Source organism: Grampus griseus, assembly GCF_964374135.1.
Source record: "Grampus griseus genome assembly, chromosome: 10".
Lineage (NCBI taxonomy): Eukaryota > Metazoa > Chordata > Mammalia > Artiodactyla > Delphinidae > Grampus > Grampus griseus.
The window spans coordinates 2,133,254-2,417,585 of record NC_139004.1 but is presented as its reverse complement, the minus strand read 5'-3'; the positions used below and the strand labels follow the sequence as shown (position 1 = coordinate 2,417,585).

General features: G+C 53.0%; 2 protein-coding genes across 2 annotated transcripts; one reads left to right on the top strand and one right to left on the bottom strand.

The window, feature by feature from the left end:
- Positions 1–118,664: 118,664 nt before the first annotated feature.
- Positions 118,665–264,787, top strand: SLC22A23 (solute carrier family 22 member 23; the record flags this gene model as incomplete). Its single annotated transcript, XM_082662979.1, has 10 exons — positions 118,665–119,297; positions 153,507–153,610; positions 158,686–158,840; positions 224,202–224,370; positions 239,694–239,821; positions 244,266–244,368; positions 246,583–246,815; positions 248,415–248,447; positions 249,519–249,642; positions 261,430–264,787. 10 exons carry the CDS (start codon positions 118,665–118,667, stop codon positions 261,785–261,787), a joined length of 2,040 nt encoding a protein of 679 aa, XP_082519105.1. The 3' UTR covers positions 261,788–264,787.
- Positions 264,788–266,269: 1,482 nt separating this feature from the next.
- Positions 266,270–271,175, bottom strand: PSMG4 (proteasome assembly chaperone 4). Its single transcript, XM_082662981.1, has 3 exons — positions 270,943–271,175; positions 269,326–269,401; positions 266,270–266,457 (listed from the first exon to the last, which is right to left on the bottom strand). Exons 1-3 carry the CDS (start codon positions 271,114–271,116, stop codon positions 266,336–266,338), a joined length of 372 nt encoding a protein of 123 aa, XP_082519107.1. The 5' UTR covers positions 271,117–271,175; the 3' UTR covers positions 266,270–266,335.
- Between the last annotated feature and the right edge of the window lie 13,157 nt (positions 271,176–284,332).

Genomic DNA, 284,332 nt, shown 5'->3' with positions numbered 1-284,332 from the left:
AGTATATAAGGAACATGTTGATGTCTGTTGATGAAAATAGCAAACAGTGCAGGGGAGCCTGATGACGTCATGCTGTGGAGATGGGCTCCTGGTTTACTGCACCCTCTTTCCAGAGCAGAATTGAGGGCCTTTTCATATTCAGACAAAGGCCTCCAGCCTTCACGTGATCTGCTCAGCTAACGCCCGGTCTTCAGCTCCATCATACTTTTATTACCAACGAAAACAGAAGCTTTTAGTACAATAATCGAACATGAACATTCTTATGTGGTCAAAAATAAAAATATAGTATTCAAGTTTTTTAAGCCCATAAACTTAGAGGCACATTTTTTAAATTAATTTTTATTAGCATATAGTTGATTTACAATGTCGTGTTACTTTTCTGCTGTGCAGCAAAGTGACTCAGTTATACGTATACCTATATCCAGACTTTTTTAGATTCTTTTCCCGTATAGGTCATTACAGAGTGCTGGTTAGAGATCCCTGTGCTCTACAGTGGGTCCTTATTAGTCATCTATTTTGTATATAGTAGTGTGTATGTGTCAATCCTAGTCTCCCAGTTTATGCCTCCCAACCCCCAGCTTTCCCCCTTGGTAACCATAAGTTTGTTTTCTACGTCTGTGACTCTATTTCTGTTTTGCAAATAGGTTCATTTGTACCCTTTTTTCTAGATTCCACATAGAAGCGACATCATATGATACTTGTCTTTCTCTGTCTGACTTACTTCCGTCAGTCTGATCATCTCCAGGTCCATCCGTGTTGCCGCAAATGGCATGAGTTCATTGTTTTGTATGGCTAAGTAATAAGAGGCACACTGTAAAGAGAATAAACATAAAGCTGTAAAAAGAAAGTCCCACCACCCCAAAGAGGTCACGTGGGGGGTGGAAAGAGCAATAAAGGAGGAAGGAGAGGAAGAGAAGCACGTTCCTTCCGGGAAAGCCAGAGCAAGTGACTCAGAAGATCTCTCCAGGGCAGGCTGAGGCGGGAGAACAAAGGCCTTGAGAAAGTATGATTGGTCATTGCTAACATCTAGATGATCACGTAGGCTTTTCAAGGTAACTTTATATTTTAGTGTTCAAATCTTTTAAGATCTTGCTCTAAATTGAATGCTCTGTATTTCTTTCTGGAAGCCATTACTCTGCGTTTGGGCGGCTAGCAACATCTTAACCATACACAGAAGCGGCTGCCGGCCTTGCTAATGTATTATGCTAAGTCCGAACTGAACGTATCCCAACTTAGCTTCCCTCAGAGACTCCCACCAATGCCGCAGCATCCCGCCCGCCCCGCAGGAGCGGGTGGGGCAGCAATTGGGATGGAAAGAGGCAGCGGCCTTAACTGACGGCAGTTACAATAACGTCCTTGGAGAAGTTAAACATACAGATTTCTTTTCTTTCCTTTCTTTTTGTTTATTGATATGCTTGAAATACCTTAAGCAGTTTATTTTTACTGTAAGTTTTGTCTCAGGTTGAGTTTATAATTTTATCATCTTAATATCTAATAAAGGCGTTATAAGTTTGAAAAAAAATAAACAAAATAAAATACCGTACTTGGCAAATTTCACAGGAACATGTGAGTTTCTGAACGCCCTGCTGGAGCCCTTCCCAGGGCCTTGGAAGGGGCTAGCGTGAGTCGGGGGCTTGAGGCTTCAGCACCACAGTCAATCCATCAGGCCACAGGCAGGGTTCAGGCAGAGAGAAAACCCTTCTTGAAAATGCCTGTGGTCTGGGCCAAGTCTTTGGTTTCACATTCCTGGTGAGTGCGACCCAGAGGAAGGGTCATGTGCAGTCTTTCCAGTCTCCACCAAGAAACCTAAGTGGGGGAGGAAGGTGACCACACACCAAGAATGTCTCCTGTCCCCAGACAACCTCCTCCTCCTTGCTTCCTTGATACATTCCCTCAGTCACTCATGAAGTCATGCCCGCGTTACACAAATATTTGCTGAGCATTTGCTGCAGGCCTGGCATCTTGCCAGAAGGGCTCCAATTCGTGGCTCATTCTGTGGCTTAAGGCTGAAAGCTTTGTTTGTTGTTCTCTGTTCTGATGACACTGCCCGTATGGGATGGATCAACTCATGGACAGAAGGTGGGTGTCCTGGACACCACTCAACCCTCCAGTGCAGGCGGCCCAGGGCTGTGGTCTCGAGACATGGATACGGGTCCCAGCCCTGGACTAACGAGGTGCATCCCTTGGGCAATCAGCCTCCCTGAGCTTTGTTTCTTTATCTGTAAAGCCCAGCACTTAGTGCTGAAGGATTTATTAAAACTCAGATGGATGTAAGCTTGGGGAGAGAAAAAGCATTAGCAAACTGCAAGCAGCCGCTAGGAGGCGGAGGCTTTGGGGATGGAAGGTCCCTTTATTTTCTGCCGAAAAAGTCCAGGGAGTGAAGATGCTTGGGCTGTAAAGCATACCCGGGCCATCTGTGCTCTGGAAGGTCCTGATCCTGGAGGTGGCCCTGTGGTCCCATCTGTGTTCTGCGGTCCTGCCCCTGTGGCCATGGCCGACGAACCTGCAGTATCTCTGGCACAGGCTGCGCCCACCCTATGGTCTCTCCCAGGAATTTGAAACCAGTGAGTCAGCCAGGGAGGGTCACTGGAACAGGGCTGTGCTAGGAGCCATTTTCCTAATCTCCCACTATGGGGGTTTGGGCAGCTGGTTCTCTCTCTTCCCAAGGCTTGAGTTTCCAGTTCTTGGATTCCACGAGCTGCACCAATGTTCTTTCCAAACAACCTTCTTGTACATCAGTTTGTTGGAAAAGGTTTTTGTTGAAACCAAAAAAATTTACTGAATACAAATCATAACGCCAAGGGCTGCTCGATTAAACAAGATAATATACGTGAGAGCCCTTCACAAGCCAAAGTGAATATCGCACACCTGGTTATGAGGTGTGTCTTTGCTTCTGAATGACCTGGGACTTGCTGGAGTCAGAGCACCCATCCTCACTCGTTTGCTGGACCTTGGCTCAGACCTATGTTCATATGACCTTGGACAAGATAACTCCCCAGTCTTAGTTCCTCCATCTGCAAAATAGGGTAGAAAACCCAAGCTCATAGAGCTGTTATGAGACTAGAGTAAGATTCATATAAAGTGTATAGCCAGCCCCTAGCATATAAATATTAAATATTATAATTTGGCGAGCACTAATGAGCAAACCCTGCAGGCTTACCATAAAAAGCCACTCTGAATGCTGGAATCTGAATATTTCTCAGTTGTAGATTTTGGACCTCCCCTGCCAAACTGTGCGTTCACCCCATTCACCCACCTGGGGCCAATTTTCTGCATCATTTTTTGCTATGAAAATAAAAGGAATTTGTTCTTACTGTCCTTGAACCACGTTCCAAGGGAGAACTTAAGTCCTGGCCAAATGTCTCCTCCTTCGCAGGAGTTTCTTAATACTGCTTAAATAGCCTTGCCAGCAATAATTCAACATCCCAATAATATCTCAATCTTTGGGACTGACATATATACATTTCTATGTATAAAATAGATAACTAATGAGACCCTACTATATAGCGCAGGGAACTCTACTCAGTGCTCTGTGGTGACCTAAATGGGAAGGAAATCTAAAAAAGAGGGGATATATGTATATGCATAGCTGACTCACTTTGCTGTACAGCAGAAACTAACACAAGATTGTAAAGCAACTATACTCCAATAAAAATTAATTTTAAAAATCTCAATCTTTTTGTGCTTTTCAAGTGAGGAACTGTATCCATTTTGACGTGACAGCTAAAAAATTAATATTATGCCCCTCATTATATTGTTTCCCCTCATTATTATTTTCATCCTTATTGTATGATTACTCCACTTATTCTCTAATTAGAGAACAAACTCTGGGTGTGAAGGTCTTGGAGGCTGGGATCACAGGTAATTGAAGGCTCCTTGGAGGTACCAGCCACCTGAAATGTCTGTGTCTAGGAAAACATGCCTCACTTTCACAGATGGTAACATTCCAGGGTCGCTGCTAAAGGAAAGGGCTGTCCCATCATCTACAGAAGATATTAGTCATGGCTTGAGGCTCACGTCGAATCCCCAAAGTGCTACGCGGGTGCCGGGAGCCGTCGCTTTGTTTGTTTGGGTGATACCGCGAGACGGAACCTTCTCCCATCCTCACGTCCCTGGGCCTCATTGAATTCCATCAGGTCCTGGATCCTGTTTTTCAAAAGAAGATGCAAATCAGTTATACATACACAATAAAAATTAATTTTAAAAAAGGAAGATGCAAACCCACATAGCTTTAGGTGGACCTAAATCCTAGGATAAGATTCTGAGATGTTTCTGACATCTTTACCGCAGAATCTTTTATTTTCAAGCAAATCTGCCTCTTGAACCAACTGTCGATGGTTATGGACTGATTTAACAGGACTAGAGACAACGTGTAGAACTTTAATGGTGCGAGTCTTCAACACACACGTCTTAGTCGCTTGGTAAAGTGTCCACTATTCAGGCTTTGCTCTCTGATATTGGGACTGTGGCCACTTCTGGTCACCAAGTGACATTTACTCTCACTTAAAAAAATTGTCGTTAGCGTTCTGTGGTAACTCTTAAGTAGGCCTTTAAAAGTCACCACCAAGAAGCTTAGATTTTGTTGCACTAGAAATTCAATTCAGTTCGCTTCAAGACTATTTGTTTTTTTTTTGTTTTTTTGTTTTTTGTGGTACACGGGCCTCTCACCGTTGTGGCCTCTTACCGCCGTGGCCTCTCCCGTTGCGGAGCACAGGCTCCAGACGCGCAGGCTCAGCGGCCATGGCTCACGGGCCCAGCCGCTCCGCGGCATGTGAGATCTTCCCGGACCGGGGCACGAACCCGTGTCCCCTGCATCGGCAGGCGGACTCTCAACCACTGGGCCACCAGGGAAGCCCCAAGACTATTTGTATTTTTGAGATGAGTTCTAGCCAGTTCAGAATTCCAGCTGTCTTGATGTATAGAGATAGCATTAAATAGAGAAAAATACTTAAACAAATGTTCAACAGTTTGTACATTCGTAACATTAAGTAATTAAAAAGAAATGTCATATGAAGTGACCAGGGACTCCCTAACTAACGTTAAAGTTGTCGTCTAATAACTGCACTCTTTCTATTTTGCACTAACTAACTTGCTCTGTTTCTGCTGAAACCATCGTGCAGGTGGACCGTTCCATCCGGTCACGGACTTGTCACCTGTCCTGGCGGGACTCCCAGCCGTGTTCATCACCACTGTTTACCTTTTAACCTAGTTACAGGCTTATTAACTTTGTGAGCTAAAGCCTTTTCTTTCAGTGACAATCAGGCTGCAGCCCAGGGACGAGCTGTGTCTGAATAGCTGCCACTCCCTTGAGACGCCGCAGAACACACACCTGTCCCCTCTCCCCCTGCACACAAGGAGGCTGGGCTGCCAGTAGGCATCTCTGCATCCTTCCAAGTTTCTGCTCTGAGCAAATCATCTTAGGACAATTTATTAGAAGATTAGGACTCACTGAGGAGATGCCCATTCAAGACCAACTTTTAGCCACCAGGGAGGAATCGTTGGTGAACGATCGCTAAAAAGAAACTCTGATAAGCTGACCCTCGTGGCACCAATTCTGAGCTAACAAGGACCTCCTCAGTCATCATGGAGGTAGGCACCCCGGCCCTAACAGATTGACTTCTGGGTCTCATTCAATGGCATTTCAAGAAAAAACTCACCTGCCTGCAAATTAAACAAAATTAGTTATGAGGAGGACAGAGTGATCCCTCTGGTCCAAGTCAAATAATTGTGATGTGGAGGCAAAAATTGTTAAAGGGGGGCTTCCCTGGTGGCGCAGTGGTTGAGAGTCCGCCTGCCGATGCCGGGGACACGGGTTCGTGCCCCGGTCCGGGAAGATCCCACATGCCGCGGAGCGGCTGGGCCCGTGAGCCATGGCCGCCGAGCCTGAGCGTCCGGAGCCTGTGCTCCACAGCGGGAGAGGCCACGACAGTGACAGGCCTGCGTACCGCAAAAACAACAACAACAACAACAATTGTTAAAGGGTCTTTGATATCTGAGATTAAATGAAGTGCAACGTGGGGTCCTGGACTGGATCCTGGGACAGAAAAAGAACGTTAGTGGGAAAACTGGTGCAGTTTAGTAGTAATATACCAACGTTAATTTCTTCGTTTTGATAAGTGTGCCATGGTTATACAAGATGCTAGCATCAGGGGAGACCGGGTGGAGGGGTACGTTGAAATTCGATGCACTACGGTTGCAACTTTTCTGTAAATCTAAAATTATTCCGGGTTATTAGAGAAAATGAACAAAGCAGGTGGAGGAAGGGCATATTCCAGGGATGGATGTGAGAGAGAGCCACGATCCGTGAGATCCGTGGGGAGGGTCGGGAGGTGCGGTCCTGGAATGTGCTCCCCCCCCAGCAAGCTGAGAAGGAGGCATCTGCGTTATGTGTAGAACAAGAACGGAAATGGGAGCAGTGGATGGGGAGGAAGGATGCAGCTGCCACAGTTACAGACCGTGGGCTTGACGTGCCTCGAAGGGAGAGTGCTGACACAATCAGATCAGTGGTCTGTGAAAGCTCAGAGAGAGAACTGGAGGCCACGGCAGCCAACCGGGCTCACCTGAGAATAAGGAAGACCAGACAAACCTCCGAGCCACATGAATAACGTTAGGAAATTGACAGATGAGGGGAGTGGTGTGGGTATATACACGTTTGGATTTCTAGAAGACAGAGCTTCTCATTACGTCTCTGTGGACACTGGAGTTTGGAGAGATGGATGATAATATGGTTAGTGAACTTAGTACCCAAAGACTGCAAATGTACAGGTGATGCCCGTCTAAAGAGAGCTGGTCCCTAGTGCTCAGTTTACCGTTCTTTAAATCAATGACTTAGATGAAGGTAATATAGATTATGTTTGACTTCTTGTAATGGAAACCCGACAGGAGTGGCTTAGCCAAATAGGGATTTATTTCTGACAATTAACAAGAAGACCAAAGACAGCGGTCCAGGCTGGTCAGTGCTTCACGCTGTCCTAATTGTCCCAGGCTCTTTCTGTCTCTCTTCTGTGTCATCCTTTGCGTGTGTCTTTCACCCTTATGGTTCACCTCTAGCCTCACGTCAACTCCAGGCAGGAATTAGTAAATTAGTAAACTAAGTAAATGGCAAGGAATAAAGAGAAACTCTCATATCCGGAAAGCAAGAATATGCCAGAAATCCCCAGCAGGATTCCAGTTGGCCAGAATTCTGCATGCTGGCTGCAAGGGATGTTGAGACATGAAGGTACTTGGTTGAGCGTATATCCACACTGACCAGAATCAGTGCCCGCCTGAAGAGGTGAGAATGGATTTGGGGTTGGTAGTTAGCACTGCTTGCCAAAGATGGCTGACTTACCTGAATCGAGTGGAGTTTTGGATGGCTGACATTCCTCACCTCAACTTGGTCCTCTAAGACTGTTCATCTCAGTGATGCGTGTTCCCTCACGCCAATCTCTCATGTTAAAATCTTGGTGTCAATCTGGACAACAATCGCTTTCTCTTACACTTCACATCAAGTCCACACCACCTGGCTCAGAGATGTGTGCTGTGACCCCGTGCAGACGCCAGGTGTAGCTATCCCCACCTCCTGCCGGCAGTGAGAATAGGAGGAACTGGGAGCAGACACGCTAGGACCCAGCAGCCGGTCTGACTCTCCTGAGTTCTCCTCTCGCACCTGTCGCTCACATTCTACGTTCAGTTTCCAGCTGTTCACTGCATGGAAAGAGCAGCACAGTTGGTTGTATATTGATGTTCTATTCTGTGACCTTGATAATCTCACTTATTTGTCCTAATAGCTTTTGTGTAGATTCTTCAGGATTTTTCTAAGTAAACAGTTATATCATCTGCAAATTGAAACAGATTTATTTCTTCCTTTGGATGCCTTTTATCTCTTTTTCTTGCCTTATTTCACTGGCTAGCAAGTCCAGCACAATGCTGAATATGAGGGATGAGAGTGGACGTTCCTGCATTGCTCTTGTCCTTAGGGAGAAGCATCCAGTCTGATCACGAAGGATGACATTAGCTATAGTGCTTTTTGTAGATGCCCTTTATCAATGTGAGGAAATTACCTTTAATTCCTAGTTTGCTAAGAGATGTTACCGTGAATGATGGTTGAATTTTACCAGATGCTTTCTCTGCATTTATTGACATGGTCATGTCCTTAGGTCTATTGATACAGTGAATGGTGCAGTTTACTTTTTGAACGTTTAACCAACTCCACTTAAATGTTAAACCTCTTCTCCATCTGAAAGCAGGGGCAACAATTACTCATATCTAAGCTTTCTTTTTTTTTTTTTAAAGAACATTTAAGGGCTTCCCTGGTGGCACAGTGGTTAAGAATCCGCCTGCCAATGCAAAGGACACGTGTTTGATCCCTGGTCCGGGAAGATGCCACATGCCGCGGAGCAGCTAAGCCCATGCGCCGCAACTACTGAGCTCTAGAGCCCACGAGCCACAACTACTGAGCCTGCACGCCCTAGAGCCCACGCTCCGCAACAAGAGAAGACACCGCAATGAGAAGCCCGCACACCACAACGACGTGTAGCCCCTGCTCACCACAACTAGAGAAAGCCCGCACGCAACGCCAGACCCAATGCAGCCAAGAAAAAAAAGCATTTAAGATGATATAACGTATGTAAAGCACACAGCACAGCATCTGACATACAGTCAGCCCTTAATAAATTGTAGTAGATACCGTCATTTAATTACTAGCTCTGGTGGGTGCCCATACCCTACCTCCCTCCCCCGCCGGAGGGCTGGATGGTGAGGTTGTGCCTGTTGTGTGGCTCTGGGGCTTTCCTGAGTACTTCACCATAGCCTGGGTCTCCTGCCGCTGTGCCCGGTTCCGCAAGGCTGGCCTTTCCGGCACGCAGACTTGCCCGAATCACCCTTGACTGACTCTCCTGCACTGGGACGTGGAATGTCTGGCTGCCCTTTCAGAGCTGCCTCTGTGTCGGTACCCCGACGTCTGCATCCCAGCACCTGCTCTTGCTGCCTCTGCTGATCCCATGAATCGGTTAGGATGCCACCAGCTGCAAATAATAGAAAAACCAATGCAGAGTTAGTTCCTTAGCCCACAGGCCCAGAAACCTGCAGGCCAGGGCGGACGCGGCCGTCAGGGTTGGTGACGTCACCGAGAACGGCGCCCCTCTGCGTCTCTCAGTGGTGCTCAGCGTTAGCCCTGTGCTGAAAAGCCAGTGCTGATGGCAGCTGGCTCTCTCAGTGGGGAGCATCTCTCCTCCAACTGCGGAACAGGAGTCGTCCCTGCGGGGGCCACCTCCTCCCTTCTGACCAGTGTCTGTCGCAGTCGGAACGCCAGTTGCGAACTGGCTTAGGTCTGGTTTCCTGAACCCAGAACAGAGAAAGGAGATGAGTCAACCACAGTGAGCTGGTTTGTTCAAAGCCCCAGCCCTCCTTGAAGCTGGAGTCGATTCCCCAAACTGCACTGCTTCTGTCCTGTGAGGGCAAAAGAGGGTGGATGCGAAACAGTCACCACACAGCCCCCTCCCTCTCTCCCCGCGGGACCCCAGCGTATCCTGTGTTCTGGGTCCTGCGTTCACGTCCCAGGAGCCCCTAAGCTGCTTGTAGATTTAGCCGAAAAGCTGTGTGGATGGACATTTTTATATCACCCCCAGAAGAAGGACCAAACCCTTCCGAGCCAAGTCAAACTCACCCCCTTTCTCCGGAGGCTGGAGGATGCCCCAGGAGAGTGCTGGGGCTGGCAGGACGTATGAACCTGTTCTTCTCTTCTGCAGAGATGCTGCGACAAACAGTGGAAATGAAGCCCCAGGTCCAATATTAGATTTATGTCTGTTCTTAGATAACTTCTTGAGAAAGCAACTGTGGTAAGTATATTGGTTGCCTCCCAGCTGCCACTCGCCCCTCTAGTTTGCTGATAGAATCCCGATTTTCAGGGGGAGGGGTTGGCAACGTGCCCTCCCCCAGGGACCAATCCTGATTTTTCTACGTCAGTTGTGGTGCTTGCTCTGGGGTTGGGGGCACGAGTGGACGTGTGCTGGGCAGGGAAGGAGCTGTGGGCAGCAAGTCTGTCTCTGGGATGGAAAAGGAGGGGGGAGACCCCTTGCTTAGAGCTCCTACATGGATGCTGTGGTAAAGGCTGGAACAGCCCCTGCACCCTGAGGTTGTCCAGGCAGGAGGATTGACCCTGGGTCTTCAGTGTTGTCGTGGGGTCAGTGAACGAAACCTGGGGCCGGCCGCTTTGGGACTTGTTAATACGCAATAAATGTCCTCATGTTTTAGGCCACCGGTAGATGAGTTTGTCTTGGTGGCAACTGGATGCGTTCTAAGTGAGTCAGTGGCTAAAGCCCTTCTGGAGGCTGGGTCCAGGGAGGAGACTCTGAAAAAGAATTAAGCATATTTGTGATCTCAGGTCTGCCTCAAGGTACTGAGTCCAGAGAAGAGGGAAGTTTGCCCAAGACCCTTCGGAGGGACGCAGGTTTGGTGAACAAGGTGTGAGAGGTGAGGCGGGGTGTCACTGGGAGTCGGGGGGTCTTAAGAAGAGTGTGACTCGGTAGGGATGCTGACGCTCGCTATTGAAGAGGACTGAAAAGGGCTCAAGGTGGGACGGCTCTGGTGAACTTCCAGCGACTCCATGTTCAAAGCCCCCAAGGGCTTCCCTGGTGGCGCAGTGGTTGAGAGTCCGCCTGCCGATGCAGGGGACACGGGTTCGTGCCCCGGTCCGGGAAGATCCCATATGCCGCGGAGCGGCTGGGCCCGTGAGCTGTGGCCGCTGAGCCTGCACGTCCGGAGCCTGTGCTCCGCAACGGGAGAGGCCACAACAGTGAGAGGCCCGCGTACCGAAAAAAAAAAAAAAAAAAGCCCCCAGATCATTACCTGGGAAACTTACTAATCTGTGTGTCTCAGAGCAGCCCCCTCACCGGACGGGGCAGAGGGGGAGATGTCGGGGGCAGTGTGATCATTGCCGAGGAAACGGATGAAGAGCTGGAGACTCAGGGTAACAAATGAAAATAATTACTGGAAATCTAAGTTGGCAGCGAGAACTATCAAAAATTGTACAGCCTCCAAGTGAGGAATAATGTGTAAATGAGAATTTGTATCAAATGTTCATTTTGGGTGTGTGTGGGTGAGTGAAAGCTGGGAATACCAGCTGGGCTGTACTGGTGTGATTTGAACTTGGTTTGGGTATTTATTGATGGGAGGTCTTCATCTGGACCGGGAGAAGGGCCCGGGGGCTGGCAGAGACACCCCCAGACTAGAGGCCACAACTTACTCTTGCTGTATCTCCCCACTCGCCCCCAGCCTCGTATGTTTACGTGTCTGTCTCTGTGAAACGCCACCAGCCCTTCACAACCATGGGCTTTGAAAACTTCATCTTTAGCACAGTGTGCTTAGCCCCTAATGGACCCTTAGTAAATGCTGACAACGTATGAGACGCACAGTCAATGTCGTAACCATCGCAAGGACAGTTAGAAGTAGGGAGGGATGATGTCTAAATACGTAATGACCTCGGTCCCTTGGTTAAAATGTGAGAAAATACCTCTGCCCACATCTCACAAGTTGGCTTTTGCATTATTGGACTGTGGTCATGGGTCCAACCAAGGAGACGTGTTTTGACCTCTGTCTGGGATGCTTCTCCAGGAAGAGCTGCCTGGATCCATCTTCGACATTCAGGTTTCCAACAGAGGACATAACCATTCTGAATTCTGTCACTCAATCATCATAGCGGCTAAGGGTTAAATAGCATATTCTTAATATATAAATGTATTTAAAACCCCAAACATCCCATCTGTTTTAGACCTCTGCAAGATCTGCATATATTATTGGAGGTTCACGTATGTTTTTAGATCTCTAATAGCAGCGGGCGCCCTCTCAGTCTCCCGTCCTACAAACTAATCGGACGCACACATCCGCGCAGCCTGCACTGAGGCAGGGAGAGTGAGGCTCCAGGAGGATAGCAGGGCTCTTTCTTTATCTAAAGCAAAATTCTCCACTCCCTCCCTCCTTCCCTCCAAACTTGGACTCAATACCCAGAAAGGGAATGACCGCTATAGGCACACAGGGATGCCTCCGTGCATGTGTGTTGATGGAGAAAAATAAAGACCAGAAAAGACAGGGACTGAAACGCTCACCCACCTGATCTTATACACGACGAGGTTTCTCCTACAAGCACTGAATTGATTTTCTCTGCCAAGGGATAAGCTCAATATGCCTCACGCTTCGCAACTGTTTCTTGACAAGCCTTAAGGGACTGGCCGCAGCAGCAGACAATTTGGTTTATGCTGAGAGAGAAGAAACTTGAGGACGCGCTTCTGGGCAGCGTCCCCTGGGGTCCAGCCAGGTACCAGGCACGTGAGGATGCCTGGGGGTCCGTAGAGCGACCTGCCCTGTGTGCAGACCCCACAGCTGGTATGCGAGGGGCTAAAGCTATCCTCAATGTGCCCATGCTGAAAAATTAAAGAAATGTCACTTCTCACCTTCTGTCAGACCAATCATTTGTTGTGAATTAAGAAGAAGGAGTAATGGACCCCTGCCCGCCAAGCAGTCCCTCCCCATCCCCTGCCCCCAGCCCAGACATTTATTCCTAACAACCAACGTTAGTGAAGGGCTGTGAATTTCTAACGTGCTTTACAGACACATTCCTTCATTCTCACATGAGCTCTGTTGATTGGCTCTGCTTACCCCATATGACAGGTGAGGAAGTGGGTGGTCTCCCAGCCGGGAGCCACGTCCTGGAGGTCCTGAGCCAGCTAGCTGCCCAGTCTCCAGCTTTGCAGCCTCGGTAGTTTCTTGGCAAAGAGCTATTTTCTGTCGGGTGTAAATGGGAAGAGGCTCTAAGAGGACAGATTTACAAGTCACAGCAAGAAAAATGCTGGATCTCAGATCTGATTTCCCTTAAGAAACTGCTCCACATGTTAAATATAACTCCAGAAACAGAAGGAATAGATCTTACAATATTTAGGTTTTAGTACACTTATTGCTTTTGTACAATATTTAGGTTTTAGTCACCCTCATTCCTTTGGATCTATAAGCTTCCTTTGAGATGCAGTATTAAGCAGTCTTGTATTCAAGTGATTGTCTGACTTGAAAGCTCCATTTTTTTTTTTTTTCGGTACGCGGGCCTCTCACTGTTGTGGCCTCTCCCGTTGCGGAGCACAGGCTCCGGACGCGCAGGCTCAGCGGCCATGGCTCACAGGCCCAGCCGCTCCGCGGCATGTGGGATCTTCCCGGACCGGGGCACGAACCCGTATCCCCTGCATCGGCAGGCGGACTCTCATCCACTGTGCCACCAGGGAAGCCCCCAGTTCCATTTTTGGAGCATCCTCCAGGGCCAAGTTTCCTTCCACACGTCACCGACATGACCATTTATAAGTGGTTTTAAATTCCCATCTTCACCTAGGTTCACACTCCCAGGAGTGCGTGTTTTACTAATAGGACATCAATAAACGCCTAATGGAGAGCACAGCAGGCAGTGGGATTCTGAGATGTAGAATGTGTGCTTGGCCAACCCATTTAATTAACTGCTTAGTGGAAACAGAAAACTCCAGACACTGTGTTGGCCTGGGATATTAGGAAAGAGGAGATCAAATCCCTGCCTGTGGGAAGGATGCCCTTGGCAATCCTGCGAATCCTACCTGCAGATCCCCGAGTTCTGCGGGGCTGCGTGGGCCCAGCCACACCTCTGGGGGGATGCCCTGCGACCCTGGGTTTCGCATGGAGCGGGGAGCATCATAGGCCTTGCTCCATGAGTGACTGGCCGGGTGTCAGCCAAGCTAAGGGAGTGAGCCTCTGCTTCGTCACACTCTTAATATTATGTTTCAGAAGGATCTGTCAAAAGAAAAGATCGGGCCAGGTTAGGGTCACGAGGCACGTGGCTCACATCAGGCCTTGGTCATGGCTCCGTGCGGCCCTAACCTACAAGTGGCTAAAATAGCCTTCCCTAAGAAGGACGGAGGCCACAGGCCCTGATGGAGCAAATACGTAATGAAGGGGCACATGGGGACTCGGGACGGGCCTGGGGACATGCTCGAGTGAAACCTGCCAACACAAAGGTCCCCGTTGTCTCTACCCACACGAGGAGGCTTCTCCTCCTTCCCTCCGTGGCTCGTGGGGTAATGAGGCAAGTCTGGTCGCGGCCTTTAGCCTCAGGTTTGCAATGCTCCCCATTCCTGTCCCAAAAGAGGGCTGCTAACGCTGCCCGCTGGGACACAGGGGAAATAATTCTCAGGGGCAGGCTTGGGGCAAAAGTGAGAACCAGTGATGTTCATGATGACACACAATGAACAGCCATAATGTTGGTCACCTTATGTTTGCCAAAAAGTCTTCACAGCCAGTGTCTCATTTGATCCCCTCGGCTGGGCCGTGAGGTGGGGAGGTATCACCCCGATTTTGCTGGTGGGAAGACGAAGCTTAGGGAGGCTCTCGGACGTGAGTTTACAGGCTGTGTTGGGGGCTGAGCTGAGGGTGAGCCTGCGGTCTTCCAGCTGGAGCGTGGCCGCGGTCCCCCGCCCTCCCCTCCGTCATGCGACTCCTTGCTTCCAACCTCGGATCTGCTGACATCTCCTAAGACCCTAACCAATAATTAACACCTTACAAAAGCCACACTGGAAGCTGGAAAATTCCATGGGGTTGAAAAAGAGCCACTGTATCTCCTTTCCCCCAAGGGAAAGTGAATAATTGACCATCTGCCCGGCCCTGGGGCCCCGCTTTGTATCATGGAACGTGTGGCTGCCAAGGGTCCCTCTCCGCTGTCACAGGTTGTAACACAGTGGAAAAGGAGAGGCCTTCTTCTGGGACTGTCTCCAGCACCTAGCACGCTACCTGGCCGCGCGGGACAGAGTGACCATCTGAGTGACCGTGGTGCCGTGACCAGGCCCGCTGCCCTGGACTCACGTGACAAGAACGGGGAGGGTTCCTCACCCAGGGCAGCCTGTCTGGGGCCGTGGCCTTGTGAGAGCCCAGCAGAGACCATGCAGACCAAGCAGACCCTGGTTGTCTGGTCCCTGGACCTGAGCGATGGGGGCAGAGGGGTCGTGGCCTGAGTGCGAGAGCCCCTTATAGGAGGTGGTTGGTCTGTTTTGGCTGGTTTGCGTATGAAAGGCTCCCCAGCAGGTGAGCTGTTTACTATCTCTAGGCATTGGCTGACCCTGGGAGGGGCAGTCCATCCCAGAAATCAAAGATCAAATACAGAGTAAAGAGACATGATTAATAAGAGACAATTGTTGCTCTGTCTGCCCAGCACTTTCTTCTCTTGAGGAAGTTCTTCCCTTCTCTGTCATGAGGCATCTTCTCATGCAATCGTCTCCACGGTTTCAGCAACTGGTCAGGTGACCAAGCAACTGGCTTGGCCACCTGACCTTAGGTGGCCAAGGTTCATTTCCAGGATTTTCTAGTGGAGCTAGGGACCCACTCTGCATGTGGAGAGAACAGAGTCCAGATGTAGAGGGAAGCAGAGAGGAGCGGGGAGAGGGGAGGCTGGGGCATCTGAATCCTGAATCCAGCCGTCCCTGAAGCCAACTCCATCTCTGTTTTCCCTTACAAGAGCCAGTAACTTACTCTTTCTCCTAAACTAGTTTGAATCAGATTTTTTTCATTTGCATTTTATCTTTATGGAAGAGAAAAGATATATGTTTTAATTTATTCTCAGAAAGTCCCGTGCTTCCTTTCAAGGGGTGCTTGAACCCCTAAGCAGCTCCTCTTATATAAGGTGGCATTTCAATGATCTTATAATAGTGATGATCTAATAATAATAGATTACATTTCTTCTGAGGCGCCAGACAAAAACTGAGAGTGAACTTTCAAGGCAATTGAAAAAAAAGCAGGCAGATTCAGTTGGATTTAATCATCCCTATTTTAAGAGTTTGAGTTTGAACTTAGTGGTGGAGGCACGTCAAGCACTGATACACACCTGACAAGACGTTTGTGTGACGGGGCATGGTTTGCTGAGGTCCTTGGCCATCCAAGTAGGTTTCAAGAAAGTGACATTGCCAGCAATTAGACAAATCATTCTCCAGAAAATGCCACTCCCCACGGAGCCCTCGGAGAAAGGGCTAGTGATGGGAGACGGTCTGTACTCTCTGCTGATGAGGCTTGGACGTGAGGGCGGGACTGTAGATGGAATAGGAGGACGCCTGTTCCAGAGGGACAGGAAGACAGGCCGGCTCGGCGCAGATGTTTCCAGCTCCACGTCTAAGACCGAGGGCGGGCCCTCCCCAGAGATCCACGCTTCTCACCCGCTCAGGTGTATCTGGCTTCTAATCTCGTTCACTTAACTTTTGATGCCTGCATCCCATGCAACTTGGCATGTTCAAGATTGTTTTAAAAATAGACACATTGTAGGCACTCTCGGCCTATGCGCCTCTTTCACAAGGGAAATTAAGCTCCAAATGATAGGCAGAAGACCGCCCGGCCTCCAGGCCCCTTTGCAAAGAAGAGAACCTGCCACGTTTCCTTGTGATTCTAACCTGGAGGGCACCGTGGGCGGGCAGGTGGGGACGTGGGTACAGTCGCTCAGCGTAAACCGCGGTCACACACACTTGTGTGGTCTTACGTCTGGGTTCACTAATGACAATTGGCTTTACAAGCACAAAGTTGGAAATCCTTCTCCAAATATTTCTGGGTTGGGAAAATGGTGGTGTTGCCACACCGAGCCTTGCCCTTTCCTTCTTTTGAATGCCTGATCTCTTCCTGTAGCTCTTTTTCTAACACCTGCCCATACCTGTCCTCGGAATACAGCTGTGGCATTGTTTCTATTGCCCTTTTCAACTTGCTTCCCAGAACCCTTCTGGGGAAAGGACAAACATTTACATAATTGCCAAGCAAATAAGGATATCCTTTGATTTCCAAGTGCGTGTGTCCAATGTGTGAACAAAACTCTGCCACTCAGCGCCGGTAGCCCTTAACTTCATTCTTTCCCATTTTCAGCCACTTGTCCAATAAACATTTATCAAGTGCCAATTACCTATGAATAGGGCATTGTCTTTTCCCTCCTGACATTCCTGTCTGTGCCCTCCTGAAACTCATGTTCTAATTATGGAGATGGGCTGTGAACAAAGAGTGAGGTGTCAGTTTGGTGAGCTGGGTCATGTCACCCCTGCTTATTTGAGGCTATGAAAACGTCCTCCCCAGGAGGAGGAAACCTCAGGGAGGCCCCCTAGTTCTGGGCGGTTCACGGAGTCTCTCAACCACATTCTGGGATGATGGGCACTGGTGGGTCCCCGTTCCCTCGCGAGGAAACTGGGCTGATTTGGACTAAGTGACCCGTGCAAGTGCACGGGTGGGGGAATCAGACCCCCATGTCTATGCTCACCTCGTGACAGCATCTCCTCCTTCTGGGAAAAACAACAAAGAACAACAACAAAACCCTCCCTCGGTTTGACAACTGTGACCGCATCCTCCCCTGTGTTTTCCTCCCCGGTTCCTCCCCCGGCCTGGAGGCTGCTTGACACCCCGCGGGGACTTGCCCTTGGCATTCATCTCAGTCTCCATGTTCTACTGGGTGAATGACGGCACACACTCAAAGGGCACATGGCGGAAAGATGGGCTAACGCCTATTTAATTTTTCTAAATTTGCCCAATGTATAAACAAGGGCATGGCTGTGTTTTACAGAATTTCCCGGCAGAATAAAATCTAATCCACACCATAGGCTCGATGGGAAATGTCCGTGTTCCAAGGAAAAGGACATCAGCTTTTGCGACTAAAGGAATGAATGGATGTTATGTCGGGGGAGAAGGGTCCTTGGCCAGGTCAGGGCAGGCGACACAGCCAGCTGAGGACATGACCGTTACAGGCACAAGTCCAAGGTACCAGAGAGCTGCCTGCATCTGCTGCAAAGGTCTCCCTTCCTTAAGGGAAGGGACCATGTTCTGTTTGGTTTTGTAACATATTTCTATGAAGTCTGCAGCAGCCTGAATGGTGTTGCATATTTAAAATGATTTGTCTAATAACCCAGTCGCCTCTTTTGCAAAATACCCAGCAGTTCCTCATTTGCTGCCCCCACCCCCAGGCACTTGGCGGGGTTTCTCCAATAGCAGGGCACCCAGGAGCCTGCCGGGCAGCCCTGGGGGTGGGAGGTGGCCTGTCACACCGGATGCTAGGAAACACCATAGTTACCTGAGAAGCAACACCAGGCGGCCTGGATTGGGGGCGCCCAGGGTGCCTTCCGGCCCCTCTCCCTGACATCTCTCCTGAGAGTAAGACCCCTACTGGCCCTGGGGACCCCTCACCCCTCACCTTGCAGCCTCCACTGAAGGCAACATGATGATATGCTCGCCGAGAGAGGGAGATTCTCCCATGAGAAACCGCCCTTCTCCTCAGCTGGACTGGTGGCTGCCATTGCTGAAAGCCTTTTAGTCATTGCGGGAAAACCGCACTGAACTAAAGTGAAGGGGGTTCCGGAGAGCTTTGCTCAGGGCCTGTGGGCGTTTCTGCCCTCCTTCTGTCCAGGTGGGAGTAGGGCTGCCTGTAAAAGCTGGAGGGCTCTTGGGCTGCGGCAGGTCAGAGGCGGTCCCCGGATGGAAAGAACCAGGGCAGCAGGGGGCGGCGGGGTGCCAGTCCCAACCCAGCTGCCAGGTGCTGGTAGACTTTGTACCAGACCAGAGGGACAGAGGGCAAGAACCAACCTCCCAGGATGCCTGGGGCCACCATGTCCCCAGTGCCCCATTTCTGTCCATTGTTTTGGAAGAATGCAGGGTGGAGGTGGCAAGGCTGGGTGGGAGGGCTGGGACAGGAGAGAGAAAGAAGTGTTCGCTGCACGGGGAGATCAGCTTCTGCTGCAGGGCTGCAGGGGGAATCCAGGATGCCCAGTTCAACCCGAACTATAGATAAACAGCAGCAACCTTTTTAATATGAGTGTGTCCCCAGTACTGCCTGTATTCGTATTTGCTAGGCCTGGCTACCCTACCTGGTCACCCTGAGCTTCCCGCGCCTTTCATCAGGGCGACCACTCCCCTCGCACAGCTCCCAGCCGTGACGCCCACCCTGCCGCAGAGTTTGGGGGCCTGGGCGGCCGGTGTTCCTACTGCTCCTTAAACAAACTAGAGAGCAGCCCCGCCCCGGCTGGTTTCCCCGGGGGTGATTTCAGCGCTTCGCCAGCACGGAGTTGTGAAATTCCTGCCGGCTCCGCTGGGAGAGGCGTTGAAATCAGTGTCTCTTGGATTTTAATGGCGTGGGAGTCACCTGGGGACCTTGGTACAATGCAGATTCTGAGTCAGCAGGTCTCGGGTGGGGCCTGAGGAGCTGCGTCTCCGACAGGCTCCCAGGAGACATCCAGAGGCTGCTTCGAAGCAGAGACACGGTCAGACCTGAGTTTAGGGAATGGCCCGGGCTGTTTTACCTGGTGGTCCTGGGAGACCTAAGTCATGCTTTTCACACTGTGGACTGTGACCCGTCAGTGACTCATGAAATCGGGTTCATGGGTTGTGAGCAGCTTTAAATAAAAACTGGGAAGTGGGCAAAATAAAAGAGGAACTATCAGGACACATTGCACATTTGATTGTTGTGTGTACGTGTGTGTGGTGTGCATGTGTGTGCATGTGTGTGTGCAAATGTGAGTGTGTATACATGTGTGAGTGTGTGTGAATGTGAGTGTGTGCGTGTCTGTGTGTGGGTGTGGGTGAACGTGGGTGTGTGTGTGTACGTGTGTGAGTGTATGAATGCGTGTGTGAGTGAATGTGTGTGCATGACTGTGTATGTGGGGGGGTGAATGTGTGTGTACGTGTGTATGTGTACGAATGTGTGTATGTGTGTGAATGTGAGTGTGTGTATGTCTGTGCATGTGTGTGAGTGTGTGTGTGAATGTGAGTGTGTGCGTGTCTGGGTGTGGGTGAATGTGAGTACGTGTGTGTGAGTGTGTGTATGCATGTGTGTGTGTGAATGTGAGTGTGTGTGTGCATGTGTGTGGGGGGGTGAGTGTGTGTGAGTGTGTGTATGCATGTGTGTGAGTGTGTGGGGTGAATGTGAGCGTGTGTGCGTGTGTGTGCGTGTGCGTGTGTGCGTAGACAGCCCTCCAATGCACAATGTCTTCCTCAGGATGGCCGTGGCTCAGGAAATCTGGAAGCTGCTGGCCTGGCGGCTGAGACGCCCCGCCCTCCAAGGCTGGAGAGGGAGCTCTGTGGGCTCCGGGGCAGCATAGATGCACGAGAGTCGGGTGACCACATACCTCCGGGTCAGGGCGCCCCTCAGGGCCCGGGTGTGGAAGTGCCCTGCAGGACAGTCATGTTGCCAGCGAGTGTGGGATGTGCCCCAATGGGAGGGCACTTTGTCCCTCCGAGCCCCCCAGCAACAGATGATGATGAGCCCAGGAGACACCAGTGGCTTCAGTCGGGGCGGGGCTGGGAAGGGGCTTGGATCCCTCCCGGCCGCGGCAGGAAAGGCTCTTAAGGACCCTCAGGCCCCTTTTGGCCGCGGCCCCACGCTGGCCGCCGTGTGGACAGGTCGCTAGATGTTGGACTCCACGCCAGTTCCCAGAAGAAGCCTCATGGCCACGCGGTGGCAGAAATGACTGTTCACGCATCAGAGCAGGCAGAGCTCTGGGTACCTCCCCGAGGGGAGCTCACCCAGGGCCGTGGCTTAGAGACACAGGGGCTGCTGCACGCGGGTGGGGGAAGACCCCCCAGGGGTGGAGAAGGTCCTGACAAAGACCAGAGGGAGAGTCCACCCGGCGCTTGCCCACCCGCCATCCGCATGTGAGCCTGGCGGTCGGGACACGGTGGAGAGCAGGGCTCGGTCTCCTGGGCGCCAAGCCCATCTCCCCCGTCACGTACTGTCCCCGCCGCCACAAACCACACGGCTGGGCTCTGCGTGATGTAAGGGGAACTCTACACAGAGCCTACGCTTCAAGAGGTTGACAACCAAGATATCTCAAAACATTCAAGGTGACGTCCGCCCAGGCTGGGGACAAATGTAGGTGAGTTTTGCCTCTCGGCCCTGGAGAAACGCAGGTTTTCACAGCTAAGTCCCTCCTGGGGCAGGTCAGGCGGTGTGTCAGAAAGACAGGGGCGCTGGAGGTGTCAGGAGATGCCCTGAGCACTGAGCTGAGGGGACTCTGTCACCGGCCTTCACCACGGCAGCCAGGCCACCTGTAACTCAGACTCCAGGCTGAAACCAGGGCCTTGGCATTGACCAGGAGGGTGACCATCTCCCAGAGGTCACTGGCCACCCAGAGAGACTCAGGTTCATTCCAAGCAGACCAGCTCCCCTTCCCATCCCTGCATCAGGACCAGTGCCTGGACCGACGGGACCGCGTGGACAGTGAACCATGACAGTGATGGGACGGGTCATCTAAGGGAGCGGTGGTGGCTCCTCTGAGAAGCACGTGGCCGGCCTTCAGGGGGCCCGGCTGGCAGGCAAGGCGGGAGAGAGCCAGTATCCGCTCACCCAGCTGTGAGCCCGGCTTCAGAGCTGCGTTCCCCGGGGAGGTGGCCCTCACCTGAGCTCTGCTGCCCAGAGCGCCGAGCGCGGTGCTCAGGGCCGCAGAGGCGATGGGGTCTGGGGAGCACAGAGACCGCAGTTCGCACAGTGGCTCCATGGCCTCCTTTCCTGTTTTCCTGCTGAAAACAAAACCCTCACTGAGGAGGCCTGGCTTCCCTTGGCATGACGGAGCGGGCTGCTCCCTGGCTGGCTGGCCCTAGCCGGTGGCGCTGGCCCACGCTGTCGCTCTCAGGAAGGGTCTCCACGCCTTCCACCCACCGCCTACCGAGTCTGAACACAGGAGACTTGGCACAGATTTGGCCGTGGAATCTGAGCCCAAACCCAGAGAGGAGCGGGTGTGTCCAGATTGAAAATCCTGTCACGGCTCTGCCGGCTCTTAGAGGCCAACCCTGAAAGTGATGTGCTGTCTCCCCCGAAATCACTGCCAGCCTTGGCCCAGTGGCTTCTCGCATGGCAAACTTTAGTTCCTCAGTCGCAGAGACGGTGTCCCCAAGCTCCCCGTCTCATATTCTTGTGGAAATGGACTCCCCAGCGGGTAGGGAAGGACCCCCATCGTTTTTAAATTGGGGTATAGTTGATTTACAAGGTTGTGTTAATTTCTGCTGTGCAGCAAAGTGATTCATATATATACATTCTTTCTCATATTCTTTTCCATTACGGTTTATCCCAGGATATCGAATATAGTTCCCTGTGCTATATGGTAGGACCTTGTTGTTTATCCATGCTGTGTATACTAGTTTACGCCTGCCAATCCTAAACTTCCACTCCATCCCTCCCCCACTCCCCTCCCCCTTGGCAGCCACAAGTCTGTTCTCTGTAGGACCCTGATCTTTGCTTGAAGTCCCTCCCTTCCTCCCCTCTCAGGCCCCCTCCCAACCCCACTCTGCAAGTAGCAGAAAGAGAAAAGGCCCTCCTTTAGTTGAGGCATAAACTACTTTTTCCCAAATTTTGAGATGTCTCCACTGATCTCTGCCCGCAGGGCAGAACCAAGACAGACAGGCGCCCCAAGGATAATTTGGACCCTTCCTGGACAATGTTCTTTCTTCACTTTATTTTTTTTTTAATTTTATTTATTTTTGACTGTGTTGGGTCTTTGTTGCTGCGTGCGGGCTTTCTCCAGTTGAGGCGAACAGTGGCTTCTCTTCGTTGCGGTGTGTGGGCTTCTCATTGTGGTGGCTTCTCTTGTTGCAGAGCACAGGCTCTAGGCATGCAGGCTTCCGAAGCTGCAGTATGCGGGCTCAGCAGTTGCGGCACACAGACCCTATAGCACGCGGGCTTCAGTAGTTGAGGCGCATGGGCTCAGCAGTTGTGGCACACAGGCTTCAGAAGTTGTGGCTCGCGGGCTCTAGAGCTCAGGCTTGGTAGTTGTGGCGCACGGGCTTAGTTGCTCCGCGGCATGTGCGATCTTCCCAGACCAGGGATCAAACCTGTGTCCCCTGCAGTGGCAGGCAGATTCTTAACCACTGTGCCACCAGGGAAGTCCCCTGACAGTGTTCTTTAAATAACAATCCAACATTTATTTAGAAGTGGCGGCAATTTTTACAGATAAATATCATGTATCCTTTATGTTTTGTCCAAAGTAAGGGATCTATTACATGCATCCGTTAGATGTCATTCTCCAAACCACACGAGTTATTGGCAGCCACAAACAAGTTAAACGGCCTAAAATGTGGATAATGAAATAAATCACGCGCTTCCAATAAAAAGCACTACACTGTGCTGCCTCCATCGTTTTCATGATTCTCGCTGACTCTGACTGTTGGCTCGAGGCGACTCTCGGCTGCCTGATGTCAGGGCTGGGCTGGGTTTGTGCTGTCGTTCCACCCTAGTTACTCAGGGGAGAGAGACTCAGGTGGCCACACCTGCAGGGTGCGTGGGGGGCAGGAGGCGCCGGAGCATCGGCCTGGGAAATGTCCAGGTTACCTGCCAGGGTACCTGCCCGGGAAGCAGGTGCAGAGCCTGGGCCTCTAGAACAGTCGGGAGGGTCTGGAACCCCCGGGGAAGTGGCAAAGAGAGCTTCTGCATTTTCAGCTCAACTCTCTCCTGCACCATCGGTTCTGATGCAACACGGGTGCCTCCGTGGATGCCAAAGGCCCAGGGGCACCTGAACTCTGGCCCAGGGAGCTGCTTCTCCCATCCTGCGAGGCTGTCAGAGGGCGGGAAGGTGTGTACTCCCCCTGCGCCGAAGGAATGTCACCCTTTGCCTGGACTGTTGGCGAATCTCCATCAATCGTGGCTTCCTCGGCAGCAGAGGACCCAGTGTCCGTGCCCCAGATTGTGTCAGGAGTCCACGTGGAAAGTGGTAACTGACACACAATCCCAGTCTATCCCAGCGAGGCCTCAGTGTTCCTGGAGCCCCAGAAGCTCCCCGGATGGATGGCCCCTCGTTCTGTCTCTGAACCCATCACAGCAGAGGCGTTAGGGTCTCCCCAATGCAGTCACTTGAAGGCATCCCTCCCGGGCCCTTCCCATGTCAGGCTTGCTCCCTCCTCTTCCAGACGTGATGGTGGGGAGGGACACCTCAGTGTCCCCCAGTGTCAGAGGACACCCAGGCCGGCTTCTCTCTCTCCAACTTGCTCAAAGCTCTGACACAGTGACCCAAGGCTGAGATACTGACTCCACGCTGACAGGTTTGACTAGAGCAGCTCCCTGCGCATGACAAGGAGAGAGCTGTCGGGCTAAATGCCATTCTGACATTTGAAGGGCGACTCTCATCTAATTTTTGGTTGTTTAAAGGCAAGAAGCCTAGAACTCTGTCTTCTTGTTAAAATGGCAAGAAGCAACAAGCATTTTTTCCTCTTTCTTCTCCCTTAAGAAGTAGGGTCTAAGGGGAACTTGATGTAGGATGAACTTACCACCTGGGAGACCTGTCCCTGTGGGAGAGAAACCTGTGGTGCATTTCTGTTCATCATCACCATCACCGTTACCACACGCTCGCTCGGCACGCATGCAAGCAGGACTCTGCCAGGGGCTCTGTCAGGTGAACTGTCACCGTCCCTGACTTCTGGGGTTGCAAAACCCAAGGAAAAGAACGCTGACGGGCAAAGGGGCGAGTGTATGGGAACCTCTGGGTGTGCAGCAGTGCTGTGTACAGTATCACCCACTTTCTATCAATAGCTTCCCTGTAAACAGAATCTGAACATCTCTGTCATCTCAGCGTCCACGTCACGGCAGGGAGAGGGGCAACAGTGGGCAGATGTTGTCAAAGTGACAGCTACTGGATCAAAGCCCCCATCCAGCTACTACCCCCAGCTCGGCCCCTCCCCTCCCCAGGACTGGGGCCAGGACCTTCCTCCAGGCTCTCTGAGGCTGGAAGAGCTGGTCCCTCTCCTTTCAGGTCCTCGCAGCCCCACCTTTCGCTGGAGGACAGTTTCTCCTGCTGGTTTCGTTCCTCTGGGCGGTTTGGGGATTAGTTCCTGAAAACAGGCTGTGGCTTCACTCCCACCTACGCACCTTGGAATGAGCCTACAGTTTGGGAGGATTTATCTGGAAACCTTTTCCATTCCTCTGGCCAAGATTACTCAAAGGGTTGGGTCTATCCAGGAAGAGGAGGCGCTCTTGCGGAACCCACTTGCCCCCAAGGAGACAGAACCCTGTTTCAGGACGAGGTGTTTGTTTCCGACGAGGGTTTTTCAATCTAGGCACAACTGACATTTGCGGCTGGATCGTTCTTTGCTGTGGGTCCTTTCGGTGCCCTGTGGGGTGTTAGCAGCGTCCCTGGCCTCTGCCCACTAGATCCCCGTGGTACTTCTTCCCTAAGCTGCATCGATCAAAACTGTCTCCAGGCGTTGGCAAGTGCGCGGGGGTGTGGGTGAGAGTGGGAGGGTGCAGAATGCCCTCAGTTGAGGATCACCGCTTTAGATGTACTGTAGGTTAAAATCTTTACCCTAGCAATAATAATTACGCACGCACACAAAGACAACAATTACTGTTATTCACGTTATTAAATTAGCACAGAAAGCAGATGGGTCCTAAAGGAATTTCAGGATCCCAAACCCCAAACCTTTAGCACTTTGTTAAAGTTCAGGGTCGTTCGTGTTACATCTGCAGGGTATAACAAAAGTGACGCTAAGAGCAGCCCACAGGACTGAGCGGACCGCGGGCTGCAGACCTGGAGCCCTGAGACCTAGCTTAGCCCTGGGACCCAGCAGGAGGGGAACAGTGGGGTTTGGCCCTTAGTTCCTTCCTTCTTAGAAGGAAGCAATTGGGCTAAACCTGTGGTTTTCCTGTTTCTTTTGCTGGAATCCAGGTCGACGGTGGACACACCGCAGTTTAGCAGCATTGGTGATCCAATCGCCCGGGGGGAGCACACTCCCTAGTTTGTAGTGGACGTTACCCTTTCTCATACTTGATCAGGAGTCCCGGGGCATTCTGACACTCTGGATGAGAAACGCTGAAGTACATCGTTTTACTCTTTCTTCCACTCTAAAATTCTAGAGGCAAAGAGGCTTCTTATCCTGTCCAGCTTGCTGGTCGGCCAGTCCGGAGGACAGCATCCTCAGGCCCCGACCCCAGTCCCTGTCTCACCCTCCAAGCTGCCTCTTCGTGTAACCTGCCACACAACTCCTCACCCTGGCCCACTGGCCACAAATTCATTCCCTGCCATTAAGCTCTCCCATCAGTGAGTCACCTGTTCTTTCATAGGTTGTGAGACTAGAGCCTACCCTACGGGTGGGTAAATAGCCTTTGTCGAAAGATAGTTTCGAGCCCCACTGACTCGTGGGATCATCCTGACACCTTCCCCTCCCCCAGCTGCATTTCTAGAAAGTGTCCTCAAGTTTGGTGTCCGTCCCCTCCAGTCATCATTCCTGCGGGGTGTTTGTCTGAAGTAGTTACGGAAAGATAAGAGTTCCATCTTCACGAAGTGTCTGGACGGACTGGACTCCTGGCTGCAACCCACCCTTCTGTCTCCGTCCTTGGCGTGAGGTGTGCAATCTCCCTGGGTCCCACTTCCGATCCATCGAGGCCCTCGGACACGCGCGGAGGCTCTGCCGTGTGCCGGGCACGTGAAGAGGAGTCAGCCTCGGCCGCCCTCAGAGGAAGCCTCCGTCTAGTAAAGGCTGTGGGTCCAACCCCGTCGCTGTCACACGGGCCGGTAAGTGATGGAAATGAAGCAACCGCACGTTCCATCGCTGGCACAAAAGAGCATGAACGAGTTTTCCTGGAGAGACAGGAGGCCCCTTGGAGCAAGTCCCACTCGGGCTGCGTCCTGCAAGATGGGGAAAGACAGAGGGGGAACTGGGAGTGGGCAGGCCCAGGGGCAGGGGAGAATCCATCCGCGTGGCGAGCTCAGGGGATTATGGGCTTGAAACTTGTGTAGGGGTGTGTGCGTGTGTGAGTGTGGGAATGTGTAAGAGAGCGTGTGTGTGTGAGAGTGCGTATGTTTGTGAGCATGTGTAAGGGTGTGTGTGAGCGTGTATGTACGCGCGTGAGCATGTGCGTGTGTGCGTGTTCTCACTTGCAAGAGCGTGTCGTGGGGAAGCAGCTGAGGAATGACAGGGTGGCCGCAGAGACACATCCTGGAGGGACTTGTGCGATGTGACAAGGAGTCTGAATTCGCCCACGAGAGAAGGCAGGGCTTCTGAAGGGCTTCAGGCCGAGGGCGGCCGTCATCACATTGGCCTTGATGGAAGACACCCAAGGACCAGAGTGGAGGCTGGCGGAGGAGGTGGGAATTCCAGTTAGGATGTGGGTAACAGCCCAGGGAGGTGAGGACTGGAGACAAGCAGCCCTGGGAATGGAACCAATGCGGGGGGCGGGGGGTGGACAGCTGGACGCCGGTGATGCCAGCTTTGGTGGGCATTTGCCACGGGGAATGCAGAGGAAAGAAGCGCTTTGGGGACAAGTCAGTGACTTTTGCCAGTGGCATGCGTGTGAGGTGCACATGTGAAACAGCAGGGGCGAAGGTTTAGTTCCCCACCTGCCATAAGACGTGCCATCATGAAAATGTGATGGAAATTCAGGGAGCGCTTTGAAACCCTCAGACGAAAGGTGCGGGGAAGCTGAGAGCAGCGTTATTTCGGTGTTTCCTGCTCTCTCCTCGTGGCCTCGTCAGCCAGCCTTTCAGGAGGAAGAGAACTCTTTCCCAGGCTTGATTTGAATCACCTCCGGTCCCGTGCCAGCTTATTCTAGGAAAAACAACACAAGTGTCACAGATGTGACATGTGGGAGGGTTTGGCGCATGGTGTGGGCTTCAGGGAGGTTCTGAGGTCCGGGTACCGGCAGCCAGAACTGAGGGGCAAGACAAGGCCCTGTGATTAGTCCTGGGTCCTGGATTCCCCCCACCCCACCTTCCCTGCCTCACTTAGAAAATCCATGCCCTTTCCGGTTTTTTCAATCAGACTCGGAACTGTCCTGCAACATTCACAATTTCTTCTATCCTGGGACCCACTGCACAGCTGGGGTTAGGGGCTTGGTGTCCAGCAAGACTGACACAATCCCTGTCCTCCCACAAGGAACTGTATAGTAGTAAGAAGGTGTGTAAGTATCTCATGATCAAGAGAAAGGACCAAGACTGAATCAAACCTTCTCCAAACAACTCACTCAATTTCCGGGAACAAACGGACGCTCCATCTCACGGACAGCACGCGGAAGGGCAGCCCTGTCGCTTGCAGGGCCTCCTGAACGGAGGAGCAGGCAAGGTAGCTTCTCCTGTTGGGCAGAGAGTGAACCGCCACTTGTGTATCATCTTCTGGATCCTGGAGATTCGAAACCCGCGTCTCCGTCGGGCCCCGCTGAAGTGTCGTCACGGCATCATTGCTGGGATTACCTGGACTCGCCTTGCTGCTTCCCTCACCGGGGTGGGGGTGAGCTGGGGGCGTGTTTCAGGCTAAGGCAAGCAGGCTGAAGGGATGTCAGAGCCCGGACTCAGTGCCGGCTGGAGCTGGCCAGCTCCATCTCCCTGGGGCATCACGGGAGGAGGCTGTCACCTGGTCATTGCTCTGGAGGAAACGGGGGAGACGGGCCTGCAGGCAGGGAACAGGCATTCTGGTTCCACTGCCGTCCGTGCTCTGAAGGCAGGGCCTCGAGTTAGAGGCAGAACCCCGCTCTCCCCGAGGCCACTGGGCCAGGACGGTGCTTTCTCTCCCCACGTCCTAACTGCCCTTCCCATCCTTTGCCCTCTCTCTCTCTCTCTCTCTCTCTCTCTCTCTCTCTCTCTCGTCCTCATTATTGAGCTCCTGCCATTTCAGGTACCGAGTTGGGTGCCAGAGAAACACAGAGAAGACACAGCCCCGCCCTCAAAGGACCCCTGGGCTCCAGGAGCACACGGACCTCCGTCCCAGGTCGGGGGGTCTTGATGTGGCCCAGGTTACACCCCCCGCCCAGCGTGGCTCCGTGACCCTCCCTGTGGACGGGCTTGGAGCTGCTGCGGATGCGGCCTGTGCCTTGTCAGCAGGAACCCAGCAGCGTGGCAAGCCTTGAACAAGGAGAGACTCGCGGGTTGGTAGCCGGCAAATCAGCTGCTGATGGAGTAGCTCGCTCATTCCCAGAGAGGAGCTGGAGCCTAGGCGCCGGTGTATCAGGGTGCCCCTAAGGAAAGGCTCGGAGGAGGCCCAGGAACGACGCCCTTTCCGCCGCTGCCCCCACGGGCCCTCGGCCACACCGCTGCTGGGCTGGGGCCGGAGGCCTTTGGGAGCGGCCAGTGGTCCCATCACAGGAGGTGACCTCCAGGAGTGGCCTGGGGTCTGGGCCAGTCTAGGTGGACAGGCCAAGCTGTCGGTAGGGGTGAGGGGGCGTCAAGAACATTCAGGAAGTTTCCGTCTTTGACAACGTTCTCCACTCTCTTGTTTCCTTATAACATCTCTTCACCCTCATCTTAACCTTACAGCAAACTAATTGCCCCCCAAAAACTCCACTTTCAGAAAATGATTTATGCTTATTTTTTCCAAAAAAACTCGTGTGTGTGTGTAAATCTTCTTTCCTTTGCCTTGTGGAACTTCCAGCAAGTTCTTTCTTCTCCCCTCTGGTTCTTCCACAAGAGAACAAGACAGCATCGTTCCAAGGGCCTAAATCCTCTTTTCCTAAAGTCTTGAAACCTCCATTCCAAACCCTTCTCAGATGGGGAAGGGCGAGGGCACCCCAAGCAGCTAAGCTCCTCGTTGAATCTGTAGACCTTTGTTTCCTCTCCTGCCCCTGGGATCAGAGGGTCAGGAGCCAGGGAGGCCTAGGGCGGCAGCATCGCGGGACGGGGAGTGTCGGGCTGGGCCTGGGGGACCCGGGGCGTGGCTGCCAAGCTGGGTCTCGGAGGTTGAGCACAACTTGGGCAGCAACTCTGCCTTCCCCACCCCCGCTAGCCACCAACACTTTAAATGGGCTAAAATAAACACTGAAGGCAACGTCAAAGAAGAAAGCCAGAGAGTGAGGGAAGGGGGGGGGTGGCTGCTGGCAGAGGGGTGACGGTGCCAGGCTCCGGGGTGACTGTGGTCTCTTTAAGGTTCTTTCATCAAGTGGCCCCCTTCTCTTGGCCTATGCCTGCCGCTCTCCACATCCTGGTGTGAGGATCCCAACGTGAACACTAAGGACACTTTCCCCCAGTTTCCTGAGCTCCGGGGGTGACCCTAAGTGAGGGCCATAAAGCTTCCAGACTGAGAGATCGCAGTACTTTTAAAAAGTGTGTCATAACTTGAAGCCGGAGGACACGGGGAGGGGAGGGAGGGGACGGGAGGCGGAAGCAGGAAGGAGATGCAGGCAGATGCCAGCAGGAAGACGGCTGGCCTGGGCGCTCAAGCCTGACCAAGCGCATATGCTGATGGTCTGCGTCAGAGCATGACTTACGGGCAGGGTGCCCAGTAGAACGTATTTCTGGATGGAGATTGTTAAATTAGCGCCCCGATCCACCTGATCGCAGTGTCCGCGCTTTCCTTCTGTAATGATTTACTGACAGAGTTTCCTTCCTGAGTGCCAGCCCTTCCTGTCCTGGTGGTCAGGCCACAGGGTGATTGTCTGTGCAGATGCCACCGAGATGGGACCTACAGAGGGAGAGATGAGCCGGCCTCCCACCTCGGGGCCCAGCGGCTCCTGTGCAGGCCCCTGCCCTCTGCTGCAGCCATGGCCACTGCCGCTCCCACTGCTGCTGCCACCATTGCCACTGCTATTCTGGGCCTGTGTTCTGACCTGACCCCCTTCCAGCGCCCTGGATGGCCCTGCAGCGTGCACCTGGGCCCCCGGCCGATGCCTCGGCGTCCACACTGCTTCCCACGTTGGCAGGTCTGGGCCTGTCGTGTTTGCACAGCTGCCCAGTGTCTCTCCACGGTGCGCACACCATGAGCCCATCAGACGTCACTTACAAAGCACAAGCTCAAAGATAAGACTATAAAGAATTTCAGCACAGCCGGCAAAGGTCAAACCAAGCACCTAGCCCTTCCGAGACACCATGGGTCAGCCTTCCATCCAGGCCCAAGTACAAGGCCACAGCCTGCTGACTGCGCAGGACAAGGCGGGAGAGCCGAGAGAAATCCCTGTGGGCCCCCGTGTCCGGCAATGAACGTCCAAAGGCCAGGGCAAGGCAGCAGGTGGAGAGAAGAACAGGAAGACGGGAGTGGGACTGGAGGCCAGCAGGGATTCCCAGTGAGCCAAAGAGCTGGCACAGAGAAAACTCCCACACCCCACGTGGCCGGTGGCTGAGCCGTGCAGCAGGAAGAGACCCCAGAGTCTTGCCAGGACTCAGGCACTGGGTTGTGCTGGGGAGAAGTTGCAACCCCCTTCCTCAAAGGCATCTGTAATAGCTTTGCCTGTATTTATAGCAAGACCACCAGCTCCTGGAAGCTGCGTTACAGAGTACTTAAATGGGGTGTTCACAGTGAACTTGGATACACCCATTAGAAATTAAATAAACAAATATATATATAAATACAGCAGGTTACATATATATATTTATAATGTGTCTTTTTATTAACCATTTGTACAATAAATGTTACTTCCCATGCGGTTATTTTATGGTTCATTTGCAGTGACTTTTAAGGCAGTACTGTTTAGCACTTTGATATTAAAATTTTGCTTATGTTTTGCTAAATTCAAATAACGTTTGAAGATTTTTAGGTCTAAAAGTCTTTATATTATATACTCTGTATCAAGTCAAAATATCTGTGGCCATTTTGCTAAGAAACAAACTTTGAATGTCAAACTGATGTCACAGTAGTTTTTGTTAGCTTTAAATCATTTTTGCTTTAGTCTTTTTAAAGGAAAAAGAACAAAACTATGCTATTTATATTGTCATTAAATTATACAATCAAACAAAACAAAACAAAACAAAAACTAGAAACTAGTGGTGAACTGAATGTCACTAAAGTTTCAACAAAACTCAGACCCAGCTCAACTGCAGATGAGACTGATTCAGCACCCGTCATGCAGCCTGGAAGAAGAAGGGTCTGTCCTTTTCTGCGGCAAATGTTTACTACAGTCTCTACTCTGTTTTGCACACAATGCCTGGCACATGATAAAAATTGCAATACAGGCAACAAAGGAAGAAAATATGACCTTCAGTCAAGAGAGAAAACAGTAACTATAATTACATCTACACTAAATCCAAATGTTGGACTTCAAAATAAGAAGGACTTTAAAACGACTGTGATAGATATGTTAGAGGATGTAGTGGAAAAGGTGGGCAGCATGTGCGAACAGATGGCGAATTTCAGCATAGAGACAGAAAAGGGACAAATGGAAATGTTAGATATAAAAATAGCACAAATGAAGAATTCAATCTATAGGCTTTTCAATAGATTGGATGCAGCAGACAGACTGGCAAAAATTATCCAAACCGAGAAGAATAGGAGAAAAAAGAAGCAAAGTGCACAAGATCTGAGGGACAATATCAAATGAGCTAAGACCAGGACAGAGAAGTCCCAAGAGAGGGGAGATAGAATAATGCAGGATAAATCTTGGAAAAGATAATAGGTGAGAATTTTCCGAATGATGGAGGGTCAACCAATGGCCCAAACTTAGTGTATCATAAATCAAGATTTAAAAAAACACACATCTGGCAAATTCAGGGTGAAATTTCTAAACACGAAAGATAAAGAGAAAATCTTAAAATCAGCTGGAGGGGGAAGAAAGACACTTTGTGCCTGCAAAGTTCCCAGGAATCCCCCTGTCTCCACACCCCAACCTGGTTTATCTTGGTCAGGCTGTGAGTATGGCGTGTGTGTGTATGTGTGTAAGACAGAGTGTGTCTTTACGTGTGTGTAAGTGAGACTGTGCGTGTATGTGAGTGTACAAGTGTGTGTATGTGAGAGTGTGCGTGTGTGGTGTGTGTGTGAATGTGTGTGTATGTGAGGGTGTGTGTGTATGTGAGTGTGAACGTGTATGTCTGTGAGAGTGTGTGTGCGTGTGGTGTGTGTGTGAATATGTGTGTGAGTGTAAAAGTGCATGTGTGAGAGTGTGTGTGTGTCTTGTGCTGGAGGAGGAAAGGCCTTACAAAGGATTTCTACTTCCTAAATTTTCATTTAGGAAAGATCAGGTAGAAATGGCAAATTCCACACTTTCCAAAGAGTACATCACATGTGCCTCCCTGGCATGCAGACATGTACACTTATGTGTCTTATATATAAACATATAAATACATGCATTGTGTGTCTTCCAAGTGCGGGCAAACACCCAGGTACCTCTGATGGTTCTTTCACATGCTTGCAGGGGCACACATACATTACATGTGTCTTTCCCATGTATACAAACACACATGCAAGTCACTTGTGCCTTTCATAGACACACAAACACAGGTGTATAATGTGTGACTTTAATATGTATACAAACACATATGAACCTCACGTGTATTTTGTGCTCATAAGAACATACATGCCTATCATGTGTACCTTTATATGTGTGTATATCTATTATTTTTCAAAACTAGATGATGTATAACCTAATCTCGTGTAACCTGATATTTTCACTTTGTTTTGTTTTCTGCTTTTGGACTGTGCACGTCTTTCCACACCAATAGACCTCCTCTGCTGTGGCATCATTTAGAATCGCTTCTTATGTTACACTGAGTGGGTAATTAACAATTTATCTAATTGCTCCGATGCCAGACGTTCAGGTCACCTTCTGCATCGTTTCAGTGGAACGTCCTTGGGTTTGCTGTAGTCTCTGTCTGCAGATCAGGATTCATTTCTCACTTTACCAAATGCTCACAGCAAATTTCAGTGTCATTTCTGTGGCATGTTTTGCCCTTGACTTAGAGTCACTTACGAGCAGCTGTGTCTCCCCTCGCGTCTCCGCCTGGAGGGCCGGGCTCCTTGCCACACTGACTTCCCACGCCCGACCTGTAGCCCAGTCCCTTCTGTTTGAGGAAGGTTTACCGGGCTTTGTCCCACAGGTTTGCACATGGTCGATTCTCACATAATGTGTATTGAATAGCAAACTATTTCTACAGAAGGAGCCCCAAGGGAGAACCTGGTGGCTACCTGCCTGTCATCTGTGCTAGAGGCGGCGCCAGCCCGGGTCAAGACTCACAAGATCTACGACCTTGTAACTTAGCTCCTCAAGCCTCTGTCCCCTTACGATGGAGGTTAGTACACGCCAAATAAGGTACAAAGGAGGTTGATTACGGTGCCTTCCCCACGGGGTTGTGAAGACGATTCAACACAGCAGGAGTCAAATGGCCCAGCGGCCGGGGTGCCATTGACGTCAGCTCTCAGTGCTGTTATCGGTTATTGTTTTCTGAATAAAATAAATGAAAATTTTTAAGTAAGTGCTAAGCTCTTAGTGGGTACCAAGTTGAATTGAATTAAATAATTTCTCACTTAGTATAAGAGAGAGAAAAAGAGAAGAACAGAAATGTCTTACTGATACAGTTTACTGAGCCTTCGCAGGGCCCAACTGTCCAAGACCATTGGCCAGGTGTCCGGTGAGCGAGTCTGAGAGGTTTTCCCAGGGCCCAGGGGTGTGACGATGACACAGCTCTTGGTGACCGTACAGTGTGCTTTGTCTGAGGGGCTCGGGCTGGAACTGTGGTCCTTGTGTGTGTGACTCTGGTTTCCAGATGGAGAAATTGCACCGTGGGGAACCATTCTAAAGCGCTGACACCGTATTGCAGGCCACAGGAGGGAGCGCATCACCTGCGAGCCAGCCCCAGGTCACTCTAGAATATTGATAGGTGTCCCGCGGTGTCTGCCCAAAGCCACCACCCTTCTCCTCCGGCTGCTGCTGCATCTCCCTATCTGTGTCTGTGACACTTTGAGCAAGGATGCCCTCCGCAGTGGGGCTCCCACACTCCAGAAGGACGGGAGCACCTGGTGAGATGTTTAAAGGCATCTTCCCTGGCCCCCCAGGCACTGACTCAGCGGAAACAGAGACCGAGGATCAGAATTCTCAAGCTGCCTGGGAGGCTCTGGTTTATTTGATTCTCAGACCACACGTTGAGAGAACATTTCAGTGGGTGCTACAAAGGTTCTCCGAGTGAGCGAAGTGACATTGTGTTCCTTGATTCCGTTCTTTAATCGCTAAGCTGCACCCTCTCTTTAAACTCCACTAATGCCACGATGTGAGGATACCTCTGGGTTTGAAAAGCCCATGTTCCAATAAAACCGCCCGTCACAGCTCTGGAAAATTAACTACTGGCTTCCGTCACCCCCTTTGTTCATCCTAGAAATTTCAGAGCTCTGCAAGATACACGATTATTTTATTTAAGACTTCAGATAATTCTTGTTGCCAAAATGTTCTGAAAATCGCGAATTGCTATATGAGCTCTCAGTGGTGTTATTGTACTAGATTTCCCAACAATAAAAATAGGGCTTTTCATTTCATCACTTATAGTAAGTACAGCTAATACTAAGTATAATAAAAAGGGACTTTCTTTTCTCAGAAAGAAAAATGTTACTCAAGACCTGCTCAGGGAGGGTATTGAAAAATAAAAGAACGATGGTTTTCAACACGTGTATTTACTATTAATTGCATTTTCAGCCTTTGACACGTCGCTAATTGAAGGTTCGTTTTATTTTCCATGACTTAACTTCAGCAGTTTTTATCAATTATTTCTAATCAGAATGACAAAACTGATTATTCGTTTTGAATTATTCATTTTATTTGAATGAAATGGCATTATAATCACCTCGCTGCCTTGTGTCAAATGTGTTATAAGAACACCACGTGCTTCAGAGGTACGCCTCACTTGCACACAACTTTTAATACCTGTGTGGACGTGTATACACATACACAAACACGGAACAAGAGAGCGCTATGTAGTGGAATGAGTTTCACGCTGGATTTATTTCCTGTGCCTATGATCTTCTCATGAGTTCATCTTGGGCCAATCACTGAAGCAATCTGAACCTCGGCTTTCATCAGAAAGAAAATAAGGAGTGTGTATTTTCAAAGGTGAGAGGGCTCTAGGTAAAAACAGAGATTTTCCCAAGCGCTGCTTTGGGGTTCCTTTACCAGGGTACGTCTGGAGGAGAGAGTCAGCTCCCCAACCCCACCCAAGACCTCCCTGCGGTTTTGAGGGTGCAGGACACCGACAGTGAGGCTGGAGTAATGGCAGCTACCTGTGAGGATCTGCAAGGGCTCGTGAAGGATTAAGAGAACAGGCTCAGGGGGCCAGCAGCCAAACCCCAGCAAGAGGCCTTGCTGTTGCCCACACGCGCTGGCCAAGTCTGGGGCGCCCGGCGGAGCTGGGAGCTGCAGGAGCACACGTGAGACTCCACACCTGAGGGCAGGTGAGGAAGGGTCAGTGTGTCCGATCATGGGACCACAAACATTTTACACTTCCCTTGACTCTGCTCGGAGAAGAAGTAGGGTGTTCATATCTTTAAGTCTTAGATGACAAAACAGAATTGCAAGGCATTGAATGACTTACATAGAGGTATATGTACGTTGTAGTATAGATGATGATCGCAGAACTTGTGTTCTAAATTACATTTTAAACACAGCCCTATATGCAAGATAAAGCCAGCGCGTAGCTACTGCTACGCACCTATTAGAATGGCTGGAAGTGAAAAGATTGATGAGGCCAGAGGTGGAAGAGGATGTGAGGAAGTGGAACTCTCGTACACAGCTGGTGGAATGCAAAATGGTGCCAAAACATTGGAAACCAGCTTGTCAGTTACTTTACTAATGCCACCTTCCGACCAGCTGTCTACTCCCAGCACTTCCCCCAGAAGAATGAAGGACTTGTACACAAACAGTCATAGCAACTTTATTTGGAAGAGGCCCAAACTGTAAACAGCCCTGGTACCCATCAACGGCTGGACGGTAAATAAACCACGGCACGCATGCAATGTTACTCAGTGATAAAATGAGTGCTGCTGTCCACAGCGAAGTGGAGAAATCCACAATAATTATGCCGGCTGACAGAAGACAGACCAAAGAAGAAGACATGTTGCGTGGTTCTATTTACATAAAATTCTAGAAATGAGGAAACTTCGGGGTGTGACAGACATGTTCATTTTCTTGATTGCGGTGACAGTTTCCCAGGTACATTCATAGGTCAAAACATCCGACTGCACAGCTGAGATATGTGCAGTTTACTGTATGTGAACTCTACCTCATTACAGCTTCTAGGCGAGAATAAAAAGCCCTGGACAGCAATGAACTCTCCTGCAATTTTGTCAGTATGATTTCGGAATGTTTGGTCTCATGAAATACTTGTAAGATTTCCAGAGATTCCTGGGACCACTGTAACTCGTTCTTCCTGGGTTCACCATTGGATTAATTCTTGAGGCTTCTTACCTGACTCGTCACCTTGAAATATCAATGATGTGTGAGAGGGTCATGAGTGAAAATCCAGGCACATAGTTAAATGCCCAGAGGAGAAGGGCTGACCTACCTCTTTGAAGGGACCAGGACAAATTCAGGGCCAGAGGGCAGTGTGGAAAAAATTGGAGCTAATAGAATTTAATTCTCTGTCGAGCAAGCTATTGAGACAAGCTTGGGCTATGAAATCATCATTCACAGGAACCTGTCCTGCATCACCTGCAGGGCTGCGTGGACCATCAGGCACTCAGGAGAAAGGCGAGAGGAGGTGCTGGTCACAGGGATCCAGGAGGGTCTGTGCAAGTTCACGGCACACGGCCAGGTTCAAGAGGCTGGTACGGGGAGCCCAGAGAACCCAGCCAACTCCTCCAGGTACCCCGATCCCAGTCAAAGCAGTGGACACACAGCGTAAGTATTCAGTAAAATGTAAGGGCATTCATGAGCGATCCCAGATGATAAGGAGGTGAAACCACTTTTGCTGTAAACCTTAACCGCCAAGCACAGTCTCAGCAGGGGCCTGTGTTCTTATACAATATTCTTTTTATTCGGTGTCAGCATCAGAGACAACATTGAAACAGGTAGGACAGGACCTGACCTTGTAGCTCTTGTAGAACTTGTGTCTTCTGGAAAGATTGCCCAAGTGGGAGGCAGGAGACTGACATTAACTAGATGCACCGTCTTAAAATGAGTCATGTGTTCTTTCCAGGGCTTCGTGTCCTCGTCTTTTAAAAGGGGGTAACGAAACAAACAGTGTCTATCTCAGAAGATTTTATAGGTTAAAGGAGGATAAAAATATAATGAAAACTAGTCTGAAAAAGTTTAAGGACCACATAAATGTAAGATATAGGTAGTCAAAATCTTTACATCCGATAGTAAAGAACACTTCTTTACATAGAGCAATTTGCTGAGTTGAACTAATATCTCTATGCCAATTGGAAACATGAAATTAGTAGATGTCAGTGGTTTTATTTTGGCAGGTACCTTTCAAACTCTTTCATCCAATTAAGGAATAGTGATATAGCTTAACACATACTCACTAACTTGAAATTTCCCTACTATTGTTTTGGGAGTTTATTTCTAAGCAAAGTTCTGATTTCTTTTCAGTAAGGATATTTCTTTCACTTGCCTCATCAAGAGAGTGAAAAATGCCTGCAGAGCAAGTGCACCTTGTGAAAAAGGATTTGAGCAATGGGGACACTGAATCACGCTATTTCAATCTGCGCTGCCCATGACTCATCACACAAGCCCACCTCATGGCGTCAGAGCCCCTCTGGCTTTGGACTTACGGGCAAAGCAAGGGGCTTGGGCTCTAGTCCTGGTTCTGCCACCACCCACTTGTGTGATCCTACGAAAACGACTTCCATTCTCTGATGCCTCACTGATAGCAGGAGGTGTAAACAGGAGACCAGTCCTCATGTCTGTGAGCCTGTGATGTGACTGGGAAGAATCATGTTAGAGTTTCTCCCCTTTAGCACACGTGCTTTGAGTCTAAAGACATTATGCGGCTGCAGGACGTACCACCACCAGTGGATGGAAACTGCAGACTCAGATTTCTGTTGAACACAAATCATTGTGCTTGGAAAATTAGGTCTGTTTGAGCATAGACTGGGGTAGATGTCTGCTCCCGACGGCTTTGCAAGTGGCCTCTTTGAGGGGGTGCCCTAGCCCCTAGGCTCCAAACACACATCGGTGGTAGACAAAGCAAAATCAGAAAAGTTGCCTTGAGACAGCATTTCTCAACATCAAGAAAACATTTCCCTGGACCAGAAGCAGAACCCAAACAGAGCCAGTCGTACCAGCTCTGAGCCTCAGGCAGGTGACGCAGACAGAAATGCTTCATCCAGCGAGCGGGACCAAGCCGGCCCGTGTGCTACGGGAAGGGCAGCCTAGTCAGTGTTTCCCATGCTCACGGCCGACCAGCCACTGCACCCGTCCACGGCTATGGAGCTGCTGCCTGATGCCCGAACCTGGTCCAGGCCACTCGTTGGTTCCGTGACCGCATCCGCCTCACCTCCAGCGTCATGTGCACTGGGAGCTGGGGGGAGGGGACGCGGGGCGAAGGGGGAGGTTGCCTCACCCTCCCCAAGGATAAAGGCAACGATAATTGCCTCCACCTTTGTTCAACTCAGCCTGTTTTAAACAAACAGAGGGACGCTGGTAAAATGTGTGCATTTTTCTGTTAGAATTTTCCCTGGCTCCCATTTCTTTTGGCAGAAAACCACAGCTTCTCTCGTGGACCGCACGTGCCTCCGCGGCCTGGGCCTGCTCATCGCCGCTCCCGCCCGACCTCCTGCGTCCTTCTCTCCTCCCCCATTCCGAGTGAGGCCAGACTCTCACCCCTGCACCCCCGCCCCCACTGCGTGCTGCACTCACCTTCATACTCTGCATTAAAGGTGTGCTTCCAGGATGGGCACGTTAGCATCCCTGGGAGCTCGGAGGCCCCGCCCAGACCTACTGAACCTGAGTCTGCATTGGGCAAGGCCCCCGGGGACCTGCAGACACACTGAGGTTTGAGAAGCACGATTCCAGCAGGCAACGCAATTTACTTCTTTGCGATATTTGCGTTTACAGAGCTCACGCCCTGTACTGGAATGTTGGTTCCACAGGTTAGAGATTTGGGTCTGTTTTATTCGTGAAAACTCTCAGAGGCAAAAACAGGGCCTGGCACAAACGTGAGGTGAGTGAGGGTTTTCCTATAAATATTTGGAAACACGTTTCTTTCCACATTACCTGTGGGAGCCAGAGATCAGATAGTAGTTTTAGATTTAAGCCTGGTGGAGAACAGTGTAAAGTTAAGAATTTTTTTTTTACTTCTGGGCGTTCAAAACTATCAGCTCACTGAAGAATATGTTCAAAGAATAAAGCATGAGGAGGGGTCAGGAGGGAACAAATGTGAAACCGTCTAAGACCGTAGAAATGTATGGAAAAAAAAGAAACCGAGAAACACGGACAGCCTGTAGCGTCTGTCCTCGACGTGTCACCCGTGTCTGCAGCTGCTGTCCCCTTGGTGGGGCAGCGGGAGGAACCCCTCGCCCTCACCTGTCTGCGCAGTGAGCCCAGCGGAGCCAGAGTCTCTGGGGTCCCCTTGTTCCGTGTCCTGGGAATCCACCCTGCCGTCATCCTGTGAGACCCTCACGCTCATTTCTAGGAAAACAAGCGCCAGGCAGACACCACTTCTTACCCTTTCCTGGTCTGTCGTCCTGATTCCTTCCTCGATCGACCCTAAATTTCAACTGCACGTGCCAAAAACTCATCTGTGTTAAACCCTGGAAGTTTCCCCGAGGTGTTGCGCCTGTGTGTGTGTGCGTGTGTGTGCATGTATGTGTGTGTGTGTGTGTGTGTGTGTGTGTGCGCTGACCCCACAGCAGGCACTGAGTCCTGGCCTCCCAGTGCCGTGGCCGGGCACATCCCACGTGCACACACGCACACAGACACACACACGTGACGGCCTGTGGTGTCCCTTTCCTGTGAACACACTCCAACCTCAAGCTGGGCCAGGGGTGGTGGCCTGACACCCATGTGTCTCCTCTTGGCCCCAGCCACAGCCTTACTGTCCCTCCTTAGACTTTGGGTCCTCACTAGAAACTGTGTCAATGGGTGTATTTAGCAGACAGAAGCCCCAGAGGTCCAGCCCTCCACTTGGGGATGAGACCCAAACCAAGGAAGGCAGACGTACAGGGACCTACTAGGTGCTCACGCTGTGGGCTAGGCTGCCCAGAGTGCTCTGCTGCGCGACCCTAGTTTTGCGGGCTGTTCAGTGATGTTATTTGGAGGAAAGTTTTCAGAGCTAACGAACTTGGGAAGCACTGAGTTAAATCAAGTTGTATGTGTTTCTTTTACTCAGTGCCTCTCAGAGTCTTATGCAAATGTGCCTAGGAATTTCCAAAGAAGACGATATAATGTCAGGCAGCTCCCGTACTTATGTGGCCATGCACCCCCTTTTTATAAAGAATTATATTTTGTGCAGATCCAAACTACAATGAGAGATGCATGTCACACTAGTCAGAATGGCCATCATTGAAAAGCCTACATATAGGGCTTCCCTGGTGGCGCAGTGATTGAGAGTCCGCCTGCCGATGCAGGGGACACAGGTTCGTGCCCTGGTCCGGGAAGATCCCACATGCCGCGGAGTGGCTGGGCCCGTGAGCCATGGCCACTGAGCCTGCGCGTCCGGAGCCTGTGCTCCGCAACGGGAGAGGCCACAGCAGTGAGAGGCCCGTGTACCGCAAAAAAAAAAAAAAAAAAAAAAAAAGCCTACATATAATAAATGCTGGAGAGGGTGTGGAAAAAAGGGAACCCTCCTGCACTGTTGGTGGGAATGTAAATTGGTGCAGCCACTATGGAGAACAGTATGGAGGTTCCTTAAAAAATTAAAAATAGAGCACTACCATATGATCCTGCAATCCACTTACGGGCATATATCTAGAGAAGACTCTAATTCAAAAAACTACATGCACCCCTATGTTCATAGAGACTATCTCTCTGGGACTATCTCTATTGGCAATAGCTAAGACATGGAAGCAACCTAGGTGTCCCCCAACAGATGAGTGGATACAGAAGATGTGGTACATATACACAATGGAGTATTACTCAGCCATAAAAAAGAATGAAATATTGCCATTTGCAGCAACGTGGATGGACCTAGAGATGATCATACTGAGTGAAGTAAGTCAGACAGAGACAAATGCCATATGATATCATTTACACGTGGAATCTAAAATATGACACAAATGAACTTATTTACAAAACAGAAGCAGACTCGCAGACATAGAAAAGAAACCTATGTTTACCGAAGGAGAAAGAGGGAAGGGGTAAATCAGGAATGTAGGATGAGCAGATACAAGCTAGTAGATGTAAAGTGGATAAACAACAAGGACCTACCGTATAGCAAAGGGATCTATATTCAGTGTCCTGTAATAAACCGGAATGGAAAAGAATATGTTTATATGTATAATTGATTCACTTTGTTGTACACCAAAAACTAACACAACATTATAAATCAGCTATACTTCAATTAAAAAAAAAAAAAGAACTGTATTTTGGAAAATACCTCACAAGTGCAGGACGCAGAATCACTGGCCACGTGGCCCGGCCCATCATTTCACAGAAGCGGACCTGGGGCCTGAGAGAGGTGAAGCCACCTGCTCCAGGGTCCCGTAGCTGACGCTATCTCAGCTGAAGTAAACGGCAAATTATTTTTCAGGTATTTAGTTGACCGTTAATTCACCTTAACCAGTGATTTTCATTGAGAGACAGACTTGAGGGCAAAAACAAGAATGTGAGAAAAGGGGCTTTCAGGTAACGAGCTTTCTAACAGCCAAATATATGCTATGATTCTAATCCCAGTGAAGAAATACATTAGAGAAAAAATCTTCACATATATTGTGCTATCAAGTTTGAGGGTTATGCTTCTCATCAAGATAAATAAAATTGAGGAAACAGAAAAAATAATAAACACAATTATTAATTGTAAATTTTCTCTAAGAGTTATGATTCAGTCTAAAGCATAATTATAACCTTTACCAACCTCCTAAGAGTTGATAGAATTTAGAGTAAATTGTATAATAACTTGGTTTATTATCCTGATATTTCTTAAAGCAAGATATAATATTTTGACCGTCGTACATGTGCTGACAGGACAGTTTTTAATCCCACCACTTTTACACTTAATGGTAAAAAATTAAAATGTTGAATCATCTCCTGGCTACTGTATAGCACAGAGAGCTCTGCTCAGTAGTATGTAACATCCTAAATGGGAAAAGAATTTGCAAAAGAATAGATACAGGTATATGTAGAAGTGAATCACTTTGCTGTACATCCGAAACTAACACAATATAGTTAATCAACTGTACTCCAATATCAAATAAAAAGTTAAAAAAAAAATTTAAAAATCATCTCCTGGCCAAATTGTCAGAAATTCAGAAATAGTGGAAATTGTACTCTATGTACACCTACTGTGGGAAGACAGAGGCCACAATTTTTTTGTGTGGGGTCCCTACTATATGAACAATACGAGTCACTCAAAGCCAGCCTGCTGGCATCATTCGGCTGCCCGATTTCATGGGATGCCATGAAAGAAGCTGGGTACCAGCTGGTGAGAGATTACCAGGTAACCCTCCAGGATGACCCTGCTGTGCGAGACCCAGAGCTCTGGGCATCTGGTCAACCCTAGGCAGAGGATAGAGGGTAGTGGGCTGGAGAGACTGTCCCAAAGGTAGAAATGATGTCTGACATCCACACAGTCTCAGACCAGGCTCAGGGTACCCTGCCATCCACAGGCGGGAGCCAGCTTGCCTGGATCAAAGGGTGGTACTGACTTTATACATCAAGGATGTAAAGGAAATGAATATATAAAAATTCAATATACTCACAACTTTCCAGGACTATCCCTCTGGGCAGTAATTAAACTTGGAATTGAAAATCAAAAGAGACAGGACTTCCCTTCCTGTCAGACCTTCATTTTGAATCTCTTTGATGTGAACCACTTGCATTTCCTGTCTCATTCCTCACTGCGGTGCTTCCTAAGAGCTCTCTGTGCCGCATTGCTGAAGACATGTTTCTAACGGAAGGTAAGGCACCAACTGGTCTTTTTCCGTCTCCGCAGGAATTTTTTAAAGCATATCTTTCAAGTTAGGCACAGCAGCGAACCAAGCTCTGAGGATCCATCTTTCCACCCGTGGTGACATTAAGGACCGCGGTAATTGGAACCTGTTGGAACAGCATCTGGCGTCTATGTTTGAGGGTAGGCGGGTACCCAGGCCACAGGCCTGTACAGTCACCCTTGTCCTTCGCGCGACCACACTGGCATCTGTGGGCCCTGCAGCGAGTTCTGAATAATGCAGGACGTGGAAAGGGCTGTGCCCTCCGGCCACACAGCAAAGAGGAAGCAGGATGAAACTCGGTGCCTGGCCCTAAAATTCCACCCCGGTGTCCCCACAGTGCCGAGCAGCTCTCCCCAAGGCTGGTTTCCTGTGGGTGGAGCGCCGTCTGGCAGCCAGCCTGACCCGGCAGGCAGCGGGCTCAGAGCATCTGTGTGTATTTCGGTACCAAATGTACAGGGCAATCCCTCCCATAAAAACAAACATTGGCTGTTGGGTCACCGTCTCCAGAACAGGATCAGACCCCGGGACCCCAGGCTCCGCCACACTGAGGTTCCAGGGCAGTGGGGTGGCCGGAGCGTCTTCCGTCAGGTGTGTTTGCTGGTTTTCCCTAGTTCCTTGCGGTCCATCCTTTATGTCTGTCTCCCTGGATCCCAAGGGCGTTCCTGTTGGCCGCCCCTGCCCCGTCCTGGTCCCTGGCCTTGCCGACTGTGAGGGTTTGCTGGGAAGGCTGCTCTGGCGGTAAAACCAGCAAGCCCGGCAGCAGCCTCTCCCGCGTCCCTGTCTGCCTTTGTGGAGACCAGCGTCATCCAAGTCACCCCGAGACAGCGTATCCGCATCAGTCCCATGGAGGCCGCAGGTCGCCTTGGAACACTGTGTTTCTAAATCCCATTCAGTGTGAGCAGCTGACTCACGTCAGCAAAGCCTACCAAGAAAATAGGAGAACTTCTAGATGTTTCCCTGAGCAAGAAGCCTCATCCCCAGGCTGCTTCTAGAGAGCTATTCCCTGTGAGTAGGAAGGAAAACCCCTGGAGAGAAAATCTGCTTCCTTCCCCGCATTACAGACCATAACCTGGTACCTCTCTCAAGCCTGCGCTCACCTCTCTCCCCTAGTGAGGCATAGCCTGACCTCCCCTCCACTGCCCCCAGCACACGCACACTGGATGCCCCGCCCCAGCCCCTCCCCGCTCTGCTTCGTCCTTGTAGCACTTATCTCCTTAAAAATGTCCCTATTTACCAAGCCCATCGTTTACCGTTTGCTAAGGTGAGGGGGCAGGAGTCTGCTTTGTCCCCTGATGTATCACCACAACCCACAACCCCATCTGCCCCTAAGAAGACGCTCTCAGACGGAGAAAAAGTGAAATTAGATCGCGATGGGGTTTTTAACTGGTTAAGACGTTCTACGTCCAGATTTTTTAAAATAAAATACCCCACAGAAGCACGGGATCATATCCTAGTTTATCCTAGTTTAATGTACAATTTACTTATTCAGACTCCATATCGTGCAGACTCTATTCTGGATACAAGGAAATAGAGAGGAAATGGGGTGTGTGTGTGCGTGTGTGTGCGTGTGTGTGTGCGTGCGTGTGTGCATGTGTGTGTGTGCGTGTGTGCGTGCATGCGTGTGTGCGTGTGTGTGTGCGTGCGTGTGTGCGTGTGTGTGTGTGTGTGTGTGTGTGTGTGTAGGGGATGGAGATGAAACCAGAGGGCAGATCCAGAAGATGGGTCCCTTCGTACCAACCATGAGCCCGAGGCTGCTCTCCTGGAGCTCACCCTAACCCTTCAGAGCCAAGGTCTCGTCCCCCGCTACTGATGATGTGAAAACCTCCCCTGGGGTCTGGAATTGCCCCAGAGCGGGAATCACCACGTACCACGCATTATTTGGTCCATAAAAATGAATCTGTGTGGGCAGGACATTTCACAAAACTTATTGAAGGCAACCGCTGCCTTGGGCAAGGGTCCTGGGGCCACTTCCTCAGGCGTGGCGTGGCCTCTGGGGTTAAGGTTTTGTACATCAAAGCCCGTCATCAAGAGAGACACCCTCAGCTTTCCCTAAATGACAGTTAGTCTCCTGAAAGAGGACACCAACGCCAGCTGCCATTTGTTTAAAACAACCATAACGGAACCAGGAAGTTATTTAGGGCTCAAATGCTTTCACCCCTTTCCTCCTGGTTTAGCTGTTCCACATGCAGGGTGAGAAGGAACCTACGATACCGTGAGACGAGTCCAGATTTTAGAAGCAGCGGCCTGTCCTATGACTACCACCACACCAGCTGTTACCTGGAGCAGGTCCCTTAACGTCTCTGGTTCTCTCATCTCTGAAATGAGCTTGCCTGGAGCTAACCCCTGAGTTTTGCTTCTCCTACAGCGAGTCCCTCAACCTCAGTCTCCTCATCTGTAAAGTGGGAACAGTGCCTTCTTCACACAGCATGATGCTGGCCTGGAGCAGGCACACAGCTGTCTGTGTTTCCCTTTCCCACTCCCATCCCTGCTTTTCCCAGTGTGACGGTGCTCCTGACGCTGGCGTCTGTTCCCTCCCTCCCCTTCCTGCCTGTCGGAAGCCTCCTAATGGAAACTCTGCAGGGGGTGGAAAAATACTGAGGAAAACTATACGCAAGCCTCCCCCCACCCTGCATTCCCAGAGGCTGGGATTCAGGAGAAAAATCCCTGGGGACCTATTCATAGAGACATCCACCCCCCCAGTGAGCTCCTTCCGCAACCCCTGGCTGCGTCATCGAAGCCCCATGACAGCCTCACCCTCCAGACAGATGCTTGTCCCCTCTCCTGTGGGTTCAGGGAGGCTGCGCAAACCTTCAGTTACGGGGCCCGGATTCTGACCCAGGCGTGCTTGACTCCAAAGCCCACGTTCTTTCTTTGGCTCCCCAGCTACGCAGCAAAGGTGGCTCTGCCTTTAAGCCAGGCCCCCAAATAAAAGAGCCCCCTCCACCACTGGGCTGGCTGCTGGAAGATGCCCTCTGCCCCTGTGCGGGTCCCATAGGGGATGGGCAGCCTCCCCCCACCAGCTGCCTGGCTGTCTCCCAAACACCTGGCAGGGGCAGCAGCATCATTTGGGAACCGGTTGGAAATGCAGATTCTCAGCCCCATCCCAGACCTGCCAAATCAGAACCTCTGGGGTAGGCCCCAATCTGTCTTCACAACCACCCAGGGGGTTCTGAGGGGCTCAGGCCTGAGAACCACGGGTGCATGACACCAGGCCCTGTATAACTTAGCGCCAGGCTGTCGGAACAGGGACTTGAGCTCCAAAGCCTGACATTCTGAAACACCTTGGACCATCCACCTTGGTGGGGAGCCCTGACCATCAGCCTACAGCATGCATGGGGTTAGGGGGGCACAGGGGCCTGAGGACAAGGTTCTGTTCCCAGCAAGAAAAGACGTTGCCTCTCCCAAATCAGTGCCCAGCCAGACGGACCAGCCAAGCGAGGCCCAGTCCCTGGGGGAGGGTCACACATGGGGTGCTCGTGGGCAACCACCAAATGCAGAGGACCAGAGAGGCTCAAGGTGAGAGCCACGGGCCATGAGAGCAGAGTGGAGGTGTCTAGAGGGGCCAGGAGCACAGCTGGAGAGAGACCCCGGCCACCTGCGGCTTAGGAGGTGGACGCAGGGCACACGGGGTGTCCGGAGCCGAGGTGGACCCCAGCTAGGCAGGCAGGACACCCAAGCTGGCTCAAGGCAGGAATGAGCGGCCAGGTGTCTCCTTGATTATTCTCCTGTCCAGTCCTTCCCTGGTCCGAGGTCAGCACACAGGTGGGGATGGGCAGCGCTGGGCGGGGGGTGGAGGTGGAGGTGAGGGATGAGCCCCTTTGTCAGAATTCCTCAAACCGGGGCGATAATCAGAAAGGTCACTTTCAGTGGACATAGCTGCTGGGATAATGAAACGCATCATATTTGCCGTGAGGTGTAATGTTCAGATCAAACAATAAAACACGCATGAGCATTTTTATTTCTCAACATAACGCAGTGAAAGAAACCGTATTTTCAGCCGATGCTCATTATAAGCTGGAGGTCAGCTAACCCCTCTCTATGCTTTTCTGGAATCACGCGATTCAGTCCACGTCTCAGGCCAAGGCAGGGGAAGGAGCGGTGACAACCCTGGGGTTAGGAGAGGAGGACAGTGCCGAAACCAACTGGAAAGCTTCTATCTGGGACTACCAACTCTTTGTCATTTCCCCCTTACGAAATGTGTCACCATGCAACGTGAGATTAGAGCAAAATTGCAGATTACAATGAGAACGTGGTCCAGGCAAGGAGCTTCTCACTGGCAATACTCTTTTTCATTTTATGAAAAATGAAAAATTTTCATTTTATGAAAAAAAAGCCCTATATTAAGAAATTAAATTATTTTAATATTTGGTATCTCATGGGTATGTTAAATATCATTTATTAAAATGCTTTTAACTCAGGAAAGGTTCAAATGAAACGTGAGCCCCTGTGCAAATCAAATTTAGATCATTAATTCTGACGTTAGTGGAGAAGCATTGCCAGGGAGACGGCGCTGTGGAACGTTTTTATCACAATAAACGCAGCATCTGCGGGTGGAGGCAAGGAGGCCAGGAGAAGAGGCAGAAGACGGTCGGTAGAGGGGACACAAGGGGGCGGCCTCCGGGCACAGGGAAAGTGGGAGCGCTGACTGGAGTGAGGAAGCCGGTGGTGGAAGGTCTGAAGCCCCTTAGCGTCCCGAGTGACTCAAGGATGGTCCTGGGTGCCTAGAATGTTCCTGGAGAGGGGGGCGGGGGGCACTGCAGGGGACGAGGCTGGATGAGCAGAGAGCTGGCCTCCTCCCTCCTCTGAAGTGCTGCCCCCCAAACCACGGTCCACCCTCAGCCGGACCATCCTTCATCCCAACGTCCCTCCTCACGTCACGTCGAGGGTAACATCCTGCACGAGGCTGAACGGCCACTGACCTGGTCCAGACCTCTCTCCCGCCCTGTCTCCACCCACCTGCTCCTCGGCTGCAGCCTCCCCGACTCCTCGAAGGACCGCAGACCACTGCAGGCCTCCTGTCCCCGGAAGCGCCTGGCCTGCAGCCTCCCTTCTCCCCCGCCCTGTGCCTCGCTCCTCCCATTAGGGCGTGAAGTCCGTCTCTGCGGACCGAGTGCAGGAACCCGCCCTCGCGTGGCGCCTCTTCACCCCCCAGGGTCCCAGCAGGTGCTCAGTCTGCAGTGAAGGAAGGAGCAGGGAAACAGCGGAAGCCCGTTTGGTCCAGTCCCGGGCTCTCCATCCTGCCACCCCACAACCGGCCCACTACCACAGCCTGTCCTTCTGAGGCAGCTGTCGCCTCCATGACGAGCTTTGCTTCTGGGGTCAGAAGCCCGAGATTCAGACCTTCTGGTCGCACCTGCTACAGGTGGCCTTGGGCTGTGAGTTCCTTCCAAATTCATCTCATCATCTGTAAAATGGGATCGCAACCTCACTCACCCAGCTGTGGGGATTCCACGAAATGCACTCAGCCACGTGGACAAGAAATACTGACATTTATTGAGAATTCGCTGTTTGCCAGGAGCTATTGTGAATTTTCTGAACGTATCGTCCCATTTAATTCCCACAGCAACCTAACTTCCCCGGTGGGGAAACTGAGGCTCACAGTCACGGCAGCACGCAGGGGACAAGCACGAGCCCAGCGGCCGCTCTGCCCTCAGAGCCCCGAGCCCACGCGCTGCTTACAGAGTCAGGGAGCTTCTTAGAACAACCACAGAATACGAGAATCAGCCACCCCCAGAGGAGTTTCCCGCTTCGCTTCTCACGTCAAGGAGGTGTCCAGCTCCCTGGACGTCCGAATGACTGTGGACACAGCTTGCGGGGGCTCCGAGAACATGCTCTCCCCCTAAGAGCTGAGGGGACAGCAGTGACTTCCCTACGCTCTCATCAGCCTCGGGGAGCTGGTTTGCTCCTCAGAAAAGGCCAAGGAGGGACTCGGCCAGGCCACCAGGAATGCCTTCCAAGGGAGGCTGTCCTAGTGCTTTTCTAGGACCTGCCTCTTCCCAACAAGAGGGCCCAGACTTCAACCCGCCATGTCCCTGCTGAGTGACTGTGTGGGTGACTGGGAGTGAGAGGCTCTGGAGGGACAAAGTAGCTGGAGTATAGAAGTCTGTTCTTCAGCAGCACTTGCTGAAGGATGAAAGAATGAACAGTCAGTCAGTTGAGAGCTGATCAGGTGACCTTTTTTTTTTTTATTTGCGGTACGTGGGCCTCTCACTGCTGTGGCCTCTCCCGTTGCGGAGCACAGGCTCTGGACGCGCAGGCTCAGCGGCCATGGCTCACGGGCCCAGCCGCTCCGCGGCACGTGGGATCTTCCCAGACCGGGGCACGAACCCGTGTGCCCTGCATCGGCAGGCGGACTCTCAACCACTGCGCCACCAGGGAAGCCCAGGTGACCATTTTTAACGCAATGGAAACAATGAGATCGGATGCCTGTCCCGCTGCTGCATTTGGACGAGGCTCACAAGCGTGTGAGTCTTTTCCGTTTTCCTTTGTCTTTCTTTCTCCAAAGTTTCTTTTCAGTACATCTAGACTGACCCAAATGTCACTTGTAGGCCAAACTCTAGTGACAATTTTTCTTATTGGCTTTATAGTTTATTATGATATTTCAGCCCAACATCATCAAGTGTATCAGGAGGAGAGCAGGCGTTTATTAAATAAGCATCTGTGTTGCCTGTGGACACTTAGGCTACTTCCACGTCTTGACTATTGTAAATAGTGCTGCAATGAACATTGGGGCGCATGTATCTTTTCAAATTAGAGCTCCATCTTTTCCAGAATACGCCCAGGAGTGGGATTCCTGGGTCATATGGTAGCTCTATTTTCAGTTTTTAAAGGAACCTCCATACTGTTCTCCACAGTGGCTGCACCAATTTACATTGCCGCCAACAGGGTATCGACAGACGAGTGGATAAAGAAGATGTGGCACATATACACAGTGGAGTATTACTCAGCCATAAAAAAGAATGAAATAATGCCATTTGCAGCAACATGGATGGACCTAGAGATGATCGTACTAAGTAAGTCAAAGACCAGTATCATACGATGTCGCTTATATGTGGAATCTAAAAAAAATGATACAGATGAACTCATTTACAAAACAGAAATAGACTCACAGATGTAGAAAACAAACTTATGGTTACCGGGGGGAAGGGAGGGAGGGATAAATTGGGAGATTGGGACTGACTTATACACACTACTATATATAAAATAGGTAACTAAGAAGGACCTGCCGTATAGCACAGGGAACTCTACTCAATATTCTGTAATGACCTATATGGGAAAAGAATCTAAAAACGAGTGGATATAGGTGTACGTATAACTGATTCACTTTGCTGTACAGCAGAAACTAGCACAACATTGTAAATCAACTATACTCCAATATAAATTGTTTAAAATATGATACAAATGAACTTATTCACAAAACGGAAACAGACTCACAGACAGAGAAAAAAAATTTATGACTACCGAAGGGGAAAGGGGGGGATAAATTGGGAGTTTGGGATTAAAATATACACACTACTATATACAAAACAGGTAAACAACAGACCTCCTGTATAGCACAGGGACCTGTGCTCAGTATTTTGTACTAACCTGTAACAGAAGAGAATGTAAAAAGAATATTATATACATATGTATAACTGAATCACTTTGCTGTACATCTGAAACTAATGCAACATTGTAAATCAACTATATTTCCATAAAATTTTTTAAAAGGAATTTGTATTGCTCAGACTTGTCTTTTAAGCCTATTCTGGGAGGTAAAGCATGAATCAAGTAGAAGAAAGGCCAGTGTCTGTTCATCTTTTCTAAAACATTAAATACTGAGACCTCATTTACCAAAAGTTATCCTTGCATATATAACTCCCAGTCATTCTCATATAAAGTTTTATTAAACTCTGTAATTCAGTGCCATTTTCTCTTGAAGGAAGATTTATATTTTTGTAGGCTGTGACGGATAAGGTAGTAGTTAAGGGACCCTGACATCGCACGGTGCATTTATGACCTCGGGCAAATTACTTTCCTCCCTTAGTCTCGGGTCTCCATCACCATGAAATATGGAAGAAACAAAATGAGTCCACCTCACAGCACGGTGTGGGGCACGTTAGAAGCACACGATAGATGGTAGCTGTCGTTATTTTAACTTCAGCTTTACTTTTCTGTAAATTGGAAAACAGTGCGAAAAATGATGGGGAAGTTTTTATACCAAAATTTTTCTATACCTAAAAATACTTTTTTCTTCTGGTCTTGGGAATTAAGAACTCATGGAGAGCAAATAAGTTAGGAGAGGAGACAACTTCTTCTTTCACGTCTATAAATAAACAAATCCTTAGTTCATGGCTGTTGAATTTAGAATTTTCATTCTTCCCAGGGAGTCCAACTTCAGTTTTCTGAGAATACAAGGCAAGGACTCACTATAAATCCACGTGGGATGACATGAGATGTAAGTGTGACGATTATTCTCTGATGATGCCTTATCTTTCTGATGGTTCTTGAACAGAATCAGTGTCTATTACGGTCCTTAGGGAGGAAATAATCAGCTAGAACCCATCCAGATCTTCCCCCAGACATTTAATTGTATTCTATTTAGGCTCAAGCCTTACTTCATTAATATAAATGAAAACCATTGAAAAAACTCAAAAAAATATTCTGCAGGATTTATTATGCTCATTAGGAAATATTTCTGATTATGCCTCATCCTCAGGAGTAGTTTGATTCCAGCTTCTGTTGAGTGTCCAGCATCTGTCATCCACAGACCTCTCTGGGTACCTCCTACCTAGACAGACCTGTGCCACATACTGGGCTTGAAAAAACGAGTCTGAATCAGCCCCTCAGAGCAGGGTGATGGCGGTCAGGCTCTGGGGCGACCCTCCAGGAAGCCGCCTCCTGGCATTCGCGTCCTTGTGTGCTCTTTCCCTAACTCTTCAGGGTTGGTCTGTGTGACCAAAAGTTCAGAAGGGATGGTGAGTCCCGTGGAGTCCAGGGTATTAAAGTCATTGGCTCTGCCTTGCTCTCGTGGACCCCTCACTCATGGAAGGGGCTGCACGTTGCGCTGTGGAGACCCCCCACTCCATCAGGAACGGGGAGGATCTGAGGCCGTGGCATCTCCCGCCGCAGCCCAGGGACTGAGCTTGGAAGCAGCTCTTCCAGCCTCAGTCACGCCTTCAGATGAGACAGTCTTGCTGAGGCTTGACTGCAACCTCATGAGAGATCCTGGGCCAGACTCTCTTTGCAGAGAGAGAACTTTAAGTGCTGATAACTTTCCTTCCCCAGCGCAGGTTCCATGGGGTGTTTTTGCAAATACATTCTAAGGCATCCTTTTCTGGCCCTGCCTCCACGGCATACAGAATGAAACCATGATTAGAAACCCGAGAAACAAAAACTGTTTAAAGATGAGTGCTTGAAAACCAAACAACCTCTGTCCCTCTGCCTATGCCCCGTGGGGAAGGAGGGTGGATACAGGGTCACAATAGCACAGTTACGAAAATTTTGCTTTTTTACTGAAGGAACGTTTGACCATGGAAAACAAATTACAAATTTCATCCCAAATCATTAAAACTATTAACTGTGAGCAATTAAAAACATGTTTTAATTAAAAAGAGAACAACCTGCCCAAGGAGGACCACATTGAGTCACCTTCTCGAGAACTCCAATCCGAGGCCCCTCTAAACAGCAGAGAATAGCAGGTTCTCACGAGCCGCCCGCAGCTCGGGTTCAGAAGGATGCTGAGACCACTTGTGGTTCACGGTCTCTGCAGTGGCAGAACAGCTCCTCCACCGAGAGGCAGAGGCTGCCGTAAGGACACCTGCTTGGGCTGCTGTGGTAGCATCACCCCTGCCCCATGTGACCTACAACTTCTAACCTGCCGTGGGAAACGGAATGACCATGTTTGCAACTAAAATGAGGGCGGGCAGGCTCTGGGTGAGGCCCTCCCACGGGTGAAATTCTTCGGTGCTTCCACATCTGTACTCTCTGGGGCCCAGAAATCCAGACGGGATTCCCACTTGTGCCGGAGCAGCCTTGACAGTGACGTTCACACAGGCGGGGCTGTTTGTACACACAGCAGCGGTCCCTGAGACCTCAGACACTCTTCTCTGCACTGGTGACCAATCCTTCCCTCCCACCTGCCTGTCCACCTGCTGTTCGATACATGGGAAGGTGATGCCAGGACCTCAGCCACGGAAGTCTACGACATCCTGGCGTTAGCAGTGAGATCTGGTAAGATCTAGGCCTGCCTCAGCATCACACTGTACAAAGTTATTTAATAAAAAGGCAAAATGTCGCATTCATCCATTTGACAAATATCTGGTGACCACCTACTGTGTGCAAATGCTTGAAGAGTAGGGACAAAATGAGACTGGAGTCCTTCCCAGAAAAATGACAAGATCAGCGTGAACTTCAATATTAGAAATGAAAAAAATAAACAAGATAAAAGCAGATGAGACTCTATTCCTTACACAGCCACACTCCACCTGTCCTGGTCTTTGGTCGCTGACACAGACGTTGCGTCTGTGTGTCCTGGGGACCTTAGTCTCCTCTAAACCCACCTGCAGGAGCAAAGGGGAGAGGCACCAGCCCCTGCTGACAGGAGCAGGGAGTGTTCACTTGCTTCTTTTTAGACCTCAGGTTTTGTTTTATAAAACACACATGTACATACACATACTCACCACGTCTCTGAATAGCAGCTAAATCTATAAGCCTGCCCCATTTGGGAAAAAACAAAAAAAATGCCAGGTTCACTGGAGTTTGCAGATTACAGAGCAGGGCTAAAATAGCTGCTCCCACCACTAGAGCAAAACTCGATGGGCCACCTGTGCTGTTCCCACAATGGAAGCCCTTAGCTTTCCAACAGCATGTGAAGCCCGGCGCCTGCAAGCTTAAAGTGTGTTGCCGGCAGCTGCAAGCTACCTTCACGGCTGGGAAATATCTCCAAATACAGTTACCTGTGCTCTGCTGAGCAGGGAACGGTCACAGACAGAGGGACTGTGGAATTCAACATCAACACGTTTTTAATGATGAGGATAAAGCAGAGACCACGTTGCAGGGAACAGGAGAGCCTGCAAATTTCAGGACCGTGGAAATTAGATACGCAAAAATATAGGATTAATAGCTAGAGTATAACGAGAGGAGATGGGCTTTCTCAGAACATAGCAAGAGGAGATGGGCTTTGAAATTTGCGTGCGTCATCTTCCCTAGCCCAATTAATATTGATGGAGGAGTTTGTGAAGGAGAACCACGGGTCTAGATGGTACCAGTTGCGATGGAGATGCAGATGCTAGAGCTGTGTGGACAGGGTGGGAATCCTGACGCCACTACTTACTAAGTGGGCGACATTTAACAATGACATAATTTCTCCATGACTCACGTTCCCCTGTACAATGGGCATACTCGTCGTGTTAAACTACTAGCGTGCTGGGAGAGGTGAACAATGCAGCTCCCGGCGAGCACAATACTGCTTTGTCTCCTACGGCAGAATCAGAGTCCTCCCCATTCTCCCATGTCCTGCCCCTCACCTGGAAAGACCCTGCAGAAGATTGTGTTTCCAAAGACAGCTACACCATGTGTCCCCTTCCAAATGCTCTTTTGCACTGTGACTACATTACTAATTATTCCAGACAACCAAATCGCTTTTCTAAACATCGTTTTGCAAAGCTACTATCATTCCAACTTGGGATGCCAGGAATACACTCACCCTGGTGCAGCCTCGGCAATAAATCCAGGACTCCCACTGCCCGCCTGGGAACCCAGAGTGGGGGTGCAGGGGTAGAGGGGTGACCGGGTGTCCTAGGAGTTGCCAAGAGGGGAGGGGATTTGCACGGCTTTGGGCAGCTGTTGCCAGGTGGCAGGAATTTACTCTGAGTGCCTCTAGAGGATTTGGGGGAGTCGATATGAAGTAAGTATAGTAAACAAGTGTAGGGTAGCAAAACCATAGCAGGAAAAATTAAGATGCGTATACTTTTGAGATGGTGTCTGACAGTCCATCAGGACTGTTACCTAGTGATGGGGCTTGTTTCTAACAGTAGCCACAGCGTATCCCACCAAGCGATGGCTGCAGGTCCGTGTGGAGGAAGGTGAAATCATCTTACTCTGTTTAGTAATGCCATCCTTCCTGTGGGTGTTCCCTAGACAAGCCCGTGCCTCGACTGGATCCCCCTCCCTGCCCCGGCACGACTCCACCTTGAGTGTCCCAACCTCCACCTGAGACGCAGTGGAACGGCTGAGCTGGCCCTGCTTGGAATGATTGTTCCTGTTGCGTAATCAGAAATACATTTAGGTACAACTTAGCTTCTGAAGGCCGTGTGTTACCTGTGGGAATCTGCCCCACGATTGTCCGTGGCCATTTCTAACTCAAGAGCCACTGACTGGGAGAGCTTTGTGACGCAGCTGCCAGCGACCAGGTGAAGCTGGGAGGGGAGCTGGCAGCAGCATCCCGGACGTGGTCGGGGAGGGGACGGTGTTGTCACTCAGCTCATGAAGTAGTGATCGGGCTGCCATTACTTTCCAATGGCTCTGTGTGGACCGGCCAGCAACTTAATTTAAATGGCCGTTGTGCCTTTAAATTTAAATATCATACTTGGGATGAATTATTAAGCAGGAATTCTTTCCAGGTCCTGGTTTTCCTGGTCTTCCTCCTTCTCCTCCTTTTCCTCTTTTTCTTTTGTATTTTATTTTTATATTCGTGTGCATAGTTCCATATCTGGCTACGGATCCCTGCTGAATGAAGGAACGAGTAACCTTGCTGGGATGCAAGGTGTTTGAATAATCGACCTTCATTTAACAGATAAGGAAACTGAAACAGATTTCATGATTTCAGTCATTAAAAGGTATTTAAATACACAGGAAGGTACATTTACTCTGTTAAAAATTTGGGGGAGACTTCTGAGAATGATAATGATATTGCCTGTAATTTTTAAAAAAGAAAAGAAAAGAATCTCCCCAAAGGAATCTTGAGAGTTATAACTACACTGGACCTGAAAAAATCTTCTGTGTCATTTTCGCCAACTTGAAGAGCTATCAGCAGACTTGAAGACAGTTTGGGTTGAATTAAACGCCATCCTTATTCACTGAAAGACAACGATGTAATACGTTGAATGAATCTGCTGGGGGGTGGGCTGGGGAGGGGGCAGGGAGCCACTGGGAACCCTCAAAGTCTCTCAAGCAAAGCAGCTGGTTGCCCTCCTCGATTCCAGAACGTTCTCCGGTTAGCACCTTCCCTGGGTGGGAATTACACATGAACCCACCCTAGGCGCTGAGGATGCCCTACCAGCCCCGACTGACTTATAACTATGATCACACAAAGGCAAGTCGCTAGACTCTGGAGGAAGATAAGGAAGAGCACGAACGGCTCCCAGTTCAAAAGATGCAGGAGACAGAAGAGAATCTTTTATAGATTCTGATTCGCGTTCACAGTGACGTCCAAGAGGATAAAACCACCACCAAAGGCTCCCGTGGAAAAGAACCCCCTAGAGACAAGGAAAATAGTTGTAGAAAGAAAACAATAATTAAAGAAGTACAATATTTAATCCAGAAACCGAGCAGCAGAAAGAACACTGTTGAAAATACAATTCTGGAGTTGATAGAGGAGCTGAAGAAGGTGGCCCCCAGGATAAAAAGGCAAAGGGGTAGAAACCGTGAAGGGGAGACAGGATAAGAGCTCCGAGGATACGTCTCAGAGAGTCAGTATCAATCTCTTTGAAAGCAGCAGCAGAAACAAAAAATATACACAAAGAGCAAAGCAAGTATTCAGAAATACTGGACAATTGACAGTAAAAACTTTTATTTCCTTTGAGATGGCCCTACCCAACCCAAAACCTGATGTTCCAGGCTCACAGGCCAGTGAAGAGAATCTGAATTACACACAGGGCTTTCTCCCGAACACCTGGGCATTCCATCCTAAAGAAGCGTGTTGGGACAGCTCTGCTCCAAAACAGTTAGCTCTGTGTGCCAGGCCCAGTCACTCCTTCCACATGACACGGAGAGGAAATCAGCGGCGCCTGAAACCCAAGCTATAGACCAACCGCGCCCTGAGCAAGCAGCCTATAGGAAGAAGTCCGCATCCCCCGAGAACGAGCCGTGGTCCCACCACGGGTCAGCCTTTGTCCAGATTCACAAAAATTCACCATACTGAACAAGACCCTTGACATCAGTCCGAAGCAGCCGCACTTGGGTTACTTTCCCCTGATGAGTAGATGCTTTTCTTACGTGACAAAAGTGTTCACCAAAACGCACTTTCAAATAAAGAGCGGTACACCCTCCAAAATCCTTTTCTTCTCCTTCCTAAAACATTGAAACTACTGCAGCTGCCGGTCTCCACCTTTACGTGTAATGTTCACAATTAATGAGTTTTAAACTATTTTGGGATCTGTCTCTTTTTCAAATTTTTTTGGAAGTATAGTTGATTTACAGTGTTGTGAGTTTTAAAGTATTTTTAAAAAGCCAGGCGATAAGAGAGCGAAAGGGGAAGTAAATGCACGTTCACAGTCTTGACTATGTGAAGGCTGGTGGTTATGAATAATGGCTAATTCTTGGCTTTGAGAGAGGAAGGTAGGATGAAATATGTTTGTAATAATTGAAGGGTAACCACGATTGGGATAGCATTTAGATGTAATTTTTCACACCCACTAGAGGAGAGAAGAAGACATAAAATGATCAAACAAGGAAGAGGCAGGAAAGGTGGAAAAAAAGGAAGCAACAAGACATCACAATGAACATAAAACATAAGATGGCAGCCATAAAAAGAAACGAAATTGAGCTATTTGTAATGAGGTGGATGGACCTAGAGTCTGTCATACAGAGAGAAGTAAGTCAGAAAGAAAAAGACAAATACCGTATGCTAACACATATATATGGAATCTAAAAAAAAAAAAAAAAGGTTCTGAAGAACCTAGGGGCAGGACAGGGATAATGATGCAGATGTAGAGAATGGACTTGAAGACACAGGGAGGGGGAAGGGCAAGCTGGGATGAAGTGAGAGAGTGGCACAGACATATATACACTACCAAATGTAAAACAGATAGCTAGTGGGAAGCAGCCGCATAGCACAGGGAGATCAGCTCGGTGCTTTGTGACCACCTAGCGGGGTGGGTTAGGGAGGGTGGGAGGGAGACGCAAGAGGGAGGGGATATGGGGACATATGTATATGTATAGCTGGTTCACTTTGTTATAAAGCAGAAACTAGCACACCATTGTAAAGCAATTATACCAATAAAGATGTAAAAAATAAATAATAAATAAGATGGCAGGAGAAAGATTGAATGTATCATTAACACAGTAAATAACATGCATGGATAAAATTATTCTCTGCGCTCTGTCTTACATTTGAGAAGAAAAGAACAGATCAAGTGAAAGAGAAAAAAATCAGCTAGCTGTTATTTTTAAGGTGCATGCGGACAACAAATGATAAAGGAAAAAGGTAGAAATAAAGAAGTGAGTAAGGATATATCAGGAAAGTGCTAACAATGACAAATGGCAAAAATATTAACATGATACAAAGTACACTTTAAGGTCAAAACATCAAATAAGGCACAGAGGGATTTTAGTGATGAAAGATACTATCCCTAAAGAAATTGTAACATGTTTAGTGTGTAAACATTTACACACTAAACTACATTGCATGGAAACACTTGAAACAAAAACAATGTTAGGAATTCAAGGGTATTTTGACAGGATCACGAAGAGCTTTGAGATTGTATATCAAAATTTAACAAATCTAGTAGGAAAAGCCTTCACATGATGAGAGTACTTGAATTACATAAGCTTAATTTAATACAAATACTATTTTTGTATAAAACAGAAAATCTTTTTTAAATGCTCATGGACTGTTTACAAAAATTGTTTAGAGACTGTTCCATAAAGAAAATCTTGACAAATCCGTATTTTGCCCCCTTTCCAGAATTCATGTTGACGTCCTGACCCTCAGGACCTCGGAATGTGGCTGTGTTGGGATACAGGGCCCTTAGGAGTTAATTAAAGTTAAATGAGGTCGTTAGGGTGGGCTTTAATCCATTCTGACTGGTGTCCCTAGAAGAAGAGGAGATTTATACACGTGAAGAGTCTCCAGAGGGATGACCCTGTGAGGACACAGGCAGGAGGTGGCGTCCACAGCCCAGGAGAGAGGCCTCGGGAGGACCAGCCCCGTGACACCTTGATCTGGGATATCCAGCCCCAGGGGCTGGGTCTTTGGTGATGTGAGGCTCTCCCTGAGCCAGGGGGTCTGATGTAAGGATACGTGTAGTTCACATGACTCTGCCCCCCTAGAAAGCCATCCACTCCCCAGCACCCAAGCGGAAGCAAGAGATGGGATCCAGCGACGGAAGAAGGCGGTCTGTGGGGCTCAGGGAGCCCGGCGCTCTGTACAGCGCACGTCACGGCCCCCTGCAGGGCTTTGCTACAGCAAGTTTGTCTACGTGCAATTGGAGCCCAATGGGCCACTTTAGAGCTTAACCTTTACCTCAGCTGTCACTCGACAGGACAGAGAAATGCACAGAAAGGTCCCCAGAAACAGAAATAAACGTGCGTGTGTGTGTGTGTGCACGCGTGCGTGCATGTGTTCACTGTGTGGGCTGGGAGTTCCCAGCCCCACAACACAACGCTCCTACTTGGAGATTCCTCCCCCGACCCCCTAATTTACATCCAACAGCAAAAGAAGCAACAAAACATTGCCGTCAAAATATTACCGTCAATAACTGAGCAAGACGGGAGCTGGCCCTCCTGCCAGTGCTGAGCTGTCCATAGCGTCCACCTGCCGGGGTCCACACGGCTGGAGTCCACACGGCCGGGGTCCACACAGCCAGGGTCTACACGGCCGGGGTCCACACGGTCGGGGTCCACCTCAGCCAGGGTCCACACAGCCGGGGTCCACACGGCCGGGGTCTACACGGCCGGGGTCCACACGGCCGGGGTCTACACAGCCGGGGTCCACACGGCCGGGGTCTACACGGCTGGGGTCCACACGGCCAGGGTCCACCTCAGCGACACGCAGACCTGGCCCCTGACGGCCACCTGTGGACTTTTGCCCCTCCCCGAGGATGCTGACCGACAGGGAGGTGAGGAGATGAGAGTTGGGCCAGGAGCCCAGGAGGGAAGGGACAGGAGTGTCACCGACGTGGCAGCGAGCCAGGGGATTGGCTTGAAGGAGGACCTTCTGCTGTTTCTGCCCCCTCAGAGCTGACTTGCATTGTGCAGAAGAGGCGCTTTTGCTTTCCCCCTACAGGGCTGAGCCCTGGGTTTGCTGATGGGACTGGTGTGATGCGGGGTGTGGCTTCGGCCCAGAGAAGACGAGGTGCTTTGGGTAAAGGAGGGAACACAGAGCACGGTGGGCTCTTGCTTCTGCTGCCTATCTTGGTCTCCGAAAAGCACTGCCGGCCTAGCTGCCACGGCCCACCTCGGGGTGGCCACATCTACCTGCGGGACAGCTGGGCAGGGCAGAGATGGCCCTGGGTGGCCCCAGTGTCAGAGGGGCATGGACCCTGCCTGGATGGACACCCAGGGGCCAGCCGCAGGCCTGTCGTGGCCACTTGCAAAGATCCCACAGCAGAGCCCAGGGGAGCAGGTGAGGGGCCTGGATGCAGAGAGAGCTCTGGGGCCTGCAGCTGTGGCAGGTGAGGCTCCCTCTGCCAGGTGGACACCAGTGGGAGGCCGGAGTAGACCGACCCCAGCACAGCGTCCGCTGCAAATGCCAGAGGACAGCCCCAGTGGGGGCGTGGGACGTCCCCCAGCAGATGACGCGGCCCAGGAGGGCCAGGTGGATGGCCAGGGTCATTGACGGCCGCCATTTTCTACCTGTTGGACAAGGAGAGAGGCAGGAAGGGGGAGGGAAGTCAGTCTGAAAGTCTGGGCATACCAGCCCAGAGAAAGAGAGTTATCCCAAGAAATCGTTCACATTTTCAGATCAAAACTGGAATCACACTGGACGTTCATTTACATTTTTAATTTAAAGACATAGCTTAATTTTAAATGTTTCCCCTGCTAACCAGCGGGTAGAGCTCAGAAGGAAGACCAGATTAGATGTAGATAAAGACATGAACCTAATTTTCTCAGCACCACTGAGCTGCAGTGTGAGGTGAAGGTCTAGTACGATACCCAGACCTTTACCTGGGAAGCAGGCGGGGTCCCAGGGAATGAAGGCATGAGGGTGCGGGGGCTGAGGGATGTCTTCCCTCCTACTTTGTACACATTTTACTCTTAAAATAATTGTTCAGATCTGGGGAGGCATAAAAAGAAACACCTGACAAATGCTTGGAAAGGCAATTTCTCTCTTTCATATGTTTCCCCCATTCCACACTTCCTGGGGTCACAGGACCATTTCCTTTCACAGGCCCTGTAATTAATCACCAATGTTCAGTTTCTAGCTTTTCTCTCAATAATCAGTCGGACAAGAAACTGAAACTTCAGTTCTCTCTTCTTTCTTTCTTTTTAATCTTTAAAGTCTCCTTTTTATTTGAAAGTTTGTTTCTTTTAAAGTTCCGTTTGCACAAGGAACTCCAGTTTTCCCTTCTTTTCCACCGCATTTCCTAAGATCTACCCACCACTCTTCCCCGGCAGCAAGTGACCACAAAGAAAGGCAGGGGAGTATTTCTGTGTTCGCTCCACCCAGTATTTTGCTCCTGGCAATTGCTTACTACAGGAGAAACCTTATTTAAAAGATATTTGGGGGCTTCCCTGGTGGCGCAGTGGTTGAGAGTCCGCCTGCCGATGCAGGGGACACGGGTTCGTGCCCCGGTCCGGGAAGATCCCACATGCCGCGGAGCGGCTGGGCCCGTGAACCATGGCCGCCGAGCCTGCGCGTCCGGAGCCTGTGCTCCGCAACGGGAGAGGCCACAGCAGTGAGAGGCCCGCGTACCGCAAAAAAAAAAAAGAGATTTGGGGTAAAGGGGCTTCCCTGGTGGCGCAGTGGTTAAGATCCACCTGCCAATGCAGGGGACATGGGTTCAAGCCCTGGTCCGGGAAGATCCCACATGCCGCGGAGCAACTGAGCCCATGCGCCACAACTACTGAGCCTGCGCTCTAGAGCCCGCAAGCCACAACTACTGAGCCTATATGCCACAACTACTGAAGCCCGCGCGCCTAGAACCCCATGCTCCACAACAAGAGAAGCCACCGCAATGAGAGGCACGCACACCGTGACGAAGAGTGGCCCCCCCTCGCCGCAACTAGAGAAAGCCAGCGCGCAGCAGTGAAGACCCAACGCAGTCAAAGATAAAATAAATAAATAAATATTTGGGGTAAAGGGCAAAAATAAACAAGCAGGCCCCCCGGGCTCCCTGCCCGCCTCGCCCTCCTGTCTTGGGTTTGGGCTTTGAGCCTGTGCACTGCTCACCACTGCCCCCGGGGTTGGGGGGGGGGGGCGAGTCTGAGAATCCCTGGGAATCGCACAAGTCAGGGTGAGCATGCTTCACCCCCCACACCTTGGGCTCCTGAGGGGCTAGGGAACCCGTGTCCCTCTGAGGAGGGGGTGGGAAGGGAGCGGAGGGAAGGTGAGGGGAAGGAGGAGAAGGAAATCTTCATTTAGCGCCGTCTACCTTGTATGTGCGTGCCAGGTGTCACCCCAGGTAAGCGTTTTCACACAGTGTATCTCAATTAATTTTTTAAGGTGGATTTTATTTTTTTATTTATTCCTTAACAGCTCTACTGAGGTTTATCCCAAACTTTTACATCCCATCCCCAGATCAGATAAAGAAATGAGGTTCAAATTTTTTTAAAAAAGGAAATGAAGTTCAGAGAAGTTGAGCAACTTCCCCACTGTCACACAGCTTTTAAGCCAGGAGCAGGGATTTGATGCAGTTCCCTGACTCCACCACTTCCGCCACCAGAGAGGGAAGCCTGACAGCTGCCTGCTTGGAACTCTTGTCCATAATCTGTACACTTTACTTCCTGAAAACAGTGGCCTGAAATAGCAAAGATCAAAGGGCACTCCTTCCGGGCTGTGTGTCCCCTGCATGTGTGTTTCCCGTCTGACTGTACTGTCCCAGCAGCCCCCAGCCAGCATTCGTTTGGGGGCCTGCCCTGCTTTGGGGTCCCCTTCAGCAATCATGGCTTTGCAGCCACTTGCCTGGAGAACGTGAAACAAACACGCTTACCCTCTGCATCCACGTGGTCATGAATGCCCACGTCCTGCCAGTGCCAGCCTGCCTGCATCCTCAGCACTGCCCGTGGCCCTGGACCCTCGGCACACCCTCAGGTAGGGTCCTGGAGACCCTCTGGACCATGGGGTTTCCCACTCTTGTCTGGAAACTCATGGATACCTTTGGGGGACCGTGTCACCCACCAGTCGTTCAGATGGGGGCTTGGGGTGATTCCACCTCCGTCCGAACGCCTCACTGATTCATTTATTCACCCACCCAGCACTTTGAACCCTTTATTCATCCAGCACAGATTCATGGCGCCCCCATAACACACCTAGGAGCTCGTATCGATCTCTGCTCTCTGTAGATACTGCTCCAAGGCCAAGGGTTAGACGTCAAGGAGATGACAGATGTAGGAAAGTATCAAACAAAATATTTCCTGGAAGCGTCCAGAAAAGACTTTTCCGCCGTAACAATCTGTGCACACTCTGCAGTGAGCGTGAGGAGTGTTCTCGCTCCTGCCTTTGCAACGAGGGCCGAACAGGAGTGCAGACCAAGACTCGAGGTCAGAGCGAGTCATCCAGTCCAGCCCCTCCGTGCAGGCCGTACGAGCTCCCCCGCGGCCAATGGCAACGTCGGGGATCTGGAGTCCCCAGGGGCACCTAGAGTGGTGGTCTTCAGCATAGCCCCTGCTCTGAAGCCTCCGCTAACTATCACCCGCCACCCTCCACAGCGACAAGCAGAGCCCAGGAGCCCTTTTTACAGTAGTTGTGAAAACCACACATTGAAAATAAGAAAAGGTAATTACCATGACCCCTGAGCTCAAAGGCTGGGTCTCTTTCTACAACTATTGTCTGGATCAGGTGCTGATACTGTAACCAACTCCCCTGATACTGGGATGGGCCACCCCCGCCCGGGGGGAGTGGGAAATAGTAACAACAGCTAACTTTGTGGGCTCCCGACCGGTACCGGTCCCTGCGTCCTCGGCATCCGTTCCTTCGCTCACGACCTGCTGAGCTTAGAAGCCACTGCTGTTCCCGTGTTAGACGGGGGGGAGCCTGAGGCACGGAGAGGTGCGTTAACTTGCCTCCCGTCCCATAGCAGAGCCAGGATTCTAACCCAGGCTGTCGAGCACCGGAATCTATGTGCCTCTAAGAAAGAAAAAGAGAGCACTTAATTCCCAGCTTTAGGCCCCTGTAAGATGCTCGCGTGCCCCAGTGACCTGTGAGGTTAGGTTAATGATAGAATAAGGGGGTTATTCTGCAATTCAACCCATCTTCCTGACCTAAGAACTTGGAGAGTAGTCACTTTGCTTTAAATTTGTTTCCAAACTCAAACGGGGCCATCTTCTTTTGATATTAAACTTGGGTCTTTTATTCTGAATAATAAATGATAATCTCTTAGAATCATACAACCTGAGATATGGTTTCACCCTCCCACCCCCAAGAAATACCTTGTGGTTACTGATTATACAGACTCTGCTGCCTGCGTGCTCTCTTGGGGGGCCGGGCAGTTTCTGGAGACAGTGGTGGGCATACATTTTGGGATATTCCACACTAAAGTGAAGAAGAGAAACTCTTTGGAACGCTTCAGTAACTCCCTTCAAGGCTCCCCTGGGTGTCTACTTTTTAATTGATTGTATCTGAAAAGAAACACGATGGTGAAGGTAGTAAATATGCAGCCTAATCCTCCCAGATGGGAAACAGAGCTGAGCCCCGGCCTCCCTCAGTGGCCTGGCTTCCCCAAAGCTCTGGGCGGGGGGACCCATGCGTCGCCGCCGTGGGAACCCCGGTGGCCTCCGCTACGATGCGCCGCCTTAGGGAGGGGACAGGGCACAGGGGCGTCAGCACACCTCCACCGAGCTAACTGCCTCCCTAATCCTCGTTGCGACGCGGAGGTTCAGACAGACGGTATGACGCTTAGGTATTTCTAACTAAAACAAAATGAAGGCTGTAAAGTTTAGGCCGCTAAGTGTGGAGTCTGCTGCTAGAATTGGGACCTGACGTGAAACCCACCAAGTTCACAGCCACAGAGCAGGAGGGGGGCCGTGAGGCTTGTCTCTGGGCCTCTGCCAGCCTCCTGTCCCCGCAAATACTGACAATAACATGACTTAACTCTGCACGTTCCTAAGCCGCGGCTGCTTTGGGGCTGGGCTACTGTTCGGAAGTTGCCATTTGACAGGAAGAACCGATTCTCGGGCCTCAGATCCATAACCTTTCTCAACTGAATCCCCCCGAGGACAGAGGCACCCACTTTCCCTGGTGGCCCTGGGCTGAGTCCCCCTCCAGGAACTGCCCACCACTGGACTGAGGTCACACCACCGTCGTGGGGCGGCCACAGGCTACGGCTGGTCACACGTGCAACAGCTCCCGAGGGCCATCGGCTCCAGAGTCCCCGTGGCAGCTAAGCGTCCTGTGGTGACGGACACTCCTTGCCAAACTCTGCCAGACTCCTCCGAGCCCTCTTCCCAGCCCGGCCTCGGCCTTGGCCTGAAAAGACACGAACAAACAGTAACATCATTTATAACAGCTCAAGGCTGCGTCCGCAGGGGACACGAGGCCCCCTCCAAGTGCCTGCTCAGAAAGCTCAAGCCCCCCAAGAACTGACCCTCTGTCCCAGCCGCACCTGAGGACGCATCCCGCCTCCCGGCCTCCGCGGGAACCTAACTTCCATAAGCGCCAATGAGCGACGCCAGGTGGTGTCACGTGGACCCACCCTCCCCGTGTAGATCTTCACTCCCCAACTCCGCTGAGCCCCGTCACCCCTCCTCGTCTCCTACCTCTCCATGTGAAGCACCATCCCCTCTGTCCGCCTCTGTACAAAGTCGTGTTCATGCTCGACCCTTCTCCCTATGGCAATGCTTATTCCTGATTAAAGGCCGTCCTTCCCACTGGAACTCGAGCCCGACTTTGTGTATCTTTGACAGTCACTGTGGCATCTCAGTTTAGCCTCCCCTGAGCCGCCAGCCTCCCCGCTCTTGCCTGAGTATGTAATCATCAGCATCTTTCCATCACGGTCACCACCCCATCTCTCCCCCCGGAATTCTCCAGGGCCCCTTTGATCCTAAATCCGAGTTTAGCTCCAGGCCAACTCTTGTCGCCTCCCCGGCCTCAAACCCACATATTCCTCATCTAAGAAATAGCTGGTCATCCACGCAGACTCCCTAGCGTCCACTAGTTCAGCTTCTGAGCAACTCAGGGGCAGGTGCCTAGCCCCACCTGCTCTGCAACACTGCTCTGGTTGAGGCACCATCTTCTCCGCCTGCCCCGCATCCTCCCTGGTGCTTTCGCTGCAGCGCTAGTGGACAGATTCTTCTTTACATGAAAATCTGATGATGTCACTTCTCCCTGTAGCCCTGGGGACAAAGTTCAACCTCGGTTCCCTGGCTCCCGAGACCGTGTGTGGTTCAACCCCCCACCCTTCTCTCCCGCTCACCCCTCACCCCTGGCCCCAGAATCTGATGCTTCAGGAATCAATGCTTATTTTCTGTTGCTCAGATTCACACCGTTTCCTCTTCACTGGGATGGTCCCTTTCCTCCTCTCCAGCTCTCCTCCCTGGACAGCCTGGCCAATGTGTGCTCTTCCTTCCAGCCACAGCTCTGAGGCCACTTCCTCCAGGAAGTCTTCCCTGATCTCTCAAGTCTGGGTGGAGATTCCTCTGCTCTTGTCTTACCCCTTAGATAACCCCACTCAGGGCTTTTCATACAGGGTGTCCTGGCCTGTTCGTTTCCCGGTATCCTCCACTAGACATGCCTGTAAACTGCATGAAGAGAGGATTTGACTTTGATTCACTATGATACGTCCATGAAAACCTCAGTAATAGGTACTCAACGAAAATCTGCCAAATGAATCTGCCCATTGGGAGGACTCAATCAGGTAATTCAAAAAGAGGGTGTGTCTGGGGCTTCCCTGGTGGCGCAGTGGTTGAGAGTCCGCCTGCCGATGCAGGGGACGCGGGTTCGTGCCCCGGTCCGGGAAGATCCCACATGCCGCGGAGCGGCTGGGCCCGTGAGCCATGGCCACTGAGCCTGTGTGTCTGGAGCCTGTGCTCTGCAACGGGAGAGGCCACAACAGTGAGAGGCTTGCATACCGCCAAAAAAAAAAAAAAAAAAAGAGCGTGTGTCTGAAAGAACCTGCCCCCACTTAAGACCCTGCAGGCCAAATCCGGCCCATGGCTTGTGTTTGTAAATAAAGCTTTATTGGCACATGACCATACCCATCGGTTTACTATTGTCTGTGGCTGCTTTCCTGCTACAACGGCAGAGTTGAGCTGTTGTGACAGAGGCCATGTGGCCCACGAGGACTAAAATATTTACTATCTAGCCCTTCGTGGAAAAAACTTGCCTCTCCCTGGTCTAGGTCTCAGCATAAATAAGCCTGATTCCAAAATGAGAAAAAATGTTTATTAGCCAGGGCTCTGCGTGGGGATCGAAGCACCATCCAGTTAACTCACCACCCTAGCAAGGGCTTCCTTCATCTGTATTATCCAGATAATCTTATCAATCACCCCCTTCCTAAGATCCATGGCAATAAATCTCTCCCCTACGTAGTTAATTAACTCTTTCAGGCTCTGCAGTGGCATTGAGAAGCCCCTTGTCTGGGGTCTGATTGCTCTCTGGGGGCCATAAAAGGTTTAATTCACCCTTAAAAAGTAGAAAACTTTGACCTGATTCATCGTCAGCAGGTTCTGAATCACCAGGCCAGCTGTGTGGACTCAGATTCAAAGCTAGTTCCTTAACTAGTGGCCCCTGGAGGCCTCTGGAACCTGTGGTGAACTCACAGCTGAGGGTGGGTTAAGAGCAGTTAACCTCATACCTGGGGCCCCAGGACCAGGTGCCCCAGATGCGTCCTGTTTCTAGATTCACACCCACCCCTGACATAGAACCACAAGGAGGATGCGTGTTCCCAGCCAGAGCCCTGGGTAGATGTCCAAGTTTCCTGCCCCCCCCCCCCAGAAGTCCTTCCCTTTTCAGTTTTGCTTTGTCATGTGAGCAAAGCCCTCTTCAGCCGGGCAGTGACCTCTGAGTCCAGAAGGATTGATTAGCAAATAGCCTCTGCAATGAGGTCAGTAAATGTCACAGGCAAAGAGGAGCAAAGGACGGGACCCCGTCGAGGCTTTGTGGAGCAGGCGTCCTGTTGATGCAAAGATAAAGGAGACCCCACGTGACCCCTGTGAGAAAAAGGACACACACTGAGGTGCGGTTTCATTGTTACTGACACTCAGGAAGACAGGGTTTCCCAAGCCTGAGGGACGAGCATCACCCCCTACAGCAGAGCAGGTTACGTCGGGGTTCTGGGTGGGGAGGGAGCATTCATGTCCAAGCGCCAGCTCTTCCCTGTAAGGATGTTTTTTGTTTCTTTGTTTGTTTTACTATTTGTCTATTTCGTATTTCCCAAGGCTATTCTTATTTTTTTGCAGTTGGTGTTTTTTCCCATGGATGGGCTCAGGTAATCAAAATAGTGATTCAAGTACTATTTCTGGGAATAACAAAATGTTAGGTGGCAGGAAAGCATATGTGGTCCCTTTAGCAAGTAGACAGCATCCTCTCACTCCAATGGAAAGAAATGCTCAGTTAGGGCCCCTGCTGTGTCATAGGTGTCACCTCCTGGGGTCCTGTGAGCTGCCTGATGGCGACACACACACCCATAATACAGATGAGAAAACCAAGGCCCAGGTAAGTGAGGTGCACAAGGTAACTTCCTCAGGCTGGGCTCCCTCCCAAGCAGAGCCTGAGACAGACTTGGGTGCAAGTAGGTGACTTGGGCATCGGAGCCCAGGAGTTCGGGCAGGGGACTGGGTAGGGAAGGAGGAAGTGAATGGAAGCTCATGTTGTTAACTACTGAGATGCAGGCAGGATGCCTCCCAGAACCAAAAGGGGGAAGTGTGGCCTCTGCAGGGCAGAGAGCAAGGAGGCCTGCAGGACACGCCCAAGGCAAAGTTTACCAGATGGTCCTGAGCTGTGACCTTCGGGCTAAGGGTGGGATTTGAGACCACAGGTGCCTGTTCTCGTAGCAAACCAGGAAGATCCAAGTCTGGCGTCTCTGTCTGGAGAGCACCCTCCACACCATCTTCCCACGCTGCAGGCCCTGGTCAGCAGAGTGGCACTTGGGCTGCCAGGAGGACAGGGGCCTTGCCTGGCGTGGGCTGGCTGGCCGCCTACCTCCTTGGTACCTCACTTCCCTGGGTCGTGAGGAAAGAGGCACACGGCCCTGCTGGCCTGGTGAAGCCATCCCGCCTGGAAGAAGCCAGACACACAGCAGCCCGAAGCCACGTGGGGTCCTGCGGGCTGAGCCCTGCGAGGCCCCGGGGAGCACGATTCCCGTGCGGCCTGAGTGCCTGGTGCCCCCGCTGGTGTGCAGAGAGCGCTGGGTAATTGTGCACAGTGGCCTGCACCCAGCACTTCCAGTGTCACCTGCTGTCAGGCGCTCTGGGCTACCTGCTCTCCAATGGGCCCGTTAGCCAGCTGACCACACACTTGCACCTTTGAGATCCTCAGCGCGTCCTTGCATCTCGTTGGCCCCGGCTCCCCTTAGAGGCCGGTGCCCCCGTTCACCTCCCATGTGCTGAGGAGACCTGGTCACTTCCGAATGAAGGCCAAGTGACCACCTGACGTAGAGAGGGACCCTCCGCTGAGGACGGTGAGGGTTTCCAGGCCCGGCAGCGTTGAGTCAGCTCCTCATGGGGAGAGGCCGCCACCCCCTCGTCGCAGCCAGCATTGGAAATGGGCTCTGTTGTCGCAAAGCAGGGAGGGGGCGGGGAGTCAGGGGACAGAGCCCTGCTCTCCAGCGGCTGCACTTTCCTGCGACCCTGGTCTGAGACCACAGACCACATGCCCTCTTCTCTCAGAAACATGATCAAGATGGTCCAGGACCCAACCAGGATTTCATAGGAACTTGAAAATTGTGCCCCGAATGCCAAGTTTTGTACTTTGAGTAAAAGATGTTCCTCAGAGATTTTTCTGAAAGAGAAAATTAAAAGCTCCTGCTAAAAACACTTCTGTGCTTTTTGTTTTTTCCTGCAAAATTGCAGCTGAGCAACCTATGTGAGCTCGCTGGTAGGGAACAAACGTGCACTCAATGGAAGCCTAGAATTTGTGGGACTCGACTCCGCAGTCCATCCAAACCTGCTCCTGGACACTCATCCTCACAGATTAGCTAATCATCCTAAGAATATTCAGAGAAACGGTGGATATTCATTTTCACGTAAAAGGATATTCACTCACCATTCCTCGAAGGCCTGGCACTGCCCTGATGCAAAGGTGAAGAGACCCAAGCCGTACCTTTAGGGGCTCACACCTGAGGGGCAGGAGGACGGGGACAAACAGTATGGAATAGTTACACCACAGTGGGGCAAGTACTATAACTGAAGAGAGTTTTGCTTTAAGTGAAGCACAGAGGAAGGGCCGTGCTAATGCCACCTGGGAAAATCAGGAAAAGAATGAGTCACAGAGGGGACATTTCAGTTGGGTCTTGAAGGATGAGTATGAGTTTTCCAACAGGTGGGGTGGAAGGGGGCATGCCAAGCAGAGCAGGAAGTAGAGGCAAAAGTTTAGAGGTTTAAAGCATTGTGGCATATTCGGAGGGCTTAAATAGTTTTCTGTGACTGGAGTATGGGGTACAGGAGGCAAGGGGTGAGAAATCAGGCTGCTGCATGAGCTGAGGCTGGAAACGTCTGCTGGGACCCCACTACGATGATAGCTTTGGGATGCTTCTCCTGGGGACACTGCCGGCTGTGTTAATTATTATATGGAGACCAGGATTACACTAAATGAAGTGCTTAGATTCACCAAAAATGCTGTTTCTACCTGACCTCCCTAACAATAAAAAGAGGCAGAGATTTAAAAAGCAAGGGACTCTTCGCCCCAAATATCTTCTCTACCAACCTGACCCAAGACCTTCGGAAATGTCACCATCTGAGGCCCACCCTTGGGGTCAGAAGCTTTTTGGTCTTTGATATCCTTAATAAAAATGCAAATATCCTGGAGGAGAAAGTACCTGAATCTTTGAGGTTTATTCTGCGTTTTCCTGATCACTGATCTGGGAGTATCTTGTTTTGTTACTGGCCATTCATGGTTCCACTTCTGTGAAATGCCTCTTCAGTGCACTTCCTAATTTTCCTGTTGGGTTGTTTCTCATCGATCTGTAGTCCTTCTCTGTGTCCTCTGGTTACTAATCCTCTTCAGTTACACGAGTGGCCAACGTCTTCCCCCAGACCGGTGGCTCATCTTTCACGAGCACCTGTATCTCTCCATTAACACCTCACCTGGGATCATGGACTTTTGTGCCTGACCGATGCTCAAGAGCTAGCTTAGGGCTCAAGACACAGTCCGTGGCCTGGAGGGAAAGGCAGGCCTGGCAGAGAGAGGATAAAGCCCGGAGCCTGATGCAGCCCTGCTCGCCGCTTCGGGGCCTGGCATCTGCTCGCTCTGCCAGGCTCAGCTCCTCTGCCCGGAGGCTCCAGCCTCGGGAACCTTTTCTGATCTCTGAATGCACCATGCTCTCGCTGCCCCAGGGTTTCCCATGCTGCTCCCTGTGCCAGAGCCCCTTTCTGACTCCTCCCCCAGCCCACTCTGCCGGAAGGTCCTACCGTTTCATCAGTCCTCCCCCAAGTCTCACCCCAACCCGGTTAGAGTCCCTCCCGTGGGCTCCTGGAGGAAACTGACTCACCCCTGCAGAGACTCTCACTTTTATTCACTGCGCGTTGATCTCCCCACATGGATTCTTCACTTTTGTGGGCAACACTGCCTACCTCTTCTGCATCCCACACCATCTAGCACAGGACTCCACACATGATAACTAGTTAATAAATTTCTTTAAAGAACAGAATGGGGGCTTCCCTGGTGGCACAGTGGTTGGGAATCCGCCTGCCAATTCAGGGGACACGGGTTCGAGCCCTGGTCTGGGAGGACCCCACATGCCGCGGAGCAACTGGGCCCGTGAGCCACAACTACTGAGCCTGCACGTCTGGAGCCTGTGCTCCGCAACGGGAGAGGCCGCGACAGTGAGAGGCCCGCGCACAGCGATGAAGAGTGGCCCCTGCTCGCCGCAACTAGAGAAAGCCCTCGCACAGAAACGAAGACCCAACACGGCCAAAAAATAAATAAATTTATAAAAAAAAATAAAAATAAAAGAACAGAATGACTCGATAAAGGTAATTCGGAATGTAATGATACTTTTTCATTAGGCTTCTCTGATCACTGGTTTAAATCAACATTTGCATTGTAAGTCTAACAATTTTTATAAAGACCCAAGATAGTTTCAGTGGAAGTTAGAACTTTCACCATCCCTATTTGACCCTGGAGGTGGCCTTCCATCAGGGATGACCTGGGTGGTGCAGTGACAGAAACAGCCCAGACCGAGTCGCCGTTGGAGGAGAGCTACCCTGGACCCACACTGGACTTGGATGTGATCGCAAGATGAGCCACTGTGGTGTTAAGCCTTTACAGCCGCCAGGGCTCACTTAATTTCCCTGGCCAAAAAAATCTCGTTTTGGAATTGCCTTTGAAATTTACTTGGAATATTGTCAGTGTTATCAAATCATCATCCTTTGAATATGAATGAATTCATTGATACAAGTCAGTTCCACAAGTGTGTACTGAGCACCTCATGTGTTTGGGAGAGAATGATGGGGCCAGAAAGACACCTCTGCAGCAGCTACACCTGGAAGGCCAGTGGAGGGCGTGGCCAGGAAGCCACGGAGGAGAGGGCTGGAGTTTCCAGCCCTAAAGCTCTTTCCTTGGAAAACACCGTATGGAAATGAGAGCCGTTCAAATCACAGTGTCAAATAGCCTTATTCCCTGCTCGAGGGGTCCTGCTCCCCTGGCTTTGGGTGGGCGCCCACCCGACAGGCCGTGCAGCCTGCAAGGGAACTTGATGGCTTGAGACCCTTCCCATCCCAGGAGGGACGTCTGCAGGTTGAGTTGTTCAGACGTGGCATTGTTGCGTGGCCACTCACGACTGTGGTGCCTCTGTTTCCCCACGATGACCCAAAGAAGAGGACAGACCGCTTTCTGCTGTATCATCGGGCCACACGAGGATAGGGAGGGAGTGTCAGGCGAGGGCTCTGGGCTCAGAAGGCTTGTGGTGATGAATAAATCATGGCAAGTATCGACGCGTGACTGATGATGGCTGGGTTCTCAGTCCTCCCCAAACCGCTTTTTCAAAAAATTCCACCCCCAAAGGTCATATTTCGTAAGAGCGAAAAGATAAAACTCATGGAGAAATGGGGGGATATGAACACTGCTTCGTTGGGATAAATAAAACAGTTTACACAAATAGAATAACCAATGATGAGTGACCTGAGATCCTAAGATCCTGGCAGCACGGCCAGCCCTGACAAGTAGGGTCACTTGAGGAGGCTGTGCGGACTGGCCCAGCTCTCTGTCTCACAAAGTACCCTGCATGGTGGTGAGATCTATGACTTTGCTATAACAGATCTCATAATTCCATTCTGGACACCACGCACAAATGATATTACCCTACCCTCTCCTCAGAGGCGGGTAGGCTGAGATTTTCTGGGACCAGTTTCATTGTTCCACCTAATATATAAGAAAGGATCAGACTGACTCTGAGATAACTTCCGGCTCAAGCCTTCTAAAATTCCAGTCATAAAGCTCATAACTTTCCCTTATTGGCTCCTTTCAACCTCACAACTAGCCCCGGCGCTAGTTCTTTTCATTCCCATCTTACAGATGAGGAAACTATGGCACAGAGAGGTTAAGTAAGCTAAGAGAAGACCACACAGCATTTAAATAGCAGAGCCAAAAATTCACACCTGTGTCTCTCTCACCCCGGGATCTAGATTCTTAGCTATTCTGCTGAATACTGGCTGTCACGGTTCATCTGATGCATCAACTTGACTGGGTTACAAGTCGCCCAGATACGTGGTTAAATGTTATTCTGGGTATTTCTGCGAGGGTGTTTCCAGAAGTGGTTGGCGTTTGAATCCGTAAACTGAGTAAAGCAGATTGTCCTCCTCGGTGTGGGTGGGCCGCATCCAATCCACTGAAGGCCTGAAGAGAAAAAATGGGGGGAAGGGGGCGCTCTCTCTCTCTCTCTCTCTCTGCCTGACTGTTGAGCTGGAACATGGATCTTCTCATGTCCTGGGCCTCAGAATGGGACTCACACCATTGATTTCTCTGGTTCTTGGGCCATTGAGTTTATGGGACTTCTTGGCCTCCATCATCAGATGAGCTAATTTCTCATAATAAACCTCTCTGTAGGTGATAGAAAGAAGGAAGGAAGGAGGGAGGGAGGAAGGAAGGAAAGAGAGAGAGAGAGAGAGAAAGAAACAGAGACAAGGAAAGAAAGAAAGGAAGGAAGGAAGGAGGAAAAAGGTATAGAGAAAAACAGACAAATAGATATAGGTATAGATATGGATAAAGATGTAGACATAGAGACATAGATCCTGTTGGCTCTGTTTCTCTGGAGAACTCTCATGTGCCGCCCCTCAAACAGGTGTCATCCCTGGAGGTCCTTTTCCTCTTGGCCAAGTCCCTAGGATAAGGGTGACGGGATTAGAAGTCTGAGTAACAATGCCTTCATCCATCTACCCGGTCGCATTCATTGCTATTATTATTATATTAGCTGCTATTACATCAAACATCAGCTCAACGTAAGTTCACTATTAAAAATGAGACGGCTTTACAGAATTTCCCTTCCCAATTTTCAATAAAAATAAGAAAAAAAAATTTAAGTTGGCAAAAAAAAAAAAGAGAGAATTTCCCAACAGCACCAAGGAGGAAAAGAGTATAACCAGAAAAAGTACATTTAAAAAACTGGAAGCCAAGGAAGGACGGATTCCGGAGTGGAGCACAGGGCATAGACCCAGCGCGGCCAGTCTTCACAGCCCCCGTCCTGGAAGCCTCACTGGAGGGTCCACCAAGCTGAGAGGAGGGCTGTCTCTCTCCTCTGAGCCGGTGGAATCAGTGGTGAGAGAGAAACGGGTAAAATAAGGAGGAGGGTGAGCGAGGGCTGCAGTCAGGCTGCAGGAGAGCACGCTGCCCGAGGGAAAGGCCCTGAATCCCGGGGTGTTTCCCCATGCGAACAGGGTGCACTCTGCTGTGAGGTGGAGCAGGTCCTGGTTCAAGAAGAAATGTCCGGATAGTCCAACAAATGTACCTGATCATGTCACTCCAAGTCCTTCCCTCCACCCATGCAATTCTCCAAGGCAACAGAAAGAGAAACAGACTTCAAAACTGCTTGTAGAGAAAAACAACCTAGTCTCAGAGAAGGAAGGAGTCATGTCAAGTCACTGCTTTAATTCGGGGCAAACAGAATGTCTGGAGGGAGCTCCTCAAGCAGGTGTCAGATGAAAAGGACCTGCTGAGCAGCTATGCCAGCATCCAGCACAGAGGGAGGGAGGGAAGGGGGAGAGGGAGGCGGACAGTGGAAGGGGAGGGAGGGAGAAGGGGAGGGAGGGGGAAGGAATTCACCGAGAGTCCAAAGATGAGGACATAACTGTGGAGAGAAAAGGGAGAGTGCACAGCTAAAGGCACAGGTGGTGAACAGTGAATCTGTTTAAAGATAAAGCGTATGTCACACACCATAAGAACTATCTTTACCAAACAGACTGTGATTAAGGTAAACCTGGACAATGTTAAAATGACTGTATTAGTCTCCCAGGGCTGCCGTAGCAAAGTACCACGAACTGGGCACAACAGAAATGTCTTGTCTCCCAGTCCTGGGTGCTAGAAGTCCAAGATCAAGGTGATGGCAGGGTTTGCTCCTCCTGGGGGCTCCGAGGGGGATCTGTTCCAGGCCCCTCTCCCAGCTTCTGGTGGCTCCCCGCAGCCCCTGGCGTTCCAAGGCTTGTAAACGTCCCGCTCCAGCCTCAGCCTCTGTCTCCACGCAGCTTTCTTTCCTCTGTGTGTCTGTGTCAAAATGTCCCTCTCGTTGTAAGGACACCAATCACTGGATTAGAGCCCACTGCTTACAATCCAATATGACCTCATTTTAACGTGATTACATCTGCAAATACCCTATTTCCAAAGGAAGTCACATTCACAGGTACCAGGGCTTAGGACTCGGACATGTCTTTTGGGGAAACTCAATTCAACCAACAATAATAATACAACAATAAAATGAAGAGGAAGAAGAGAGAAAATGGAAGCAGCATTTGGAAGGAGACGATTGATACTTCCTAACGTCAAGATGTACAGTATAGACCACTATAGGTGTGCGTACACGTGCACTCAATCTTCTGTGATCTCTTATACTAAGAGGACTAATCTCTTTTGTGGTAAAGAAACATTTAAGTCTCAACAACTTTAATTTATTTTTGTCCTTTTATAAAATAAATAAATTTTAAATGTAATGATTTGTATTCTTTTAAAGACCCCAGTGACTGCTTAAGAGGTTGTCCCATGAAGCAATTCTAATACTAAGTTCCTCCCTGACAACCGTCAAAACCACCAGAAAGTGTATCAATAAGCCAGAGATCTAGTTATATTTGAAGCCCTGGCAGCTAGCAGCGTGCTCGGTACATAGGTTTGCTAAATTGGATTATTTTGTTGCTAATTATGCAGCGTGTTGTACTAGATAACATACAACTAAGCCAGTGCCCGTATGCCCTCTGGAATCTCGCACCCTTGGAGGTACATGGCGTCCAGTTTCCAAGGACTACATTGTTTCATTTCTCTTTTGCACCCAACAGTCTGACTCCGGGAGGTCAATTCCAGACATAGCTGACGGGGAGAGGGCACATCTGTCCACAGCTGGGCTAAACCCTGTGCAGAAAAGGAAAATGAATTCCCTCCTTCTTCTCTGGAGTGTATATCATGTCCCCTGACCTAAAGCCGTGTTCTCTGGCAACATAGTGATTTCATCCTCGGACCAGAGAATCTGCTTGTAAAAAGCCAGGGGTGATAGCCGCCAGCTCCTGGGGCTCAGCCCCTTCCGCGCAGATGCATCCTTGCTCTGTTGAATGCAGCCTGGCTCAGAAGTAAGCAGATGCTGACAGATGCCGCCAGGCGCGCTGGACATCCACAGACTGACCCGCCGTGATGTCCACTGTCCACTCTCCCCTCCCACGCCAGCTCGCCTCCACCCTGCTTGGAAGGCAGCAAGGGGACTCAGGTTTGGCACGGAGCCGGCCTCAGCTCTTACTAACAGGCCCTTGGGAAGGAAAGCCGGGGCTGCCTGCCTCATGCCTTTTGATCTGCACCCATCGGGTGTGAATGGCTCTCCCTCCCTCCCTGCCCCAGTGCAGTCGATGTTCTGCTCACTTACAGATCCGGGACCTGACAGGCTGTGTCTGCCGTCCCTGTGCTGACTCACCCACCAAGCCCGTCAGGACCCCAGTGCTCCCTTCTGCCTGAGAAGCCACTCGCTGGGATGTCCGGCTCTGGCTCACCTTTGCTCCGATCCCCGCAATGTCCCGTCCGTCATCCCCCAGAGAGGTGTTAACGCAGCAGGCACGGAGGTTGCAGAACTCTGGTGGAAGGTGGGCAGGAAACAGCTGTGTCCCTCGTGAGTATCAGGACCATTTGCTCAGGAGAGGGAAGCACAGACGCTGGTGGCCAAGGTCGAGGGCTGGAGCCGATACACACTCTACAAATATCTTGATCCCAGGGTGGGATCTTGTGTCCAGGTTTGGTTTGATTTCCTCATTTTGTAAGCTAACTAAGAAGAACTGCGGGGAGGGTGGAGAAAAGTACATACTCATTTAAACTCTCCCCTAGTTGTCAAGTGACGGGTTTCAAGCTGGCTGGACCTCGGAGATCACTGTGCCCAGCGCTCTCTCCATGGAGGAGAAGACAGAGGGATGCCCAGATGGGTCACGGCTTCCCCAAGGTCCCACGGGGGGACAGCGTCCCGTCCCAGTCCAGGGCTATTTTTTTGCCTCCTTGGAGAGTGGTCCCTGCGCATAACCATGCGAATTTGGGATGCTGTCAAGTGCTTTACTTTGCCATGTCCAAGGTGTGAACCAGCCAGCTGATAGTGATGCCCCCAGAGACCTGTTTGGGAAGGGAAAGCTCACTTCCTTCCACACGTTGGCTGTGGGTGGTCACACTGCAGCCAGGGTGCCCCGGGCAGGGCCGGGGACGGCGGCAGGAGCTTCATCGTGGAGGACTCCCTGGGGATTACGGGAGCGGAGGCTCTTATCCGACTCCCAGTTATGGTCCAGCGGCAGAGGACAGACACACCGGCCCCAGTGGAGATCTTGAACGAAGGAAATGAACAATCTGGCCTCCTGCATCTTTAGGCCGCTGAGCACCGTGACCTCTTCTGGAAGGTTCTCTGGTCTGTGGGACTCGCTGCAGAAAGGCCGCGCTCAGCTGCTATTACTACTGCTCCCTCGGTTTGCAGAGAAGTTGGGGGGAAGGGGGACGATAGGGAGTAAGGAGAGATACAGGGTAGCCTGTGGGGAGGTAATGGGAGGGAGGGGAGGGGGAGGGAGGGGGAGGGAGGGGAGGGAGGGGAATGGGGAGGGAGGGCGGGGGTGAAGGGGATGGAGGCGGTGGGGAGGGAGGGGGGATGGGGAGGGAGGGGGAGGGGAGGGAGGGCGGGAGTGAAGGGGATGGAGGCAGTGGGGAGGGAGGGGGAGGGAGGGGAATGGGGAGGGGAGGGAGGGGGATGGGAAGAGAGGGGGGACGATGGGGAGCGGGGAACTTCCCACAGCAGGCCTGGCTGTTCCACTGTGACCCTGAAGAAACAACAGGCTTAATCGAGCTGAAGTTTGGGGTTTCAGGGGACACTGGCTCACAGACTAAGGGGAGAAGGTGGGTGTCAGGGGCTCACAAAGCCAAACTGCTCCTTCAGGGTGAGTCAGCCCAGGTTCTCTCAAAGGAGAATGCGGATAGACTATTTGGTGGATCCGTGAGCAGGAAGTAATAACTTGGGGGAGGAAATGGAAGACCTCCCAGGTCCTGTCTTTAAGGTGTGCCATTGCAGGACCGTGGACCTCAGAGCTGAGAGCCACCTGCCTTAGAGGCCGTCCACCCGTCTGGGCATCCCGGGTAAGACTCTGCTCCACCCTCCTCCTTCCAGCAGTTCCGAGACAGCGGGTCTCCTTGCGGATGGACCCCCATTTCATCTGGGGGAGCTCTAACTGTTAGAACATCATCCCCGTACAGAGCGGGATGGGCTGCCCCGCATCTTCTAGCCTGTATTCTAGTCCTTGCATGTAATTCTCAGAAGTCAGATTATTACACTGCTGTGACAGTTTAGAGACTCTGTGTGTGTGTGTGTGTGTGTGTGTGTGTGTGTGTGCACGTGCACACACGGGAAAGGGGAACTCCTACCTCGTCTAGACGTATAATCTTGGCAATGCCAGAGAACTAGCAAGCAAGCCAGTGATTTATTCAGTTAGAGGCTATCAATGACTAATTCTAAATCGTTTCATCGTCTGTTTGAATTTACAAATCTTGAATTTCACACCAGGGAAACAAGTTCATCCAACATTCAAATGCTAACACTGGAAATATTAAATCAGCTCAGAAGAGCGACTCACCCCTGTGTGGATGGTCCTCTGCTCGGACACGAGCTCGGCTACATCACAGTGCGCTGGTTGAACTCTTTAGTTGAACGTCATTTACCCTGTTAATTCGCTCTTGGTACAGAAGTCCCATCAGAGCTCAGACTTAAGATGCAGGGAGGACGGGGCTGACGTGCGAGGGCCCAGCTCCCGTGTCAACCTTGTAAAGAACATTGTGGTGCTTCTCAGACCTGCAGAGACAGGCCGTTGCCAGGACGCGCCAGACGCCCAGCTGTGACGTGTCCCACATGGTCACGGAGCGTCACCGTCGCGTCTGGCTCCACCGTCTGATGCTCAGCACACGGGTCAGGGACCAGAACCTCCGCCAGGCGTGCCCCTCTCCATCCCGGCCGCCTCTGCCCTTGCTGGTCGCTCTTCAGAGGGCGCAGCAGAAAGCCCTCCTCCTTCCCACCGGGAAGCAGGGTCAGCTGGAGGCTCCTGTGGGCCCCAAGAAAGCTGACGTTTCAGTGAAATTGTTATGATTCCCCGTCTATTCTGAGGCAGAGCTGAGAGCCGCTTCCAGCCGCCCTCCCATCCGCCCCTCCAGGCAAAGCTCAAACTCGACACCAGCTCTCTCGGAGGAGCCGTTGAAAGGAGGCTGACGGAGCAGAGTCTTACCCGGGAGGCTCAGATGCGTGGATGGCCTCTAAGTCCTGAGGGTAGGTTTCTCCCGCGTTCGGTCATTTCTTGGACTGTGTTAGTGGTCATCTCATGTCAGGCTTCCCAGAAGCAGGGCCCGAGGCCAGGGCTGTGTGCATGTGATCTACTCCGGCAGGTCCCCTGGGAAAACTGATTGAGGGGTGCGGGCAGCAGGGCAGGAAATGGGGGGTGGCCCATCCATTCCCTCCATGGAGGCATTCTGGAGGGAAAATTGCAACTTGGAGTTTGTCTTCCGTCAAAGCAAGGGCCTGGGCTTTCAAACTCCTTCACCAGTTGGTTACTAAGGAGCGTCCCCAGGGAGGGACCCCCAGGCCCATGTGGACCCCTGCACGGGGAGCAAAGGCTCTGGTCGCCTAAGGCCCATCCTGCATCAGGACTGCCGTCGGAAGCAAAGCACAGGGACCCAGGACACCCCAGCTTGAGAGCTCAGGAAGCCTAAGAGGGGCCCACTGCGGTGGTCCCTGCCGATGGCACTCTGGGCCACTGCTGCCCAGCTGGGCCACTCCTCAACCTGCTGCCGCCAAGGATGGGGGATAAGAACTTAGTGGAACCCAGTTACAATCCGGCACCAGCAGGTACCCAAGATGGGCCTCGTTCCTAACATCTCGCTGTCTCTGCCACGCACACACACACACAGCGGAGATGCTCACACACGCTCCAGCTGCCTTCCAAGCACAGCCCTAGAACAGTCAGCAAAGCTGGATCCCATTTCCCAAGACGCTGGCCCGGGTGGGAGGCCCCTTCCCCTCCCCCGCTCCCGGGTCCCACATCCTCATGCCAGCCTCCCCCCTCCCCCGCCCACGCTGCTCCTTCGGGCTCCCACCTCTTAGGGCTTCTGGGACCGTCTGAGAAAGAGCTCCTGTGTCCTGAGCCCTGTGTCCTCTGTCACTGACCCTAAGCCTTCCTCTGCACCCACAGGATTGATCTGTGGGTCCTTTCCTGGAGCAGCACATCTGTGTACAAACCTCTCGCGGGTTTCTGGAGGCTGGGCTCCCGGCCGCCAAGGCCTCTGGCTCCCCGGGGCCCTCGTCCGTGCTTTGTAAGGCCCGGAGCTGTCCGAGCTCAGCCATTATCGTTGTTTCCCCCAGTTTTACTGTGGCCGGAGCCTGGCAGCCGCCTGGCACCTCACCAGCCCTACCCAGCAGCACCTGACGTTGGGCCTTGTGGAGATGCCGCAGAGAAGAGCGTTAGCACCGCGGTCTAGAAGCCAACCTCCAGCACTGAGTTGTAAGAATAGAACCAAGAATTCCTAGGTATTCTTCACCCAGTTATCGATTATTAACATTTTGCCACATTTACTTTATTACTCCTCTCTACATTTATATGTAGACTATTATTTGTTTTTTTTGTGATACGCGGGCCTCTCACTGTCGTGGCCTCTCCCGTTGCGGAGCACAGGCTCCGGACGCGCAGGCTCAGCGGCCATGGCTCACGGGCCCAGCCGCTCCGCGGCATGTGGGATCTTCCCGGACCGGGGCACGAACCCTTGTCCCCTGCATCGGCAGGCGGACTCTCAACCGCTGCGCCACCAGGGAAGCCCTAGACTATTATTTTTTGTGAACAATTTGAAAGTTCGTAGCAGACACTCTCTACCCCAAAATATTTCATCATGCATTATGTAAGAACAGGAGAGTTCCCTGACATAACCACAGTACAATGATCAGGTCAGGTGATTTGACGTTGAAATAACACTACGATCTAACCTACCCTGCGGATTCTGTTGTCAGTGGTCCCCTCACGTCCTTGGTGGGTATGTTTTTCCTGATCCAGGATCCACACAGGACCACACGGTGACTGGAGTTGCCACGTCCTCTTCACCTCTTTTTTTTTTTTTTGCGGTACTCGGGCCTCTCACTGCTGTGGCCTCTCCTGTTGCAGAGCACAGGCTCCGGACGCGCAGGCCCAGCGGCCATGGCTCACGGGCCCAGCCACTCCGCGGCACATGGGATCTTCCCGGACCGGGGCACGAACCCACGTCCCCGGCATCGGCAGGCGGACTCCCAACCACTGCGCCACCAGGGAAGCCCTCCCTTCATCTCTTTTAATCTAGACCAGGTCCTCATCATTTCTTTGTCCTTAAAGATACAGATTCTTTTCAGCTTTGACGTATAAGTGACAGGGCTGATATTCGTGAGGAGTACAGGCCCCCCTTTTAGAGAGCGCTCCCAATTCGATTTTGCATATACGTGTTCTCATGATCGGTTGCAGGTTTTGCATTTTGGCAGGAACACTGCCTGAGAGATGGGTTCTCAATTCATCCCACAGGAGGGACCAGATGTCAGCTTGTCCCATCACTGCAAACGAGAGCTTTCCTCACCTGGCAAGGTCGTGTCTGTCAGGTTTCTTTCTTTGCTTGCTGGCGGTGCCAAAACCCAGGAACAGCCAGGTCTCTTGACAAATCATTGTTTTAAAGCAGAAATCAACTATGTTCTAAAGATGTGAGTCCTCAGTTAATAAGTGTATAAATTTAACATAATCTCCCTAAATGTCCTAACAAGTTTCCTTCCTTCAGAAGTAGACAAGCAAATCCACTGAAAATAAACAAGCAAGGTAGCCCAGGAAAACCCTGAAATAGAAGGAAAATGAGGAGGGATTGGTCTTCCCGGTTCTTAAAGCCCATCACAAGGCCTTGGTGATGAATACAGAATATGAATGGACAGCCCAGTGGAACAAAAGAGAAAGTCCAGAAATAGAGCCAAGTGCACATGGGACATTAATATATGACCAATGTGGGTAAAGGTGGATTTTGTGATAAGCAGCGTAGGGACACGTGGATAGTTGTCGGAGAAGCAGGACCCACGCCACACATGGTACATCCAGAGAAACTCCACCGGGACAAAGTTGTAAATGTAAAAGTAAGACCCCGTAAGTGCTGCTGAGGGGGTCTGGAAGTGGGTCCCGCCTCTTCTCCCCAACACCCGCCCCACAGAGCTCGGACCACTCACCCCTCATTCTGTGCCCTGGACGGCTGCCCACATGGACGCTGCCAGCAGGCTTCTCCCAACAGCCACGACCAGACAGGAGGGAAGCAGGGACGTGAGGGCAGGGTGTTCCGTTCCTGGTTTCCTCCGCAGACGAGGGCCCCTCTCTAGGAGGCTTGGCCTACACAGCTCTCTCCTTCCAGGCTGCATAACTCCTCCGTCCCCTCATCCCCAGGGGCCCAGGGGTGATGCATCTCGGTTGCTGCTGGGCCCCCATTCTCGCACTGCCCCTGGGACGCGCCTAAAACTTGCCCAGGCCCTTGTCAGTAGTCCCTTTGTACGTAATCCCCGCCTTAAAATCACCCTAATTTGAGTGTGCCGTGTCATTCCTGTTGGAACTTTGACAGAATAACATCGGAGTCGATTGACATGTCAAACCATGTCTCAAAATCCAGCAGCCAAAAAGCAGAGATTAATAATTGCAAATGTAAACAACAGCAGTGTCCACAGAGAAGCCAAAACCAAAGCACAACACAGAGTGGGGGAAAAGGGCAAAAACTAGGGGAAATATTTGTACCTCACGACACAGAAAAGTGTTTTTCTCCAAAATATATGAAGAGCTCTCAGAGATGAAAGCAAGAAAGACCACAGGACCGACAGAAAAATGGGCCGAGGTCATGGGCGGTTCACAGAATAAGAAATACGTGCGGTCCAAAAGACACGCAAGCGTCACAGTCAGAGACACGAGCAGTAAAACTACGCAAGGATACAAGTTTTCCTCGATCAGACTGGAAAAAAGACAAAAGTTCGACAAAACACTCTGTTGCCCGGGAGCCAGGGAGGCCAACACTGTTCTCCTTTCTCGATGGGTCTACTCAACTGCCCATACGAGGGTCACGGCCAGCAAGGTGTCAGATGGACTTTCCCCTGCCTCAGTGACCCGCTCCTGGGGCTACAGCTGACGGGTGGGCACGGACCTCTGCAAGGTGACTCCCAGAAGGCGTTGTCTGTGGTTCTGAAACACATGGAAACCGCCTAGTGGCCGGATCCGAGGACCTGGCTAAGTAAGCCGATGACTTACCCAACCCGGTGGAACCGCCTGTCCCCGTGAGAAGGAACGAGGAAGCTCCCTGGGAACTAAAATCACAGTATTTTCCGGACACATCGCTGAGTAATGACAGAGTAAGTGCCAAGCATGGTCTAATTTGGTGTGCCAACCCTGGGGTAAGAAAGTAGGAAACAAGAACACACATTGCTAAGTTCCTGTTTTTGCAAAGAGAAAGGAGCCCAGAGGCACCAGGAAGCAGGGCTGGGGAGTGTGGTTCCAGGCGGGCAGGAGGGAGCCTTCTCAACGCCCGCCCTCCCTTCTGCTTTCCTTTATGACCGCGGTGCTTGTTCCAAAGGATGGAGAATAAAAAATACCAGGATGAAGGGGAGGCGGAGAAGTGGACCATGCTGCTGAGCCCGAGGGCAAAAGGAGCCCTCCTCCTCCGTAAGGGTGTCGGGTCGCAGCCGGCGGCCAGGGGCGAAAAGCACGGGATTCGCAATAAAGCAGACGTCGGATTGAACCTTGGCGTTTCTGCCTTCCCGCTGGACAGAGACCTGACCTCTCTGAGCCGCAGGGGGCGTGTGCCAGGGAGACGGGGGTCTTCTCAGCACTGATGTCACCGTGTCATGAGGATGGATTAGGTCACTGCCATCCTTAGAAAGTGCTGGCTCCTAGGAAATACAAGACATTGCTGTTCGCATAGCTTTTAGGCAGGTATGCTGAAAGGTAAGAATTTAATGGCCCACGTCAACTCTTTGTACCGAGAATTCTCCCTGGAAAATGAAATTACCGTCTTTGAAATAAATGCCGAGACTCCTCTGTCTTGAGATGCGTGGCTGAGGGCTCCCTGCTCAGCTGTGGCGCCATCATTTAACAAGCACGTCCAGGAGGCAGGAGGGGGGGCGCACACGCCACGCTGCACCCCCCCACCCCCGCCCCGGGATCCCCTCCTCACTCACCCTCTCCTCCTGTCTCGTGTCCCTTCCCCCCCATCGGCCTCCCTTCCCCTTGGCCTCGGCAGTCACAAACGACCCGAAAGCTAAAACCAGGGGTGACCTCAGGAGACGATCCGCTGAATCCACTCACGTCGCAGACACACAAACCAAGGTCCAGCAAGTCAGGGTCTGCACCCGGCCACCGCCGCCTGGGTCGCAGACCAGGACCGGAGCCAGCTTCCCGTAACGGGCCCTCTGCGTTCGGCTCCCGGACGCCAGCTTACCCTAGAGACCCCAGGCCCTGTATGGGAGGGAAGCGTCGTTTCTTCACTTCTCATCCGCGTTTAGAAAGCAACCGGGTCAGGAGTCACGTCGTCATTTGGGGTTTAAGTGAGATCAATGCTCCACGCCGGCAACGCAGTGGCAGCCGTGACTGTCAGAGCGGTGGAGACGGAGCCCATCACAGAGAGGCCGCGAGGTCCTGCCCGCACGTGGGAGGGTGTGGGCAGCGGGCCCCCCGCGGGAGCCCCCGGCGTCGTGGCCCAATCTACCCAAGTCTTCCTCCACGTAGCGTCTCCTCTCCGGAGAGGCCTGGCTGCTGCACCCCGAATCCTCAGCCTGGCAGCCGCGGAACAAGAACCGAGCTCTAGAGCGAGGACGGAGCGAAGCCCAGGCAGGGCGACCACCCGTCGGACGGTGACCCCCCGCTAGATGCTGTGCAGGGGGTGAGGGGTCCACAGACACAGAGAACTGTGGCAGGACACAGAGCTCAGGTGCGCAAGAGGGGCCTCACTGTCACTCCTCCTCAGTCTCGTCTCTTCCTCGAGCCTCCGTTCTGCTTGGAGGCCGAAACCTCCGCCCCCAGGATCACTCGCTCATTTCACAGGAAACGCAGTCCGCGCTGGGGGGCCCCGCGCCTTCCCCACAAGCGGGCCTCTGAGGCCACACGCTGCCCGCTCGCAAGCGCACTGCCTCTCCCTGCGGGTCCCGGGCGTCGGACTCCACCCAGCGTCCCCTCCCTGGCTCGGCCACGCCCTCTGTTTTCCTTCCCCAGTGCCGAGGCCCCTGGGGCTTCTAACTCTCGCAGGCTTCTTTCCTCTTGGGGCTCGGGAAGAGATTGCACTTCCCATCCCCTGGACTCTGGGGGACCCTGGGGCACGTCGATGAAGTGCGAGCAGACCTGACGTCCGTCACTTCCAGGTGGAGACTTAGAAGAGCCCGGGAGCCGGTCACCCCCTTGCTGTACCTCGGTCGTCAGAAATGCTTCGCGCGGTGGCGTTTCCATCCCTCCGGGTCTTGGGGTGACGACCGGGTGAAGCAGACACATCCCCTCTCAGGAGGGACGTGCAGCCTGAGCAAGAAATGAAACTTCATCACTTTAAGCCATTGAGATGTGGGGTGTTACCATCACACACCTAGCCCATCCTGACTTACACAGGGGGAATGAAGGTTTAGGGCCAGCAGATAAGGGGGGTTCTCGGGGGCCCTGTGCAGCCAGCACGCTTGGCTGTCACCTGCCCTCCGCTGCTGCCACAGTCCACGCTGCAATGGGCTGGGGTCTCCTCTACAAGGCTTGCTGTGACCCCAGACTTCTCCTGGGAGTGGGGCACGAGACCCTCCTACTCTCAAATTCCCAAACTTCTTTCAGGCGTCTATTTCCATTTCCCACCAGAGGTCTGGCCCACAGAGTGGAAAGTCGACCGTAGTGCTGCCTCTAGCTAGCCCGCCCTGCCCGGGCCCTGCCCTGGACGCTGGTCTAGTTCCGAGGCCAGGACACTGCTGGCCGTCCGCCCCTCCGAGGCACTGTTCACGGCCTTCGCTTCACGCCTGGATGCTTCAGCGCCTGAACTTTTCAGTTCTGCAGTACCCGCTCTTGCAGACCAAAAGCTCTTTTCTCAACAAGACCATCGCCTCTGAGTTTCCTTTTCCTTTTTAAAAATTATCAAAGTGATACATCTACACAATTAAAATCAAACAGAACCACAAGTCTCGTGATGGAACACGGCACCTCTAACGTTTCTATTCCACTGTTTATGGCAGTAATTCTAAATGTTATCATTAGACCATTACTTTTTTTTAAATAAATTTATTTATTTTTTGGGTGTTGGGTCTTCGTTTCTGTGCGAGGGCTTTCTCTAGCTGCAGCGAGCGGGGGCCACTCTTCATTGCGGTGCGCAGGCCTCTCACTGTCGCGGCCTCTCTTGTTGCGGAGCACAGGCTCCAGACGCGCAGGCTCAGTAGTTGTGGCTCACAGGCTCTAGTTGCTCCGCGGCATGTGTGTTCTTCCCAGACCAGGGCTCGAACCCACGTCCTCTGCATTGTCAGGCAGATTCTCAACCACTGTGCCACGAGGGAAGCCCAAGACCATTACTTTTTGATTTATTGATTTTAGACATTATCCACTGACTTCCTGTCATGAAAAATGCGGGCTTTGTCCCCGGCATCACCTGGCCTGCAGTGCCTCCCATCATGGGACAGATCAGTAGCCTGTACTTACCTCATGAAAACCAGGAACACGTGATTTAATTCATTCCTTACACATCTTTTAAACTATTGCCCCTGGATCTAATAATAGTTGTCATTTGGGGGTTAATCATTTTTGTTTGCTTTGTTAATTCCCCCTCCAACAGCATCGTGAAAATCCTCTGAATACTATTGACATCTGATTGACCAGCTCCAGTTTCCCTAGGAGCCGTTCCTCCTAAACCCTCACTTCCGGTCCTCCACCGCAGTCCACACGGGGTCACGTCAGCCTCCGCGCCCCTGCCAACCTCAGCCTGGACGCTCTCTGCCTGTCTGGTTTTAGATGCTTTGTCCTCTGGAGCCCATGCCTTCCTCATTGTCTGTTTTGGTAGCACAGCCTCTAATAACTCACAAGAAAGGGTGTGTGAGATGTCAATATTTTTAGACCGTGAATATCTGATAAATGCCTTTACTCTCCCCTCCCTCCGGACGGACGCTTGGGTACGTTGAGAATCATGTCTCCCTGGTCCTCTGGCTTCCATTACGGCTTTTGAGACGCCCTCCTAAAATTTGCATACTCTTGTCTTTGTATGTGATCTTTTCCCCCCCCCCCCGGAAGATTTTAGGGTCTTCTCTTCCTCCTGGCGTTTTAATATCTCAGCAAGGTGCCTTAATAAGGGTGTCTTTCCATTCATGGTGTGGGTCACTTTGTGGACCTTTCAGTTTAGAAATGTATGTATTTCATGGTTGAGCTGTACACTTACAATGTGTGTACTTTGTTACATCTCAATAAAAATCTTAAGAACAGGAGAAGAAGAGTCTGTTTTGGAGCTCAGAAGCTGAAATGGGAACTCTTTAGCATGTGTTCCCTCCCTGTGTCAATTCGTGCCTCTGGAGGCGAGGACCCAGGCCATGAGGAATTATGTTCACCAAGGAGCATGTGTGTGGGAGAAACGGCCCCGTGTCCCAGCACTTTGTCTCACCTCTCTGTCCTGGCTCATTGAGGCCTTACGGTTGCCCGCGAAGTAGGTGTGATTATCCCCATTTTACTGATGAGAACGTTTAAGTAACTTCCCTGAGATCCCACTGACTCACACTTGAACCTGAAGTGGAGTCTTGCTGACCCCACCGCTCACCTTCTTAATCGTGATGGTCGAGGGCCTCCCTGGGGAAGTATCCAAGGGCAGGGAGGAAAGAAGAGAGAACAGACCACCAGCTGCTGCCAGGAAACGCCTGTGCACCTCCACCAAGCCTGGACTCCAGATCGTCTGCTTTTTATTTTCTCTCTTTCTCTCCCTTAGGGAGACGGTGAGTGTCCCAGGTAGACTCAAATAAAAATCCAAGCTCCCTGAGGCCAGAGAACTGTATTTTCAGATGCTTTGTTTCCTCCGAGGAATCCAGGAAAGATTAGTGATGTGTAGAATGTATTCTGCAATACATTCTTAGGGGACTAAACATTCTAATCGTTCTCCTTCCCACGTGATTCTAAGATTAGAGTTCATTGGCTGTGAGCACATCCCCATAAACTCGGAGGCAGAGAATACCGTGTTGGCCCCTCTCCTTTTGAAAGATGGGTTTCTTTTTTTTTTTAATTGCAGTATAGTTGATTTACAACGTTGTGCCCGTCTCTGCTGTACAGCAAAGTGACTCAGTTATACACACACATATACATTCTTTTTTCTATTCTTTTCCATGATGGTTTATCCCAGGATATTGACTATAGTTCCCCGTGCTCTACAGTAGGTCCTTGTAGTTTATCCATTCTGTATATAATAGTTTTCATCTGCTCACCCCAAACTCCCCCTCCAGCCCTCCCTCCCCTGCTTCCCCTTGGCAACCACAAATCTGTTCTCTACATCTGTGAGTCTGTTTCAAAAACAGATTTCTTTTGAGGGTGACCCGGGCTTCCTTCATAGAAACACGAAGTGTAAGAAACAAACAACTGGGTCCCTGTGGGTTTTCCCCAGCAGACTGGGAATCTTTCTAGCTGATCCCAGCTAATCCGCCCATTTCTTTTCCAGTTCAATGTTGCAAAGGTCAATGAAGCACTTTGGTTTCTCTGGTGACACAAAGTCTCAGTGAAGAGGACTACTCCACTGCTGGGATAGAAGTCTGCAGAGAACAGAGGTAAATATTTCCCTGACAAATGAAATCTTCAACTGAATTTTCTTTCCGCAATTATATTTGCTAGCTTCGCAACACAGTGATTAATACGTTAAACCAATTAAACTCTGGGAAACTATTCACATTTGCTTGCATATGTTTTTTAGAAGCACACACACAGAATTAGTCTGAACCAAAGGTGTAATTTATTTGTCTGCCATCTGAGTCACCAAGTTCCCTCAGGGTATCTTTGAACTTGTTCTTTCTAAATCTCTTTGGAAACACAACAATGTAAAGCAATTATACTCCAATGAAGATGCTTAAAAAAAAATCTCTGTGGAGTATTTTTAAAAAAAAACGTGATTTATTCAGACATAGAAAACAAACTTATGGTTACCAAAGCTGAAAGGGAGCGGGGGATAAATTAGGAGTTTGGGATTAGCAGATACAAACTACCGTACATAAAATAGATAAACAGCAAGGACCTACTGTAGAGCACAGGGAACTACATTCAATATCCTGGGATAAACCACAATGGAAAAGAATCTGAAAAAATACATATATATGCACATATGTACGTATAACTGAATCACTTTTGCTGTACACCTGAAACACTGTAAATTAAATGTACTTTAATAAAAATAAATAAGTAAAAGACAAAATACCCATGTGGTTTTCTAGAAACAGGCTGCGCAGCCCAGAACCCAACCTGTTCCATAGTCTCTATTCCAGAATCTGCTCACGTGACTTAGGAAACGCTCAGACCACGTGCTCTGTGCCTTTACGGCTCTGAGTCCGTGCGCGGCGATGACTGCTGTTAGCGTGGCTGCTTTATCACAGAGATCCGACACGGCCACCCTCCCTAGAAGTGCCGTCAATACTGGACGGCTGAGGCCAGGAGACGGGATAGACTGTTTCCACACACCTTTCAAAGCTCTTAACTTCTATGGCTTTTACAGCAATGGGCAATGTTTTACCTACAGTTCAAAAGAAGTTTTCTTCTTCAACGTTTATGTAGCTTTCAGCCTCGAGCTGAAAGAGCATCAGAGATGTACACAATTATTAGAACCCAGGGACGAGGCCACAGTTTTTTTCCACACCAACGACCCTTCTGGAATATTCGTGAAGCTCTATGGTGTGTGGCCAAGAAGACAGCAGAACTGAAGCTGCGGGTGGGCTACCACCGAGCACGTGACAGGGGGTGAGTTACCCCACCTGGGCCTCAGCTTCTGCAGGTGTGAGATGGGGAAACACCTGCTTGGCCCTCAGGAAGCTGTGTTTGGTTTCAAGTGGTGTCATGCCTGGTGGAAGCCTTTGTAGGGTGTGAGGCTGTCCAGACAAGGAACGCTGTGACGTGACCTTCTATCACTGCTCTTGCCTGCTCTCCACAGAACGGTCTGCAAAGGGACCCATCGTGGTGCAGGAAGAGGATGTCAGAGCGCCTGGAATGCTTTACTCCCAAGCCTTACATTTCGTTTCTTCTTCGGGCGCGTTTGTGGAGCGGGGCGCTGTGCGTCTGAGGGAACCCTGTCTGGCTCTGTCCCAACCTCCTGGCTTGGCTTCCTCACCTGCCGAGCCTGGAAAGCTCCGTATCCACCCCTCCCAGGCCCCTGTGCTTCCAGCAGCGACGTCTGTGCATCAGCTGCGTTTCAAGCTGCTGTCAACTGGATGCTGTCACGTCTGTCCTACACACGTGTCCCAGACAGGCACCCGGTGACATGCCTGAGTCACCTGGCCCGGGCCTCCTGCCTTCCTTGTCACCCTTGCCCCACTCCTCCCCCAGAGTGCACCCCTCATCCCTCCTCTGTGGGCTCTCACAGTCCGGCCACTGGGAAAGTCACCAGAGGGAGGGCTCCACCCACCAGCGCTGGGGAAGTTTCCCTCGGGCAGCCAGGCCGACGGTGGAGGGGAAATGGCCCTGGGTCCAGGGAGAGAAGCCCCTTCATCTTGCAAAGGGCATCACTCTGGTCCAATCAGGAGGGAGAACCATGCAGCCATTTGAAACAGGTGCACTTTCATGAAAAGAACTATTAACTGTAACAGGGGAAGGGAGTAATGAGGGATTGGCTAGGAAGAAGTAAAGGGAGCCCCAGAAAGTATAAGAAAAGCAGATACAAAGAGCAGCGATGACCCCCAGGGCTGACAGGGGGCCAGGAAGCAGCTCAGACCCCACCCCGGGCTGAGACCTGCTCCCCGCTGGCCAGGTCCCGGCCGTGGCTCGGCCAGTGGCCGAGAAGGCGCTGGGGAGCTTCACCCGTGGAATTTGCTGGTAGTCTGTCCTCTAAGGTGGCCCAGAAGGCTGATCACGGGGGTGTCTCACTGGAGTTACTCCATGTGAAACCTCCAGGAGTGGGTGTTGGGGACTTGGCTGACCTTTGGTGCTGCCGGCTGCAGGGCCAGCCCAAGCCCCCGGTCACGGCGCAGCTCAAAGGAGGGAGGGCTTGGTGCAATGATTCGGTCTTGGTAACAGTCTACCCCTTTGGCCCTTTGGCTTCCATATTCCCTTTCACACACACTTGAACTTGTGCAGAACTCTGTGTCCACCTAGCGAGACGCAGCTGTCCTTCACGCGAGTGAGGAAGCCCTCACTCCCCCCACCGAACAAGGACGTACATGGCCCCGGGAGCCATTGTACCCACGGCCAGACAAGTTCATTACTACTCAAGTCACAATCCCGCTAACTCTTCTGTCACCTGAAGCCTAAACAGTAAAGTTGACCTGTATATGAAATAATAATAAGGGAAAGAGGGGAAGAAAATGCTTGTGTAAGGCACACACATCCAAGCAAGGAGAAAGTAGGCAAGGCTCTCAGTCCTCCTGTAACTGGCCAGGCTGGGGATTGCGCCAAGAGACCCAGCGGGAGCTTCCTGCGCCCACGACCTCTTGTCTGCGGCGGGGCCTGGAGCTCCTTCGCCCGGCCGCGCTGCGGTGTTCTTCTAGAAGTCATCACTCGGACTCTGCATCTTGTTCTTCCAGATCTTTGTGAGCATCTAGTTTCTCGTGTTAAATCCCTTCTGTTGAACTTTCTCTCATCCGCAACTAATCCCTGTGCATCACATTTTGTAATTAACATATTTGTACAATAGTGTAAATATAAACAGATTTGAGACACCTGCTTCGTTTCTTTCAACTAATGGATATATATGATTTAAGAGTTTTCAGAGACTTGTGCTAGAGAGCGTGCAATGGTTCCTGGCTGGCATAGTGAGTTTTGTGGAACTCCTGGAGCATGGTAATGGCCACAGAAAACGACCCAAGCTCAAATTTGCTGTAGGCTGATGAAGCGTGTATCACAGCCCTCTGCCACGGCCATGAGTGATGGGTCAGATCCACAGGTGTGACCAGGTGTTTGAAGAAGTTGCCCTCATAGGGAAAAATACCTTGAAATGGCTTTTTTTCTTTCAATTCACCCCCGGATCAAATCTCTCTTTCCCATGCCGAGATTATACATCTCAGTCTTAACCTTTTTGATTTCAGTGAATGGTCTTCTGGTACAAAAAGTCTGGTGGGATCTAAATCAAGTCTTTTGTGTCAATTTCAGTCTTTCGCAGGAGGAAGAAAGGAAGGAAGGAGGAAAGGAAAGGGAAAAGGAAAAGAGAGAGAGAGAAAAGAAAAAGAAAACAGAGACACAAGGCACCTGGCACTGGGGCAGGCCAGCTTCCTAGAGTTTCACTATCTCACCACCCAGAGCCCTTTTTCTCTCCCACAAACATGGCCTCCATCCAGGAAGCCTTTCCCAGCAGAGATCTATTGCTTTCAGGCTAGCTCTGTGTGGAAAACAAATAATTTAAGGGCACCATAAAAGCTTATTGATTATCAATGGTCCACTCTGTGGTAGGTACTTAGACAAGGGGAAAAATGGAAACTAAAAATAAGCCCCAAGTTTACTTCTGCAGAGAGAAATGGACCAAATACCAATAAGGCACCTTCCCAGCCCAGACCGTTTCTTGCGCTCATTAAAATTCAAAAGCAGGGACCCAAGTGTGTCCTGGAGGGGACATCCCAGCCTCCCCTGACCTCTCTAGCCTCCTCTCGACCTCCAGCAAGGGGCTGCCGGGGGAAGAAGGGAAAGGAAGGCAGTGGTTCTAAGCTTGAGCATCAGAACTCACTGGAGGGCTTGCAGGCTCCACCCCAGAGATCTGGACCAGCATCAATGCCCCGCATCTGGAACCGGCTCCCAGGTGATGCCGATGTTGCTGGCCCAGGGACCACTCTTTGAGAGCCAGTGGTTTTGAGGCAGGAAAGCAGAGTGGTGAAGAACACAGACTCTGAAAGTCAGACAGCCTCGGTCCAACTTCTAGCTCCACCCTCACTGTGGGACCTGGGAAAATTACATCCTAAAACATCTCTAAAACAGGCATCATGGCAGTATGCGCTTCACAGGGTCATCAGGAGAACCGAGTTAATAGAGATAAAGCACTTAGCACGGCACCTGACCCAGGCACAAGTAGGAGCTCGTACAAACTTTTAATTCAGACGCTCACTGTTTGTCCTGTGACCCCGTCTGGCCCCGAGCGTCCTGCGAGCGTCCTGTGTGTGAACCCTCATCTTCCTCCTCAGCCCCGCCAGTGTCTGGGCCCCAGTTTCCTCTCCCATAAAATGGGAGGGTGGGTTAGTTGACTTTCAAGGTTCCTCTTCATAGAAACATAAAGCAACTTCTGAAGCTTACAGGAAACCCTCTAAATGTTCCCGGGCCGTGACTACCCCCGGGCATACCTTCTTTTTTAATTTTCATAGGTTACAAGCATGCGAGTCCCGCTCAGCTTAGAGTGACAGAGCTGATTGTGTGTGAACTTGCCCTTGTGTGTTTCTTCTCTTTCTCGGGGTGTCACCGGCCTCCCTGCTCAGTCACGGCCAAGGGGAAGGGAGGGAGCTGAGCCGGGGGCTGCACCCCTGCTCATGTGTTCCTTGGGGCAGCCCTGCAAGGTGGTGGCCTTGTCCCATTTTCCAGATGAGGAAACCAAGCTCAGGAAGGTGATGAAACCTGCCCAAGGTGACCCAACTGGCGGGCGACGACGCTGGGACCTGTGAGCCCCACTCAGAGGCCGGTGTGAGGTGCTGGGGCTGGAGAGGTGGGAGTGCAGACACACACAGACCAATAGACTGGAGCCCCAGGGGCCAGGTCTACCTGACACAGCCCCAGAATCACCCGTTCTGGGCGGGGTAACGCACCCTCGTCTCCGCCCCAGAGCTGCACGGGCAGGCAGGGCAGGGGTGACCAGCTGCCCTTCCCTCTGCCCAGCTACTCCCCCGCTCGAGGCTGGGAAGCTCCTCTGCCTCTCCCACCCGCCCCTCTGCCCACAGGTGAGGTTCCTCACCTCTGAAGGCCTGGCTGTCACCTCTGCGGGGCCCCTGAGACCTGCGCCCACCCTGCAGTGACCACCATCCCAGCGCCAACAGGTTTCTACCTTGGCCCCTGGGACTTAAAGCACCGTTTCCCTCCACTACCTGAGCCCCTGTCGTGGGCTGAATCGTGTCCCCCTGCCCCCAGGTTCACATGTTGAAGCCTTTTCCCCAGGAGGTGATTAAGGTTAGATGAGGTCACATGGGTGGGCCCTAGTCTACCATGATAGGTGTCTTTATAAGAAGAAATGAGGACACAGACCCAGGGAGACGGCATCTACCAGCCAAAGAGAGAGCCCTCAGGAGAAACCACCCTGGGACACCTTCATCTTGCACTTCCAGCCTCCAGACCGTGAGGGAATGAGATGTGGCTTAAGCCCCCAGCCAGTGGGGTCTTCATTACCGCAGCCCTAGCAGACAAGGTAGCTGGCCTTCCCAGCCCTGCAGCCCCGCGCCCCAACAAAGGCATGAACACCTTGGCATCTTAGGGATTGACTGCTACTCATCCCAGAGCCCCTCACACCCAGGGAGGCCCCGGTTCTTAGGAGGCCTTGGTGGACAGGTGTGCACGGAATCAGTGGATGGGTGTCAGATACGAGCCGCCTGATAGCTCGTCATAAAGCCCCTTGGCCTGCCCCTTACCCAATACACGAGGTGCCCTGCCCAGAGCTGTGCTTAAAAAACAACAGGCACAGGGGCTGGCTGGAAACCCACAGGCGTGTCTTGCGCTGAAAGATGCTTTAAGGAGCTGACCCTGCCACCAGTGGCTGGCCTGGCTGTGGACACCAAGCCCTGAGGTCACGGTAACATGAAACGAAGCAAGGCCACTTCGCAATTTCACCTAAGCAGAGACAAAAACAAGGTCACTGTGACACCCACAAAAACCCTGTGCCGGCTAAAGGGAGTCCCTGCTGCTTGGCCAATTATAGCGTTATCTTCAGTCTCCCCTCCTTAGGAAGGCTGATGGAGACGCCTGGACAAAGAAACGCTCCCACTCTTGCGACAGCATCTAACCTCCAGTCTAGACCAATGGCAGCTTCCTAGATGCCCCCAGTCACCCACGTCCTGCAGCAGGTCCCTTCCAGCCCCCTCCCCAAGATACCCGCCGTTCCCATGGTGACATTCCCCCTCGGGGCAGCTGGTCATGACCCCGCCTGTCCAAGCACAGATGTGCCTAGGGGTCTCGGCCTGCAGCTCCTGGACAGGGCTGTCCCCTGGCTGTAGTTTGATGGGATAGAATATGCTGACCGCCAGATCTGGGGGAAGGGGTGTCGGGAGGAAGGCACGGTGGGGAGCTAAAGCCTGAGAAGAGGTTTGGCAGTTTGCAAAGGGGAGAGGAGGCTGCAGACATCACTAGCCTCTCCTCCACCTTTTCCAGAAAAGCTTCGGGAACGTCCATGTTATTTGTTGAGCTCTTCAAGTTGGGTTTGGGTTTGGGGCTGAGCGGCGCTGATCTCTCAGTAACTGGCTGGAGAGACTGGGCTGTGAGGGACCCTCAGGAGAGGCCGGGCGACCCCGAGGGGAATTGCTGACCATCCTCCGTGGTTCCTTGAGTCCCGGGAACGCAAGGCAGCGGTTCTCAACCCTCCCAGCGCCTTAGAATCACCCAGCGAGCTCAGGAGAGGTCCTCACGGCGCCACCTCTGGGCCCAGGTGAGCTGGCCTAGGCTGGGCCTCCCAGGTGTTTCCACCCTCACCTTCGGGAATCCTTTCTGCGGGTCCTGGAGCCACATTTCAACAGGTGTGCTTGTTTAAAAAGCGGCCTTAATGGCGAGGATTTCAACCGCCAGTTTCAATGGTGGGAAAATATTTGTGGACAGACGTGTGTCTTTTGTTCTCTAACTAACAACAGAATGAGGTCATTTGGGGGCTTTGTATGGGGGGTGGAGCCGTGGGCCGTGGTGTCTGTTCCCTTAGTTAGGACAGAGAAATGCATCCAGTTGTGCTCCAGGTGATACCCGGCTCCCACCCCGTGCAAGACCTGTAGCACGCTCAGGGGACAGCAGAGTGGCATTCTGGTGTCGCTGGTGCTTTAGCAGAACAAGGGTGCCTGGAGGGGGGCCTTCCGCCCCCGGTCCTTTGGGCGCAAGACCCAGCAGGACATTCCCGAGACCCGGTGCTTGAAATCCTCAGATACATCTGCTTGAGCGTCAGCCTCTGACGGCCTCCCGTGCCAGCAGCGAGGGCGAGAAGCCTGGCATCTCCGCGATTCTGTAAAGAGTGTTTTTTTAATCAAATAGGATTTGAAAAAACAAAGCAAAGATGAAATGTGCCCCCACTCAACAGTTTCACTTTCCTCTCTGTCGAGGTGTGACAGGTGAGTACAGGGCCCCCGCACCTTGCTGTCGGGAACATGCATCACACGCCGTGTTGTACCTGCCTGCTGACTGCGGTCCCCTCCCTCCACCGTGAGCCCTTCCTGCCCATCAGAGCATCTCAGGGTCTAGCACCAGGCCTGGCAACATCTCAGGTGTGAGACGAGATATAAGCCCCCGGGAGGGCTGGGGGTCTGGTCTGCAGGGTTCGCTCTCTCCCAGCACCTGGCACAGAGCAGCTAAGCCACAGGGGACGGAGGAACATCGGGGCACTGCGGACGCGAAAGTCAGGTTCTCACCACCGAGAGGCGCGCCCGTGATTTCTCATTTACCCAGATTGATGCAGCTTTAGCAGGAAGGGGCATGGGGAGGACAACAGTGGGGAGAGAATGAGGGAGGATGGGAAGGGCGAGTGGTGGTGGCCATGGGAGGCTGGGCATCTTCAACCTGGACCTTCACTCTCCCCTGGAGACAGATCGGCCCCGGCAGCCCCTGCACCACTGAGGTCTGAGAGTCGCCATCCGAGCTGCTCTCCTGCGGAGGCTGCTTCTCCAGGGATGACGGACGTGTCCTCTTGGCAGCTCCCCTGTCTCACGCATTTCAGCTCCTTCCCACGCAGCCCGCGCTGCTCCCAGCCTTGCCCTCAGGTGACCTGAGAGCCGCCTTCTCCCTAACCAGGAGCCCCAGCTCATTGTTGCCACTGGCAGACACCCCGGCCAGGACTGCACATCCTAAATAGCTTTAAAATAGCCGAGGTGAGGGCTTCCCTGGTGGCACAGTGGTTGAGAGGCCGCCTGCCGATGCAGGGGACGTGGGTTCGTGCCCCTGTCCGGGAAGATCCCACATGCCGCGGAGCGGCTGGGCCTGCGCATCCGGAGCCTGTGCTCCGCAACGGGAGAGGCCACAGCAGTGAGAGGCCCGCGTACCGCAAAAAAAAAAAAAAAAAAAATAGCAGAGGTGATATGCTGGAAACTGATTAATAACCTGCTGTTTGCTCAGCTCAGCTGCCTAAGTTGAAATCTATTCCTCTCGATCGACTGGTACCTGTGGAACACCTGCTGGGAGTTTGGGGCAAAAGAAGCACAAAGTGGTCCATGTCGGGAAGCAGCTTCCTCCCGACCTGGGGAGGCTCCAGGGACGCTGAGGACGGCAGCTAGGCCTTCAAGGTGTGACGGGGATGCTGAAGGTGACAGCAGTGGAGGCGCGGGGGGCAGGCATCAGGTGGGGGAAGGTAGATGGAGCACAGAAAGGGGGGCACAGGGGCGGGGGTGACTGTGGGAGCAGAAGATGGAGGGGCCAAGGGCCTGGACAGGGGCGTGTGCTGGGACCACTGCTGGACAGGGAAACCAGCTGCCAGCAGACGTGGAGCAGCAGGTGATTCCGAGAAATCCACCTGCTCAGCAGGCAGAATAGAATCCAGACCAGAGGCTGCAGGGACACTGAGGAGAGAGGAGCAGGGCAGGCACGAGGCGGCGCAGGCTGGGCGGGGGCAGCAGGATGGGGGCGGGAGAGAAGGACAACTCCCAGGGAAGACAGCAGGGCGTGGTGAGAGGCTGCATGCAGAGGGTGAAGAAACGAGAGGCTTTCAGGCCCCAGGAGGTGAGAGATGTACGAGGTTCAGGGCACGTTTTAGTGGCATGAGAATTCACTGGAGAGTTTTCTTCTTTCTTTGTTTTAAAAGTATTTTTATTAGTTTTTTAAACTGTGAAACATACATAACATAAAATTTACCATGTGTGTGGCCAGTGCAGCACATCACCTTCACAAGCACATTCACAGTGATGTATAACTGTCCCACCATCCATCTCCCAAAATGACGCTCTGTCCCCATTAAACACTGACTCCCCATTCCCGCCCTCTCAGCCCCTGGCGCCCCTCATTCTGCTTTCTGTCTTGGTGAATCTGACGACTGCTGGAACCTCATGGAAGTGGAATCATCCAGTATTTGTCCTTTTGTGTCTGGCTTATTTCACTGGACATAATGTCCTCAAGGTCCATCCATATTGTGGCCTGTGTCAGAATTTCCTTCCTTTCTTTGGCTGGACCATATTCCATTGTATGTATGGACCACATCTGTTTATCCACCATCCATCAATGGACACTTGGGTTGCTTCCACCTCTGGGCTATTGTGAAGGATGCTGGTGTGAACACGGGTATGCAAATATCTGTTCCAGCCCCTGCTTTGAATTTCTCTCTCTCCTCTCAGGTTTTACTCTAGGTGAACCAAGCCACTCCTTCACTCGGCTTAGAAATCTCCTCAGCTAAATATCGAAGTTCATCACTGCAAGTTCCACCTTCCACTCAACCCTAGAACACAGTCCAGCCAAGTTCCTTGTCACTGTTAACCAGTTGCCAAAAACACACTCCTCGTTTCCATGTGAGCCTCCTACGAATGGCCTTTAACATCCACGTGTCTACCAATATTCTGAACAAATGAAGTTTGTTCCCCGGTTCCATCCAGGCAGCACGTCCCACAGGCCTCGCGGTGGCTGTGACTTTCTGGAATGAGCGCCTGACTCGTTCCGGCCACCTCTGCTCCCATCCTGGCCCTGTCTGCTCAGGAAGCCATTTAACCACGATGGGTCTCAGTGTTGCCGTTGGGGTGTGGGGATGGCGGGACGTAACCTTTTCCCAGGCTTGTCGCAAGGGTGAAGCGAACCACGAGTGTGGAGGCATTTCAGTGCCCGCACACCTAAGGGATTCCTAGTCACGCTTCCGGGCCCCTACGTGGCTAGACAGTCAAACCACCAAAGCCCACATCTGTGCTCATCCGTACTGGCCTCTTGCCTGACAGTAAGTGAGGGAGGAGTGGCATTCTCTTTCGGGGCGGGGGGATCTTTTTTAGAACAGAGACCAAGGATGGCGAATACTGGGTTCCAGAGGGGTCTCGGCTGTGTCCAGTCTCCGCCTGAGAGGGCGATGGTGTCCATCAAGGGCGTCGCGGGGAAGAGGCCAGACTTAGCCCAGACCCCCCGGGGCTCTGCTGGCCAGTCACCGGGCTCTTGCTTTTCAATTTTCTAGGCTCTCAGGAACCCCACCACCCTCCAGTGTGGGGGTTTGTTGTCCAGAGGTACAGAATCATGATGGCACAAGGTGGTTACCACCGCTTAATGATTAAACCAAAACCGACTGCCGTGTCCGTCCTCAGTATCCGCAGAAATGAGCAGAGGGCCTCACGTCAAGCGAGTGTTTGATGAGTGAATCCCTGCTAACAGGCGCGAAGCACCGCCAGCCTTCACACCACCAGCATCCGTGCCCTGAGTTACAAAGCAAAGAGCACAGGAGACCGCCACGCCTCAGCTGAGACAAAGGCCGAGATCATTAAAGCCATGACCAGTTACAAGCAGACTTCCTGTGTTCCTCACTGCTCTGTGCTCTATTGGCCCTTCTTCACCCGTGCTGAGCGCTCCCCACGTAGCACCGTAATGACATAATTCTGCTTTGTCCCTCTCCCTAGACAGGGAAGCCCTTGTGGCCCAGGAGCCCTTATTAGTCTGTGTCGCCAAAGCCTGGCGCACCCTCTCCAGACCTTAGAGGAGCAAGGAGGGTGTTGTCAAGCTTCCAGAGCGGGAGGTGTCAGCGACGTCTTCCTCTTCTCATTCCTCCCTCCCGAGTGTCATCACCTAAAGGTACCAAAGCTGCCCTGCTTGGTTTATCTTGGTCTCTGTGTCTGCAAATGCATACATTAGCTGCCTTTTGGAAAAGAGGTGGCTATTCCAAAGGCTGGAATTAGATGTTGTTTTGGATGTTTGCAGAGCGAATTGTGGGATTAGAAAAACGCCTTTATCCGGAACAGAAATTGTGACGCTTCCTATTTTTTAACGTAAAACATGAAGTAAACATAATTCACCGTCATTTTTAATGTCCTGGTGCATCTCAGAGCCCCATTTAAGATAAATGATTTTCAAATGCCTGATGAGTCTGGTTTGAAAGCCTCTGTGGAGTTGATGTACTCTAATGTACTCAGATCATTTTAAATCCAGGCCCTGCTTTGATATTTGCCTCTCGTTGCCATCATGGATGGAAAACGTAGACACCAGGACCAGAAGAGGGTTCTGCTGAGGAGGGGCGTGGGTGGGGTGAGGGAGAAGCGGGAAGGGAGAGCGTATCTTTGCAAAGCCACGAGGCACCTACGTCAACATTTATAAAATCACGGTGGTACAGACTTATATTATTCCCTGTACTTTTCTGAATGTTTGAAACATTTCAGAGAGAGAGAGAGTGAGAGAGAGACTCTTCCAGGGGTCTGCAGCGAGGGCACCCTGAGCCCCTCTCCGAGCCCCAGACAGCCGGAGCTACTCAAAGTGGGGTCGACCAGCAGCTTCGCAGAAACGCAGATTCTCAGGTCCCGCCCAGAGTCTGCATTTTAACGAGCCCCAGATGATTCCTAGACACGTGAAAATGCTCCTGCTGCCTCTTCTCTCCTGCCCTGCCCATCACCTCCCAAACTCCTAAAGCTCGGAAGTAGTTCAAGGATATTTTAAGATTTCCTTGAACCCCGCCTAGGTCAGGAGTTCTGTGGTGCCCTACACCTGCTTTTCTCAAAACATCTGGCACTATCACCAGCTGCTACCTGGACTGTGAACTCCCCACTGGTCCCTTCAGCCTTTGGGCAGTTGTCCTGTCACAGTATACGGCACGTGGCGTTAGGGTCAACGAGTGTTTTATGAATGAACAAGAATACACAGTTTTAGATATACCCGTCAGGCCATCAACCAAACTGCAAATGGTTCATCCAGGGAAGGGAATTGCCTGGTTCTAGAACACATTAATGCATGGAATTAATTTCTTACCATCTTGTTTGGTGCTAAATCTAAAATAAATTAACTCACTTTAAAATTATCCGCATTTTTTTAAAGTGCATCGTCAAAATTTTGTAGCAAAGTGCGAGATTTTAATGGCACAGCTCAGTAAACTGACATTAAAAAGACCTCCACTTCGGGAGCTCAACCTTTCGAGATGTCTTGGCCCCATTTGAAAGCCTGAGGAAAGATGGGAACTTCTTCCCAGATAAATGCACACTATTGGCCTATAATTCCGGGTCCACCGACCCCAAGTAAAGAGATCTTACCCTAAGTCGACAAGGCCAGGTCCACTGCCCTCACCTGGCGCCGTCCTGGAGTTTCCCACTGTCGTTGGAACAAGACGTGTCCGTGGACATCCCCCATGTGACACTCCGGGCAGACACCTTGTTTCTCTGGCTGGGAAAATAACACGGGCAACACACTGTAAATCATGACCACCTTAAAAGCTCTTCCCATCGCTGGCTGATAAAGGGATGCTTTGAAGGGTTTTACGTTTGGTTTAATCCCACAGTTTCCCCCTGTAGGTCTAGGAGACAGGAAGTTGCCACGGAATCAACATTGACTGGACAGAGGCCACCACGGGGACCAGACAGTATTTTATCAAGTGGCTTTTTTTCTTTAGAGACATCAAAGGGGGCTTGGAAGCCGTCAGCAAGGCAGTGGAAATATTTGATTCTATTCACAAGCACCATCTAACCAGCACGTGGTTTATGCGTAATAAACAAGTAACACCCGAAAGAATAGAGAGATGGGAGGAGCCATCGCTGAGGCTCTGATGATGTAAGGAGCCCAGATCCTAAGGTCTCACCACTCCAAGTTGCGCTCATTTCCCACAAAGAAAAGTCCAATGCCGCCCCTCTTAGCGAGAAACCGCCAGGTCCTTCAGAAAGTCATTTCCCCTGACATTCAGTCGTTGCACCCGTACTTTAGTAGAATAAGAACAACACTGAACAATTGAATGATAATTCAATAATAATTGCCTAGTATTGAATAAGAATAATAACATCGTATGGAGAAACCTGAACGAACTTTTTGGCCAGCCCAACAACATCACGGGTATTTGCACCGCATTTAACTTTGCAAAGCTCTTTCACTTTGTGTCAGTCCAGCAATTTAACTATGTTGCCAGAAAGAAAGAGGAACTTCTTCTTACCCTCAGGCCCACAGCCCCTGACACGTCCACACAGCCCGCGACAAGCGCCCACAGAAACCAGGACCCGCGCGGCTGTGAGCTGGGGTTGAGCCTCAGAGCCTCTTTATTGCCTTATGAGTGTCTCCAATGTCCGTGACAGAAGTCAGCTCTTCCAGGACTCTGAGTGCTGAGGTCAGAGGTTGATTGAAAAAGCTTGGAAAGGTTTAGAACTCTCAAGCAGGGCAGAGCTCGTAAGAGAGGCCGGCCTTTCCAGAAGGATTGCCTTTCTCTGCAGGCTTTGCAAAACTAAGCTCAGGACATAAGTGAGCGTTGGGTGAGTGGCATTTTTACTGGGGATTTTAAGTTAAGCGTTGCGTTGATGTTTCTTAAAGAAGCCAACTTGGGGGAAGATGGTGGCCGCTACTTAATGGCTGGTTAACCAAACTCACTGGCATCATCAGGAGAGCCGAGGGCATTCGGGTTGGGACAGCTGACTGGCCTGGTTTCATTCATCCCCTCATTCCCCATTTACTGAGCCCCTACTAGGTTCAAACGATGAAGGATACACAGTCGAATCTTCAGAGAGCTTCAAGTTTCAGGAAGCAGCTCAGAGAGAACTTTTTTTTTTTTTTTTTTTTTTTGCGGTACGCGGGCCTCTCGCTGCTGTGGTCTCTCCCGTTGCGGAGCACAGGCTCCGGACGCACAGGCCCAGCGGCCACGGCTCACGGGCCCAGCCGCTCCGCGGCATGTGGGATCTTCCCGGACCGGGGCACGAACCCGCGTCCCCTGCATCGGCAGGCGGGCTCCCAACCACCCTAGCAGACTCTTGATGAAGGTGCTTTGTGCAGAAGCTTGCCAGGCAGGATCGGCAGGACTTCACACCTGAGGTCTCATCAGGTGGGGACGTGGACGGTGCCGTCACATGTGTTCTCCTTTGAAAGGGAAAAAACTGGAGATCGGAGAAGAGAGGCCCCAGAAGAATCCTTTCATCTGCCCAGTTGGAAAGCTGGGCTGAGTGAGAGCAACTAAGAAACGGCCTTTTTGTGCTCAAGGGATGATTTAAATTCTTCTCCACTTCCTCCCGGGGTTTGGACATGGTGTCACCCTCATTAAATGAAAATGTGAGGGATAAACGCTCAGCAAAGATCCAAAGGGAGTGTGGTGCTTTCAAGTGAGGACGGAGCAGACGGGGAGGCCTTCAGTGGCAAGGCCAAGCCTGTCACCATCACCATCACCGTCGCTGGGGAAAGGCCTCCCCTCCCTGACAGCCTCCTGGGCCTCAGAAGAAATTCACGACCCTCAGAGCCACGTAGGACCACACAGGAAACTCTCTCCTTACTTCATAGTCAGTCATTTCAAGCTCCATGGTATGCTTCTCAGGTTAATCACTCTACTTGGTTTCAATGGACTTTCAGCCACTTAAACTCAAGAGTGTAAAAAATTTTTTCACAATTGAGAAAATTCAAAGAATGTGCTGCTCCAAAGGCAATTTCAGGAAATGAGGCTGAAAGTTTCTAACAGTAGCGGCACCTTCCTCTCAGGTCCATTGTTCTCTGGGAAGAGGAGAGACTCGTGTGCTCATGCTCTGATCATTTAAAAACATGTTTCTAAATGGGACCTAATTAAATTCAAAAGCTTTTGCACAGCAAAGGAAACCATAAACACAATGAAAAGACAACCCACAGAATGGGAGAAAATACTATGTTACCTACAAGGGATTAATCTCCAAAGTTTACAAACAGCTTATGTGGCTCAATACCAAAATAACAGAAAACCCAATCCAAAAATGGGCAGAAGACCTAAACAGACATTTCTCAAAAGAAGACATACAGATGGCCAAGAGGCACATGAAAAGATGCTCAACATCGCTAATTATTAGAGAAATGTGAATCAAAACTACAGTGAGATATCACCTCACACCGATCAGAATGGCCATCATCAAAAAGTCCACAAACGATAATTGCTGGAGAGGGTGTGGAGAAAAGGGAACCTTCCTACACTGTTGGTGGGAATGTAAGTTGGTGCAGCCACTATGGAAAACAGATGGAAGTTCTTTACAAAACTAAAAATAGAGCTAGCATATGACCCAGCAATCCTACTCCTGGGCATATGTCCGGAGAAAAACTTGCTTCGAAAGGATACGTGCATCCCAGTGTTCTCTGCAGCACTATTTACAATAGCCAAGTCATGGAAGCAACCTAAATGTCTACCAACAGAGGAATGGATAAAGAAGATGTGGCATACACACACACACACACACACACACACACACACACACACACACACAATGGAATATTACTCAGCCATAAAAAAGAATGAAATAATGCCATTTGCAGCAACATGGGTGGACCTGGAGATTATCATAATAAGTGAAGTAAGTCAGACAGAGCATGACAAATATCATATGATATCGCTTATATGTGGAATCAAAAAAAATGATACAAATGAACTTATTTACAAAGCAGAAATAGACTCACGGACTTAGAGAATGAATTTATGGTTACTGGGGGGAAGGGTGTGGGGGGAGGGATAGACTGGGAGATTGGGATTGACATGTACACACTGCTATAGTTAAAATAGATAACCAATAAGGACCTACTGTATAACACAGGGAACTCTGCTCAGTACTCTGTAATAACCTAAATAGGAAAAGAATTTGAAAAAGAATAGGTACATATATATGTATAACCGAATCACTTTGCTGTACACCTGAAACTAACATAACATTATTAATCAACTATCCTACAATATAAAATGAAAATTTTTTTAAATAAAATAAAATGAAAATAGCTGTTTCTATATGTAAAAGTCTCATCTGATGCAAGGCATTAAGGTCATTTTTTTAAATGAACTAGGTGGGGAAAAAGGTAAAAACATAAAATAGAATTGTAGGCAATGCAGTTTAGATTCTCATTTTTGGGATCTTTTCTGCAGAAAGAGCCCTCCAGCATCTTGAGGGCGATACCCGGTTCCCTTGACCGCTCAGACTAGCTCAGGCTCCAGCCCAAGAGGGCAAATCCCTCCAGAGCGTCCAGGGAAGGGTGAGGGATTGAAGGAGTTCACCTGTGCTTCTGTTTAGTTCCGTGTCCAACAGCGGGATTTTCTGAGCATCCCACACACAGAAGACACAAAATTTTGTACTCCAGAGCCTTTTCAGTGGAGAATGTTTCTGAACCCAAAACAAGGGGGAATCAGGCACGTTTCTAAGAAGGCTTCACCGTCCAGAGCTCTATTTTGTTCACTGACTAAGGGTTGATGCTGAAATGACTAGATAAATGATTCCTGAGAGATTAAGGGCCCAGAGATGTCCCCCAGGGAAGGCGGTGGGTGACAGTGCTGGCCTGAGGAGCTGTACTTACTACAGGGCATTCTCCTGTAGGGGAGCAATTTGGGGCTTCCCAAGGTCACCAGCACTGGGGCAGAGAGGAAGCCGGCGCCAGGAGCAAAGGCAGGGGTCAAGGAGGCCCCTGGTATGACTTTCTGTTGAGAGGACAGGAGCGGAGCAGGGCAGGTGCTGAGCGTAGTGGGCTGGCGTCCTGAGTCTGGCAGGGGAACAGTCTGAGTTTTGGGGTCCTGGTTTGCACACCATGTGACCTTGGGCAAGTTACTCAACACCTCTGAAGCCTGCTGTCCTCACCTCCACAGTGGCCTTCACAGGTGTGCAGGTACTTCAGGTGAGGCAGCACACGGGGAAGGGTGTCAGTGACCGGGTTGGCTCTTGAGTTTGTTAGGAGCATGTCCTATCTCTGCTTCTGTCAAAGATGCAGAGTGGTGTGCTTGCAGCAGGACAGGGTGGACGGGGTGCGGCGGGGCCAGGACCAGGCTTTAGCTCCACCAGGGGATAAAATCGGGACCAGGGAAGCCTGGCCGGAGCTGCTGCTGGGCGGGGTGGGGAGGTGGACGTGACACTGGACAGCGGGGTGTGGCTGTCCTCCACACTTGGTGATGTGGGTTTAGCCCCATCGACAAGATAGAGGACCGGGTGGTCTGCCCCTGGGCAAAGAGGCCACGGGAGATTTGGGACTTTACCCAGAGTCATCCGCTACCAGGAAGTCTGACCGCAGGCAGCAAACTCCAGCTCTGTGTCTATCGGGCCCGGCTGCAGAATTATTTAGCAGAGCTAATGGAATGAACTGTCCTGGGGATTCCAATCTCTTCTCTCTGTTGATTGATGTTGGATCCGACCCCAGTTTGTGGGGACGATGCACGATCAGATAAGCTCCTTCTGGCTCTCTCGAGGGGTTGGGGTCAAGATGACCACTTCTGACGGCAGCTAAATAATCCTGGATATTGTACAATCGTTCACTTGTCCAAGTTCCCCGCTCACATGATCTCATGTGAGAGGTGATTGGCAGGTAAGGCAGGTGTTATGATTATTCCCACTTTATGGATGAGGAAAGTAAGGCTCACAGAGGTGATGAGACCAGTTCAAGGTCACACAGCCTGAAGGTGTGAGGTCCGGAGAAAACGTCAGGAGGTCTGACTTTAGGTGCTCTGCTTTCTCCATAACAGAATCCTGCCAAGCGTTTGGGGGGCTTGAAACTTTTATGCTCCTTGACTTAGTCTTTGACACCTGGAAGCAGACCCTGGAATGAGGATGCAGGCAAGGGGGTGGGGACCTCACTGCCCCCAACTCACCTGTCCCAGGTGAAGGGAAACAGAATTCCCAAGACTTCCTGCTGACTTGGTCCATGGGTTCCAGGCGTCCAAGAGTAACGCTTTGAGGAAAAGCCTCCACGGGGGTTATGGGGATATATGCATATGTATAGCTGATTCACTTTGTTATACAGCAGAAACTAACACACCATTGTAAAGCAATTATACTCCAATAAAGATGTTTTAAAAAAAAAAGTCTCCACTGGGGGCTGATGGGATGAACATCCCTTAAAGCCAGCCTCCTTTCCTCAACCCCAAGCCCTCCCAACAAAACTAGTTACAAGGGCCCCGTGGGGTCTAGGCAAAGCATCCCTCTAGCCAGGAGGCCTTGGAAGGTCCTGCATCCCAATCACATGATGACGGCCACGTGAGTATCACTCCCCCACCTGCTTTAGGGGAAAGTGGAGTTTAGTACCTGGGAGTCACTGGTGTTCTGTGGGTGGTAGTTCCCTCTAATTTATTTGATGAGTTATCCTGAAAAGTGGAGGATTCTCTCCTGACAACTTGTAACTAATGTCTCATCCATTTTCTTTCTCAGATTAAGGAGCCTGATTGACATCAATATATTTAAAAATCTACCATTTGCACAACGTTTCTAACAAGCACAGAAATGGCCATCGTTGTTTCTGCTTCTGGTAACTGCGCCTGGGAATTCTGCTACTCCCCCCTCAGTCCTGTAGTTCAGACCAGGCTAAGGCCACCTCCACGCATGTGACCGAGCCTGGCCAGAGCATCACACCCTGGGTGCCATGGTGATAGGCTCAAAAAGAGCACGGGACCCGCCAGCAACAGTCAGAGCTGACAAGACCGGCTGGGATGTTGTTGGGATAGTTTAGAGAAGAGCTGCCTCTTTCTGTGGGAGCTGCCAGGGTGAGTGAGCAGGGGACACGCCACGTGGAGCCTGAGAATGAAGGTGACAGAGAAGAAAGCAACCTGGAGGTGGAGACAGAGCAGGATTCAGCCATGTCTAAAGCCATGTCACCCTTGGTCTTTTTGGTTACATAAGCTAGTAAAGTCTCTTTTTTTTGCATAAGTCAGTTTGCCTTGGGTGTATAGTTTTCATATAAAAAAATACTAATGCACTCGCAGTATTGGTCATTTCCTGTCGATGTCTTGCTATGTAAGCAAGTATGAGACCCTGATGTGCTGCCTAAAATGAGTCCACTTCCAGATACTGACGTGTAAAGTATTCACTTCAGCTCAGACGTACCAACCAGCATATTCAGTGCCATCTCCCCATTGTCACTTGTGTCCTCAAAGAATACGAGCATTATTCTAATATGAGAACATAAGCTGTCCCATGCCAGCTCGGGTGACGCTCTACCCAGCCTGGGTTCTTTGTTCAAATGGTGGCTATAAGGACACTTTTTGTGAGTTAATGACCCCAAAGGTATCATTTTCAAAAAGTAAGATATGACTTATCATATAACCCACCAATGCTGCTCCTAGATACTTACCCAGGAGAAATGAAAACATGTGTCTACACAAAGCACTGCACCTGAGGGTTCAGAGCAGCTTTATTCCAAGGGGCCCCAACTGGACACCACCCAAACGCCCATGAACAGAGCAATGGATAACAAGTCCCGGGGTATTCATACAATGGAACACCACTTAGCAGTAAATACAAAGGAATAAAGTACCGATACGGGCGACATGCGGGAGTCTCCTAAGTGTTATGCTGAGTGAAAGAAGCCGGACACACGACAGCCTGTGCCTGGTTCCATTTACCCGAAGCTGAGAATAGGAAAGGCTCACCTGCGGTGAGAGAAGCGGGCCCGTCACTGTCTAGGGAGGCGAGGGGGCAGGGACTGTCTGCAAAGAGGCTCAGCAGAGCTTTTCTGGGTGACGTCTGTATCTTGATGGGGGTGAGGGCTTCGCAGGCGTGTACATCCCTGGACTGTACGTTTAAAATGTGTGTATGTAAAGTATACCTCAAGAAAGCCATTTTCTAAAGTGAGGTATTTCCCTAGGATTTTCTTAACGTCCTTTCAAAACTCCTAATGTTGATATTTAAAATAGTCTTTTTTAAAAAATAAAATTTTATTTATTTATTTTTGGCTGCGTTGGGTCTTCATTGCTGTATGCGGGCTTTCTCTAGTTGCGACAAGCGGGGGCTACTCTTCCTTGTGGTGCGCGGGCTTCTCAGTGCGGTGGCTTCTCTTGTTGTGGAGTGCGGGCTCTAGGAACGTGGGCTCAGTAGTTGTGGCATGCGGGCTTCAGTAGTTGTGGCTCACGGGCTCAGTAGTTGTGGCTCGTGGGCTTAGTTGCTCCGCGGCATGTGGGATCTTCCCCCACCAGGGCTCAAACCCGTGACCCCTGCATTGGCAGATGGATTCTTAACCACTGTGCCACCAGGGAAGCCCCTAAAATAGTCTTTTGGAAAGTGCAGTTTTTTCCTCCCCATGCTCTTCTCTACTGTGTCTTTCTCACCTGTGAGTCTCCTCTGCTGCTCAAACACTTCACCTCTGGTCACCACGTGTGGGAGGTTTTCTCCCACATCAAGCAAGTCTCTGAACACCAGCTGGGGGTCCTACACTTTAATTCAATTCAGACACTATTGACCCAGAGTTATCTTCGGATCCCACCGATTAGGGCTCCGTCCCACAAGACGGCACCCCTCCCCATACTGCAGATGCCAGTTCCAGCCCAGGCCACCCGTCACCTGTGCTTCTGACTCACCAGCTACAGCAGTGGCCCCCAACCCCCAGGCCACGGGCTGGTTGTTAGGAAGCAGGCCGCACAGCAGGAGGTGAGTGGAGGGGGAGTGAGCAAAGCTTCACCTGCCGCTCCCCATCGCTCCCCATTGCTCCCCATCAGTCCCCGTCACTCCCCTTTGCTCCCCGTTGCTCCCCGTCACTCCCCGTCACTCCCCGTCGCTCCCCATCACTCCTTGTCACACCCCATTGCTCCCCAATCGCTCCCCGTTGCTCCCCATCTCTCCCCGTTGCTCCCCGTCGCTCCCCATTGCTCCCCGTCGCTCCCCGTCACTCCCCGTTGCTCCCCGTTGCTCCCCGTTTCTCCCCATCGCTTGCATTACCGCCTGAACCATCTCCCCACCGCAGCCCCAGTCTGTGGAAAAACTGTCATCCACAAAACCGGTCCCTGGTGCCAAAAAGGGTGGGGACCGCTGAGATACAGAGCACAGGTTGCAATGACCTCCTTCTTGAGTTTGACTAACTTGCTAGAGGGGCTCACAGATGTGGAAACGCTTACGTACCTTTACCAGTTTATTAAAGGGTATAGTAAAGGACAGATGAAGAGATGCACAGGGCGAGGTCTGGGAGGGTCCTGACTGCAGGAGCCTCTGTCCCCCTGGAGTTGGGGTGCATCACCCCCCTCCGTGTGGCTGTGCTCACCCACCTGGAAGCTCTCTGAACCCCACACTAGTGGGATTTTACCTACAGAGGCTTCCTCACGTGGGCACGATGGGTCATTAACTCCACTTCCGGCCCCTTTTCCCTCTCTAGAGAAACACGGAGGGTGGCTGGACATTCCAAGCTTCTCATCATGGCTCGGTGTTTCTGGAGACCCAGAGTCACCTCATTAGAACAAAAGACACTCCTATCACCCAGGAAATTACCAGGGTTTCAGGACCTCTGTGTCAGGAACGGGGGTCAAAGACCAAATATTAGAACAAGAGATGCTCCTCGTGTTCTCATCACTTAGGAAATTACAAGGGTTTTCGGAGTCCTGTGTCAGGAACCAGGGGCAGAGACCCATAGATATATTTCTTATTATTTCACAAAGAGTATCGTCAAATTTTATTCTATAAATACCATAATTAAATCATAAGATGGAAATGCCATGAGGTCCCTAAACCTTCACAAACGTGTAATTCTCCCTGCACCTTGGTGCCTCCCTTCCTGCTGTTCCCTCTTCTCTTTCTGGCAAAATCCTATCTATCAGCCCACTCTTCATCCATTCCAAAAGTATTTACTGAGCGCCAGGCCCTGTGACAGGCAGGGGGCCTCCTGAGGCGTATAAATCAGGGCTCTGTCCTTTAGGGACGTCCACCAGAAAATGGAGTTTTACTTGAATGCCCTTAGATTTATATTCCCAGCATTTTCTGGTTGATGGAGACACTCTTGTCAGAGGCCATGAACCTGGAGGCTACGGCCGCTCTATTCTGTTCGCTAAAAGCGGCTGCTTATTCCACACACATGAATTTTGCAGCCTCCCTGAAGGCTCTATGTTAACTTTAAAGAAATGGAATCTTTGAGGAGGTTAACAAGGCCGCAGGAAAAAGCACTGAAAAATTGAAGGAAAACTTGGATATAAGTGCATTTCTGGGTCAATGATCAAAACTTGGTAGAAGATGGAAATGTAAACTAGAATGAAACAGGAGAATTTGAGCAGTTAGTCGTCATGACCCCCAGACTGGGCTCAAGGCTCACCCTCCACGCCGCCGGCCTTTCAGACAGACCGGAGACTGGACTACAGCAGGCAGGTTTAGTGCTGTTGGCGTCTTTAACATTTTGGAGTAGTTTAAAAAATCACTTACTAAAACAAGCTTTTTATTAAAATTTATTTTTCTTTGTTTTTTTGTTTTTCTTCTGCTCCCCCATCAACTTTGAGTTCCGAACCATGAAATCTTTACTTGATTAAAAATATCATCACAAATTGTAAATCAACTCTACGTCAATAAAATTTTTAAAAATATATCGCAAAGATGGAACCTATTCAGAGGGAAATTACTGATTTAGAGCTTAAAATGAAATCGTGTTTGGAAAGAGTGTTAAATCACCTTTTTTAAAAAACTAAAAATTTTATTTTAGAATATTTTTAGGCTTATAGGAAAAGATTACAAGGATAGTACAGAGAGGTTCCATATACCCTACGCCTAATGTCCCCGTTATTAACATCTTACATTAGTCTGGTATATTTGTCACAACGAGTGAGCCAATACTGATACATTTTTATTCATTAAAGTCTATAGTTCACTTGGATTTTCTTAGTGTTGACAGATGTCCTTTTTCTCTTCCAGGATCCCATCCCACTTGATCTTCACGTCTCCTTGGGCTCCTCTGGGCTGTGACGGTTTCTCACACTTGCCTTGCTTTTGATGAGCTGGGCAGTTTTCAGTTCTGGTCAGGTATTTTGTAGAACTTCTCAGCTGGGATTCACCTGGTGTTTTCCTCCTGGTTAGAGTGGGGCTATGGGTTTGGGGGAGGAAGACCCCAGAGGTAAAGGCCCTCCTCATCACACCAGGTCAAGGCTACATGCTCTCAGGATGACTTGTCCCTGTCGATGTTGTCCTCTTTGGAAGGAAACACTGTAGGCAGCCCGCACTTCATGAGTGTTGAATTAATGCTCCACCTTCTCAAGGGTCATGTACCTACACACAGTATCTACTGTTCTTCCACGGGGGAGATTTTTCGCTTCTTCCCCATTTCTTTCGTTCTTTATTCAATCATTTGTTTATATCAGTATGGATCTGGGGATAGTTCTTCCATACTTTGGGTTATTAACCAACACGACTTTATTTTGTTGCTCAAATCAGGAGCTTATCCCTTTGACACAGCCACACGGTTGTCATGTTAATTTCTCCTGTACAGCGAAGTGACGCTTACACACACACACACGCACATACATATTCTTTTTCATATTCTTTTCCATTATGGTTATCACAGGATATTGACTATAGTTCCCTGTGCTCTACAGTAGGACCTTGTTTACTCATCCTGTGTATAATAGTTTGCCTCTGCTGCTCCCAAACTCCCATTCCTTCCCTCCCCATCCCCTCCCCCTTGCCCACCACAAGTCTGTTCTCTACAACTGTGAGTCTGTTTTTGCTTCATAGATATGTTGATTTGTATCGTATTTTAGATTCTACATATAAATGATATCACAATGAACATTCTTAACCACGATAAGGCAAACGTGACATCTGTGATTTTTAGCAAACAAAAGCCAACCTCCAATTCTAGATCAATTTATTATACTGACTGTTTTTAAACTCAGTAAGAGTTCAAAATTAAATTTTAACCAAGCTTTTAATTCGGCCCTATCAATCACATTTACAATTGAATAGCTTTTTGCATAGAACTCTTATCTTCACTTTGTTAATTCTTTTCACTTGGTCTTTTGATCAGGAAGAATGAATTGGCTTGTACTCCACGAGTAAGCAGTTCTTCTCAAGATATTACCTGTAGTTCTTTTTTTTTTTTTTGGATAGATTTTGTGACATTTTTATTACTTCTTCAACAGAACAAAAATAGCTTTTGAATTTTCATTTATGATAGGTCTTGTAAATGTCAAATTCCTTGTTAGTCAAAGGTAACATTCCAAAAGTCAAAGGATGATGTAAATAATGTTCAAGTGTACACGAGTAGAGTTTGAAGTAATTTCATATCACTTTCTCCCATCCTCCAAAAATCAAGATAACCTACTTTTCAAATAGCTAACTGAAAGGAAGAAATCAAACTGCAGTAAAAAAAAAAAAAAAGGACGTCATATTTTTAAATATATCTATCCATATTTCAAGTATAAAGAAGAAACATGAGCATACAGGTAAAAAAACCAATGTGAAATCCATTTGCTATGATTGCTTTGTACATTTTAAGTTAATTAACCATGACACCAATTCCTTGAAACTAACTCTTACAGAATTATGGAGGATTTAAAATTAGATCTCTGTCAACTTTAGAAGTAAGCTAAATATCTTTTTTCCTCCTGCTATCTCCAAGGAAATAAAATTGTTCAAGTGCATCGGTGATTTGGTTGTATCTTTTATTTCTTCTTGTTACTTTCTCAGTTTTAAGAAAATTACAAACAGACAGATTATTTAACGTGCTTTCAAAGGAAGAGAAATAGAGATCAGTGAGTTCGGGATACTAACATAAATTTAGGGTCACAGTCTCAGATGTTCTCCGGGGCCAGACAAGTGACGTGTACTCACATCCCTGTGTGCCCAGCAGAAACAAGGCGAGCTGGAGAACTCCTGTCCTTCCATTGCCCTCCAAGGAAACACGGCATGACAAGGGCCAGGGCTTCTGCGATGTACTTAAAAAAAGTTCAATCTCCCGATTTTCAAATGTTGGCAGTTATTTTTCTGGAAGCATCGTGTGCAGTCTGTGAGCTGCTTTTGGCCTACAAACCGTCCATCTGCAGACTGATAACTGCCCACAAGAACTTCACATTGGGAGCTAACCCACCAACCGCAATAACTTCCACGAAGGCATAGAATTGTCAAGAGCATTTGAATTCTCCTGCTGCCTGATCTGAGCACTATATTTGAGAGACTAAACAAACATGAAAAGGTTGCTTGGTGACTTAAGAAGCAAAGTAAACAGAGATGGAGGATCCCAACAGATTATATGACTCGGTGATAGTAACTGGATATACTCATTTATTCAGCAAATACATATTGCCTTGCGTGTGTCAGGCACCAGAAATACAGCCGAGTACGGGAATAGTCTAGAGGGAGGAGGCAGCAGATAAATAAGTAAACAAGAAAACTAGCACTTGGTGAAAACTACAGTGCAGGAAAGTAGACTAGGGTAATGTGATAGCAGGTGCCTGAGTGGCTGCCGTATAGGAGCCCGTGAACCCGGCAGCCATCAGAGTTTCCAGTTCTTTCTCTTTGCTCTTTTGGTCTAGGTCCCTCCGTGAGGTCACTTTTTGTGGTATGTCTTAATAAATTATAGACCAGCTTAATTGCTACCTTTTCATCTTCCTGACTAGATTTGGGGGGCATATTGATCCAAGAGGGATTTAGGGAAACCCCTAATCTAATCAGCAATTTAATTACAATGCCTGGGTCAGTGCTGCAGCTGACTAATCCCAAACATCTTATGTGGCTTCCTTTTAGCTTGAGTTTTAAAGGGAACCATTTCGAGTGTGTCCCCAAATCTTCGGAATGTACCATTTGAGGATTTTTATCACCTTTTTGAGACAAGAACTAGTAACAGCTTGGCAATGAAATTCCCCCCCCCCCCACCGCCCCAGCGCTAGGGCTTCTCCCACCTAAAAATGCATATTGACAAATATCTTTTAAAACTCTTTCCTATGATTTTCTCGCTGGTTTTTTTGCTTGCTTTGTTGAGGTTTTGTTGGTGTTGTTCCCCCTGCCTTCTGAAACGGAGAAATCCTGGAGTGCAAAGTCAGAAGATCTGGTTCCAAGCCAGAAGTTTGGCTCTGCTGCGGGCAACGCCCTAACCCTACAGCTTCATCTTGCAGACCCACCTCTTGGGGGGCCCATGAGGACTGAGTGAGAGTGTGTATCAGAAAGTCAACCCTGCAAAGTTCAATCTTTACTGAAATACTGAACACTAACAAGTGCTTAGTGTTAAAATACGTGCAGGTTTTGGGACCCATCTCTCGGAGGTTTGGTGTTTCCTTTGCCCCTGCGTATCTAATCTCCCCTTTTCAGCCACACCAGAGTCCACGACCCCCCCCCCCCCCGCCCCCAAGGCCCGGTGCGCTAGAAGGCGTTTAAAGAAATCTCTCTCTGGTGTGCAAGTATTTTAAATTGTAAGTACGTGTTGCCCGTAACAAAAAAGAACTGCAGGTTAAAAATGTAAGCAAATAATGGAAATGCAGGAGTATGTTCAGTATATGCAGCTTAGAGTGTATTCTTTTGGAAAGCAAAAGCATTTCTCCCACTCCCCCCCCCTCCAAACAAGGCTGGAAATGGATTGCTCTATCAGAGACACCCATTAATAAACTTCTCAGAACGTCAAGGGTCCTATCACTGGGCACGCCTGGTGAAGGGGCCCGCCGGCCCGGGCGCAGTAGGAAACACGCGAACGCGGGCGGTTGCCGCAGGGCGGTGTTCTCACGGCGTTGCCCAACGCGGTCTGCGCGGGACTGCGGGAGAGGAGGGGGGTCCGGCCTCCGCGTGTGCGCCTGTGCTCTCCGCCGGAGACCGGAATGCATCTTGGGGAGGGGGTTGGGGACACCAGCACCGTTCACGGCCATGTACATATAACTCGGTGTTGGCAATATATCCTTCCGGCCTCGTGCTTACATAGCATTCCTTTAGGAAAGGGACGAGAAATGGCGATTTGGGAGTGGGTGCTGCGGGCGGTCGCGGGTGACCCGACGCTGCGGGTCACACACGACCTGAAATTGGCAAATGCGCCCCCTCGACTCGAAAATCAACCGTGTCAGCACCTCGAAACAGCGCAAGAGGGTTGCTCCCGAACACTGGCGACCCTTGGCCTCGGGACCTGGCGTGGGGTGCGGGCAGCTGGTGGCGGGCACTTGGGAAGAACAGAGGTCACCGAGAGCCGGCACCGCGGGAGCCGAGCCTGAGGACCACCCGGTCACCCGCTCAGCGCGCGCCGCCCCCTCCGGGCCGCCAGCCTCACGAGCCCGCAGTCGTGGCACCTCCTCCTCTCCCTGCCGGGGGCGGAGCGGAGCCTGGCGGGGATCCTCGCGCCCTGCGGCCGGGCATCCCGTGTCCCCGCCCCTCCCCGGCTGCTGCGGCGGTGGCGGCGGCGGCGCCGCGGCGGGCCGGAGGGGGCGCTCGCGCGCAGGAGCCGGCGCAGCAGGTGCCGCGTTACCTCCACCGCGCGGGGGGAGAGGGGGCGGGCCGGGACGCGGGAGGCGGAGGGAGGCCGCGGAGCCGAGCCGGGGAGCGCGGCCGGCGCGGCAGGCTGGCATCGAGCTCGCGGCTTCCGGGAGGCGCTGGGGTCGGATAAATACATCCCGGGCGCGCGGGGAGCGCGGAGCCGCCCGCGCCGTGCTCCGCAGGGCTCCCGCCGGCCGACACAGGCACAGGCACAGGCGCGGCGCCGCTCCTCCTCCTCCTCACGCGTCGGGCGCGGAGCCGCGGAGAGCGGCGGGCTCGGCCGCCGGCGCCCGGGCCTCTGAGCCGATGAGCGGCGGCGGCTGAGGGCCGCGGCCTCTGCCCGCCCTCCGCCCGGCGCCCGCCGGGGCCGCAGCCCGGGCGCGGGTGGCCGGCCATGGGGGCGCAGTGACGCGCGCGGCAGCCGAGCGTCCCTGCGAGCGGCGGGCCCTCCTCGGCGGCGGCGGCGGCGGCGGCGGCGGCGGCGCCGGGCCCGCGCGCTCTGCCCGGGGCCCCGCGGGAGCCTCCGCTGCGCTCTATGCGCCTCTGCGCGCGCCGCGAACCCGGGCCATGGCGATAGACCGGCGGCGCGAGGCGGCGGGCGGCGTCCCTGGGCGGCTGCCGCCCGCGGCCGAGGAGAACGGCGCCCTGCCGCCCGGGGACGCGGCGGCCTCGGCGCCCCTCGGGGGACGCGCGGGCCCGGGCGGCGGCGGCGACATCCAGCCGCTGCCCGCCCCGCACGCCGCCGGCGGCCCGCACCCGAGCCTCCTGTTGCTGGACTACGACGGGTCGGTGCTGCCCTTCCTCGGGGGCCTGGGCGGCGGCTACCAGAAGACCCTTGTGCTGCTCACCTGGATCCCGGCGCTCTTCATCGGCTTCAGCCAGTTCTCGGACTCCTTCCTCTTGGACCAACCCAACTTCTGGTGCCGCGAGGACGGCAAGGGCGCCGAGCCGGCGGGGGTCACGGCCACGGCCCGGGGGGGCGGCGGCGACCTGGCCAACTGGACCAGCCCCCCGACCACCCCCTTCTCCACCGCCGCCTGGGGGACGGCGGGCCCCCTCGGCAACGGCAGCGGCGCGGAAGGGGGCGACGCGCCGCCCCTGCCGTCCCCTCCGGACAAGGGGGACAACGCCTCCAACTGCGACTGCCACGCGTGGGACTACGGCCTCCGCACAGGCCTGGTACAAAACGTGGTCAGCAAGGTAAGGGCCGCGACCGCCCCGGCCCCGCGTCCCGCTCCCGAGCGTTGTGCCCTCCGCGGTCCTCGCGCCCTTCCCCGCGCCCTCGTGCAGACCCGGGTCCCCGCAGTGGTGCGAGCCCGCGTGTCCTCGCACCTCACGTGGGCTTGCTGTCCTTCCATCCCCCAAACAGATGTGTTTGCCCGGGTGTGAAGCCGGCCTCCGGCAGCTCTCTGCGGTGGCCCTGCCTACCTACGCCAAGGGGCACCTTAGCCTTCCGAGTTGGCACCCAAACTCCTGTCCCAAAGCACACACGGAAGGGGCGCCCCTCCCTCTGCAAAGGCTGGAGCTTCCCTCCCCCACCCTCGAGCTGTCGCTTCATTCAGGCAGGGGTGGCCCGCGGAGGGCAAGGCCTGATGGGTCACCAGCTGGCCCTGGAGGACGCCCCTCTCAAGGTCTGCCCGCTGGAGCCCGGCCCCAGGCTCTGCCCTTTGCCGGGCCAGCTGTCCCCAAGTCTCCCACAAAGAAACAGCCTCGGCCAGAATAGTTCCTATTCCCAGGTGTTCTTCTGGGCACACGTCAGCCATCCAGCGCTGGCTTTGGAAACAGACTAAAGCTGACTAAAGAGCTCAAACTGTAGCCAGAGAAGCAAACAGCTTTCGAAGATTCCCTTTCTCCGAGCTCAGTCCTCCCCAGAGGTCGGCGTATTTCACGTTGGACTTCGCCACCCCAGTGTTCCCTCAGGTGTCTTCTCGGGACTGTAGCAAACACCATTGGAGTATAGGAAGGCTGCTAAGAATTTGTGGCGTTTCGGGACCACCCCTGCTGTCACACAGCAGCCCTTTTGTCCAGGCGTTGAGGTCAGATCCTGGCCAGCTTTACCTGGACATCTGACTTGCTCCAGCCCAGGGGGGCCCTCTAGCAGAGGTGCTGCATCCTGGGAAATGGAGTCGGAGTGTTTGCCAGAGATATGTGGCCGTCATAGAGATGGAGAAGGGGCAGTACTAGAAAATCGATGCCTAAGACAGCTACAGTTTTCTGGATTTCTTAACATACAAGAGAGATTGTATGCCAGTGTGTCAAACAACTTGTGTTACTGTGCCCCTTCTGTGTTTTAAATAACTAATTTGCCTTTCAAAGTAAATGTAGACCTTTCTCCCACTTCTGGAGCTGTTCTGGGCAGAGTTTGAAACGCTTTGTTTAAATGCAAGACTGAAATTTGACAGTTTATAATCATCTATGTGCATGTATCTCCCCCCCCGCCCCAAACGTGTGTTAGTGAACAGTTGTGCCGCATGGATGTGTAAGATGAAACCCTTACATCATCATAACCCTTGTCTTCAGCTCGTACCAGCCTGGCGAGAAATGAGCTGTCCTCCGGGAACTGTCTGGCTTAGCTGTTAGTGGGGAGATCCTTCTAGCGTGGTTCACCTTGATCCCGCCGGTCAGCCTGTCCTTTGCCAAGGCGTTTCTGTGACTGTTTCCCATCCATGGAGGTCAATATCTGGTTGTCATTTACCAGCACGGAAAACTTAAGAACAGTGACTATTTTAATACTGTTTGTATGTCTGTGAAAGTAAGGATTTGCAACTTGTCAAATACTTTGACCCTCTTTCTGAAGTACAGGAGGAATGATGTGGATCGAAGCAGATGTGTGTAGAGGGTGCTCTGTTCCGGGGTCACAGGGGAGGCCAACTTGGAAGTCAGCCTCCAAGGAGGTGGGTCAGAGTATCATTGTCTCAGTGGTGGGGACCCTGCCGTGGATGGTGGGAGTAGAAAACTAGAGAACAGTTCTTGAAAGCAGGCGATGGAGGCGCCTTGGAGAGCCGGACAGGTATTCCAAGTGAGCACTCGAGGGGTCAAAAATGGCACGAGGGTGTGCAGCATGGTTTGGGGTGCGTCAGTTATGTACAGCTGACAAGGCAGTCCGGGAGGTGAACACTTGGGGGCAATAGGTAGAGACGCATTTTCCTGTAAGATAAAGACTAAAAAGGACATACTGATTTTCACGCTCAAATAAGATCTAAATAAAGGACCGTTCTGTTCCATAACCAATGCTTTCAAGAGCTTTTTAAGCACATTTTGGCTCGTACTGAGGCCGGCTTTCTCCTCTGATGGCGGTGTCCGCTGGATCCTGTATCAGATGTACAGACGTGGAAGGCATATTGTGATGGGTGCTGATTCCAGAGGTCAGGTGCCTGTCAGCTTGGCTTGCAAGTGGAAGCAGAAGTGGCAGGCTTCTCCTTCTGTCAGTGGATGAAAATTCAGGGTCTGAGAAGTTGCCTTTTGTACCATCTTCCCCCACTGAGCGCCGCGATCTTCCCACTCACAAAAGCCCTGTGCGATGTCTTTATCATCAGACTTCCTTCAGCAGGTGTGTGCCTCCCTGCGATAGAGGGCCAGTTCTCTCCTCAGGTATTAGATGGGGAGGGGGATACAGAAGAACCACCAGGCACATATTACATTATATTAAATATATGTTTTAGATATATATCATTAATATCTATATCATATATTGTATAGTCTAGTATACAGGCTATAATAGCGTTTACACACGTGAAACTGTCAAGGCAGATAGAGTCCCAGGTTGTTACAGTTAAAAGGGGTCTTGGAACTGACAAGAGTCTCTCCCCTCCTGGGTGGCATCCCCGGCGTGGCTGTGCCTTGCACAGAACCCCGTTAGCTGGTTAGTCTTCCTTGCAGAGAGTTGTGCTTTTTGGTGGACATAACTCGGGTCATCTCATGCCTGTTTGTGCAGCTCTCTCCTCCGAATGATTCTTTTTCCTTCATATAATATGTGCTCAGATACCTGAGGATACCCAAGGACTGGTTTCTTCCCTGGCTAAGAAATCTCCAGCTCCTTCAGTCCTTCCATACGGGACAGAATTCACCATTCTGCTGGGTCCACGTGGCATATGTATCTCTTAAGCATGGCACCCAGAACACAATAGGCACGGCCTGCGTGTCCTGATCAGAAGAGAAGACACTGGACACTTCACTAATGAAGCTTACAGTCGATCATTAAGGCTTTCAGTAGACGTGTCATCCATCTACCTCGGGGCCTCGATGGGATCCCGTTATGTCAGGGCTTTCTCAGCCTGTGCTCGTGTGACGTGGGGCACCATGTAGGTTCCATCTTGCTAGTTTGGGGTTATTAGATCTCTCCTGTTAGGATCTTTTTCGTTTCTATTTTTTGCCTTGGTCCCTGGTATTTGTTAACCAGAATTTGCAATGCCTTCGGAATAGTAATAATGATGATGATGATGATGATGATGGTGCCGGTGCCACCACCTTTCTTTTGTGCTGCCCTATCAAGTCTTCAAAACATTTTCACCTGTTATTTCCTTTGATTAAGAATGTTGAGCCGTCCAAGGCAGTCTTAACACTGAGTGTTGTCTTGGATTTTAAGTCAGTTCACCAGCCTTGAGTGGACCAGAAAGTTGGTCCTCAACTTCCAAATGCCGTTCATTGCTCTGTGTTTTATCCCCAGCCGCGTAGAAAGATTGTCAGTGCTTAACATAACTCTGCTGACTTTAAAATACTCCTCCCAGTGATTTGCATGGTTTATCTTATCCTGCAGTGTTCAGAGTGAACCCTTGTTGGTTTCTAGTGCTCTCCACTTCCTTGAATAACCCCTAGAATTTTGCCTACCATAAATGTTAGCAACACTCTCTTTCTGTACGTGAAATTTAAGATGTTTATCTCCAGTCTTCTAATATTTTTTCTGTTCGCCAAGAATTCTCACAGGTTGCTGGCCTTTATCCTGTAAGTAACCTGAGAGTTGTTTAAATACCCCAGGAAGTAATTTGAATTCTTTTTCTGGGGCTCAAGATTAGAAGTTATTTAAAGTGACTCAGTACGATTTAATTAGGGTGAAAAATAATTACAATGTCATCACAATAGGAATATCTTTAGAAATAACTCACCGGTAGGTCATCCTAGTGTGATTTTATTTCGTGTGTCTACTATATACAACACAACAGTGAACATCTTTGTGCATGACTGTGTTTAGAAACTTACTGAAATAGACAATGCATCACATGGGACCAAAAGCAAACAGTAAAAGTAACATTTCTCCCCATCTCTGCCTCCAGTTTCCCTCTTTGGAAGCAGCCATGGTTACCAGTTCCTTATGTATCCTTCCAGAAATATTCCAAGTATATTTTCATTTATATATTTTTCTCTCACAAGCTGTTCGTATACACCATTTCAGACCTTTTGTTCACCTGTGTTGGGGATGGGTGCGTATCAGTACAGGGAGCCCCTCACTCTTTTCTGTGTAATAATTTAACAAGTCACCTTCCAAGGGGGCATTTCGGTTGTTTCCAGTCTTTGTTATTACATAATATATAATGAAACTCCCCCACACATGAAACTTTTAGAAGTGGAGGGTCAAACTGGGCTGCATTTTAATTCTGACAGATGTTGTCAAAGTGCTCTCCATAGAGATCTTATTGCCCTTTCACACTTCCATTCATAAGGTGTGAGGCCCCACTCCCACACCCTCCCTGACCCAGGGGGTTGTCATACTTTTAAATGTCTCCTCGTTTGACATGTGAGAAATTGTTGTCATTTGCATTCTCTTTTTAGGAGGGAGGTTAAATATCTCTGAAATCTTTTGAGCCATTCGTGTTTCCTTTTCTTTGGACTGTCTCTTCGCATCCTTTGCCTTCTTGGGTGTATTTTGGGGGGGCGTTATTTTCTTACTGATTTATAGGAGGACTTTATGCATGAAGTAAATGAAGCATTTTGGATGTTTTGTAAATGGTTTTCCCTGGTTTGTTGTTTGTCTTTTGATTTTGTTTATGGTATTTTTGTCACGCAGAAACTTCTGGTTTGGATAGAGTCAAGTGAATCTTTTATGGTTTCTGGGTTTTGTGGTAGATTTAGGACTTCTATAATCCTGGAATATTAGGGAAAAAACACATTTTCTTCGAATATTTTTAGGATCTCAGTACCTTTTTGATTTGGTGTTGTAGGTGTCAGATTTGCTTCTATTGAGGCATTAGGATGAATTGCTAGGAAGGGAAATAAATGTTAGGTCAGTGGGTATAACAGCATTTCTCACAGGCTTCAACTTGCTCATGACAAGCTCCTAAGCACAGAATCTGGTGTGGTCCTCACTGATGGAGACGCCGGAAGTTGCACAGTTGCTAAGCAGCTCTTCCATCTTTTGGGGGACAGTGTTCGTCCCCAGGTCTCACCTTTCCTTCACCTTCTTGCTCTGGACCAGCTGCAAAACCTCTTGTCTTTAGCATTGTTTTGCAAGTCTCAGTTCATTCTGGCCTTCAGTCCCAGGCAGGATCGAGTCAAAAGTTGATGTCATTTAAAAACACGTTGGGCACCAAATGTCAGTCCCGGTGCGGGAGCCGGCTGGGCCACACATTCAGGACGCGGGGCTGGCGGCTGGGAGCCGGTCACGGCCACGGTGAGAGCGTTTACACCGTGGAAATCTGCAAACACTGCACACCTGGGTCTGTTTTTCTTCCGAGAAACAGTTGTTAGGCAATCATCACGCCACTGAGTGTGGCCCTGGGCCACTCCTCTGTTTTTTCCTAACCTCTCCTTCCCTCCCTCCTCCCTTTCTCAGACGTGAGTGCGGATCCTGGGCCAGGCCTCGTGCTTCCTGTTGGGAATGCAGTGCTAGGCGGAAATAGCACAGCACCCACCGAGCTGATAGACGAACAAGCGAGGTGCACCTTAACTAATCATCATCACTTTTTAATTACAAACTGAGTTAAGTGAGTGGAAAGAATGGGAAATGAGAGAGAACAGAGAGCCTGCCCCAGACAGACTGGCCTCAGTGATGAGACTGACGCCTGAGGAGAGAGGCAGAGGAGGGGGTGGGTGTGTGTGCCTTTCCCTCCGAGAGGGAGTGGCATCTGCAGGGCCTTGTGGCCTGCAGGAGCCTGGGGCTGAAGGGTGCAGGGTGGCTGGGAGCACGGGGATGGGGTGACTCATAGCCATGAGACGCTGAACTCAGCCAGCCGAGGGATGGGTAGGGAACAGGGGCGCCCAGGGAGAGAGCCTGTGGGGTGAGGAGAGGGCTGGCGCTGACCCTGCTTGGGGCCACAGACGGGCAGAGGGGAAGCCAGGCCCGCTTCTGCCGGAAGGAGGCCGCTGGCCCGAGGCAGGGGCCTGCGGAGGAGCCGTGGAGAAGCCCACTGGCCGGCAGGTTCGGACCAGGCCTTGGGCAAGTGGGTCTGACCCTGTTCCCGGGCTGTTGATTGGAGAAGCACCGGCCCTGGAGGGTTCTAGCATCTTCTCTTGCCCTCTGGCTCAAAAGGGGAGGGTGCTAATTAAATTTCCACCGGGCCGAAGGACCCTGAGATGGGAAACCATCGGCTAGAACCGACTTCATTTAGCGAGCTTCACCTGTGCCCAGCACCCAGTGTAGGTAAAAGTGCCCTGGGCACAGCGAGCTGTGGTGTTATCTTCGAGTCCAAAGTTCAGTTCAGGGAGGAGAACGAGGCTGGGGGTCATTGACGTGTCCAGAGCCGTAGCTGTAGGGTTAGAATGGCTCACCTGCTCACCCTGCAGGGTGTTCTTGCCTCCGCCCCAGGGGCCCCGCCCCGGGGGGGGGGCTGCCCTTTCTCTTCATCTTTACTGGCCAATCAGAGACGGGCCTGCTCCTGCCTGAGGAGGGGCGTGGCTGTGTGCTGTTACCTGCGGCTTCCGTGGTGGGCTGTGCAGACCTCTCTGGCAGTTTCCCTAATCTTTGCTCCCTCTGCCTCTGAGCCCACTTCCTGGAACCCTTTTCTCCGTCCTTCTACTTGCTGGTCCCTGTTCATCCTTCGGGTCCGCACGCAGTGCCCCCAGCACTGGCTGTGCGTCTGTCCCCGCTCTACCCACCGAATCCTCAGCAGAAGTGTCTGAGCGCACCTGCGCTGGTGTCACGAGAAGAGCGGAGCTCTCTAGCTTGCCAGGTGTGGTTATGACCCGTTCACCTGCAGGCGCCTCACGGGTAACGTGGGCTCAGGGCTCCCTCCCCTCCCCTCCAGGAGACACTTGGAAATCTCAGATTCCTCTCCTCCTCTTCTGTGGGGTAAGGACCGGCTGAACGAGTCAGGTCAGAAATGCTTAGATGAGGAGGACCTGATAAGCCACATCTGGAAGGGTGGTTAATTCCATGCCGTTCCGAGGTGTCTTTCGCCTTCGCCCAGAAACTGATGACGTGGGAAGCCGGGTGTGCCCTTCAGACGGGATGCCCCAATGCAGGTGGCCTGAGGGGTCCCGCCAAGGTGGACCTCCAGGGGGTTTGTCTGAAAGACCCTTGAAGGGGTTGGCTGGTTTTCAGAGTTCTCATGTGAAAACAGAGCAGGCCTCTGGCTGCAGGGCTCAGGGATCTGAAAAGGAAAGAGGCTTCCTGGCCGGCGGGGGCCCCAGGATGAGGTGGGGTGCTCTGTCATTTGCGCCTCCACCTCCACCGAGGTCGTGGGCCAGACATCTGAGTCCGTGCCCTTCGATGGAGGACCGTCTACCAAGTTAGAAGTCTGGGTTAGCTGTGCTGGGGGGAAGCGGATGGGAGAGAAAGTGGAATTGTAAAGCGGGGCTGAGGGTAACCCGAGCCTTGACCGCAGGCATCAGGGAGCTGCCTTCAGGGCAGGTGCAAACGGGGGAAGGGCCAGGCTCTGTAGAGAGGCCCCTGCCCACCTGGAGTGTTGTCTCTGCTGGGTCTGTAGGAGGCATTGACCCTGACCTCCGTGGTCCACAGACTTGGCTCTGCGGTCTCTGCTTCTCTCAGCGTTTACCCAGCGCTGGTCATTACATACAGGCTGACCCCCCTGCGAGACAAGTGGCCTAGAGCTTCACAAGCCTGCCTTTCTGGGGAAGGGGGCAGGGTTATGGGCTGATTTAGGTGGATTTCCCCTACAACAAGTCGTTGCTGAAATAGAACACCGCCCACGGGCTCTCAGGTCGTCACTTGCACCGTATGACATGCCATCAAACCCTCTCTTCTCAGGACTCGTTTGGTTGCAAGTAATGAAAACAAATTCCAAATTACATTAATTCACAAAAATAGAAAAGAAATTGACTGGAAAGATGCAGGGATGGCTCAGGAAACCTAGGCTGGGATCTGAGACCAGAAAGTGGGACAGGGGTTGTTTCAGAGCCCTTGTGGAACCCACATCAGTTTCTCCTGAGATCAGCTTCCCTCCCGCCTCCGGACTGGCTTTTGCTCACCTGGTCCCTGGTCAGGTGGAGGCCAGCACCCCTCTGTCCAACACCAGATTCCTGGGCGCAATTCCGATGTCCAGCTGGGGCAGGACAGGCGGGTTTCAGAGTACAGGTTGCAGTTACCCAGGGCGGGGGGACCCCTGCAGACCATGGGGTGGGGGGCAGCAGTAGCTGTTTTTCACTGGGGGGTGGAAGAGACTAGAGATGGATCTTTTGGGCAGTTAATGGAGGATAAATGAATATTGATGATTTAACCCTTAAATGCTTTAGACAAAGGACTCTTTTTCTTCTCAGAGACTCAGGATGAAACTTACCCGGCCCCTTAAGCTTCGTGTGGAATTGGCAGGAACACCCCTCCTGAGGCTTCTTTTCTGGAAATAGGTATAGATGCCCTCAGCTATTAGCTCCGGATCAGAGGGGGCTTGGAGCGAGCGAGCCCCGGGGCAGACGCTGAAACACGCAGCAGAGCGTTGCCTCACCCCCGCCCCACTCGGGGCGGGTCTCCTGGGCTCTCCAAACCTTTCTTCTAGTCAGGACCAGCCATGAAACTTGGGGGGCCCCAGTGCAAGATGAAGATGCCGGGCCCCTTGTTCGTAAACGATTCCCAAGACCAAGACGGCAGTCGCAGAGCATTGAGCCACATGCGGCCCTTCTGAGCCGGGCCCTGCTCCTGGGGACCGCCCCCCGCTGCCTGTCACTGTTCACAGAGCCGGTGTCACCACCGCAAAGCTCATCAAGTGTCCCCCATGCCTTTCTGCGTCTTCTTCCCCATTTCACGTCCTTCTGCTTCTCCACTCCTTTGCTGCGTCTTTTTCTCGGTTCCTTGCGGTGAAAGTATAACTCACTTTTGCAGGGCCTGTTTTGCAGAGGCACAGCCCTAACCGGTTTAGTTCTGGGTGTATAGTTAGCTTAGGGCCTGCAGTGGCACCAGGGAGCCAGGAGGCTCCTTACATTGGAAACCCTGCTCCAGAAATGAAACAGTTTTCTTATCTGAGCAGTGAACCCATAGCTGAGTCACAGGAGCCTGTGGGAAGGAATGTCAAGTCCTAAGAATGCGGGTTAAGTGTTTATCAGCCTTTTTTTTTTTTAAAGTGGGGAAGAGGGTCAGTCTTTATATTACTTAATCCTGCTAGCATGACAGTCACACTTTATTTCTTAGCATCATTTAAAGAATAAAGCTTCCCTGGTGGTGCAGTGGTGAGGAATCCACCTGCCATTGCAGGGGACACGGGTTCGAGCCCTGGTCTGGGAAGATCCCACGTGCCACAGAGCAACTAAGCCCGTGCGCCACAACTACTGAGCCCTTGTGCCACAACTACTGAGCCTGTGCTCTAGAGCCCACGAGCCACAACTGCTGAGCCCACGCACCACAACTACTGAAGCCCAGGCACCTAGAGCCCATGCTCCACAACAAGAGAAGCCACTGCAATGAGAAGCCTGCGCACCACAACCAAGAGTAGCCCCCGCTCGCCACAACTAGAGAGAGCCCGCGCGCGGCAATGAAGACCCAATGCGGCCAAAACTAAAAATTAAAAAGAATAAAGAATAAGTGCAGAGGAGACAGTGGGCTGTAAACCAGCCACCAGCCTCGCAGGGGTCATGTTAAATTAAGGATGTTAGACGCTCAGCCCCACAATCTGCACTATAGACTGTTTCCTCCCAGATTAGATTAAAAGCTGCTTTTTCTGTGTGTTTAAAAGATGCTTTACAAAGTGGGCACCCTTGGTTGCTTCATCCTGAGGAACTCCACTGTTCCCAAGTGGGTATACACAAGCATTTGCAGCAAACACAAAGTTTCTGTCCAACTTAAAAAAATTTCTGTGTAACTGTGGTAAAGTATACATAACGTAAAACTGACCATTTTAACCATCTGTAAGTGCACAGCTCAGCGGCATTAAGTACGTTCTCAGTGTTGTGCAACCATCACCTCCATCCTTTCCAGAACTTTTTCATCTTCCCAGACTGAACCTCCGTCCCCATTGAACACTAGCTCCCCTTCTCCCCCACCCCGGCCCCCGGCCCCCACCATCTAGTTTCTGTCTCTGTGAGCTTGACTACTTTCAACCCCTCCTATAAGGGAAACCATTTTTCGTCCTTTTGTGACCGGCATAGTTCACTGAGCATCATGTCCTCAAGGTTCATCCACGCTGTAGCCCGTGTCAGGATTTCCTTCCTTTTTAAGACTGAACAGTAATATTCCATTGTGTTTATTCCACTTTTGTTTGTCCATCATCCGTCAGTGGACACTTGGGTGGCTCCCTCCTTGAGGTGCTTGTGACAGTGCTGCTGTGAACACAGCTGCTGCCCTACGTTTTGAAGACAGTTACGTACAGCCCCTCCCCACCGCCTGTGTTGAGCCTGCCCCTGCTTCTGCTCTCGCGACATCTGCTCCGTGGCAGGCCTTGCTCCGCCCTGGGTAGTGACCCAGGTGGACAGAAGCTCGTCTGTGCCCAGAGAAGGAGCTCCTGGTACAGCCGAGGCCAGTGTCAGCTGGAGGGTTCTGGGCGTGGTGTGAGGCGGGAGCTGAGGCATGGGGCACAGAGGTGAACACACCTAGGGAGGTCTGTGCTCACCGTCGGGGGGGGGGCAGGGGAGCAGCGCTCACACCCAGCTGTCCACGCCGTGTCCTCGGGGTCCCCCAGCCCTTCCATCCATCCTCTGCCCTTGAAAACCATGGCCGTGGCCCTTCCCAGGGCTTCTGACCGAGGGCCTGTCCCTCTCGACGTGTCTGCCCTTGGGAGGTGCCAGTGCTGCCTGGTCCCCACCGCAACCAGGCCTTGGGGTCTCGTGCCACAGCCGAGTCAGGCTGGTGATACCAGATCCGCAGACGGCTTCAGGGACGTCAGGCGACCTGTCTGTGGCCTTAGCGGTGACCGTTCAGTCCTCAGCCCTCTCAGGACGGGTGCGCCGCCTGGATTTCCCGTCTGTCTCCTAGCTGCTCTCCTCCTGGTCTCCTGCGAGAGTCCTTTTCGTCGCTCACCCGTTAAGGTCGTTCCCGGGTGTCGTAGCTCCTTATGGGCCGAGAAACAAGCCCCACAGGCGGGGCGGCCAAGGGAACTCACATTTAGTCCCTCGCGGTCTGGGGGCTGGTGTCCAAGATCAGGGTGGCAGCGGGGCTGCTTCCTCCGAGGCCCTCCCCTGGGCTTGTAGACACCGCCTGTTCCCTGTGTCCTCACACGGCCGTCCCTCCGTGTCTGTGTCCTCATCCCCCCCTTACAAGGACAGCCCTGTTCAATCAGGGTCCACCTCAGTGCCTCATTTTGAGTGAATTACCCCTGTAAGGGCCCATCTCCAATTAGTCCCATCTGAGGTGCTGGGGGTCAGAACTTCAACACAGGAGAGTCTTTTTGGGGTGGTGGTGAGGGGACACAGTTCAGCCCGTAACAGCTGAGTTCCAGCACACAGCCTGAGGAGGGCGGCCCCAGAGCTCTGCCTGTGCCTCGTATCTCCCCAAGGCCCCAGGCCTGCGTGTTCCATCGCCAGCAGGACTGGCCGTGTCCTCTGGTCTCTGATCTCCTCCACTCCCTTGCCTCAGATCCCAGTGCTTTTGTCCTTAGTCGTAGCCGACTGGCTCTTCTGACTCCGCTGCTCAGTCTTCACTGTGCTCCCTGGCCTTCAGGGCGGAGTTGGGCCTGGTTGGCGGGTTTTCACGGCCGCCGCCTGCCTCTCCTGCCACTGTCCCCACCGCCCAGCACCGGGACCCTGTGCTCTGGCCCCGACCCTTCCTCAGGCAGCCTCAGCCTTTGCACACGGTGTCCTCCAGCCTGGAGTCCGCCTGCTGGTCACCCCGCGCCTTCTCCAGGCCCAGCTACGCGCCCTGGGTGCCTGGCCCTGGTAGGTGCTCGCCGCGGTGAAGGTGGCTGGGGGCTGTGGCCCTGCCGGTGTGGGATGTCAGCCGAGTTGATTCTAGGACGGCAAGAATAGAAAGGGGAGGACAGAATCACAGGTCAACTCAGGCCTGAAGTCCAGGCTCAAGGAGCTGCTGAGGACCATGAAGGGTGATGTGATGTATCTCAAGTCGCAGCTCAGCAAACTGGAATTCAGCCTGGGCTCCGCAGCGCGTTATGTCTTTTCTTTTTGCGGTACGCGGGCCTCTCACTGTTGTGGCCTCTCCCGTTGCGGAGCACAGGCTCCGGACGCGCAGGCTCAGCGGCCATGGCTCACGGCCCCAGCCGCTCCGCGGCATGTGGGATCTTCCCGGACCGGGGCACGAACCCGCGTCCCCTGCATCGGCAGGCGGACTCTCAACCACTGCGCCACCAGGGAAGCCCCACGTTATGTCTTTAAGCCAGTGTTTTTCAGAACTTTTAGTCACAGAGTCTTTTCTTCTAATGGAAGCTGTGGATCAACAGAATTGGTCGTTCTGGATCTAGGACTGGGGCCAGAGGTGGTGTCTGGAAAACCTAGACTCGCTTGGGGAACTTTGGGAAATACCTGTAGGACCCAGGCACCCGCTGTTTAAAAAAGTTCTAGGACATCCCCACGTGGTGCGGCTCTTCCCCAGCGGACACGTGGCCGTGTCTGGAAACACTGTGGTGGTTACGCAGAGGCGGGGTGCTGCTGACATCTGGTGAGCAGGGACCAGGGATGCTGCTGTACGTGGTATGATGCAGGGGACCGCCACCCCCAGCAGCGAAGGGTGATCCAGCCCCAAGTGTCCGGAGCGCCAGGTCTGAGACGTCCTGGTCTCAACTAGTGTGGACGTGCGTTGTGTTTCCTGGCCCCACCCAACAGATGGCCAGGGCTCAGCCCATCTGAGACCGAGGCTCCCCTGTAAGCCAGGCAGGAGCTGCAGAGTTGCCAGGAGTGACCCCTCAGCTGGGCGCCCTGCCCCGTGGAAGAAGGGTCTGCGGAGCGCATGCGTGCTGTCAGCCGAGCCTCAGCCCGCCCGCGGCCAGGCTACCGGGGCAGGCACGTTATGAAGCACCAACCCGTGCGTTCTACCTGCAGATGGATGTGCTGACGACCCTGTCACTTGTTCAATAGGCCCTTTGAACCTCTGCCTAGAATAATGGTTCATTACTTGAAAGGGAAACATTTATTTGCAAGTAAAAGGTATTTATTTTCTAAATGGCTCTAATTCGGACTAGCCTTTTCCATAATTCCCATTAAGGTGGTTTGATAGTGTTTTCAGGGGCAGGCAACGAGAGCTGCCCTGTGGGACACCGACACCGAGCGCTCAGGGCCGGAACGGAGCACGTTTTCGGTATCAGAGTAACTGAGCAGGGCGACCCCCCTCAGTGCAGGCGGTGAACCTGCAGTGGTCCTAGCGTGACATCCCCCATGACACGTGTCCCTCCGAAAGTCAGCCTGTTGGGGGGTGGTCACTGCAGCTGCTGGCCTGGGGCCTGTCCACTCACCGGAGCCGACCCCGGGCCCCATCTGCCCGTCTTCCCCAACCAGCGAGATCTTTCCCTCCTTAGACGCTCACAGCGCCGTCTGTCTGTCCCCCTCGCTCTCCTCCTTCTAAGGGGTCTGTGCTCGGCGTCCTTGGTGTCCCTAGGAAAGAACCATCCAAGGCTGTGAGCGGGGAGACCTCACCGAGTGTTCTGGGGCCGGGGAGTGTCTTAGCTGGCTCTCAGAAGTAACGTTCAAATGGGAAATAAAGATGCCTTGACCAGTGGTCACCCAGTGAGAGGTAGAGAAACGTGAGCAGGTGACGCGTCTCGTTGGGGCCTGTGCACAGCCTGGAAGCTTCTGGAGCTGTCGCATGGTGGGCCTGTGATCAAACCTTCTAGGTTCCAGGGTAGGGTTTTGTGTTATTTCATTGTAAAAGGAGATTTATTTTTAATCTTTCTTTCTGGGACGTCCCAGAAGAAGCTGCTTTTCAAAAATGGATATCATCAAGGTTATGAGAGTATTTGGGGGTTTTTTTTTGGTTTTTGTGTGTCTGCTGATAACAGGTTTGAATTGAATTGAATTGTGGTTTAAGTATAAGCAGTGGTTTCTCTCCTTAGTTTCTCACCTGCCATCTTGCTTTTCCCCATTTGTAACTCTAGTCCTCTTTTGACTAGAGTTTTGACTAGGGTCTCAGGCACGTGATTGAAGGGAGGGTGGCGAAAAAGGAAAAACTAGAGCCTTGGTTGTGGGTCTCGCTCCAGCAGCAGTTTGGGGGAAACTGAGATGACCTGAGCAGGCAGGGGTGACCAGAATTTAAAGGCTCAGTGTATGACACCGAGAGTAGGTTTTTCTGTCTCCAAAAGGCAATTTCCCCCGTCGAGGGGGAGGCCATGATCCACAGTCTGATGGAATCTGTGCGTAGAGCAGAGGTGGTGGCCTAATCTCATCTGGTTCCCATTCACGTGGGGGAGGAGACCACAGGAGGAAAGTCCAGAGGGTATGTCATTCAGATGTTTGCTGGGCCGCTCTGTTTGCAGAGTGCCGTGCTGAGAGCCTGTGAGGCATGCCCTGAGGATCGGGTGGTCCCGGGAGACCGGGGAGAAGGAGGGCAGCTGGGCAGGGGGGGAGCCTGAGCAGGGGGTGGCAGTGGGGAGGGGTGGAGTGTGTGTGTCGGGGGTCAGTCCTGGGTGGCAGGAAGTGGGAAAGAGCTCTTGTTTAAACCAGGAGGAGATAAGGCACAGAGCTGTGATGGTTTGAAACCTTGGGCATCAGTAGGGATGCTGTCCGCTGCAGACAGCAGAAAACCTCAGATCACACTGAGTTCTGAAATACGCAGGGAAACTTAAGACATTTCCGGAAGTCAGGGATGGGCCGTGCCCCAGTCCACAGTCTTTTCTGCGTCTCTTCCTGGCCTTCGTCAGTGGTGGTTCATCCTGACGCTGTGTAGTGAGAGGCTAATACTACTTGGGCCGCCGTAACAGAGCACCACAGACTGGCTGAAACAGCAGGATTTGTTCGTTATGGTCTGGAGGCTGCAGGTCCAAGGTCAAGGTGTTGGCAGGGCTGGTTCTCCCGAGGCCTCTCTCGGCTTGTAGATGCCGCCTCCTGCTTGTGTCCTCACAGGGTCATCTCTCTGTGTGTCTGTGTCCTGATCTCCTCCTCTTCTAAAGACACCAGTCGTGTTGGGTTGTGTCCCACGCTAACCACCCGTTTTAACTTAATCACCTCTTGAAAGCCTTGCGTCCAAATGCAGCCACATCTGAGGTGCCGGAGGTCAGGGCTTCAACAGATGGCTTTGGAGGGGACACGATCCAGCCCGTGGCCAAGCGCTGAGGTCCTCGTGTTGGCAAGGCGAACGCACCCTGATGGTGGCTCTCTGAGGCTCCAGCCCCCTCCTGGCCTGGGAAAGAGGGAAGGACAGCGTCTCCTTGCAGCCTGGAGCGTGGGTCCTTCTCTCTCACCTGCATCCCTCAGGTCGCATACCTGCCCGGGACCAACAGCACCCACCAGGGGTGCCCTGTGCGCACCAGGGACGCCCCTTCCCCGAGTCACGTGGGGCGGGCACGTAGACAAAACTGGGTTCAAGAGGAGTGGGATCGGGGAGAAGAGGGGCTGTGTGCAGAGGACCCCGGACTGTCTCTGGCAGGTGAGCAGAGGGTGGGAGGTTTGTGAGCCAGGTCGTGGCAACATGTCCCAGCCGTGGGCTGGCCACTCTGGTGGGCCACTCACTTCTCCCTCCTGTTATCAGCATCTGATAGGTGAGGGACCCAAGGCTTAGAGGCCAAGGGGCTTGGCCAGGGACGCGGCGTTCCTAATCGACGAAGCTGGCATCCCAAACACGTCAGTCCCTCTCCACCACCTGTGCTCCCTCCATAACACCAGCCCCCCTCCGCTCCCCCCCCACCCGTTTCCAGAAGACAGACAGTGTGCCGGCAGAGAGGAGGTCCGGGGTGCCACCAGCGTCTGTGCTGTGGGTGATGGTGCCCGGCCACATGGGGTGGGCAAGGGGCAGACCAGACTCACTCGCGTATCAGGTGACAGGAGGGGGCGGGCACGGAGCCTCAGAAAGTCCGACAGAAAGTCCAGGGCGGCAGCAGGCTTGGCTCCCCGCGGGGGCCCTGAGAGAGGGTCCGTCCAGGCCTCTGGAGCGGCCTCGGTCCCTGGTGTCCTGGGCTGGGATGCACCTGTCCAGTCCTGCATCTCCACCTGGCCTCCCCATGTGTCTTCACGTCATCGTCCCTCTACCTGTGTCTCTGCTTCGACGTTTGCCCGTTTTCTAAGGACACCAGTCATGCTGGATGCGGACCCACCCTGATGACGTCATTTAGCTTCCTCTGCTCCGTGAGGACCCTTCCTCCCACAGTCACGTCCTGAGCCGCCGGGCTGAGGAGTCACTTCGCCAGTTCTTACTGGGGGGATGCAGCTCAGCCCACAGTGGGGTCCTTTCAGGAAGACACAGCTTCTTATCCCTGCAACACGGGTGATTCCGTCCTTCACGTCAGTTTTTCGAGAAGAGTGCTTTTCCAGCCCATTTGGTCTGTTGTAGAGTGATGGATCTGCAAGCAGGTGGCTGCAGTGGTTGGAATCCAGGTGGTGACAGGGGGCAGGTAACAGGTGGCTGCAGATGGTGGCAGGAGTGCCTGTGGCGCTTTCACGGCGAGGGAGAAGGGGGAGGGAAGGAGGGGAAGGGGCCCTGGAATAAACAGCACCTGTGCGAGTCGCTCACTCTCTGCCCTGAGCTCTTGGCCTGGAGATCGTCTCCTTGAGCAGAAGGGAAAGTACAAACAAACGCTTTCCCTCCTGGAGGGTCATCCAGCGCTCTGGGCTCTGCCGCACCCCCTGCGTCTCCTTCCCCTTCGCCGCCTGTCACCAGAGAGCTGCCGGAGCGGGGAGGACACGGAAGCCCCGTCAGCTCTGGCTGCTGCTTCCTCATCTTTGGGGACCCGTTTAAAACAATTTCCCAGAGTTTTTTAGACGGAGATACAATTAACAGTAAAACGGGCAGATTTTAAGTGTATATAGTTCAGTGGGTTTGGACCCATTTATCTGCCCCTTAACCACCACCTAAATTAAGCCGCAGTGCGTTCCCCCGCCGTGGAGAACTGCCCCCTGCGCGCCTCCCATCGCCTCCCGCCCCCGCCAGCAGCCGGCGTGTTACTTTCCCTCAGCACAGCTGGGTGCCGCCTGGTGCAGAACGTGGCAGACGTGGACACGTGCAGGACGAGGCCTGCGCGTCTGCCGCTCGCACCCTGCGCACGCGTGAGCTCCGCCCACGTTCCCACCTCCGTCAGTCGTTGCTCCTGGTACGCCCTCCACCGCTCGCGTCACCGCGTTCGGGTTCTCCCCTCACCTGCCAGTGGACTTTGGGGTGTTTCCTGTTAGTGGCCGATACACGTCGATTGCCATGACAGTGAAATTCAGAACTTCGCAAGCCCTGCCTAGTCATTACCTTGCAGTTCTAAGACGTCCAAGTTGACAGAATCGGAGCAGCTAGTGGGAGGTCTTGACTTACTTATAATCTGGGTAGGTTTCCCTCTTTCCCTTCTCTTCCTGGGGGTCGGAAGCAGGAGCGCGGGGTGCCTGTGGGGGAGCAGCTGTGGCCTCCAAGCCGCAGGAATCCAGATGCAGTTTCCAGGGCCCAAGGGTGATGAGGAGGCCCGAGGACTGGGGCTGGGGGCGGGGATGCGTGTGGGCGGGGATGCACGTGGGCGGGGATGCGTGTGGGCGGGGATGCACGTGGGCGGAGGGAGCTACACCTGGACAGGCCGCGGCCATGACCGTAGCGCGGGTACCAGGAGTGCTGTGGTTTTCCACCGCAGCTCCAGGGGGCTTGGAACAGCAGGACCTCCTGCCACGTGTGGGACCCAGGCCGGGAGCCCCGCATGCCTCCTGGCTCAGGAAGACCTGGGTAAGCCTGGTGAGGGCTGACGGCTCTGGGGTTAAAGGAGTTTGGAAGCAAGAGGCCAAACGAAACAGACGGTGCGTCCGCCATCTCCCAGCCACGGCTGAACAGAGCGGCGGCCCCGTGTGTAGGCACGTTTGTAGGAAAGGGCAAGGGGAATTCTCTTCCCATGGACCTGCCCAGGGGAAGGAGGGGGCTAGGGGAGTGTTTCCTAGCAGGGCTGGGGCGTGGGAAGGGAATCATCACTCCCAACCTCTCCCCTCCGCCTACAGACCTCAAAGGAAGCAACGAAGTGCGGGCAGACGGTTCCCACCATTTTTGAACCTCCAAAAACACGGCGTTTTCCTCAGGGTTTTCACGTTTGTCCGTGTTTGCGTGCCGCTGGGCATTTCGTCGGGCAGAGTGTTTGCGTCCGTGCCTGCGCGTCGCCCAAGGTGAACTGTGCTCGTGTTGAAGCAGGTGCAGCCACCACCGATGCACTTGTGTTGAGACAGCAGTTTAGGGACTGCAGGCCCCGCCGTGTTCAGCAGAGAGAATGCGTTTATCCTGATGGCTGTTGAAGTTACTGAGCCGAAGGGGAAAGCGAGAGGCGGCTTTCTTGGGCCTGGGTGGGTGGTGTTCTGAACGGTACTTGAGCACAGTAGCCAGGAAGCTCGGTTCCTTTAGGTTTTGTAAACGCAGCCCCATGATTTGGGAAAAAAAAAAAAGACCTTGTGAAAAATGATTTTACACCTGGCTTTTTCACAGTCTCGACTTGACCACAAGCACCGCGTGGTTGTGAGAACCGGGGCTGGTCCAGCAGTGACGCGGTCCCGTGCTCGGGGGCTGTGCTGAGTGCAGCAGGGCGGGGGGAAGCCCCTAGGCTCGGGCAGGAGACCTGGGTCTCCGTGCTGGGCTCTTCACTACTTTTCCACTCAGACCTCCGGCTCCTGGAGTTACTTGGCCTCCTGGACCCTAATTTCCGAGGTGGAGATGCCGCTTAATGCGTAGGCTTTGCAGAGATGAAAGGAAACGACCCCCACGCAGCCTCCATCTCCGCAGGGCGAGACCCGTGCTTCACCCGAGCCCTTTGCTCGAGGAGCCCCCATCGGGGCTGGGAGGGTAACTGCTCTGACGCATCGCGCACATCGCCGCAGTTTCCCAGCCGTTAACTCAGCATGTTTAAAACAAGACGTCTGGAAGGTCTCAGGACAAAGTTACGATCAGCCCTGGCAAATGAGCCTTCATGGCATGTGGGAGCCACCTGAGCCGCGGCCGCGCGTGGGGACCCTGCCTTCTCACCTTAAAACGTCCGGGCAGCTGGTCTCGGCTAAGAGGTAAAGCAGCTCACACCAAGGTACATGTGATGATAGAGCTAATGCTTCTCCTTGGGGCTCATCCGTATCCTGCGGCCTGTTCATCGGTGGCAGATGTGCGGCCTGCACCCTCGTTCCCACCCATCGGTGCGTCTGTAGAAAGGCTGGAGCCTGCTTGGTCCGCGCCGCACCCCCGGTCACTCTCTCCCTTTCTCTCCTCCCCCGTCCCCTGAACAGCGGGCTCGGGGATTTGGTCCCCTTCCTCTGAAAGGCCGCCAGGCTGGATCAGGGTGTTTCTAACAAGAGCAGCATCAAGGAAGAGCCAACATGAGGTTTGATTTCAGTTGACATTTGAACTCCATTTAAAGGTTGGTTTTGATGCGTTCCCCTCTGTAACGGGTGCAGGGCCTCCGGGTCTGCCCCTGCCCTGCTTTCTCCACTCATCTCCTTACTTCCTGCCCGGCCAAGAGGGAGAGTCCTAACTAAACAGAGCCCCAGGACCTTTGATGAGCTCTCACAGCGCCTTAAGTTCAGCTGTATTTCATTTCTTACTCACGGCCTGTTTTCCACCCTTAGACTCTCGACAGCAAGGACAGCACTTTGCACTGTTATTTCCTGGGGTCTGGCCCACAATAGTGGCCAGTAAACAGCCATTAAATATGGAAGCCGTGCCTGTGCCACCCTCTGAATACGCAGGCGAGTCCCCGATGGGCCTGGACCAGGGCACTGGCTGCGGGTGGGGATGCACAGGGAGGAACCTGTTTGCGTGAGGACAGAACCTAGGCACTGGGAGCCTGGCTTGAGCATCATGGGAAGCGAAGCCCAGGGGAGGGAGCAGGCGACTGTGAGGGACACAGGAGGACTGTCACGCTTCCTTCTCTCATGTCTCCCCGCAAGGAATGGTCTGGGCCTCGGAGAAGCTTGTTCTGAGGCTCTAACCCGTAAGGCTGAGAATCGCAAGCAGGAAGTGGCTGCCCGAGGGCTTCCTGCTCTTCAAGGGGGCATCCTCTGTGTGTAAGTTAAACAGAATCCTGACTGGTCACAGCTTGGGTTTATCACTGTTAGAACAGGAACACAATTTTATCTCACTTTTTTTTTTTTGGTAAGATATGTATGAAATAAAACTTACCATTTTAACCATTTTTAAGTATATAGTTCACTAGCATTAAGTACCTTCACGTTGTTGGTTGTTGTGCAACCATCACCACCATCCGTTTCCAGAACTTTTTCATCGTCCCAAACTGAAACTCTGTCCCCGTTGAACACTAACTGCCCATCCCCCCTCCCTCTGCCCCAGCACCCACCCTTCTACTTTCTGTCTCTGTGAATCCGACGGCTCCAGCGACCTCTTATAAGTGGAATCGGACAGTACTTGTCCTTTTGTGACGGGCTTGTTGCTTTGAGTGCAGTGTCCTCAAGCGCATCCATGGTGTAGCCTGTGTCAGAATTTCCCTCCTCTTTGGGGCTGCATAATATTCCATTCTGTGTATACACCACATTTTGTGTATCCATTCATGTGTCTATGGACCCTTGGGTTGCTTCAACTTTTTGGCTATTGTGAATAATGCTGCTTTGCACATGGACGTACAAATATCTGTTTGTGTCCCTGCTTTCACTTCTGTTGGGTACGTAGACTATGTCTTGAAGAGTCCATAAGCACCACTGGACTTGGGCTGACTGAGCGTCCTCCTGCAGGAGAGGCAGCAGCGTCCAGTGCAGGTACATGTCCTTTCAAGGAGGGTGAATTGTACACAGTGATTGCTTTTTGCTGTCATTGAGCTTCTACATATCAGTTCCTAAGAGTATTGAATGTTTGTCTGTTACCAGTTAGCCTTTATAATCTCTTCCAAAGACAGAGAAACATAGTTATTGTTTTTATGTTCTCTGATCAAAGGTAGAAAACAAATTCCTCTGTGTACTTTGAATATCCTTTGACACATATGAATAGCAGCTCTCCTCCCCTCATGTAGTTGCAGGGGTAACCAAAGTGTCTTACCCCAGGCTCAGAATCCCAGAATTGTCATATTATAATTTGCATTGTGATCGTCTATTAGGTCGTAGGGCAAACAAAATATGCATGGCAACATCTCTTATTCTGCAGTTCAAAATATGCCCTTCAGAGTCTGTGTGTGGGATGTCCAAGGCCTCCTGAGTTTGGGAAGTGCAGCCACAGAGCCCCCTGTGCAGGATCCATGGTGTGCAGTAACAGTAAAGGCTCTGAGAAGTCCTGCAAGGCAGACTCCATCTTCCCTCTGATTGTTACTGCAGCCGAACACCTGTTGGTGCCCTTTCAAGCACCTTCAGAAAATGCCTCAGCTGCTGACTTAGAAGTGAATGTGTGTTAAAGATGCAGCCCCACAGGGGAGCACAGCCCAGCTGAAGGTTTCATTTATGGACCGTTCCCTCCTCTCTGCGTCCTGTGTGCCTTGGAGAGAGGGGAAGGAGTGGGGAGTGCCCAGTGGGTGGCCTTGATGGCCTGCAACAAGCTTTGTAAAATCCGCTCTCGAATCAGTGGTTGATGGAGGGTCACTTGGCAATCTGTGAAGCGTACCTTTCCAGAGCATGCCTTAGGCTGGGATGGAATTCAGCTGCCCTGGCTTAATTAGCAGGGCCACACCCACCAAGCCCCGAACGCGATGCAGTTAATACCGTTGCAGGAAAGAGCCTGGTTTCCAGAGGTTCACAGAAGGGGCTGCCGCACAAGTTCCTGCGTGCTGTACTTCCAAATGCATCCATAGCAGAAGACACCGTCCCAGGCCCGTCCCCAGTATTAAAGCCCGTGGGGTTCTGACCGGGCTGGCGGGTGAGCAGGGTGAGAACATCCACGCAGCCGTGGGGGGCCTGTGAGGGAGGCCACCTGAGGCCCAGTCTGGCCACTTGCAACCGCTTCGGCCTGAGGGATCTCTGCCCCCTCCTTCCCCTTCCAGCTGAGTCTGTTCTCCGCTTCCCTTTCCCACCCAGCCCGGCCGATGTGGGTCCCTGGGGTCTGTCCTCAGGAGAACTGGCTCGCGGCAGTGGGTGGCGCCCCTCGAGGAGCTGATTCTGGCTTTGGCTTAAGGATACTTTGAGTTTTATTCGAGGAAAATCTTGGAGAACTGTCTGTCTTCTGTTAACTTGTCCCTCGGGATGTCGGAGGCCCCTGGAGTGGATGGCAGGGGTCCTTTCTCGGGCCTGTATCTGCATGTCCTTGTCCCGCTGAGCCCCGGGCAGCTGGAAACAAACTGCACTGTCACCTTTGGCTGTCACATTGCCAATTCTGCTCAATGTTTTGGGGAGATTAATAGTTGGTTCAAGGGAAAAAAACGTAAACACCCTTTTGGGTGTGATAGTGTCGCTAGCTTTTGAGAACCAACCTCCTTTTTCTCCTTTGGGTCAGTATATTTAATGACTGTCTGTGGGACGTCTGGGACGTGGGGCTAATGTCCTGTCTGCAGCTGATGAGATCGAAGCGAAGGGCATCGCGTCCGAGCTCTGGGGAAGGACGTGAAAGGCGTGTAGACCCCCGTGTGGAAGGGTGCCGGCTTCCCGTCCAGTCCCTCCCCACTGCGGGCACAGCTGTGCCCTGGGGGCATCTTCTGTGCTTCCCTCTCCCACTTTCTGTTCTGTGCAGAGAGGATGTACAGCTGTGCAGAGAGGATGTACAGCTAGGAAATACCCCTTCATTTGGATCAGTTAGGGTCAGTCTCGGTGAACAACACAGACTCTATCAAAACTCTTTTTGAAAGTAGTTTTTATTAGGTCTCCTTCAGGTGTTACTCACCCACAGACATAAGCCCCAAAGGAGCTGCTTAAGTGACAGAATTAATGAGTAATAATCACCGGGCACCTGCCTTGTATTAGTTTTGACTCATGACAAACCTATATTGCAAGTTTTATGACTCCTGTATCATAGATGTTGCAACTGAGGCCCCAAGGGATGAGGGAACGCACCCGGGTCACGTGACTAGAATGGAAACTCGGGTCCATCAGCTGAAAAATCTGTGCTCTCACCTCGGTGCGGCTGTCGCCTTCCGGCCCAGCCCAGCCCAGCCCCCATGTTGGTCTCTGAATTCCAGGCCTCCTGCAGGCTCTTGTTTATCTGATGACACTCTTCTGCGGAGACCCTGGTAAGCTATAGCCCAGCCCAATAACAACAAAGGAAAAGGCCAAATTGGTAAAAATTCCCCAACTAGTGTTCTGCTAGACCTTTTGTGAGTCCAGCAGCTGAGGGTTCTGTGTACCTTGTTTTAGCAGACTGGTGTCAGCTGTCTTTGTGGAAAAGGTGACCATTTAGATTCACATGTGTGCTGGCTTCTAGCTTGAGTCAGACACAGCAAACAACATCCTTGTTTGAAGAGGCCGTTTTGCCTAATATTATTCACGTCCTTTCAAGATGGTGAGACCGATGTTGAAACAGGGAGAAAACTGGTTTAGCTTCTCAACTGCCCTGATTTATTATTAAAAAAAAAAAAAAAAAAAGTGACTGTTGGACAAGAAGGCCAAGAGTTGGTCTCAGTTAGAACTTGAGATAATTTTTTAAAATTCTTTATGTTGTAAGGGCTTCGGACCAGAGTGAACGTGGTGCCGACAGATGACCGTGAGGTTGGCAGCTGGACCACACACCTCTGTCCTGCTCAGCAGTGATGGACTTGGGCGGTTTGCATCAGGGCCACCTGTGAGGAAGTGAGATCTTCCACAGCAGCCTGAGCTGGGGTCCAGCAGCCCCAGGATTTTTTTTTTTTTTTTTTGCCGCGCTACGCGGCATGCAAGATCCTAGGTCCCGGACCAGGGATCGAACCCGTGCCCTCTGCAGTGGAAACAAGGAGTGCTCTGGACCGCCAGGGAAGTCCCCAAGATTTTTTTATTTTGAGCAAGTTACGCCATTTCTCTAGGCTTCAGGCTTCTCATTTCTAAAATTAGGAGGTTGACCTTGACTTTTCCCAGTATTTCCGTACTAAAATTCTATGAAAAATAAGATACTGGGACATTATTTTTAAGAGATGCCTTTGAGTACATACCTGCTATTCACAGGGACTTTACCAGCTGTTTTTGTTTAGTCATTGTAACAGTGAAGTAACAGCAAAGGTTGTCCTGCTTCCACAGTAACGCTTTGCTTCCTCGTACCTGAGGTCTTCTGAATACCAGGCAAGACAAATGCTGCAACCGAGAACAATTTAGTATAAACCACAGAATTGTTTATATTTGCATGAACAAGGGCTGTTTCTTTGAGTTTATTGGGGTGGGGAAAGAACATGAGTTTTAATCAGACATGGATTGATAATCTTCTACTGAAAAACCATTTGACTTTGGACTAGTTGCTTCCCCTCTGCCTCAATTTCCTCATCTGTAAAGTGGACTCACTGGTCATAAGCCCGTGTTGTAGGGCTGTTTCGATCCCTGAATAAGATGCTTAGTCAAAGCAGCCAGCAGAGCACAAGACCACGGCAGGTGCTTAACAAATGTTGAGACGATACTTAATTTATGTAACCGATTCGTTCTATTAAGAGAGAATTATTCATTGTTTTAAATAAATGTCTCATACCCTGTATTCTGTGGGCTTTTATAATGAAACTAGAATTCTCTTCCCCTTGGGGAAAATTACTAATGGTGAAAAGTGTGGCAGAAACACTTAAAAACTATATTGCCTGTATAAATGTTGTATAATATGTAATTATGTATTAATTATTTAAATCCTGTTTGAAGAAATAATCACGGAGAGAAGGAAGGTTGAGAAGGCGCATGGCACAGGGAACACAAGCAAACACAGAGCACGTCCACTTCCGGAGTGGCAGCTCCACGTGCTGTCCTGCCCCATCCCAGCCATCAACTTAGAGACTGAGGACGTGGTCCCTTTCTTCAGGGACTCACTGTCGACTGCCGGGGTCGGCAGACTTTCCCTGTGAAGGGCTGAATAGTAGACATTCTCCGCTTTGCAGGCCGTGTGTCCTGTGTTGTCACCCCTGTGCTCGGCACATGCACTTGTGCACTAGCAGACACGGGCCCCATCGAACTCGACGTGCAGAACAGGGGGCAGGGCCACATCGGGCCTGCGGGCTGTAGTTTGCCAACCCCTGAGCTGGTGAAAGGAAGATTTGTAAGCAGCAGGCAATTACGTTATGTTCTGATAAATAGTCTGGGTGTTTATCCTGAGTACAGGTTGTCATAGGAGTACAGAACAGGGGTACTAGGAAGAGGAGAGCTTCTCAATTGACTTGATTAAATATATGGAAACGTATTCTTTGTATCTTTCTAGTTTTCTACCCCTTGTAATGTGTGCTTCCCAAGCGACTGTATGCCCATCGAAAGGCATAACGCCAGGAGTACAGAAAGGCTGCCATTCTCCAACCCGCAGGTGATCTACAATGTTAAATAATTTTGGTTGAAATGAGTTTTATCCATTGAGCCAGGAAAATCGGTGTGTGCATGGATATTGTAGGACAGGCAAAGGGCCCTGCGGCTTTTGGGGAGCTGGGGGTCCCCGGGCGTGGCTGGGCCCTGGCAGGGCAGAGAGGTGAGGGGTGACTCGGCCCAGAGGCACTTCTCAGGGCTGAGAGAAGTCAGGGTCACAGCTGCCAGGCAGTGGGGAGGGACAAGGCATTTGTCTCCGCAGGTAAAAGATAATTTTCCTTCTGCCTCTGAGTTCTTCTCGATTGATCACCTGGTCACCACATTCTTCTCGTTCCAAGGATTCCCTGACCCTGCTGTCAAGGTCTCCACGCTTCGCTCCTTTCCAGAATTAGTGGGGCTCGTTTCAATGTTACAGTCCAGTTTTGTTCCCGTGCAATACTAAAAGATCTCTTCTAGTAACACATGTAGCAACTGTTTAATTTCTTGCTAAGAATCTTTCAGTTACTTAATATCAATTACGTGTGAGAAGCCGGTGTGTTGAATTCACTTAAGGCATGAATAGTTCCCTGGGGTTGAATGTTCAGGGCGGTGGAGTTTTTTGTTTTTTGTATTTTTTCTCTCTTTCTGTTTTTGCAATAGTCCTCTTTAATGTATAGGGTTTACTATCGATTTCCCTTCTTAGAGGTAGTAAAATAGGCATTGCAGGATTTGGAAAGACTCTCCAGGGTTTTGGTTGATAGAAGGTCGTTGCTTATTTACCGTCTCTGCTGCCTGTGGTTCATAGAATCAGCATCCCCCAGTGCCATAGTGGGCATTATGGCCCACTCGTAAGGACGTTTGCTAACGTAAACCTCTGCTTAGAACTGTACAGTGTTCCTTGTTTCCTTTCAGAAAAAGGAAAGGAAAATTGAGTGCCTTGTGTTACCTCGCAGACATGATCCTACATCCACTACTCAGGGCCTGTTTAGGTGGTTAATTTTCTGTTTCCTTTTTAAGTTAGCTTCTTAAATTTTTATTTATTTTTTAAATTGAAGTGTAGTTGATTTACAATGTTGTGTTAGTTTCAGGTGTACGGCAAAGTGATTCAGTTATACATAATATATATGTATATATCATTATATTCTATCATTCTTTTCCATGATAGTTTTTTACAAGGTATTGAATATAGTTCCCTGTGCTGTAAGAAAGAGGTTTTATACTTCCAGCCCTTTAAAAACGGTCAAATTCAGTAAGAACCGGGAAAGCCCCCGAAGGCGACAGGGTGAAGCCGTTGTCACATCCATCTCTCTTCCTCCACACCAAGGCGGTACCACAGCCAAAGGACAGCAGGCGTAAGAGTCGTCACTGGAAGAAAAACAGAACAAGACCGATCACTGAGTAAGCGTTAGGGTGAGTCTAAAACGACTACACTAGTCCAAAGCGGGGCTACGCGAGGTTGAAGACGTTCACCAGCTTTGACTGTGGTCTTGGACCGGTTTCCTTTGCACGAGGAGAGAGCGGGTTTGCTGGTCTCCTCCATGGAGCACCCACAGGCTCACAGTAGGTTTTTGGTTCAACTATTTCCCTCAGCGTGCTGTGTTTGGGTTTTTGGCACCAAGTTGGTTGGGGAAAAAGAAAGTGGAGGAGCCGTTTGAGCAGCAATTAATGAAAAACAGGGAAACAAAACTAAAAAGAAAACCCAAAAACCTCCCAGTGTATCTGGCAAGGTCGTTCATTATGTCATTTAAGGAAGCTCGAGAGAGTGCCAGCCCTAATTGGCAGTTATGTTGGCTGCTGTGAATCTCCTAAAATTGGAGGATGAACTTAGAGGCAAAAAGCAGAGAATAATGTGGGGTTTTCAAAATATGCAGTATTTCTTGAATTTTGATAGCATCTTTAGGAAAAAAAATCCGAATACTACTGGATTAAAAAGAACAAAAACAGGGCTTCCCTGGTGGTGCAGTGGTTAAGAATCCGCCTGCCAATGCAGGGGACACGCGTTCGAGCCCTGGTCCAGGAAGATCCCACATGCCGCAGAGCAACTAAGCCCGTGCGCCACAACTACTGAGCCTGCGCTCTAGAGCCTGCGAGCCACAACTACTGAGCCCACGTGCCACAACTACTGAGCCTGTGCTCCAGAGCCTGCAAGCCACAACTCCTGAAGCCCGGGCGCCTAGAGCCTGTGCTCTGTAACAAGAGAAGCCACCACAATGAAAAGCCCGTGCACCGCAATGAGGAGTAGCCCCCGCTCACCGCAACTAGAGAAAGCCCGCGCACAGCAACGAAGACCCAGTGCAGCCAAAAATAAACAAATAAAATAAATCCATTAAAAAAAAACTGAATAACACAGACCTGCATAGGCTGCCTCAGTGTTGAGCAGCTGACTGTAGCTAATGTGCTTCGTGGGTCCAGCTTATGTGGCCAGCCTTCCAGGGTGTGTGTGTGTGTCGGGGGGGTGTTCTTGCCACTTCTCTTGTCTCCAGTTAAGAAACACAGAGCAGGGCAAATCCTCCGTGTATCAGTGGTTCATGAGGGTCTGCTGAAATACCACTTTAGGGGGGAAGAAGGTTGCAGAAGAATGCTGACCCTGCATTTCTCTAAATTCCTCCAGTTCTGTCAGGAACTTTGTTTTATTTAAGCTTTTGAAGTTTTAAGCAGTGTTATCCCCTTTGCAGTCTGAGCAGAAACTTTTCCGTTTATCTCTACTGACTCCTCAGGGTTGGAACAGATGTGCGTTGTGACTGGTAAGACCCTCGTGGCTTCTGATGGAGCAGCCTCGGATGGGCATCTCCAGCACAGAAGATGAAACTTGGCCGAAAGTTTTCACTTAGTTTCCTAAAAAATGCTTTTGGCTTTAGTCAATGAACATTAACATCATCAGTAATCTTCAGGCTCTGAAGATGTAGTTTGTTTCTAGTCATTTGCAAACAAGCTTCCGCTAGGCCTGAGTGTTTAGATTGTGTTAAAATGCATATTCCTGAAAAGGTGAAAAGTTTTATTTTTTTTTTTTTAGTCATTTGGTCTCACCCTAACTACTATCACTTCCACATACCACTGTGGGTGGGAGTTTATATTACTTTTACCTCTACGTTTTTTCTTTCATTATAAGGCTTATAGATTAACTGTAGGAAGTTTGGAAAAGTCAAGAAAAGTATAAAATCGAAAATAAAACTCAACTCTCCAGAGATAGTCACTTTAAATATTTTGGAATATCTTCTAATTTCCCCTGTGGACCCAAATATCTCCTCTATTCATGGTTTTTTATTCTGAGCCTTTCTCATACCGTTATGTCATGACCATTTTTCTCAATCATTTGCTTTCAAAAGCAAACATTTTCATGCTGTATAGCCTTGCTGATGTCAGGCAGGTTCCCATGTCTTACAAGTTACAAACACTGAGCATCGTTGCACCAGGACATCTGTGGGCATCAGTCATAGTCTCCTTGGGAAAAACTTCCAAGAAAGGGCATTGCTGGGATAAAGAGTGTTCATGATTTCACGTCACAGGACGCATGTTGCCAGACGGCCTCGCAGAAACGCAGTGCTTCGTTCACACGCCCAGCACAGATTTGATCCTCTTGGCTTCTCCTGCATTGTTGGGAAACTTAAAAAAATTTTTTTTTTGAAAATGAAATATTGAGCGTTGATTTTAGTTAGTGGAATTGAGCATTTCCCAGGTGTTTTTTTTAACCATTTGTTTCATATTTTGTTAATTTGCCTGGTGCTTTACCCATTTCTAGTAGGAGTATCAGTCTGTATTGTTATGGAAATACTTACTAAGGATAGTAACCCTTCCGCTGTTGTAGGGGAGGAGAAGACCTTTGTCCGCTACCCTCCTAGGCTCTGTGGCTGGGGCCCTGGGAACTAGACTGAAGGCAGCTGAGCAAGAGGGGACCGGGGTTCATTGCCAAGTGGAGCCGGGCGCACAGGAGCGCTTGGGGACCAGTAACTCAAAGGGGTGGTCAGAACTTGGGCTCACATCTTAACAGAAGGACAGTCCGTTTGTACAGAAGTGAGGAGACAGAAGAAAAGGGGTTGAGGCTTTTAGGGGTGGCAAACTTGGGAAGGAAATATATGGGGGAACTAACGGAAGATGAGGGTTGTTTCAGTGAGGTTGTTTTTAATTTTTATCTTATATTGGAGTACAGCTGATTTACAATGTTGTGTTAGTTTCAGGTGTACAGCAAAGTGATTCAGTTATACGTATTTTTCAAATTCTTCTCCCATTTAGGTTGTTACAGAATATTGAGTTCCCTGTGCTGTATAGTAGGTCCTTGCTGATGACCTGTTTTATATATAGTAGTGTGTACATGTTAATCCCCAGCTCCTAATTTGTCAGTGAAGCTGTTTGCAGACGCATCTGGGTGCCAACTTTGTCTTCACGGCCATAGGACTTCCCCGGGGAGGGGGTTTATGGCCTTCATTTCTCAGAAGCCTCTGCTTTTAGGCAGATAGGGACGCTCTGAGAAGGCTTCTTTCCGAATCTGCTGATTCTCATTTGCTCCAGCTCAAAATCATCCTTAGGCCAACGTGGCATGTTTTGGGGGTGACCCATTCTGATCCCCCTTCCAATATATTTTACAAATTTATCTCTTTATAATTTTGTTTAAGTTTGTTTTTTGCGGTACACGGGCCTCTCACTGCTGTGGCCTCTCCCGTTGCGGAGCACAGGCTCCGGACGTGCAGGCTCAGCGGCCATGGCTCACGGGCCCAGCCGCTCCGCGGCATGTGGGATCTTCCCGGCCCGGGGCACGAACCCGTGTCCCCTGCATCGGCAGGCGGACTCTCAACCGCTGCGCCACCAGGGAAGCCCTTGTTTATGGTATTTTTGATGCAGGGAGGTTTTAAATAATAAGTAAAATGAATAATAATTAAGGAGTAACAGATAAACTGTTATAAAATCCATCATCTTTTTCTTAAGTAGTTTTTTTCCTCTTAGTTTTTATTCTCAGGGAGTCTCTCCACTTCAAATTCGATAAGTAATCTGTTTTCTTCCGTTTTCTTACGTTCTTGTTTTGCATTTGACTTTATCATAGTATCTTCATTATTGCTGAAAATAAGATTATCTTCCTCATCTCCCATTTATTTTCCATCTTCTTTAGAAACTTCATTAGTTTCCTTGATGAATATTTCTCCCCTCTGGCAAGTCAAGCAATTAGATGATTCCCTTGAAAATAGTATAAATTTTATTTCTTTTAGCTTATCTTTAAAATATATAGGTAGGAAAACAGTCTACCAGATTTTCTGTAACCACTGCCTTTTTTTTGAAAAACAGAACATGTGCAGCTAAGATTGAGATCATAGTCTAGGGTCAGTTCCCTCAGCGTGGAGCATCACGTGGCATCACAGTGGACCATCCCCGGTCCTGGAACAACGGCAAGGGAAGCAGGCGTCAGACTATGAAATGGGGCCATGACGTCTCCGCTTTTGCGATCTTGTTAAACCTGCTGACAAAGTGCTTGACTAGAGGGCTGTTCTCATTGTTGTGAAGGGAATGGATTTGAGGGATTAATGCATGGAGACCCCTGTGTTAGTTCAGTGGGGAGGCCCCCTGTCCTCTCGCCCTGCACACTCCTTCCCAGGGAGATCTGGTCATAAAATCAGTGCTTGCCGAATTGCAGAAGCAGCTGAGAGCTGAGCCTCCTGAAGGGTGCCTGGAGCAGCTCCCTAGAATGGCCTGTCCAGGGACTGGGTCACAGCTAGGAGGCGGGGGATTCAGGAGGTCACTGTCCAACCCGGGCTCTGGGATCACACCTCGGCCACCTGCAGACCAAGCCCTGCCTGATGTGACCACCAAATGGATGTCCCACCTATTCCTGCCTTAACGCTCTTCCTAATTCAAGTTACCCTGGAAATTAGATCTAGGCTGTGCGCTGGAAGTTAAGTGCAGATGACGGGCAGAACCTCAGTTACATGGGAGAGCTCAGCAGTAAGGGAGCCTGGAAGTGGTGTTTTCCAGCCCACACTGCGGGAACCCGCACCAAAGGGGTGATGAGCGAGCCTCCTCACGCGTCCCCATAAATCAGGTTGTCCATAACAGAGGTGGAGTGGGGGGTGGGTGCCAGGTACGCTAGGAAGGAGCGCCCTCTGGCATCGGTGATTGACAGGTGTGAGAAACGGGAGGTGACAGGTGATGATGTCAGAGACAGAACCTGTGCCACTGAATCCTGGCTGTGCACAAGTTAGGTTTCTTAACGTCCCTTAGCCTTTGCTTAGTGAAATGACCGATTGCCGCGTCTTATCGATAGTGGGACAGATTTCGAAAGCGAGGTGATCTCAGAGCTTCTTCATACTTCTGAAATTCTTCTGGAGGTTGTAGGACATCTGAGCATATTTTATTTTCATCAGAAGTGGGGCGATCGGACAAGGGATGCTGTCCCCGTGGATTCCCAGCCCTACCTCACCTTGTTTACGGAGTGGACCTCAAGGGGCCTCCAGGGTTTAGGGGTGTCCAGCAGACCCCGAGCAGGAGGGACTTTATCTTGGGGAGCCCGCTGGGGTCTGGAGTGGTTTTCTTGTTGACTCAGAGATGCTGTCTGCTCCGGTGCCTGATGGAGGGGTTACGGCGCCAGGTGGCTGTCTTGTCCTGGGTCCTCCCCCCACCCCGCCCCCCAGGCTGAGGACCGCTGGGCCAGCGACACTGCTAACCAGGCTGCCGTTCCCTCCTGGCCGTGGGAGCGGTTCTGTCTCCCTCAGCTGTTTCAGTTTTCCACTCCCGCCTTGTTAATTGATAGGGATTGCACTGAACATCTGACTAGGTAGCAACTGAATTGGGTCATGGCTGCCCAAGGCCAGGGCGAGTTATTGTTCAGGGGCCTGAACCCACAGCAGTGTTGGCAATCCGCTCCCCGCCAGATGCTTTTATGAGAATCTCTTTTGTCTCCTGGGCGCCTAATACAAGCAGAATGTGCTGCTTGGCATCACTTAACCTCAAATAAGCTCATCAGTGAGCAGTCTGGGTGGAGACGGGAGTGACTGATTCTTGGCCACAGAGCCAGCAGCTGGTCCCCCTTCCTCCCCTCCCCCTCCCCCTCCCCCTGGCAGCAACCTGGGGCTGGGTGTGTCCTTCTGCTGCCAAGCACGTGCCAGGCTGAGGTGCAGGAAGGTGTGATGTGATTGGGATTGTAACCATTGTAGGTGTTGTAAGCATCTCCTGGCCCGGAGGAGCCAGATGGGCTGGTGGATGTAGCTCTTAGCCTTGGAAATCAATTGCTTTGTGGGTAGAGTCCTGTGCTGGGCAGAGTGGAGAGAAGACAATTCAGAAACAGCCTCAGAATGTGATAAACCAGGCTGGGGAGACAGAACGTACACATACGGGTACTTCCGTGAGTGCTGGTTTTCCAGGCTGGCCTCCACAAGCCCCCTTAGCTCACGCTCTAGTTTCTGACCCGGCATTTGCTGCACAAAGCGCTGACCAGCCCTGCTGTGCATGTTTCACGCGGCCTTTGGCCTCACACTGCTCTTGGGGGTTGACTGTTCGAGCCCTGGCCCAGGCCTGGGAAGCTCATTCACTGTATTCAAAACAGCAGGGAAATGACAGGCCAGGGCGGCATCGTTGTCACCTGGGCGGCTTGTCAAACTGCTTGCTGTGCTTCCTCCAGAACTTCCCGTTCGGGGTCTGGCGTGGGCCCGAGAATGTGCCTTTCTGACGCCTTCCCAGGTGATGCTGATGCTGCCGGTCCCTGGGCAGACGTAGGGGGATGTCATCCCTGGAAAGAACACCTGTATCTGAATTGTTAATGATGAGATGACGTGCAGCTAGCAGTGACGGCCCTGGATGTGTCCCAGGGAGTCCAGGGAATGACGTGGCGGGCGGCCGCCTTCCTGCTCTGTCCAGGCTGGCTGGCCCCTCCCTTCGCAGTGGCTGGTGCAGAAGCTCGGCTTGTCCCAAAGCCCGTTGAAGCCGAGACCCCTTTTGTTTGCCCCTCGGACCCAGACGTCAGTTGCTTGTGGGTTGAGGGCCGTGTTTCCACTTGGACACACGTCACTTCGAGGGAACAGACGTGCATTTCTCTCTCACTTCTGCAAAAGGAGGAAGGAAAAATTGGAGGGTTATTTTTATTTGTTTTTCTAAATAATAAAGCTTAATTGTAAAGATAGTCTAAATGTTGTGTTCACCAATTGATTGGCTTTCTCTCCAAGTGGAGAGAAAGTGGCTTTAGGATGTAATATGGGAAAACACAAGGGACATTGATGAGGAAAAAAAGTAAGAATGCTTAGTTAAAATTGATATTTCAGTATTCACTGCTAACCCTCTTTATTTTTAAGGCGACTTATAAAGTTTGGGGAGTTTTTTGGGATGGAAACACAGAGGTTGCTTTCAGTTTCCTCGTGTTACTGTGATACCCCATGCAAAAAGCTGGCAGGGGCTTTCCACCTGCAGGGCCGCGTGACAGCTGTGCCAGGGATGGGGGACTCCTGGCCTGCGCTGGCAGGATGGAGGGAAGACTCATCCGCAGATTCATGGGGGGGTGAGGCCCTGCACACTTTTATCCTCTGTCCCGGGCTAAAACGTTACCCCGCCTTCTGTGGGCAGATTTATATTTCTCATTGTTGGATTTTCAAAAGCATTGAAGAGACTCTCAGCGGTATGTGTGACACAGCCTGTAAAGGGTGTCATGACCCTGAGCGCAGTTATGTGTTGCCCTTATGATTGACAGGTGGCCTCTGTGTGTGTTTCTCTCTGATCTGTTTTCTATTTGCCCCTCTCTAGTGGGATCTTGTGTGTGATAATGCCTGGAAGGTCCATGTCGCTAAGTTCTCCTTACTGGTTGGATTAATCTTTGGCTACCTGATAACTGGATGCATTGCTGACTGGTAAGTACCCACATGCCCGCCGCACAAACCTGGGAGCCGCAGCGAGCCTCTGCTGCCTAGCGGGGCACGGTCGGTGTGAGCTCACCGTGACCGAGGCTCTCCTCTGCCCTGGTGCTGGTGGCAGAGCAGAAGGCTGTAGCTGCCACCTGCAGCATTCAGAATGAAAGGAATTGGCCGGTGCACAGAGCAGACCCTTTTGAAGTGAGAATCTAAATTCATTGCAGTTCCCCGGCTGCTAGAATCTAGCAAAACCGGCTTGCAGCCTGCAAGCCCACGTCCTCCTGACCGTCAGAGTGCAGTTAGGAAGAGCCTGGGGACGTGGCTTCGAGGCTTTATGGGCCGGGCCCTGAGCGGGTGGATATACGAGAGGCGTCAAAAGATGGGGAGAGGACACGGCGGACTCTCTTCACCCCCGAGAACTGGGCGGTGGGGCCGTGCCCATGAGCTCCCTGAATGCCCACAGATCTTAGAGAGGGACAGTCCTTGTAGCTGGCTTGGCCAGCAGATGCCTGTGCGGGTCCACAGGGAGCTAGACCTTGAAAAGTGGACAGCATGTGCATAATGGCTGGGCAGTGCAGGCAGAGGGGCGGTGACCAGAGGCGAGAAGGAATACGCTTTACGTGGGTGGGTTAGGGGCCAGGTGTGTGGTTCAGGGTGAAGTGACAGGTTGTTCGGAGGGCGATGGGGGCAGTCATGGTAATAATAACAGCGACCATGGTAGCACCCCTCGCTTACTGGCTGCCTGCAGTGGCCGGGCACCGTGCTGAGTGTCTCCGTGGATTAGAATATCCCGTCCTCATGGCACCCCGTTGGGAAGGTACTCTTATTACCCCCGTCTCATGGTGGAGAAATGGAAGCACGGACGTTTAAGTAAAATCCCCAGGTTCACTCAGCTTTTAGTTCGGAGAGCCAGGATTTGAGACTAAGCTGGTGGTGGCCCCAGAGCCTGGCTCCATGGGTGTAGACAGCTGGCTGGTGGTACTCCAGAGAGCGCCTGCGGGGACAGAGCGGCAGGGGAGCCCAGGGAGGCCCCTTTCAGGTCTAGAACTTTCTTCCCCAAGGCTAGCGCCTATTTTGGGAGTTCCTTGCATTAATGTGAAGTGTGAGTTCCTGAGTGTTCAGAATTTGCTTAATCATCGTTTGGAAGTGCTTTTTAAGGACATACTCCCTGGAGACGGCAACAGAGACGCTGTCAGTGATCTCTGGAAACCCACAGCCCGCCCTCGCATGGGGTTTGGTGGTGGCTTTTCTTGGGGAGTGGAGGCGGGGAAAGGGCGAGGGTTTGGGGTTTTGTTTTTTTTTTTTAAACCAAATCCTTGAGCTTAAACGTCTTCAGAGTGAGCTATACTGACCTAAAAGATACTCTAATCCCAATGTTTTAACCACAAAGACTTTTGTTTCCTAGAAACCTGCATTGAAATAGGTGGGGAAGGCTATGGTGATATAACCACGTCACTTCTTCCTAAAAACACGGACTTGACGGAGGTTTTAGTGTCCCGATTCCTGAGAGATTTAATAGGGGAAGTAAATACGGACCTCGAGCAACAGATCTGTGACGGTTTAAATTGCTTAGACGGGGTTTTGTGGTTTCTTCCTTCTGGCCCATCCACGCCGTTTGGCCTCCCTGACCGCACGCCAGGCCTGGGGACAGAAGACAGGAGAGTCTGGGGTCTCCCTTGGCGAGCAGCCAGAGTCTGGTGCCGTGGCCGCTTGGCCAGGGTCGCCGTGGTGGGCAAGGGGCACTGGGGGGTCAGGGCGGGCAGCTCGTGCTGGGGCTCCCTGCACGTGTGAGTGGGCCTCAGTTCCAGTTTGAAAGTTTGGTGTTTTCCACCCTTGCCTGATTTACTTTTGGCATTTTACTCCCTGCTAGAGCCTTACTTCAAAGGAGATAAACACATGTAGAGGGGAGCCCGGATTTCACAGCCCTTGGCACCGTTTCACGGCTGTGTAGGGAAGTTGATCCAGTCCTAGGTTAAGCTAAGACCGCAGTCAGCGTCTAAGAAAACTTTAAAAAGTGACTGTTTTCCACACACGTTCTATCTGGGACCGGACAGTATGTACGGTCACGCGTTAGTTCACATGGAAGAGGGGGACCGGCCTGGTCAGTGGCTCTCGCCCGATGACCTCGTTCCCCCCCCCCCCGGGTCTTTGGCTGGACATCCTGCATGTCTCGCCCAGCCGGTCCCGGGAGGCTGCCTTTATGGGCTGCACTGCAGGCCCCCTTGTCCTCTGGCTCCCGGCTGAGCCTGGCCAGCGGGGCAGAGGCCGGGGGTGGGGGGGCGCGGGGAGCACAGGCTGGAGATGTGAGGGAGGGGACAGCAAGGTGGCAGCATTTCCCTCCCCTGCTTGGTCTCTGTAGAGTTGCCATCGTTCGGGGCCCCCCTGCCTGCGCCCCGTCTCTGAGCTCTGGACTGTCCTTGCTCCCCACTCCCTGCTGTTGGCAGCCCCAGCCTTCTCTCCCAGCTTGCCCCCCGCTTTGTAAATAATCCCTCCGTTAAAGTCTCCTCCGAGTCCTCCGTTTGAGCGGGACACCTGTGTCCTGTGGAGACCCTGTCATATTTCTCTGGGGGCTGTCATGGTTACCAGGCACTTGGTGGCTTGACTGACCTGACTCGCGGTCCTGTAGTTCGCGCCAGGCTGAGCCCAGGGTGCCCGCAGGGCTGCAGGACCCCCTGGGGGTGCTAGGAGAGAATTCACTGCCTTGCTTTCTCCACCTTCTCGCGTTCCTTGGCTCCTGGCCCACTTCTAGTTTCCGAGCCCGAGATGGCTGGTCAGGTCCTTCTCACAAGGTCATCTCTCTGGTTCCCTGCAGCCGGGACAGGCTCTCCGGGTCCTTAGATTGGACCCACCTGGACAGTCACCTCACCTCAGGCCCTTCACCTTCGTCACGTCTGTACAGCCCCTTTTGCCTTGAGAGGTGACACAGTCACAGGGTCTGAGGATTAGGACCGGGGCCCCCCCGAGGCCGTTATTCTGCACATCACAGATTTGGGGGTGCGATTTTACCAGTCAGCCGGTGGGGGAGGGCCCCAGCTCTGGGGCAGCCGGTGCGCACGTGAACTCCAGGGCTTTCTAAATCACTTGCACGTGTCTATACCCGACGGCCCTTCCTGAAGAAAGCACAAGCCTCGTTTGACGGAGCCTCGTCTTCCTCAAGATTCCATCCTTCCTCAGGGAGCCTGGATTCGGGGCTGCGGGGTTCTGACCCTGAGGACCATGTTGGCCCCACAGTTCCTAACACTGATTTTCACTTAATGATTTTAACAACCATTTGGGAGGGAAAGATTTAGAATCATTTCTACAAGTTAAAAAAAAAAAATCCAGGATCTTTCCTAAAGTGTCAGGACAGGGCAGACCATATCTGGTGGGCGACAGGGACGCAGGATGCGGGAAGGGGACCCACGAGCTGCTGGGTGCCCTGTCCGTCATCCCTGTTAGCGATCCCAACACACTGTGATGCAGGACGATTATCCCCGTGTTACAGAGAAGGGAAGTCGAGGTAAACAAAAATGGGTAAGTTAGACTTTGTTTTCCTTCATTTTAGGAGACCAACTAAGCCATGCTTAAATTTATTTCTGTAAACGGGTTGGGTTTGGACCAAACTACCTATAGAGTCTTTGCTGATGAGGACTTAGTGGCTCCAGCACAAGTCAGGGGAGGTAATGGCTAAAAGCTCGATAAGAAGGTTGACTTACGTTGCGTTGAGCTCACAGCCTTGCTGTCCTTTCTCTAAACCAAAGCGACTGACGGGGCTGCTCAGAAGCCTAAGGAATTCTGAATGAAACTGTGTCCTGTAGTTCCCGCCCCCAGAGTTTCTAGAAATTACATCCATCCCCTGCACAGGGCAAGACCGTGCACTCCTGAGTGTTGCTTTTTTAAAAAGCAGCTTTATTGAGAGATAATTTACATACCATAAAGCTCCCCCATTTTAAGTACCCAATTCAGTGAGTTTTAGTATATTCACAGGGTTATGCAGTCACACCACACGCCGAGTCTACACCATTGCCATCTCCTGCCCATTTGTAGTCACCGCCATTCTCACCCCAGCCCTAGACAACCACGAATCTACTCTCCATTCTCTCCATTTGCCCTTTCTGGGCACTCTGCTCTTAGGTAGGTGCCTCGTCCTAAGTCCAGGTGTTTGGGGTACCAGGCGTGGACTTTGTTCCCTTGGCAAATGGAGTCCAGTTGCTCTGTGAGCCTTCCTTCCAGTTCACTCTGGCTGTGTCACATTCATCTGTGTGGTGGAGGGTTCTGCTCTACTTGGGACACATGGCAGGTTGGGAGGGATGGAGAACAAGGGCCTCCCCATCCCAGTGGGCCACCGCTACCCAGCCCCCCCACCCTGGGCCACGCCTAGAAGCACATCGCCCCCTAGTGGTCACCGAGCTCTCACCGGCTGGCGCTGTGGCCCACCAGCCCAGGGTGCGCGCTGCCGTTTCCCGAGGTGCAGAGGATGGGCCCCTGGGGGCTTCACTTTCAGATCCACACCCGTTGTGTACAGGTCAGGCTACCTTAGTTTAGCCTGTGGTCCCTTAAATTTCCTTCTCATCATACAGTTGAAACCAGTCGGCAGCCGGCTGGGCCCTGGGCTCCACCAGGCCACGGGTCAGGTCGGGCCAGACTTGTTAACAGCCCAGAGAAACGGCTTGAAGCCGCTTGCCTGGGGTCTGTGTTGACCCTGGAGCCACTTCCAAAGGTTAGCAGCTTCTCAGGACATTGAATGTTGGGCGTGTCAAGGTTGGTGTTTGGGGAAGGTGTCATTGATTGTGTTGAATTATCCCCCATGTACTCACTCGGGCACAGACTCGCCAACAGGACTTGGTTCCCGTCTCTCTGGTCTGTTGTGCGGTACTGTTGACCTGTGTTCCCTAATCTACAAGTCCAGCGGGTGCGTGCATATACCCCGGGGGCCTTCTACCCCTGGGCCTCCCCAGGTGGGTCCAGGAGGGATACAGACTCAGTGCGGTGCTCACCCGGCACCCAGCGAGCACGGCGGTCCCAGGGATGCCGTGGCGTCCGGCCGGCGGCCCCACCCGGCGGTGGCGGCTAACCGTGTCCCTGTCCGCGTGCAGGTCCGGCCGGCGGCCCGTGCTGCTCTTCTCCGTCATCTTCATCCTCGTCTTTGGACTGACCGTGGCGCTGTCTGTGAATGTGACCATGTTCAGCACGCTCAGGTTCTTTGAAGGATTCTGCCTGGCCGGAGTGATTCTCACCCTGTACGCGCTACGTAAGTAGGAGCCTTCACGGCGGGTCTTGAAGAAACGAGGGGACGTGTGGCCGCTGCGTGCGAGGTTCGGGAAGGGTGTCTGCGCGCTGCGATTCGGGGAGGCGGGGGGCGGGCTGTGGAGGCAGCAGCTTCTGGAGGTGCGGACCACAGGCCTCATCTGCTGTGAAAGCACTCGTTCCCACGTTGTGTCTCTAACCCTCCCTTCAGCCCGAGCTCAGGCTCAGGGCCCGTCGGAGGGCGTGGGGGGCTGCATCGTGGCCCGGAGAAGTGGGGATCGGCCCGCAGTGGGCGTGGACGGGCTTCTGCTTTCCCCCGGGATGTTCTGTGCTCGCGTTCCGTGCACTGCCAATCCTGGACGTATCCGGGCATCCCTGCACTCGGTTCCGGAAGAGCATAGCAAGTGCTTGCTCCAGTGTGCTCCGACGGGCTCCTCAAGAGTTTCCCTTGTCTTTTTTTCTTTAAGACTGTGCCAGGTCCAGGCTTCCCACCTCCCCACGTGGCTTAAGTGGTCTGGGCTTGAACCCTAAGCGCTGGTGCTGGGAGAGCAAACGGCAGTCTCTTTAGGGTGAAGAAAATTTCCATCGTGTCTGTGACCTTTTAACTCTCCTGTCAAGGATGGTTGTCTCCCTTCTTTGTAGTTGGTGGTTTCTAGCACAGGGCCACAACCCCACAAGGAGAAGGAAGGCTTTAGGCATTTACTTATTTTCTAGTTTTATACTTTTTAATCATTGTGGAAAGAACTGTTAGGACTAATGTAAGATGATTTATGACATGTTTTCTTTTTCTTTCCCTTTGACAACATAGGATAGACTAGGTAGCAGTTTCCAGTGGGGTCAATAAGGGTAGCTCTGATTATCTTAAGTACGGCTCTGTTACTTTAGTCTGTGGTCCCTTTAAATAACACTTTTAGATGGCCTGGATTTCGTTCCCTTATTGTAGAGAACAGAACTATAGTCGATTATAACGTAGCTTTATAACCACAGAGAATAAAAGGGCTACAGAGGTGTTCTCCTAAAGTCACTGTGGACAGTTTTGTTATCTCCTTCCAACACTGAATTGAATTGTGGTTTCTTAGAAGTCACCATTTCCAGGTTATTTGCATTTATTTTGGAACCCTTGCTCTTGGGGGTTCTTAAGGAATGTGCGTGTTCCAGGGCAGTGGGTCGAGGGGATGGCTATTTGGAGGGTTTGTTTCTTTGAACAAACGTTATGGGCGTGGGGGTGGGGGGGGTGGGCTTGAGCGCTTCCATTCAAGGTGCCTGGGCCGTGCTCCATCCCTGCCCACCCGTCCGTCTGTGCAGAGGAGCGGCTCTCGCGCTCGTTCTGGAGGAGGCTGCGGGCCCTGCTCTCAGGCCCTCCGGTCCCATGTTTGTTCAGGTGCGTGGGCATCTGCTCTCCAGGCCGCCATCCCCACGGGGCTCTGGTTCCCACAGGAGGACATCCGTCCTTTGCTTCGTCGAGGACGCTGTTCCCGGGGACGGCTCTGCACACTGGCAGAACGGAGCAGCCACGCTTCAGGAACTTAGCAGAGGAATAACCTCCGTCTCACCACCCCGGTACTTAGCCACGTTCGGTGGAGAGAACGTGTACGGAAAAGAGCCTTAAAGCAAAGCTGACATGTCGGCTTTATCTTGCGTGCTAACTGCTGACAGAGACCTCAGAGGACCCGGGAGGACCCTTGGGGCCCAGCGGGAGAGGAGCCTGACCTGCTGGCCCTGCCGGCCTGTGATAAGGAAGGAGAGCAGGGGGTGGCCGGCACTGGCCATCTCTGCAGACTCCCCTGAACTCAGCCAGACCTGGAGAGAATTTCCCTCAAATGGCATCATTTCAGCCTCATGTAGAATCGCCCTTGTCCCTGTGAAATCTGTTACTGTGCGTACTGTGAAAAATGAAGCTACGGCTGTTTTTTCGTGAGATGACGCAGTGAGCTCTTTACAGTAGAACGTTCTCTTACGTACTTCAGGACCATACGAAGAGTGTGCTTATCCCGGGAGACGGCTTTGCTGTTATCTTACCGGCACAGATCGTGTAACCCAGGCATCTGCAAACTTTTTTCTGTAAAGGGACAGGTAGTAAATATTTTATTCTGTTGCAGCTACTCAGATCTGCCATCGTATCCTGAGAGCAGCCATAAATAATATGTAAATGATTAGGTGTGGCCGTGTTCCAGTAGGACTTGGTTTACAGAGGCAGATGGTGGCCAGATTTGACCAGTGGGCCGTCATATTTTAGCCACTGATAAGCGATGCTCTCTTTCCAGTGACGCTGGGAAGCTTGGAAAGCTTAGAATCTGATCCAGCATGTGTGTGGGCTTGACAAGCTGAGCTTTAAATGCTGGCCCCTCTCCTAGTTTTATTTGAAATTTTCTGCTTTCGTTTCTCCTCTGTCCCATTTTCCTATCTCCGTAATTTAAGTATTATTATATGGATTTCTGCGCACAGTCTTAGGTTTTCTCGGAAATGAAGCAAGGCGTAAATAAATAGCTATGTTTTCTTAGATTGGGATTATGAGTCAAACGTCACGACAGATACCGTTGCATTGAAAATGTCCAGATATCCACCAGTGGCCCGTTGTCCGAGTTAATACAATATCTGATATAGCAAAATTAAAATAAAACGATATAAATGATTACTTGGAGTTCATTGAGATAATATTTAAACAGCATGAATCAGAAAAGCTAAGTTTGGGAAGGGAGACTCAAAAAAGGAAATAAAGTTGTAACGGGCAGACAGCGTTGGGGTGGGTGTGCTGCGTGCCGGGCTGGGGCAGCCCCTCTCTCTGGCAGTCTTGGGAGAAGACGGGCTGGTGACGAGAATTTAAGAGACCAGCTCTCAGTCTGTTGGGCAGGTGACTCTGAATGTCCTGATCAGTGTTCTTGCTAGCGTTTCATACACAAGTAGTACCTATGCTTAGTGAATGCTTGGGAATTCGTTTTGCTTAAAGGAAATTCTTCATAACCCTGGTCACAGGGGCGAAGTATTTCTTGACTCTAGAGAAGAGTTTTTACGTGGGGGACGTTGATTATTTGGAAGATACATTTTTTACGGTCCTGACGTTTTCGCCCCCTTCCACTGGCAGGTTTTTAGCTTACTTAATGCGTCTGCTGGAAAGGTCTGCATTTTCTCAGAAGAGACCTGGATATCGTTCTTTTTTCAGCCGTGCAGGTTCTTGGCATCGTAAGAAGGGAGAGTCATGATTTTTGCCGATTTCGCTTCTTGCGGAGCTTGCCGCGAAGGTGGACTCTTCATTTTGAGACATGCTGCTGACGTGTGAACGTTTTTGTGCTGTTCCGTGCAAGGCTGCTTAAGGTTTTTCCTGGTTTGGAATTTGTCTAAGGTGCATTCCAGTGAAAGACTCTCTCCTTCAAACTTTAGTTTCCGTTGGCTCACCAAAGGGAGATGCGGTTGTGTCATTAGGACTAGGACATAAACCAGAGACTGTGGGCATCTTCCCAGGAGTCTGTACCTGTCAGCGTGTTGGCAGGAACCAGAGACAGCGAGCTATGCTGAGTGGTTAGTGGCAGCTACAGACGAGCTTCCTGCCGCCTCTGAGGCCTCACAAGGCACTGAAATAATTAAACACACTCGGGCCACCCTGGTGGCTTCATTGTAGCCCTTGAGCTCTGGACCCGGAAAAAAAAAAGAAAAGGTAGAAAGTCTTGCCTTAGCTGGGCCAGCAGCAGGGAACCACAGACAAAGAAAGAAGCGAGCATCACGTTTCCTGATTCGTTTATGAAAAAGGCTTGTCAGAGACTAAAGAAATAGACGCTTTTCAGCACGGGCAGATGTGATTTGTTGTGGTGTGAATTCTTTTTCCAACAAGGATTCGTAACCTCACAGACAGGGTGATGCAGCTTTTGTAAAGATGTGTCCTTGTTTAAAAGGAGCCCCGAGAGGTTATAGCTTTTTGAGTTGACTTGATATCAGATGTAATAAGTCCTGGGGGAGAGGAATGTGTTTAGCATACTTTTTCGAGTTTCTCTCCTCATTTGATCTCTGTCTTCCCCTCCCCACTGTTAGCAACCTCCCCCGACCCTGAGCGCAAGGAATGAGCCCGGCTTTTTGCCAGCAGAGACCAAACCATACTGACGGTGGGTGAATGAACGTTACTTTTTTGTTTTTGTTTTTCGGCCTAGCAACAGTTAGGCCGAAAAACAAAACAATTGTTTTGTTTTGTTGGAACAATTTCCTTGAAAAATTAAAAGCTTCACGTTCTTATTATAATAACCCTCCTCAAACCCATACAGCATACATAATTGGATGAATTTTACACATAAGGAGTGACCAGAAATTTCACAGGTGACTAAGTTACTGATTACTTTGCAAAATGAGGAGCCACATCTTAACTGGTAAATAATCTCTGAAGGACCTTGAGTTTGCTCTGCGTGGGGCGATGTTCTGTTTCTCACTAGCTCGTGAGATAGATGATGGATCTGGACTCAGGCTGAGTAATTTCCGTCGTGCTGGGTGACTTTCTTCCTCGCGGTTGCCTGTATTTCTATAATTTGATGTTCTTCTGAACTAATATTCCTGGGGGCGTATTTCAGTCGACAGGGTTTTTGAGCATCAGAGCTGTGCTGTACGTTAAGAAGACAGTCCACTGAACCGTGGCACCAGGGACTGAGTCATTGAGCTGTGTGGTCAAGTATAAGTGACCCCAGCTGGCTGACGAGCAAATATTGGCACTGCGTTTGGGGGAAGGGACAGTTTCAGTGTAAGTGGCCCCAGCTGGCTGATAGCAAATATTGCCACTGTGTTGGGGTGAAGGGACAGTTTCCGTATATGTGACCCCAGCTGGCTGGTGAGCAAATATTTATTTGCACTGCGTTGGGGGGAAGGGACAGTTTCAGTGTAAGTGACCCCAGCTGGCTGATGAGCAGATATTTGCACTGCGTTGCGGTGAAGGGACAGTTTCTTGTGAACGTGTGCTTGGCCATCGTCAGCGGTCACCTCTTTCTTCCCCCACCTGCCCCATCTTCAGATGCCTGGGCCTTCCCTGCGGCCACCCTGGGAGCCACAGCCCCATTCTGGTGGGACCAGCTCTACCTACAGGGCTTTGTCCACCAAGGAAGTGAGTCAGAGTTTACCCAAAGCCTTTGGCAAACATTTATTTTTAAACTTCAGAAGAGTTTTGGTTTGATCCGCGTTCAAAACCGCATGGTTGGGAAATCAGAACGGACTTAGGTTTCCCCATCTGTCTTTTTCTTCATGGGAAACACTTTACTAACCCACAGACAGACTGTGACAGGGAAGGGAGCAGATGTATAAGAGAAAGGTAACAAGACCTTTGTCCCCTCACCTGCCTTCCCCATCACACCTCGCAGGAACCCCAGCGCTCTCGGGATGCCGTGAGAGGGCAGGGGGTCCCGGCAGCTTAGTCCCGTCCTCCCGAGGGGTTGAGGTGGCAGCGGCTGGGGCCCTGCGGCCGGTCTGAGACTGGAGAGGCGGGTTGTCCAGAAGGGAACCAGGAAACGCCACCGAGGACTAGTATTTCTAGAAGCAGTGCCAGTTCTTCAAATAAAAACGATGAAACCTCTCCCCCTTCTAACATATTAGCCGCAACCTGGATTTATGTGGAGGCTTTTCTCTGAAGAAAGTGCAAATGTCTGTGTGGCTCTAGGGCATGTGAGGATATATTGTGTCACCTGCACGTCAGAGGTGGAAATATGAGGGCAGAGGAAGGGTACACGGCTTGTGGCCTCACGGAGGCCCGGACGCCCAGTCTTCTGCTGGAAGTTGGGACAGAGGTGCGTGTAAGTGGGCGTCAAGCGCATATTCCTTTGGGTGTTTTGAATTTGGTGAAGAGAGTCCTGTCTCAAAATCAGTGGAAAAAGTAGAAACTATTTAGATATCTGGCGTTCTAAGATTAGAGTATTTGGATGCCTTTTCCCCTGCAGTGGAGGATGTTATTAAAGCTATGTCTATCCCTGAGGCCTGGGTGTTTCCCAGACTGGGATTCTAGTGGTGCGTGAGGGCTTCGTTTGAAACCAGCTGCTCACACACTAAAAGGGGAAGGAGAGAGATGCGGAAATCAGGAGATCCAGGTGTAGTGTGAGCTCCATGGTGGACCGACCCTGTGCCAACAGGCTGCTTTATCTCTAAGCTTCTGTCTGCCTCTCTCCCAAGTCAGGGCACAGGTTTCAGAGTGTGTGCCGTGGAACCATTTGTGGAGAAAATGGGTAGAAAACAAAAAGAAATGGATTCTAGGTGTTAACGTTGACCACCACTGTCAAGATAAGACAACGACAAAACCAAGTGGAAACCACCGCTGCCCCCGTGCTTTCTTGCTTAAGCTTTCCATGGCTTTTCATTCTAAGCTCAACCAGGAGCCTCCCCCGGTGCTGAGGGTTTCATAGCCCTCAACAGGGGCCGGGAAGGACAGGAAACCGGGGATGCTTGGCCCTGAATGGTGTCCTTCTCCAGCCCGCGCTGGCAGCCTGAGTCGTTGCTCTCTGGAGGCTGCGGCGCTGAGGGGCTGAGGTCAGAGGTGGCGTGGGAGGTGAGTGGGGGCAGGACTAGTGGTTGACCGCTTCCCTGTGGTTCTCGGCCCTGCCTTCCAGGCTGCAGCTCCACCAGCTGCTCCACCAGCCGCCCCCCCCCACCCCGCCCCCAGAACCAGGTGGACTCACGGGTCTGTTCCAGGAATCCCGTTAGATGCCACAGGATTTTCTTTTCTCTTCTGGAAAGACAGGAAGGGACACAGTGCTGGAAGCTGTGCTGACTGGAAGAGGGGGTTGAGGAGAAGGAGGAGAGCGACGGTGGACGCACTGCGTTTTGTTTTTCGCTCTTGAAACAAAAGAGAGGAAATGAACGTCACCTGGAAAGCAGGTGAAAAAGACCAGGCTTCTTTAAAAACATCCAAACGGACCTGGTGGGAGATGAAATCATGACTGGTTTGCCAAGACTCCTGTTGGCAAAAAAACCATAACCTTGGCTGAGAGAATAGAGAGAAACGTAACTCCCGTGACGCTGAGCCCTGAGGCTTGCTGTCGGCGACCGTGTGGCTCTGTGTCACGCCAGAGCAGCTGGGCTTCAGAGAGTCTCGGTTTTGTTTTTTGGTGGCTCTCGTGAAAACAGGACTGCTTTCTCCTTCACTCACGCATTCAGCAAGCATTCGAGGGCTTACTGGGTGCCGGGGGCCGTGATTAACTTGAGCACTTACCGGGTACCTGAGTCAGGGGCTGAGCACGCAAAGGTAGACACACCTTCCTGCCCACCAGGACTCAGAGTTTAGTGAGGGAGATGCAGGGCCAGGCCCCGGCTGCACTGAGAGTGTTGGAAAGCAAGCCCGAGCTGAGAATTTGGTAGAGTCAGGAGAGTAGGTGTTAGCTATTTGCAGTGGATACTCAGAGGCCAGAGGAGCCTAGAGCATTCTGGGTACTGTGGTTGATCAGGGACGAGCTGGAGCCTAGTGCATTCTGGGTACTGTGGGTGATCAGGGACCAGCTGGAGCCTAGTGCATCCTGGCAAATGTGAGTGATTAGGGGCCGGGTGGAGCCTAGTGCATGCTGGGTAATGTGAATGGTTAGGGACCAGCTGGAGCCTAGTGCATTCTGGGTAATATGAGTGATTAGGGACCAGCTAGAGCCTAGAGCATCCTGGCTAATGTGGGTTATTAGGGGCTGGGTGTAGCCCAGAGGCTGAATCATGGATAGTGAAGCCTGGGAAGGAGGCTGGGACAGTGCACAAAATGACTGTCCTCCGTGACCTTGGGACAGTGGCAGGCTACTGCAGGGTCTCAAGCAGAAAGTTACCAATTTAGATGCACGTTTTGGGGGGACTGCTCAGGTTGGGGCAGTGGAGAGCAGACCAAGGAAGCAGTCCAAGCTGAAAGCAGGCGGTTGCAGCATCTGGGTGAGGGAGGAGAGCCTGGAAGAGTGTGGCCACGGGGAAGGAGAGACTTTGGGGAGGTGGGACCTGAGCCTAGGTGATTGGAGGAGGGAGTGCAGAGGACCTGGTGACCAGCTTGGGCACCTGGACAGGTTCTGCTCCAAATGGTGGGGTGAGGAATGCAGCCCAGGCTTTCAGATTCCTAATCCTGATTGCGAAGCCACGGGCCCCTCCCCTCCTCTGGCAGGTTTGCCGGGGGAAGGTGACAGCTTCAGTTTCAGATATGACGGGTTGGGGGTCCCTTAGGGGCATCTGGGGTGATTGATTTAGCAGGCGATCGGCTGTTCAGAAGTTCAGGAGCAAGGTCCGCATGTCCTCAGCGTCAAGGCAGCAGTTAGAGGCCCCGGCATAGCTGAGTTTGCCCAGAGCCTGTGTAACATGAGAAATAAGTGGGTGGAGGAAGAGGACGCAGTGAGGGAGGTGGGAAGGAGTAGCGTGAGTGGTCAGTGGAAAGTCAGAATAGCCTGATAACCAGGGCGCTAAGGAGGGGCGGATGAGAGTGTCCAGTGATGCAAGACAAGGATTGAGAAACAGCCCTGGGATGGAGCCGTGGTGGCCCAGTAGGTCAGAGGTAACTGGGGCAAAAGCAACTTCCATTTAGTGATTAATGTAATCTAAATCATTTCAAGCATAGGTTTTAATTTCTGTCTTCCCCAGAGGGATACGTCTTGTCCTCATGTCAAGTATTTTAGAAAGAAACTTTTTTTTGGTAAAATGTATGTAACATAAAATTTACCATCGCAGCCATTCTTAAGCATACGAGTCAGTGGCTTAAGTGCATCCACATTGCTGTGCAAGAAAATAACAAATAAGTGTTGATTATAACTGGGTAGAAAACATTGAGTTTAGAAGGCACGTCAGTAATGAGTCTTTTCTTGAAGTCACCTGAAACAGCGCATTCCCTTGGCTCAGCTGGGAATTCAGAACTGCAGTTGAACCAGAGATGCACTTTTGTCTCCCCAGGGATATCATGTTGCTCACGCCGAAAGCGGGGTCTGCACGCTCGCTGTGCGCCCACCCTCCTTCTCGTCCACAGGCACGCTTGTGTGTGTCACACATCGGCAGCTGTGAAGATGCTGGGGAGGGTTTGGTGTTGGATATAAGCCAGGCCCCACCGCTCACCCGGTGTGATCTTGGGTGAGGTGCTTACAGACCCTAAATCCGTTTCTCACCGTGAAGGGTGGTGCAGAGAGTTGAGAGGATGAACGTAATCGCCGTCGGTAAACCACGAAGATCCAGAGAAGTGGGCGTGGGCGTGTGTGTTCGTGCGCGTGCTTCTGTGCGTGTCACGGCCACCGCTCTGCTCAAAGCAGGAATCCTGTGCTGGGGTCATCAAGCCTTTCCTCTTCCAAAGGGCCTCATCCGAGGGCTTCCCTGAGCTCACAGCAAACTCGGAGCACTTAGCTGGAGGGGAACGTTGCACTGGGGCTGGCTACTCGCTGGGGGTCACAGAGGAGAGTCACTGTGGCAGGGACGGGCGGGGGCAAGAATCCACTTCATAACCGTTTCTCCAGCAGCTGGCTTAATAAACTACCTCTCCTGCGACACCCATCCAGAGCCCCACAGGCTGCATTTTTAAACTCCGAACCACTTCAGGGGCAGGAGGAGATAATAAACTAAAGGAAAGGTTCTCCTGGACAAATCACATGAGGGGCCCTCGGCTCTTCTGTTGGACCCCAGTACCTGGGTACCCGTCACACCCAGAACCCTCCCTTCATCGCTGAGAAAGACACAAGGAAATGGAACAGTGGCAGCTGTTTTCAAGATCTGTCTCACACACATATTTTTTCAATTTCATACTAACTATATAAGGTAGATTCTGCCAAGACGCCCATTTTACAGATAAGGAAACTGAGACCTCTAACCCCCGGGCGAGTGGGACCTTCCAGGAGGAGCTGGCGTTGCCTGGACTTTACCGTGTGCCTCGATGCTGTGCTGAACGCAGCATCAGTAGTTCAGTTACTCCCCCCCTTAACCCCATGATTTGGGCACCACTGTTATCCCCACTTTACAAATGGGGGCCTGAGGTGTAGGTGAGGTAACTGGCCCAGGACCACAAACCCAGAGATGGAGGACCCAGGACTGGACCCCAGGTCTCGGTGGCTCCAGTGCCCATGTTGGTAACTGCCATGTCGTTCCTAACAGCCCTGATACCATTTTAAACGTGTACAAATATCCCATAAGGAGTTTGCATTCGTTCTTACAACTTCTAAATGACTGTAACACCAAAATGTTAATAACGACCCCCGATTCCAAAGCCAATAGGGTCCTAATTAATGGCGCTTGGATGTGACGGGTGGGGGTCTTTTCCTGAAACAGAATCACCCGTTCAGCCTTGTCGGGTTGGGCAGCAGAAAGACGTGGCTTCAGATTCAGTCTCGCATTTAATCTCTTTTGGCATTTGGACTTGAAAAGTCCCAGCGTCCGGGATGCCTGTTCACATAACTTTGCTGTCTAAGGTGGTGTTAACAGCTTTGAGGCTTTGCCCGCATGGAATACTCGTCCTTCACACCCGCCACGCCTCGGCCCCTCGACGGCCCTGCTGACTTGTCTGCTTCTCTTGACCGTAAAGTGAGATCTATGGCATTACTAAAATATTAACTAAACAGGCGCTTAGTCCAGTGCTGACAGGGGCTGAGCCGGGGAGACATCCCTACATCCTGTGTCCTAGCGCTCCTGTGCTCAGGAGCGTGGCCTTTCCAGGGACGGCCTCAGCCTGGTCACGTCCTGGGATGCTGAACGCAGTGGTGGCTCCCATCTCCTGCTGCTTTGTGCAAACCACGGTTAAGCCTGCCTCTGTGCAGCCGGCCATGGTGACCTTCGGCCTTTGGAGTGTAAATCTAGACACGAACGTTGTCTGAAATCTCAGGTCCCTGCTGGGTTCTGGGTTGCTCAGCCAGACGGTCAGGGGGGTGCTTGTAAATGGATTTTCATTGACGTGAGAACATGAAATTTAAAGGTTCCTGCAGACCGCCAAGAACGTGTCCTCAGGTGGCCAGAGACAGGCCTCCCCCCACTCAGGAACCAGCGTTCTAGAGTCTAGAGTGCAGCCCCAGCTGGTGACCCTCTCCCTGTCCCATCCCTGCCGCCCTCAGCTCCTCCCACCCCCATCACTGGGCAGATGGCTTGGCTCCGGCCTGCCCCCCCGTGCTCCCCGCCCCTTTCCCCGGCCGGCCGCCTCTCTGGCCTCATCCAGCATCCTGAGGACCAGGCACCTTCCCAAGAGATACCTCTGTCCTCTCACCCAGGAGCCTGGCCGGCGAGCGTGACCTCTCCACAGGAAGTCACCGTGGGGGGCTGGGAAGGTTTTCCCAAAGGGCTGGGGCCTCCGAGGGACGTGGGTGCCGGGTGCGGTGTCCTGGCTGCACTCTGTAGGCGGAGGACGGCCGTCACCCGCTTTTTGCGAAAGTGTTTGCTCCGTTCCATGTTTCGGGGAGATAGCTGTGGGGGCCTTGCCCTCTCATCCCGTGGTGGCTGGCAAGTAGCAAGAGTTTGTGCTGTTCTAGTTCTCGCTAGTTCTAAGGAGTTTGAACCAGAATGTCCTCTTTATCACAGAAGGCGTCCCTGCAGAAAGTTCAGTGGAGAGCCCATCGTTCAGATCTCTCTTTCCCATGAATGAAATTTACCAAAGCCATTCCTCTTCTTGGCGCTTTTATCACAGAAAAGATGGTCTCCTCCGGAACCATCCTTCAGCACCCGTCCTCGTGTTTCACCCTGCTCCCGGCGGTGCGGGCTCCCAGCCACAGGTGGGGACTGTTATTGCAACTTTGACGTGAGCCTGGAGTGTTCGGGGTGTCGGTTTGCTCTGGGGTACTCGGATCTCTCTCTTTAAGAGGGTGTCATTGAATCACAGAACACGCCACCCCGGGGGTTTAAGGCTGACATCCCGGGAGGGGATCGCGGTGCCCAAACCTTGTTTTTCCTTTGTGATCGTCACCCAAAGACCTGGTGCTGGTCTCTGACCCGTTCGTTTATTTTCCGTTTCCCTTGTGGGGTCACTGTAGGGTCTAATTTCATGTTCTCTCCAGGGGATAATTGTTCTTTTGCTGTTTTTCCGGGCTCTTCTTTTTGGCATTTTCCCCATCCACCTTGTGACAGTAGAAGCAAGTGTTTGCATGGTTGCCTTTTCTGTCCCATCACCGCTGCTTTGGCACCTCTGTGGGGCTGGGGGGTCAGCAGGGCGGGAGCGGCTGCTGTCTGCTCTCAGCGGACGAAAGAGCATCGCTTAAGGCTCCCATCCTTCTTCAGGGCTGATAAGGCAGCTGAGAATAAAAGACGAGTTGAAACCTCAGGGTAGTTACCTTCTGAAAAGTTCCACAGACCTCTGACCTCTTCAAATATTGGGAATTATTGTGAACGGTTTATAAACAGGAACCTGAAGGATTTGGGTGAAGGAGTGTGGTGGTTACACGTTTAAGTTATAGAAGAAGAAATAAAATGGGAAAACACACGCCTCTATTTTCTCTCCCATTCTCTCTCACACGTCAGGCTATGAGACAAAGCAGTCCCTCATCATAAACTATCTCTCAAGAGGTTTAGACCAGAGCTTTCCGAGAGACCTTGCAGCAGGGCTGGGAGCGCGCTCTGTCTACGTTGCCCGGTGCTCTGACCCCACCACATGTGGCGGTTGAGCAGTGACATGTGACCGGGGACTGGGGCACTGAATCTGTAAATTTAGTTAATTTTCGTTAATTAAATATAAGTAACCGCACGTGGCGAGCAGCTGCTGTTGTGGTCAGCGCTGCTGGAAGCTTGGTGTCGAATCAGCTCGGGATGGTTGATGTTGCCAGCGCTGACCTCCCTACCAGGTTCCACACCCCTCCACGCAGCTGCCTGGTGGGAGTTCCACTTGGTCTTGAAAGCGTCTCAGGGCTAGTGTGGCTGAGACAGAGCTCTCATCCGCCCTCAGCCTCACAGCCGCGGCCCCCGCGTCTTCCCAGCCTCAGTCCAGAACCGCCACACGCGGGGCAGCTCCAGCCGAGGGTCGGCGTCGCTTTCTCACCTCTCCCCCTTGATCAGCTGCTGAGGCCCTCGATTCCCTCCACCCCGCCACAGCCCCCAAGGCAAAGCCTTGCCGTTCTTGCCCTCAGTAGCTTCCTGAGCCGTCTTCCTACCTCCTGCTCATGCCGTGCAGCTAATTCTTCACTTACAACCAGGGTGATACCTACACATCCAGAGCCAGGCCTTGTGCTCATCTGCTTCAGACCCTCTGGGTTAGTTAGCAGTGTGGGTTAGTTCACTGTGGAAGCCTGAAACCCAGAATGACAAGGATTTAAACAAAGCAGCTGTTTATTTCTCCCGTCACTGTAGTCATCCAGGCGGGCATGGACGGTCTCCTGAGCCTGGGGCCCGGACCCTCCCTGTCTGCTAATCCTGCCATCACGTCCACATTCCAGCCAGCACGGAGGTGGAAAAGAGGAGGCGGGAACGCTCTTCCCATTAAGGTCACTGCTTGGAGATCGTGGGTACCACGTCTTACATCCCCGTAGTAACCTGCCCACACCCAGCTACAAGGGGTCTGGGAAATACTGTCTCATCTCGGACAGCCGCAAGCCTGCGGGAGGCCGGTGGGGTGCTGGGGGATGACCCGTGGTCCTTGCCACACCCTCCAGTGGCTTTCACTGTGCAGCCCAAGGTCCTCACTGCAGCCTGTGAGGTCCCATGACCTCACTCCGCATTCCAGCCAGACTGACCTCCTTTCCATTCTCTACGTGCCAGGCTCTCACTGGTTCCTCCGGTCGTTCTTAGGAGCCTCTCCCTTTGCCTGAGATGTTCTGTCACCGTGATTCTGCTCATGTGACATCTGCAAAACTTTCTCACACCATCCATCTCACCGCCAGCCAAACTATTCCTTTAGGACCACCTGCCTTTCTTTAAGCATCTACCACCCCCTGGACATGTATTTATTTATCTGAATCTCCATGAATCCCCCCCCACCCCGCCCCTGGCTCTGGAATAGACTCCACAGAGCACGACCTTCCCATTCTTCTCCCCTGTATCTCCGGCACCTCGGGTTGTACCTGGCACAGAAAGGGCATCTACATATGAGCTGGGTGAATGAATGAATTCATGGGACGTGATGAAAACCTGTGCAGCACCGTCACAGAGTAGAAGTGTGTGTGCGGCTGTAAAATACTACAGCCGGAAAGGCTGCAGGTCTCTCGGTCCCATTCCCGCCTCCTAGAGATGAGGGAAAAGCACGTGTGATGTCACGCAGCTGGTTATGGACAGCAAAGGTAATAGCTGGGATTTCTCATGAGGCCTCGCGAGCTAGACAGTTGTGGACTGGGTGCCAGAAGGGTTGGCTGCGCTCAGAACTGACGGCTCAACCCTGCGCTACCACGACTGATTGATACGGACTCCCAGCAGAACAAGGTCTCAGTGACCCTGTGTGCAAATGAAGTCTGACTGAGCACAAAACGAGGGGCTGGCCAGCAGGAGCGAGGACGCAGGTCACCATCCTCCTTGTCTTCACCGCGATAGGTTGACTGCCCGCGAGTCCCTGCTGTCGCCTTCACCGTAGCTCCATGGCAGGGAGGGGGGATCGCAGCCCATCCTGTATCCTCTGCCCGTGGTAGATACTCAGTAAGAACTAAGAGATGGGAAGAGATCTCATGGGGGGTTTTGGTGAGTCAGTAAAGAGTCAGGGTGTCGCTTCTCCATCCACACAGCTCACCAGATGTGCTTAAAGAGCGGACCCGGCATCAGCAGTAAACGGTCTGGTTCCCTCGCGCTGGGCGTGCGGGGCCCTTAGGCCGGACTCTAGCATCGGTGTCGGTGTCCTTGGCTCCTCTGCTGTCCGGCCGTGGTTTCACAGGTAGCCAGCGTTTTAGTTAAGCTCTCAGGACCTGAAACTAATGTTTACGAAATGAAGCAGAGCCGCACAGACTCTGTACCTTCCCTTGGGGTCTGGTGACGCACACCAGACTCAGGAATGCCAAGGGTCCCACGTGGGATGCAGGCCGGCCCCCAGGTTCCGCCCGGTGTTTCATAGATGAGACAGATGGATAGTGAATGGGGCCAGGGTGGCCGCAGGGGATACACTTAGCCCAGGCCCCTCCGAGGAGATCGTAAACCTGCAGGGAACGCTGAGTGTGCCCAGAGCTCTGGGCCCCGCGGAGCGTTAGGCTTACTTCCGGCTCCCAGCTCCTCCCATGGGAGAGCCTGCCGGAGAGGTCATTGCAGACGTGGGTAGATTCTTGGCCCTCATGTGAAGCGTTTGCACTAGGACTCGGCGAGGCTCTGGGCACGGCAGGAGGAGGACGGGGCAGGTCGGGGACCCAGGGTGTGCCTGGATCGCGCTGCATTCTCACGTTGTGGGTGAATCTTCAGAACTCGGATCAGTGCGCTCTGTGGTTTGAGGCCAGTTGCTTGAGAGGCTGAGTGTATGTAGAACGTCCAGGGCGTCCTGCCTTTTTCCTCTTCAGGATCATTGGATGAGAGGTTTAGCTTAGGCCGTTCCCTTATGCCTGACGTGACTCCCAGCTGGCAGCTGTTCCAGGTGACGCAGCAGACAGTTGGTGGCAGCTGGCCTGGTGACACCGTGCCGGGGGGGGGGGGGGCGCTGTTCATTTCATCCAAAACGGGGCCTTTTTTGAAACACAGCACTGTGATGTCCCTTTGATATATGGCCCACCAGAGCTGGCTGGATATTATTTTTTTAGGACAAGTGACATCAGGTTTGCAAATTAGTAAAAAAAAAAGGCACGTGCCGAGGGCGAATCTTTAAAACTGGCTTCAGCAAAGCGGACCCTGCGGCAGGCGTGGGGTGGGTTTCGCGCCGCTGGTGACAACCTGAAATGCACGCGTCACACTCTCTCCCCTCGTGCCGGATCTGCGGGACTTGATTGCGATGCCGTCACAAGCCAGGAAGAAGCACCTTGTCCTGGGTGTCTGCTGCACAGGCCCCTGGCCGGGTGACCGTGCAGGGGCTCCATCCCCCCGATGAGTTTAGACCTTTGTGAGCCTGGACGAGGCTGTGATTGCAGGAAAACAGCCTGAAAAGGGGGAGAAGGGGGCGTCAGGGAGCAGCAGATGAAAGACGCCAGCCGGCTCTGTCTAGACATTTACCCTGCCCACCACCTTCTGTCCCTCCTCAGAGAGGCTTCCCTGACAGTTCACACAGAATTCACCAGCTTCCTTCTCTCAGCACACCCTGATTCTTGGCGTTCACTTTTTTAAAAAATTGTTTAGTCGTGGTATGAAACACATAATGTAAAATTTACCGTCTTAACCATTTCTAAGTCATTGTGTTGTGTTAAGTACACTCACGTCGTTGTGCAGCGGTCACCACCATCCGTCTCCCGCTGACACTCTGTCCCTGTTAAACAGTCTCCCCTCCCCCATCCCCGCCACCCACTGTCTGCTCTCTGTCTCCGTGCATCTGACCCCTCTAGGGACCCCACATCGGTGGCATCACACAGTACTTGTCCTCTAGTGTCTGGCTTATTTTGCTGAGCATAATGTCCTCAAGGTTTATCCATGTTGTGATGTGTGTCTGCATTTCCTTTGTAAGCCTGAGGAGTATTCCATCGTCTGTCTAGACTGTGTGTAGTTTATCCATCCAGGGACACCTGGGTCGCCGGCACCTCCTGGCTACTGTGAACAGTGCTGCAGGGAACATGGGTGTGCAAATATCTCTTCGAGACCCTGCTTTCAGTTCTTTTGGGGGTGTGCCCAGAAGTGGGATCGCTGCATCATACGGACTCACTGTTTTCATCCGCAAGACGAAAGCGTAGGCTGTGGCCCGCTCCGAGCCCCAGGCTGTCTCCAGCATCGCGTGGCCTGGCCACCGAAGAGCAGACCCCAGGGGGTGGGTGTGAGCAGCGGTGCCCGTCTCCTCTGGGCACGAGGAGCAGGCTGTCTCGGAAGAACCACCAGCCTCCCGTGGCCGCTTGATTTGGAGCCCCTCCCCCGACTCTCCAAACAAGCAGACTTTTTCAGGGGGGACGGGGAAGAACAAGTTACAAATGCCCACTTAACAAGTTTACAGCTGTGGGCTTTGTTGACGGTTTCCGTGGAACAAGTGGGTTTTTCTTCTTCCTTCTGTCTCTGGGGCTGAGGCTTGTCTGCCGTCCTGCAGGGCCTCCTTGGGGCCGCCACCCCACTGCATCCCTTTCTGCTTTCCTCTCGTCTTCCCTCTGGTCCATTTCTGAATGCCTGGGGAGCTCTCTGAGCCCTGGTGGCATCAGTGCTGTGTTTCTTGCTGATGTCGAGCCAGGTCATTTAATAAATCCGTTTGCCAGGTAATTAAAGACCTAGGAGGAGTGTGGAAAGATGCTGGTTTTTAAGCCTGTTGAGATCTCCTCTTTGTGTCCAGCAGGGGCTGATGTTTAATGGGGAGTTTGAGACCCGCGTCATTCAGAGCGCGATGCCCTTAACGTGGCACCTCCTGCTGGAATTCAGAGCTGGGGCGCTCGTCGCGGTGTCTCGGTGGCCTAATGGATTATTCTGTGGTGGTTCTTTGGAGAAGGTGAGCTGAAAATAATCGGTGACCAAGTCTGCCCTTGTGACGTCCCAGCTGTAATGCATCTCTCTGTCCTGGTAACAAAGGGTTCTCTGGGGAGTGCTTTGTTTTGAGGACAGGGGTTTGTGGTTGGGGGCCAGTAGCAGGCACGTGTGTTTGGTACCATAATGGGGAGGACACAGATGTCCTAGTCTCTGGTCAGCACTTGTACCCTCAGAGGTCATCCCTGAGGAAGCCAGAGACCTTTAAGGGACCAAGATGATTAGGGCCACAGTGAGGGGCAGGTTGAGTCTGTAATATTAAATTAGCAGCTGTGCAGTTCAGTTAAGACATCCACGTTTTGGAACTTGTTGTTTTACTGTGGTGAAATATATGTAATGTGAAATTTACCTTTTCAGACCTTTCTAAGTGTACAGCTCAGAGGCATTAAGTATATTCATGTTACTAGCATCACCACCGTCCATCTCAGAATAGTTTTCATCTTGCAGAACAGAAACTCTGTCCCCATTTAGCACTAACTCTCCATCCCCCTCCTCCCAGACCCTCACACCCACATTCTACCTCCTGTCTCTATGCATCTGACAGCCCTCGGGACTCATAAGTGGAGTCATCTAGCTCTTGTCTTTGGGGACTTATTCCACTGAGCATCGTGTTGTCGAGGTTCACCCATGTTGTAGCCTGGGTCAGGATTACCTTCCTTTTTACGGCTGAATCGTATTCCATCGTATGGATACGGCACACTTTGTTTATCCATCCATCCGTCGATGGTCACTTGGGTTGCTTCCACTTCTGGACTGTTGTGGAGAATGCTGCTGTGAACATGTGTGCACAGATGTCTGTTCAAATTCCTGCTTCCAGTTCTTTTAGTTACATACTCTGGGGTTGCTGGATCGTATAGTTTTGAGGACTTTTAAAGTCGCTATATTCTTCGGAGACTATCTGGTCTAACTTCCTACAAGCATAAGAGTTTATGCTGACATTGTTTCCAAGTAGAATTACCAGGAGGCAAAAAATACGGTTATTATTTAGTAATTAAGTTACAAGTTTGAAGTAGGTGGTGGGGTGATGAAACCAGAGAGAGTGCTGTTTTTGTGTTTTATTTTCTTTGTAGCATTTAATATAATAATAATAATAATTATTATATATGCATGTTTCTTCTTGCCACTAGAGAAATGTGCTTTTGAACTGATTTTCCTACTGATAAGATTTTTTAATATTTACAGCATCCACAGTTCCACTTATCTGTTCTTTTAAAGAATTAAGAAGCGTTTAGATAGGATGCTTGTTTGAAGTGGGTCTGGGGGATTAAAATCTATTTTCGGGAAGTTGACGTGTGTTAGGAGATTCTTTGTTTTAGGGAGGGAGCGTCCGCTTTGCCAGGATTCACCGTTGGGATGTCTTTATCGTAATCTCTCCCGGCGCACTGATGTTTAATTCAGTGTGTGCAGAATACTGCTTTACACAGCGTTCGTGTTTCCACTCGTAACAGTCCATAGTTGATACCCATCAGCTGTGTTACGAAGGGCCTTGTGGTTTTGACCTGACACCTTAGTTTTGTTTGTGTAACTGGTGGTGCTGTCAGTGACAGACAGGCACCAGCATTGCTCTCAACCCAGCAGAAGCCCAAGGGGACGTCAGGACGGCAGAATAAACTGATGTTGCCACAGCACGAAGAGTCTCTTTAGAAAACGGCTCTGACGTGTCTTTTTACTGCGTGGCTCCAGTTCTCCAGAGGCCCACGTTGCTTTGGGAGCAAAGTGCCTGGTTTTCACGGCGGCCTGTGAGGCTGGGGACAGCCCCAGCCCTGCTCCCCCGCTGCCCCCTCCTCTGCTGCGCTTCCTCGAACACTTTGTGGTCTGCAGCACCTGTGGACTTCTGCACAGGTGCTCTCTGCTGGGACAGGCTTCTACGACTTCTTCTCAGGGTGAAGTGTGCTCAAGTCCTCGGGAGACAGAGGCGCCATCTCTTCCAGAGCTTTCTCCCGGCATCCCCCTCCCGTCTGAGTTGGGGGCCTTCCCCACTCATCACAGTGAGTCTGCTTTCAAAAGTCAGCTTGTTTAAATACTGGACAGACATATAAATGCCAGCAAGTCAGGTGTGAGGGCTTCTGACACCAGGCACGTTTGAGGATTACGACCATCGCTTTGAAACGCCCCGTGTGTCCCTGCCCAGCCACCCAGGTCACTCCTGCCCTCCCGGTCACCACGAGCCTGGCTTCTGTGTTTCTCCTTCCCTTGCTTTTCTTCATAATTTTGCCTCATCTGCTGGGATCCGCGAACAGTCTGTCGTTTAGCTTTGCGTGCTTTTCAGCTTTTAGTAAGTGCAGTCTTGCAGCACGTGTTCTCCTGGACGTTTCTGTTTTCACTCGGCCTTTTTCCCCAGGCGCGTGTGTGTGGCTCTTTGCAGCTGTAATGCGCTCATTTCACTGCTGTGTGAATAGCCCACTGCTGTGTGACCCCCTAGTTGATTTTTCATGGATCTCTGTTCTTCTCTTTCCCTTATGCCCCATCTTTATCCCAACACACAACTTTAAACTCCCACAGGGCAGAGATTGCGTTTATCTCGCTCACTGTTACATCCCAGCATCCAGCACGTAAGAAAGTATTTAGTAAAGGAAAGCCACGCCCTTGGTCAGAGGGTCTGCCGGGGACGGTCACGGGCCACCATACCATCCTTGTGGGTCCAAAGCTCTTTCCTCCCTGCCCCTTCTCCTGCCGCAAACCCTAGACCAGGGCTCAGCACGCTTTCTGTAAAGGGCCAGATGGGAAATATTTTAGGCTCTCTGGGCCGTAGGGTTTCTCGCGTAACTACGCTGCTGTCGTGGCTCAGAGCAGCCACAGACTGTGCGTAAACAGATGGTGTCGCAATAAAGCCTCATTTACAGAAATAGCCATTGGGCTGAATTGCCACCAGCTGTTTGCTGACCTCTGCTCTGGAGGACTTCGCTGGTTGGAGAGGAGGACAGTGCGAGGAAGCCCCCCCGATCACACCGTGCCTTCTGGGGGACCCTCCCCTCTAGTCCAGACGAGGACAAGCAGAGTGGGCCGCGGCCAGAAGGTGAGGTGATTGGTTCCCGTCCGGGTGGAAAGATAGCAGTTTCCAGACCGGGACCGTAGCACACCTTCCAGGCAGCCTGCTGTGTGTGCGTGTGGAGCCTTGAAGACAAAGGCTGCTGGGCCTCTGAGGTGCAGGAGGGGACAGGGTTTGGACGGCCGCCTCCCCGTCCTTCCCGCGACCCTTCCTTCCCCGATTCACCGCCAGCACCTGTGGCGGGAGCCTGGCTGGCTGTGCGTGCGGACAACAGAGGGTCAGGCGTACAGAATGCGTCCGGTGGGGGGGGAAGCATCGCCTTACCGTTGCTGAATTGAGCAGAGCGGCTTCTTTGAAGAGTTCCAGGTACAAGTGGGGGATCGACCTTGACCAAGCTGTTTTCCTGACCCCGACCTGGCCCCTTGTGTACACGACATCAAGGCAGACCTGGGAGAAAGTTGCAGAGAAAGAGGGTCGGCTCGGACAGACAGATTCTAATCCTGGGTCAGTCTTGGTCTTTTCCTTATTTAATGGGGATGCTTACACCCACCTCCCAGTTTACGTTAGGAATGTGACTTTCTCTTTGTGGAACAAATTTGTTCGAAACTAACGTGGCCGAAGGGGGTTAGGTGATGAGAAGAAAAAGAACAGCGGCACCAGTGCCTGTTGCACGCGCCCCTTCACCCCTCATTCCACAGCACAGTGACCGGGGTGGGGGTGGGGAAGGAGCCGTCACCCTCCCCGCTCGCAAGATGGTCGCTTGGCCAGAGAGGGAAGAACTGAGGCTGAGACGCAGTGAGTCTGGCTGGGGAGCCCGTGCTCTTCACCCCGACGCTGCCTCTCGTGGCATTGAGGCTGACGCGGTGCGCTGGGCTGCTGTCACGCTGCTGAGGTCCTGAAGCTGCCGCAGGGCAGCCCATCTGCTCTCCTACGGTCCGTGGTGCCCAGCCTTCGGCGCAGTAGACAGAAGCCGCCCAGTGGGAGATGCTGGGAGAGAGCGGGGTGTGACACTGAAGGGGCTGAGCCCGCGTGGTGATCCCGGGGCTGAGGTTGGTGGCCGGGTCGGCACTGCTAAGCCACATCCCGCGACGCAGTGACAACCACGGCAGGGACTCAAGTCAGTCCCCGTCATGGTCCTGGGGCTGCGACGAGGCGGGGCGAGGGGTCTAGACACATCTCAGGACGCAAAGCGCCCAGGAAGTCGGGCCGGCCTCTTCACGCGTGATGTGTGTTTGAAGCATTTTCGAACAATCAGCTCCACACAACAAGGTGTGGACGTCGTTGGTGCCTTTGGCCAGTATTTCCCTAGAGGTCAGGCAGGTCCCCGTGTCTGGTTCTGGCCCGTGAGCTGGGAGCAGAAGTGACGTGTCCCTCCTCGACCGGAGCATTTAATTACCTGCGAGAGACCTGGAGGCCTCTAATTCATAACCACTCTTTCCACCTGACCCCCAGGTGACAGGGACGATCCACCTCCACCAGCCCTCGCTGGGCACGTGGTGTGCGCAGGAAATGACCTTCTGAGCTTTTAAGCGTCTGAAATTACTCAGAGTTTTCTGTTCCTGCAGCGTGACGTAGCCCATGACTAACACACCACCCACTGCGGGTTTCTCTCCGTGCAGACACCCTGCTTGTGCCACGTTTGTGTGTGTGTGTGTGTGTGTATGTCAGTGAGTTAGGACAAGCAGGAAAGAATGTTAGTGTTGAATTTGGGTAGAGTTTTGTAAAGAACAGATAAGACGTTCCAGAAATAGGGTCCAGTTCCCCAGGACTTGGTGTGTGTTGGTAAACCCAGCAGAACGTCTTGCGTAGTGATGATGTCAGGACACGTTTGCTTCACGGGTCAGGCTGTCGTCAGGGCCCCAGAGGTGTAGAAATCGGCCACTGCCTTGAGTGTTCTTCTTACCAATTCCCGTTACTGTGGTTGGAACTAGTTCCTCGTAGGAAGACCCTCTCCTCACTTCTTAGCCTGCGATGTCAGACGTTCCAGGAGAGCAGGCTGACGTGGGTGTCATGTTGAACAGTGTCATCCCTGTGTGCTCGAACGGATCCCCGTCCACCTGAGACTTGTCTAAACGTCTCCAAAACCTGCTTAACTTGCTTGAGTTTGGACAACGCGTTCGCCCTGTCGGCCTGTACGCTTTGTGCGTTCACACGTCAGTTGCTGCTCCGGCCAGGACGTGTTTTCTGTTAAGTGTCTTCAGCAGCCAGCGTTGGGGTTCTGTTCTCTTCACCCCTCCCCTTCTCCCTCGTCGTGTGCGTCACGTTTTCTCTTGCTCACATGTAGGTGTTCCCTCTGTCTCTGTCCCTCCACCAGACTCCCTGCCCCCCGACAAGCATTTAAACTGATCCTGTTCTAAGATCCCTGACCCTGGGGAGACACACGTTTTTCATCATCCCTGGTGAACAGAACTGTGGGAATGCCTGGAAGCGCTCCAGCGGGGCCCAGAGGGGGCCGGGGCCCTGAGCCCACCCAGCCGTGGTCTTCGGTTCGAACCGCAGAGTCTCTGCTTTCAGCTCCACGGGTGTTGGTTTCCAGCTCGTGTTCAGGCTGACACGGAGCAGGGGTAGAATTAGTGGGAGAAATTTAGTCCCGAGGGAAGGGAAAGATGGCAGCATTCCAGCCCCCACAGGTGTGTTTGCGTCTGTGTCACATAAGCTGGAATTTCCAACGCCAGGTGGAAACGCGGTCCACCGTCCCCTCCCCTCCCTGCATCCCCAGGCCCTGCAGGTACAACACCTCGGACTTGCTGTGCGGTGTTCTTCAGTTCACCAACAGCGTCCCACAGCGTGAAAAATAAATTTCATCCTTGACAATGGGAAACGTGCCCTGAACCTTCTCAGGGAGCATTTGGTGATTTTTAACATTTTATAGATTATCATTAGAAAGGTGGGCCTTTCTCTCCAGGAGCTTCCCATCTGGTCGGTTGTAAGACTTTTGCAAGAAGAAGGAGCGTGTTTGGGGGGGCAGGGACTGCGTCCCTGCAGCAGAGAAGAGGTGCATTTCGATTCCGGCTCTCGTCTGCCCTGCGCGCCAGAGCACGGGGCTCGTGTCCGGGCAGGTCGGGTGCGGGGAGGCTCTCCAGGGAGCTTGTGAGGGAGACCCACATCCCGGAGAAAGCGGGGCTGCCCCAGACCAGCCGGTCCTGGGAAGACAGGCCTGCCTGAGCCGCGTCTGAGCACCCACACCCCAGCCCAGCTCATCCGTCGTATGAAGATCTACACTGTGAGAGGTTGAAACACCCAAGGCCAGGCAGGCGGTGTCTGAGCCAGAGTCAGAACTCACACCTCGTGAGTCGCAGTCGAACCCCCTCAGACAGGGAGGGGGTCGTGGTCGTCAGGGAGTCTCCAGGAAAGACGGGAAAGGGCGGCTTTTCTTTTTTTTTAATATAAACTTATTTATTTTATTTATTTATTTTGGCTGTGCGTGGGGTTTCTCTAGTCGCGGCATTGTGGTGCGCGGGCTTCCCATTGCGGTGGCTTCTCTTGCTGCAGAGCACGGGCTATAGGCGCACGGGCTTCAGTAGTTGTGGCACGTGGGCTCAGCAGTTGTGGCAGTTCAGCAGTTGTGGCTCGCGAGCTCTAGAATGCAGGCTCAGTAGTTGTGGCGCACGGGCTTAGTTGCTTCGCGGCATGTGGGATCTTCCTGGACCAGGGCTCGAACCCGTGTCCCTTGCATTGGAAGGCGGATTCTTAACCACTGTGCCCCCGGGGAAGCCCCTGGAAAAGGTGGCTTTTCAAGGGAAGTCTAGGCCTACGGCCTGCGTAGGAATAACAGCAGGGGTCACTGTGTATCATTGCTGCTACCCGGGCTGAGGTTTTCGTGTCCCCTCTGCCTTTACCTCCTGAGAAACCCCTCCAGGCCCTCACTGCCACGCTTGCCGGACTTTTGGCCCTGGAACTTCTGATCTCTGGCACCTGCCAAGCGTGGACCCCGCTAGAGGCTCAGGCAGCAGAGCAGGAAGTGGGATGTCTCCAGAGCCGTAGGCGTTTCTGATGCTGGGGGAGCCGGACGCACGAGGGACTGGCACCATGTGTTGGCCGCCGGCCGTCGGCAGTGCCGGGGGAACAGATCCCCTCGCAAGTGTGCGTCTGGGCCGTGGCGGAACCGCTCACAGGAGCTGCCTGACAGCTCGTCCCCAGCTGGGCGGACTATGGCTCTGTGGCTGCGCCGGGGCCGCCAGGCCATGGGGACCGGGCATCTCCATCAGGAGCACCTGGAGAAGACAGGCCTCCTGCCCAGGGCTCCACCTGCGCCTGCCCGAGGGTCTCGGTGGCCTCCTGCCTGGCCCCCCTCCCCAGATGCCCCTCTTTGGGTGCCGCTCCGGCTGCCCACCAGGCATCTTTCCAGAGCACAGCTCGGATTCTGGGCAGCATGACTTCACCCATGGGTCACTGCGCGGTGCCCTAGAGGTGACCGTCCCGAAAGCCAGGGAAGGGGCGGCTGCCTTCGTTTTGCCCACAGACCTGAGAGAGAGACGCACCTCAGGGGCAGCTGCCCAGCCAAGGGGGTCCGAGGGGCGGGGGGGGCGGGGCTGGGGGGCGGGGAGGGTGGGCGGGGGGGGCGGGGAGAAGCAGGGCTGGGGGGGGCGGAGGGGGTCTCTCAGCATCATTCCTGTTGTCCCCTTCCCAGCCCCTCCTCCAGGCTCTGCAACCGGCCCTCTCTCAAGCCTCTGTCCGCACCGTCCTTACGCCTGGAGTGCCCTCTTCCTCCTCCACTTGCATCTCCAGATTCCCCGGGGCCAATCAGAGGCCCTCTTTCCCTTCTCTGTTTTTACATGTGGAAGCCTTTGCAGATGTGCCCATCATCGTCCCAGGGGCCACCCTGATCTTCTCTGTGTCCTTCAGTTAAAGGACACGTGCTGCCCTGTGAGCACAAAGGGCAGATCTTCCTGCCCCACCGCATCCGTCTGGGCTGGGGAGGGCCCGTCCCGCTCTCCTGAGCTCCCTGCCCCCCTTTATGGTCAGCGCCCTTCTCGCTCTTTTTTCTTTAAATTTTATTTATTTATTTATTTTTGGCTGTGTTGGGTCTTCGTTTCTGTGCGAGGGCTCTCTCCAGTTGCGGCAAGTGGGGGCCACTCTTCATCGTGGTGCGCGGGCCTCTCTTGTTGCGGAGCACAGGCTCCGGATGCGCAGGCTCAGTAATTGTAGCTCACGGACCCAGTTGCTCCACGGCATGTGGGATCCTCCCAGACCAGGGCTCGAACCCGTGTCCCCTGCATCGGCAGGCAGATTCTCAACCACTGCGCCACCAGGGAAGCCCGGTCCTTCTCTCTCTTGCTGGCCCACATGGTTCATGTGTGTCCCGTTGGTTTTTGTCTAAATGACCCAACACAACGTGCATACAGTGACCTGCATGCGCTGAACTGTATCTGACAGACACCGAGATATTTGTGATGCAAGTGAATGAATTAAGGACGGATGCAGGTGGCTGAAAGTCACCGGAAGTTCAGGAGAAAGGAGAGCAGCGTGTGCATTGAGAGACGGGGGACATTCCTGTGGGAGGGGGGCCTGAGACAGAGTATTTAGTGCCAGGGAGACAAGAGGGCATGTTCTATAGCGAGAGGGTGCGGGGCTGCGAGGGGCGAGCAGGGGTGGCAGAGAGTGGCGGGGCTGGGAGGGCCTCGAACCCGGCCGGAGAGGCAGGCATCAGAGGAGAGCCATGGCAGGGTTCTCTGGGCACCGTGACGTGGTCTTGGCTTTGCCGTGGCTCAGTGACTTGCTCGAATCACACAGTGACATGAAGAGGGCGAGGAGGCGGCGCCGGGAGTCCAGCCTCTGGTCCGGCCTCTCACTAGCCTCTCGCTCTGAAATGACGGCACAACGAGCGTTTGTGTTCTGAAGCCCGCGTTAGCATTTGCCACCGCGCTCCCACTGGCACAATTGTTTAATAAAATCTGCAGGATCTCTATTACCCCAAATGCAATGTGCTTTCCAAAGAATTATACACTGCTACGAAATATTCTAATGCCTGCTAGAAAGGGAACGGAAGTACGCATGACACCAAATGAATTTATTTCTACTATTAAAATTCCTAGCGTGTCAGCCACTTTAAAGGCAAATCCAAGTAAACAGATGAGGCGTGTGGTTTCCTCTAAGGGGGGAATATTTTAATGAGAATAGAGACAGTCGATAGACATTTGTATCTGCATCTCTTCTTTCTGCCGCATTAAACCAGAAGTTGGTCTTTGCCAGTAGTGACCCAGTATATGTGTACAAGACACGGTAATTCACCGAAGGGGCCAATTGCAGCATTGCTTAGCCTGTCGTATTCGCCACCAGCCTTGTATATTCAGTATACAGCCGTATACTATACACATTGGAGGCTAAAGGCTCCCTCCCTGGATAGAGAGACTGTGCGCGAAGCACATCTGCAGAAGGTAGGTTCTGCAGCAGGACTGAGCAGCTTCCCCCCAGAACGTGTCTCTGTGCCCACGGCCGTGGCCTCGGCACTTGCCGTGGGCTCGCGTCGGTCCCCGGGCAGTAACGCTCCCTGTAGGGCACAGCCACCTGGCAGGTGAATGGTTTAGTTAGATGCATAACTGTGCTCAAAAATGGAAAAGCGATTAGCTCCCCGAGGGTCACTGGCGGATACTCTATTTCAAAACACAGAATGTGCTCGGATACAATCCTGAGACTTAATCGGCTTTGACCGCAGTTGTAGAAGCGGTATTTTGACGGGTGGTTTGTTTGAAGCTGGGGGGTGCTGGAGGGTTAACTGGTGACCAGCGTGGATAAAGGCGCCGTCAGCAAGTCTGTCTTCTCCTGGGCTTGCTTCTCGTTTTTCCCTGCTTTTTTTTTCCGTGTAGCTTATTGCCATTTAGAGTCTCACCTCTAGTAGCTGCTGAGGTTATTTTTTCCTTTAAACATACTTTCCTGTGTGAAGTAAAGAATGTCTTTGATTTTCTCTCTGGACTTCCTTACCCCCGTCAGTATCACCGTCAGTCACCCAGCTTTCTGCGCTCGCCCTCGGGCCATCATGAATACCCCACTGCTGTTAGTGAGATACCAGAGTCCATCAATCCTCTGTTTAGAAATGGTGCATAAAACCCACAGCTACCACCAATTCCAGTCCAAGTCCGTTAGGATCCTAAAGGTTCAAGTGGGAAAGGCTGAGACTCTCAACACCGCCCGTCAGCTCCAAGAAGTCGCACTGGCCGAGGTCTTACACGTCTAAGCAGCGGATCTGCTGTGGAACCCGCCTCCGGTCTTGGGCTCCGGCTGCATTTCTCGCATGTTCACATTGCGTGGAGATTCTTTCTGCAGCTTCTCAGTTCCTCCGCCTCCCCAGGGCTCTGGCCCGTCCCTCCCTCTGCCCCCAGATAACTCTTACCAACTCTCACTGGCTGCCCTGCGCTGTTTGACCCGGGCTTTCCATTTAAGGGTCGTCACAGTTTGATTTCACCCAGTTTCACCTGGACGCATCCTTTATTCTGGCCAGTCGTCTCTCAGGCCTCTCACCTTCTCATGGTCATTGCCGGGTCCACCTCTTGGCCTGCTCTGCTGCTGCCCCGTGAACGCCCGCTTTCCCTTCTGACTGTTGGGAACTTAGCATTTGAGATCCGAATGTCCGCGTGTGCCCCGAAACCTAGGTCACAGTTCTAGTGTGCGCTGACCCCCAGTCCCGAATGGTGACTCCCTCCCGTCTGTCTGCATCTGAATGTTTGCCACGTGCAAAGCGTGGTGCCCTGGTGGGACCCAGAGTCACACCAGGCACGGACTGGCCGCGCAGCTCAGAGGGTAGTGCAGGCAGTGGAACACGCCCACAGGGCATTCAGAGGCTGGGTGGAATATAATAAATACTGTTTGCTAAAGGGGTGGGTGAAGCTGGGCCAGGTGATACCGGTTCAGATTTACGTCCATGTCCAGAGAGAGACAGTTCTGTGTCGTGGCGAGAACTTGGATTCTGAAGCCAGAGGACGTGTTGCCAGTGACCAGTGTGTGACCCAGGGCGGCTCTCAGCATTTTTGTGGTCCGCTTCCTCACTGTGAAGATGGAGATAATAAAGGCGCCTCCCCCTGGGGTTGCTGAGGATGGACTGAGTTAACATGGGAAGTAGTCATGGCAGGTCCCAGTAAGTGCAACCTCTTGTCACCTCTGTCATCACCGTCACCGTCGCCATCTCCTACCCGAAGGACAGAAATCACGAGGTCACCTCTCCCAGAGAAGCGTGCAAGGGGTGCTTGGTCAATGGAGCAGAACACAGATACTCTGTACCTGGCTTCTCACGACCTTTGCTTCAGGGCCGGAACAGGCAGCGGCCTCCGTCCAGCACCTGGTACGGCGCTCTTCCAGAAGGATGGTGTTTTGAAATGAATCAGCTGCGGGTGGCTGTGCCGGAACCCCCAGCCCACCCCCGGGACTGAGGATTTACAGAACTCAGCATCTCAGCTTCTAGTTTGGCTGTGATTTACTGCAGGGAAGGATACAGAGCAAATTCAGCACAGGGCAAAGTCCAGAAGAGGCCAGGCCCGAGCTCCAGCATCCGCTTCCAGTGGAGTCAACACAGTCGCTACTTCACTCCCCAGCTATGGGCTGTGACGACACGTGCGAGATGATGTCACCAGGAGCTCATCAGAGACCCAGCACCCAGGGATTTGATTGGAGCTGCTCACACGGCCTCCTCTGCCTGGCACGGACCAGCCTCAAGGCTCTTGGAAGGAAGCAGGTGCTCAGTGTGAACCACCCTGAATGCACAGTGTAGGTCCCAAGGGCCATGCTTGTCGGTCAGGAAACCAAGGGACGGTCCTGCAGTCCCAGGTCCTGGACATTATGTCACATCCTCTTAGCCTTGCGCCCACCCTCCCCTGAACAGGGCAGGATTCCCAGTGCAGCCGTCAGGGTGAAATCAAACTGTGATGACCCTTCAGTGGAAAACCCGGGTCAAACAGCAGAGGGCAGCCAGTGAGAGTTGGTAAGAGTTATCTGGGGGCAGAGGGTCCTGCAGCCGAGATGCTGGTGTCCCTTGCCATTTTCATTCTACATCTGAGGCTCCCGTTTCCTGTTACTTCCTGCTGCAGTCACGCCCTGCATTGAAGCACCAGAGGGACACCAGTGGCTGGCCCGTGTGTCCTCTCTGACCGAGGACAAGGTTCGTCTGTGCCCGACTCCTGGACCTTGCCGTTTCCTACTCAAAGTTCCAGCTGTTTCAGCTTCTGCTGGGCATTCGTGCCCAAGAGGCAGAGCTCAGACTCTGGACTGGGCTGCCCGTGTTCAGCCCCAGCTGTTTGAGCACAGGCTAGGACCTCTCCTCAGTTTCCTCTCCTGTAAAACGGGGATAGGAGTACCTGCCTGCGAGGATGGCTGTGGGCTTAAAGGAGATACCACATTTCATTGGTTCTAAAATGCAGTCGTCCCCCGCAACAACACCACTACACACACATTTTAGCATTTGTGAAATCAAGATGCATCTTACAGTCGATGCTGCGTCAGAGGTTAACTGGCAGCTTTTTCTGTCTTGGTGGTCCATTCAGTAATGGTGCGTCTTAAAATCGATGGCCTCGTAGATTAGATAAAATACTATAAAAAGCACACAGCACTTAACACCGTGCTGGCAGGAAGCTTAGCCGTTATTGCTGTGATCAACAAGGCTACCTCTCCAGGAAGGAGATCACCTGGCATTCGTCTAGTGCTTTCTACGTTTAGGTATCTAATTGTTAGAACCCACGAGGCAACAAGGCTCGCGACATCCAGGCAACTCACCTTCCCTCACAGAGCAAGGCAGGGGCAGAGCCAGGAGTCTGCAAGCCACGGCCACTGGCCACGCTCGGCAAGCTGTCCATTGTATATGGTTGGTGAGCTGTGAGTGGTTTTTCTATTTTTTAGAAGTCGCAAAACATCAGAAGAAGATGCATATTGGGGGGCGTGTGAAAACTGTAAGAAATCGAAGTTCCTGTGTCCATCAGAAGAGTTCTGTTGGACCCGGCCCTGCCCACACGGTTCTGTGCAGGCTGGTGGCTTTTGCACCGTGGTACCAGCATTGGGTGGTCCTGACAGATACCCTGCGGCCCGCGGCACCTACAGCGCTCGCCGTCTGGCTGTTGGCGGGGCATGCTGCCAACGCCTGCTCTGGTTCTCGGCCCGCCCACCTGGGTCTGTTGGAGGAGAATCTCGTTCATCTTTGTCTTCCACGCTGGGCAGCCCCTCAGCCGGCAGCGGCTAAGTCGAATTCCTGTAATCGCTCGTGAGTCTGGAGCGTAGCTCTTCAGTCGCGCTGGTAACCAAGGCACCAGATAAACCTCAGAATAAAATGCTCATCGGCTCAAGGAGAGAAAACCAGTTATGGAAACTCTCCAAGACACTTTTCCAAATAAGTTCATTTTTGTGTTGCAGCATCTCTTAGAGGGTAAATGAAATAAAGCGATTCCCTTCTAACAAGGCCACGTTCCTGGGAGCCGCGGAATGGGTAAAAAAGCCCCAGGGAGGAGCTCTTTTCAGGAAATCGAACACTTGGTTCCGTGCTGTCAGCCCTTGAAAGGCCTGCCATGTGGCTGTAGGACTGAGTGCAGGTGGTGGGGCGTCAGTGGTCAGGAGACCCTTCGGCAGGTGGGCGGAGAAGTGAGTCCACGATGTCCTGCTTTGAAGGCCCTGCTGGTTTCAAGAGGTCAATGGAGTTACTGACACTCAGGCAGGATCGATGTTGCCTCCCCATTAGATGTGTACGAGGCCGGCAAGAGGAGACGCCGTCAAGGTCATTGGGGAACTTGCTCAACCTGGAGTTTGAGCCCGAGGTCGGGCAGGTGGGCCCACGGCCCAATGAGCGAGGAGCTCCACGGCCTTGACCCCAGGAAGGAGCCTCCTGTGGCTTCAGGGGCCGCAGGTCTGGACCAGCACGGCTGGCCGACGCCCTGGGCAGCGTGCCCACCCCGATGTGGCTTTCTCTCGAGTCAGGGTTCCGTGGAGAGAGCCCACTCTTCATGCCGTGCAGAGCAGGCTTCATGGAATCAGAACTAAGAGCGGGGCCCCCTGCCCTCGGGCGTCCGCACCCACCCCCCTCTGCCCCTTGTAAGACTCGGGGTTCCTCAAGGACCAACTCGGGATTCTTCAAAATGTGTTTAAGCATTTAAATTGTCTTACTAACTGATGTCCATTAAAGTCCCTTCCCAAAAGAGCTTAATTTTAAAAAGACTTGTTGCATTCCTAGATGTGGTTATAACACCCTTTAGTTTCGTAAAGAAAGTCAGTGGAGAAGTTTAGGGGAAATCATTCCCAGCCAAGGCATCCTTAAAAATGGAAGCATAGATCCCGTAAAATGAAGTTCAGAGGCGTACGGTCCATTGCCCTGATAATCACCCTAATCAAATTGGAGCTGTTTTCTTATAATTTGCCTCTTCCTCCCGAAACAAAAGTGTGGCATTAACAAATATTAATTGTTAATATGATTTGTATTAATATTAATACAAATATTAATTGTGTACCATAGACTGAATTTTGCTTTTTTTCTCTTGAATTTGGAGGTGTACCTGTATGTGATGGAAATTTTCACGAGAAAAAATGTTGTGTTTAAAATATAATATCTTAAAAACCATTTCTAATATCGAAGCAATAGTGTTTCAACACACAGATATTTTAAGTATGAAGCATTTCAGCAGTCTTTGGGTTAAAATGCTTGTGTAGACTGGTCCAAGGCCCCTAAAAAATGTGGCCTCAAATTGAGGACCTAAACATATGTTTACACCATTATTTCTTTAAAAAAAAAATTTTTTTTAATTGGGGTATAGTTGTTTTACAATGTTGTGTTAGTTTCTACTGTACAGCAAAGTGGAGTTCCCTGTGCTATACAGCAGGTTCTTATTATAAGTTATCTATTTTATACATATTAGTGTATATATGTCAATCATTATTTCTTTTTTTAACTGAAGTACAGTTGATTTACAATGTTGCGTTAATTTCTGCTATACAGCAAAGTGATTCAGTTATACACACATATATATTCTTTTTTATATTTTTTTCCATTACGGTTTATCACAGGGTATTGAATAGAGTTCCCTGTGCTATACAGTAGGACCTTATTGTTTATCCATTCTATATGTAATAGTTTGCATCTGCTAATCCCAAACTCCCCCTCCACCCCTCTCCCACCCTCCTCCCCCCTGGGCAGCCACAAGTCTGTTCTCCATGTCTGGGAGTCTGTTTCTGTTTTATAGATAGGTTCGTTTGTTTACACCATTATTCCCAATAAGCAAGTTACACATGAACTTTTGGGAAACATTCATGAGGTGGACCTATCACTTTGAAGACAGGGTTGCAAGAAGATTACAGGGAGATGATAGTGATTTTCAAAGTGCTCGGGCTACAGTCCTTTTCATCTTTTTGTTATTGTGGTTCTTTTATTTTTAATTAGGGTCCCTGCAGGGTGCGAAGCAGGGATTCACATGTTTTTTCAGTTCTCTTCTGCCTGGAATGTCCCCATCTGTCTTCAGGAGAAATGCTTGAAGGAGACTGGAGGAATTATCAGCTAGGCTAAATTATTCACGGGAATATTAAGAAGGAAAAGGTATTTTCCTACCAAAAAAAAATGTAAACCTCCCACTTTAAGTGACAGTCAGAATTAGGTTAAAAATAGAGCATCTCTGGGAAAGACCACAGAATTTTAATTAGCTCATCTCTCTGAGCAGTTCTGACGTGTCAGCAGGTTGGTCCCAGGGGGAGGCCAGGACTTCTGTGCTGCACACGTGGTTTTCCAGTAGGTTTAAGTAAAAATAGGAACCGGTGTGCAGGCTAATAAGCCAACTGGCTGCGGAGCCCACCTCGGGAGCAGCGCACGGGGGGATGGAAGGGCCCTCGTCCACTCCGCGTTTCCGACAGCTCTTGTTCTCCCTCCCGACTCACCCCTTCCACGACCAGTAACCCGCCATTCTATTGCAGTCCTTTCGCATAATGTATTCCGTTGGAGGATGTTTTAATTTCCCTGAAATCTTACAGATGAAATTGCCCATCCTTGCCTTTTTTCCACTTCTAATCGCTCTGACCCACTTTACGTTGAAATGTGGCCAATTTGACAGAAATGAAAGCTCCTTTTAAAGCGGTGCTTCTGAGTCATCCGAATCTTTTTTGGGTCAGAGACCCCTTCGAGAATCTGATGAAAACTGTGGGTTCTTCCCCTGGAAAAATGCATACTTTACACCCACATGCCCATACAGTCTTACAAAACTACAGAACGTTCACAGCTACCCCCAGACACATCTGTGCCTCCCGGGCCGAAGATGACACAGCTCTGGTTGGGCGTGAGGGGCAGGGTCCCTGGGGGGAGCCTGACTTGCGTCGCCAGCGCTGGGATTGTATGGCAGATGCATCACAGGAAGGGCCAGGGCAGAAAGCATGTTCCCACGGTGTGGGTCTAGCAAGCACTTTGTCATAGAGAACCAAGGATTCAATTTTTGGTCAAAACCGCCTGTTTCCAGAAAATACCTTGTGTCCAAACGGGAGGGGCGTTAAGTAGTTGCGACTTTCAACCCCAGGAGGCCTCGCGCCTCTGCCCTTCACCCTCGGTCACCTTGACCTTGCTGGAACCCCGGGAGGGCCGTCCGCCTGTTCTGAGTGATGGGCCTCTCGGGGTGTCCGTGACAACGCAGAGAGCTAGAAGCATCTGGATGAGGCCAAGACAGCATCATAGGACTTGGCGTCGGAACAAACGTGCACAGCCCAGGGAGAGAGGTGCAGGGGGCTGCCCCGTCCTCAGCAGGAGGAAAGGGGGTCTCTTGTTGGAGCCCCACTCGAGGTCACTGGGACACGGGGCGGGCGAGGGTTTCTGATCTCCTTCACATCACATGACTAATCTTTCACGGTTAACGAACAGTCAGGAGTCGCCCAACGCTAGCAGACGTCCGCCTGGGCTCACTCTCGGCCCATCTGCCCCCGCAGCCTGTGACTTTGGGTGACCTGGTTCGCCTCCTGGGCCCCGGCCTCCTCTCCTGGGAGGTGCTGACGCGCAGGTTTCCTCTCGGAGCTGCTGTGAGCCAGGTGGTAAAGCCGTGCGGTGCGCGCCGGGCCCCTCTCTCCGCTCTCACGGAGCCGTCGGCAGGCGCTGCAGAGGCCTGCCCCCCCCGCCCCGCCAGCCCCGACGACAGCCCTGCAGGTGCCGTTGGGCCTGGCTCACTGATGCCAGAGATGATGGTGGGCGGAGACAGCCGCTTTCAGAGACGACCCGCGAGCCACCTGCCCGACCCTCGCCTCTCATCTCAAGACGGTTTAGGGCGTTTCCTCTGAGCGCGGCGTGCGCTTTCTCTGAAGCTGTGCTCTCATCAGGAGTTCACGGGGTGGGTGAACGGCGGCCGCGCTCGCCTGTGCGTGGGGTCCACACGCCTCTCCTGCCTGAGACTCGGGAGCAGCCCCTGCCCCTTCCTTGTAGGACGACGGCTGCATCGTTGGAAAGTCTCGGCCAAGTTTTATTTTTGCACAGAGGATGGGGTGGGAGACAGAGGCCACTGGACTCTCCTAGATTTCCCCTCCCATCGCTAGGACCCCTCAGCCGGAGGTCCACGGTGGCTTCTGCTGGGAGGAGCCCTGTAACTTAGTGATAAAACTGATAGTCGGGCCGGCTGTTTCGCTTGTGAAAGGTTGGAGTGAGTTCTGTGGACTTCAGCAGTTGTATAGAGCCTGTGGAAGGCTTCTTCCACGTGAGATATCCTGAGAACCAAACGACTCAGGAAAAGTTACTCTTTATGTGTTACTGGTGGTAGTAATAACAAAATAATAAGTTATTTGCTGAGGCAGGAACTACACTAGACAGTTAACACACATCAACCCTTCCCCCCATGATACTGTGAGTTAAACATTTACAACCATTTAGCAGAAGTTCCCAGAACAACTGGGATGGAAGACCCAAACACCAGAGTTTTGGAAATGGAACCAGTGACAGGCAGGGTCACCACCCCCTCTCGGGACCTTGGCCTGTGTGACCTCTCAACCGCTGACCTTGAGACACCTGCATCACTGTGATGTGCAGGTCCTCACCTGGCCATTAGGATGCTGGTTGGGGTGACCCAAGGGGTGTGAGCTTAGGAGAGAGGACAGGATTCGGGATGAAGTAGCCGTTGGCACAGACTTGACTCATCCAGCCTTTTTTTTTTTTTTTTTTTTTTTTTTTTTTTGCGTTACACGGGGCCTCTCACTGCTGTGGCCTCTCCCATTGCGGAGCACAGCCTCCGGACGCGCAGGCTCAGCGGCCATGGCTCACAGGCCCAGACGCTCCGCGGCATGTGGGATCTTCCCGGACCGGGCCACGAACCTGTGTCCCCTGCATCGGCAGGCGGACTCTCAACCACTGCGCCACCAGGGAAGCCCCCATCCAGCCTTTTAAAAAGATAAAAGATGACATAGGAACCTTCAAGCTCTCTACAAAGGGAGAGCTTGGGGGACCCCACACCCCTCCCTCAGAGCACCAGCTGGCACCTTGCTTTGGTAGAAGATGTGTTTGGTCAGGGGGGGTGTTTTGCGAGATGTAGTCACCAGGCTTCTTCGGGAGGAAGCCCTGATCTAGATCACAGCTGGTTCAGCCTGAAGTCGCTTGAGCAGTTTAACTTGGGGTAAGTATGAGATGCATAGAAGTAGGAAGTCCACGAACTACGGAAGTGTGGGACGTGGGATGCCGTCCGTGGCCTGGAGGGAGGGCCCAGCCTCGTGCTCCTCTGCTGCCCACCTGCACTCACGCTTACTGACCCGCTGCTTCTGCCCACACCCGGCTCGCGACGCCCCCTCCCTCCATCCCAGGGAAGCCTGTGGTCTCCGCTAGAGGATGCACTCGTAGGGGTCCCTGCTCCTCTGTCCTGTGTCGTCATGGAGGGCTCAGCTCATTTCCTTAGGAACTGAGGTAGTGTCTGGGCTTAGGTGGCAGTGGACACAGGGCTAAGTGGAGACGTGGAGGTGGGTGTGCGGAATGAGGTGGTCAGGGTTGACCTCGGGTGGTGAAAAGGCCCTGAGGTGACCTCTGTCTGCTGCTGAGCAGGTGCCTGACACCTGACCATCAGGGTGCAGTTCTCTATTTTAAGCCACACAGGATCCTTGCCCTGAGGATGGTCACGCAACAAGCTCCCAGAGTCACTTCCACCTCGTGGTGACGGACTTCATGTGATCCCCCTGAAGGGAAAGGGGATGGTGGGGACCCTGGTGGGTGGGGCAGCTGGGCACAGACTGGGCACAGAGCTCCAAAGGCAAATATGCCTACTTTCCTTTTTTTTTGTTTGTTTGGAAGGGGATTTTTTATTGTGGTAAAAGACAGTAATGTAAAATTTACCATTTTAACTGCTTTTAAGTGTACAATTCAGTAGCAGTAAGTTCGTTCATGTTGTTATACTACTGTCCACCTCCAGAAGCTTTTCATCTTGCAAAACTGAAACTCTGTCCCATTAAATACCAAATCCCCCATCCCCTTCCTCCCAGCCCCTGGCAGCCGCCCCTCTGCTTTCTGTCTCTGTGGATTTGATGACTCCAGGGACCTCGTTTGAGTGGAATCAGACAGGATTTGTCCTTCTGTGACTCTGGCATAAGGTCCTCAGGGCTCCTCCATGTTGGAACATGTGTCAGAATCTCCTCTCTTCTGAAGATGGAGTAATATTCCATCGCATGTGTAGACCACATTTTGTTTATCCATTCACCCATCAGTGGGAACTTGGATCACTTCCACCTTCTGGCTGTTGTGGATAACACGGCCGTGAACATGAGGACACAGGTAGCTTTCTGAGTCTCAGCTTTCGGTTATTTTGGGTCTACGTCCAGAAGTGGAGCTTCTGGGCCATATGGTAATTCTATGTTTAACTTTCTGAGGAACCTCCCTGCTGTTTTCCACACGGCTGCACCATTTTACGTCCCCACACGCAGTGCACAGGGTTCCTGTTTCTCCACATTCTTGCCATCCTAGTGAGTGTGATGTGGTATCTCACGGTCGTTTGTATCCACGTTTCCCTAACGGTTGGTGACGTTACGCATCTTTAACCTGCCTATTGGCTACCTGTATGTCGTCTTTGGTTTTCATTTTGTTTTAAACTTGCACTCAGGATCCTTATTCAGACGGACGTTATGTGTGTGGCCTGAGAAGAACCGTTTGGTGATGAGGGATGAATGTGTCTGCCTGGTGGTGGCGGGTCCTCCGCAGGTGTGCCTTCCGGCTTGTCCCCAGGTCAGGTGGGTCTCAGTTGGCGCGTTCCTCACCTCCCGTTCTCGGCGCCCAGCCTTTTCTCAGTTGAGACAGTCAGTGATTCTGGAGGCAGCCTGTCCGGTCTCTGCCCCGTCTCTGCGGCACTGAATGAGTAGAGTTTCCCTCTTGGCAGCCGTGTAATCTGCACTCCCTGCCCTCCCGCGGGCGCACAGGGGGGGGCGTGGGGAGGAGGGGCAGCAAACCCACTGTGGAGACGGGACAGGGGGTAGAGACCTGGCCAGGGGGACGGAGAGCAGAGGCCGTCTGGCACGCGTGGCCGAAGGGCAGCCAGGGCCTTCGGTGACACGGCGCCGTCCCCCAGACAGACGCCTGCCTGTCTCCCGGGGCTCCTCCCTGCAGCAGCTTCCGCGCAGAGCTGTGGCTCCTTCCGGTGGTGGTGCAACAGACCCTCCTGGGGACTTTGGATCCTGATGTCCAAGCTGGCCCTCGGCCTCTCCTGCGCACGCCCTGTTTCCGGGGGGAGCTGCCTCCGCTGGACCCTCAGCCCCTCCTCCCTGTCACCCACAAGGCGGGACACTCCTACTTACTCTCTGCTTTGTACTAGGTTCTCCCCAGGGCTCCCACCCCCCCCCACCCCGCGTACACCCAGTTGCCTGATCTCATAGTCCCGTGCCTCCTTCGTCAGTCAGCCTGTCGGCCCCCTAAGGCCGGCTTACCCATCCCGCATCTCCCCTGGCAGAGCGCTTCTGCGTGGTCTCTACTGAACAAGCAGACGGGGTGCGTTTATTGTGCACTGCCAGCCTTCTGTGTTCCGTGAACCACCATTATTCAGGGTTTTCTCCAGGTCAGGAGCCGGACATGGGACTTTGAATAAGAACACAGTCCCTGATCTCAAGGAGCTTTTAATGTGGTAACCGGAAAAGTTGATTCTGAATTTTTATTTATGATTCACGTTGGGGTTTTTTTTGCGGCACGCGGGCCTCTCACTGTTGTGGCCTCTCCCGTTGCGGAGCACAGGCTCCGGACGTGCAGGCTCAGCGGCCATGGCTCACGGGCCCAGCTGCTCCGCGGCATGTGGGATCTTCCCGGACCGGGGCACGAACCCGCATCCCCTGCATCGGCAGGCGAACTCTCAACCACTGCGCCACCAGGGAAGCCCCTGATTCACGTGTTTTGATATCTAGAAAGAGGTAAACAGCACAGCATATGGAGTTCAGTTTTTGAAGTGGTGAAGGTCCGTGACTGATGCCGAGAATAGGGGGCTAGGAACACACACCCACTCTGGGGGGGTCACCTCCTCACGCTGCTCGACCAGGGGCGTGGTCCCCGTGCTGTCACTGGGCCGCCTGCCTGCTTGACCTAAGAAAGCCGTCTGGATAATCATTAGCCCAGACTTTCTGAGGAGGCCGAGGAGAGCCCTCCAGCTGTTGTTTGCACTGGGGGTTTTGCCGTGCTTTTGACCTTTGCTTAAGGTAAGGAAGGGTTTGTTTGGCAAAAGCAATGATAAATATTCCCCTGGACTTTTGCCACATAAATGCCACTGGACTTTTGAGACTCAGGGAATGTGGTGTGGGCTCTGCACGAGGTGTGGGCGTTCCGTGCAGTGCCTGCCTCGCTTCTTGGTTTTTGTCCCGTTTTGGTTGTCTCCTCCAGGCTGTGTTGCTGGGCCGTCTGCTTGCAGACTGTGTGTGGTCCAGGCTGCGGTAGTCTCTGGGCTGGCCACGGTGGTGGGAATCTAGAAGCCTGTACTTCTGGTCCATCCCTCTGTCGATGAACCCACCTTTGAAGATGCCATTTCCCGTCTCAGAAATGGGTGGAATACCCAACATCCTTATTTATAGGATTTACTGAGGGCTTATGAGGTCGCTCCTCAAAATGCTCTGAAGGGCCCAGGTGTAACCGTGCACCTTACTGCGGGTGGCTGTTGATATCACGAGCCCAGTTTCAACACCCAGCGGACCAAGCCACCTGGTCCTCCCTGCTGAGCAGAGGAGGACAGAGATAACACGGTTACAGCGCAGCTCCAGACCAGGGGAGAAATGTCCTACGCGGATGGGGTCCCTGCCAGCGGGTTTGGTTCTCAAATAAACACTCTGCCTCTTGCGCTAAAGTGTGCCCAGTGGAATGGAGACGCTGACGGAGGGCAGAGCGTGGTGGCTGTATTTAGGGTAGGCTGTATTTTCAGCAGCAGGTGAGGGAGTGAGAGGCTGCCAGGATCCCTCTTCCAAGGTTTCCCTTTCTGGGAAGCTGCTGGTGTCTCCAAGACAGGGCCATGACCCTTGACCTTCCTGCGGGTCGGCGAAAGCTGTGCTTTAGGACCCAGCTCCGTCAGCCGCTGCGTTGCTCACCATTTCCCTCTGAACGTTCGAGGAGCCCGAGGGCCAGCTCCCCAGGGCTGGCACGCGTGGGAGAGGCACTCAGAGGAGGGTGTGTGCTTCAGTTTCTTTTATCCATGGTCACTGGGAAATATTCCTGACGTCACACAGGTACGCACCCCCTTCCCAGACTCAGCAACAAAGCGTCGTCGTGCAAACTAGTACGTGTAGGATGGGTGAGCAGCGGGGTCCTGCTGTCGCGCACAGGGCGCTCTACGCAATGTCCTGGGATAAACCCTAGTGGAAAAGAATGTGAGAAAGAATGTACGTGTGTAACTGAGTCACTTTGCTCCACGGCAGAGATTAACACAACACTGTGAATCAACTACACTTCAACTTTTTAAAAATAAGTAAATAAATTTTAAATATAGATGACCAGCAAGGCCCTACTGTCGAGCACAGGGCACTCTATGCAATGTCCTGGGATAAGCCATAATGGAAACGCCAAAAAAAAAAAAAAAACAACACTTTAAATAAGTGGAATCCTATGTATTTGTTCTTCTGAACTTCCTTTTTTCCTCTTTTACAACTCAGCGCTGTGTCTGGGAGGCCCCCCCGCATTGACTGACATCGCTGTGTCTGGGAGGCCCCCCCGCATTGACAGCGCTGTGTCTGGGAGGCCCCCCCGCACTGACAGCGCTGTGTCTGGGAGGCCCCCCCGCATTGACAGCGCTGTGTCTGGGAGGCCCCCCCGCACTGACAGCGCTGTGTCTGGGAGGCCCCCCCGCATTGACAGCGCTGTGTTTGGGAGGCCCCCCCGCATTGACAGCGCTGTGTTTGGGAGGCCCCCCCGCATTGACGGGGCTGTGTCTGGGAGGCCCCCCCGCACTGACAGCGCTGTGTCTGGGAGGCCCCCCCGCACTGACAGGTGGAGGGAACGAGCGGAGCCGTGTCGCCTTGGTGGCCGGGCCGCTGAGGACTGAACTTGGGCCTTGACTTAAGACATAGCAGCTGGCTGCAGTGGGGGAGCCACAAGATCCCGTGCTTCTGTTTCTTACACGTTGAAACGAAATTCGGGAAGGCACGGGAGGGCTGGACGGGGCAGCTAGCGACCGCGCCTGCAGCCTGGGAGCAGGGCTGATGGCGGGAGTGGGGTGCGAGGGCCCAGATCAGACCCCATGCGTAATGTCACCGACGTGACCTCGCTCGGGCCTCTGCCTTCCCTCGGCCTGCGGCCCCTGCCCCCTTTCTTTCTGTTGTACAAATGGTGAGAAGGAAAGATGGCTGTGTTGCCAAGAATAAGTCATGAAGAATCTGTGAACAGGAAACTTGGCTTCCCCTTATTTTTAAGTTCAAAGGCATCTTACCAGGCACAGGAAGTTCATCTCTTTCCTCTGAAACTCTTATTTCTGATTTTCAGTTTGAAGGTGAGGACATTGATGGTATTAGGGCCTCTATTCATCTTGTTTTATTTCCACAACGTAAAGGTGAAGAGATGCGAGTCAGGATTTGCGGGGGAGAGCCCTTTTTTTTTTTTTTTTTGTGGTTTTTTTTTTTGCTGTACACGGGCCTCTCACTGTTTTGGCCTCTCCCGTTGCGGAGCACAGGCTCCGGATGCGCAGGCTCAGCGGCCATGGCTCACGGGCCCAGCCGCTCCGTGGCATGTGGGATCTTCCCAGACCGGGTCACAAACCCGCGTCCCCTGCATCGGCAGGTGGATTCTCAACCACTGCGCCCCCAGGGAAGCCCAGAGATCCCTTTTCTGATTGGTGAGGGCAGTAACGACGCAGAGGGGGTGGAGTAACGACGCAGAGGGGGTGGAGGACGGGCACCACAGACAAGGATGTGGACACTCCCATGTCCTGCAGGCGGAGGCGTTATTTTTTTTCTTGTTTTAAACTCAATAATAGAAGAAGCCTCAGTATTTTTCCTGTTTCCTATTTAAAGGAAAGGGTGCAGCACAAAGGCATCCGAATGCATCATGCTTTTAGGGACAGCATCAGTGCTGTGACCTGTGACCCTCAGCTCATTGCTCTTCTATGATACCATCTTACCTGTGGAGGCCATGACATTGAATTATGAGATTCCGACCACGGTGACTTGGCCCAGGGTGGCTCCTTCCCACTATAGATGTGGACTAGTGACTCGAGTGCTTGGTGGCACGTGCGACAGAAAGCTGGGCAACCCCTCCGACTCCTTCTTTCCCCCCAACACTCATAATGGGGCATCTACTGAAAAACACAGCCCGAGTTTCCGTTCCTCCACCAACGAACGGTCCATCCATCACTTACTGAGTGCTTGCGGGATGCGGGGCTCTAAAGATGAGGGGACGGTGTATGGCCATCGAGGCTCGGGGTCTCGGAACGACCGTGGCGTCTGGCCACACGCGGGACTCGCATGATGGAGACACAGAGCAAATACACTGGGGGTGCAGGACAGGCAAGCTCCCAGCCTCTCCGGAATTTTATTCCCTCCCCCGACCCGCCCTCCTGTGAAGGCAGGAGGAGAAGGGGGTCTCTGAGGGCCTCACTTGCCAGCTTCCAGGCAGATGTGCGTCTCTCATTGCATTGACCAGGCAGGGTCTTGGGGGCAGCATCTTTGCCATCTGGTGCCGTGACTGCCGCCCGGGGAGGGTCCGGTCCATCGGCAGGCTGAGTGGTCTGTACGTCTCTGGCCTGGAATTCTCCCTGAGCCTTTCACGCAGCTCTTCTTGGCCACGCCAACTCTAAGGGAAAACTACCTGTGATCGTCATCGAAATCCCCACGAGCCAACCAAGGGTGCCAGGGAGGTTTACCTTGGCATTGGAAGGTGGCTTTGCTCCCTGTCACCCCAGACAACAGAGCAGTGCCTCCAGTGAGCCTGCCGCAGGAATGGTGTGTTCCCCAGCGTCGCCCTCGAAAAAGCAAAGCAGCCAACCCGCAGGAGGTCGGGAAAAATCCATGGCTGGGCTTGGAGCCTCTGCGTGTGTCACGTTCAGGGCTGAGCTGGGGTCCCAGGGAACGTCCGCCAGTGGAGGAGAGCATCTGCTCTGCTGAGCAGGGCCTGGGGCTCCCTGAGCCAGGGCCCTTGGGAACCTTCACATTTGGGTGGCTGCAGGAGGGACAGAGAACCGTGTCAGAGCTTCAGTAAAGGGTAAAGAGGCACAGCCTTTCCCCCTGAACCCCGGGAAAGCAGCGCTTGACCAATTTGGTGATGTAGCGACAAAAATCCCAGTCGCTCTAGTCTTGTGTTTCCAGTTGAACCTCTTTCCTGTTGTTTAACTCCACGTGACCTTACAGAGGGTGTAAACCCCTAGGCAGAGCGGCCTGGTGTTTTCAAGCCCAGCACAGAGGGTCTCTTTCGGGTGTGATCCAGGCCCTGAGGCCGGACGACGAGAGATCTCAGGAGACGCCAGAGGTGGTTTAAACTGGTCCGCTACGGGGGAGGGTGGAATTGGGAACTGGGAGAAGTGGAGGCAGAGGCACCTGCTAATCGGGGTTCTGGATGCGCTGGCAGCCGGCGCCTCTCTTGCGCGTTCAGGCGCTGGAGGCCGGGTGAGGACCCCAGTTCTGTGCCTTGTGTAGCCTCTGTCGTCGAGTCTCCAGGAAGATGAAAGCGTGTTCTTTTCAACAGTAGCAGTTTCTCTGTGTAGATTAAGCAGAGCGGTGGCGAGACCTCACGTCACCTGACGTCTTCTGGGACCAGTCAGTATTTGTACAGTGAGGATATTTACTTTCCGCCTTCGTTTTTAAGTAAAACGTTCCTCCCTGCCCCTCGGCCGCTGAGTTCCGTTGGAACAAAGCTAATCACCACCGCTGGCTCTGTTGGCAGGAAGGTGGGGCGTCTCCCCGACGTCTGCCGCCCTCAGCCTGTCACGGGCCAGGCCCGAGTGCCCCCAGTGCTGGTCAAGCTCAGGCTCAGCAGGCCACCCCCTCAGAGTCTAGTTTCTGTAAGTACTCGTTAGCAACACTAATCGTTCTCAGAGCGTAAACTTGCTGCGTAGACCTCTGCGGTTCACGCGATGTGAGAATATGATGGAAGCACCCAGGGGATTCCCTTTTCCATGATTCAGGGGGGTCCCCGTAGCGGTTTCTTATGTAAAGGTGGAGAAATGAGAATGAGATGGAGGCAAAGATCAGAGCCTCTGGGAGTTAACCCCTCAGAGCAGCTTTTCTTTCCCTTTTGTTGTCAACCATCGTTACAGCTGAAGCATGGCGCGCTCTCACGCTGTGTGAGTGTGTGGTGTGAGTGGTGTGTGTGTGGTATGTGTATGGTGTGTGTATATGTACATGCGTGTGGTCTGTGACTGTGGTGTGTATTTGTATTTTTGTGTGTGGTGTGCTGTGTGTATGTGGTATGTGTGTGTGTGTAGTATGCCAGTGCGTGTAGTGTGCGTGAGCGTGGGCTGTGTGTGGTGTGTATCTGGTGAGTCGCGTGTGTGAGCGTGGGCTGTGTGTGTGTTGTGTGTGTGAGCGTGGGCTGTGCGTGTGGCGTGTCGCGTGTGTGAGTGTGGGCTGTGTGTGTGGTGTGTCGTGTGTGTGAGTGTGGGCTGTGTGTGGTGTGTGTGGTGAGTCGTGTGTGCGAGCGTGGGCTGTGTGTGGTGTGTGTGTGGTGTGTCGTGTGTGTGAGCGTGGGCTGTGTGTGCTGTGTGTGTGGTGAGTCGCGTGTGTGAGTGTGGGCTGTGTGTGCTGTGCGCAAGTGAGGCTCCCACCCTCCCGTCCCCACCTGCCCTCTCCGTGGTCCCCCAGGACCGGCCGTGCCCTCTGCTCGGTCGCCCACCTGCCAGCAGCCCTGCCCGGTGCGGGGGAGGCCTGGGATGCCTTTGTTGTGGCTCAGTTTCAGAGCTGGGTGCTGCCAGCCCGGCCTGGGGCGCCACAGTCCTGAGCGCCCCTCCCTGCGCTCTCGCGGGCCACGGCCACAGGGAGCCCCCACCGTGCTCAGGTGCCCTCCGGCCTCGGCACCTTGGACCCGCCCGGCGGCACGCGTGGCTGAGGAGCAGCCTTCGAGCCTGGGCCTCCGGCTCACTTTGCGCGGAAGCACCGAGTCCCCTTGGCCACCGGTTTGGTTCCAAATGGCAGCAGCGTGGCCTCCCCAAGGCCAGCTGCTGTGGGCGGCGGCAGGGGGACGAGAGGGGCTGCCAAGCCTTCAGAGTGGCCAATGGCACGTTCCTAGGCCAAGGCCAGGAGGGCACAGGGGAGAGGCTTCTGGGGCTTCTGGGGTGCGGGGATGGGGGCAGGAGTGGGAGCCACAAAGGGACCCTTTGTTCGGCTGAAGTGACTCCCCGCCGCCTCTGACTGTGCAGACGTGGCCGAGTGCCCCTCACGGCCACATCCTCAGACAAAGCCCAGGGTCGTAGCTCAGCAGCCCCCCAAGCCCCCCCCCCAACGCTGTCAGCCAGGATCAGTCCCCTCTTCCTCTTACTTTTCCTTTTCCCTCCTTTGTGCACCCCGAGCGGCTAAATCCCCAGGCGTTTCCACGTCCTCGGACGATGCTGGACAAAGGCCTGCAGGCTGCAGGGCTGGCGGGAGCTTTCTTCCCTCTCCAGTGTGGGCCTCGCAGAAGCTGGGCCCCCCCCCCCCCGCACTCACTCTTTCCTGCGATTCTATGCACGTGGCGTCAGCCTTGGCCACGTCTTTGTTGGCAGCCGCTCCAAGGGAACTTTCTATCCACAGTGGTTTCTTGAATGTTAAGAGAAATTTGTTCTCATCAGCCTGGTGTTTCCTCTTGTGGAGGAAATGCAGGCTCGTGATTGAAGTTCCAAAAGGGATGGTTTTTAAAACCATCCTTCTCTCCCACCGCACATTAAACACCTCAGTAAGAGAAGAGCATTAAAAATTAAAATGCGCCTGGACGACTAGCTCAGTGCCCTCGGAGTACGTGGTGAAGGGCCCTCCTCCGACACCTAAAGAAACTCCACTGCTGCCTCTCTGAGGTGACAGTAGCTCAGCCTTCTTAAGGACTCTGTTCTCGTAGTAAAAATCGCTGCGCTCTTCAAGCGCTGTTACTGGCCATTCTGCTACAAACGGAAGTAAAGGTAAACTGTCCTGCGACCCTGGCAACACACTTGGCACCTCGATCTCATGGCCCGGTCTGCACCTATCAGAGCTTCAGAGCACGAGCCAGCAGACTTCTTCTGTAGAGGGTCAGAAACCCAGTCCTCGGGGTCCTGCGGGCCATCAGTCTGTGCGCTAGTGTGAGAGCAGCCGGGCAGGCTGGGAGTGAGCAAACGTGGCTGTGTTCCAGCCCAGCGTTGTTGGCAGACTCTCAGATTCAGTTCACATACATTCCACGCGAGACATATCCTTCTTCCTTTGGTTGTTTTGAACCCTTTGAAAATGTAAAAACCGTTTGTAGTTCACAGGCTAAATGCAAACAGGTGGCAGGTTGTACAAAACCAGGCAGCGGGCAGGATGCGGCCCGGGGTCACAGTTCTCGGAGGCCCTTGTGCACTTGTTTGTAAAGCGATCTGAACCCTACCCTAAAGCAGCGTTTGGAAGACTGCGGTTCATGAGGCGTTAGGGGGGTCACCAAGTCCATTGGGCGTATCCTTCCCAGCATTTTAAAAGGAAAAGAGTAGGATTTAGTGCAACAGACATAATAAGGGTTAAGTACTGTGTTGGAAACCTTCTGGGGTGTGTGTGTGTGTGTGTGTGTGTGTGTGTGTGTGTGTGTGTGTGTGTGTGTGTGTGTGTGTGTGTGTGTGTGTGTGCGCGCGTGCGCGCGCACGGGGTCACGATGCTGCCGAGTACTTGGACAGAATTTTATATCAACCGTGGCCCTCCCCATTCCCCGGACTTTTGCATCCCCCAAGGGACACAAAACCTCGGAACCAGTGGAGTGCTGATGTCGGGGGACGGAGGGGAGTGTGGTCCCCCTCCTTCCTGTACCCCAGGAATCAGGATGCTCAGCGTACGTCTCTCTCCTAGGTCTGTAGCCTAAGAGACAGAAGCAACAAGCGATATCCATCCTTAAGGTAATGGGTTGTTGGGGCGCTTTCGTGTTCTGCGTATTTCAGTAATCCGGCTTCACCTCTCCGCTCTTCGACCTCCCCAGACTGAGTGGTATTTAAAGCGTTGGTCGGGTATTCAGTATCCTTCGCCAAACAGAAACACGATCCTGCGTGGGAAGAGGGGTGATACATTTTAATCTGATAAAAACAAGTCACGCCAACCATGGCTGTTTGCCAGGCCGTGAGGCGGCGGAGGTGGAGAAAGGAGGGAATACTGGGTGCTCTAATAATTCGGGGCCCACAGGGGATGCCCTGTGGGTGATCAACAGCCTGGAGAAGGTTCCAGAAACTCCAGGGCCGCGGGGCTGCCCTGGGCCTTTGGCTTTGCCTGTTGGTGGTCAGTTGGGCTGAAAAGTCTTCGGGAGGTGTTGATAGTGATGGGGCGGGGGGAGAGACAGACCCTTAGGTTCCTGCCCTGGACCAGTTCTAGAAACTGGGGTGGGGAGGGGAAGATGGGGATGGAAAGACGCTGGGGTTCCCATGGAACAGCCCCATGCTTCCTTGTGGTTGAAGGCCGGCTCCCTGGAGGGCCGGGGATCTCCCAGCTCTGCGGCCGTAGGGTGCCCTTGGCCCCGTGAGTGGGCTGCTCCCACGCTGAGCTGTCAGAGGAAAGGCTCACCGTCACGTTTCCTTGTTCTGCTCAGATGGTGCTTTGTGGCTTCCTTGTTTACCCAGAGGGAGAAACGTTTACTCTTCTGAAGAGATAATGAAAGATTAGCTTCTCTTTCCAGGGTGGTGATGAGGGCTGAGGTGACGAGGCCATGAGGGCTGAGGGGACTCGGTCCCTTCCTGCCTGGAACAGAGGGTCTGAATTTCGCAAGCACCCTCTGTCTGGCCTCAAGGGGCAGCTCCAGGAGGTCGGCCAGGGGTTGTCCCCTCACGGCTGTAAGGTCCAGTGAGTCTGTGCAGGTGGAAGGTCTGAACCGTTTTCTCCCTGGATAGTCTCCCAGTGGGTCTGAGGGGGTGACCATGGCCGTGCTGAGGGGCTGACCTCAGGTGTGGGGAGCAGGACAGGGCACCATGCCCAGCTCGGTGTCCGGAATGGGGTGGACGCCCAGTGGCGATGGCTGAGTTGCTCTGGGCAGGACGGCAGGACGCGTCATGCCGTCACCAGGGCCTGCGTCCCACGTGCGCACGCGGAGACGCACAGGCAGGGCCAGGAACCAGGCAGTGGTCTCGCTAGATCTAGAAGCCAGAGAGAGGAAGGTGTGAACGTGCAGGCTGCAGTGGTCACTTCAGGCAGGGGCCGCAGACCAGCCGAAGCGCGTCCCCGCCTGTGGGAGAAGATGGGGAATAGAACCTCCGCCCCGGGGAGGGTGGCAGGTGGGCTTTGGTTCGGGGCCAGGGCCCGGCAAGCTGGGGGGGTTGTACTAGGCAGTGGTCAGAAGCCAGCTCGTGCCCTGCCCTGCCCACTTCCCTGCTCCCATGGCACAGAGAACCTGTCACGTGCAGGCCCTGAGGAGGGGACACGGTATTAAAGACGACAGAGGCGTGGGCTCCTTACCCCTGGAGCCTCAGGTCCAGGCGCATATCGTACAGACGATCAGATTTGTGTGTCCCCACTTGAGACAGTGCTGTGAAGGGGGCATCAGGTGACATGAGAGAGCCGGGAGCCTTGACGTACACGGGGGAGCAGAGAGAGCGCGGCCTGAGGACACGTCACGCATGCGGGACCGGGAGGCTTAGCCAGGGAAGGACAGGAGAGCGGCCAGGCAGAGGCACCGGGCTGGGAGGGCTGGCCTGTTGGGGCGGACAGAAGGGCTGGTGGCCGCGGCCTGAGCGGGGCAGGACAGGCTCCGCAGGCCCTCCTGGGCCATCTCCTGGGTAAAGCAGGAGCCCCAGGTGGAGATGAGAGGAAGAATGAGATCATCCCAGACTTGGTCCTAAAGAGGCGACTTTGGCTGAAGTGCAGCTGGGAAACTGGGAGGTGGGGAGGTCCCGAGGAGGCCCCTGTGGCTGCCCAGGCGGAGAGGGAAAAGGGACAGACCGGGGGTAGGGAGCGGTGGAGAGACGGTGGCCAGGCTGGGAGAGTGAGGATGGTGTCGAGAAGAATCACCAGGTTCCCATCCTGAGCCTGAGTGAGAGCAGATTCCGCTGGTGAGAGGAGATGCTGGGAGAGACGCAGCTTAGGAGATGCAGAGGCCGGAGACCCGAGGTGCGTAGGGGTTCCTGCAGGGCTGGGCCCTGCCTCTATGGGAGGGGAGCCCGGGGCGGCTCAGCCCTTAGGGGGACAGCACCCAGATCCGTCAGTCCACCGGGGTCATCCGGGGCTGCTCTGGGTCAGGGACACGAGGAGTGTGAGAAGGGACCGGGCCCTCGAGACCATTCATGTCCCTTTGGGGGGGCAGTGTAACTGCACAAAGTGGGGAAGCGACTAGAGAGTGGACAGGTACGTGAATTAATGGGGTCAGACCTCATGCAGCCTCAAAACCTCTCGTTTGGGGGACTATCTAACGACTTGAGGTAATGTTTACAGTGTCCTACAAAATAAGGAAAGCAAGCAGATAGCCAATTCTGTTGTTTAAATTAATTCTTTAGAAGATTGGGAGGAAATACATGGGAATCTGAACGCCGGCCATTTGGGTTATCAGTGATTCACTTAATGTACACTTTTCTGTGTCTTCAGAATTTCCCCCAGTGTCTGTGTCTTTAAGGTTGAAGGTTAAGATGTGCTAGTTCCCCCCCAGGTCCCGGGACTCCAGGCTGGATCGTGGAAGCCGGGCTACGTTCGTCCTGGGCGTCAGCAAGGGCAGAATATTTCCAGAGGGAGGGTTGGGGGAAGCGGGGGATGCTCTTGTGAGCCGTGTGGTGGGAGATCTGGAGAGCGTGATGGAGGGGGCCCTGCCTGAGCCTGAGCAGGAGGGATGGAAGAGGGTAGGACAGGACAGTCGGATCTCAGAGGGTCTGCAGGAAGGAAGCTTCCCGGACCCACAGACTGAGTCCAGGTAGGGGGACCCGCAGCCGGGGGCTGGGTCGAGGGATGCGTAATTAACAGACGTAAGAAGTCAGGGGCACAGCTGACTCTGGGGTGGGGAGGCCCGTGATGAGTTTAGCCCCAGATGAACCGTAGTGGGTTTTAGATGTGGCAGAAACTGGCCGGCAGGGAAGCAGAGGTGGGACTTAGCTCGGAGGGCAGTGCTGGCGGGTCAGGTGGCATCCTTCACGCACAGGAGGGGAGCTGTGTCCTGTGACGCAGGGGAGCCCGTCTCTGGCTCTGAGCAGCTAGAGCAGGAGAAAGTTTCAGTGGTTCCAGGCTGAACAGCCTGTGAATTGTAAGTGGAACATTTTCAATGCTGAAGGAGAAGCCAGCTTCATTACCCAACTCCTGGGGGCAGAACGGTTTGTACACAACTGTAGAAACGTACTCTGCGTTCAGCTGCTCTGACCTGGGAGCTCGCACCTCACCCCGGGATACTCACAAGTTCCCGTCTTGTCCTGCAAAAGGCACCGTGTTTGTAGGACGGTAGGCTACGTGTACTTCCCTTGTAACTTAAAAGTGGGTCCTTCCCCTCTGAGAACTCTTTTCTTTGGCTGAATGAAGGTGGGCTGTACGAAGAAACACACGTCTTGGCATTCGAAACTCCCTAGCCACTGAACACCTCTGTGTGCTAATTCCCCCAGTGTCGGAGCCCGGAGTCCACTGGACTCGAGGATATAACCGAAGTGATGCTGAGTGAGTGTGTACGGCGTCCCGGTGCAGCCAGATGTCCTTCGCGTTGGGGCACGGGCGCATGTATTTATTACAGGCTGAGCAGTGGGCCTTTTGTCAAACACTGGATGATAAACAGCTGTTTTCTTGCTCGGTGTGGGGTTTGCTCATTTCCTAATATTAAGGTTTATCGAATGACTCACCCAGGGCGGTGGCTGCTTCTTTCTGCCTAGCTCCCGAACTGCCAAGAGCACAGCGTTTCTGTGCGTTTACGTCTCGGTTTCAAGGTGTCAGCAGGGGAGAGCTGTAAGAAGCTTGTCTCTGCAGTTACAGGGGCAGAAAGGGTTTCGTTGGAGGCATTTGTGCCTAAGGATCACGAGTTTTAACACGCTTGAAGTTTGCAATTGGTTCTTTCAAGACATGCTCTCCACTTCTGCCTCCAGGAAGAGGATCTTCATGCATCTGTCTGTACATTCAAATCAGTTCCCTTTAGCCTCCAGCAGATCTCCAGACATCCTGGAGTTGCTCTCAGCTGTCCCGGAAGCTTAGAACCCGTGCTGCCTGGTCCAGAGCGTAGGGTCCTCACCGCGTGGTTGCCGGACACCGACGTGGGGCTCCTTCGTAACTTTCAGTAGAGCATTCACTGGGCTCGTGGAAGGGGCCCGCCGGGGCTTCCACTGTGTCTGTTGTGTTTTCTTATCTTCACTCAAAAAGAAGTGGGGAAGTACGGTAAGTGTAAAGATTTGACCAAGCCAAGGGTTTGGGCACACAAGTGTTTTCTAGTATTTCTTACACTTTTCCAATATACTTGAAATATTTCACAATTTAAAAATGATCTTTGAAGTTCAGTTGCCCCCTCCTTCCTCCTTACATATTCTTGAGAAAGTTGGCAAAGTGTCTTTATTTCGACACTTTGACATCAGATTCTAGATCTGTGCTGTCCAGTAGAACACGTGAAATGTGGCTAGCCTAACTCAACAACCGAATTTTTTATTTTATTTAACTTTAAGTTTAAATTTAAGAAGCCTTAGGTGGTTACCGCTTTGGTCAGGTACAATTCTGGAAGAAAAAGCTGTAGAAACCAGAATATTCCTCGAATGCTGTCAGAGACTGGGCTGAACACTCCAATTTCTGTTCCCATTCCTTAGCAAAAATCTTCTTTAAAGTTAATGAATCCAGCATAAATTAGTGAAGGAAATAATACCCTGAATATTTATAGAATGTAGTTTTCTCCTTCTGCCATCTCGTCCCCTCCACCTGTCCTTTTCCAAATAAGATGTTTTTCTTCCTTCTTGCATGGGAGAGCTGCCCCCTGGTCGGCACGAGTGTTTGACAATGATGAGCTCTTTGCTGGGCCTGACTCCACGCGGGTCCCCGAGGTCATCCATCAGTGTCGTGATGTTTGGAAGCAGATGGACAATTCAGGAGCAAGCTGTGGGCGCTTAGACATTTGGCTGGTTGCTGAGTGTTTCATTATATCTCAGCAGACACGGGAGTGGGCCCTCGTCGATAAGCTTAGCCGGCCTGGTTAGCAGTCGTGGTGATAAATTGAGCAAGTCTTACTGAAGAGAGGTGAACAATAGGAAGACAGCGTCTCAGTGTGTGCGTGTGTGGAGGGCAGGGCTGTCTGCTTTGTTCTTAAAGGATATACCTGATGTTTAGGATCCAGAAAGGCTGGATTCAAGGTCCAGGTGCTGTAAAGCACATGACCCGAGACCTGTTTGGTCACCAGCCCCTTGGGGCCACCCTGTAAAATGGGAACAGGGCAAGAATGTGGTGAGGAATAAAGGCGGTGACGCAGGTGACTGTTTCCTAGGGAAAGGGTCCAGAACGTGCCACGTGGCATAAGGAGCCCTTTGGGCTGAAGACATTTGAGAGTGGGCAGAAGCAGGAAGAGGCTTTCCCTGCGCTCCTCTTACGCCTAAAAGCAGATCTTCTGAAAGAATTCATCTCCCTTGCATCCCCTTTTATGGAAAGCTTCCTATCCCGGGGGCGGGGGGGTGCGGGTAGTGACTCCTGTCACCAGAGATGGGAAATTGCATAAACAGACTTTCTTAAACCTTACTTTCCAATAGTTTCTTTCATCTACGTAGTTGGCATTCATTTCTCACTATTTATTGCCCCTTGAAATCCTAACTCCTTCCTCATGCTGAGGTGGTGTATAAGCCCCAAATTCTAACTGCTTCTCTTCTCTGAGCCGCTTTCTTTGTGAGCCCCCCGCGTCCATACTTCCACAGTCAGCAGTGAACTTTGTCTTTTCTCTTGCCAATCTGCCTGTTGTCAGTTTAATTCACGGGCCCCCAGGAAGCGCACCCAAAAGGGTAGGGAAAGGTCTCCCCACCCTTGCAGCACTAACAGGTGCAGGTGTTATGTGTCTGATGGTGGTTTGAGGCGATGAAGGACCGCATCAGTTCTGCTGGAGCCTGATGACAGGTGCAGCAGCATCTCCTGGACGCCCTGCTAAACTCTGGCTTCTACCAAGGAAGCGTCTGGTTCTGTAGGTTTGGACAGGGGATCCCAGGGGAGGGTGATGCAGAGGGTTAAGGGAACCGCACTCTGCGGAGCACTGCTTTGGGGGACCGCCGCGTTTAGAAGGACCACAGGCGTGGGGATGACCCAGCATGCCTCGTTCATAGTTTCTGGGGCTCTGCTTCATTCTGCATTTCAGTTTTAGTCGTTGGTTGCCTAAATGAATTGAGACGCTCTTTTCAGTTTTGCTTTATCTCGATGCGTGAGCTATACAGCGACTTTCTGGAGGAGTTGAGCTATGTTAAGGAGATTCATATCCTTAAAACATCACGCTGTGATGGGTTTAATTTGAAATTCAGGGTCCCATCTTAAAATGCTGATTGAACGTAAGTTTTCACACAGACATACCCATATTATTTACCTGGAGGAATAAAATGCTCGGTCAGGTGTTACAAAACTTGGGTTTTACCTTCTTAACTCTCTTGGGCAGGTTGCTTCCTCTGTCCATGAATCAAAATACATTTAATCACTTGGACCCTAGAATTTGTTCAGGAAATGAGAGAAGTACGTGGAGATTTAAGTTATGTAATTTTTTTAATCTATTAACTTTTCTTTGAAGGAACTTACATTATTTATTCTGTGTAAAGCCCACCACTCGAATTTTGATTTTTCCCAAACCAGGAATGGAGTCAGTCCTCACTAGTAATTAATTCCAAGCACAGCCCCACCCTGGCAGGAAAGCTTTGGTCGTGGTAGATGATAAGTGAATAGTTCATTTGTTTTCTGCCCCTTTGCCTCTGTATCTTCTGTCAGCTTTGTCAAAGGTGGTGGCCCAGCATGACTCAGAGGTGCTGCTAAACATGTACCCCGGACTCTGGGGTTGTTTTGTGTGACAGTGTTTACATTTGATTGTCACCTGATACCACAGCAGTGACTGCCAGTGACTGCGGCTTCACATCCAAAGTGGGGTGACTTCTGTGCTTTTATGTTCTGGACCAAAGAAAGGGGGAGAGGGAGAGAGCAAACAAAACAAACCCCCCTTGGAAGTTTCCTGGAGGTCTGACAGTCATTATACTAACAGTGAGCTAGCTTCAGGTGTGTCCTCAAAGCTTGGCCTTGAAACAGACTCTTACACCACATAAAAAGCAGGCTTTTGGAATCAAACCTTTTAAACAAACAAAAATTATAATTCAGTGGCAGAACTTTTGCAGACTTTAAATCCCTTGCAGCTGACAAGCCCCCTCTCAGCTTGAGAGGAGGGATGCTTTCTGGGAAACTCTTCCCACTGCAGCTCACAAGGGCCCCCGGGACAGGTCGGGCTCCAGAGAGCCTCAGCCTGAGGGTCCTGCTCGTTATAAAGCGCTGTCTGTCCTGAACACGCCTCCTTCAGAACCAAGAACTAGAGGGAGCCGTACAGTCCCTGACTTCACAGCAGGCCGTTTTGAACGGTATGAAACGGTTGGAGGTGTGGGTGTGATGCAAACATCTGCGTTCACGGGGGGCATGAAAGGTGGGGCTCCCGGCCGTTCACCATTACCCTTAAAGAAGGAACGTAATGTGAAGACACTGCTCTTTTTTTTTTTTTTTTGTGGACTTTCAACCACTGCGCCACCAGGGAAGCCCAACACGGCTCTTTTAAATAGAATTACTTAGAAACTATGGTGCCTCCAGGGCCGCTTTTCCAAATGCTAAGTGTGTCCCTTCCAAATGGAGCCCATCAAAACCCACAGACAAATCTCTTAGGACCTCTCCCATCCTTGCATTCCAGGGCTGTCCTTTCCCCGTGGACCATCCATTTCCACGAGGCCTGTGCTCTGTTGCTTGCACATTTGCTGTGACAATTGTCTTCTCCCTTTTCACGTGGGGCCTGGAAAATCCTTGCTCGCCTTTACACAACGGATCATGTAGAAAGGCCCTTCCTCTGTTTACTGTGGTTAGCGTTCCCGGCACTTTGGAGGTTGCCATTCTCATGCAAAAAGTCCCCAACTTTCACAAGAGTTATAAACTTCTACAAAAGTTCATTTGTTTCGTGGTTACCTGGAACTCAAGGGGCGTTTTGCGAGAGCCTCTGCTGTGGCCATGAGCGTCTCCCGCAGCCCCGGGGCCGTTGGACCGAGTCCCTGAGCTGTTACTCGGATGTGCTGTGTCAGGCGCTGGGGCAAACGAGCCCGGCAGCTCACCTCCTGTCACCCGTCCTTCCGGCGGGGACCTGTCACCCTCTTCCGTGACAGCATGAGTGTGTTAAGTACTCAGCTCAAGACCATGAGGCAGGTACTTGGAAAATGGAAAAGTCCAGCCCATTGCAGCGCTTCTGCTCTTCCCGTTGCCGCCTCTGGGCTACCTATCTTGAATGATGCTGTTTCCGTGGGAAAGGAGCGGCCGGCAGGTGGATTCTTGCGGATACAGTCCTTTTTAATTTCGTACAACTGCAGAGGGAGGCTGGCCTCGGGGTAGATATTCCTCAAGGTCATGAGCTGGAAAGCCGAGACTTCGCCCCAGGAGGGACGGGGCCAGGGCTTGGGAACCCGGTTGCACCTGGCGAGTGATGGTCAGTGTCTGTCCCTACCAAAGCCTGTGAGCATGGTGCCAGGTTATCACATTGAGGGGGAGGCAGGGGGAGGGGAGGGCTGGGGAAGGAATGCCGGTTTCATTTTTATCAAAATCGGGGCAATTTTTTTTTTTTTTTTTTTTTTTTTTGCAGTATGCGGGCCTCTCACTGTTGTGGCCTCTCCCATTGCGGAGCACAGGCTCCGGATGCGCAGACTCAGCGGCCATGGCTCACGGGCCCAGCCGCTCTGCGGCATGTGGGATCCTCCCGGACCGGGACACGAACCCGTGTCCCCTGCATTGGCAGGCAGACTCTCAACCACTACGCCACCAGGGAAGCCCCTTAGTGCAGCAAATTTTGAGCATCTGCTGGGTGCTGGACGCAGTGCTGGACGTCGAAGAGACGGGTAGGAGCAGGCTTGGTCGCTGCCAGTGGCCTCTGCGACCTTACTCTCCCCGTGAACGAAGCCAGCAGGCCGGCAGCGCGTGGCGGACCCTGGCCCCCGCCGGGTTCCGTGCGACCCAGACTGAGGTTTTCTTCTAATTGAATTTGAAGGGCTTTAAACAGAGCCAGCAAGCCGTGATTCGCTGCAGGTCCACCCCTCATCCCAGGCCGGTTTGGCACGTTTCTTACCTGCCTGGCATTGGACTCTGCCAGCCCCGGTGGGTGTTCTCTGAGTTTCCTCTTATCTGAATTAGGCTGAGAGTCGAACTTCTTTGCAACTCCAGGTCTTTTAAGCCTCTGCCTGCCTTGCCCTGGGGGCACTGGAAGAGCTGTTTTCCTCAGTGGGAAAGAAAGTCACACATGGTGATGGGGAAAAAAGCAAGCACGTAGTCTCCCCAAGGCCTGCAGGCCAACAGGTGTTCTAAGCTGCAGTGTAGCCTTGAGCTGTGTTAGTTTTAATACGCTAATGCTGCAAAGGGGACCTTAATATGGGATCTCAGGGCTAAGACGTGTAGAACTCTCCCCGTGGTGTTCCCAGCGCTGGGCTTCGGAGCGTGGGCCCTAAACAAGCAGCACCTGCGTCACCTGGGAACTCGTTAGCAGCACAGATTCTGGAACACTGACCCAGACCCCCCGAATCAGCATTGAGGCCGGGGCCCAGGAATCTGTGTTCTGTTATCTTTAAAATTTAATGATGAAATAGTGCTACCTCCTAGGGTTATTAGAAGGATTGAATGACGTGATATTTGTCAGGTCCTCCGTAGGGCTTGTTAACACGGGGTGCTGGATGCAGCCCCAGGTACGGATTCAGCAGGTCTGGAGCAGGGCCCTAGAATTTGTGTTTCCAGCACGGTCCCAGGTGCCACTGCTGCTGGTTTGGGACCACACTTGAGAAACTTGAGAACCACAGTCCAGAGACCCTGTCCGCTGTGTGGTGAGTCATCGGGAAGAACCTGGGGAGATGAGACAGGGTAGGGATGGCTGTTACGTGTGGCGTGGTCGGACAGAGCTTCCCTGATCCGGTGACACGCGGGCGGAGGGAGCGTGGGACACTCTGGGGAGGGTGTTCCAGGCACAGGGACAGACAGCAAGTGCAGCAAGGAGGCCGGTGGGTGACGGGCAGGGGAAGTGGCAGATGAGGTCCGAGGGGGAAGGGGCTGGAGAACACGTCAGGCCTCAAGTCACTGTGAAGGCCTGCGTTTGCTCTGAGCACAGTGGGAGCTCTCAGAGGTGACGTGACCTGTGAAATTACCCATTGCCTGGTGTGACTTTGGTTCCGTAGTGCTGCCTCTTCTGAATGGCCCTCCCTGGTGAATAAGAGTTCTTCTGTACAAGTATAACTCAAGGCGAAAAACAACGCGCAATGAACGACGGAATTAGAAAATCTTGCACCCCTGATGAAATCACTGATGCGGGCCTTGCCCGTCGGGGGATGTTGAAGCCAGGAGGAAGGTGTTGGTGAGCGGTCCGGATGGGCGGCTGAGACGCCACCACGTGAGTCTGTTGGTCAAGCTCAGCATCTTCCAAAGTAGGTGCCCCTCCTGGGGGGCTGCAGCAGGAAGCACAGGCCCACCGCGAGCCATTCTTACGGAAAATGTTGCACCTGAGTCCAGCTGGACCTTCAGGTCTAACTTACTGTTCAGAGATTAAAAAAGCGAATGAAGGAACAAGTCAGCACCCCCCGGGAAGTAGGTGTCCAGACAAAACCAGAGCCCTCTGGCCTCTTCAGCAAGACGGCGCCCTGGGAAAGGGGATGGGGGGTGCTTTTCTACATTGAAGGAGACTTAGAGCCGAGCGTATGAATTTCGTTTGGACCTGGTGTTTTAAACATACACCCATAAAGAGATTTGGGGGGTAATTGAATAATCAGAGCATAGACTGGAGAATAAATAACATTTAAGAATTATCATAGATTTTGTCAGATGTGATGATGGTATTGGTCTTTACGTAAGAAAATATCCTTTTTATAGAGAGACGTCTGTGGGCTTAGAAGTGAAATGACATGATTTCAAGAATTTGATTTAGGGCTTCCCTGGTGGCGCAGTGGTTGAGAGTCCGCCTGCCGATGCAGGGGACATGGGTTCGTGCCCTGGTCCTGGAGGATCCCACAGGCCGCGGAGCAGCTGGGCCCGTGAGCCATGGCCGCTGAGCCTGCGCGTCCGGAGCCTGTGCTCCGCAACGGGAGAGGCCACAGCAGTGAGAGGCCCGCGTACCGCAAAAAAAAAAAAAAGAGAATTTGATTTTAAATATTACAGGAAACAGTGAAAGAAAAGTGGCAGAAGAACCAAGAGAAGCAAAATATTGATCATCGCTGACCCCACACGTGGTCTCTGGGGATTCATTACACGATTCTGTCTTTTTGGTGAATGTATGAACTTTCAAAAGCTTTTAGAAATGCAGACATAAGAGAGACAGGAAGGTACGCAGAAGAAGCAAATGAGAAAAAAGGAAGACCTTGTTTAGAAAGACTAATTGCTAAGAATTCCTCCCTGTTTAGGACGAGTATGCTAAAGAGTGAAGTACATTTACCATTACCAGGTATTATACAGTAAGGATACTGTGACCTCATGTTGAGATATATTCTATTTACCATAAACCCAACCGCTGCTTTCCTGACTGCTCGTCAAGCTCATAAAACAACAACAACGTCGACAGTTGAAGACAAATAGAAGTTGGGTGGTCCTCCCTGCCCGCCGACACCTGGGGAGCGTGTGCTGCTAACGTGAGGCAGAGTTGGCAGTAGCTTAGGACTGTGCTCCTGGGCCACCTTCCTCTGAGGGTTCAGATCTGCCGTCTCCGAGGACTCTGTTGGGTGCATCATCTAACGATGCAGACGTGATGGGTCAGTAAGTGCGATTTTGACCCACAGGATGGCTGGTACCAAAGAAAGTGAGGATTGAGGAGTGTCACTTGGAACTGACGGCTGGAAACCTGTGTTCTGGACCCGAAAATCCCCCTCTCTCTGTACCTGCTCCTTCGCTCAGCCTGAATGAAGGTGCCCAGCAGATGCAGAATGCAGGGATTTCAGCGGGCTTGAGGCTGTTCTGATGCTTCAGGTCCCTTCTCTCGCTGGATTTTTCCTCTCTCGCTAAATGCTGGGAGACTGAAAGTGGAATTAATGTAAATTCTTAAGTGTGTACTGCTGAACGTTAGTCACTGTTCTTAAACAGAAGCGCTTGCTAAGCGGAAACATCAGTGAGCGTTTAAATCCTTTTTCCTCATTTTGAGTAATTATAATACTCGTTTAAAAGAAACGTGAGGTGATAGAAAGAATTCGTTATCTGGAGAGGACACTGGGCTCAGGGGCTGCTTCTGCGGAGCTGGGCTTCGTGGGCAGTGGTCTCCCCAGTAGCGCTCAGCGTGTGCATCTGTGAACCACAGTGGGCGCCCGTGTCAGACCAGCTTCTGCAGGTTCACTCAGCAGTCTCAGCTACCGTGACGCTCATTGATTCCATCGTAGACGTCTAAGGAAAGAGGAGCATAGGTAAAGCCACTGAACCAGACGGGAAGAGTCCATCACGAGCTTCTTCAGGTGACAGATACCTGAGTCCCCGCTGTGTGCCAGGCACCATCCCAGACTCTGAGGAAGGGCAGTGAGCAAAGCCGAGGAGGCCTGACCTCCAGGACCTTAGATTCCAGTGGGTGCAGCCGAGAGGCCAGACCCACCAGGGACTCCCGTTGGAGACCTGCCTGCAGCCAGGCGGGTGGAGGCACCGGGGGACGGGGGCCCTAGCTTCAGTTCCTGCTCGGTTCCCTCCTTAGCTGTGTGACCTTGGACAAGTCACGTAATCACTCCGAGCTTTGGGGTCCTCTTGTGTGAAACGAGCATTAAAAACAGTACCTCCGGGCTTCCCTGGTAGCGCAGTGGTTGAGAGTCCGCCTGCCGATGCAGGGGACGCGGGTTCGTGCCCCAGTCTGGGAAGATCCCACGTGCCGCGGGGCGGCTGGGCCCGTGAGCCACGGCCGCTGAGCCTGCGCGTCCGGAGCCTGTGCTCCGCAACGGGCGAGGCCACAGCAGTGAGAGGCATGTGTACCGCAAATTAAAAAAAAAAAAAAAAAACAGTACCTCCATCGGAGAGTTGTGCAGATTGAGTGAGTTTAATGGATGAAAAATGCCCACCGACGTGTTTAGCCACAGTGAGGGGGAGCTGTGCCTTAGCCCAGCGCTGCAGACCTGGTGGGTAACCCAGCAGGTAGGTGATGTGGTTCTGCATTTGAGCATTAGATGTTTGAGTCTGTATGTCTGGCAGGCACTGGAATGTGAATTGTAGGAGATCTTTACGTTTCCATATCTTTTTATCTTCTTTTCTCTAAATGGAGGTGGTTTTAACCGTTCCGCTGGGTTGGCAGGTCCTAAATTGAGAGGAAAAGGAAGTTTTCCACAGGGAAGGTAAGACATGGAAGCTGTTGTGATAACAGCAGCCTTTTACAGTCACGCCCTCAGATGCTATTTGAGTCTCCATGACTGGCGATTTCAGGCCACTTTTTGCTATAATAAGGAATTGCAGAATCACATGTCACAGGTCTATTTTCTGGGGTTCTGGGGGCCCCGTGTCCTCAGCCGTAATTAGAGGGTGGTGTGTCCCCTTCCGGGCCAGCTCGGTGAGGGCAGGGAGCAGGGAAGAGGAGAGAGGCCGGCGGGTGTCGGGGCAGCGGCCAGTGAGCGCACCCCCCTTGCTGGGGAGGAGCCCAGGCCCGGGGGGGCGTCAGCAGCCCGGAGGCTGGGCCGGGCCAGGCTGGAGGGAGCCGGTGCCCGAGGTGGGGGGCTGCGATGCCCCCCCCTTCCATTGGGCGGGGCCCCTTCCTCCTGCTTCGGGCAGTTTCTCCCCAGCGGCCCCTCAGCTCCTCGGCTGATGACAGAGGTTCTCGGGCGGATAGGGAGGGGCTCCGCGTGGAAGGACGTGAGCCTGGCCCAGTGGCCCCTGAGTGGCCTGTGCTGCGGCCGCGGGGCTGCGAGGGGCCCGGCGGCCCGTGGTGGGCTTGCCCCTTCGTGGGGTGGCCGAGCCGCTCGGCGGAGCCCCGGGCTTTGATGGATTTCTCACTCCCCGGCGGATCCAGAAGCATGTTTCGTTCTGGTGCTTGAACACAGTTTGGGGGAGACTGTCCTTTCCTGAGCCCGTCTCCCTCCTCCAGCGAGTTGAGTCCCGCCAGCCCCTGTCCCAGGTGGGGTGACGTCTGGGTCCAGCCACAGTGAGCCGGGCGGCGCCCCAGGGAAACCGCAGGGGCCGGTGCTTCTCGAGAAGCCGTGGGGGCAGGAGCGGGGCTTGACATCCTGCTGGGCTCGCTGAGAGCGCGTGCTGACGCCTGCGTGCAGGCTGGTTTCTTGCCAGTCCAGACTCCCTGTTTCTTTCCTGGGGACCTGGTGCAGGAGTTCGTGAGGGTGGGGGGAGGTGGGTGTGGGCCTCACAGCCCAAAGGGGAGGCGGAGGCAGCGAGAGAGGGACCGTCACCCAGAGGAGACTGTTCTTTCCACGCAGCCTCGTCAGCCTCCCCTGGAGAGCAGAGGCTACTGACGTCCAAGAATCCTGTCACAGGGGCTTGTACGCATATCGTTTTGTCGGTTCCGACCGAGTTTTGCCTAAAACCCAGGATCGTTCAGGTCCCGCATGGGAGCACTTACTTGAGTGGCGTTAGTCTCTGGGGGATGTGAGCCCACCCGGAGCCGGACCCAGACGGCCTGAGCCTGAGGTCTGTAGGGACGACAGCCTTGAACGGCGGTTGGACGTGTGTCACCTCGTGGCCGAGGAGTGTTATCTGCTTTGTAGGCCAGGAAGGAGCAGCACAGAGAGGCTGAGCGACTTCACCCGACGGGAAGGGGCGGGGAAGGGGTCCCACGCCTGCCGTGCACCCACACTGGCGCCCCAGCCTCTCCCCTGCAGGGCCCACTTCCTCCTCGTTCTATGCGGATGCTGTCAGCCAGCTGCATGTGTTCCCTCCTTACGGCCGACTGCCATCCAGAAAAACCCTGGAGACTCATTTCAGAGCAGCTGGGAGCACTTCGAGATCCCAAGAAAACGTAGGCTCCCGGAGCCGCGGCAAGCACGCACAGCTTTTTAGAAATGCATTTAAGAAAGGATAAGGGTTGAGCGCTCCTGTGCGCAGAGCTGGGATCAGACCTTCCTCGGGTAGAACCATCTACCTGCAGTCCCCACCCCCTCCCAGATGCGGGGACTTAGGACGTTCACCCTCTGATGTATTCCTTCCTCTCCTCACTTCAGAAAAGCTGACTTCTCATCATCCAAAAGGAGCATGTGATTAAAGGCAAACCCAAAGTGCCTGAGGTTCTTTGATAATTGCTTTTTCTTTTTGAAACATCTTTACAGCCACCTTCAGAACGTAGTTGATTTCAGGCAGTTGGGAACGGATTCCTGGTGAGTCAAGGCAGAAGGGTCATTGTAAGTGTCATACCCGTGTCCGTACATCGAATGGCTGTGTTTTTCCATTGCCTCAGCAGGAATACTGAAATGCTGTCGATCTGCGGGAATGCTCTGCGTTCTTCCACCCGACGAGATAAAGCAAAATCTCTGCGAGGATTCCTAGCAAAACAGAAGCCCTGGAGAGGTCGGGAAACGATTTTACTTATTCCGCTCTCATAGACGTGTGCCTGGGAGACAAAAGCATTTCTCCTGCTGTGGGTGATGCCCACGGTTTGGGAGAAGCACGGTGAGCCAGTGCTTGTCAGGGGGGCTTCTGGGGCTCTTGTTAAAACGCAGGTGTGATCCTGGGGGCCTAGGCGGGGCCTGAGGCTCTGTGTGCCTAACAAGCTCCCAGGTGACGCTGATGCTTCCCGTCCAGGTAGCTGGGAGTGAGAGGATCGCTCGGGCCACTTACGGGCGAGCAAGGAGAGACCCTGTGGAAGGAGAACCACGACAAGGTCATTGTCGTCTGAGCAGTGGTCACGGGGAGGGTCGAGGGAGGAGGAGCCAGACTGTGGAACCCTCTGCCTGTCGAGGGGCGATGCTGCTTTGTCGCCCACAAACCTCGCCCCGGGTTTGGGAAGTGGCCTGTGATCCTCGGTGCGACAGCACGTGGTGTCGACTGACGTGTGGGATTAGACGTCCCGAAGGGGGCCTGGGGGAACAGAACGATAGCTGCAGATATTTTCATACTTAAGAGCCAGGCGGAGAAGAGGAGAACCGCCAGCCCCGCGCAGGGCCTGTCCAAACAGCGAACCCGAGGACGTGAAGCCGTTATGCTGCCTTGACGCTCCCTCTCTGAGGGGCCAAGCGCTGAATTTTCTCATCTGATCTTAACCTGTGCCGACCCTCAGAGCATCACACTCGCCCTGGCGGATGCCGAGTTCTGGTTTCCATGGCAGCGCATCCACTGCTTGTGCTTATTTAATACGTGAAAACTAGAGCCTGCAACTGTTAGTCTTTTCTAAAAGACCCTCATCTCTTTATTATTTTTAAGAGGGGAAATGCCAGGTGGGCGGGGGGAAGGGATAGTTAGGGAGTTTGGGATCGACTATATATATTTTTTATTTTATTTTATTTTTTTTTTTTTTTTGCGGTACGCGGGCCTCTCACTGCTGTGGCCTCTCCCGTTGCGGAGCACAGGCTCCGGACGTGCAGGCTCAGCGGCCATGGCTCACGGGCCCAGCCGCTCCGCGGCACGTGGGATCCTCCCGGACCGGGGCACGAACCCGTGTCCCCTGCATCGGCAGGCGGACTCTCAACCGCTGCGCCACCAGGGAAGCCCGGGATCGACTATATTTAAAACGGATAACCAACAGGGGCCTACTGCATAGCACAGGGAGCTCTGCTCAGTGTTATGTGGCAGCCTGCATGGGAGGGGAGTTTGGGGGAGAATGGATACACGTATATGTATGGCTGAGTCCCTTTGCTGTCCACCTGAAACTATCACAACATTGTTAATCGGCTATACTCCAATATAAATTAAAAGTTAAAAAAAAAAAAAAGAAAGGAACGCCAGATGTGGGGTAAATACCTGAGCCCCGCTAGGAAGTGATCTTTTACGTGAACCTGGCCTGGGCGCTGAAAGGAACAGCAGCACAGTAAATGGCCAGGAGAGAACTGTTTGATCCTGTTTTCTTAATTAAATAGCAGAAGTTCTTTATGAGCGAGGCCAGGCTTCTCTGTCGCGCACGGGTAGCTGGTAGCAAGGCCAGGCTTCTCTGTCGCGCACGGGTAGCTGGGACGCTGACCTGCTTGTCTGCGGCAGGGCAGGGGTGGAGACGCGGGCGGCTGTTATTTCTTCCTTACAGATGAGCTGGTGTAGCTATTGGCTGGCGTAGTGCATGGTCCTTGTTAATGCCGATTCCCTCCTGTGGCCAGATGTAATCTGCCTGTTCCGCCCCCTCTCATCTGCTTCCCTTCTTACTGCCTTTTGACCTCTGACCTCTGCTCTGGCCTCTGGACAACCAGCAGATGGGCTGTAGCCACTGATCTACGAACAGTCTCTGGATACAGAGACGTGAGAAGTATTCTCTCCTGAGGGTCTCATTCTTTTTTAAAAAATCATTTTAACTACGCTTTTTTTTAAAAAAAATGAAAAAAAAAGCAAGCTTTAGGGAATCCTGCAAATTGTTGAGGAAGAATAGCAGACAAATTACAGGCTCTGTAGGGAAAATATATAAAACCCAGATGCACTTTCTAGCACTGGGGACTCTTATTACAGGAACTCATGTAGTGGGTGTGCACTGGTTGTCACTTGGGTGCTACAAGTTAAGGTTTTGTGACCATCTTTTTTTGCGCAAGGTCAAATTAAGAGCATAGATTCTTGCAAACAGGAGGGACTGTGTCCTTGACATTTATTGAAGGCAGACACCGGTGTTTTTGCAGCTATGAAGGTGAATCAGACCTGCCCCTACTGGCAGAGCCGTCATCTGAGGGGGGTGCGTGGGATGCCCAGGTCACGGGGGCAGCAGAATTCTGAGAGGGAGGGGGGGCTTGGGTGAGATCCGCCCTACGTGATCCAGTCTGCTTCACGGTTTGGCTTCTGTCTTGTTCAGAAGATGGATTGGGTGCGACTGACCTGTCTTGGTCTCACGTGTGAGTGGGTTGCCTGGAACTCAGAGCTCGGGGAGCAGTGGGACGGAAGGAGGGGTGGTGAGGCGGGGGGAGCTGGGCTGGGCTTCCTGTGCCCTGTGCAGAGGTTGGGAGGGCCGCGTGGTCCAGCAGCAGAGACGGAAGGAAGGGCGGCAGAGGGAGCTCAGAGGCGCCGAGAGAGCAGAAGGTATGGGGGCCGCGTGTGACGCACGCGCTCTGTCTCCCCGCGAGGCAGCGTCTCCTAGTTCCTGAGCCGGCCGCTCTCCATCACAGCGTTCTTCGGCCGCAACTTGCTCTGTGACCCTGAGCAACGATCTCGCTCCCTTTGCAGGGGGAGCCTCAGCTCGTCCAGCTGCACAAACGAGCATCTCAGCCTTGACGCACCACCTTGCAGCCCTCGGCCAGACGGGAAGCGTGCTGGCCCGGCGCTCACGGCTCTCTTGTCCCTTCTGTGTTCCAGGCATAGAGCTCTGCCCCCCGGGAAAGCGGTTCCTGATCACAATGGTGGCGAGCTTCGTGGCCACGGCGGGGCAGCTCCTCATGCCCGGGCTGGCCGCCCTGTGCCGGGACTGGCAGGTGCTGCAGGCCCTCATCATCTGCCCCTTCCTGCCCATGCTGCTCTACTGGTCGTGAGTATCCTCCGTGCCACCCCCCGGGCCACCTGCGTTGCGTCCCAGGGCCGCGCCCGGGCTCGGGCCCCGCGGTCCCCAGACATCCCGCCAGTTTCAGCTTGTGGCATTTTTAATGAGGGAATTTTCCTCTCTTTTTAAAAAAACTTCCTCTTCTAAATGTTTCATCTTGGCAAACGTTCTGACATACACAGAAGTAGACGGAGGAGTGGGGCGAAGCCTAGGCGCCCCTGCCCGGCTCCAGCCACCTACCCTCCAGGGTCTGGCTGAACACACGCTTGCTGGGTGTTCGACATGACTTTTCATGACTGGGTTTGCAAAGGGCGGGGTCTCGTGTTGGGAGGGGAAATGTGTTTGGAGGTGTTCAGGAGAGATTTAGCAGAGCCACTGTCCCCTGTCTCCTCTGGGCTAGGGATGGGCAAACGCCGGCCCGCAGGCCAACTCTGGTCCGCTGTCTGTTGCTGTAAATAAAGTTTTGTTGGAACACGGCTGTGCTCACGTGTTTCCACGTGTATCATCCGTGAGCACTCTCATGCCACGATGGCAGAGCTGAGCAGATACTACCAAGACGCTGTGGCCCTACAAAGCCGAGAACGTTTAGTCTCTGGTCCTTTGCAGAAGTTTGTCCACCCCTGCTCTGGACGAGCCCACTAGGCCTTTTAGAACCGTGTGTAACTTTTAGTGTTTGGCTTGCTGACTTTAGAGAAAAAACAACTGAACACACTGGCCTGGCCTGGGGCTGTGACCTGGGCAACCAGATGCTTTTAGACTCCTCAGGGGATTAATGTTTAGCCAAGGTTGAAAAACACCGCTCTCGGATAGAGAGATGTTTACCCGAAAAATGAGCACTGTACCCTTTCTGTGAAAACCTCTTTTCTTTCTTTCCTTCCCTCCCGTCCCCTTTCTGTGCCAGACTCCCCGCCGGCCCGCACTGGGTACAAGGTGCTGGAGAGGAGGTTTTACCCGCTGCACTGTGTTTCTGTTATTTAGTCACTAATGAAAACCCGATTTGGGGCCAGAAGTCAGTTGTGTCTTAGCTTTAAGTGCTCGCCCTAGCGGACACGGCTGTTAACGGGGCTTCCTTTCCTAAGGTGCGGGGGAGGGGAAGAAAGCGAGACCTTGCAGCTTAACAGGCTGGCCCCGCCCTCACCCTGGCAGCAGACCCTCCAGCAGAGAAATCACATGAGCCAGACTCACGTGTCTTTTCCTCAAGAGCCGGGTTCTCGCTCACAGTGTCCTCAGAGCCTCGGCAGTGGTGGGGAGGCTACAAGGACAGATGAGAAAAAGGCCACCTGCCAGGAAAAGCGTCCCCCACCCGAGGCTGGACGGCACCCGTTCCGCAGGAGCCCACGTGTTTGGGGACATCCTGTTCTTTCCTGCAGGGTCTTAAGAGGCAAAGAACGAAGTCGTTCCCCAAAGCAGGATGGAGTGGGCAGCCTGTCCTCATATCCCTAAGGATATGCTGCGTCCAGAGCTGGGCTTTGCTTGGTTTGGAATTTCAGGACATTTCCTTATTTAACACTTGTTTGTATCGTGTTTGTGTCAGAGGCATATGGCAAGCACTGTATTAATAGTGGATCATTCGGTCTGGGCATTTCATGGCCCCATTGTACAGATGGCAAAGCTGAGGACACCCAGCTGACCCTTGAGCCCGGAGTTGTGCCGTCTCTAGCTCTGCAGTCAGGAATCCCCCGACCCCACTCCTCTGGCTTCCTGGGCTCCACTGCGCCCAAGGGCAGTGGTGCTGTCTGCTGGCCCCTGGAGACACAGCCTCTTGGAGACTCACACACCTGTAAGGATAGGCAGCGTTGTCTCCATCACCTCCAGGCTTTGAGGCTCAGCCCAGGCTCTGCTCCCACCTGTCCCAGGTAGGAGGAAACCTGTCCGAGAGAAAAGGCAGAGGATGGTTTCCTGGAGCAGGTGTGGGGGCCTGGCCCCTGTGGGAAAGCTTTAGGGGTTTTGTTTATCTTATTTTTTTATTTTAAATTTTAAAAATGTATCAAGGTTTAGTGTTAGGCAAGGTAAAAATGTTCATTTATTTAAATCCATTGTAAAGCATAAAAAATAATTCTTTGAAACACACAAATGTAAAAATACGACTCTATGGTGAAAAGGGCACCCAGGGTACTCTGATAAGTGTGTGTGTGGACAGACAGATGGATAGCATCTGCAGGCACCAGGCACCCCAGTATGGGGTAGACCCACTCCACCCACCCGTGTACTTGTCCCTTGTGTTATTACGTAAGGCCCCTGACGTACGTCCGGCCTGCAGTAGCGCTTGCAGAGATCAGCTACTGCTCTTACTGTTACTATATCCCCGCCTTCCCAGTGTGGAAGCCTGGGTGTATCTGGGGCCGGTCGAGGGAATCGCGGTAAGAGGTGTGTCCCACCTCTGCCTGTAGTCGTGAGTGGCTCCAGGGGCGTCACTGGCTTTTAAAGGCCATTGAGGTGCCCCTTCTTTCTCGCCCCTAATGGCCACCTTCCTCCCCTCTGCTACGGTAGAAGATTTCTTGCAGAAGGCTCTGTGGTTTGACAGGATGAACTGGCCTCTGGGGAGGGCAGTGAGCTGCAGTGGCCAGCACGACCGGCTGTTGGTGACAAAATGTTGAAAGTCACTCTTTCCCTTAAGAGCAAGTATTTATCGCATGTGCCCTGGGTGCCCGGCAGCCTGCTCGGTGCTTTGGAGCAGGCCTGAGGAACAGGTGTGTTAACAGGGCCATAAAGCAGAGCACACGACATGAAGTCCCCGGGACACAGGGTCAGGTCAGGAGCACAAAGGAGAGGGTGCAGGTGAAGGATCTTCTGGTCCACGTGGAAGCTGGGAGCATCCAGACACACCAGGTAAGAGGTGACATTATCCAAATACGGACACAGCGCTGACCTCCAGCACAGGAAAGGGGGTGCTGGGCAGAGACCCAGGACAGATTCACGCTGGAGTGACACAGGGCACCACAGGGCAGCTGAACCAGAAAGGGGCCCAGGGGCCTGGGTTCCCTACACGGGGCCCGGGGCTGAGATCTCAGGCCTCTTCTGCACTTAGAACTGAGCCCCCGGGACGAAGCCGGGCCTCAGAGCATCAGTGATAACAGATCTCTGCGCAGCACAGGGCCTCAGCTCCAAAGCTGGACAACTGCCCCGGGCCGTGGGCGGGAAGGACATCAGCGCCTTGGAGTCTGCACCACACGTGGCTACATGTTCCTTTCCAAATTCCAGCTGCTCTCCAGGGCTGACAGAAGAACCAGGGGAGCTCGCTGGAACCTCAGGGTCAGAAATGAAACCTCCGTGGGGCATCACCGGAGCCGAGACTCACGTGGAAGAGAATTCTCACCAAGGATGAGCTCACCGAGCCCAGGGGACCCATTACCACGGGCAAAAACTATACTTCAGGGAGTTTGCATGTCAGGAATTCTGCAAAACAGACCAGTCTGAAAGAGAAGTGAATTCACCTCATTTATTATGCATAGTTACCACTTAGGCACACCGCGTGCCGTTCTAGACACGACGGATTCTGGATACTGCCGTGCACGTCACCAAACCTCTGCCCGCTGAGACGTACTTGATGGGCTGATGGGGGGCCCACAGCCCATAAATCATAAGTCAGCCAATAACATGCTTTCAGATAACCGGCACTAGGAAGAAATGGAATAAAGCAGCGGGATGCAGAGGGACAAGTGCGGTCGGCGTCTCTGAGGAAGTGACTTCTGGGCTGAGACTACGTGCCCGGCGCACGGCGGCAGCCAGGGTAAAGGCTGGCTCCGCTTGGCTTTTTGTGGAAGAGGAAGGCGGTGACCAGTGTGGCCAGAGCCCGAGTGGCCAGTTGGGGCGGAAGATGATCTTGGACACAGAGGTGGGTCAGACGTGGGGGGCCTTGGGCACCGAGCTTCCTCTGCCACCTGAAAACACGCCAGCGGCCGAAGCGGGGCAGGGCTGTGCCCTGGGAGCCTCGCTCTGTCTGCTGTGGGAGTGGCCGCAGGGCAGGGCGGGTGCTGATGCAGCGCTGGCTGCGGGTCACCTGACGGGGTCTGGTTCCAGGTCTGTTCTGCAGGTAGCCCTGGGAGGTCTCGTTTGTGGATCTGCTGGGGCACAGGTGGGTAAGAGGGCGAACGGCCCGGGCTTGGGAGGCATTTCTGGGACGTGATGGAGATGTTCCGGCCACCCTCCCGAAACGCCGGTGCGTGCCCTCACCTGCCTTAGAGCATCACTGTTGGTGCCGAGTACCTGTGATAGTTTGTGAGGACGAGCACGTGCACGTCTGCTTTGGGCCTGGCATGTGCTGGGCATGGTCGCGACACCAAGGCCTCTCCCCAGGCAGCGTCTGCCAGGTGTCGGGTGCCACGTGCCCACGCCCCTGCCTGGTGGAGCAGCTCACCAAGGAGGGCGACCTCACGTGCCTCCTTCGAGGCAGGTGCACCGTCAGGTGTGGCGGTTTGAACACGTCTTGAAGTTTTCAGGACACGCTCTTCCCGAGATCAGTTGCAGGTTTCTATGTGCGAGGCTGTATCAACCTGATATTTTCGGATTAGGTACAAGCTGGTGGTTGGTGGGATTATTCCTGTTTTTAGCTGGGGAAACCAGGCCATCAAAAGGCTGCACCAGAGACACAGGTGTGGCAAGTCATTAAAAACTGGTTTCTGAATGTCAGTGGTTCTCAGAGTGTGGCCACCGGGCCAGCGTCACCACCACCACCACCTGGGAACCTGTTAGCAACGCCCGGGCTCAGACCCCACCCCAGGCTGACTGAGTCACAGTGTCTGCGGGTAGTTTAAGAAGCTTCCAGGGGTGCTGGTGGTGGCTCAGGTCCCAGAGGGCTGCTGTGCACCAGGCTGCCCAGTGAGAAGGAAAAGCCAGATATCTGCTTATGGGATACGGGACCTGGTCCACTTCCAATAAAGTGAAAGATGCTGTCAAGAGTGAAAGGAGATGTGGGTTGGCTGGGGTAACACACCCTTCTTAAAAGAAGCGGTTCTTGGTTCTGCAAGGACGTGACACGGTTGCCGTCCTTGAGGGTCTGTGAGATGCCACACGGGACATAGCTGCCCAGTCCAGCCCCACCGTGAGTCATCTCAGACGGCAGACGGCAGAAGTCATAGGCATTCCTGGAACTGACAGACGAAGACAAAAAACCCTCAGTACTGAGTCCAGTGATTTTTATCTGCACTGTGAGAACATAAACCCACATGCATGTATGTCTGGGAGTCTTCAGCTGTGGCCCGTGATGGAAGTTGCTGGGAGGGAAAGGTCCCACCTTGCTTACCTGTGAGTCCCTCACCCCTGCAGGGAGCCTGGGTGCGGTTTTCCTTCACATTCCCCAGACTCCCAGCCAGGTCCCTGGGTAGGACAGGGTCTCACCTGAGACTTACCTGATGTGTGTGTTGCGTGAACTGCCTCGAAGTTTCAAAACGTGTGAAGATGCTGAATTATTAACCGAGTGCTGTTGGCAGTCAGCGTGATCATGGGAAACGTTTAGGAGAACGAGAAGAAGAAAATGAACGTGGGAATAATAAGGAAGTTAGAGAAAGATCAAGTTGCGCTGGTAACATTGGAGAATAAGCAACGGTATCCATTCCTCAAATGGGAGATAAACCTTGAAACCCAGGACGTTCGACTGGGCTGACCTCGGGACTCACCGGTAGAGGAGAGACAATTAAAACCCTCGGGAAAATGCTATGTGCTAAAAGCGATCTTAATTTTAAAAATTTCGAGAAACAAGCCATTGTATTGGGTTGGCCAAAAAGTTCGTTCGGTTTTTTTTCTGTTAAGATGTTATGGAAAAACCCACACGAACTTTTTGGCCAAGCCAGTAAAACATTGAAGGGGCCTCATGTTAGATAAATATCCAGAAAAAAAAAATTACTAACAATTCCAATAGATAAGCGCTCCTATATGTTACTTGGCTCTTTTAAATAGCATCGGAAATATTCTGGCCAAAATAAGACTAATTTTTAACGTTTCTTGAGGGTTTCCTCTGAGTCAGACCCTCTGAAGGAGGTTCCACGGCGCATGGAGAAATCGAGGCACAGAGATTGGTACCAGCACTGGTCCGAGGTCAAAGCCGGTAGAGACCACTCCAGAGCCAGCGTGAGGACGAGTATATACGTGCATCCCCGCGGCCGCCCCAGAGCCAGCGTGAGGACGAGTATATACGTGCATCCCCGCGGCTGCCGGCCTTTGTCTCTCGCCTATACACTTGAGGGACAAAACACCTTCCTCCATCAAAAAGTTTTATTTCAGTACGGGGTCAAAATAACACTATGCAAACAGGCAAAACAAGGGCCGCAGGGCGCCCCGCACACCAGGAGGGAGACTGGAATCAGTTACACCATCACCAAAGGTTAAGCCTCACAGGACGATGTTTTCCTTCCAGGAAGCGGAAGAAGTGAGAAGTGAGTCATAAAAGGCATGTAGCCTCTGGGAGCTTGAATGAATCTGCAGTAATTATTTGTACAGGTTATCAGATAGTTCATTTGGGGAGAGTTTCAGGAAACTTAGAGCAAAAAAAATTTTTTTAGCCAAATCCTGTTTGTCTACAAATTATCTAGATGGGGGAAGACTAGGTAGTACTGACGAAGGCAAACATAGACATAAAAATGATAGCCCGTATGTCAGTCATAAGCATAGGATATGAGCAATTAAAAGTGAGATCAAAATATTCTCTAAATGGGTGGCCAGAGGCAACCCCATTTTTGCCTTCTGAGTGGGCAGAGATTGTGTAAAGTACTAGGAACCCCTGCAGTCAACTGAAATGTTTCCAAGTAGATGTGGAGAGAGGCGCTCCCACAGGGTCTGGCCTCCGCTCTGAAGGCCAGCGTCACTGACCCCAGAGCCACACCGTGGTCCACGCGGACCCCGTGCCTGACACGTGCTCCAATGTTCCACCCCACTCCCCTGCCCACCCCTGGGAGGCTGGGGGTCGCTTAGGCCAGCTGGAGGAGCTCTCAGCCTCGAGACCAGGCAGGGTTCAGGCAGCGTGCGTGGCGAGCCTGTGTGTTCAAGTGTGCACACGCGTGTGCGTGTGGTGGGAGCAGTGAGGTCGAGCTGTTGGCCGCTGGCAGAAATTGGGGAAATGCCCGTCTGGTGACAGGTGTCTAGTGAGAGCTGCCAAGTGTTTGCCCGGCTGGCAGCTGGCAGAAGTCCATGTGGATGGACAGAGAGAGAGGGGCCAGGTTCCGGAGCCGGGTCTGAGGTCAGGGCAGGACCAGCAGGGGCCCCCCGATGGTGAGTGGCGTCTGTGGCCTCAGTTATCTTCCTGTCGGGGCGAGACTGCAGCCGCAGGTAGGGGGAGGCTGGGCCCCTGGGGAGGGTCTGTGGAGCCCCCTGTAACCAGTTGCTGATTCAGAGGTGCCGACAAAATTCCAGTTAGAAGCAGGACCACACAAAGCCTTCTGCCCACTTATCTCCTCGAATTGCTTTTCAGCATCTCATTTTATTTTTATCATTTGCAAAAATGCCAAGTTAATTCCCCTACCGTGTCACCTTTTAAATGCCCTGTGTGCCCTACGCTGTCTTCAGCCTGATCATTGTGCACGTGGATAAGTTAGTAAAAGAAGCAGAAGGAAGAGAGTCGAAGGAGAGAGAAAGTGGAAAAAACCAACCCAGATGAATTCCAAATGTTCCCGTTTCTAGTGGGAACTGAGGAACATTTTAAATTGATCGCAGCCGTTATACACTGTTGTACATTCCGAGTTGCTTAGCCTTTAAAAGGCCAGCTCCGAAGGCATTTTAGGAGCCAGCTCCGTTCGTCCTGGCAACACCTAGAGCAGCAGTAGGATATTGGTTCAAGTGCACTGCGTGAGCAGCATGTTTTTTAACTTTCAGAAGGGGCCACGGTTACCATCAGCCCCTTGAAATAAACTAGGGGGAGAATGTTGGAGCTGGGGGGAGCCCTTGGTGTGACTCCACACACCCCACGCCCACCCCATTCTACAGATGGGGAAACAGAGGCCCGGAGGTGTAGGTGACTTGCCCAAGGTCACAAAACTGGTCTATAAACCGGCCTCCTGATATAGTCCCTCCACAGTTTTCCTGTAGTGGAAGAACTCTAGAGCTCAGACGTGTATATCATTTTGAGAAACGAGAGATGCAGTGTTCCGAATTTATGTGACAGATAAGCTAGTGTGGTGGCCATCTAATTACAAAAGAATTCCTTGGGCTTCCCTGGTGGCGCAGTAGTTGAGAATCTGCCTGCCAATGCAGGGGACACGGGTTCGAGCCCTGGTCTGGGAGGATCCCACATGCCGCGGAGCAACTAGGCCCATGAGCCACAACTACTGAGCCTGCGCGTCTGGAGCCTGTGCTCCGCAACAAGAGAGGCCGCGATAGTGAGAAGCCCGCGCACTGCGATGAAGAGTGGCCCCCGCTTGCCACAACTAGAGAAAGCCCTCGCACAGAAACAAAGACCCAACACAGCCAAAATAAATAAATAAATTTAAAAATTAAAAAAAAAAAAGAATTCCTTGTTCTACAAAGATTTACAAGAAGAGTTGATTTGCCTTAGGAAGACTTTATGGTTTAACCATCCTAAGAGCCAAATTTTCTTTAATTTCATACTTGTCCCTTCTCCCTAATTTACTAAGTCTAACTCAAGTCATGAACTTGACTCTTTTTAAAGAGCTAATTCATATCCATTTGCTCTGCCCTGAACTGAAACTACTTACCTTTTTTTTTTTTTTAACACCAAACAGAACTAAAGTTAAAAAAAAAATGCAACTGAAAGCTTATCTACTGGAACCAAGTATGTATTTTTGTAAGAGCTTTGAATCAGAAACTTAGGATATTCCCCCAACTGGTGTTTAATTCAATTCTAGTCTCTGAATTTTTTCATTTTGAAAATCTTTACAGAATGTCGTAAGTTTGCTACTTGGTAATGCCCCAAAGCGTTAACAGCTAGACTCACCTCGTTAAATCAAAGCACCCTTAGAGCAACTGTCCAAGACCCCTCACACACAAGTGCAGGGAGGCGTCATCCCTGCAGAGCCCTTCATGGCTGTGCTCCTCCAACTTCACTTGTGTCCTTCCCTCTCTGTTTTCTAACCTGTTTGTTGGAAGACGCTCCCTGTAAGGCATTTATTAATTTACACGCTTTTCCCCCCGGCAGGCTGGTCATGTTCAGTACACGTTTATCCCATGAGTGCAGTGATGTCACATCACTAGTACGAGAGCATACCTGTCGACAGGTGTGTCACCCAAAACTAACTACATCAGAAACACAGACAAAACAACTTGAGGGTAAAATTAATTTCAAAGAGCGTTGGCAGTTAGCCTTACTTCCTGTCCGTATTGACTTTGTGAGTAAATGTTCCAGTTCGGTGACTTGAAGAGAGAGACATACTTTGACTGTAGAGCACTGCCAAGCGCAGGTGTTACATGGGTTTGCTGGAAGGCAGCCTGCGTGGAATCGTCGTCTGTGTCAGGTCCTCCAGTGGGGTAGAGGGAATACTTGCTTTTATTGTTAAATGTTAAGGAAGAAATATCAACTTCACAGTATTGTGAAAGGATCGCAGTGTCGCATTTTAATTTCTGATTCTTCTGAGAGACCATACAACGCGAGTAGAACAGATCCAGGAATGCGGGTCAGACGCACTTGAGACGGAGCCAGATAACAGAAAGGCAGGAAGTAAGACAAAGCTGGGAAAGCAGACCAGAAGCAACACGTTACTATTAAATCATAAAGCGTCGAGGTCTGAAACGCACATGGTGAGTCAGAGGCCTAAAGAGGGGAAGCGGGCAGGGTCCTCCTGCTGGAATGGCTTCTGATGCTCAGCTTGGAGGAGCAACCCAAGGGCATCGATCGGAAAACAGGGAAAGGACTTCCCTGGTGGCACAGTGGTTAGGAATCCGCCTGCCAATGCAGGGGACACGAGTTCGAGCCCTGGTCCGGGAAGATCCCACATGCCGCGGAGCAACTGAGCCCGTGCGCCACAACTACTGAGCCTGTGCTCTAGAGCCCACGAGCCACAACTACTGAGCCCGTGCGCCTAGAGTCCATGCTCCGCAAGAAGAGGAGCCACCACAATGAGAAGCCCGTGCACTGCAACAAAGAATAGCCCCCGCTCGCTGCAACTAGAGAAAGCCCGCGCACAGCAAAGACCCAACGCGGCCAAAAATAAATTATTTTAAAGAAAGGTTCTTCCTTTAAAGAAAAAGAGAGAAAGGAAGTGGAAAGCTTTCTCTCTTGATACAGTAACATCATTTACGTTGGTACCATTGAAAAAGTAGTTCCACATAAATAAACTTTCCATGTAATTCTTTAAGAATTGATACTTCATTGTAGCTATTTAGGGTGGGCATCTTTCTTTCTTTTTTTTTTTTTTGCGGTACGTGGGCCTCTCACTGTTGTGGCCTCTCCTGTTGCTGAGCACAGGCTCCAGATGCGCAGGCTCAGCGGCCATGGCTCACGGGCCCAGCCGCTCCGCGGCATGTGGGATCTTCCCGGACCGGGACACGAACCCGTGTCCCCTGCATCGGCAGGCGGACTCTCAACCACTGCGCCACCAGAGAAGCCCCCAGGGTGGGCATCTTTCTAAAATATATTTTCCTGCTTTTTAAGTAGTACTGTAAGCCTGAAGTGGGAAAAGTGATGCTGCCCTAGGGATTCAAAGGCCACAGTTCCCAGACCTTTGAATCAGTGCCGCCGGGGAAAGGCTAAGTGCAAATCAGAGACCCCCGCGGGCTTCAAGTTCAGATGTGTGACTCTGCCTTCTTCTGTGAGTGATTCAAGGGTTTTCATCATGTCAACAGACACGCGTGTGCTGCAGAAGTGTGATCCTGCAGCAGGGTCTGTGGTGTGGGGTGCAGTCTGGTGCCCCCGGGCAAGGTCGGGAAGCCCGTGCCTTCCCAGTTGGGCGTTTCCTGCTGCCCCTGCCCAGCCTCTCTGCCCCTCACTGCCTCCCCGACCCCCATCGCCGCCTGGGACTTCCTGACCCAGGACTCGGTTGTCTGACTGAGGCCTGGGGGTTCTCCTCTGAAGAAAGCCTGGGTTTGCAGTGCGTCCTCTGTAACCTCCCTGGCGTTCAGTCAAAGCCTCTTCCTTAAATTTCTGGTTCTTGGCTTTCGTGGAATAACTGAGGCCACGGGGTTCATGGCCTGTAGATCCAGGCGGAGTCTGGATGTTCTCGGGATGCACTGGGAAACGAGGTGGCCCGGGTAGGACTGACCTGCCTTGGTGTCCCCAGTGCACAGGTAGGATGTGAGCGTGGCTTCCTCCCAGGATCTCGGGGTGGACACCACCGTGCACACCCCCGGGGTGACGGTCTCCGGACCACCACGGGGGCAGTTGTGTGCCCATCTGGAAGGAAGGGGATTTCGGAGAGCGTAACAGGCATTTTCCACTGAAGGTAGGGGCAGTGTGACAGCAGAGGGAGCACCTTGAGATAAACGGGGCTCCAGTGGTTGGAAGGATGCGCACCCACAGGGCAGGGGTCAGCTCGGGGCGCCAGGACTGGGGCAGGAGGTCGGCGGAGTTCTCTGGAATCTTTCAGTTTTTAAGTAGAGAATGGGTTTATCTGTGATTTGCTTGTAACTTCGTGGCTGAAGTCTTTAAGCACAGCTTCCTCACCTGTGACTCGTGCCCGCTGCCGGGAAGGGGTGGCGCCGTCCACCTGCAGCCCCGCCGCCGCCCGTGGGGATGCTGACGTGTCCACCGGCCGCTCACACTTCTGCAGGGAAGCGTCCGCATCTCAGGAGAGCGATGCCCGAGGCTGGCGCTTGTACCCAGTAGGTCCCGTTCTGCCTCAGGGAGTTCAGGTCTTTTCCCAAGTGAGTTAAATGAAGAGGTTTTAGGTTTCAGAATCTTCTGGATTCTGGAATTGTGAGTGAGGGATCCTGGACCTTCTGACCATCCTGAATGTATTTCGGAGGCCTCGGGACCATGTGCCTTGGGGCGAGAGGTCCATCAACCTGTGACCATCCTCAGGGAGGGGGTGGGACTTCTGCCCAGGGCTCTGCGTTTGCCCTTCCTGTGCCCCTCGCTTCCCGCCAGGGGCTCAGGACTTGAACTGGACGAGAGGAGACTTTTAGTTTTGCCCACACCCTCCCGCAGAAGCCCTGGAGCCATTGAACCCCTGGCTTGGAGGGATCACAGCCTGAAAGTCTCCCGAGTTCAAATCCAGCTCTGCCCCTTTAATAGCTACATAATCCGGGCAACGTCATTGAACCTGCTCTGCCTCAGTTTTCCCGTCTGTGGAAGAGGGGTGATAATAGTTCTGCCCCACAGTGCGCTTGAGAGGACCAGATACTTCCAGCTTTCAAACACTCGTGTCTCTCCACCCACTCTGGGGACCACTGCCTGTCCCCGTAGCCATCGCCCCTTCTGGCAGCAATGGCAAAGCTCCCTCCTGGAGGTGCCGCTGTGGCCTTTATGAACATTACTGTGTTCGCAGAGGTCATCCTCGAGGTCGCTCTTTCTTAGTATCCACGTGAGGGTCCGCCAGCAGACGTGGGCTCCAGCTGCCTGCTGTGCTCTTTCATTTTCGTTGAAAATGTTGGGCGTTTCTGAGGCTCAGCTACACTCCTGCCAGATCTGGGCCACTGGCCAGTTTTTTCATTTTCATGGTGTTACTACATTATGTGCCTGTCAGCAGACATTTCGTTAAATCCCCATAATGTGGCCACGCTGCACAGTATCCAAGCTAGAACCGCCATCTCTGGGCTTTCTCATAGGCTGACAATTCAGCGAGTTCTTTATGAATTTGCAGCAGGTTTAAATACCCAGAGGGCACCGTGGCATCTGGAAGGGCTGAGGAGGTGGCGCTGGAACAGTATCTCCCACACCCCAGTCATGGGAGCGCCGTCTCCGCACGCGGGGTTGGTTTCTTTGCTGCATCCCCCGGGGTTAAGGATGTGGGGTCCTGAGTCAGACTGCCTGGGGTCAAATCCAGCTCTGCATTCCACTGCCCAGGAACCTGGAACACATCCTTGAGTGCCTTACTTGAGTTTCCCCATCTGTGAAGTGGGGATAATGTTACTACAGCATAATGAGCTGGAAAGACGTAAATTCATGGGAAACGTGCAGAAGGGTGAGTGTAGGCCAGGCAGGCGTGGAGGAAGCGGCCTGCAGTGCTGGCCACCAGCAGAGACGGGACGTGTGGCTAGCAGAGCCCTGGTCGCTGTGCCCAGGGCTCCTGGGAGAGCCCTGTTTCTTTACTTGGGTTCATTCCGGTCCGAGGGCTGCTGCCCCTGATAACCTCAGGCCCTCCCCTCCCTGGGCCCTGCCTCTCTCCTCTCCTCCTCTTTCCTCCTCTTGGATCCAGGATTCTGGTTGTACCAGTTTGCAGTAACACAGGCTGTGTTTTCTCAAAATGACTAAATAAAATTAAAAGTCAATGAAACAAGATTGCAACCCCGCCACTACCCCCCTCTCGAAACCGGTATGTTTGGAAATGTTATGTATATATATGAGATATGTCTGTCTGTCTGTCTGTCTAACTGGCTATATCATAGGTAAGGAAAAATCCTGATAGAAATCACAAAATATTTATAATCAAATCACAGCAAGAACTACTTATCAGAACTTGTGAAATGTTGCTAAAGTGATACTTAGGTGAAATTTTGAAGTCTGAAATGCATATATTAGAAAAGAAGAATTAATGATCTATGTGTCTATCTTAAGAAATGAGAAAGTGACACTAAACCCAAATAAATCAGAAAGATGGATGGAGACAACACAGGTGAGAGCTATAGGGGTGGGCATTTGTGTTAGGTTATTTCATTATAAAGAAAAGATCTGATAAAGTATGGTGAGATGTTAACATCTATATAATATTGATGTCTGTCATGTTATATTGTGAGTGTTTCTGTTTGCTTGAATTATATTCAAAATTATAAACACTAGAGGCTAGTAAAGCAAACATTAACTTTTATTATTTAAAAAAAAAAAACAGTGCTTACAGTTTGAAACCTGTGTTTTATCAGCTTTCCAATATGGGCTCCTGGGCGAAAAGACATGAGACTTTCTGAGCCCGTCTTAATGCTCCGGCCGTACCTCACCAGGGTGGGCCCCCAGCTCGCCTGCACCTTTGTGCAGCCACGTGGGACGGTGGCTTTTTGACTCTTGGTGACAACCCAGGTCTCCCAGCGTAGATTGACACTCTGATCAGACCATCCCAGTGTACCACTGAAGTCAGCTGTTTCTGCAAAATACATCACGAACATTTAGAAACTTGATTTTTGTTCAGACAGGTGAGGGAGTGACAGCTGTGACATCATTAGATGTGACTCTGAAATAAAAGCTTAGCACTGAGAGCTTTTGCAGCTTCTGCTTTACTTTGATTAGAGGCTCCCCAGAGCTGGTGGGGCAGGTGTTGGGTGGTAGCAAAGATAACTTCTTATCATCATCAGTCATGATTCCCTGACACTCTGTAACTGACATGAAACACAGGGACGCCTGGAGCGCTGCGCCCGCAGAGGCTGTGCTGTCATCCCCAACCTTGACTTCCAGCTTTTGCTTCTCCCACACAGGGGTGCCACCTGCTTCAAAATCAGGTCCCAAGGGAACACAGCCTCCATCCCTGGGCACGTGGCAGTGGCTGGTTTCTCAAGAGACCTTGTGACCTGCAAAGTCTAAAATATTCGCTGTTTGGACTTTTACAGAAAAAGCAAGCTGACGCACTGCTCCAGACAGGCACATGGTTCTCCTTGATGGACTTGCAAATCTCGTTATAAATGTAAAATTACAAAACGCATTGATAAGACACTAGTTTGGTTTGGGGTTTTTTCCCGATGGGACTCCTCACCGTATTTCATCCTAAACACGAACAAACCAGCAAGGAGTCTGTCGCTCATTACACTTGAAAACCATCACCCGCCTCCGGGAGGCGCTCTGGGCAGTTAGCAGCAAGATGAAACTAATTCTACAGTTGAGCCCTGGGCAGGTCAGGCTCCAGATGCTCAGAACGGAAGGTGCCCGTCAGGTCGCTAGGATGGGGGCGTTGTTTTTAAACTTAAAGTCATTCTATGAACATTTGTTTTTTGAGACAGAATATCACAAAAGCAGCCCTTCCATGAATTGCTGGAACGTGTTTTAGCAATCCAGCGTCTGGTGAAAAGTATACACAGATTTCTTGACACAGCTGGGAGGATACTGCTCCTTTCTGCCTCATTTTAAACATTGCAACTTCTCCACTTTCTAAGAGAAAGCCAGAAACACCCAGGGCCACGGTCTTCTCTCGTCCGCTTGGGCCAAGAGAGAGTCCTGAGCACCCGCCAGCCTCCGCCGCTCGCAGACGGGTACCCAGTCCGACCCGGCTGGACGCTCCCAGCCCCCGACAGCTGTGTCTTGACGCCTCACCCGATGGGAAGAGCCTCACCCGCTCCCTGTCTCTTTGCAGGATCTTCCCAGAGTCCCTGCGGTGGCTCATGGCCACCCACCAGTTTGCGTCGGCAAAGAAGCTAATCCTGCGCTTCACACAGAAGAACCGCATGAACCCCGAGAGTGACATCAAAGGCGTGATGCCTGGTGAGCACGCGTTCCCTTCAAACCCTCAGCCCCGCCAGACTCGGGGGCCCGCCACCCGTCCCGCCGGGACCGGGAGTCACCCCACATCACCCCTGGTGCCTTCGTTGCCCAGCCAGCTGTCCAGCTTCCTGGGGCAGTCGGTCCTCAGCTAGACCAGGAACATGGCCAAGGCCAAACCCAGAGGACGGCGTGACCTTGCGTGCCCCTGCCCCTCGGGGGAACCTTGAGGGCTGAACCGCATGGGGCACACAGCCTTGCCTGCCTGCGGTTTGGTGCCGGCGGTCCTGGCCAGGGGGCGCTGGCCTTCGCTCCCTGTCTCTCCCGAACAGGACCTGCAGAGAGCTGCTGTGTTGTCTGTGTCTGTCAGGACCTGTTGGTTGGGCCTCTGAGGACGCGGAACACTTCAGGTCCATAGAATCTGTTTGTCAGGAACGTCAGCACGAAAGCTAGATCAGATCCATGAGGCACCTGGAGGGCGTTAAAATCCAGACTCGTCAGTACAAAAGCTAGATCAGATCCATGGGGCACCTGGAGGGTGTTAAAATCCAGACTCCTGGGCCCCTCCCGGCACCCAGAGATTCTCATCCAGTAGATCTTGGAAGGAACCCTGAACATTGTCTGTTTAATAAGCACTAGAAGTGATTTATTGTGACCTGCAAAGTCTAAAATATTGACTATTTGGACTTTTACAGGAAAAGCAAGCACCTGATATCAATATTAGAGGTGTGTTGATATTACCTTAAATCTTTCCACAGCAGTTCTGTGCAAGGTACTGTAATTATCCCCATTTGCAGACGAGGAAACTGAGGCACAGAGAGGTTGAGTATCTTGCCAGAGGTCACACAGCTAGTGAGTAGTAGTGCTGGGACTTGAGCCCAGGAAGCCCAGCAGAAGCAGCTTCCCTGTGCTGCTTCCGAGAGGGAGATGGACGTGCTGGCGTGGCGGGCGGGGGGGTGAGGGGTGCGTGGACCTCGCTCCTTTCAGGCCACGTTTGCCCCTTTTGGACTGTCTGGCTCTTGTCCCCAAACTTGTCCAGGCCCATCCATTAGCAGGTCAGTGCTCTTAAGTCAAAGTGCCTTGTTTCTGGCATTTCCCTAATTAAATCACCACACTCCACTTCTTTCAGGTTAAAATAGTGTCTGGGAGAAGCTTGTTTTCTCCATCCTAATTACGCTGATTCGTTCCCTCCTGTTTTTAGAAAGTGGTATCCTCGCTCAGGAGCTGGGCTGGTGCTGGTGTCTGTGCTGGGGGGCAGGCAGCAGCACGCATGACCCCCCCGACTGGGGGCTGGGGTGGCATGCGCTCACGCCCCGGGGCACGCGGCTCTCGCCCGCCTCTGGGTCTCTGCTCCCTCCCAGCTGTCAGGCGCAGGGTGACGGTGACGGTGACGTCATGGCACCAGGGCAAAGCTGGAGGCAGGCGGGTATCCGTTTCCTCGCAAGTGGCCCCTTGCACCTCCCTAGGCTGGACTGGTTTGCCTGCTTGAATGCTGTGTCCCAGCATCTTATCTAGGCCACTGGACCAGCATCCCGTCCCCAACCCAGGCTCTCACCCGCCCTGACTCTATCCTCCCTGCTGCCCTGCCCTCAGCCCTGCCTTGGGGGCTGAGACGCCATACAGGCGTTTGACCCTCATCAGAGCCTTTCCGATGGATCAGATCGCCCGCCCCTGCTGCATGTACGGGAAAGGGGCCCAGGAGGCTGAGAGCTGGAGGCACGGCTTCCCTGCTCCCGGCATTCCCTCCGCATGGAGGGAGCCCCCGAGGAAGAGTGAACCGGCTTCCCTTTTCCTCCTTGGACGTGAGCCAGGTGCGGAGAGGGGGTCCCCGGCATTAGGCCCTCTCCGGGCAGCCTGACCGCAGGGAAGCAGCCAAGTCCGGCGTCACCAGGTCAGGCAGCGAGTCTGGGGGCTACGAGGCCCCCATCAGGCCCACAGGGGCTTTACCCGAGCCCTTCTCGGTAACCGAGCGGGGATCCCACCCTACGTGCCTCACTCTGTCTTGTCCGTCTGTCCTGAACCCAAGGTGAGAAGCGGGTCCCTGTATCGGGCCACCTCACGGTCCCCAGCGTCAGGTGACTTGCACCAGTCACACCCCAGCAGGAGATGAAGCCAAGGCGGCCCCAGGCAGCCGAGCCCGGCGCCCTGCCTCTGACCCTCCGCACCTACTTCTGCTCCTGCAAGAGGCCTCGGGCCGGCTGGAGCCTCGCGCGTTGAGAGGGAATTTCTGGGGTCAGCAGGTGTCCCCGCAGGCCCAGGAAGGAGTCTCTGCAGTGGGTGGGGAGAGGCCAGGACGGTCTGGGTCGGCCGGAGCGCGGGGCCAGGAAGGCCTCATGGCTTCTTGCGTGTCTGTGGTGGTGTCGAGAGGCTGGGGTTGCAGGTAACAGAGAGAACATACCAAGAGCCCCGGAGAGGTTAGTGTAATTCCACTTAGAATAATGCAGTTACCTCTGTAGACTACAGTCAGCTTGGGCTCCAGAGTTTAAAGCTTTAAAAAAAGAAAGAAAAAAGGTCATAATTACAGTTACTACAGCTTCTTAACATCTATTTCATACACTAGAAAGTATCAGGAATTAAGTTTTAGCTGCATTACAAAAGAAAAAAAAATTTAAACCTATACAGCCATGCGAATGGGCATTTAGTTTTTCTTCCTGGAAGACTTCCATGGTGGGCAAGCGTGGCTGTGATAAATAGGTTCCTGACCAGTTTCACAACAGTGAAGGTACTCAGATCGTTGGATCAACGCTATGTGTTTGTTAACCATGTTTCCGTGCTCTTTAAAAGTTTTCTAGCGTTCTGACCATGGCGAAAGTATGTCTGTAAATCAAATGAGCCTGTTTTCGCAGAGGGGATGATAAAGGCCGGGAGGATGTCAGGAGCTGAGCGTCCGTGGAGGGACGTTCTGGCTGGTGCACAGGCCTGCAGCTCTGTGCCTGAAGATTGACACGGAAGAAAGTTCTGGAAACTGAGGGAGCATGGTATCCCTCGGACGTAGGACAGGTGTCGCCTTCTCCCTTGTGTGCCCCAGCTGGTGACACTGATCCAGACTTTTTTTTTTTAAATAAAAAACTCCTAAACCGTTATGGTTAAGCAACCCGTTGCTCCTTCCAGCTGTAACTAGTGAGGTTGGTGACCCTCTCGCCATTGGATGGCAGGAAAGAGGTAGGACGTCCAGGGGTGAGAGTACCCCTAAGCAGTACAGGCAGGGGGACACACCTCGGAGCCCCCCCCAGGGGGCTGCAGCTCCTGGGCCCCTCTTGAGGCAACCCCACTCCCTCTGGGCCTTCCCACCCCACTGCGTGCTTTATTTTTAGTCAACTTGTTTTGAATTCCTCTTAGGTTTATAGTAAAGTTACAAAGAGGGCACAGAATTTTGAAAAAGCCCCAGTCAGTCTCCCTGTTGTAACATCGCACATCCCCTGCACCTGTTAGAACTGGGAAACTGCCGTCGCTGCACTGCAGTCAGCCCAGCTGCAGCCTGGACCGGACATCACCCCCAGTGACCCTGCTGTAGGATCTCACCCAGGGCTGCCTGCTCTCACCTCCCGGCCGCCTGTGGTCGGTGCGCTGTCAGTCTTTCCCTGCATCCCCTGACCTCGGCAGTCTTGATTGGTTAAGTCTCCTTTTTCTTCTCTGGCCCCTGAGAAGGGGTCCCCTCCCCCGAGGGCACGGCCGGCCAGGGGAGCAGGGACAGACCCGGAGGCAGAATGTGCGGCATTTCTGCTCACAGATGCCGGGAGACGGGGAGGCTGGGGCGTCTCCTCGTTGGATCTTCCCTGTTGAACCGGCAGCCCCAGGACGGCGGCAAACGCCTCGACCTCGTTGGCCTGGGCCTGGCGTCTGCTCAGAGCTGGTCTGGGCCCCCCGAGAAGCTGGGTCTCGCGACCAAGCTGTAGTTGGTCACGTCACCTGAGCCGAGACGCCGTCTGTCTGGCTCAGCGCACGTATGTGCACGGGCCACACCTCTGTGCACGCGTTTGCACACATGTTCATTCAGTCACTCATTTCTCCTCCTAATATGTGGACCGTGCAGGGGCAGGTGCAGAGGAAGCAGCCTCAGCCTGTTTGGCCCGCAGGGTTGGTTTGGGGACCAGAGCAGTGCATGCATCTCCTGGTCCCTGAGCAGAGGGTTCAGAGTCTGTAAGGAAGAGGACCCCTGCCCAAGCCCAACCAGGGCCTCCGTGCCCGCCAGTGGGCTCTGCAGCCCTTCCAAGTGGACGGAGCCCACGCAGGTGGCTGCTGTGTGTGTCCTGCCGCCTCCCTGCGGGCCCGTGGGCAGCTGTACCTGCCAAGTCGGTGTCTCTGTGGCGCGTTTTCTCCCGAGAGCCAGGCCCTGCCCCTGCCTTAAAGAGAAACACACTCCTTCTCCTGACCCCCGAATCCGCGCATCGGGCCGTCGGGGGGGCTGCCTGGCCGAGCGTGGCTCACGGGTCCCCCCTCCCTGCAGAGCTGGAGAAGGAGCTTTCCCGGAGGCCCAAGAAGGTCTGCATCGTGAAGGTGGTGGGAACCCGGAACCTGTGGAAGAACATCGTGGTGCTGTGCGTGAACTCGTGAGTCACGGGCGCAGGCGGGCTCGGGCCTGGGGCGGGGGAGAGGCGGCAGGGCCGGGGTGAGCCTGAGCAACCTCGTCAGAGCTTCTGAACAGCTGTCTGACGGGCTACGGGTGCCTGCAGACGCGGACCCCCAGCCTCAGGGCAGCCCGGCATCTCCCCCTGCTTGCCACTCGGGCCACACAGACGTGTCCCGGGGGACGGGGCTGCTGGAGAGCAGGCTCACGTCCAGGGCCGTCCTGGGAGCGGGGCTCTCTGGCCACGCACCTCCCGGGAGGCACCTCCCCCCGAGGCACAGTGGCGGGGGGCTCGGGGGCGACGGGACCCCCACGTGCGGGCCTCCGGGCACCATCACGGGGGAGGGGACCAGGCTGCCGAGTGTCCTAGCTCCGTGCGTGGAGCCAGCGCCTGCAGAGGCCCGACCCCAGGGTCACGGCGGGTGGAGATGGGCCGGCCCGGCCCTGGGTATGACCTCCACACATGGCCAGAGGCCCTCCCGTCCAGCCGACCACATCCAGCCCGGCGCCCCAGGTTTGCACCCGCACCCCCGTGGCTCACGCCGTTTCCTGCCAGCACTGTCCCTGGTTCGGTGTGCACTGGCAAGCCTGTGCTGCTGACTCGCAGCTCAGTAACCCTGCCCTTCCCTGCTCGCCCAGGTGGGCCTCGTTCAGGGTCACAGGTCATCTGGGCAGTCGGGGGTTAGAGGTCACTGGGGGAGGGGAGCTCGCACCCTTCGGTGCGCAGTCTCAGGACGGCAGTCGTCGGTAGAGAGCAAGGCCCGGGGGCGGGCCTCTGGCCCTACGTCCCACAGCTGCTCCTGTCAAAGCCGCTCCTTTAATCAGCTGTCGGGACTGGGGTTCCAGGTTAAATAATTTGGGGGAGGATACAAAACAGCCCAGCGCCAAAGCAGTGGAAGAGCCCAGATCTAACGGACACCTCGTCCTGCAGCCGAGGCCCAGGCAGGGGAAGGGGCAGCCGCGCCGCACGCCTGGTCGGGGCCGAGCCCTCAGGCCCGTCTCTGCACAGAGTCAGCTCCAGCCTGGCCACCCGCTGCCCAGTCGCAGGCAGACGCCGGCTGGGCCAGTGGGACCGTTTACAGTGGGGTCACTTCTCCAACTTTTATTTTGGAAAAAACACAAATGGTGACATAGACAAGATGGGGAGTTTCCACCTTAATGATTCTTGTTTCGGGGGAGGGCGAGCCAGTCTCTCTGGCTTTGCTGTGGTCGGAGGACGTCCTTCCACCAGAACAACAAGGTGGGAGACCCGTCCTGAGACCAGGAGCCCCGCCGAACTCACACCTGTTAGGCCGTCCAACGCGGCCCAGGGGAGCGGGGTTTGGAGGAGGGCGGCTCCCTCCTGCAGGACTGGGTCTGTAGTTGACCTTGATGCGTCCTCAAGGTCTGCTGAAAGCACGGAGGAGGGAGGCTGGGAGAGAAGGGCGTTTCAGCTCAGGGACAGATGCAGGCGCTCGCAGCCCTGCTCCCACTGGGCACGTCCACCGGGGCCTCAGAGCCCTGCTGCCCTGTGCTCCCAGGGAACACGACACATCTTTATTCCTGTTCCCAGAATGGACATCCGCCTGAGCGGCTGGGACACACGTTTCCCTGCGGGTTTTTGTGACCCTGTGGGGCAGGAGGGGGCTGAACCCAGGGCAGGGGGGGCGGGGGACAGTAAATTAAGCGTTGAACGGTCTCCAAGACCAGATGTCCTCACTGGCCTGACCCTTCCTGTCCCTCCAGGCCCCATGAGCCGTGAGTAGCAGCGAGGGGTGGGGGGGGAGCCAGTTCTCGGGGCGGGTCCCCGAGTTTCCAGAACCCCGGGAGAGGCAGAGGTGTAGACGGGCAGTGCATCCTAGAAGCCGTGCTCACCCGCTGTGCTGCCTGCCTGTCGGCCTGCCTGGAAAGTGGCTCTGATGGGCCCCCTCGGTGCCCACGGTGCGGACTCAAACGCAGGGACCCTGGGGGCGCCTGCCTCACGCCTGGATTTCATGAGAGACAGCGTCTGAGCCGAGGGTCTCCCTGCTTTTATGCCTGCACCCTCCGTAAGGCCACGGCAGGGCAGTGACCGCGCACATCACCCCCCCCCCCACCCGACGTCCTCTCTGACGTGCGTTCCCCGCCACCTTCCGAGGGGCTGCTCTGCCCCTGGACGCGACGCAGGGTGCCCCGCGCCCGCCGGGAGGTGGTGGCCTCAGGCACTGTGTCCCCGCAGGCTGACCGGCTTCGGGATCCACCACTGCTTTGCGCGCAGCATGGTGGGCCACGAGGTGAAGGCGCCACTGCTCGAGAACTTCTACGCCGACTACTACACGGCGGCCGGCATCGCCCTGGCGTCCTGCCTGGCCGTGTGCCCGGCGGTGCGGCTCCTGGGGCGCCGGGGAGGCCTGCTGCTCTTCGTCATCCTCACGGCCCTGGCCTCACTCCTGCAGCTCGGGCTGCTCAACCGTGAGTGGGCCCAGGCCCCGGGCGGACGGTGGGCAGGGCCTGGCGTGCGCTCCAGAGCCCTGGGTGGGTGGGCAGCCCGAGGCGTCCTCCAGAATCCACGGCTGCAGGGGACTGCTTTGGGAAGGACGAGCTCGCACTGGAACACGTGCGTGGGGTGCCCCCTCCTCCCACGCGACCCCAAGGCTTCCCGCTGCCCCGGGGCTCCCTGGTAGCCGGGCCCTCACAGTGCTGGTGGGCGTGGTGACCCCACTGGGGGCCACGCTCTCCCGCTGTGATCCATCGCGTGAGAAGGAATGAAGGACTTTTTCCTCATGTGAGATCAAGGGCGAGATAGATACATTCTGACACCCTTGCACTGGGACCCTGCTTTTCAGCACTGCTTCCAAGCTCATCAGCTGCTCTTGGGGCCAGAGAGCTTCTCAGTAAACGTTACAAGTAATTTAAAGAAAAGCTAGCCAGTCCGTGTCGCCCACCCAACTCTACGAGGCACGCTCAGTGCAGCTTCTGGGGAACAAAAGCCCTCGCCCGCCACGGGGACGAGCCGCAGCGTATCTGACCGCCCGGGCGAGGCGGGAGTGAGCCGGGCAGCCGAGCCTTCTCGCCCAGCACCATCCCCCCCAGTGGACTCAGGTGCCGCGGGGACCCCGTGGCTCTGATGGCTGCCCTCGCCCCTGAGCTGTCAGAGCTCGGTCAGCGCCGCTGGGCAAGTCAGACGCCTGCAGTAGTATTTCAGGTCTGCGTGGTGTCCAGGTGGGGAGGGAGGATCCAGAACAGGAAGAGGAGAAAGAAAACCGAGGGCTTTCTCAGCCTTGTGCAAAGTGGGTTCTAGAAGAGCCAGCGTCAGACTCAGGAGCCGCTTTCTGACCTGGGCAAGTTCACGTGCAGTCCGCATCTTGCCAGGAGACTGGTCTCATTTTCAGCTGTGACGACATGGGGTCTGTCCCCCGGTGGGGCCGCCCAAGCTGCCCTTTGGGGAGTCTTCTGCAGCTCCCACCGGTTGGGCGGACATGCAGGGGCACGGCAGCCCCGGGGCTTCCAGCCGCCCTTCTTAGTCCCTGAGCAGGGATGCCCAGGAGACCAGGCACCGTGGGGACTAGGCTGGGAGGGCACAGCGATGCTGTCTGCCGGGTCTGCCCAGAGCACTTGGTGCCCCGAGCACAGACCAGCAGTGACTTGAGTAACTTCGGACATTAAGTCCAAAGTTAAGTCCGAGATTCCCCCTTTGGCTTGAGGGCGGGCGCTGCGTGCGGGCCCCTGCTCTCAGGAGCTGGCGTCCTCCCCAGGTCACGAGGCCAGAGGGGCCCAGCCCTCCCTCCGAACAGAAGGAGCTCCATTTGGTCAAATGCCAGCCCTGATGCCCTGGACCCTCCCCCACGTCTGTGCCACGTCCCTCCTGCTCTCTGGCCCCTGGCGGCGTCAGCTGGGCTCCCCGAGTGGGCCTGGCGGGCTGGCTGCAAGGCCACCCCTGCTGGTCCCGGAGTGGGTGTGCTTAGAAACCAGTCGCATGGAAGCATGCGGTGGTAACTTCCGTCCGACCTGCTCTCTTTCTCCCCTCCCTGCCCGCCTTCCTCCTTGTGTGCCGCCGTTCCTGTGGTCCAGTGATCGGGAAATACAGCCAGCATCCGGACTCAGGTGAGCCGAACGCACGTGCGGCCCCGTGTTGTCTTTTTTATTGCACCTGCAGGGCATTTTCACAAAGACTCACAGACCTGTGGTTTCCCTTTCCTCTCTCTCCCCTCCCCCTTTCACCCCAAGAGTTGCAGCTGAAGTTGGCCGTAGGTTGGACACTACACTCATCCACTTGTCCTTTCTGCCCCTCGCGCCTCTAGAAAGTCGGGCCGCCCGCCCCCCGCCCGCTTTGTGCCCGGCTTGCATGCTGCCCTCGCCCCTGCCCCTGGCACCAGTGGCCAGCACAGCCCAGCAGCCTCCACTGTGACGCAGGGCCTTGGGGACAGGCCTGGTCTGGGCCACACGGCCCTGGGGGCCCGGCTGACCACGCTGCCAGGGGAAGCAGCTGTCCCCGCCTGTGAGCGACGCAAGCCTGCTACTCTCGGCCTCTGGGACGGCATAGCCTCTGCCCCGCACGCGACACTGCTGCGCACACGTGCCTGGCCTGACCGAGCCCATGCCGCCAGGGCTCCCAGTGCAGCCTTGTGGGGAACTGGGTTGCGCCCCAAATGTGGGACCCCAGCATCTTGCTGTGCCCGCCTAGCACCGCCTGGGTGTGAGGTCAGACCCGGTGCCACTGGCAAGATGCTCCAGTTGGTCCAGCTCGCTCCCTCCAGGCCCATAAGTTCTCCTCTTGGGGTTGAGTTCTCGTTCCCCTCAGTCAAGCCTGGGCTGCCCTGTCCCTTGTATTGGACTGGTCAAGCCTGAGGCCAGAATGGCCAGGCTCTCTGGAACCAGAGACCTTTCTCTGGAGCTGAGCCGGAAGGCTGGACGGGAGGGCGTCGTCATAGCGTCCGCCGCTCTAGGCTACGGCGTCCGGCAGAGTCTGCCTGAGCCCCACATTTTAGACCCGCAGGGACTCCCGGGGGACCCGACAGAGGCTCCTGCCAGAAGGGCTCTGACCTCCCACCCCGGGACACGCTGCTGCATCTCCCGGGTCTGCATCTCACACCGGGCAGAGGGGAGGAGGGAAGACCCTTCTTCGGCCCCAGGCCTCCCTCCGCCCCCCTCACCACCCCCCTGGTTCTCCCCCAGGGATGAGCGACAGCGTCAAAGACAAGTTCTCCATCACCTTCTCCATCGTGGGCATGTTCGCCTCCCATGCAGTGGGGAGCCTCAGCGTGTTCTTCTGTGCAGAGATCACTCCCACAGTAATAAGGTGCGTGGCGGGCCGCCCGTGCAGGGGCGCGTTTCTTCTGAGGACACGGGGGGCGGGGCTCCGCGTCTGGCAGGGCTCCCGGTGAACGAGCCACCCGCTCTGCTCCGGCCTCCGGACGAGCTGCGGCCCGTGCTGGGCGTCAGCTCCCAGACCGCTGTTCCGCCCTGACCCCCAGGGAACCCAGAGTGAGGTAAGGGCTGGACCCTGGGTCCCGTCCAGGCAGCTGGAGGGACGGGGAGCGTCGGGGAGCGTTGGGGGTGCAAGCAGCGCGGCAGGGCCTGGAAAAGGAGTGGAGTGGGGAGGCCACTGAATTCATGCCTGTGCTCTGCTCCAGCCCAAACGCTGTCCACTCTCCTAGGAGGACTCTGGAAACAGTCTGTTTCACATACAAAGCAGATAGAAAGGGCCTTGGTTTTCTACTGGCCTGAGAAACCAGTGTCTCCAGCCCAAAGAAGGGCCTCGGAGAGAAAGCCCAAGAAGTTACATCACTGATTTGTTGGACAGATATTTGTTACGAAGCCGCCGTGTGCCCGGCAGAGGCCGAGTGTGCAGCCCGGCCCCCAGGAGTCCGTGACGGGTCTGTTTTCTGAAAGGCGGGGTGGCGGGCACTCAGCTGCCTTCGCTTTCCTGGTGAGGGGAGGGGGGGACTGCTCCGTCCGGCACCGTCCCGGGCAGCGGTACGCGGGCGGGCACACCCTCTGGTGCTGTCGAGGTTACAGCGACATGGAAGGGTTTCCTTTCGTGAAGGGCATCACCTCCCTGCCGTCACGCTGTCTTCCCGGTAGCGACTGTTGTGACTTCCGGTCAAGCTCCCGAACTCGGTGTGGGAACGACTCAGCTTGCCCAGCGCACACGCTCTGCTTGTTAAAGTGTAACTGGGAGTGTGGCAGTTGATCGGCTGTGGGATACCGCCCAGAAGCCAGCATGATCGCACCCTTCCATCCTCCCTTTCCCACGTGGGCGACAGGCAGGGGCCAGTCCCACTCAGGCAGGACGCCCGGGACTGACCATCTGGTCCCTGGTGCCGGGCTCTGGGAGGAGGCCCGCGTCTGCAGGCGTCATGCTGACACAGCATTTTCACTGGCCTCGCTCTGGTTCATCCTCCTGGATTCTTACATACACATGCCAAGCCTGAAGGCTGTCCCGTACCCAGGGAATAAAATGGCAGGGAATTGTGCATTTAAGAAAAAGCAAGCAAATGCAAGTAACTCTCACCCTGGTCCAACCCTCTGCTTAACCTGACACGGGAAGTGAGCCTGGGGCTTATTTCATGCGGGACACTGCAAAGCGCCCCAGGCGGAGAACAGCAGCCCCCTGGTATCTTTCTTTACCCGGTTAATGTCCTGCCTTTACCAAAGAGCCCAGCAAGGAGGACTCTTTCAGGAGACCGGAAGTCGAGGTCAGACTTGTATCTTTCTCTGGGGGTGGCCAGCCTCCCCTTCAGCAGTCGGCAGACCTCCTTAATCATCATTAGATTTTGCTGAAAAGAGCTAAACAAGCTAAACTGAAGGAAATGCAGTATCCTTTTCCTCTCTGAGGCAAACCTGCAAAGATTATTTTGGGGATAGAAAATGTTCTCGGGGTCAGCTTGCCAGGATGACAAACTAGAAAACATGTTCACTTGACCCTAGGTGATGCGTTTATAGTTGCAGAGGAAGGAGATGAGGTCCGGGGGGGTCTCCTGGTGGGGACAGAAGGCGCTCTGGTGTTGCCGGTGAGTCACTCTCCCTGCTGGACACCCCTCGTCCCGGCCCTTCCTTGCGTGCCCACCCAGGGACAGTCCCACGGAGTCGCTGGGAGGAAGTGGACTTCCTGCCTCCCCCGGCTTCTCTCGGGTGAGCCGGGAGGAGCTGCAAGCTTCACGCTGCCTAGCGCAAAACTAGCCTTTTCTACAACACGGTGTTAAAAACACACCCTCTGAACGAGAACAGCAGCGAAGGTTAGGGTTGGCTAACGAGGAGCGAAGAGCAGGGTAAGAACTCCTTTGCACAGAGCCTGGGGGACGTTGGCTGTCCACGCATGACAGCTGTCCGGCGCGCCCACCCAGACGCTGACGGTGCCCTCCCCGTGGCCGGCAGCTACAGAGGTGCTTCTCAGCATCCTCCCCTTGGGCCTCGGCGGTGTAGGGGCAGCTGGTGGCTTTGGTGTGGCGGGCCCAGTGTCACCTGGAAGCTGCAGGAGGGTCCCTGAGGCCTCGCTGTCTCCGTGTGCCCTCACGAAGCAGGGCGGGGGGTGGGGCAGGCGCTGGTGGCAGGGGCGCGTCCCTCCCCTCCCGACACCTCGTCAGGCTCCCAGAGCACCGGGCCCCGGCTGCGGGGTGTTTCTTCCTTTTTTATTGAGATATAGTTGATATACAGTATCATGTTTCAGGTGTACAACACAGTGACCACAATTTTTGAAGGTTAATATATAGCGATTTAAAGGTAAATGATAAAATACTGGCTGTAGTCCCCGTGTTGTACAGTTCATCCTTGTAGCTTGTTTCATACCTAATAGTTCGTACCTCTCACTCCCTACCCCCATGTCGCCCCTCCCTGCTTCCCGCTCCCCACTGGTAACCAGAGTCTGTTTCGTTTTTGTTATCTTCCCTAGTTTGTTGTATTTTTTAGATTCCAAACGTAAGTGATATCACACAGTATTTGTCTTCCCCTGACTGGTTTCACTTAGCATAATGCCCTCCAAGCCCATCCATGTTGCAAATGGCAAAATTCCGTTCTTTTTGACGGCTGAGTAATATTCCACTGCATACGTATACCGCGTCTTCTTTATCAGTAGACCTTTACCGCATCTTCTTTGTCAGTAGACCTTTAGGTTGCTTCCATGTCTTGGCTATTGTAATACTGCTACGAACACAGAGGTGCATGTATCTTTTTGAATTAGTATTTTCAGTTTTTTTTGATATATACCCAAAAGTGGGATTACAGGATCATATGGTAGTTCTATTTTTAGTTTTTTTAGAATTTTGAGAAACCTCCAGACTGGTCTCCATAGCGGCTGCACCATTTCACATTCCCACCAGCAGTGCGCGAGGGTTCTCTTTTCTCCATATCCTTGTCAGCGTGTTACCTGTGTTCTTTTTGATGGTGGCCGTTCTGACCGGTGTGAGGCGATGCCTCATTGTGGTTTTGATTTGCATTTCCTGATGACTAGCGATGTTGAACATCTTTTCATGTGCCTGTTGCCCACCTGCATTCTTCTTTGGAAAAATGCCTATTCAATTCTTGTGCCATTGTTTCAATCGGGGTTTTGTTTGTTTTTGATGTTGAGTTGTATGAGCTGTTACATATTTTGGATGTCAACCCTTTATCGGTCGTATCATTTGCAAACAGGGTCTGCCATGCAGTAGGTTGTCTTTTCATTTTGTCCATGGTTTCCTTTACTGTGCAAAATCTTCAAAAAGTTAAATTAGGTCCCATTTGTTTCTTTTTGCTTTTGTTTCCTTTGCCTGAGCAGAGGGGCCACTTCACCGTCTGACACCTCCTCACCCGCTCCCTGGCTGCCCACCACCTTCTCCGGCTGAGCTCTTCCCTCCCCATTTGCATCATATATATATAAATGTTTATAACACACGCTCAATGAGTGACTGCAGGCCAAGGGGGTGATGGGTAATCCTCACCGTTAAACATCGGGAGGGGGACAGACAGGATGGGACAGCCAAAGCACACAGGTCGCATCCCCCCCGAGCCCCCGACTCGGGCCTTTAGCAGGCAGGGAACCTGTGTTCCTCCGTGGCCTTGGGCACGTCCTTCAGCTGGGCTCATCTCTGCCCCAAAACAAGACTAGTCATGACGGCCTTCTCGTGGGGGGACTGGTGGGGGACAGACTGTACACAGAGGGTCTGGCCGCAGTAAGTGACAACCGGTGGTGTTCATTATTCCTACCTGAATATTTTTGGCAGTGATATTTCTGTAAAGATGGGCAGAAATGTTTCTTCGTCCTTGACTTCACAGGAAGGTAGTCAAGACAAGTAATACAGAGAAGGAAGTGGAAAACAGGTTTGTTTTCTGTGTTCAAGACGCTGGTATTAACATGGTTAAAAGAATGATTTGAAGATTCTTTTTTGTTGTTTTTGGTTTTTTGTTGTTTATTTTTCTTTTTTTCCTTTACTTTTATTTTTTTCTGAAGTTTCCAGAAGTTTTGTCAAGCTTGCTACTTTTAAGAAGTCTGCCTGTGTACCTATCTTTCTATTATTACTAGTAAAATAAAGACAGCCAGTAAAAGCCTTCGAGCTCCGAAAGCACTAGAAGGCAACCTTGCTCCAGGTTCTCCTTTATCTGTAAATCGAGGCGGCTGCCACTCTCCTGTTTAAACATGAGCGTGTGCTGCCCTCTCGTGACAACCTGGAGAAAAGCAGAAAATGTACAGAGTCAGCATTTGCGGGGAGAAAGATGAAGTTACACCTTAGAACCAAGCACGTAATGATCCCATTCTCTAAACTGAGATTTCTAAAAGGAACACAGATCCAAAAATGGAATACCAGATTCTGCCAGTTGTTCCTAACCTAATTTCAAGGTCTCCTTGATAGAAAACCAACAGAAAATTGCTTTTGTGGAAGAAAATACTTAAAGCTATATTGCATATTACATATGCACGTGTACATGGATTGCATTTTATATATATGCACCTGTAGAGATGTCGGCACTTTTTAAAAACGAGTCATCGAACCCTACCGTAAATCAAATACGTTCCATCTCATTTGATGTGACTTGCTACCATGACATAGTTCACCTAGACTCTGAGGGGAAGCCAGCTCCTTGCTCAGGAATTCCTCGTGGGCTGTGCACTCACGTCCCTGTGCACTAACCATGTGAGCACTTCACTGCACTGAGCAGGGAAGCCTCTCGTGCTCATCAGCACCACCCCCACTCAACTTATGGGAAGGTCAGGCAGACGTGGGCAGTTTTCTTTTAATAAGTTTACTTATTTATTTTTGGCTGCGTTGGGTCTTCGTTGCTGCAAGCGGGCTTTCTCTAGTTGTGGCGAGCGGGGGCTGCTCTTCATTGCAGTGAGCGGGCTTCTCATCGCGGTGGCTTCTCTTGTTGCTGAGCTCGGGCTCTAGGCACGCGGGCTTCAGTAGCTGTGGCATGAGGGCTCAGTAGTTGTGGTGCACGGGCTTAATCCATGGCATGTGGGATCTTCCTGGACAGGGCTCGAACCTGTGTCCCCTGCATTGGCAGGCGGATTCTTACCCACTGCACTACCAGGGAAGTCCCACATGGGCAGTTTTAGAGAAAATGATCTCTCACTGGTATCAAAGGCCCGTGAAACACGTCCTTTATTTCCGGTGCCCCATATAATCCCTTGCAGCCTCCCCTGGCTTCCTGGAGTGGCCAGACTCACAAGGACTGAAGAGCTATTTCAGGTGCTCGTTTATTCACCTTCCAGTGGAGTCAGTCGCACCGCTCTTTGTAAGGTCTTCATATTCTCTCTGCCCCATTCACTGGGACAGTGGCCCTCTTGCCAAGGAACCAGGGTGATCTGATCTGCAGCATCCCCACATTTATGAAACACAGTGTGTGCCATGGGTGTTCCAGAAAAGAATCCTTGACCCTCCTTTCTCCACTGTACATTCTTGGCTCCTTTGTCATAGATTAATTGACCATAAGAGCATGGGTTTATTTCTGAGCTCTCTGTTTCACTGATCTATGTGTCTGTTTTTGTGCCAGTACCATACTGTTTTGACTACTGTAACCTTGTAGTATAGTCTGAAGTCAGGGAGTGTGGTCCTTCCAGCTCTGTTCTTCTTTCTCAAGAGTGTTTTGGCTATTTAGGGTCTTCTGCATTTCCATTAAAATTTTTAAATTATTCTAGTTCTGTGAAAAATGTCATGGGTATTTTGATAGGCATTGCATTGAATCTGTAGATTGTCTTGGGTAGTATGGTCATTTTGACAATATTAATTCTCCCAATCCAAGAACACAATATATCTTTCCATCTCTTTTTGTCGTTTTCAATTTCTTTCATCAGTGACTTATAGTTTTCTGAGTAGGTTTATTCCTAGGTATTTTATTCTCTTTGTTGCAATGGTATATGAGATTGTTTCCTTAATTTCTCTGACAGTTCATTGTTAGTGTATAAATTTTATATCTTGCAACTTTACCAAATTCATTGATGAGCTCCATAGTTTTCTGGTGACATCTTTAGGATTTTCTGTATATATTTATAGTATCATGTCATCCACAGTGACAGTTTTACTTCTTCCTTTCCTTTTACTTCTTCCTTTCCAATTTGGATTCATTTCTTTTTCTTCTCTGAGTGCTGTGGCTAGGATTTCCAAAACTATATTGAATAAAAGTTGCAAGATTGGGTATCTTTGTCTCGTTCCTGATCTTACAGGAAATGCTTTCAGCTTTCCATTGTTGAGTATGATGCTAGCTGTGGGTTTGTCATATGGCCTTTACTATGTTGAGGTATGTTCCCTCTATGCCCACTTTCCTGGAGAGTTCTTGTCATAAATCGGTGTTGAGTTTTGTCAAAGGCTTTTTCTGCATCTATGGAGATAATATGGTTTTTATTCTTCAGTTTGTCAATGTGGTGTATCACACTGACTTGCAGATATTGAAAAACCCTTGCATCCCGGGGATAAGTCCCACTTGATCGTGGTGTATGATCCTTTTAATATATTGTTGGATTTGGTTTGCTAATGTTTTGTTGAGGATTTTTGCATCTATGTTATTAGCAGCCTATAACTTTGTGATATTTTTGTCTGGTTTTGGTATCAGGGTGATGGTGGCCTCATAGAATGAATTCAGAAGTGTTCCTTCCTCTGCAGTTTTTTTGGAATAGTTTGAGGAGGATAGGGGTTAGCTCTTCTCTAAATGTTTGGTAGAATTCACCTGTGAAGCCATCTAGTCCTGCACTTTTTTGTGTTTTGGGAGTTTTTAAATTACTGATTCAGTTTCATTACTGGTAATTGATCTGTTCATATTTTCTATTTCTTCCTGGTTCAGTCCTGGGAGATTGTACCTAAGAATTTGCCCATTTCTTCTAGGTTGACTATTATTATTGGCATATAGTTGTTCACAGCAGTCTCTTATGGTCCTTTGTATGTCTGTGGTGTCAGTTGAAACTTCTTTTATCATTTATGATTTTATTGATTTGGGCCCTCTCCCTTTTTTTCTTGATGAGTCTGGCTAAAGGTTTATCAATTTTGTTTAGCCTTTCAAAGAACCAGCTTTTAGTTTCGTTGATCTTTTCTATTGTTTTTTTAGTCTCTATTTCATTTATTTCTGCTCTGATTTTTATGATTTCATTCCTTCTACTAACTCTGGGTTTTGTTTGTTCTTTCTCTAGTTCCTTTAGGAGTATGGTTAGGTTGTTCATTTGAAATTTTGCTTATTTCCTGAGGTAAGCTTGTATCACTGTAAACTTACCTCTTAGAACTGCTTTTGCTGTGTCCCATAGGTTTTGAATTGTTCTGTTTTCTTTTTCATTTGTGTCTAGGTATTTTTCTGTTTCCTCTTTAATTTCTTCAGTGATTCACTGGTTGTTTAGTTGCATATTGTTTAGCCTCCCTGTGCTTGTGTTTTCTGCAGTTCTGTTCTTGTAGTTGACTTCTGGTATCATAGTTTTGTGGTCAGAAAAGCTGCCGGATATGATTTCAGTTTTATTAATGTCCTGAGGCTTGTTTTATGGCCTAGCATCTGATCTGTCCTGGACAATGTTCCATGTGCACTTGGAAAGGATGTGTATTCTGCTGCTTTCAAATGGAATGCTCTCTTTATATATATATATATATATATATCAATTAAGTGCATCTGGTCTCGTGTGTCATTCAGGGTCATTGTTTTCTTACTGGATGATCTGTCCATCGATGTGAGTGGGCTGTTAAAGTCCCCTATTATTGTGTTACTGTCAATTTCTCCCTCTGTGTCTGTTAACATTTGCCTTATATATTGAGGTGCTCCTGTGTTGCGTGCATATATATTTACAATGGTTATATCTTTTTTGGATTGATCATTTTATCCATAATGTGGTGTTCTTCTTTGTCTCTTGTAACCATCTTTATTTTAAAGTCTATTTTGTCTGATATGAGTATTGCTACTCCAGCTTCTTTTGATTTCCATTTGCATGGAATATCTTTTTCCATCCCCTCACTTTCAGTCTGTGTCTGTCCCTAGGTCTCTTGTAGACAGTATATATACGGGTCTTGTTTTTGTATTCATGTAGCGAGCCTGTGTCTTTTGGTTGGAGCACTTAGTCCATTTACACTCAAGGTAATTATCGATATGTATGTTCCGACTGCCATTTTGTTCATCGTTTTGAATTTGATTTTGGAGGTCTTTATCCCCCTTTCTTCTTTTGCTTTCTTCTCTTGTGATTTGATGACTATCTTTAGTTTTACGTTTGGATTCCTTTTTCTTTTTTATGGGTGTATCTACTACAGATTTTTGACTCGTGGTTGCCATGAGGTTTCCATATAGCAGTCTATGTATATATACATGTGACTGTTTCAAGGTGCTGATCTCTTAATTTTAAAACTCTGCATTTGGGACTTCCCTGGTGGCGCAGTGGTTGGGAATCCGTCTGCCAATGCAGGGGACACGGGTTTGAGCCCTGGTCCGGGAAGATCCCACATGCCGCGGAGCAGGTAAGCCCATGCGCCGCAACTACTGAGCCTGTGGTCTAGAACCCACGAGCCACAACTACTGAGCCTGCACGCCCTAGAGCCCATGCGCTGCAACAAGAGAAGACACTGCAATGAGAAGCCCGCGCACCACAACTGCTGAGCCCGCAAGCCTAGAGCCCGCGCTCCGCAACAAGAGAAGCCACCACAATGAGCCTGTGCACTGCAACGAAGAATAGCCCCCACTCACTGCAACTAGAGAAAGCCCTGCAGCAACGAAGACCCAATGTGGCCAAAAGTAAATTTTTAAGAAACAAACAAAACAAAGGAAACCCTGCCTTTGTCCTCTTCTCCCCTCACATCCTATTTTCCATCTAACTGTTCTGTCCATCCCTTAACTGCCTATTGTGGATATACATGATTTTACCATTTCTGTCTTTTAACCCCCCCCACTAGCTTTGTTTGTGGATGACTTCCTACCTTTACTATATGTTTGCCCTTACCACTTAGTTCTTTCATTTCATAGTTTTCTTGTTTCTAGTCGTAGCTATTTATTTTTCTTTTAGAGAAGTCCCTTTAACATTTGCTGTAAAGCTGGTTTGGTGGTGAACTCTTAGTTTTTGCTTGTCTGTAAAGCTTTGATCTCTCCATCAAATCTGAACGAGAGCCTTGCTGAGCAGAGTATTCTTGGTTGTAGGTTTTGTCCCTTCATCATTTAAAATAGATCATGCCATTCCCTTCTGGCCTGCAGTTTCCACTAAAAAACAGCTGATAGCCTTACGGGAGCTCCCTTGTATGTTGTTTGTTGCTTTTCTCTTGCTGCTGTTAATATTCTGTTTTTATTTTTTGGTACTTCAGTTGCAGTGAGTCTTGGAGTGGTCCTCTTTGGGTTGATCCTGTTTGGGACTCTCTCTGCTTCCTGGACCTTGATGTCTGTTTCCTTTCCCAGGTTAAATAAGTCTTCAGTGGTTATGTCTTCAAATGCGTCCTGTGCCCCTTGCTCTCTCTCCTCCTCTGGGACCCCTGTAATGCAAGCATTACGTGTGCCTGGTGTTGTCCCAGAGTCTCTCGCTCTGGCCTCACTTCTTTTCATTCTTCCTTCTGTTCAGCAGCAGCAGTGGCTCCCACTGCTCTGTCTTCCCGCTCACTGATCCGTTCCTCTGTGTCACTCAGTCTGCTGCTGACGCCTTCATTTCAATTACTATAGTCTTCACCTCTGTAGGGTTGTTCTTTATATTTTCCGACGCTTTGTTAAAAGCTTTTAACTCCTTGCTCTGTGCATCCATTCTTCTCCCGAGTTCTTTGATCATCTTTACTGTCATTATTCTGGACTCTTTCTTGGGTAGATTGCCTGTCTCCACTTCGCTTAGTTGTTCTCCTGGGGGTTTATTTTGTTCCTTCGTCTGCAGCAGGTTTCTGTGCCACCTCGTCTTGTCTGAGTTGCTGTTTGTATATTACGTATGTGGTAGGTTGTTTCTCGACCTCAGCAGTGGCCCCCTCTATAGGAGACATTACGCATCCCAGCAGCACACTTGTCACCAGAGCTGTATGTAGGGGCGCCCCCTGTGAGGGCTGTGTGGTTCCTTCTGTTTGGAGGGCTGGCTACGTGGGTGGTCTGGTGGGCTTAGTTGGCACCCGGTCTGGTTGACTGCCAAGCTCTGCCTTGTGTGGAGGCCACTGGTTGGTGGGGCCTGGTCAGGAGGCAGCTGACTGCAGAATCCCCAGGGACCCTGGGGCTAGTGCCAGGTCACTGATGGGTGACGTCAGGGTCCAGGCAACTCCGGAGCTGTTGACCCCCTACTGCTGGGTGAAGCCAGGTCCTGGGGTGAGTGCCAGAGAGCTGGTGTAAGATTGCTGGTGGCTGGGGCCAGTTCCTAGCACAGTTGGGTATGGGGTCTGGGGTGTCCAGAAGCTTGCACTGGCCAGCTGGGAGCGCCGAGGTCTGCAAGCTGCAGGATCGTGGTTTTCCTGCTTCTGGTTTCTGCCCCGTGGTGGGCGGGACTGGTCTAGAGGCTGTGCAGGCTTCCTAGCAGCAGAGGCCAGCACCTGTCAGCTGGTGGGTGGAGCAGAATCTTGGCCCTCTGGTGGGCAGGGCCATGTCCAGAGGTGGCCAGCTGCATGCTCAGGAAGCCTCTAAGCAGCCTGTCTGCTGAGGGGTGGGGCTGTGTTCCCACCCGGCTGGTGGTCCCAGCACTGGCACCTACAGGCGGTTGGGTGGGACCGGGTCTCAGAGCTCATGAGCCAGGACGGTGGTCGCCGGCACCAGCGTCCCCATGGTAGAAAGCTCCCAAATATGTCTGCCACCAGCATCTGTGTCCCCAGGGTGAGCTGCAGTTGCCCCCTTGCCTGTCTGAGAGACTCTCCAAATCCAGCAGGTACGTCTGGCCCAGGCTCCTATCAAGTTACTGCTCTGCCCTTGGTCCCAGTGCACGTGGGATTTTGTGTACTCCCTGTAACAGTGGAGTCTCTGTTTCCCCCAGTCCTCTGGGACCCCTGAAAGCCCCCCATCCCTGGGGGCCCGTTTTCCTGGTATAGGACCCGCGGGCTACGGAGCCCGACGTGCGGCTCAGAACCGTCTCCTGTGGGAGAACCTCCGCGATGTGCTTGCTCTCCGGTGTGTGGGTCGCCCCCCCGGTGGGGGTCACGAGCCTCGATCATCTCGCACGTCTGCTCCCCCTACCTGCTCCCCCTACCTGGCTCATTGTGGCTCCTCCCGTGTCTTCAGCTGTGGATCTTTCTGGCAGGCTCTGGTCCTTTGTGTCCAGCTGTAGATCTTTCTGGCTCTGGTCCTTTTCGTCGATGGCTGCTCTGCGCAGCTGTGCGTCCGGCGTGCCCACGGGAAGAGGCGAGCTGGGGGGGGTCTTTCCGCTCCACCACCTCGGCAGCTCTCCCGTCGACGTGTCCTTGATGCCTTCTTTAACCCCCAGCCACCCTCCCTGCTTCTAAATGAAGAGCGAGCCTCGGAAAAACAGCGTAAATGGATACAGCGTCGAGAAACAAATTGTTACGTTATTCACGGCAAGCGAGGCCGCTTGTCCCCCACAGTGGTATTTATCACAGTCACCTAGTAAGAAGTTTTGGGCTGGCGAGGAAAATGTTCACTGAATAGCGGGGGCAGCAGATGCAGGAGGTGAAGGGGGTTGGGGGAGCTGGCCGTGCGCCGGTGCTGGGGCCCCGTGCCCGTGGGCCCGACCCGCCGCCTACCTGCGCGTTCCCCGCAGGTGCGGCGGCCTGGGGCTGGTGCTGGCCAGCGCGGGCTTCGGCATGCTGACGGCGCCCATCATCGAGCTGCACAACCAGAAGGGCTACTTCCTGCACCACATCATCTTCGCCTGCTGCACGCTCATCTGCATCATCTGCCTCTTGCTGCTGCCCGAGAGCCGGGACCAGAACCTGCCCGAGAGCATCCCCGACGGCGAGCACTACACGCGGCAGCCCCTGCTGCCGCCCAGGCGCGGGGAGCAGCCCCTGCTGCTGACCAACGCCGAGCTCAAGGACTACTCGGGGCTGCACGACGTGGCCGCCGCGGGCGACGGGCTGCCGGACCGTGCCACGGCCAACGGCGGGCGGCCCATGTAGCAGGGCTGGGGGTGGACCGGGCTGACCGTGGCCATGGGTGGGCCCACTCTGCTGAGGCCGGCGTGGGGACCCCCGAGGAGCCCACGTGTGAGGAAGAGGACTTTGCAAACGACCCTTCAAAGACTTTCCTTTCTGCCATGAAACGTTTGTATTTATTTTGGTCATTTTTAAAGAGCACTTTACTCCCTTCCCTTCACGGGTCCCACCTCCTCAGGAAGAGGGACGCGGTGGCCGAGGACACACCGTGAGGACCGCGCTGCGCCCTCAGAGCCAGCTGTCCCCAAGGCCGTGCACAGAGACCAACCAGCCACCGTCTGGAGCACTCCCACAGCTGTGCTTTATTCAGACTGAAATGTAAATGGTTAGGGTTTTGCTAGAGTCTGTGTATGGTTTTTAAAGGTTTTCTCTGTAAGGTAAGAGCTTCTGCTCCATGTGCTGGGGGAAAGCAGCTCACGGTATCATTAAAACCAGCTTAGTCTTTCCCGGGAGATCATCCTTTTATACTTGATGCTGGAAGCTCTTTGGGGGAAGAGCCTGATTAGTGGCGGTATCGCCACGGTCTCCAAGGCAGGTCTGCCCAGCTCAGCTCCCGAGCAGCGACGCATCGATCAGAGACAAGTTACTGTTATCACCCCTCCTCCCGGTTCAGCTCCAGCAGGAAAGTCCCCTCTTGCAGTCAGTCTTTCTGCCAGCACATGAACACACAGCTACTTCCTGAACTAACACCAATAGGAAAATAACAATAGGCTAGGCAGCCCCCAGGAGGGAGCGGTGCTCTTGCAAACAAACACGGCCCGCCAGCCACATCCCGAGCACACACGGCGCAGAAATCACCAGCTTGGAAGCCTCGGCTCCGCTAGCCGCCGGCGGAAACCCCAGAGCCCTCTGCTTCCGTCAGCACTGAGCTGGGCCTGGAGCAGGCCCTCACTGGGGAGCTCCGCTGACGGCAGCCTCCGAGAACATCAAGACCAACTGAGAGAAGCAATAACTCACCAAAGCTCGAGGCCCCACCCGACTCCAAGGGTTTTCGTTGTGTTCCTCACTTCGTCCCCCTGCCTTTCCAGGTCAGGCTCTCTGCACCTGTCTGGAGCCGTTTCAGAGGAAACACAGGAGATGCTGAGAAACACCCCTCGCTGGCCAGGCAGGCACCGCCTTGTGGCAGTCCCGGGACAGCCTGGGCTCTTCCTGGAAGGGTCCACCTCCCCACGGTGCCTCTGCCGTGGGCTCTTCTTCCAGGGAAGGCGTGGCCCTGGGTCCGTGGGAAGCAGCGAGGGGACTCCCAGCCCACGGCTGCCCAGACTCCGAGGCCCAGGAGAGAGGTGGAGCGCGTCCCCGCTCGCCTCCTGTCCCCTCCAGTCTGTCTTGCCATCCCCCCACGGTGCCCCTACAAGCTGGCGGCCACGGGGAGGAGCCGCTGGTGCGGTGAGAACGCCGTGAGGTGAGCAGACGCGCAGGCCTGTGTGGTGGCGGCAGCTACACCGCCTGCTCCCAGGGCCACCAGCCCAGCCCCTCATGGCCCGGCCTCGTGTCTTCAGTCACATCTGTTCTGTGTTTCAGCGTCCTTAATCTACAAGGCCTTCCTTCACACCTGTGCAGCTCGAGTGCCAAACCTGGGAAGCGCCTTAGCCTCTCTCAGCATGCCGGCCGCAGGGTCCCTGGTCTAGGGCAGGACGTGCAGCGCAGGGCTGGCGGGGTCCCTGGGCCACACCTGCCAGGTGTGTCTGCACCCACCACCCCAGCTCCAGGACAGCTTGCAGCCAGGCCGCTCGCCAGACCCCAGGCCGTGCGTGCCCTCCCGCTGGCCATGTAGACCTTTAGGGATCATGCTCAAGCCACAGGGGGCAGTCGGCACCTCCAGGAAGGCGGGCACAGCACTCCCAGACCCCTGTTCCAAAGTCTGAGGTCCGTCTTAAGTGACAACAGTAGACGCTGGTCCTACAGAGCCCAGCACTGTGACCGCAGCGGTCAGGACCAGCTCATAGACTAGAAGAGAAGCTGGCTGCGAGGGCGGGGCTCCCGGGACCAAAGCCCAGCAGGTGTGAGGGAGGGGATGGCGCAGCAGGTGTGAGGGAGGGGAGGTTCCTGGCTCCTCCATGCCCCCTCCTGCGGCCCTGGGTCAGGCTGGTCCCGAGGGACAGCTGTGAGCGTGGCCAAAGCAGAAAAGCTTCCTGTGGGCCGAGCCCCGTGAGACCCCACACCACGCGGGCGAGGCAGCCCCAAGCCCAGCCGGGGCCGGTCCTGCCTGCTCCGCGAGACCCCCGTGCTCACGCGTGGACCCCTCGGCCCAGGCCCCTCCGTGCTTAGGGGAGAGACACTTCTCAGGCGCCTGCCGCTGCACGTCCGCCACCCGGCTCACCCAGCCCGCTGCCCAGGAAGGTCCAGCTCCTCCTCTGGCATCACGCCGCGCCCTCAGTCCCAGCCCCCCAGGAGCCGGGACCCCCTTCAGGCACAAACGTGATCCTCCTGCCTTCTCTTCCTGTCTGGAAACCAGTAACAACTCACCCGATACTCACCCAATACCCTGCCTGTTAGCACCCAAAACACACAGTAAAAGTTTTAAATGTTATCTGAAAGACAACAATACCACTTGCGACTAGGGGCACGGGGGCGGGCAAGCTGGTCCGGCCACAGAACAGCAGGAGAAAGAAACAGCCCAGAGGAAGTACTGCCCGCAATACCACTTCCTGGTGCCACACGAGGGCGGCTGAGGCGCCGCGAAAGGACGAGCCCCTGGGCCACAGGGTCGTGGCGACATGGTGCGGCCTGCGTGCCGCTGGGGGTGCCCCAGTGGCCCAGCAGCCCCGGGCCGGAGGTTTCTGTGTGAGAACCGTGTGGCCTGCGTACGGACGGGACGCCTGGAGGTGCCTGCTCCCAGCACAAACCTGCACCCGGTCCTGGCCTGTCCTTACGTTCCTGTCTGCATGACGCCACAGCTGTCGTACCCTGGGGGGAGACTTGTATGTAAACGTACAGAAATAAAAATGTTGCCCCGTTAACAAACTTCCTCTGGAATGTCTTCCCTACCTCATCTGATGGTGTCCAGTGAAGGGCATTTCGTGACCACTGGCTACGAGTAATAAACTGTTGATGCAGGTCTCGCTGTGTCCCTACTTTAGCGCCTGTGTAAGCCCAGCCTCGCTCTGCCCCCGGGGGACCGCGGGGGGCTTCTCTGCCTGCAGATTCCCCATCGTAAAGGCAGGCAGAGGAAACATCAAACTGCCGTTCGCAGGCCCCGAGAAACGGGGGGCAACAGCAGGTTTCAGAGTTCTTTTCTCCTGTGTGTGGATGTCCTGCTAATCTAATCCGTGGCCTGAAGGTTCCTAGAGAGGAAACGATTCTCACACTGTGATTCGGCCAGGAGAGACTGAGAACCCAGAGCTCTCTTTAATGTAGTATTTTTTAACAAGAAAGCAGTATTTCTTTAATAAAGTATTTATACCAAACTCTCCTCTCCATAGCCCTGATTTGCGTTACCTGCTCTTCCTAGAAAGGTACCCTCTGTGCTTCCAAACCACAACCGGCCGGGGCCTTGCAGGTTAGCGTCCTGAGCCCCAGACCTGGTCCCCGGAAGGTCCTTTCCGTCCCGGCCAAAGTGTCACCGCTCTGGCTGCCCGCACTGGCTCGACACAGGGCTTGCCACCCATCGCGTGAACCGTGTCACAGGGCCCGAAACCATCCGCCTCTCCTGACAAAAGGGGTCCGCGTGGACCCCAAAGATCAGAGAGTCCTTTGCCTGTAGTTCTCGGCTTGGCTGTGCTGAGAAGCACGTGGGGGGCTTTCCAACCCCACAAAACCTGGGCCTCCGGCCGCCTGAGTCTGGGGAAGGGAACCTGTAAGAGCTCTGCCAGCAATTCGACCGGAAGACAAGTTGAGAGCCACTGACCTGAGCACCACCGGCTTCTGGAAAGGAGTGCACGTACCAGAAAGGCTGGACTCCACCTGAAGCAGCAGAAAAGGCCAAGGATTAAGACGACGCAGCAGGGGCCTGCGACTTGGAGGAAAGAGGGGACGGAAGGACAGGCAGGGCAGCAGGAAGCCCAGGGAGGGGCTGACACACTCGGATGCATTCAACAAAAAGGGTAAAACCGTGACCCAGGTCCTAGGGGCCACGGCACCGGGGTTTGCGAAGCATTTCCAGCAATAACCCAGCCAGGTGAGACCGTCCCACTTCACAGGTGAGGAAACGGCGCCCAGAGAAGTGAGACTCAGTAGTGGCGGGACGTGGGGACACACGACAGAAGGACCTCACAGGCCTCGGGCCTCAGGCCCCGGTCGTGACAAGATGGGCCTGACGGAGTCGTGACTGATTTCCCCTCCGTCCCACAACGGCCCCGAACCCCTCCCCCCAGGACCGCGAGGAACCTTCCCTGCCCTTCTCCTGCCTCCTCCTGCAGGTGCAGCCCTGGGGCCCAACTCCAGTGACGGCGGGAAGACCGACCCTTTAAAAACAAACGTCACGCGTGACCCTGCTGACAGCTGGCGACACCCCACGCGTTTATTCAGACATCCGTCCGGGCGCGCGCGTCTGCGTCCTTGCTGCCGCCTGGGCTAGAACTTCTCGGGAAAGGCCTCCATTTCCTCCTTGATCCTGTTTTCTACCAGCAGTGTGAAGCTGCTGTCGGTGTTTGGAAGGTTATAGCTGACAAACACCTGTTTGCTGGTCTTCCTGGCTGAAACGAGAGAAAGCACACAGACGTGTGCAACCCACTGCGGGGGAAGGCCTGGAAGGGGAAGGTGGGCTTCCAGGGAGAGAAGCGAGCTCTGACACCTGTGGTGTCACGGGCAGTTGCTGCAGACCAGACTACAGGCAAGGAACAGCGGTTCTGAAAGGCCGGTCCCCATGGCCACAGTGCCGGGCCCTCGTGGGAGATGCAGACCCTCGGCCCACCCAGACCCATCGAGTCTGCTCTCAGACTCTACCGTCTGAGTCCCACCGCTCTGCACACGGGGCTGGCTGGTCGTGCTGCTTTTTAAAAAGCACAGATAATGTGCAAGTATTTAAAACGCTAAGGTCCTGGGACTTCCCTGGCGGTCCAGTGGTTAGGACTCCACGCCTCCACCGCCGAGGGCCTGGGTTCAATCCCCAGTCGGGGAACTAAGATCCCGCGAGCAGCGGGGCACGGCCCAAAAAATCTATCTATACTTCAGAACCGCCCCCTCCAGCAACTCCCCCTGCCCACAGACGGGAGCCGACGTTCCTACACATACACACGTGCAGGCGCACGCGCACACGTACGATTTCTCAACGCGATGCGAGAGACGTGTTTTAGCTCCTTTCTGCGGCACCGTTCATGGCTGACGTGAGCTGCTCCAACCGCCAAAAGCACGCGCGGTTGCACACCCATAACCTGAAGGCAGGACAGGTCCCGAGGACAAGCCAGGCGGTACCGGTCCCCTCTTCCCCTTCCGGTGAAATAGCTCCTCCCTGGGCCCCACCCCACAGGGGGCGGGTGCAAGCCCCTCCTCCCCCCACCGCAGTCAGGGGCTACGTCAGTCCCGTCGGCAAAGGCAGAGAGATGGGGACGGGGAGAAACGGGGCAGTCGAGCCACAGCCGCTCAGCCTGCCTGCATTCGGCGGCAGGAAAGTCCCCGGCCCCGGGGGCCACTGATTCCAGTCCCTCCGCGAGCCAAGAACCATCCCGCCTGCACGGTCCACCCGGCAGCCCCACCCTGCGCCCCAGAGCCACACAGGGCAGGGGGTCCCCATCCACACCGAAGCCCCCAGTGCCCCCAGGCCGTTCACCTCTTCCACCCAAGACACTGTCTCGGGGCACCTGTCTCTTCTCGGTTCCCTCCAGACAACTAACGACGGTTAATAACGCATTTTCAACTGCAGGTGACCTCCCTGCGGAACGGGCCTCTGTGGCCTCAGCACACGCGTCGCCTGTCCCCCTGGGGTGCTGGCATCTCACCACGTGTGCCCGTCCCTGCTGGGCGGTGGCCGAGGGCTGCCAGGTCTGCGGATACGGGAGGGTGGGAGCCTCCACTAGCGTCTGGCTTTGGTTAAGTGAGAGTGTATTTTTTGGTCTGTATTTTTTGGTCTGTGTTGTTTCAAATTATGCAGATTATAAATCGACGTAAGCCACGTGAGAGAATGTTAAAAAGAGCACCAACGTTTGCATAAAATGCCCAAAAAAAGAAAAAGAACCCTAGTTTTTGCACACAAACTGCTTCCAGATCTCATCTCAAGGACACCGGGAGCCCATCTCCCTTCACTGGAATAACCAGGTGGTTCGTGGCTCATCAAACGAGCTCCCGCCGCCCTCCTCTCCTGGACTCGGTCCACACTGGGGGGACCCACCAGTCCCAGCTCCACAAACCAGCAGCCTCCCTCCCTCCTCCACCAGGCCCGGCACACGGGGCCTGCCTGCTGGGGGTGCGTCACCCCGAAACGCTGGCAAATACGCAGTGAAGCAAAGGGGCATCAGGTCTTCCACCTGCTCTCCGTGGGTCACAAAAACCAGCAGCTCAAACGCAGAGCAGCAATGATAGCACCTGGGAGTCTGGGCGAAGGCTAGGCAGGAATCCTTTACATCTCTCCTGTGGCTTTTCTGTACATTTTAAATTGCTTCCTCATAAAAAGTTACCAAAATAACTTACTAGCCAGGCTGCTCTAGCTTCAGGCTAAAGGACAAGTGTGGTGGACGTCCCCGAGACGCAGCCGCCAGGTCTCTGCCCCGTCTCGTGCGACCTGTGGGCCACCTGTGCAAGCCCTGGCCCTCGACGCACTGGCAGTGCCTCCACCAGTGCGTGGCTGCGCTGTCCGCATGCGTGCGTCCCGGATCGACTGACACTCACGTCCCCACTCCCCGGAGATGAGGCTGACAGGACCATCGACACAACTGCAAAAGAAGCTCCTCAAATCAGGGCCCGGCCTCATCGCCACCCCCCAGCCGGGACCCAGGGCTCCGCACGTGGCCAGGACACTGTGAACACGAAGGCCAGACGGGAGGCAAGGCTGCCCTGCTGGTCGAGGTCCCCGGCGCCTGGGACCACCCGGCGGTCATGGGTACCAGCTGGGGGCACCTTTACCTGAACCACCTGGGCATCTTGCAGGACACGTTTTGGGTGCAGGGGGGCTGGAGCCCTCAACCTCGGGGCCCTGCCTGACGCCCTTTCAGGCCACCCTAGGCCAGGCCGTCACCCTTCCGAGCTCTGAGCGACATCACCTGCGGCGAAGGGCGGTCCCTCCTGCTCCGCGGGGCCCCATCGAACCCCTGGAGGCTACCTGGAGCCGCCACCCACTAGGCACCGTGGGCATCACTCGCCCGCTCCTCCCACGAGGAGGAGGAGATCACCTGTCACTGGTCGGCCTGGACGGCAGCCAGGGCGACACGGGAGCCCGTGGGCAGCACAAGCCCCGAGCGGTGCTGGTACCAGCTCAGCTCCTGAGAAGCCCGGTGTACAAGGCCTTCCTTCCCGCAGAGACCAGGGGTCCGCCTCCCAGACAGAGTCTTCCTCCTCCAGCGACTCGCCTCCCGGCTCCGCTGAACAAGGCCCCCACCCGGGCACTCGGGCAGCTAAGCTGCAGGACCTACCTAAGCGCTGGGCAAGGCCGGTGGACGTCGTGTCGGACATGTCCCCAAGGAGGGCAGTGGACACAGGGATGGGGTCCTGCAAGGAAAACAAAGAGCAGTGCTGCCCCACCTGCAAGGCCCAATGCTCCTGGATCACCTGAGCACCCAGGGTCCCATGGCCCCCCTTCCTGTCCCAGGCCGGCCTCCCCCTGCAGTGGGCCTGTGTCACCCTAGCTGTGCAGCCTCTCCTGGCAGCAGGCAGGCCTGCCCGGTGAAAGGCTGGAGCAGCCCAGAGGGGTGAGTGGGGCACAGACAGGGGGGCAGGGGCGCCCCAGCAGCTGACGGGGCCTGCAGGTCAGTGCGGGCTCTGGACTCTCGGAAGGTCTGAGCAGAGGGATGACGATACTGACTGCAGCCCAGGGGGGACTGGCCGTAAGGCAGCGCCGAGGGCTAAGCCACGACCTCCAAAAGGTACGTCCAGGTCCTAACCCCTGGCACCTGTGCAGGTGACTTTATTTGGAAATAGGACCTTTGTAGATGTAATTGAGATGTAAGTTAAGGTGAGAAGGACCCTTCATCTAGTAGGACTGGTGTCTTCAGAAGAATGGAAGAGACAGAGGCACACAGAGGAGAAGGCCTGTGCACTGGCAGCAGGACTGGGGGTGACGAGGCTGCCAGAAGCACCGGAAGCCCAGAGACGGGACGACTTCTCCCCCAGAGAAGACGGGGGGCGACTTCTCCCCCGGAGCCTCCAGGAGGAACCAGCCCTGCTGACACCTTGATTCAGACTCTGGCCTCCAGATCTGGGAGGGAATCAGCCTGTTGTTTTCAGCCACCCAGCCTGTGGCACTTTGCAACAGCAGCTCTGAGAAACCTATAACGTGGCAAAGGGGGCCTCAGCCGCCACGAGAGATGCAGCTTGGCCCAGGCAGCAGGTGAGAAGAGGCTGGATTCTGCAGGTTCTGCTGACAGCAGTGCCTGCTGCTTCACTGACACTGGGCGCGTGGAGCGTGGGAGAGGGGATCCAAAGATGACCCCAAGGTTGGGACGGAGCTGCTACAGAAAGGGGCTGGCTGCTGGAGGAGCGGGGCGGAGCCTGGAATGCCGAGGGACAGCTGCCTATCACACCCGCCAGCGAGACGCGGGAGGGGAAGGGGAAGGGCGGGAAAGAGGTCTGGGCCGGAAATGTAAATAAGTGTGGTCAACAGGGAGCGGGCAAGAAAAACAAGGACAGATGCCACCCCCCAGGGCGAGTGTGAGCCGACAGCAGAGGTTCCACGAGGGAGCCCTGACACTCCAACCAGAAATGGAGGACGACCAGCCGAGCGGCGGGACGCAGCTCTCCCCGGGTGGCCAGCGCAACCCTCTTCGACCCCGGTCCCGGGGAGCCCCAAGCGCCCCTCCCCGACCCGGGACAGCCCTGGGGGGCCGCCGAATCCGCGGTCTCCCCGGCGGGCACCCGGTGGGCACGGGGCGCGCGCCTGAGGCCCTCGGTCACCGTTCGGCCCCCATCGGCCCGGCCTCCGAGACCCCATCCGTCCCCCGCATGCCTAGCCCCCTCCGCCCCGTCCCGGACCCCGCGCCGCTGCCCCCACCGCCGGCCCCTCTACCCACCCACGGCCCTCCGGCCGCACTCACGTAGCGGGTGCACATGGCCACGGAGAGGTTGCGCAGGTGCGGCGTGGCCCCCACCCACAGGAAAAGCGAGTCCGTCAGCCGCATGACGTGGAAGTGGACGAGCTGCTCCCACAGCCTCGCGCTGAAGTTGTGCAGGGAGACGTTCCCCCGCGCAGCAGCCCCCGGCCCCTCCATGCCGCCCGGAGGCCCCGCCGCACGCGCCCCACCCGCTCCAGCCGCGCCGCCGCCGCCAGACCCGAGCAGGCGAGCGCCGAGAGGTCGAGCGCGCCTTCGTTTTCTATCCCGAGGTGGGGCGGGGCCTGGGGCGGGGGCTCGAGAGTGGGCGGGGGGCGGATCCCGGTGTGGGCGGGGCTTTCCGGGGAAGGGCGAGGCCCAGGTGGGACGCCGGAGGGGCGGGTCCCGAGAGTGGGCGGGGCGGGGGCGGGGGCGGGCCGGCGTCCTTGCGGACAGCAGTGTAGACTTGTGGGAGCGTCTTACCTGGTGGAGACGCGCCGCCCAGCAGAGGGCAGCGCTGTTCAGTCGGTGCCGCAAGCACTCAAAGCAGCCTCCTCCGCGTGCTCGAGATAGCCGTGAGGATGGCAGCGATACTGGGGAAAGCCCTAGAAAGGAAAATCGCATGGACTGAGTTAGGGGGGTGGGTTGGCACGCCTTTGGACCCAGACCCCTGAGCTGATGCCCTGTACAAGTGTGGGCCTTGGCTAAACCGTGCAACCCGAGCCTCAGTCTCCCCATCTGCAAAGTGGAAGTAAGAACGGGCGCCTCTCAGAGGCGTGGGAAGCAGGTGAAAGGGGGCCACTGTCATCCCTGCTGGGGACCTTGACTTGTAGTCACTCTGGGACACTCGGAGTTGACATAGGAAGGCTTCAGTGTGTTGAGAGGCAGTGTTTGTGGTACACGCACACAGCGCCCATTTTTGTCAGATTCTGTTACAACTGACTGTTGGGTTTTATGTCAGAACTATCAGAGTTGTGCTTTTTAAATCTCTAATAGATCTAAGTTGACTAAATTGACATTTAAGAGAGTAAGTATTGTTAAAAGTTTGTTCCCTTCGCTAATTATCAATGATTCAATTATGTACTTAATTTTCAGGTCAATAGTTTCTAACAGCTTTATTAAGGTATAATTAACCTACAATAACTGCACTATTTAAAGTATACGAATTGAAGTTGTGACACGTGTGTAACTCATGAAACCATCCCCACAACGAAGAGAATGTACATGTCCATCACCCCCAGAGGCTTCCTCAAGCCCCTTGTAACCCCTCTTGCCTGCCCCAAACACTGTGCTGTACTTGGTCACTAGTTTGCATTTTCTAGAGCTTTATGTAAATAGACTGTACAGTAGGTATAATTTTTGCTCTGCCTTTTCACTCATCACAATTATTTTGAGATTCATCCAGGTTGGTGCATGTGTCATTTGTTCCTTTGCATTGATGACCAGCGTTCTGCTGGGTGGACGCACCACTGCTTGTTTATCCCTCACGTGCTGATGCCCATTTGGGCTGTTTTCAGTTTGGGGATATTGCAGTCAAGCTGCTATGAACATGTCTGTACAAGTCTCTATGAACATATGCTTTCATTTCTTGTAGTTAAAGACCTAGGAGTAGAATGGTTGTACCATGTGTAACTTTTTAAGAACCTGACAAGCTGTTTCCACAGTGACTGTGCCCTTGTATGTTCCCATCAGCAGAGTATGAGTTCATTTTAGCCATTCTAAGGACTATTTCAACATGATTTTAATTTGCATTTCCTTAATTATTAATGAACCTCAGTTTACACTTCACACCATATGCAAGAGTGAACTCAAAATGGTTCAGAGACCTAAACATGAAACCTAAAACTGTAAAACTTCCAGAAGAAAATGTAGAAAACCTTTGTGACCTTTAAACAGACAAAGATTTCACAATAAAACACCAAAAGCACGATCCATAAAAGAATAACTCGATGAACTGGACTGACGGAGCAGGTGATGTCACCCACACATCAACTCTAATACCCTCTAATGCTTTGTCCCCTTAGAAGACAAACACCATTTTTAAAACAGAGAGTTTCTCTCTAAAGAGCCTTGAAGAGCTGTCTGGGGAAACTAAGGCAAGAAGCTAACACCCTGTTGCCCCCTGTTCTCCCCGACACCTGCCCAGCACAAGTGGGAGCACGCTCCTCTCTGCTCCGCCGGCGGGCTCAGATGACCGCTGCGGAAGCCACGTGACCCAGCAGGCAGGGCTTACAACCTCCAGGCCCCCCATCACCAGCTGCCCCTCAACACACTGTCCTGTGGTCCCCAGACTGCATCCTCTCATTTACCTTGAGGACTTTTCTCCTCAAGTCCTAACCCTACCCAAGCCCACATTCAGCCGATGCCCCAGCTCCTGAGTTTACAAAGAAAACAGAGGTCATCGGGCTCGATTTCCCCCAATCCTTGTCCCTCCTCTCAAACCCTTACCTCCATGTGACCCCACTCGTACCTCCTTCTCCCCCTCATTACGCAGGAGATGCCCCTCCCCTTGTCGCAGGCTGATCTCTTCCCCTGGGCTCTGAGCCTCTCCTCCTTCACGTCCTCAGGAACCCACTCCATCAACCACCTGGCTTCTCCAAAGACTCTGGGATGTGCCTCCCAGACCCCTTCAGGAAAGGACTAGTTGTCCCAGCTGCTGGCCGTTAGTGGAGAGCCTTCCACTGGGGCCTCCTGCCGCGTCTGCACGCCCTCCCCAGGGCGGCCCACCCCCAGTGACTGGCAGAGGCAGCTGTGTAAAGGCCAGGCCTTTGCAGCCCAACGCAGGACAGCCGTGATGGGCCCTTTTCGCTCCACAGTGCCCACGGAGTCAGCTCAGGGTGTAAGGTGGGGGCGATACAAGGCTAGTAGTCACCCTACACCGTCACAAGACATGGGGCATGGACGATCCTCAGTCACCCTGATCTCAGGTGGTCCCTTTGCTCAGTCTCCGGGAACCAGATAACTGAAGACGTGACCAGGTCCCCGGCAACACACTGTGAGCCCCAGCCCTCCCCCAAAGGGACCAGTGCCCATTTACTCAGGTAACGGTACACTCGGGAAAGAGGAAGACCCAGGCATTTCAGGGGTCAGAGCCGGCACTGAGATATGGGGACCAGAAGTGTCATCACTGCCCTCCTGCGTGTGCGGGGCCTACAGGGACCAGACAATAAACAGAGTGCTGGCCTAGGGTCCACATTCGCCTGGTCCCTGAACATGCAATTGGGGTGGACGCGCTCAGAAGTTGGCACACCCCCGTACTGGGTCCTTGGCCTGGGGTAGGAGCTACCGTAGTGGAGGATGCCGGGGGGAGCCTGGGATACTACCCCACCTCAGCCAGGCAGTACTGCATCCAGAGGAGGGTGGAGCATCGTGGATGCAAAGGGTGCAGTGGCGGTGGTCCTCATCCCTCTCTATTCACCAGCTGAGGCTGGGAGACGGCGATAGACCACCATGAACTCAACCAGGAAGCAGTCCCAACTGCAGCTGCCTCAGCAGCTGTGGTATCTTTCCCAGAGCAGAACAACACGTCTTCAGGTACGTGGAAGGTGGACCAGGACTGGGGAAACGCGTTCTTTTCTCTTCTGATCAGAAAAGAGGAGCAGAAGCAGTTTGCATTGACGTGGATGGATGACAATATTCGTTTATATGAATGGTACTCGTAGCCCAAGGCTGTGTTAGCTCTCCACCCGCTGACAAAATGTAGTGTGAAGAGCTCAACACCGTCTATAGACGTTCCACGTAATATCACACTGATGCATTACATCATGTCGTCCTCAGCTCACGCTTATGGCTGTAGGCAGGATCCCACACAAATAGCTGAAGACGGGGGTGAAAGCCTGAGCTGGGCCGTTGGGTGGGTCAGTGCAAGCCACTAATGGATGCAGTTGCATTACAGATTCACTCCGGCAGTGCACCTGGTCATCTGTGTGTCCACAGAGCAGTAGCCCAGGGTTAGAGTATATACAGACTCATGGGCGATGGCCAGGGGCCTGGCTGGGCTGGCCAAGGACCTGTAGGAAGAAAGACTGGAAGATGGAGGGCGAGGAAGTCTGGGGAGGAGGCATGTAGGCGGACTGTCCACTAAGTGTGGAGATCACCATAGCACGTGCTGTCACCTGGCAGACAACGTCCACCACAGTCAACAAATTTGTCAACTAAGTGACAAAAGGACTCCATCACTTGATGTTGGTTGGCCCCGTCTGCCACCACCCAGGGCTGGCACAAAGGGCCAAGAACAAAATAGCCATGGTAGCAGGGATGGAGGTTCTGCAAGAGCCAGCAGCACGGACTCCCACCTCCCAAGGTCGATCCTGCAGCTGTTGCCACCACGTGTCCTACTGGCCAGGAGGCCCAGGCCCCAGCTCCTCTCTGGCGCGGCTCCCAGGGGTGGGAGCAGGGTGGCGGTGACGGGCTCCTTCCACCCAGAGGTGCCAGTGATTTGTTCTCATGGGGGCCACATTCCAGGTGCAGGTTTGCCCTCCTGCCCGCAGGGCCGCAGAGACTGCCACCATCCAAGTGCTTACAGAGCGTGTCCTCTGCGTGGCATTCCACGTAACCTCACTGAGACAGTGGAAGAGGTGGGAGGGTGGGCCCAGACCCACGGGAGCCGCTGGTCACATCACCCACAAGCTGCCGCCCACCGAAGAAAGAGACGCTCAGAGACGGTGTGGATGGGGAGTCATCCCCCAGGCCCCCCACACACAACGGAACCGAAGTGCTTCCCATAGTGCCATGTCCCCAAGAGGAAGACCTCATGGGCCAAGGACGCCAAAAATCCATCTAGGGGCCGGTGCTCCCCAAACCTTCACTCACCGCGGGATCAGAAGCCCCAGGGGACATGGCCGAAGTCCACTAAGCCATTGCTACGTGTGGCTAGCACTAGCACTTTGGGCTCCTTGTGTCCAGAGCCCCGCAAGTCTCGAAGCGGAGGCAGCATCCCAGCAGGGAGGTGCACCCTGAGGTCAGGGGGAGGTTAGGGCTACTGTCACCCCTGGGGGAGGGAGGAAAGTGTCCTGCTCCTGGGTGACCAACTTGCAAGTCATTTGGTATCCCCTGCCCAGCTGTGACAGTAAGTGGACCAGAAAGCACCGCTGGCCTAAGGGCAGATCCCCCTTCCAGGAAAGAACTGTCACTGGGCCCTGGGGTCTGGGCCCTTCAAGTGTCACCCCCCTCTTGATTACCTCAGCTGCTGAGAGCCTCCTTACCCAAAGGTCTTTCCCGGGGGCTCTGCAGCCATTTTAGCTCCGGAGCCCCCCATGGAGCTGTTGCCAAGCTGGGTCCTTGGACCCTTCAATCGCTTAATCAATAGAAACTGATAAGAGGCCAGACGGGAAATTCAGGCAAGGCTTTATTGGACTCTTGCTACGGCGCAAGTTAACGAAAACAAGAAACAGGTGCCCTTGCTCGCCCCCTAAGTGGGCGAGGAGGCGAGCTGTCCCTTAGAGGGGCTAAAGGGTGGAGCTGGATCAGCGGGTCTGGCCGGAGGCGTGTCTTAGCGGCACCCCCTTGCTGATGCCGTGTGCAGGGGGCACGCGCAGGACCCTGCCCTTGCTCCCGGCGCCTCAGAAGTGGCGGCCAGTTTGTGGTCTCTTTGTAGCTTGTTGTCCATAATTTGCCCCAGCTGCGTATGCGTACCCTGAGTCCCTTATACTTTCTATTCTGTTGCTCAAGGAGACGTTTGTCCAGGTGCCACCTCTGCAGCAAAGGGTCCCAGTTCCCAGGGCCAGCTGAGCCTTTGGGGTCTGCACCTTCCTGCTCCCTTTGCCAGTCCCATCCTCTCCCTCCTTCCACGGGTGTGGATTCCCAGCGTCCTCTCTCACCCACATTCAGACTAAGCTCTCTGAATTTGCTCTCTGCAGAACCCAGCCCGGGACAGCTCCTTCCGGGGCTGCTCTCATCTCACTCGGCACTCTCCCTGGGCAGTCACATCCATGGACCTAGTCTAGCTCATCACCCACTCTCCAACGTGCTCACAGCCTCGCGCTTCTTCGAGCCGCACACATGCCTCCCGGCCAGCACCTCCTAACTGTACCCAAGCACCTGGACCCATCATCTCCGCCATCCGCTGCCCCCGCCCCCAGCCCTCTCCCTCCTGTCATCCCGACATTGGTGAATGCACACCTGTCCCTCCCTTTCCCCACGCAAACTCAGGGATCCTATTTCTGCAAACTGTGCAGACGTCACCCACGCCCCCTCCGGCCCTCACCCTGCACGCCCTGCCCTCCGTCCTGGCACAGACCCTCCCCGTCTGTCGCCTGGGCTGCTGCTGTAGCATTCCGACTGGCTTCCCTGCCGCCTGCTTCGCCGGCTCCCAATTTGCCTTTCTCACCGAACGAACGAGTGAATGAATGGAGAGATGGACTGAGTGAATAAACCTGCCCACGTTACTGCCCCTAATTGTTCTTCAACGGTGTTCAGCCCTAACACCTTTGCAGATATCAAGGCCCCTCACCTCCTGACTTGACGCCCCGCTGACACCAAGCTCCACGAGGCGGCCAGAACCCACCACCTCCGTTTGCCCTGTGCCCCACTGCACGCCGTACCCCTGCCCACCCCAGCTTTCCTGCAGGGGTAACCCCGGAGGTTTGCCCCGACGCCCCTTAAGGAAGCCTTCCCCGCCTCGGGCAGACGGACTGCAGCTTCTCCTGGCCTGCCTTTTTACCACCCACAGAGCAATCGTTTCATGCAGTGGCCTTGTTCATGCCCATCTTCCTTCTCAGGAAGCTCCTTAAGGGCAGCTACGCGGTCTCTCATCTTCCGAGCAGTAGCCAGCAGGGGCCCTGCGTGTCATAGGCAAAGCAAATATTGATTCAGTGGTTGACTGAGTGAGGAAATGCTGGAAGAATAAACAGAGAACTTCTCAAGGCTCCAGGCCCCAGGCCTGGCCCGCCGCTCATTAGCCCTGGGCCCCTCTGCTAGGTCTGTTACCTGAGCTGTAAATGGAGAAGACTGGCTTGGATTATCTCTAGGGCGCCTTCTAGGGCTAATACCCTGTGAAGATCAGATAAGAATGCAGAACGGTGACCAGATCCTTCCATTCCAACGCGAGCAGGAGGGTGTAATTCCACAGGGGACCACAGGGTGGCAGGTGGGAAGGAGGCGGGCTCCATGCAGAGTGGCCTTGGCTTTGCAAAGCGATGGGGAGGGCCTGAGTTCCTACCCTCAACTCGGGGAACTCTGTCAGGGCCAGGCTTTTCTCTAAACTGTGCAATTTTAGAACACTCATGAAACAGCAGGTCCTGTTTCCCAGGTAGCCACGGCCCACAGATGAAAGGCCCAGCAGGAGGCTGTGAAGAAGGCCAGCCTACCAGCTGTCTGCTTGAAGAGCGGAGGGGGCCCGGTGTCGCGACTCGTTCCTCTCTTCTTTCTGCCACCGTTTGGGTTGTGAGCTTTGGTGTGAATTTCATTCACCAAGAACCAAGAACTACAGGCTTTAGATGAGGGATAAGAGAGCTGCCCACGGGGAGGACACCTGTCGGCTCCGTACCAAGGGAGGAAAGGTGAGTCCTGGGTTCGTGGTGTGCCCACCTGGAGATGCAGCTGCCCCCGGGCACGTGCCCAGTGAGTCACAAGAGCATCGAGGATGTTTACAGCATCACAGGATTCTCTCACGAGATCCTTGGGCCTTGAATCCAAAATCAATCCCAAACTCTGTTATATGCCATGGTTGGTAACGTGGTATTTGGGTTAGTAATAGACCAGGTTATGCTGTGGTAACATTTTAGCCCTGAAATGGCGGTGCCGTGATGTAACAAACTCTATCCTCAGCTCATCATGTATTTCTAGCTTGGGATGCAGGCAAGGGGGTAAGAGGTAGGGTGGGGTCTCTGCTGCATGTGGTCCTTCAAGGACCCGGACTGCTCCTTGGGTCACAGCTGCAGGGGTGGGCCCAACCTTTCGACGCTCCAACTTAGAAGTGACACATCACACCGTCTCGTAGCCCATTAGCCAGAAATAGTCGCCCGTCACTGCCTACCTGCCGGGGGTAGAGGGGGTACAAGCTGTGGGGGGCAGATGGACTGTTTGATGAGCACCACTGTCCCTGCCACAGTGACAAAACAGATCACGACTTACTGAGAGCCTCTGCGTCTGCCAACCAGCATTGTCCAGATTTTCCAGAGGCCTGAGGTCAGGGGGCGAGGCCCAGAGCTGTGTCTACCACCCCAAGTGCTTGAACTGAGTCACTGTCCGCCCCGAAGAGTACATGATACCCGCATCCTGCTTCAGATCTGTTCCCCCACCAAGGCCACGAACCTCCTCCAAGTCCTCCGTCCTGTGCCTGTGGATAAAGATTAGCCCTCCTCGCACACTGGCCCTGCCTAACCTCCAGGGCGCCACCCAGAGGTTTGTATCTCTCTCCTGCATCCCCGATTCCACCCCCACTTCCAGACTACTCGGGTCAGGGTGTAGACACGTCCTTCAAACCTATTTTTGCCTCCCCATTGACTCTGATCACCCCCACCCCTGCAATTCCTCACCCTTTCTTTCCTGAACTCACTCCACTGGGCTGCCCTTCCCGTCACTGAGCTGCTCCCACTGAGGCCACCAAGAGCCCGCTGTGTCGGAGCCGTAGCCTGACACCGTCTCTTCCCAGCCTGGGCTGCCGTGGCTTCCAGGCTGTCTCCCCCTAGTTCTGGGTCACAGTCCCAGCCTCCTCTGTTCTGGGGTCCACCCTCTCCCCTAGCTGCTCTCCCTCTCGCCCCCCAGCCCATAGCTTACGAACCTCCTACACACTGACTTCTCCCAAATTTGTGTCTCTGGAGCCAGCCTCCTTCCTGAGCTCCAACCCTATAAGGTCGGCTGCCCACGCAGCATCTCCCCCGAATGTGCCTAGAGACCTCTAACTTTGCAAGTTAGAGGAAGCTGCCCGCCCCTCCCCCACTGTCTCCCTGCTCCGAACACGGCCTGATGCGTACGTGTTCAGGCATCTTCCTCTCACACCTGCATCTCCCTCATCAGCAAATCCTACTAGCTCTGTGCATCACCTCCGCCGCCGCCTGCCGTCTGGACTCAGGCGCTAACCTTCTAAATGGTCCCCCTGCCCCACCCTCATCCCCTTACCATCTATTCTAACGTAACAGAGTGAGTCCTTTAGAGTGGCTTTCCTCTTACCTCATTTTCGAAATAGGAGGGTTAGATTCTCCAACCAAAATGGCCTACTATGAACAGTCTGCTTCCAGGGACGTCTTCCAGAATGCTCACCTTCCTGGGGGTATCAGAACCGCTCCTATTTCTTTTTTAATTTCCCGTCAGTCCTCGAATCCCCCAAAAGCTATATTCCCAATGCATCCACCTCCTCCCTGGCCTCCCCCCGCGCAGTCTCCACGAGTGCAGACAAAATATTTGTGCTGGCAGCCGCCGTCCCAGAGCTTTCCGTAGCTCACGAAAGAAACCCTGCCCAAGTTCTGATGTCACCAGCCTCTGGCCCCAAAGGAAAATTAGATAATCCTATCACTTTGCTCCAGAGCGAAACGAACCTTAAAGTGGACAGAAACAAGTTGAGCTGGCAGTGTGACCACAGACAGAATCATCCGCCCTGAGACTTCTCTGTAACTCCTTGAAAGCTGTCAATACAGTTTCTTTATCAGCTATGCTTCAGTACAGCCCTGCCTGCCCCGCCCCTGAGGTTAACCTGCTCAGCCCCTGCCGCAGACCGGCCTCCCACGCCCTCACTCCACGCCGGACTCGGCAGGAGCCCCAATTCCACCCTAGGATGGAGGTCTGGTCCCTGCCTCTGGCTGACCCATGAGTGATGAATAAAAAGGTTCCCCCCAGTCCGGCTGGCCAGGGGAGCAGCCGCCTGGGTGCCCACAGTCCCCGGGAAGGACGACACGAGCCTAGGATTTAGGGGAGCAAAGCAGGAAAGGGGGTTCCAACAAGGACAACACTCGAGTTTTCAAACAAGGAAGTGAACCCCAGGATAGACAGGGGACCCAGAAGGCACTTGGTCACTGCGGGCGGAGCATGGCCTCTATGGGCACCACCGGGGCCCCCGCCCCCCTCAGGGGGCGGGGCTGAATGCCGCCGGGAGCCAGGGTGGAGGGGATGCACAGGCTGCGGGGTGTCGGGGGGAGCCTGCCCCACGCGGCCCTCCCACGGCAGCTCCCACGGCTGGACATCTGCTGTGGCCCTGAAGGTGTACAGTGGGACTGCTGCCTCTCACCCCGGACCTCAGAATTCCCCACAATCCCAGTGTTTAATATTTCAGTGAAGTAAGCGTTGGTCTCCATGTGATTTGATTTTGTGACTCAGCACTTTTCCGATGAGCAAGCTCACACACCTGGAGGGGGCCCTTTTCACGGAGGGCGTGGACCCCCCAGGGCGGGGAAAGGCGGTCGCCATGCGTGTGACTGTGTTGGGGGGGTGACTCGAAGGCTCCGGGGCGCAGGTGGGGTCGGTGGCACTATGAGACTCACAAGGAAGCAGAGACACAGCTGCCAGCGGAAGATGGCGCTTACACCCCTGTGTCCAGCGCCGGACCCGCCTCTGGGCGCAGCCCCTGAGGCTTTCGCAGAATCCTCGGCCACACTTCAGAGCTGAGCCCGCGATCAGCAGACACGGAGGACAGGGAACAAAAGCCTGCATGCGCGCGCGCGTGCGTGTGTGTGCATGTGCGTGCGTGCGTGTGTGTGCATGTGTGTCTCCGGCTGAAAGGATCATGTGATTCAGAAATCCATCCACAGAGGCCCTGCCGTGGGAGGGGCAGGTGGGGCTGGCTGCTCAGCACGTTGGGGGGTGTCTCAAGAATGTCAAAGCCCCTTCCCCGCCTTGGTGCCAGGGCGCTGCGTGAGACACGGCCCGTGGGCCAGCCCCTCGGCCCCGAGCCCCCTCATAGCGTGTAGACGGGTCTGTTCTTGGCACAAAGGAGACCTCTTTCGCCCAGAACATGGCTGCTGGGCGGGTCCGTTTCTGGTGTTTTCTTCCTGGCCCTGAAGACGAGCCCAGCGACCCAATAAAGAAAGACGCGGCCCATGAAAGCAGCTGTATTTCAAGGAGAGCGGGGAGCAAAGCCAAGGGAAAAAATGAAAAGCTCCAGTGACAAAACGCCCATTCATGGGTTCACTCGGCAAACATTTACTGAGGCCATCTGTGCTCCAGGCCCCGCGCTGAGTGCCGGGGGCACAAAGATGCCCTTGAGCGCGCGCCCCGCCCCCGGCTGCTCACTCCGCTCCCCGGGCCGAGAGAGAGGGAGGGCGGCACCCCTCCATCCACGCACCGGGTCCCAGGACCGGGAACACGGGTGTGTGAACGCGCATCGCACCGGGATGAATGGACCTCACAGTGAGGGGCGCAGACGCATCCAAAGCTGATGGATTCCTGGTGCCACGGGTCAGGACCGCGGTTACTCTCTGGGGCGAGGGACGGGGACCACCAAGGGGCTCTGGAAGGTGTGCAGTGTCCACTAGGACAGTCGTGGAGCCGTGCACTGTGCTCTGAGCACTTTCTGAGTCGATCCTTGAATAGCTTAAGAATCTGTGTGTCTCTACAGATGTTTGTATCCTGACTCAGAGAGCAGGGGGCCTTTAAAGGCAGCTATGCTACATACTACCTCTGCACAGAGCCAATCTAAACGGTACTGGTCCCTTCCGTATTCACCCCAAACTTTACATCTCCACCAAAAAGGTCTTTATCTCAGTCCATAAAAGGCAGCAATTAAGCCCACCGATGCTAATGATGGCTCCTGGCTTGCACAGAGGGGAGTTCCCAAGCAGTTTTTCACTTATTCATGCCTATGTTTATCCTACAAACAATTATTGAGCGACTACTGTGTGCCAGGCACCAGGGGAACAAAAAAAAAAAAAATGAGGAAGACAAAGCTCTTTCTAGTGAAAGAAATGGAAAAGCCAAATAGCTACAGTGCAGCTCAGTACGGGCTGGGCTAAAGGCAAACAGAGTGACCGGGGCGGTTCACCCAGCACAGACTGAGCCCTCAGGAGGGCTTCCTGGAAGAGGTCGAGTGGAGTGGGAGGGTGCAGAGGAGTCAGATGGACTAGGTGGGCGGCCTGGGCTGGGCACAGGCGCCAAGTGGGGGGAAGTGCAGGGCGCTCAGGAGGTGGGGTCAGCACTGAGGACACAGCTGGGGGCACAGGACAGAGCGGGCTCAGAGCCTGTTAAATGAAGAGGGAGAAGGATGAGCTGAGAAAGGGCAGCGAGACAGAGGAAAAGGGGGTTAAATTCAGCAAGATCCCCCCAGTGAAAAGCCTCATCTGAGCATCCGGACACCCACTCAGAGGGGTGACCTTGCCTTGAAAAGGGAGGACGTTCCGACACAGCCTACAACACGGAGGAACCTTGAGGACATTGTGCTCCAGTGAATAAGCCAGACACAAAAGGACAAACACTTGATGGTTCCGCTGCTATGAGGTCCCTAGAGGGGTCAGACTCAGCGAGACAGCAAGTAGATGGCGGGGCAGGGACTGAGCAGGAGGAGTGGGGAGTTAGGGTTTAACGGGGAGAGAGTTTCCGTTTTGCAAGATGAAAAGAGTTCTGTGGCTGGACAGTGGTGATGTTTGAACAACAGTGTGACTGTACTTGATACCACAGACCTGTGTGCTTCAAAACGGTTACGACGGTAAATTTTATGATATGTGTTTTACCAATATTAAAATTTCTTTTAAAAAAAGAAGGGTGGGGCTTCCCTGGTGGCGCAGTGGTTGAGAGTCCGCCTGCCGATGCAGGGGACGCGGGTTCGTGCCCCGGTGCGGGAAGATCCCACGTGCCGCGGAGCGGCTGGGCCCGTGAGCCATGGCCGCTCAGCCTGTGCGTCTGGAGCCTGTGCTCCGCAACGGGAGAGGCCACAGCAGTGAGAGGCCCGCGTACTGCAAAAAAAAAAAAAAAAAAAAAGGGGGGGGGCTTCCCTGGTGGCGTAGTGGTTGGGAGTCCGCCTGCCGATGCAGGGGACACGGGTTCGTGCCCCGGTCCGGGAACATCCCACATGCCGCGGAGCGGCTGGGCCCGTGAGCCGTGGTCGCTGGGCCTGCGCGTCCGGAGCCTGTGCTCCGCAACGGGAGAGGCCACAACAGTGAGAGGCCCGCGTAGCAAAAAAAAAAAAAAAAAAGAAGGGTGACCCTAGCTCAGAAGGTCAAATACATTCACACGATGTATTTAACCAAGTCTCGTCACCCTAAGAAGCCGCCACGCACTCTGCTGCCCAAACTATACCAGGTCCTCTTGAGGCAGCCTGGGACCTGGGACCCTTTGCGGCAGTGCTTGCACCTGAACGACCATCTCCTAGAGCACCAAGATACCAAGACACAATAAGGGATGAAAAATAACGCACGCATGCCCAGCTGGGGCCAATTATGAACAACAAGGCCAAAACCCAGCTGCCACTTCTGAGATGCCGGGAGCAAAAGCAGGGTCCTGCGCATGCGCCACGAGGGGCGTGGGCAGCCCA

Bases quoted from the DNA above. Each gene is read 5' to 3' on its own strand.
- PSMG4 (XM_082662981.1), bottom strand. From the start codon at position 271,116: ATGGAGGGGCCGGGGGCTGCTGCGCGGGGGAACGTCTCCCTGCACAAC. The intron at 269,402-270,942 runs GTGAGTGCGGCC...TTTTCCTTGCAG, and splicing joins TGGCCATGTGCACCCGCTAC to GACCCCATCCCTGTGTCCAC. The intron at 266,458-269,325 runs GTAGGTCCTGCA...CTCTCGTTTCAG, and splicing joins CGGCCTTGCCCAGCGCTTAG to CCAGGAAGACCAGCAAACAG.